This window comes from Diadema antillarum, unplaced genomic scaffold (assembly GCF_040938485.1).
Source record: "Diadema antillarum isolate AM-2024a unplaced genomic scaffold, OU_Dant_1.0 seq00000696_RagTag, whole genome shotgun sequence".
NCBI classification, from domain to species: domain Eukaryota; kingdom Metazoa; phylum Echinodermata; class Echinoidea; order Diadematoida; family Diadematidae; genus Diadema; species Diadema antillarum.
In genome coordinates this window covers 625,785-866,944 of record NW_027271601.1, presented here as the reverse complement: position 1 = coordinate 866,944, position 241,160 = coordinate 625,785, and the positions used below count along the sequence as shown (strand labels likewise).

The 241,160-nt window shown below is 37.3% G+C and overlaps 8 protein-coding genes and 1 long non-coding RNA gene across 9 annotated transcripts; 4 read left to right on the top strand and 5 right to left on the bottom strand.

The window, feature by feature from the left end:
* Window positions 1–11,366: 11,366 nt before the first annotated feature.
* Window positions 11,367–33,470, bottom strand: LOC139737592 (BRISC and BRCA1-A complex member 2-like). The gene is made up of 11 exons (XM_071648271.1): window positions 33,347–33,470; window positions 31,857–31,933; window positions 31,208–31,305; window positions 30,492–30,683; window positions 30,052–30,126; window positions 16,594–16,694; window positions 15,881–15,980; window positions 13,891–13,961; window positions 13,027–13,109; window positions 12,348–12,501; window positions 11,367–11,702 (listed from the first exon to the last, which is right to left on the bottom strand). Exons 1-11 carry the CDS (start codon window positions 33,466–33,468, stop codon window positions 11,636–11,638), a joined length of 1,140 nt encoding a protein of 379 aa, XP_071504372.1. The 5' UTR covers window positions 33,469–33,470; the 3' UTR covers window positions 11,367–11,635.
* LOC139737591 (uncharacterized) lies at window positions 21,560–23,034 on the bottom strand. The gene is made up of 3 exons (XR_011711383.1): window positions 22,766–23,034; window positions 22,056–22,162; window positions 21,560–21,636 (listed from the first exon to the last, which is right to left on the bottom strand). It is a non-coding gene; the product is annotated as an uncharacterized lncRNA (long non-coding RNA).
* An 8,807-nt stretch (window positions 33,471–42,277) lies between the features above and the next one.
* Window positions 42,278–47,773, top strand: LOC139737589 (protein YIPF4-like). The gene is made up of 6 exons (XM_071648270.1): window positions 42,278–42,417; window positions 44,158–44,323; window positions 44,643–44,814; window positions 45,251–45,328; window positions 45,985–46,098; window positions 46,899–47,773. The coding sequence occupies exons 1-6, from the start codon at window positions 42,345–42,347 to the stop codon at window positions 47,034–47,036; spliced, it is 741 nt and encodes a 246-aa protein (XP_071504371.1). The 5' UTR covers window positions 42,278–42,344; the 3' UTR covers window positions 47,037–47,773.
* Window positions 47,774–52,332: 4,559 nt separating this feature from the next.
* LOC139737565 (cytochrome P450 3A13-like) lies at window positions 52,333–63,167 on the top strand. The gene is made up of 13 exons (XM_071648248.1): window positions 52,333–52,454; window positions 53,444–53,537; window positions 54,093–54,145; window positions 55,804–55,900; window positions 57,172–57,288; window positions 58,137–58,225; window positions 58,874–59,022; window positions 59,413–59,543; window positions 59,885–60,052; window positions 60,657–60,877; window positions 61,523–61,660; window positions 62,126–62,288; window positions 62,787–63,167. The coding sequence occupies exons 1-13, from the start codon at window positions 52,384–52,386 to the stop codon at window positions 62,859–62,861; spliced, it is 1,566 nt and encodes a 521-aa protein (XP_071504349.1). The 5' UTR covers window positions 52,333–52,383; the 3' UTR covers window positions 62,862–63,167.
* A 1,722-nt stretch (window positions 63,168–64,889) lies between these two features.
* LOC139737564 (cytochrome P450 3A29-like) lies at window positions 64,890–75,637 on the bottom strand. The gene is made up of 12 exons (XM_071648247.1): window positions 75,584–75,637; window positions 74,084–74,136; window positions 72,471–72,567; window positions 71,244–71,360; window positions 70,517–70,599; window positions 69,711–69,859; window positions 68,837–68,967; window positions 68,168–68,413; window positions 67,636–67,856; window positions 66,780–66,917; window positions 65,604–65,766; window positions 64,890–64,964 (listed from the first exon to the last, which is right to left on the bottom strand). Exons 1-12 carry the CDS (start codon window positions 75,635–75,637, stop codon window positions 64,890–64,892), a joined length of 1,527 nt encoding a protein of 508 aa, XP_071504348.1.
* Window positions 75,638–87,345: 11,708 nt separating this feature from the next.
* Window positions 87,346–102,904, top strand: LOC139737588 (cytochrome P450 3A6-like). The gene is made up of 11 exons (XM_071648269.1): window positions 87,346–87,394; window positions 88,449–88,545; window positions 89,912–90,028; window positions 91,241–91,329; window positions 92,872–93,020; window positions 94,293–94,423; window positions 95,569–95,748; window positions 98,060–98,280; window positions 99,173–99,310; window positions 101,150–101,312; window positions 102,610–102,904. The coding sequence occupies exons 1-11, from the start codon at window positions 87,357–87,359 to the stop codon at window positions 102,682–102,684; spliced, it is 1,398 nt and encodes a 465-aa protein (XP_071504370.1). The 5' UTR covers window positions 87,346–87,356; the 3' UTR covers window positions 102,685–102,904.
* A 7,771-nt stretch (window positions 102,905–110,675) lies between these two features.
* LOC139737563 (cytochrome P450 3A24-like) lies at window positions 110,676–137,941 on the bottom strand. The gene is made up of 13 exons (XM_071648246.1): window positions 137,695–137,941; window positions 128,056–128,149; window positions 127,744–127,796; window positions 124,908–125,004; window positions 122,669–122,785; window positions 121,276–121,364; window positions 120,832–120,980; window positions 118,756–118,886; window positions 115,816–115,995; window positions 113,831–114,051; window positions 112,235–112,372; window positions 111,421–111,583; window positions 110,676–110,750 (listed from the first exon to the last, which is right to left on the bottom strand). The coding sequence occupies exons 1-13, from the start codon at window positions 137,763–137,765 to the stop codon at window positions 110,676–110,678; spliced, it is 1,578 nt and encodes a 525-aa protein (XP_071504347.1). The 5' UTR covers window positions 137,766–137,941.
* A 15,087-nt stretch (window positions 137,942–153,028) lies between these two features.
* LOC139737562 (cytochrome P450 3A19-like) lies at window positions 153,029–190,670 on the bottom strand. The gene is made up of 7 exons (XM_071648244.1): window positions 190,475–190,670; window positions 173,552–173,691; window positions 171,703–171,879; window positions 157,697–157,917; window positions 155,885–156,022; window positions 153,633–153,795; window positions 153,029–153,103 (listed from the first exon to the last, which is right to left on the bottom strand). Exons 1-7 carry the CDS (start codon window positions 190,668–190,670, stop codon window positions 153,029–153,031), a joined length of 1,110 nt encoding a protein of 369 aa, XP_071504345.1.
* A 29,150-nt stretch (window positions 190,671–219,820) lies between these two features.
* Window positions 219,821–236,364, top strand: LOC139737587 (cytochrome P450 3A6-like). Its single transcript, XM_071648268.1, has 13 exons — window positions 219,821–220,088; window positions 222,665–222,758; window positions 225,707–225,759; window positions 226,742–226,838; window positions 229,212–229,328; window positions 230,212–230,300; window positions 230,894–231,042; window positions 231,678–231,808; window positions 232,744–232,929; window positions 233,240–233,460; window positions 233,744–233,881; window positions 234,738–234,900; window positions 235,753–236,364. The coding sequence occupies exons 1-13, from the start codon at window positions 220,018–220,020 to the stop codon at window positions 235,825–235,827; spliced, it is 1,584 nt and encodes a 527-aa protein (XP_071504369.1). The 5' UTR covers window positions 219,821–220,017; the 3' UTR covers window positions 235,828–236,364.
* Window positions 236,365–241,160: the final 4,796 nt, after the last annotated feature.

The window sequence follows — 241,160 nt, the reverse complement described above, 5'->3', positions numbered from 1 at the left end:
AATAAGGGACCACACCAGCTGGTGTTACTTTGGTGTAAATTTATTTTCACATTTTTTCAAAAATCTAGTATTTTAATGTAAAATTCTTGATCGTCTTGTTCAAACTAAAAATCAACAAGAAGTGCAGTTACTAAGAAACTCTTCAAAAAACAGTTTAAAATTTGGAAATGACACCCGTAGGTGTTAATTTAACACCATAAATGAGCACCGAAAATTTAACACCAGCTCGGTGTTCACTATTTAACACCGGACTTTTTGCAGTGTATATATATATATATATATATATATGTATATATATATATATATATATATATATATATATATATATATAATATAATATTTATACAAGGACCGCGGAAAGAGTGTCTAATACTATGCGATGCCCCCCCCCCCCACACGTTGGGCTCTACCCTGTCCACTACCTTTGAGCACTACTCTTGACCCCTTCTGCCCGCAACCGCCCCCCCCCCAAAAAAAAAAAAAAAAAAAGTGTTCCGCGGCCCCTGATTTATATACTTTGGCAGATCATTCAGAATGTCATGGAACATGATTCAACAAGAGAACTGCGAATTGCGCATACGGATTCCGTGAGCGTTAACTATGCCAATTCAAACCAAATATGGATATGTAAATGTGTTCAGCAGAAGCACAATGTAATATCTGTCGATTCGTTCTCTGGTAAAACCTGAGACGCTACGTGTTGGCTGATACGCTGATTTTGCGTAAACATTTGTCATGCGCCGTGCGCCACACCGGATTATATTCCCAAGTCGGATTTGTCGCAAAGAAATACCAAGCATTTGTGGCAAGTCATCTCCAATCTAACGGTAAATCCCCCAAGAAGTCGCTTGGAACCCCTCCCTCGCCCCCCGTGAATATCAGTCTGTTGGTACGACAAATGATTTTGTGAAATCATGATACAAAGTAATAAGATGAAACAACAAACCTATTCTAACACTTTGGGCATAGAATAATCTCATAGTAACAAGATTACGTTAAATGTGGCATTTCCGTTTATCTTGTGATCTACGTGAAACTATACTAACCATGGCGCTATGGAACCCGATTTCAATTTTTGAAGATTATTGCGAATTCGAATATTATTGCCTGCTATTACTACATGTATATACTTCTTGTACCAGGCAATGACTTTCTTTTAAGATCAAAATGAAGTTTAAGTTTTAACGACAGTCTGAAATATTATTTTTTCTTAAACGGCATAGTGGGATTAATGAGAAGAAATTGTCTGTATCATTTGGATGGGATCGATCTTTATTTAGTTTTATACGTGGTTTGTGTACGTAATATATGCCACTATTATCAGAATAGTTTTAGGTCAAAACAGTGCTTGAGACGTAAAACTATCACTACCATCCATATTGTCATTTACTCCCTTGCAAAAGCATTTTAGTGCAATCGCTTACTTTATTCATGTTATTAGGTGATCCATAGACTTATACAAGTAATGTTGACCCGTGGTTTCATCACAGCACTCTATGACACCGCCATCACTAAGCATTGTTAATACGCTTCCTTTTGAGTTAGTTCGTCGGGAGATGATAAAATTGTGAATGAGCGTTATCATTTGATACAGTGCAGTGTTGCTGTAGTAAACCTGACAAAAGACTGTCAGGGAGAGATTGTACTGAGGCAGCGTTGCCAGATGGTGATCTCAGTCACCAACAATGGTGACATTTTTTTTTTTTTTGAAAACCCGCAGTGAGAAAACTGTAGCCTTGTCACCAAGTCAATATTTTGGTGAATTTTTACGATTTACAGTGATTGGAACCAGTAAAAAGACAATGATGATAAATAGCCCCATTTTTCCTCTTTAATTGTCTTAGACTGCGTGGCAGTCCACTGTAGAAACTCTGGATTCATACAGTAACGTGTGCATACACACTCACACACACACATACACACAAATCGTACACGATTTGCATTACACGTATACTGTATATGCAAGCAGCACTACTGCAAACGGCTGCAAATAATCTTTTATTATGGTCTATTTCTGTACCTGTGTAATCTGAATGTTTGATAAATTAGATTCTATCATCTTTATTCATTTCGTTTGTGACCACAATATGCACACAATGCAAGCAAGTTTGTATTTAAAAAAAAAAACATTCTTGGTACTTATAATACATAAATATAGTAATTCTTGGTGATTTTTCAACATGCCTTTCGTGGTTTTGTTCTGCTGGGACCTGACAACGCTGCTGAGCAGAAAAATGAAAGATGGTTTAACAGTGATATTCTGATTCAAGACAGTAATGTGATGTGACAGAGAACCACGTGTTACAGATTATCATCTTTATCATCGCATATAATCACTTAGTGTAGTCACGTATATTACATGATTGTGTGCAGTTTACATCACAGGTTGTAAAAGGGTTGAGTGTGTTGAAACTTTGAAGTGCGTCTCCACTGAAGTTAATGCAAAGATAAATTTCAGCCGTTTTCAAGTACTCTACAATGTATTACAGACTAGGAATAGCGATCTGTATGTATATATACCGTGTGCAGTTTTCTATGTGCAACAGCGCACGTACATAATCATGTATACCCCCAAGCACATTTGTCTCTTACTTGTCAATAAACCTGACTCCACAAGAGAAGACGTATACTGGATGTTTGTAGTATGAAGTCATATGTTTCAGGTCATGACAGAATGTAGAGAAGTAAATAAATGAGTGAGCGCGCGGTGGCAGTTTTTGTGTCTTCTGCAGAGTTGTATTGTATATAGGAGCCGTGGCTAGCTCTTCATAATCCATACCATCGTGATGTGTAACATTCCTCTAGGATTTGAAACCAAGCTCGACTCCGCGCTATTTCCAAGACGAAATTTAGTGACGAAGAAATGCTTGCACATTTCATTATGTTACAAGCTGTATCTACTCTCTAAAAAAAGAAGAGTGAAAATGTTCACTCTTGAAGGAGTAAATAACAGAAAAGAGTGAGTTTCGAGTGAAATTTTGAGTGAAAGTGTTCATTTTCGCTCATTTTGGAGTGACCTCAGGGATCACTCCAAAATGAGCGAAAATGAACACTTTCACTCAAAATTCATTCCAATTTCACTCGAAACTCACTCTTTTCTGTTATTCACTCCTTCAAGAGTGAAAATTTTCACTCTTCTTTTTTTAGAGAGTATTTCACGTAAAATTTTGAATGAAATTTGATAGTCACAATTGTTTTGAACAGTTTAGGAAAGACTCCAAAGTTATAACATGTTTGTCTGTTCTGTAATGTGCCAATCGAAATGAAATTAAGATCATTACTAGATTATGACGACTCTGATATTCAACCAATGATGACGAAAAGAATTATAAAATCAATGATAATAAGCGATGATGACTGTACATGAACGTGTACATCTTCATCAATCTACATCACTATCAATATGACGATCCATTGATAGACTCAACAATCAACACCTGAAATTCAAGCGACGTTAAAATTACAAGGATGAAAATAACAAATTCACTGATGATAATCACGTAAATCTTCGTCATCAACAGTCTACACCAACCTCCAATTGTAACAATTATTAGATTTACCAATTACCTCTTCTGTTTTCATGGTTGCTGCTAATTTCATCTTAATGAATACTTTAATAAAGTTAATGCTGCTGCATAATAATGAGAACTTGGTAGCAGTAGTAGTAGTCCCGGTTGGTAGTAGTAATAACAATAATAATAACCTTTATTGTCATGAATAATGCTATCATCATCATCATCATTATTATTATTATTATTATTATTATTATTATTATCATTATCATTATCATCATTATTACTATAATATCATTATATATGTACCTAAAACATGCCTACCTATCACTCACGACCACTTGTATACTACCACTATCCTCAACAAAACCAAACCAGGCCGACAACAAAATATTTACCCCACGTTCATATCACTGCACATTCTCGTCCAACTGTGATGTTAACACATGCCTACAGTAATAAATTCTAAAACCACTTAAAAGAAATATAACGGCTGTATTCGCGCGTAAATGGGGACTTCAACAGCCTCCATGATAGTTTAAAGAATGGTTTAATAAATGAAATTTTTGTATTCCTGTATTTAAATGTGACCTTTTTTAAACAAAATGTGCCAAAGAGTTCATCGGAGAAATAACCAGTGTTAGGAGAAGGAAAATTGCGTCTCAAAGCGGCTATTCAGGCATGAACAGTTCATGTACTCATGAACAGATGGGAGCTCATCATGTTAACAACTTTTGTCTGAAGTGTACATTACAGATCTCATACTTCAAGTAATGAATTTTAGAGAGGGACGATTTGAGCCATGCTTTGTTTGTTTTTAGTTTAAGGGTGGGGCGTGACACTTGTATTCATACATTTTGTGTCTACGCCTGCCCTCTTTTAAATGCGAAGCGAATGAATACGGGTAGAACGCCTCTACACTAAACTGTATTCTTATGCAGCCTGCATGGAAAACCTGGTTGGCATTATCCATTGTCCACTCCAGTCTTTTAAGCTTCAATCCTCGACCATACTGGTAGAATACATGGGGACGAAGTCTCTTTTTACGACGGGAAAAGTCTACCACTAGGGTATTGAAACTGTCATCACTATTCACAACCTGTTGTAGGCCTATACAGAATCCCTGGAACTCTGGGATTGTGGTTTCGAGGGGGTTAATTCTTTCTTTTGTAGATAGATTGTGGGCACTTGAACAGAACTATAAAGGGTTTGGTCTCCTCGCGCAAGTCCTTTTCACATCACCCAACATTATGTGGTTATGATGTTTGGATGCTGTCTTCTCTAGATTTTAGAGAAAACGGCTGGCATGAAAAGGCTAAGCGACTCGGGATTATTCATGCGGAACACCAAGAAGTCAATAAAAGAGATGCAACCCCAGGAATTCTCCCTGGAGGCCTCCATGAGCGGACGCGCATCACGAATCCCCCACGCAACTGCGGAGACACCCACCACAGGAACAAACGCACACACACACACACACCACCACCACCACCACCACCACCACCACTACCACCACTACCACCACCACCACCACCACCACCACCACCACCACTACCAATCACCAACACACCGCCACCATCCCGAACAAGCCAAACATGCAAAGTATCCGTTTCCCCCAACACATTTTAATATACTTCACTTTACACCCACCACAGGAATAAACCGCTGAGGCGCAACATGCAAAGTATCCGTTGCCCCAACACAAGACATATGTATTTCACTTAAAACAAATCAACATAGTAAATGCTCGTCAATGTCAGACTTTCATCTCTTAAAGAGCACGTAAATATCAAGATTACTATTTAGGATACCATCCTTGCTGATTTGAGAAATTGAGAACAAGAAATATCAGATTGGCATCATTTTGTGGCCACTTTGGTGGCCACCAAAATATTTCAAATATTGAAATATATTTCAATATCAGCTATATATTGCAAAATATTTCAAATATTTGAAATTCCTTCATATTTGTTTTCTTATTAATGGTAAAAATTTGAACAGAATGAGGATTTTGCCCCTTTTTGAGGATGTAAAATTTGAGTCTGGATAATGCAACTCTTGTTCCTTGAAGGTTTTAGGATATTCAAGATGGATTGCAAATCTGATGTTTCTTTCGTTGGTCATCTTAAACATCTCAAAACATTAAGGATCAAAGAGCTGCATGACCCAGATTCGGATAAAGTACCCGGGAAATAGGGTTAACTTTGTAAAATATCAAATTGTTTTCAATTTTCACTGTTTAAAGGAAATATTATGGGAATTTCAATTTTTGGCAGCCACTTTGGTGGCCATTTGTTATATCTGAAAACCCTCAAGGATGCAAGATTCTGACTTGGCAAAAGTGGTATCATCCAGAGGTGGTATTCTGAGACTGTTTTATCTCTGTTGTAAGTCTGTTGTAACAAATCGGTATTCTGAACACCGTTTTATCTCTGTTGTAACTTCTGTTGTAACTTCTGTTGTAACTTGTGTTTTATCTTGCGCACTCTTTGCCTGCGCATACCATTTAGGGTATGCGCACGCGCGTAACAGTGGGCGCAAACCTGAACACCCATTAGATTACACGGTATTCTGAAAACTGTTTTATCTTCTGTTGTAAGTCATGCCCCGGGCAAATTTATGCTTCTGAGATAAAATAGGGTGGAAGGTGTTTTAACTCCGTTGTAACTTTCGCTTTAACTAATGTTAGATAGTGAGATAATTCATTAACTCAATATTGTGGTATGCGAGTTCAAAATAAAAAAAGATATACAAAAAATAAAATCAATGTATGTACAGAAAGGCAAAATGTAGCAGTTTGACAAAATGTAAACTCATTCCACAATACAAAATTTGGTAACAGTAACATTGCAAGAACATACGCGTAGCATAAATATTATGCACATAGGCAAAAACACAAACACATTAACAGAAGGGTCATCGGCACCGCCGGCAGTTTGTTTTAACCACTAAAAAACAAACAAAACAAACGAAGAAAAAGACATACAAAACTTCCTATACCATGCCAAAAACCTTCTTATAGAAAGTTCCCTCTCAATTATACTTAATTGTTATATAAAAAATGTAAAAAAACAATTTAACTCTATTTATGGTACCCTTTATGATTATTCATCTTTCAAAATATCAAACATTTTTTAACATGATTTCGCTATCTTGACCAATAAGAATTTATTTTCAGTAGCTTTGGGTGTTTAAATTTTTTTTCTTAAGTGCTTGTGTTACGAGAATTTTCAATTGGGACATTATGCTTGATATCAAAATTTTCCCAAATATCAAGAAGTCAATTAATCTTCGGAATGCCGTGAGTGAAGATAAGCAATAAGTAGTTAGCAAAACACAACAAGCGTGATAATTTCCCATGCCTCTCAGGGACAATCCTGTAATAATAATAATAATGATAATAATAATAATAATAATAATAATAATAATAATAATAATAATAAGAGTAATAACAGTAATTACAATGATAATAATAATACTATTATTATAAATAACATGGCATTGCAAGGCCGCTGGGTCTATTTTGACCTAAAAACGTCTAGTTCCCCCGTAATCCATGGAATTTGGATTCCTCTGATGAACGCCAAATATTTTATTGTTTAAACAAAATTTCAAATATGAAGACTCATTTGAGATAGCTTTTCGAATCCCCTACCGCACCATCTTTACGTCAAAACTGTGGAGAAGGCATAGATGATCAAGCTTCTGTAGCTGTTGCAACTTTATTTTATCTCTGACTCTCTTTACCTGCGCATGCCATTGTCCTATTTGTGCGCACGCCAGAGAATGAACGCTTGTTAAAACGCGCAGAGTTAAGCAAGGCGCAATTGCCTAAGGGAGCAATCTTATTGGTTAAAATGCCTTACATACTAGTTGTAACAATATTTCTTATTGGATATGATTATTTGGGTGGGCGTGGCTTTCACGACTTACAACACCGTTAAAACAGTTCTCAGAATACCGATTTACGACTGTTTTAGCGGTGTTGTAACTCACCGACTTACAACAGAAGTTACAACAGAAGTTACAACAGAGATAAAACGGTGTTCAGAATACCACCCCAGCAGATTCGGATTCGGCACCCTCAAAATAGGATAAGAGCACAGAGAAAAAAAATGGGCAGATGGTAAAACAAGGTTCAGCATCTGGTTCCCAGACTACAATACACACATACTGTGTTATACATCACACCAGGGGCCAGTTTCATAAAACTTGTCATCCGTGACAACTGCCACATTTCTATGACAAATTTGCTCTCAGCCAATCAGATGCAAGGGTTTCAGTAGCTTGTCACATCTATGACAAGTCTTATGAAACGGGCCCCTCAGGACACACACAGCGAACACTTAGCACAAACCCATCACTCCACAACAGAACAAGTGTCACTTGACAACAAACTTACCGCTGTGTACATCAACACACACGACAGGCCTCCTCTCCCACACACTGACTGGCTGACAGGGCACACCAGGGAGCCTGGATCATTCTTGGCAAGTTTGGTGTTCATAGACTCGACGTGACAGAATTTGTGCCTCGATACACAACATGCATTCAGATACAGCAGGTTAAAGTCACACCTCCACTTGTAACATTTGGGAAAGATGCTGTCATGTGTGTGTGTGTATGTGTGTGTGTGTGTGTGTGTGTGTGTGTGTGTGTGTGTGTGCGTGCCTGTGCATGTGTGAGTGTATGTGTCTGTCTGTCTGTCCGTCTGTCTCTCTCTCTCCCTCTCTGTTTTCTTTTGCTTGTGCACATGAAAATGGTAAGCTTTGTCAAGCACAAAATGTACATGTATAAATTCACAGTGATAGATTTCTTACCATTTTTTGAGTGTTCATTTCCTATTACAACTCCACTTTGATCAACATTCTAAAGAGGTACAGTTAATACCTAGATGGTTTCAGAACACAAAACAACCTCTAAAAGGAGCACAAGCATTAGCAAACATATGTGTTAAGACAAACTTTTCCAGTGCCACAGGCATTTACTTTTTACTATGTGCAAGCCACTAAAAGAATGGACAGTATTATATTTGTACATCAGCAGTTTACACTGCTCTTCATCGACCATACACAGATGATGCATCACTTTTAAATGCAGATGTATGAAAAAGGTGATTTCACAAATTCTTGGGGGGGGGGGGGAAGGAAGCAACACAAAGTCTTCTTCATCATAACTTGATCATTGTATACATCTGTACTTATTTAGTCAAACACTTCCCCAAAAACTTGAAATGCAAGGAGCGAAAACAACCACAACAACCCTCAAGTTTACAGAATAAGAAAGCCTAAGATATACTGTATAAGCTCTTATTTTTGCATACAGATATTTTCGCGAATGAGGAGGTCATAGACTTTTTCGCAAGATGTTGTTTTCGTGGATTGATGCCGATGCTAACGTTAATGCATTATTACCCTCAGGGCATGGTGACATTTTCGCGCGCTGTTAAATTCGCGATCATACTGTAATTCGCAAAATTTGCGAAAAATAAACCCTCGTGAAAATAACAGCTTATACAGTAGTGAGATATCCCAATCCACATAAATATTGCACTTTATTCCTACTTTGTGCTACTGTCTCTATTAAAGACAATTCAGCATCGTTCATCTCAACTCTGCCTCTTAGTTCTCCTCCATAGCTTTTCACAAACATTACATGTAAAGACTGTCAATTGACTCTTAAGAAACAAGCAGAGGCAAGGACTTCAAACTGAAGTCTTTGTGTGGGATGGCGAAAGAAAAATTATCTTTTGTAGATACACCATCATGTTCAAGGGTAGAGGTATACACGTTTGGAGATATTGACCTCTAATCTTACGCTTAAAGGCCAGCAACACCCGTACTCCCCCTGTAGAAATGTTCAAACTCTTCATGATATTGCTCTTTTCATGAAAATGCATCTGCCTTGGTGCAAATTCAAAATTGCTGCTTCATAATACATGTACCTTTTTTATCTCCACTCTATCTTCCCTACATAACATCATCAGCTGACAACCAGAAGGGCACTATTATACAAATAATGACTGCTATGTGGGGCACAGTTAAAATTATGGGCCCAAGGTGATGTGAAAACCATAACTATGCCCGAAGCGAAGCTGAGAGCATAGTTATGGTTTTCACATCACCGAGGGCCTACATAATTCTAACTGTGCCCCAAATATCAAGCTGTCATTATTCGTTTTATTTACCGAAAATATAGATTCCGAAATATAGATACCGAAAATATAGATTCTAGTCTCTTTTACAGCACTCGTAATCAACGCTGATCGACAGCGCGGCGGTCGTATCATTGGTGCGTACATATGAGTGATCTATGTGTACGGGGTTGCGACTGTCTCCAAACCTATTTACAGGGCACAGTTGATTCTATGCCCCGGGCACAGTAAATCATGACGTCGTTTTGATCAAAAATGGGGCACAGATATTTTCATGACTCCACTTTTAACCAATCAGATGAGAGGAATCTATATATGAGGTATATAACACATTCTAAGATTCGAGCACAAATAAAATTAAGAAAATCAATTTTCATAAAATAAAGAGTTTACTTTACTACATAATCAAGAGTGCATGGATTTATAAACATTGTTCCAAATATCAGGTAAAGTAGTGCCCTTGTGGTTTTGATTTTTATCATGTTGCTAAAAATAGAAATAATTTAAAGTTGTCACAATAATGTAGAGGAAATTAAGCTCTACAATAAGATACCAACAACTCAATACCCCCTAATAGCAATAATGTCTTCTGGTTGTCAGCCAATGACAAGGATTATCATTTCATGTCATAAGGTCAAAACTGCATCATTTACTGAGCTACTACCTGTCTTTCAGTTCCATGAGTGTATGCCTATCAGTATATAATCTATTTACTCAATTTTCACACAAATACAATTACACCTGTCTTGGGTTGTACCCACTAATGATACCTATGTAGAATGCTCTGTTCTGCGATTCAATCAGACTTATACTCCTCTGATTTTAGACTCTCCAAAAGTCTTACTTCATGACTTCAATGAAATTCACAGACAGTGTATTAACAGGATTGCCTTAAACATTTCAACATTTGACATATGTCAGGACAAAGCCTGTTTGATATCTACGACTAGTAGAGCATTGCTTTACATACCAAATTACAGACACATTAATGAACTTCATGCTGTGTTTGCATCTGTAGGCATTTAAATACCTATCTGTACATGTGTTACATCACTTTTTTTTTTGCATACATCAACATCATAATACCTGGTTTCATTATTTCATATCTTTTAGTACTTGTCATTTAAAAAAAAAAAGTATCAAAATATTCATACACACCTAAAACATATGCATAGAATGCAGAACATCAGCATTTCACATAGTCATATGCACAATAACATTTTTGATCATGCACCAAAGAAAGGTGTTGGTAAATAAATGAGCAACACAAGATTGACATCTCATATCTAATGACAATATAACTAAAACATATCTGAAAAAAAAAAATCTCCAACAGAAATTACAGTTTTGCTTGTTTGTTTTCTTTATATGGTAGCTATGGTATTCAATTGAGATGTTAATGCAGTAATGTTTTTGTACCTAATTGTCAAATAACTTGATGAACAAAAACACATGAGTACATTTGACATAATATTACAGTATTATTATTTAAAGAGGGTACTCTTTGGAAATTAATTTATCTACATATTATATTCATTATATAACTTATGTTACATTTTCATGAACAGAGAGCATGACTGACACATAGAGAATCTATCATCGGATCAGACAAAAGACAGTTCAGTTATTATTACCGATTCTTTGAGTACAAAGTTCATAAAATCTTACAAGTACCAGCTGGGTTGGTGTAATTCCATCGTTGTGCCACAAGAGACCTCTTTCAGGACAAGTATCCTTGCCTTTTCCAGCTCCATCCCTCCGCATGCATTGATACCAGATCTCACTGGACACACCCATCTTTGCTGGTATCCCACAAACCACACCCAACTCCCTTGGTATCCATGGATACTTGAACTCTCTAGCATCACTAGGCTCCTTTACTGCAATCTCCAGCTGAGACTAACACGGTGCAGACCCACTGGGATGGTTCTGGTTCAGCCTTTATGGATGTTTGGTGCTGCCTCAGGCTTCAGGAAAACCTCCCATTGGTCACTGAGAGTCTCTTGAAGTCCTGGACATACTGCTCCATGAACACTCTGCATAAAGTAAGAATCAAGTAAGCATCCTGGTTGTGCTTCTATGCCTTCTCAGTTTGTAATATCTAGTGGTTCTTACACTATCTCATTCCTCGAAATGGTTTGCACCCATTTCACATGTGATATCTTAAGTGCTAAGTTTTGCTCTTATAACTCTAAAAGTATTCAAAGTGACACCTGAAGACCAGTTATCCTATGGGAGTTACAAAAAAAAAAAAAAATTCCAAGAGAATGTTAATGATGTACAGAGAGGAAAGAGGCAAACTTATCATGAGAGGAATGTCCATGCACACTGTGAGGTGGAGAATTGAGGCAAAGTGGAAATACAATAAAGAAGATATAAACAGATGATCACAATTTCAAATCCAACTATGTGCATCATACTTTTGACATATTGTTTTACCTCCTACATCCCTATTAACCCATAGAGGACGGACTGATTTTGCTACAACATGCATTTCCCATAGACACTTGCCCGAGTATACTCGGGACTCGTCCTCAACAGGTTAACCCATCTATAAAGAGGGCATCTAGTAATGCTGGGGTAACAGTACTGGCTGGGTGTTTTGAAGAGCAGAGCTTTTATTCTTCTCACAAGTATTATCATTGTTTTACTGATGTCGTTATTGGTACTGTTATTATTACCTCGCCCTCTCTGCCATCTCATTTCCACTCCACCTGGGGCTGTAGGGATAATTACACACACTCGTCTGATATGGCTGCCCTGAAGACGTGGTGTGGTAGACCGACTGGAACACAAACTCGGGCTGCTCACGTGGGAAGAAGCTTGGTATATGAACTGCAAGAGGAAAATTGTTTCACAGGGGCAGAAAAAAAAAAAAATCACATGAGGTATTCAATCTTACAGATGAGGCTGGTATCTTGGTATGCTAACTTCTGTCATGGAAGGAAAAGATGAAACAATGTCTTCCTGCATCAGAGAGACAATACTCTCAATCTACACTATAATTTTTCCCTCTTTTTACAGAAGAGTTATCTGAATCCCAGAAACAAGTTAACATCTACTTTCACATTCACCTCGAACAACTCGACACAAATGTTTCTGGCAAAAGTTGTCTGTACAATCAATTCATTAAAATCTCTTCGCAGAAAACCAGAGAGCAAGTACTGTTCATTATTGAATTAAAAGTTATGTTATCCCAGGGTCTCAGGACAATGAAATATTATGTTAACTAAGACTTCCATGGTCATTTAATAATGTTCTTACAAAAGGACTGGTGTTCTGTGAAGGAAGAATACACCAAAAATTTTGGATGCATGAAATGCTGAATGTATTACAAGTAATTCTTTTATTTATACTCACTATGTAGGATGAAGTAGAATTCCTGGAGTTCAAACAGGAACGATGCTTTGCTGAACCCTTCCGAGTCATATTCAATTACGGAACTGAAACAACACAAACAACATGCAATCTATGATAGAGACAAATCAAGAGAAGTACAGACTTTCATTCCTGGTGACACACTGTTTCATCTTCGTTTTTATTCCCAGTAAGCAAATCCATTTGAAATCAAATGTTTGAGGCTCAACCAGTGCAAAAGATGGAATAACATGCAAAACTATAAATGAAGTGCAACGTGAAAGGATGTGACTTCAACGGGAAAAGAATGATTACATGCCAAATTAACACAACTTTTTAAGAATATTTTTGAATACTTCAGTAAAACATATACATGTATTTCTAATTTCTGAAGGGAACATACATTCATTTCACAAAGAAGGCCCAGCATTGGCAAAGGTTCCCCCCCCCCCCCCACTCCACACACACACATGCCCACACAAACTTTGTTTGGGTGATCTTATCTCAGCTACTGCCATAGGGCAATGACATATGAAGCCTACATTGCACAACTGATAATGAATTGCTTTTGAGACACTGAATTTGTGCAGATATTGTTCACAACACACTAAAGTTACTGAACGCAGAAGACAGAGTGAAATTATCTCCAGCGAGGGTCTGAGGGAAGCAGCAAAATTCTGTGCTTGGTGTTCAAAAAAAAAAAAAATGTTCTCCTACCTGTATATGTATATCTTATGTCTATAAAAAGTTAAACATCTATAGCTTTTGTGTCCGAAACACTAATTTTATATTTCAAATTATTGAGGTCATTATGAAACAAACAGAACAAAGCATAGATACAACAAAAAAGATCATTATCTGTCTTACCTGCCATAATGACTGATCAAGGCAGCAATGAATTCTTTCCTCTTCTGGTAGCCTTTGACCACCTGTTCAACCTTCAATGAGCAAAAAAATATATAAAATTCATTAGCTCAAAAATACCAGGGACACAAAGATGTGTTCACTATCAAACATACTGCATAACAGAAGAACTCACTTAAGTTTGCAAAAAGGTTCCCTTTGACATAGATATTTTCTTTAAAAACTTTTCTTCCATTGAAATCAAACATTGTACTTTCTTGAACACAGAATTTTCATGACAAAGTACTTCAAAGCTACCACGGAAGTACAGTTACTTCCAATTCTAGGTGACGAAGGAAAGCCTGCAACTAGTGAAGCCTTGAGCAAAAGTAGACATTATTGATCTCAAGAAGGCTACAGTTTTATGATTGTCAGTGAGTCATCTCATGTGACACCCTATGGAGGACATCACGTTACACTACTTTCAAGAATTTCATGGTGGTAAAATGTTGGGTGGTAGAAGGCTGAACAGAGCACCACTTATTCTTTCTTGAGTATGTATGTGGCCCTGAAAAGGGCCTACCCACTCCTGATGCTTGTTATGTTCTTGCCATTTCCATATGTGACCCTGCACCTCAAAACAAACAAAAAGTCGCCAGACATGAATTTTTAGTTGATCGGATACAAAATGATTATGATTTTTCTCATTTCATTTTACACGTGGAAAAGAGTAGAGGGCATCTTGTGAGTGTCTGTTGCAAGAATGTGTTCTGAAGTTCAAGTAGCTTAAAAGACAAGACCAATAATATGTGACCCTGCAACTCAAAACAAACAAAAAGTCGCCAGACATGAAGACAATATTCTGAAAGAGCAGACTTTAAGCTTTAAGATTATGTATAACTCAAATCAAATGGACTCTCCTAACCTATCTAAATATTGGAAAGAAAGCACAAACTCAGGAAAAGTGTGAACTGAGAAAAGAGGCTCTGAAGTACAGTGTCTATTCAAGCGCTTAATCTTTACCAGACCGTGCTGGCTGTGCGACGAATGGGACAAAAAACAGGAAGTAAACCACCAGAATAACAACAATGAAGGGATTATCTGATTGAACTGAAATTAGGAATGCCTCATTAACACATTCTGTCCATAATTAATGCCAACTTTCAAAGCAGTAGCACTATCTTTTCAAAAGTTATTAGAGTTGAAAGTGGAGAGTGTGGACAAGGTTTTTCAGAAATGAAAAAGGGATTCTAAAGACACACCTAATCACACTATTCTTCCAAAAATGTTCGAGATAAACTGTAAAAAAACACACTTTCCTGCCCGTTTTATGATACCAAATTTTAGCATAATGCAAAAGAAGACCCGTTCTTTCAGAAAATATGAAAAAGCCAAGTTCGGCTAGGTTGACCCATTTCACTTATTTTCAGTCCTCACGCGAAATCAGTGTGTGCAACTTTATGTTCGTTTTGAGGTGCACGGTCACATATGTACCCAAGAAAGAACACGTGGTGCAAAGTTAAGCCTTCTACCATCCATTACAGCACTTGTCAAAGACTCTTTATCTCCTCTAAATGAAGATGGTCACTCACTTCAAAATAATTTTTTTTTTCCCCTGCGGAATCACTGGCTATATGGTCCGGAAAAACAACTCCATTTTCTTGCAGTGAAGCCAAGAGCAGAAGGCCATCATTTCAATAATATTCAAATAAACTCAATTCATATTGTAGGAGTAAGCAAATGATGTTGTGATGTGACAAACAGAGCTTCATCTGAGGCACAAACAAAACACTACATACATGATTTACCAACATTCAAATCATACCAATTTTTCATAATCTATTTGCCCAATTTGCCAAAATTTGCAATGATTTCACATCTTTGTATCATTGCCTTCACATAGACAACTGTCTTCTTTTAAGCTAACTAGCCCGCAATTGTTTATGTCGTTCGGGTAGTTCTGTTCTTAGCTATATCACCTCCACTTTTCTAAGTTCATTTTGAGCAGACTCACAAGATTCTGCAGCAATTCTTGGACATGTGTTACATAATCAGTCAGACGACCTCGGTTTGGGTAGTTAGGAATCCTCAGACTGGACGTCCCACCTAGAGCTCTGCAGAGAATCGAAGGGAGAAAGAGTCTGTCACATTTACCAAGTTTTCCTTCCTTATAGATTACACATCATACATAGCTATTTGAGCCTTAATCAAATTTGATCTTCACATTGTCAGGAATGAGGATTACTTTCTTTTATTTGGGACAAGTGACATACATTCATATCATTCAATCCATAACCCCAAAGATGTCTTAATTCTCACAGGGTTATTACACAGCATGTTCAGTTCTTGAAAGCAATTGGTAAACCCACTGAGGACAGATTGATTTTGCTACAACACGCATTTCCCATAAACACTTGCCCGAGCATCACAAAACAAATTCACAATCATCACTTTGCTATTCAACAATCTGCTATACAGTTTCTACAAGTTGCTCAGCACTCCATAATTTCATCTGCACTCCCAGTTGCCATTTGATGTATTGATACTTAGTGTATTCTTTTCAAAACCACTCTGGAAAATTCTACATTATTACATGTACCCTGTGGGTATATTGTAGGTGTCTTTTATTATTTCATGATATATATATATTTTTTTTTAATCCCTGTGCGCTACAGAAAGCAAGTAGCACACATAAAAAATATGACATAGCTGATGAGTGATACAAACCTTTCAACCCTAGGTGAGAGATAGAGTTGAGGCAAGATCTTGTTTCCATCGATGCCTTGAAAGCTGACAAGAAGAATGGCGATATCATTCCCAGGGTTGTCCTGGTTGATACAGAAAGAAATATATGACACACTGCAATCAATCACAGCATCATTTTCAATGTCACACTTTTGTGAGTGGCATTTCAATCCTGATAAAATCATGTTGAGTCCCCCAATCCTAACACACAAGTTCATATTTCCACAATAACACAAATCTTCTTATAGTAGGCCAGCCAAGACGATTTTTTTTACTTTGGACGGCAAAATTTGTTAATGCTAAGTTTTCCAGCTGAAAGTCTTGCAAAAATACTCAAGTTTAGCGTACGGCCGGATGTCAAGCGCGTTTTTGCCGAAAAATGCCTTTTTTAGCACAAAATTTGAAAGAATGTCGAAAATCACGATTTTTATTTTTTTACCGAAATAAGTAATGGTTGATAAGTACCTTTCAAACTAAAAATGTGTTATCTTCCATTTCAAGTTTAGAACCTGACTAATATGCATTTGAATGTAGAATTTTTACACGCACATATATGGCGCAATGAAACATAAAAACTTGATTTACTCAAAATTGTACTTTGTAAAATCTACCAATATTTAAAAGTTTTTTTAAACTACCTAAATCAATCTATTCAAAAGTTTTTATTTTTCCGAAATATAATATATATTCTGATATCATATGCAGCAAAGAAATTACAAGATAAGGCGAAAGATAACTCGTTTTATGTTATCCTAAATGGGACGATGTATTTTTACCGGACGCGCATTTTGAATGAAAAATCGAATGTATAGCGTAAGCCCATACATGGTATAGTGCGTGTAGGTGTTTATCTTACATAATTGGCGAAGTCAATGGACAGGTTGGATAGCTGACTGCAAAACCCTTTGTGGCACCTTGATATGACTGAAATGTGCTTCTTCCCCCCCCCCCCAAAAAAAAAAAAAATAAAATAAAAATAAAATCAGTAGTGTTGTTACCATGGCAACTGATCATCATTAGGTCACTCCCTGAAAATTTCAAATATTCATAATTGTAAAACGTACGAAAGTGTTGAAACATTTTGTGTGTGTGTGAAAAATGTATCAATCTAACTAATCTATGTTTAACAATGAAACCTAAGAGTTATATATAAACTGTTTACTATGTTCGGAAATGGTTGTCATGGAAACCGTGATAACAAATCACGTGTTACTGGGAAAAATTACGATACCAAATCTCCCATCCTGCATACTCACCCCTTCCCCCGAGAATGCTTTAGAATTCATAATGCTATATAGTTTGCATTCTCAGGCCCTGAAACGGAGCCCTGCAAGGGATAGGCACGAAATCACTTTTACTTTTGTAATGTTCTAAGGCGAGGTGTTTGCATTTTATTTAGATTTATTCTCCCGCAGAAGACTTATACTAAATGTTTCTTTTATGATGGTTGATTGTTTACATGAACGTTGTTTGGAACGCACACTTAGTCGGTGACATAAAAATGTTATTACGTATCCCGGATTTGTGTGAAAAAGTAAGGCAAATATCACCCTCAAAAGAGTAAACAAGAAGTAAAAAGGAAGTAGAAGTGAAATGCGTACAATGCAATAACAGCCTCATTTCCCCTTCCCATCATTAAGTCGGTTATATCATCGAGTCTATATTGCAGATTATATTAATCCTTGGCCAAGTTCTATGTCCTTGGAGCAGACATGTATCAACTTGTTTGTTTGCAATTCGATTTTTTTTTTCTATATTATCACAAATTTGTGAAAAAAAAAATCATTTCAGTTATCACCAACACTCTAAATTCCCAGTCAACCAACAAAACGTACTACACAATGTGCACACGCCCGCAACCACCGTCTCAAACAGCGTTCACGAATGAAATACAGTAAACAGTAAACGAGGCAATTTCTCTTTTTTAAAGCAATGATTTGCCATTAGCGTACATTTACTAGAATAGCAGCACTTGACATCTATGTTGCTGGTTACCAAAATGCTGATTAGAATACCATAAACAGTAAGAACATGCTTGAATCCTGCAAAATATATACTGTATAATTATTTCTCTTCAACAGTATTTCGTTTTGAAAGGTAAAGAACCTCAGTCTCCATTTGTGGACATCTAAAAACAAACAAAAAAATCCATCTGAAAGCAATCTTCTTAAATGATTAAAAGCATTAGAAAAGAATGAGTCCTCAGTGAAAATGTCTTTCATGAACAAATCTCTGTGACATACATCCAAAGAGTTTGAAAAACAATACAAATTGCGCTGACTACATTAACTGCATTGATAGCCTCAATTTTTTTTTAATGTGACATACGTGTATTATATAATGTGTCCAGCATCACAAACGTTACACCAGTTAGAAAAACAAAATGTTCTCTTTAAGCAATTTTTCAATATCTCTATCTTTTTAACAATTTGTGGTTACATATCCTAGCTAATTATGACTGTACGCTGTTGCATTGAACTTTCGTCAATGTACAACTAAATTAGAATGGTGACTGCCAAATTTTAAAAAATCTACTTTTAGTCTGATATTATTCTTGTGTTCTGCAGACCAGTGTGATAACATATCTGTACTGAATACTCGTCTCTCAGTGAAGAAAAAATATCACCTCTCCAAAATGCATGGGTAATGTTTCCCTCTAATACTTTCCCTTATTCCAAGTACCAGAATACATTGCTGGGGCCCTGAATAGTTAACATATATTACAGTATAACCAACATCATGACAATTATGGCACATGTGAAAGAAACCTGGCAAAACATACATCTTGACCAGTACATTTTCTTTTCACTACTTCTTGTACTTGGCGTTTGGATTGAAAGATTTTACTTATGTTCGTTCCTTTAAGCTACATACTATTCTTTTATATCTTAAACTAGAAAAGAAAAAACATGCTCTTTGCTATTTCCCTTCAGATTCACCAACTGTTACTTTGTGAAATTTTCTCTTTTTAAGCACTTCAACGTTTCAGGTTTTTTTTCTGACTAACATGTCACATATTTTCCTCCATCTGATGAAGAAAGGCAAAGTTCACTTCCCTTTTGTTGGCCCCCCCCCCCCCTTAAAAACAAAAACAAAAGACATTCCAATCTGACAGGATTAAAATGTTGGCGTTTGGGCTTCAAAGGAAATAACAGGATCAATTTCCATGAACTACTAGTATGCGGCTTGTAACTCTGAGTCTCAAAGGCATGGTATAGTTTTGGTTGAGATGGAGATTCAGACTTTAACTTTTTGCAAGCAAATAAAAACAACTTATGAAATATGAAAGAGCATCAAATTCTTAGAGTAATTTGAAGTTTGTTTGATTAAAGTTCTTGGTTTTGAAACGGCCGAGAAATTTTTTTAAAAAGTGACACAGAATGATAATAATTAGAAGTGGGTGCCACCTTTATTAGGACCTCTTTGTTTTTGTACATCTCAGCCTTTTCAAAACCAATTTTTAACAAATAAATTTGGAATTCCTCTTGGTATTGTTTTCTCTTTAATATTTCATTACAGGGTTCTCATTATTTTACAAAATCTCCATCTCAGCCCCCATCTCAACCAAAAGTAGACCATCCCTCATCCCTTTAATGCTGCCATCAAAATTGGAAGTAGATCTATATCAAATCATATTGTAAATGCTCTTTGCCAAGTAGTGTTGTGCACATTTTGATATCAGGCCTTGTTTTACTTCATCACTAAGGAAAAAAAAAAGAAAAAAAAAGATTAGAAAAGAAGCATTTAATCTGGATTAGTAGAAATTTCTAATATATACACATGTCTTTTACATATACAACTTCTATAATAGTCCTGAAAGCACATTGTGATTATATTTGAGAAGTTTAGATGGATGCATTCCACATGTAAGTTCAGGTTCTGATGACATCCTTCATACGGAATCTGGATGCGGACCGGATAGCCTGGCAGGGTTGTTTCTGGAGAGAGACAGAGAGAGAGAGAGAGAGAGAGAGAAAGAATGGTGTATCTGTCTTTACTTGATGAAGAAAGTGACATGGGCATTTTAATGTTTGGTGAAGACACAGTGACATATACGCTAATAAAGACATACGGTTACTTGATTTCCTCTATATGTAGTGTTTCCTTGAAACTGCAAAGTATATTATTTTATATAGTAGATCCTAATTGTAGCAATTTAACCGCGAGTACACGATGAAATATAAAATGTAGGAAACTTTCATGATCCAAATATCCAATTCTTTCCATTAAGCTTTTTATTCCATTCAGAAGAATTTCAAGGTAGTGCTTGCCTGATACTGCAACTTGATACATTCAACACTTTCGTGCATATAATGTCCCCGTGACCTTTCACATCAATACCCTCATAACTAATCAAAGTCAAATTGCTTAGAGGTTATGGTAACTTTGCCATCCGAAGGTAAATATAATGTCATGGTAGCAATGCTCTACAGTCAATAAAAATCAGGGTTTCCCTGTAATTTACAATCAGCAGCAAAATCACAACAATAACTAAAATGCTACTTGTACAAGGCTCAGCAGGTAATCATCTCTTTTGTATAAAACCAAAGATGAAGATGATCTGCTGAGTAAATGTTAAGTTATTGCAAGATGAGAATAGGACAGATGTGCGTGTGAATGGATGACTGCAACAACATAAAAACTCCTGCAACCATCTTTGACAGAGGCTAAAAAAAGATAATCAGCGTTAATTCATGTAAATCTTCGTTGTTGGAGTGATTGACTACATGGATATGCAGTACTGCATTCATTTAGCAAAACATGCGTTAATTTTCTGCCCAATGAACGATCGACAGTCAAAAATTTGGTCAAGATGTCAAAGGCTTGTCAAAATATTCCAACATATTTGGGGTTTACATTTTACATGTATTATTGCTTACCTCCCATATTTCCTTTCGAAATAGGGTACAGGATGCACAGATTAGAAGTTGGTAGTCAGGACATCTGTCTCTTTCTCTTTTTTTTCTCTCTTGTCCGTAGTTGGCTGTGGTTTGCAGGGTCCATTTTGTCCACTTTGTGCTAATTCTGGTCGAAAATACAATTAACAAAAACTTAAATAAGTTATAATTTTTATGAGTGAAACAGGATAATCATACTGCAACAAAAAACAAACACATTCATCATGAATTAGAATTAATCATCACGATCTCATGAATCCCTTAGTATAGAGATTTTGGATCTTCAGGTCACTGTCAACATTAATTTGTCTTACATGTAATACATTAATCATGTCATTGTTATTATCATCTTTGATGCTCTAAAGCCATATCTTACTGAAAATGAATTATGTAGGATGGAAGTCATCTTGACACCTGTAATTCCTGTACACAAATATTTGATTGTATCATGCTCTCATTTGTATGTGGATTAGGATATGATTTCCTTGCATAAATCGGTTTGTATTCATGAGATGATATTCCTAATTTCAAATCGTTGACACTTACTTGTGAGCTGGAAAGGGCATTCACATCGCAGTCAAGACATCTTTCTATCTCCCCCTCACTCTAGTGGATGTGATCTCAAACTCAGCATGTCCATTTGTTGCTGACACCTTGATAAAAATAAAGAACAATACATCACAGCATATCACCCTTACGTCATACTTAACGCAACATAATAACAATGGAAAGTTAATTGATTTGTGACTACAGACGTATTTTCATCTGTGCACACATTGAACACTTGTGCCAATTGACATGGTTGAGAAATATTTCATTACATATAATATCTTACTTGATTACATTTATGTTTGATTTTTATATGATCTCATCTTCAGTAGATAGAATACCGTTCTTTCATATGATCCTCTACAATAGAACATGCAATGAATTTACAAGAAAACAAGAATACACATTTGATCATAGATTTGCTCCCCTTCTTATATAAATGGAGATACACGTGTATAAGATTATTCTCCTCTCTTTGTTTGCAAAGTACTTGTACACTGCATTGTAATGCAACTGTCAAAGTGAAAACATGCTTGTTACAATTTATTCAAATGGAATAGGAATATTTGATACTCAATGTATTTAGATTTGGCATTATTTTCAACTGGGCACTGAAGTGATACATTTGATAATCAAACACTTAGTAAGTTAGTATTTAAAAGATATTTCAAATTAGACCGCTATTTAAGACATTTACCGTTTCTTACCTTCTGGTTGTTCTGCACTTTGTTGCAGGTAGAAAGAGCTCAGTCTTTACAATTAGATTTTGGCAAGTCAGGATAGGCCTATGTCTCTCTCTTTGGTGAAGTTTGAAGACAAGACTCAGTCTGTCCACTTGTTGGTACATCTAGCTGAAAACAGAAATCAACATGACTCAAATAATTTTTTTCATCTTTAAAGCAGAGCCTTATAAGCTAACAGTGAACAAAAAATAAAATCAATTTGAAATTTGATTGTTTTGAAAAGGCATCTTGACATTGACATAATTTTCTTTGTTCCCCATGCAAATCAATTATAACTAAAAATATATCTCTTTTATTAAGATGATATTTTTTTTTAGCTTTTTAAAAAGTTAAAAAAGAAGAAGGAAGATATTTAGGTTTCAGTGAGTTGGTATTAATGATCCATTAAAAATGTAATATTTACTTTTTTTTCAAAGGAACCTTTATTCTTTGAGACATTAACATAAGAACTTGGTACTTATGAGTAAAGACATTTCTAAATAGTTCCTCTTTGACTAGATCTATTTGTAAACTAGAAGAGTACATGTAAATGATTCACAGATTAGGAGAGGTTGGCAGTCAGGACTGAACACTTTCTCTCTCTCTCTTTCGGGCATATTCGAATGGCAAGATCACTTGGTTGTAGACTCGATTATATATAAAACACCTAGGCCTAAATCCTAGACTCTTTTTCTGAACCCACAGGTCTACAAATACCAGAAAGAGTGGAATCAACCTTAGACCTCTGCTCTAGAGACTAATATTAGTCTAGCTAATTCACGTTAGAGCTAATGTTAGGATCTTCTAATGTTAGATCTAACATGAACTTTTTGATCAAAGTTAGCCTACATATATAGTATAATTATTATGCATGGATTTTAGAACCTCTAGATGTCTAAACTTAGGTCTAGCTAGGCCTAGTAAGCTGGGTCTTTACAACAAAACTGCCTAGATATGAGTAGTAGGTTACTAGAAACCTCTAACGTTAGGTAGAATCAGTGGCCCAGATCTTGACTAAGGTTAGACCTAGATCCTAATTCCAGACGCCAGCTATTTATGCTTCAGACCCCGGCCCTAGATTTTATATTGTAGGTCTAGTATATTAGACTCTAAACGTTGGTAGATCTACATCTACACCTTCTGTATAGACTACAGCCCCTTGCCCTGGACCTGGCTCTAGCCCTACAAATATATCTAACCAGCGCAGTAACGTTAGTAGTAGTGGGCCTGTACTGTCCACGTTATACAACTGCTAATGTGCTAACGTTAGGTGTTAAGTTCATTGTGATTATACTATCATAGGGCCTAGCCCGATTGAATTGTTTTGGCATAATAACAGGCGTAGCCGTACATTCTAACAGTAACACTAACGTTAGAGTAACACTACCCCTACTAGCTAGAATGTCTAACACTAACGTTAGTATTAACAGTTAGAGAGAGTGTAACCGTTAGATAGATTAGACCTAACAGTAGACGAGGATTCAGTCCAACTGCATGTGATGAGGCCATAGATTACAAACCTAGATCGAACGAACAAGACACCTAAATCTAGACGTATACCTAATGTTTGTTAGGCCTCTTTTCGCACCGCGTCAAGACGTGCTTTACGGAATAATCGGTGTTCCACTAACAAGCACCGCCGGCACGGTCGGGTGGCAGCCCGGGGGTGGGTAGGCATGCCCGCGCCCACGGGATCGGTGCGAAATACAGTGATTAAAGACATCGGCCTAACGTAGTACTAGCGCTTGAACCTTGATATTAACCAAGTCTCAGATCAAAGTTGTATATCTAACTGTTAGATCAAAACAGATTTTTAAGTTTCGTTATGCAGTGCAATAAAGAACTATGTATTTAATTACTAAGTTACTTACATAAATTCGAAGGAAATAGTCCCTTTTCCAGTCACCACGTTTCCAACTCAACGACCGAAACATGCAGCTCTCGCGCGAGAGATTTTACCTGTAGCTAGCTCGTATAGTGGGGTGGCTTAGTGAAATTATCGTGACACGGCGGACAAAAGCATGATTTTTTCACCAAAGGTACTTCATGATGTACCTTCTCAAAAAATAGGGTGCTCCAAGAAAATTGATGCTGGGAAGGAGGTCAGAGGTCAAAGGTCAATGACCTTTATTTGTGAAATAGGTTTTTTGGCTATTTCTCAGGTCAGGAATATCCAATCTGGATAAAACTTGGCAGGAAGAATATTGAGAACAAGTAAAATATTTTGATTGAATTTGGGGTGAATTTTCCAAAGGTCAAAGGTCAAAGGTCAATGAACTTTTTCTAAAAATCATGTTTTTGTTTATTTCTCCAGGTAGGAAGATTCAATTTTCACAAAATTTGATATGAACGTTATATAGAAGGTACCAAGAGTATAAACCAGGGGTCAAATATAATTGTTGATTTGTGCGTTGCCATGGCAACCCAAAACGAGGGTTTTTGATTGAAGTTAGTTACAGGAGGCTATTTTCCAGTTTGGAAGAGATTCCATTTGAATAGGTACAACTGATCAACGGGATGTATAGAGGTTTGAAATACTTTTCATTAGTGTTAAGTGGTATGTTGCCATGGCAACTACATATATAGATTTTGGTTAAACTTAAAGGAGACTTCAGAACTTATGAATTTGAAGAGATTTCCATCAGGGTTGGTATAATTGATCAACAAAAAAGTCGCCAGACAAAGATTTGTCACCTTTATAGCATGTGGGTTGAGTGAATGCAGCAACAATAGTAGAACACATCAGTGAGAGTTTGAGGAAAATTGGACAATCCGTTCTAAAGTTATGAATTTTTGAAGTTTCTGCTCATGCAGTCGAGGCTGGATGAGAAGACTACTATACCTTGTAATGTCACATGTGTACAACGATATAAAGAATGAATAAAGAAAATTCAACATAAATTATTTTCGCTTACAAAAGGATACTCGACTTCTCTTTCAGAAGGCAGGGGGAATAATTTTACCCTTGACATACGTAAGTAGCAAGTCAAAGAAACTATGTGAACTTTATTCAAAAAGTATGGTTTTGTGAAATTCTCATTTCATTTTCCTTAGAATGTGTGCATGTGACATCATACACTGTGGTAGTCTTTTCATCCAGCCGCGACTGTGCAGATACCTTAAAAAATCATAACTTTTGAACGGATTGTACGATTTTTTCCAAGCTTTCTGTGATGTGTCCTACTAATATTGTTGTATTCACTGAATCCACGTGCGCATGAAAGTGGACTTGTCCTTTAAGGACAGATTCTGAAAGAGCAGACTGTAAGCTTTAAAATGATGTATCACACAATTCAAAGGGATTCCCCTAACCTATCTAAATAATAATACCGGTACTGGAAAGAAAGCACACACTCTGGATAAGTATGAACTGAGAAAAGAGGCTGCATTGTCTATTTTAGCGTTTAATCTTTACCAAGCTGTCTCATGTCATTATGTTCATCTTTTCTTCCCCCCTCCAATTTTCATTTGAGTTTGCCATTATTAATTTTTGATGATAAGAACGATGCCACAAGGCATTGTTTCTTAAAAATGCTTCAACTGCTCCTTCAGGTCCAAAATCTACATCAATATATATTATTTTCCTGATCTCCTCAACATTTTCCAAAAATAAAGCATACACCTTTTATGCACTGAGTCCTCCTTTTTGTGGATAATTAAAGGCAAAAACCCAAAATTAGTGCTTGAAAATTATTCTTAAGTGTAAGTTACGGATACAAAGAACCTCTGTAAAAAATGAATCTGTATAATCAATGTTAAGTATTGTTAATAACACAAAATGTGAACAATATTTCTATGATAACATGTTTCCAGACTAAACCGTCCGCATTTATGCTTTAATGAGAAAAATACTGATATCTCTTTATATGTTTGCTTTGATTGCAAAAACTGTATATGGTAGGATGTCTTGTGATACAACTGGGGGGCATTTCATGAAGCGTTTTGTCAGATATTTCGTCTGACAAAATGTTAAAAGCTACTGAAATCCTTGCATCTGATTGGCTGAGAGCATTTTTGTCCGACAAGTTGTCGGACAAAAATGCTTCATGAAATGCCCCCCAGGGGGGCATTTCATGAAGCAGTTTGGTCAGATATTTTTCTGACAAACTGTTACAAACTACAGAAATCCTTGCATCTGATTGGCAGAGAGCAAATTTGTCCGACAACTTGTCGGACAAAATGCTTCATGAAATGCCCCCAGACCTACACATATTATGCATAAAATGTGATATCCTGAACATTTTTTTTTTCAAGTCACTCTCCCAAAAGTGTATAATATAGGACCTTTAAGTTTTTCTTGTGTTTGTTCCTGGCAGATTACTAGTACACAAATGCTCCAATCCATGATGACCTAACGGAAATTAAGGAAATTAAAATGAATATACTGAAAACCAAAACTACAAATACTAATAACTTACTTCATTCTTCTCTCCCCACCCCACCCCTTCTTTTTGGTTTCTTGATATACTCGTAGATCTAGCTGACTTTGATAATTGTCATTATGTAACATCATCTTCAATTGACAAGGCGATAAAACTTAACAATCATTTCATTATGCTGCTCGACTAATGGGGTTAGTTGAACTATATTGTTTTTAATGTACTATACTTTTTCCTCCTATCAATCACATGTATTTTGGGTGGAATGTATTTTGACATAAAGCATCATAGAATCAACCGCCTTTGGGGTCGGGAATTTTGTCATATCATATTGTGATTTAGATTCTGCTCTATGCCGATTTTGTTTTATTTCTATCAACTTTTTAAACTTCCCCATAGACTTTGTTCACCAGCCAACTACATCCCACCCTCTTTGGATAATGTGAACCAATCAAACATTGCTTTTACTTTTTAATAACATGTCTATACATAGCTATCAGACCAAAAATATTCAAACCGCTTTAAGTCTTTATGAGTGAAATTACAAATATCAATATATTTTTAAAAATATTCAAATTGTCTAAATTCAACTTCATCTATGAAAATAGACTTTTAACCTTTTTAAACATTTGAATAACCCCCACAAGAAATAAGAAACATATAAAGAGGGGAGGTGCGGACTATAAAAATTGCTTACGGGAACCAGGTAATCCCTGCGCTAAACCTATGGAATTCACACAATCTTGGAGGAAACGGGTTAAATTTGTTAGGAAATATGTAGGTCAATACCCAAAACCTTAAGTTCTCAATGGAATATGCAGCTCTTCTACTGGTAAACTAGTAGTTCTGGGAGAAAAAATGAACTGTGACATAGTCCTACACCTGGCTCAGTCATTGCCCAAGATTTAAAGTATCTGAGCCAGAGTCACATGTCACTCTTTGCCATTTCTCTACAGGAGGTAGACAGTACTAAAAAAATCCTTTACCAGAAATTATAGGAAATTATTTAATGAAAAGGTGCTTAAGAAAACTGGACTATTCCAACACACCTCCCTCAGGTCTGCAACACAGACTAACCACCTGTTACCATAGGAAAACCAGTAAAAATGGTGTATTACTGTAAACATGCACACAATATGTCGTATTATGGGTCTGAATTTTAAGACTAGCAACCATGTACATTGCATTGCATTGTACAGAAACCTGGTGAATGCCCTGTGTATAGTCTTTGAATTCAGACACTATTGTTATGTACAAATTAAGGGCATTTTCTCATCTTTTCTGTTAGCGGATTTCTTGGAGCACCCCCTAATTTTGATCCTCATATATATACAAATGTCTGAGGAAAAAATGACACTTTTGTCCGGCGTGTCACGATTATCAGTATATTTGTCACTAAGCCACCCCACTAGTAGGGGTAGACGTACGCACACGTATTAAGTATTCGCGCGCACACAAGCTGCGCGGGGCTACTGGAAAATGCTCGAAAATGCATTTTCTGAGTTCCTGCAAGTTCAGAGTTTTGATTAAAAGTAAAGATTTCTTCAAGAAAACTAGAAATAATATTGACACATTCAATTAAAGAAGCACTTGTAGTTTTATAAAACATTAAATTACTTTTGGAAGATCATCTAATTAGCTTGGAAAAGCAAACTTTGCAGAACGTTAATTAATCTGTGAATATTATTTCGAGAAAACAACACCCAAACATTTGAGAGCCCCATACATGGCTGTACAAAATGACTTTTTAAATTGCTAAGGAAACACATTTAAATCGCAATTTCATTAAAAGGGACAATTGAAACTCATGATCTTTCAAATATCAATTGAATGCAAGCAAAAAATAAAAATCGTGATTTTTGACATGCTTCTGAATTTTGTGCTAAAAATGACATTTTTCGGCAAAAACGCGCGTGACATCCGGCCGTACGCTATTCCTTAGTATTTTTGCAAGACTTTCAGTATGAGAACGGAGCATTAACAAAAAATGCCGTCGAATTCTTATCTAGAGCCTTTTTTGAGGTTTGGCTGGTCTACTATTATCTCTTTCCCACTTTTCCCCCAGTATTTTCTCGTTTTCTTCCTCTAAAGGAAACACTTCTAAAATGAAGCAAAAAAACCACTACATGGACTGACTCTTTGCAGCTGTTTCTTCCTCCTGCATTACTTCTGTTAATCACCTTTCTACACTAAATACATGGTTTCTAGAGTAAAAAAAGACAAATCTACATTCTGACAGCTCTTTATAAAAGGATGCAATATCAACTCTACAATCACATGGAGAGAGAATTGCACTGTACATGGTCTTTTTGGTGTGAAAATGTTTTGCCAGCAGGACAGTGGGAATATCCACATTGGTTGCTTGTCAAATTTATCATGGTAAGTTCAAGATTTTGTGATTTTTACAAAGATCCAATTTTAAAAAGTTTTTACTTGCCCAGCAGTTCAATGGCTGTGGACACTATGAAGGAATGATTACAATCCATCACCACATGCATCATTTTTTTTTTCTTTTTACAAGATCTTTACTGCATTAGGAATTTAAAAAATAAAGATAAGTCAATTAACTCTTGCTACACAAAAATAATTCGCTATAAAATTTCCTGTTGAACACGTGAGGAAATATTCATATTGTAAAATACCCTTTCCCTTGACTCAAGAAGTTATCTTGAGGATGGCAGAAATGATGATGATTCTGATAATGATATATCCCGACATTATCTGCTGTACACATTACTCTGCCAAATTTGCAGTACTACACTTCAGCACCTCTAGAGGGCATATTCAGAAATTCTTACAGATACAGATCATCATACGGTATCATTAGAGCATTAATACAGTCTGGAATAAAAGTTGAGGCTGAATCATGGCATGAAAGCCACACCTACTTACCTTGATGAGATAGGCAGGAATATCACTGAAGTCAATGGGAAGTTTGATAAGAAAATTGACTGTGGTATCTCTCGTCTGTGAAAACAAATAAAATCAAATGAACTGGTACACCTTCACAAATTCTCACAACAAAATCAAAATAAAGTAAAAATCAGCGCTGTCAAGAAGAAGAGAACTGAACCTGGAGTTCTGATGAAAGTGTAATATTCAAAAGCCAACTTCTTAACTCACTGTTTAAATTCATGCTACATCTATTTTTGCAAGCTGAACCTAAGCAGGCTTCAGAGAAAAAAAAAACAGCTTTGATTTAACAGAATTCAAAGTATGTGGGCTTTTTTTAAATCTAGCAGTGACCTCTTCACACATATGAATGTACAATTACTAGACAATTCTATGTGTATTTCAGAGGAAACACCACATGCATACTATATATGACTTACATAGGGCACCTTCTGTGTGTGATGAACCTCAATCTCTGTGAAGTTACTTGTCTCCACGAGGGTGACATACTCAAACTGCAACCTCATGTTGCTGCTGAGAAGATGTTCCTGGTACTGTCTGTACTTGGCAATCAGTTCCTGGACCACATACACCAAAGATTTGGAATCTTCATGGTCCCAACTGGCTAGACACTGAAAATGACAAAAAAAACAGACTGTATACTATTGATATTGCATGAAAATATCCTAACTCTGTTGCAATATACATGTATATTTGACAACTCTCAGTTGAAAAAAGAAGAAGTGATGGGATAACAGAACTCTTCAAACTCGTACTATGTATATGTATATGAATGTACTATGAATGACACATCATCTGCCAATGCAAATTGAACTACTTTCCAAAGTCATCACACAACACAAATGCAGAATCAGCTGGGATAGAATGATTAGGAAAGCTCTTCCTTCATTAGAATGTTACACTTGTGAATGCAATCATTCTACATGGCCTGCCCAACACAACTAAAATTTGTGAAGTCTCTTATTTTCCTGTTCCACATACATACACTCATTTACTTGCTTCTCCACTTTCTATCCCATTGGGGGTTTCTTTTGTTTTGTTTTTGTTGCTGCTGATGTTGTTACTGTTTGTTCTCTTCTGCAATACCTGCATTGACTAATCATTCAAAGTAATGGGGTGAGATTGTCGGCTTTACCTTAAGCTCTTCTAAATCTGGAGCAAACATCTTGTCATGGGCATCAAAGATGAAGTCAGGTGGATGTGTGGGATGAAGGCTGTCAAATATTACTTGCCCTGTGAACAAACATGAACACAATTATCTCAGAGGTACTTGTCAACACCGAGTCCACACAAATTCACACTGAGATTGTGTGGCAATTTATTTCCACCAAGTCTAAACTTAAGGGGATATCATGAGATCACGCATTCAAGGGCTGTACACTTATCCTTGGTCATTGTTAAAACACTACAATCAATATCAATGTTTGTTACACACACAATTTTGTAAGAGTTATAATGGGGACACTAACTATAGTACAAACTCTTTTAAGGCCATTTTCAGGGCAAACCCAGTCACAGCAAAATTCTTTCTTTTGGGCATTTTGCTCTGAATTAAGGCATAAACGTTCATATTAATGATACACCTTTCATAAAAAGCTGCCTATATTGTACTATCATCTGTTCAATTCTTAACCCACTGAAGACTAGCCCTGAATATACTCGGGCAGGTGTCTATGCGTGTTGTAGTAATATCAGCCTATCCTTAACAGCTTTGAAATAATTTATGCGCATTCATTAACATGTGTAAAATACAAAGTACGCAGCACTTAATGCACATTACTTACATGTGAGTTCATTTCCCCCATATGGGATAGTGATCTTAAATCTGTCACAGCTGTGTCTTGGATTTTGTGTGATCCTCCTGTAAAGAAAATACATGTATAAAAATATTGCATATGAAATACATCAGTTCATCAAGTGTGTTAGGTTAAACACTAAGGGAATAGCTTAACTCACTTTTTACCTGTGACAAACTTCACTAGCAAGGACATGATGTTCATCCATGGATGTAGGGAATTATCAATATCATTACAGTGTGATTAAAAAAAGCATTAGAACATCTCATGAAATGTAATATTTCCTGTATATCAAAAATATGTTCTTTGATTCAAAGACAGTCCACCAACATAAAAGCAAATATACCATTAAGGAATGCAAACGAATTAATTGTCGGTCATCTCTTACATCTGAATACTATAGCAGTCACTCAGTTATCACTTAAACACTTTAATCCTACAACCAAACAGTACATGTAAATACATAGTTCATGATATGAAAGTACATGTAATTAGATCCTAAAATATTTGGGCAGTGATGATGTTGAGAGACTTTTGTTTGACTCGTCAGTGTCACGCTTAAAATAGATCAAATGTTGTAAATTCTTCATGTGAATTCACAAGACATATTTAACCAAAAACAAAAGGGTTCTACAGCCGTCCATATACACTTCGGTGACCACATATGCACATGATCAATGAATGACACTATTGTCAGCATTGAACCTTGAACCTTGAAGTAGTAATCCCTTTCAGCAGTTCCTTGAAACTATTCCGGGATGGTAGAAGTGTCGTGCGTCAGTGAGAGGTGACATGGTGAACAGGATGATTTTAAATGTCACTAATGTACAATAAAAGTGACGGTGCAAGGTGCTAGTAAAAAAACATGCATCTTTTCTTTGAGCATGTGTGACCCAACAGGAGGCTGCATCACTCGGATGACTGGAAGAGCAGCCTCTCTGAATGTTAATTGGTTGGTAATTGTGACCACAGGTCCTGGCAGATGGTTCCAGGTTCTAACACACAGCTCAGAGAAAAAAATAGTGAAGACGCACTCGCAGACAATTCAATTTTTAAGTTGTTAATGAATAATACCTGTATGCGGTGGAATTCGGCTAAATCGTGATAACGTTTAACGGTTCCCTCTTTTGTCTGCGAGTGCGTCTTCACTATATATATTAGTAAAATTTATGTGCAAACTACATTGTATCTATGGTCATGGAGATTGATGGCAGTCGCGTCGGCGGCTATGACAAAATTAATGGCAGTGAATGTAGTGGTGGACTATTTCAGGATAATGCCTCGAATTCCTTGTCCACCATGCATCAAGTATTCATCGATCAGAAAGACGTTGTACAGACCAAACAGTGTGTAGGCCCTATTCGAATGCTCAGCTCAATTCAACGAGTGAAATAAGTTACATGACACAGATATAAACGTGTGGGGCCGTCAGTTTTATTTTTGCCCTGTCCTCCGCCTCCCGGAGATAAATTACTTACCCACACTTGGGTTCAACAACCCGGACATTTCCCCCAAGTAAACCGATATCTCCGTCTCTGAGAAGTGAATCTACGTAACATGACAAGTCAGGATCAAGAAAATTCAGAATTTCAGTGCCCATGGTGATCCGATCACATTAGTCACTAGTCAGTCTGCAAGAACAGCTGAGCCGACGAGCCGACGCGACGTAAAGATTCTGTGCACAGTACGCGGCTCGCACAATATAACGCTTGCACTTTGCTTTTACGCAGACGTGATACGATTCGGTGCGATGATGCGATCCGAGTGGTGTATGGGATGATGTGAAGTTGTGCCACCACAAGCTTCCTATTCCCCATTCACACTGATCAATGAAGCATCACTGAAATTTTTTGTGTGATCAAGGAGGTAGTCCCTTTTCAATTGGAGGAAGAGTTGAAAGCAGTTAAGAAATCACTGCAACAGGAGCTAAGGAGGGCTTATTGGAATTATGTGGAATCTCTTTTTTCTATCGATGAAGATACCACAGAATTTGAGAGTATGAAGAGATTTTGGGGCTTCATCAAACACAACAGAACTGATAATACAGGAATAAGAGAACTGAAAAGTGATGGTATTACGATCACTGATCCACTTGCAAAAGCTGAAGCATTGAACCAAAGGGCTTTTTACACTTGTGTTTCTTAACCCCGGACTTTCTCTGACCCAGGACTATCGTTAGTCCCGTACCAATTTTTTCAGCTTTTTACACTCGCCAATTAGTCCCGTACTATCTCTTGTCCGGGGCTAAGGAGAAAACTGACCTTTTTACACTCGTATTTCTTAGCCCCGGACTTTCCAAACCACATGAGTATTCATAATTACGCTGTGTATTGTACACGTACACGCACGCACCGGCAGCACTTGATTACCTCGTTTCTGATTGGTCAGTGAGGGTCGGACTTCGTCTCCGTCGCTTAGCCCAGGATTATTTTTTCGTTCTGTTTACACTCACTTGCTTGGCGCCGCAATTGCGGTGCTAGCACCGCAATTGCGGTGCTAACCCCTGCTATTTTGCAGGGCCAGATAGTACCGTACTATCGGTTGGGCTAGCCCACTTTGGCAAAAACGAGTGTAAACAGAAAGTGGGCTAAGGATAGTCCCGTACCAACGGTGGGGCTAAGGCCCCCCCTTAGCCCCACCGTTGGTCCGGGGCTAAGCAAAATTTTACAAGTGTAAAAAGCCCTCAACAGTTCAAAAGTGTTTTCACCAAGGAAACTCCCATACCGAATGACTTACTACCGGAAACCTCAGACTTTGAAGAAATGGAGGATATTTTGTTTACATCAAAGGGTGTAGAGAAGTTGCTTTGTGGTTTGAAGACATGTAAGGCCCCTGGACCGGATGGTATAACTCCACGAGTCTTGAAGCAGCTGGCAAAAATTCTGGCTCCGATTCTTTGCAATATATTCCGGTTGTCATATGAATTAAGTGAAATACCAAATGATTGGCGTGAAGCAAATGTTGTACCAGTCTACAAGAAAGGTAATCGATCTACTCCTGTAAACTACCGCCCCATTCAACTGACATGTATTTGCTGTAAACTAATGGAGCACGTTTTAGCCAGCAAAATTATGAAGCACGGGGACGAAAATAACATCATTTTTCCCCTGCAATATGGCTTCCGTAAGAACATGTCATGTGAACAACAATTACTTGGTTTCACAAGCGATTTACATAGGTACTTGGATGCAGGACGTCAAACGGATGTTATAGTCATGGATTTTTCAAAAGCTTTTGACAAGGTTGGGCATGAGCGGCTTTTACGTAAACTGGACTACTACGGTATCAGGGGGAAAAATCTGAAATGGATTCAAAGTTTTCTCAATGGAAGAAGTCAGAGGGTCGTTTTGGATGGTATTAAATCTTCTTCAGTAGCGGTAGGATCTGGAGTGCCTCAGGGGTCGGTTCTTGGGCCTTGCCTCTTTCTACTTTACATCAATGACTTGCCTGATGGTCTCGCGTCAAAGGTTCGCCTTTTTGCTGATGATGCAATTTCTTACATGACTATCGACAATCAACATCATACGCAAAATCTTCAAGAGGACCTAAACAAAATTGGTGACTGGGCGAAAAAATGGATGATGGATTTGAACACAGATAAATGTAAGGTTTTGACGATATCCAGGAAAAGAAGTAAGGTGCAACACGTGTATCATCTAAATAACGCCCCTCTTGAATCTGTTGAATCCGTGAAGTACTTGGGTGTAACCATCACTTCTGATTTGAAGTGGACCCAACACATCAACAATACTGTCAATAAAGCCAATAACGTGCTTGCATTTCTAAAACGCAATCTTCGCATAAAATCTTCTGATGTTAAAGCCACAGCTTACAAAACATTGGTTCGACCAATTGTTGAGTATGCTTCCACAGTTTGGGACCCATCTACCAAGAACCTAATCCACCAAGTGGAAATGGTCCAGAGAAGAGCTGCGCGATTCACTTTAAATCGCTACCATAACACCTCGAGTGTCACCAAAATGCTACAAGAACTTAATTGGACCACTCTGCGCAGCGCAGAGAAAATGACAGGTTAATTATGATGTACAAAATACACAATAATCTCACTCCTCTTTCAGCACAGGACTATATCATCAAACAGGCTACTCAGTTAACGAGAGCCTCGCAACCACACTCCTATCAGGTACCATATTCGAGAACTGAATCGCATCGCCATTCGTTCTTCCCAAGAACTGTAAGGAACTGGAATTCCCTGTCGTCAGAAATTGTTTCAGCGCCATCTGTGGGATCATTTCGAAACCGTCTAACGGTTGATCACAGTGGCTAGTATTTTCGTCAAATTTTCTATGTGCTTGTAAATATCTGTAAATAAATTGTATTATAATGTAAATAGCACCAGTCTGCAAGAATCTTCAGTCTATTGAAGGAGGCAGACTTAATCAGAAGAAGAAGAAGAGGTACTAGGGCAGTCTCACCTTGTAGGCCTACCACCTTGATGAGATATTGCAGGCCTACATGTATTTCCACCATTCTTCCAAGAACACTTTTCGACGAGTCCCCTTCTATGGCAACCATAATAAATATTGGATACTGGGAATAACTTCAATACAATCATTTTCAAGTATACAATTTAGTCTAATTAACAAGACTACACGCAATATGATAACATAAATTCATGTGCTGCAGTATACAATTATCAATATCAACAAAAGTTCAAAAATTATGACAATAATGAACAACTCAGAAAAAAAATCATCTGATTACGAAACGTTGCGAAAAAAAATCAGTGTCAAAAGGCAGCACTAAATGGTCTCCGAATAAAGACAAATAGGCCCACTAACATAACAAAAAAAAAAATCAACTGAATATTATTCGATTCAAGTGTTCTGAAATGTAAAATGCAGCATAAGCAAAAGATTCTAAACATGTCAAGTAAACAAAACAATGAAAGTAAACATTTACAAACTTTTGCAATATAGTTCATTTAGTTAGCAAGAGTGAATAATTAGTAACGCAAACATCATTCTTGCGTTTTAGGATTTTCAATGTAACATTTCCTTATTCGTAGTTCTCTTTTATTGCTGCTTAAATAGTTATTAAACAAACTTGAAACTCATCACCGACAGTACTTAAATGACAAGAAAACGTTGTAAGCATCCTATATTATTAACACATTGAGCATGTGACATTTTGTACACCCCATTTTTGAAGTCATAATATGCCTTTCAATTTACAATTCTTATTCGTGAAACAATTCACTAAACTATATTGCCAACAGATGATTCCTATGACAACGCGTCTCGACGCAGATGTTTATTGTACGCACGTTATACTGTGCGCGCTAATGGCTAATTTCTTGGCAACGACTTATATACGCTGTATATGACTTTTGGTGAGTTTACTTCCTGTCCTGTGATTTGATAAGTCTACCATTTCACTCTTCCTGCTTAGTATCTGCGCATTTTTATGAAGGATTATTAAAGGTAAAACTGCACTGTTACCAAAGAAACGACACCATGCCCTGTACCAGAAGAAGGTTGGATATAAACAGCTGCGCCTTGGATCAGCTGACCATGGTTGAAGGGATGACAAAACCCCTTGCGAGACGCATTTTGAGCCTAAGAAATCGCCTAGGAAACTTTAGCAGTCTAGATGAATTACTGGCCGTGCATGGAATCGGTGAACACCTCCTTGAAGTGATATCGCAACATTTGTACATCCTTCCGAACAGCCAACGTTCGAGCCGGCCCTCATCTCGAATGAATTCTCCAACAGAAAGGAGACGCAGACAGCCAAGTCATGCTACATCACTGTCGAAGTCAGCACGACGAAAGTCGCGCCGTCCGTCGAGCAGACTTAGCTCTCCGCGGCGAAGCAGCCGGCCAAGCCGAGCTCCATCTCGGGCATCATCACGTAGTCGTCGATCGAGTCGGCGATCCTCTCGGCTTAGCTCGCCGAGGAGTGCTCGATCAAGTCGAGCAGCATCTCGTGGCAAATCGCCAAGTCGCCAAGTGACTTTACCTCGTCCACCTCGTCAGACCGCAGTACGCTCCCCCAGAAAACCTTATCGCAACTCACACTCGAGTAAGAAGACGCATATGGGACGCACTATGTTCTCAGATGGACCTGTTTATGTGGACTCGAGACAGAACATTAGCATAGACCTGGGCAAGCTTGCAAAAGATGGTTGCAATTTGACGCTATGCGGCAGCGGAGACTTGCCAGCCGAGGGGCAACCGCGTCCCCTTTTGACCATCAATGTGAAGGAGCTCGATATTCCAGTCACCAACCAGCATGTGTCGCCGCCTGATCATTCTGTCGCCCATCACGAGCCGTCACCTTCCCCAGATCGCTTCACCAGAAACTCGTCCGTGGTCGATGAAGACATCCGTGAATATTTCGTTGTTCGTGACACGAAAAGGACGACTGAGAACTTTGACGATTCTCGTCCAACGGATGAAAGCCCACGTGTGTCACCTCCTCCAGAAAGAAGAATGATTGAAAAAGAGGTCGAGTTCGATGCGGGTCGCCCAGTCTCATCGCGTCGATCATCACCTCCACCCCGTCCTCGGACTGGAAGTCAGTCGCCATCCAGGCAGGCCAAGGGTCGTGGGAGTAGACAAGGGAGAGAGCATTTGACCCGCCAAGATCTAGAGAACTGGGTCCAGGAGGCACAGGAACACATCAAGGGGAGTAATGGTATGTAGAAATGTATTTTTTTCTTCGATTTTCCATTCAATTGAATTTATTGGGAATTTCCTGCATTAAATATTACAAATGAAATACAGTCATTTCTTTTTATTTTCAAGACAATAAAACATACAATGTGTTCATCCGATATATGCGTACAGATTGAAGAAAAGAATAAGAGAACACGTTAATTGGGAACCACTCGGGATATAATAAATCAGATGAAATCAAATATAGAAATATTGCCAAACTTAAAGTAGAGAGGGTCTATTCCATCAAAAGTATTACCAGACTTGACCACACAAACTGAAGATATACTCAGAAATGTTATCGGGTTATCAGTGGGCTAATCGTGATGCTTTTTAGAAGAAATTAATTGCAGGAATTACAGTAAAACCAAAGCTTCGCAAGAGCGTTATGGCGGCTATCTAATGCTTGCATAAAGGAATGCCAAACACGGATGGAGGGAGAAGAAGAGGAAAAGTGGATGAAGAAAACAGGGATTATGAGATGGGGAACAATAACATAAATCAAAGAAAGGAAATTGTTTGTATAGACTCTAGACCAAGAAATGTTGATGAAAGTCGCAATGTTACAAAGAAGATAAAAAGTGAATTTGTGGTTTGTCTATTAGGTTTTGTTTTCAACTAATAAAATTTTGTTGAACAATATTCGTCATTTGTGTGTGTGTGTGTGTGTGTGTGTAATAGATGTCTGAAAATACACTATACATCTATGGTATAGGCCCCTATATAGCATTTTAGATCGATAAGCTGACAATCATAACCATAACTCCACAGATTTGAAGCGCCCTATTGCATCCTCCACTCCATCTCGACAGCGGGGGTCAAGACGATCGTCACCAGGGAGACGGGAGTTCCCCGACTTCTCAGAGTTGGACTTTGAGAGTAGAGCAGGTCCTTCCACGTCCAGAGGAGGGTCAACGAGTCGTTACGAACGTTCGCCAGAGAAGATGGACGTGCGTAAACGTCGTAAGAAGTTTGATGGTTCTCCAGGACAAAGCGAAGGTCTGACCCGAGAGTCGCCGAGGTATCAGAACGACAGTGAAGATCACTTAGGAGATTCTCATCGCGGCTCCTTTCAAAGAGGTCATGATGAAAGTGCAGGTGGTCCCCGACAGGTGAATTCCGGAAAGAGGCAAGATGAAGCCGCTGCTGATGGTAGGCGAGTCACTCGTGACCTCGAGGAAACCATGTACTCTACTCCTCATCATCATCGCCATCGTCATCACACTCAAAGATCGAGTGAATGCACTGAACCTCGACGTCATCGTCGGCGAAGAAGAGCTGTACCGGAGACTAGTTCCGTTACTTCGTGGTGCTCCATCATGTGAACTCCCGCGATGGACCCCTCACCATCACACATCTCTATCAATGGTTCAATGTGGTTAGGGGTAACAGACTGTACCCGCGATAAAGGGAAAAGGAACGTGATGAAGAATGTTCGAGTCTATAGGCCTCCGTTTCATGAAGAGATGCTTAATGATTATAATTCGCATTAATTGCAGTTATTATCGAAGTAGCTTGGAAAGAGTCAATAACTTGACAACATTTAAACCTATGTCTGTGCTGAATCATTTGTAACTTAACGAAGGAACAGTTCCAGGCATTCCGTAAGGGGGGGGGGAGATGCAGTTTATATTTCTGATGCCATCCAGGTGTCATTTAAAAAGATACTTTCATTAAAAACACACACGCGCGCACACACACACACACACACACACACACAAAAAATTAAAGGGGAAGGGAGTGCTCCCGATGTTCACTGTTCATTTTCTAAACGAAATTAATCCCCCCCCCCTCGATTCGCCACTAAATAAACCGTTGCAAACATCTTCATGAAATAAACCCTGGAAGTGACGGGGTTTGATTTTATACAGCCGTGCGTGACAAGCCCTCGATTTAAAAGAAAAAGTAAGTCTATCCAGTATCATCACATCCTCGGATCAAAGAAGGCATTAACAGCGTGGTAGAATAGAAAAAGAAATGATAAAAAAAATCCAGTGCTTGATGATTTCACTGTTTTAAGATTGCACGTATTTATCTATCACAATTATTTCCCCATTTTTCCTTGATTCATTGTCCATCTTTGTCACCACATTTTGTGCCTTTCTTAGAGGACAGTTGGTGACGTGCATTAGAAATAATAGCAATTGTCCAAACTGAGAAAGGCTGCTAGAAACTTGTTTTGTTTAATTTTTGCAAGTCTTTATTTGCCCATCAGTTTTAACTAGAGTGTGGCTATTAATAACGTTATTCCCTGCCACGAGGTTCGTTGACGACCGAATTAAGGCATCACGACGAGAGTTACCATAGCAACCTCACAGCAACCATAGAAACGCATGAAAGAAAGTGTTATACTGTCATCATTACATTCCTGAAATTGCAGCCAACACAATGGCTATTAACATTACACTTTTTGGTCAACTGTGTCTTGTGTTGAAGCATGATTATATTAAACATTGCAGATGTATTTTCAGTCACGGACCGGACAACATCCCGCTGCTTTGCGAAAGAGAGAACATTCTATAGAGGAAAAAAAAGATATTACGGAATTTAACACATATGATGATATTCAATTCATATGATTTTTTTTTTAAATAGTGAAGGGGTCGTACTGTGTTATCATAAGAAGAGCAGTCGCGTTTAGTCAACATAGTTAAGCGTGGTATACACAACATACTTAAGAAGAGGTAACAACAACAGTGATAGTAAATTGTACTCATGTATAGTGTCTATGATGAATGACATGTAATCACGTTAGGGCGCATGGTTTTGTCTTTTACTACTATATTATCTCTAACATTACTGCAATTAACTTTTTGTAGTTCTTACTTTCAATGATCTTAGCAGCATGAAGAAGACTTTGAAAAAATAAAATTCATCGAGTGTCGAATTGAGCTTAGAATGTTTGCATATAGAATTTATATCAAACTTATGTGTGGGTCTATGTATTACGCTGTATTGAATTGAATTCGTGAATAATTCATTTCTCATGTTATTTCACAAAAGCAAAATTTAATACACATCGCTGGACAAAACAACATCAAAACCATCAAGATACAGTTTTAAACAGTCATGTAAACGAATGATAAAAGTAGATGCAGTGATGGATGATGAGCAGATAGATCATGCTATTTATAGGCCTACATGACCATTGTTATAAGGCTATAAATAAAGGACGAAACCAAAGATTTACTTGTAATGAGATACAGAAAGAAAAACAAAATATACTGAAGTGTAAACAGCATCAATGCAGACTCAATGGTTATGGTGGACGTTTGAGAAAATTGATAGGAATGATGACTATGATCAATGATAATATCTTATAATATGAGAATAAAAGTACGTGGCGATGCCTACATCATTTTTCGTCATATTCCGTCATTCAAAAGAAAAGTACACTATAATGTACCGATTTTGATTTGAGTATGGATTTTTGCAGCCTATAAAGAAAAGTTGAAATACATTGTATTTTCTTGGCACTTCTTGTCATTGCAGTAACACATGACTTATTGATTCATTGAGAAACAGGTATGACATTGAGCAACGTGCACCTAGGGAAAGGAAATTCAGTCTTGAGGAGTTGGAGAGGTTGGGGGAGCTGCTCCGAAGATGTTATTAAATTATTAATAAGAAAAATCTCTCTCGGGAGCTCCTACAGCATTATGTATTGAGAGCACATTCAGAGTACCTACGACGTGACTTGAGAGGGCAGGCTTCATGTTTACGTGGAAACTTGTGAATTGACTAATTTGTACCACCCATTTTCACGGGTAATAACATTGATTCTTCCGATTTTACGATGTCTACAACATCACCATCCAGTGAATTTGTATTTGTTTCTCCAACGCAAGGGGAAAAGAACAGCGACAACGGCAAGTATTAAGATTTACCCGGATTTAATCAGTTGAGAATGCGTGTATGCCCCGTCAGTGTCGTGTAGACTCAAGTCCCATGCATTATGTTTCCTGTCGGGTGTTGGTGGCCCACTGATAATTTTGCTTTGCAGGCCTTAAATATGAATCTAGAGTCTAGTCTAGGTCTATAGCATTTCAGAGTACAGTAGCTGGCATCCTAGGGGAATAATAGCGCTTATTATAAATGACATGATTTTTGTAGTGCCTTTGGTTTGATGAAGGATGAGAATTTCCCTGTAATGTGCACAGGTAGGTGTCATGCAATTGCAACTAGGACTAGATCTAGTAACTACGACCTAGACCTAATATACATGCCCTACTAGGGCCTACATATGATGCAATATTTGGTACCCTGGGGTACCAAATGAAAATTCGCCATTCTGTTGAATTTATTATTTTTTTTTTCAGCGCTGTACCCTGGCTTACCCAAAAATGTGTCAAAATATTTTTTAGTATTATTTTAGTAGTATTATGCACAAAAATGTTTTCTTATTTGTGATTATGCAACAATTAATGCATGCAACTGATAATTAATTTCTGCTCTGAACCTTTTTCTTTCGCATTTCATATCTTATTATTGACCATTTTCTCGCACGTGTAGAAGATTATAAAGATGGCAGCCCCCATGATCAAATTTTGAAGAAATACAGTTGATTTTGGGGTGAATTTTCTAGGCTTTCGGTGATTTTTTTTTTCTGAAAATAAAAAATATTAAAAGTTACGGTAGATGATGTTTACAAAACGGTGTGGTGCTAGAAATTACTTGGAAAAACACCTTTGGTGCTAGTTCATTGTGACGACTTTGCCGTATCCGAATTCAGAATCGCGGCGTATCTGAATTCGGATACGCATTATAAATAATGGGCATGAGATGGCGCTATACAACGCGGTACCCCGGGTTACAACGATACCCCGGTGTACGGCGTGCCGAATCATATATTGCAAATGAATGAGGCACACACACAGGCAAACCAGGCATGGCAAATATCATTATTCATGAGATACGTGAAAAAAATGAAACACATTTCAGTGGGTCCAGTGTCAGCTGATTCTAGATTTTCTTGTACATAAAGTTTTATTAGTATATTTTTATTACATTATGACAGGTACCACTGTAGCATATTATTTAGAGCTGTTGAATACATTTTCAGCAGTAGGCCTAATGAAAGGTAAATTTATTTTTATTTATAAATTATGTATTTGTGATAATTTTCTCTGTGCGAGGTTGCTTTTTTTGTTTTAATTCATGTTCTTATAAGATATATTGTAAACTGTGATCAGTAAATCATGCCACATGCAGTTAGATCTGAAAAGTATTATAGTGGTTTAGGATGGTGTAGAATATGTACTCCTGCACCTTTCCAGTGACTAACATGCTTCATGAGTAGTATGAGTAATAATCTGGCACATTGTTGAAATCAGATCTTCCTACATATTCAATACTATATCAGAGAGCGTTTAACCTGTTTCAAGTTTCTTGACTCGAAGTCTGCTACCTATTATATCATTAATGTTGCACGCCACATGACAAGATTTGTAATAATTTGCATTTTCATATCTTCATAATGACAATGATAATTGGTAATTGGATATCAGTCATACATTCTGAATTACAATTTTAGCTGAGATATGAGGTTTTCTTGGGAACAGCATTTTCTTAAATTATGATCTTACCACATTTGAATATTTTGATTGCAGAGAAGAATGTGCAGCTGGACTTGGGGGAGATGAGCTATGATGAGGTGAAGGGTGACCCTGAGCTGAGGCCTCGAGGTAATGCTGCCTCTCAGTTCCTGCAGACCAAGGGCTATGGATGGCTCCTTGAGGTGGAGGAGGATGAGGATGATGACCAGGCTCCCCTCTTGTAAGCAAGTCATGATTTTCTCTCCAGAGCTTGGGCAAGACAGGGCTGTAATCATTAATATCTAATAGCACTTTCTTACATTGATGGCTTTGGTTAATGAGTACACTGTACTTGTCTTAGTTTGAAGAGGATGGTGAAGAATTTCCATGCATGTATGTTCATGAAATTCCTGTAAAAAGCATGTAAATGTTTTTCCTTGTTTTGCATATGATTTCATTTACCGTGTAAATGATCTGTTTATCAATAGGTGTTCTGGAGTAATATTCTCCCATAATTCATATTTTACTCAACCTCATTCCTTTGTTGTTGTTTTGTGCAGGGATGAACTTGACATAGATCTGAAGGACATCTATTACAAGGTTCGCTGTGTAGTGTTCCCATGCCCCTTCCTGGGCTTCAAGAGACAGGTGCTGAGAGACAACCCAGACTTCTGGGGCCCCCTGCTGGTAGTTCTCCTCTTCTCCATGGTCTCAGTCTATGGCCAGTTCAGGGTAGGAGTATTTTTGATCTCTCTCTCCTCCATCACTTTTCTATCTGGTTGTAATCATGCCTGCTCTCGACTTGCAATTCTCCGTACACAGTTATATAAACAAAGTGTCAAACATTTTATAGATAACACTTACCTCTTAATTATCTGATAGCACTTGTGTTGACTCTTTCCTGTACTGGAGGTGATGTCCATCATTGAAGTGAAACCAATATGTAATCTAAATTTAAAACATGGAAGAATTAAATGTGGCACTTCAACACTTTGCCAGTTGTGATGTTTGATTTTCTACATATCCATCTTATTCCACACTACTTAAAAGCCAATATATTCATTTTTACACAGTGCCAACTCAAATGCAATACTGTTCACAAATCATTTGCATTATTTGGGAATAACACTACAATTGTATTTTTAAACATTTTTGTTACATTCTACAGGTGATCTCCTGGATCATAACAATATGGATATTTGGCTCCTTAGTTATCTTTCTTCTGGCAAGGGTTCTTGGTGGAGAGGTAAGGAAAGCATTTTGTTCTGCATAACAACCCTAGATCATTACACAATAACAATACTCAGGCTCCCCTAAACACTTTGCTATTACAATATAATGTATATCATTACATTTTTGGTAGTTTTCCATGTTTTTTTTTCCCCCAAAGGAAGTGTGCGTAGATTTGCAGCAAGATTCCAAAGAACAACTTATCATTTAGATACAAACATATTATGAACACCCATTGAGAGGAAATTATTTGTGTATGTTTGCCTTAAATCAAGAACTGGAAACAAACTTACTGTTGCGACGTTTCTCCAATTATCAATTGGTTTCTTTGGGCGAATGACGCTCCCGTTGATGGAGTGGCCCATATATAGTGCGAGATTGTGTAGAGGGCACTGGACCTTGTTCAGTTTGTTCCAGTTGTTTGATTCAACTAATTATTGATCTTGTACTTCGACTGGGTGAATGAAAAGAATTTACATCAGTCTATGTTTGCCTTCATCAACAGAATCAACATTGTCACAGAAATGTAAAACGTATGAATATAAATTGAATCTCCATTCCATGTTCAAAAAAAAAGTTTCCAAAATGCAGTGAAAGAAGTATAAGTATATTGAGTTGTTGCAATGAGTAACTATGTAGAAAGTGAATGCTTGAATTGTGTCTCTCTTTCAGGTAAACTACTCTCAGTGTCTTGGTGTGATAGGTTACTCACTCTTGCCTCTCATTATTGTGGCCACCATCCTACCAGTCACTCACTTCATTCCGATCATTGGCACTCTTGTGAAGGTAGGTCCACTGAGTGTAACAATAATATTACTCATAAAACGTAGATGCTGTGCTTTTACTTGTGTGTAGATTGTGCATGGAATTTGTGTCCAGGGAAACGGAGACAATTGTCTTACTTAGCCACTCTTATCTACTGACTATGTGTGTTTGTGAAAGCCTCTACATGTGGAATATCCAGGAATATATACCAGCTCACAGGAGAATCACACCACTCCACAAATGTCCCTGGATTTCTAAATAGGTCCACAAGCCTAGAGGTTACTTAATCCATTTAAGCAGGGCAGATTTGTGAGACCTGGTAGCGTCTGGGATCCCCTTCACAAATCGTATACGTATAGCTTTTCAGTGATCTCTTTGTGAGTGCACACTCAGTTGGAGAATCTCAACTGGGAGTCAACTGCCTCCGATGAGCGTACACTCTGATGTACAGATAAGCTGATAGTTACTATTGAAGGTTTTCAAATGTTCCCTGTTGGGTGGCAAATGAAGATTGATTTAATTAGACCAACCATGTTTCACAATGCTACCAGGCTTTAACACATTGGCTGATCGATAAGATCTAAACAGATAGTTTGCCTTTTAGGTTCCTGCTTGACTCGTGTGGTACTATTAAATTAGTTGTAATTATGGAAAGATTTAATGCTGGAGGATCCGGTTTCATACCACTGGACAAGATTTCATATCAACATGATGTCAGTAGGGTGTCATGTGATTTATCCAATATATCACTGACTATTTACAGGGTGTCACGCAATATTGAGCCATCTTCTAATGTGTTCATTTACTTTGTGTTTTTACAGCTCATTGGCGTGTCATGGGCAGCCTACAGTGCAGGGTCATTACTGATACAAGAGGAACTCGCCCAGAAGAAACCTTTACTCCTCTACCCAGTCCTCCTGCTTTATATCTACTTCTTCTCCCTCTACACTGGAGCATAGAACGTGGAATATTGACTCTTTAGCTAAGGACAAAATGGGATATTTCCACTAAGAGACATCATCATGTTGACAATTTTCTTTGCTGGGAGTCGACTTCATCTCAGTCAATAGTGATGAATGAGCAGAAGCTACCAACTCCCTGGATGATGGTGGATGAACAACAGCTGATGTTTGGAGACAGGAGGAGCCCCATTGAAAGCAGACTCTTTGCTTGTAATATACATGTATAATGTACATGCCTGACCGCAGACATGCGTGTCTGATTCCACATGTAGTTTTATAGTGTATACGCCATATATTCAGCAAGTCTAAATTTTCGCGAATCGGGACTTCCCGACAATTTTGCGTGTGGTTAAATTTGCGATCATGGAGTACTGCAATACCAAACGGAGGATTGTTTGCATGTGCGTCACATTAATATCGGGGTCAGAGTCATTATTTTTGCGTGTCTTTAATTTCGCGAAGAGCATATGACTCACAAATTTTTGCGAAAAAAAAATAAAACCTTGCGAAATATTTGGTGTATAACCGTTCACTGTGCTCAATGATGTCAACAGGAGAGGATACTTTCTATATCTTGATTCACTGAAATTCATGCTGGCTTCCTCATCGTCATTAGTGCATATCAGCTGAAGAAAAGCTTACACTGTACAGCTGGTCGCCATATACGTTGTATTAGTTAGGTCAATTATGATTCTGGAATTTAAATACTGTACAAACAGTGTACTGTAGTCTGTTACGGGTAGAACTGAGAATACACCTTTGTGTGTAATGTGTCCCTTTTATACTTTTGGAATGGTATGAGGTGTGACACAACTAATTATTTGCCTTCTACTTTCAGTTTTACACTCTCAACAATAAAGTTGATCTCAGATACCATGCTTTTTTGGATAAAAGGGGTGATCAGATTTATATCAACTATATGTTTTGCGTAAACTAATTTAGTACATGTATTGCAAAGTAGATGTCTCATTTAATGTTGCTTTAATCACTGAGTTACACTCATTTTCCATACTATGAGATATTTAAGTTATGAAAATATTGTGTGAAGTCTATGTTTAGGTATTGAGTATGTTTCGTGCCACAGGCAGGATTTATGATATTGAATTCTGTTACATCACTAATTTTGAACTTTTTTCATACTTCAGGGGGGTTTTGATGGGCATGCTTTAATTTTTATATTCATATTAGAGGCTGAATATGTTGTGTAGACATTTTATACATTGTATTTCCACCTATAAAAGATCCTGTGTTGTGAAATGAGCAATGAAGTTAGACAGATAAATATATTTTGAGTACCAGGTACTTTCTCAGTATAACAGATATTTAACTATTTGCTCTTCAACCAATGAACCTTTCTACCCTGTAGTTTTCATCAAATTTTATCAGAAAACCTGGGTATTAAATCAACATGGTAAACAAACTGTGTACATAGATTTCCAATAGTAAGTGACAAATAAAACATTACTTATGAAATTTCTCTCTTTTGAATTGAAGGTATCATAATTATAGCTGTATTACTGTATACATGGTATGTATACATGTATCAGAATTACATATATGTACAATGTACCTGTATCTCATTTCTGTCACCATCTGATCACAATATCAACACGAGTTACCCTTTCAGGGTATTTTGACCATATTCTACATATTCAGAAGAGCCCCTCCACTGCCTGTGAGTGAGGTTTACTTTCTTCACAGAACAGTTGCCTAAGAATATTGTTCCACATTATATTTCTAGTTGTGGATCTACTAGAAAAATATAGATTTTTATGAAGAACAATGTCTGAAAGATAACATTTCATGCAAACGTCCTTTAGTACAGGTGACTTCCATCATAATAAAGTCATTGGGACCAGCAGTTTTCTGTTGTTATATCAAAATTTTGTTGTATCCGAGCAAATTAAGTGTGTAAAGATATCTAGATGATGATTATCGGTCTGAATGTTACTTAGTTGTATCCAAAACTTTGTTATAACCGTGATCGTCATTAACCCTATTCTAACCAATTTGACCCCTCCTTCAGATCTCGACCGCCAATCGCGCGATCGCCGCAAAATTTTGCCTAGACATAGAGCCGGATGTCAACTACAAGATTACATGGTCATACAAAAGAAAATTACTGATTTTCTATTTTTAGTAAATTAATTATGCAAATGTACGCATGAAATCATATTTTCACCTATAACTCCATTAAAACGACTGAATGATTGCTAAATTTTTGCGTAAGAGTTCCTCAAGACAAATTGAACAATTTTCTTGTAAAAAGATAGCACAATCAAAATCAGTTTCTTTTGTTTTTTATTGTTTTGTTAATTTCTTATTTATTTCATTGTTTTTTGACCTTTTGTTTTCTATTATTTTTTGGCCAAAATTTGTTACAGGCACTTTATCAAGCTTATCTACATTAAAATTGATTAATTTCAATAGTTTAAAGTTGAAATAATCTAATTTATATCAATTTAACCCAAAAACACAATTTGCATTGGATTTGCACACGATATCATGAATTTGAGCCATATTCGGGTTGACATGCATACGCAAAACATTACGTAACTTCAGAACGGTGTACCCGGACACTTTGCACGTTGCAGAATCGCGGCGCGAAATGTCGGGGGGGGGGGGGTCAAATTGACCCCCCCCCCCCCCCCCCCCCCCCCCCCCCCAGTTAGAATAGGGTCATAGGAGTGCACTGTAGTGAAGATTACTTTGAGATGAGAAGACCATTGCATATGAGTTACCTCCATTTTGATCGTGTTGATAGACTTGAATTTTTCACAGATTTAAATCACACACACACATACCTACACACACACACACACACACACACACGCACAAAGAAAAACGCTGGTCATTCGCCAGATAAAGGGTGCAGCTCATCTCTGACAAGCTGCAAAAGTGATGGTTGTAAGGAAAGACACATATTCCAGAGATGTGTCCCATGTACTGTATCAGCGAATGGTTTGTGCAATATTTTGCATTCATTGAAAGAAGAAAAGCAGAGTAAAAAGTGAGTAGACCTAGTTAAATGTGTTTCTAGATGTCACAATTTAGATATCTCTGCAAGTTGATTGATTATAAAATTGTATATCAACAGATTGATTTTATATACATGTATGCAGAAAACGAAAAACAGGTGGTAGCAAACGCCTCTGCTTCCAGCACTCTGCTATATATGAGTTTCTGATTTCCGAGGTATGTATGGGTACAAAAATTAACGTACATTATATTCATGGTGTCAATGCTGTGTAGTCACACGTAATTTTGTGTTTGTTGTTGTTGTTTTCAGTGTTTATGTCAAAGTTTTTGAATTAAACCTAAATAGCTAAACTTGCAAATACATCGTCATTGCATTATTGATAGTGGGGGGGGGGGGGGATTAGAAGAGAGAAACGAGGGAAGATCCTACGTAACCTGACAACGCAAAGTGAATCAATTAAATTGTCTTCATTTGTTCAAGTTAGAGAGTAGGGCTATATTTCAAGGGATGATGACAGAAACTCATTAATAATAATGAATGTACAACACACGACCTGGGCTTCTGGCACGTAATAGGCAGTATGACAAATTATGTCTTTTGCATATTTACACGTTGAGAGTGTGTTATGATCTGATAGAATAAAGTGGATAAATGGAGTCGGGTATACTGACACATGTACCCCTCAAAATCTTCTGACGGCCTTTGTGTGAGCTTGAATGTGTGTGATGTAAGAATATGAGTAAAATAATGTGTATAATATATACATGTATGTGTATATAATTATATACTTATGTACAAACTTATGTCAAAGCCACAAGGAAACCACTGACAGGGTGGAGCAAGTTCTTCGCGCCACATGTAGAACTACGTAGAAGAAGTTTCTGGAATGTCAGTACAACGTATATATATTATATGAAACGGGGGAAATTTACCCGTTATATACTATGTTTAGGTATGTTTGTGTATTACAATACACTGTATAATTAGAGAGAGAGAGAGAGAGAGAGAGAGAGAGTTTCGTGTATGTGAACTTCCTGATTGGCTGGCTTATATTCTCGTACACATCTTGTCCAGCAGAGATCACATAGTTTTGGTTGAGACCAAACTTCAGATTTATAGCATCTTTTTTGGTGAGATGATGAGAAACCTTTTATGAAATATGAAAGAGCATGTAATTCCAAGAGGAAGTCAACATGTTTTTGATGAAAATTGGTTTTGAAATGGTTGAGATATCTAAAACAGAGCAACCCTAATGGAAGGTGGGACCCAGCTTTTATTACGATAGCTTTGTTTTACTTTGTTGTTTAATGTCTCAGCCATTCCAAAACCGTTTTTCATCAAAATGAACTTTGAATCCCTCATGGAATGGTTTGTATGCTCTGTACTATTTCATAAGTGCTTTCGTGGTATCTCGCAAAAAAAAGTTTAAAGCCCAATCTTCATCTCCACCAATGCTATACTGTCCGTTTTATATGCACTGGTCAGCTTAATTCATGGTTGGGTTCAAAAACGTTTCACACATGGTTGAAATCCAGTACAGTTGTATATGGCATGTGAACATTGATTGCCTTTTTATAATAAGCTTCCTGATGGATTAGTATAAATGTGATACATTCCTGGCCCTGGAACCAATTATCCGCTAAATCTTCGACAAGGGGTTATAGAGTATAGAATTCAATGAATGACGGTATGGTGCATATTGGTGACCGAATTTAGTTTTGACGAGTGCTAGAATCTGGTGACTGATAGCCGACAGAATTAATGTTTGAGAACCATTCATTACCATAGTACTGTGAGAAGGAATTTCGTGAATACAGAATTCATGTTTCATTCACCTTTGATACTGGTTATTTTTCTCCATCTGTACAATCTACCAATGTTTCCCGTAAAAGGAAAGCAACGTCATTTCTTCTTGATTACTTTGCCTAATGACTTCATTAACCTGTGACACAGATTTTATGCAGTACGGATTTGTAAACCTGGAAGGCAGTTAAATACTCGAGCCGAAAACTGCGATTATCTTTAGACCTTTATCGGTGAGAGTATGCACAAACAGTGTATACATTTGTTCAGATATGTTAGTCAGTCTATGACCAAAAAAGGGCAAATGTTGGTTCTTTGCAGTACGAGCACGCGCGGAAATCTTATCCCTGGAGCAGTGGCAGGGTACAAAGTTCGGATTTACTTGAAAAAAAAAATTGCACAATGCGGAGTAATACAATAAATCCATATTTGTATATCAATGGAAACCCTCTGTACTATCATACTGCTCCCCTGCAACAGTATATAATCTGCACGGAGTGTAGACATATCTTTGACTCAGTTCATTTTGGTATCGGCGACTCACAGCAGCAGCTTTGGAACATGGCGTTTTCTCTGCCGACTTTGGACTTCTCCTGGCCCCTTCTCGCCGCTGTCTTTGCGCTTATTATGGCGTGAGTAGATACAAGCTATTTATCATTTTCAGTTAACATATGCTGATGTTACTTTCAAAGATGCTGATCCATACATGCACTTGACATTAACATGGATTCCATCATTGTATAATGATGATACTACACAGAGAAGACGAATGATGTATCTATGACATAAGTATAGATTATAGATTATATTTTTAGGACTATACATCTTGTAGATTAGATCCGAATTGATGTGGGACGGGCACAGGTATGCCTGTTAATAGCATGGATAAAACAACTCTTGTGGCGATGATAGTTGGAGACATGACGGCAGCAAGGCTGCTCTATCGTTTGAATACTTGTATCATTCATTCAATTTTGACCTGAATATGAGATAATGATTCATATAAGTAATCATAACGTAATCTCTTCTCTTCGTTAAATTTCCGCATTTATAATCGTCGCTGATATCATCGCATACCAAACCCTTCGATCACCATCTTCGTTTTTTTCCTTCCCACTATCAAAAACCACAACCACTGATAGGATCATCATTCTCCTTCTACTCCTCCTCGTCATCATCATCGTCATCAATCACCATCATCATCATCATCATCATCGTCATCAATCACCACCACCACCACCATCATCATCATCATCATCATGGTGCTGTCGTTGTCCCACCATCAGTTTAATCAATATTCTCGTCTTCTGTTTTTACAAATGAGCAATTTCAATCTTTGATTCACTTCTCTATCTCTGATATCACGACCGCCGCTGCTAACAATTATCAAAATTCCTGTGACTGATCGCCACTCCTGCAGCTCTCACCTCAGTCATCATTACTGTCATCCCAAAATCCACCCAAAAAATCACTATCATCATTGCGCCATGACCATCACAACCATTATCATACCGTCACTATACAATGTACCAACACTGTTTCCGCCACCAGCATCATTTATGATCATAATTATAACGATGCCATCTAATAATTGGCAATCTTGCTACTATCACCACTACAGAAGGGAGCTATGGAATATGACGTACTTCAAAAGACGCGGGATTCCCGGACCGACCCCTTTGCCGTTCATTGGAAACCTCTTTGGACTTAGCAAGGTGAATTCGCACTCAGCCTGAGAAAGGAATGATGAGACTGGAGCAACCCTTTTTAATAATATTTTTCTTTATTTAGGAAAAAAAATTGAAGCTGAATCTATCAAACGTTCCAGCTTTTCTTGTAGAAACGCACATTATCGCACATCCTTTGTAGGGGGTCGGGATGTCTTTTTTTAATCACAATAACAATAGTTTTCTTTGATGGGGTAACAAGAAAGAACAAGGGGAGCTTTTATAACATCCCCAAGCCATATTCAAGGGCATTATGATTCACAGCGGAGAGTGGCCATAAATTTTGAAATCTATTGTCATTGAAAATAGGTGTTAGACAAAAGGAGATAAAATCAGGTAATTCAGCCATGGACCCTATTAGGGTCCATGATTCAACCGATGATCAGGAAATTGAGGATACATTGTACTGTATATAGATTTCCAAAAAAAGCCCTGCAACAGTTTGTTACAAAATTATTTTCATATGACATAACTCCGTTCCCAGACACTATTCCTTGCCCTCTATAATTTGTTTTATATTTTTGGTCTTCGAATTTGCTTCAGGGGGTACATCATGTTTCCAGAGCTTACGCCAAAGACTACGGAGATTACTGCGGGTTAGTAAAGATCATGCTGAAATGAAGATGGACATGTATTTGGCGCAGGTCCATTAAGTTGTTTATGCCGGCGTTTCATTGTGTGATATCAGTATCACCCGAAGAGTTTAAAGGGATCGTATAGTTTTGGTTGAGACTCAATTTCAGGTTTCTAACTTTTTTTTTTGTGAGATAATTAGAAACCTCTTATGAAATATGAAAGAGCATGTAATTCCATGAGGAATTCAACGTTTATGTGATGAAAATTGGTTTTGAAATGGCTGAGATATCCAAAACAGAGCGATTCTAAGAAGTGTGGGACCCACACTTTATTACGATCGCTTTGTTTTACATTGTTTTTTGATGTTTCAGTCATTCCAAACCCGATTTTCATCAAATAAACTTTAAATTCCTCTTAAAATGGTATGCTCTGTACTATTTCATAAGTGTTTTCTTGTACGTATCTCGCAAAAAGTTAAAAGCCCAATTCTCATCTCCACCAATACTGCACCATCCCTTGAACAAATTTTGGTGACATATTCAGGCAAGGTCCATTGCAAAAAATGAAGTTTTGATTAGTTTTTGGTGGTGATTTGGTTCCAGGATTGATTAAATGATGCGTGCACAGGTCGAGATGGTGTTTGTGACCTCATGGCCGTGACGGGGGTTTGCATTCTCGGAGAGCTTCTAGTTTGTCATGTTGAGCACCTATTACTGTATAGTGAAGAAGAACTCGAGTGTTCCTGGCCAATTCCGTAGGCTCCCAGTCGTATACATTACGCAACGCGTGTATATGCATAGACTTTGCGTATAACCTGTTCATTCACATCTCTGAGTGCTAAACGCGAGGTCTTTTTTTTTTTTTGGGTGCTGTTCGTTATTCCGAAGGTTCGCTATTCCGAAGGTTCGTTATTCCGAAGGTTCGTTATCCCGAAACACACAAATTCCCTATACCCTAGAGGTTCGTTAATCCGAAAATGAAAAAGGGCGTTGTGGCGTTATTCCAAAGGTTCGTTATTCCGAAGATTTGTTAATCCGAAAATGAAATTCGGAATAACGAACCTTCGGAATAACGATTCTTCGGACTGAAGAGCCTTCGGAATAATGAGCTGTAACTTTCTTTCTTTTTTTTTTTTTTTGGGGGGGGGGGGTCAGCGACTTAACTGAGCCTCTCAAACACAACACCGTGGGAAGCCGGTCTAAAGCTCCTGTTTACCAAGGAGCTTCAAACACATGTGTTTGAAGCTCCTTGGTCAGTTGTATCACAAAACATCCTTACCATATAAATATTTTACAATAAAGCCTAAAATATAAGGAGATATCACTATTTTCTCAATAAACCATAACTGTAGACGGTTTAGTCTAGAAACAATCTTATTATTACTATTGTTCACATTTTGTATATTTACCAATAAAGTCTTAACATTGATTATACTGATTAACATTTTTATATAATGTTGTTTCTATTTTTAACTCACGTTTTAGAACTATTTTGAAGCACTAAAGCTTGGTTTTTGTTTCATCTGCAAATGGTAAATAATACCTTTAATGACTGATAAATTTAAAATTATTCATGTATCTATTATGTAATATTGCTTAAATGTTCTTCTATCCATGTATATGATATGACATTTTCCTTTCAGTGTATTTATATTTGATTTCAAATTTCTCTGACTCAGAACTTTCCTCTTCCGGCAAAAAATGTATGTGGTGTTTAATCTCGACATGCTGAGGGAAATGATGGTGAAAAACTTCTCTTGTTTCGTCGACCACACGGTAAGGAGGGAAAGATGCTGATTTGTGATATGTTTCCTTTACTTTGTATTCTCAAAATCGTATTTGTCAGAAAATATATATACCTATGATTATAGGCTTTTTTCTTGTACATAAGATGCCAACCACTGAGCGAACTGATCTATAGCTATAGGAAATTCATGTAATATAATATAATATGATAATATAATATAATATCATATAATATAATACAATATAATATAATATAATATGATAATATAATATCATATGATATAATATAATATATATATATATATATATATGTATATATATATATATATATGTATATATATATATATATATATATATGTATATATATATATATATATATATATATATATACAGGGCTCGACACTAACTTTTTTGTTTGGTGGCCCGATGGGGCCACCAAAATCCTCAATTTCAAATTTTTGGTGGCCCGAGAGAACAATTTGGTGGCCCCGAAAAAAAAAACAATAAAAAAACATTAAAAGTCCTGTTTTTTTTAATGAGTCAAATATCTAAGTTTTATCCAGTCATACTAAGAATTGGAAGTTGGACATACATCTACTCATAAATAAACCTCAACAAACTCGCAACACTCACTCTCAGGCACTCATTCAGTCCTTTTCATCCATCCTTTTAACAAATATAACTGCTAATTTCCGGCGCAAGAAGTTACGAATTATATTGTACTTTAAAAAAAATTTTGGTGGCCCGAGGCGGGCCACCAAATTTGCCATTTTTTGAAATTTGGTGGCCCGACTTTCAATTTTGGTGGCCCCGGGCCACCGGGCCACCGTTAGTGTCGAGCCCTGAATATATATATATATATATATATATATATATGTATATATATATATATATATATATATATATATGTGTGTGTATATGAACATTATATACATACATATAGTTATATATATAAGAGAGCGGTCTTGTAGGACTAACAGGGCCTGGACTAACCCATTTACAATTCAGCAAACTTTTTTTTGGTTAACTTCTGACGGGGTGTCGTCGTTTATTTTGGCCGATGTTTTGGTATTTCACATATAGCATATTCATAGATGAATACATAAAGACAAAAACAGAGGCAACGAGAGAAATATACATGTATTGCTAACTACTGATACAAATTATCAGCGATATAAGATCTGACATCAGACACTGTCAGAGTAATATTCTCCCGTCATGACAAACGTCATCGATAGTAACATCACACTTCCAATGCTGTCACATAGTTGTCATTTTATTTCATCCCATGTCCTGACCAGACCCAGGTCCTAAAGAACAGACCGGCCGATAAGATGCTCACCATGCTCACCGGTGATCACTGGAGGGACGTAAGGAATCTCATCTCACCGACCTTCAGCGCAGCCAAAATGAAGAAGGTGAGTTGATTATGACACATTGTGTTCTTTTTATTCAGATTGATGATTTATGGCGTCGAGTTGTTTTTGTTGCAACTGTTTGACGAATTGAAAGGCAATTCGTTTTGTCAATCCTTACAAGTGTCATTTTATTATTATCATTTTTTTTTTGTTTATATGGAGCGGGGGGGGGGGGTGGCAGAAGAGAAGAGTGGAAGTGGAACGAGGCAAGAGGTTATAGTGCATGATTTACATTACATTATTTGGAGGGGTGGACCATATCCTGCCGGGGCAAAATATCATGATCTCATTCAAAATCAGGGAGATGCATTCAACATTTACGATCTATTTCAAATGGAAAGTACAATATCCCAACTTGCTGAAAAAGATGGTTGTATATACTAAAAAGGAATTCATGTATAACAGAGTATCATAACCATAATCAATGATATTCTAATTATTGGTATTCTTTAAGAAATAATTTATAGGTGTATTTACATTACAGTAAGAATTTTAAAACATTATTTACTCACGTCATCCTCTCACCTGCAAACCTAGTGATTAAAATAACTTAATGCGTCTCCAGGTCTCCCTTTCAGAATCAGAGGCTCTACACTCTAGGTATAATGTTGATACTGGGAACAGAATTCAAAACGTACAACCGTTCCTAACGGGCAAATCAGTTCAACAAAAAATTACACCGAATTTGAATCTCAAAGGAACAACACTTACGTTTTTATTAATTTACAATTTGTTGGATCCGCCAGTACTCGTCTTTACTTTTATATCTTTCATCAGCAAATTCGATTTGACAATATGCGCCTGATAGTTCCGATGTGTTAATTCCGCCTATCCATGTATCGATTTAGATGTCTGATCTGGTAAACGAATGCTGTGATACTCTGGTCGCTAATGCGGGCAATCTCCAAGCCGAAGAAAACAGGGTGGAATGCTTCTCGTAAGTCTCTTGCTCCATTCACGCAGTTGTAACGTCAAGCAGACACATTATTTTCCCAACAAATAATGCTGTGCCCTTTTACCTTTTTGTCAATAAAGTTGATAAGAAAGTAAACTCCTACAGTATTCGACTCATCACAATAGGGAAAACTGCAATCTTATAAGTCGGCGCATTTAATCATTAATAAGTTCTCCGCTATATTTGCCGATCGTTTGATTTTTCACTGTCTGTAAGCTCTATCATTTTTACCTATATAATAATTTTGAGCAATTTTATAAGTTTATATGGCAACTTTATTTTATATATGACGATCAACATCGTTTCAGAGGGTTTTGACTAAACATTTTGCATAATTCCATGATGGATATTCATGTTAAGTCGATTATAAAAACGAAATGAGGTGGCCGGTTTCAGATCTATTGCAGTGGCTGATTTATGGAGGAGATTGTTGATCTAAATTGTTTATTATATTAAGCGCACAACAGCTAACAAAGATGTCAACACTCGGTGTCTATATCTTTTTGAGATGCATGTTCCTTGCAAAATAGGTAGTATCAAGTAACACCAGTGAATCGTAAAGTAAGATCTTGCTCTCCACCGAATAAATCAAAATGAATCAAAATCAAAATCTCAACTTGCATCCTGCAGTTTCTTTGGTGGATTCACAATGGATGGTATCGCTCGATGTGCATTCGGTCTCGAAGTCAACTCACAGAAAAACCCAGATGACCCATTCGTGAAGAACGCAAAGGAGTTCACCAATTTTAGTGTCTTCAGTCCCGTTTTCCTGCTCTCTGGTTCGTACCATGATCTATGCTCAGTATTCATCACAGGAAAAAAAAAGGAGTATGAAGAAGGATCCAAACATTGGTCTCTTGCGAAGGTCTAATGTAAAACAACCATGTATCAGAAGTGAAGATGTGTAAAATGAAGACAGTCATGGATTCAGTTTAGCAGTCATAATCCAGATACGGAATATTAATGTTATTCTTCCTGCTCAATGTCAGTGAACATTATAGACATGATAGAAGAGAAAGGAGTAGGCCTATACCAGGCTGTTTTTGCCTTGTAATATGGTACTTCGTAAGATGCCTCGAAGAGTGCATGTGCTGCATGAACTCTTGAATAAACACTCACGTTGAGAGGTACCTATTAATGTGGCATGTGACCATTCTTTTGATTGATAGGGATCTTCCCGTTTATGGGACATCTCTTCAACTTCATGGATATTGGTATTATTCCAAAGAGAGTTTTTGCCTTCTTTCGCTCTGTGGTCGCGGGCGCTGCACACCTGAAGAAACAAGCTGGGCCCAATCAGGTACACTATGTTCACAGTTTGTGGCATGTATCATCTTCCTTCGACCTAATTTTCAAAGATGTTATTTATACATCAGCCTAGGTTTCGACGCATAAAACTACAATAACTTTACTCTTGAAATTAAGTCTCTTCTGGCAACGTGCGAATAGAATGTAATGTTCCATTGTCATCTTCCCGCTTATACTAGTCAGACGTAATGATATAATAATTGAAAATATCTTGTGTGAATCTGACAAGAAACTGATCCCAGCCCCATTCAAAGTGATGAATCACTGCAAAGTTCTGTCTTTATCTTTCGGACTTTACTTGCATGTTTCTATCCTATACCTCTCCCAATGTAGAGACAAAACTTCATACACCTTTTGTTGAATGCTCACGAGGACCAAGACCAGGGAAGGGAAGCCAACGACCTACATGATCTGGTGGATGAACATCATGGTGTCAAGGAGTACTTCGACTCCAAGCGGCGGACCAAAGTGAAACTGACGGATGATGAAGTTTTGGCCCAAGTGAGTTGTCACTCAGTTCTCATCTATTCACAATACATTGTTTCTTAATCAAGGCAAGCGCTAAAATAGATGCTACAAAATTATTCTAATTTATTGCAGAATAACTCTTTCCATCGAAAACTGAGTTTATAAAAAACTTATGTTCATATTAAACTTGACTTTAATAATCTGAGTTAAACCAATCTAAATGAACTGCAAAAAGCGTCATTAAAGCTGTAAGTTGCGAATTGTAGTTCTTCATATGCTTCAAAGAAACAAGAATATCCATCACGATCTTACACACAGAATAATATAGTTGAGGGATTTCAAGTGATTACGTCATTGCCTCAAGTCTCCCATTGGCTTGCATAGACCCTACTAAGTTTCATTAAATTTTACCTAACGTAAAGTGCATATCAAAAAGTACCACACATGCCCACATGATGGCTATCATGTAGATCCAGGAACATAACATATAACTTTGGGGGAATTGATAGTCTGTAACCTATACAGTTAGTTAACGTTAGTTACGTTAGTTAACGGGGTTCTTAGCGAATGTATATATTCGATGCAAAAAAAAAAATCCTAATAAATTCATTTTGAATTTGAATTTGAATTTGAAAAGACGATGGTGTTCTTTCTGGGTGGCTATGAGACGACGAGAACCCTTCTGGGATATGCAGCATTCTGTCTAGCCACCAACCCAGGTGTGCAGGAAAAACTCGTCGAAGAAATCGAGGAGGTGACACCCACGCGGCAATCAGTGGATTATGGCTCCGTTGCACGGATGCCCTACCTTGATGCAGTCGTCTGCGAGACTCTTCGATTGTACCCACCAGTAGCCGCGTAAGAAATGAATCTTTCTGCTTATTTTGATTGATTGCTTGTAGGTTGTTTTCCCGCTAAATCGCTTTTCGATATTACTATGCTTTCATTTCATTTCATTTCATTTATTTCCACATTAAAAACAACAATCATTACATTTCAAGTCATAGTATAAACATATTCATTGTGGGGGACCAATTAAAGCCTTTCAGGCTTGTTGGGAATAGGCCCCAAAGTAAATACAAGACTTTCTCAACTTACAATATATAGATACAAAATATATAGAACACAAATGGTACACAATCAAAGCAGGATCAAAGCAGGATCGACTCTGTCTGGTCAATGAAGTCCAAACGAAAAACACTTTCTTTACAGCCGATTTTGATGTTGTTGCTGATGATGGTGATCAGATGATGATGATGACTTGTGGTTAAATAATTCACGCATTTTGTTTAAATTCATAACCTGGGTGCCTATCTAAGAATGATTATCGACGTAGACTTTCGTTGATCTTACATGGCATCATTTTATTCAAAAGACTGAAATTAGAAGTGACAAAATTCACAAATTTCTGCAAAATGTGTATGTATATACAATATATAAGTCTGTGAATGTTTCTCGGTTTTATGACATAATTTTTCTCTCTGCTATTCCTGAATACTATAGAGGAGAGAGAACATGCACAGAGACCTGTACCATCAACGGAATAACCTTCGAGAAGGGTGTCCAAGTTATTTTCCCATATTTTGCTGTCCATCACGACCCGAAGATCTGGCCAGAGCCTGAAAAGTTCGACCCAACAAGGTATAGAAGAAATTACAACGTTACTTTAAGTGAAAGTGTGGCACATGCTGTCAGTAAGAATACAAATAATTTATAAGATGCGTCATATGAAACATCTGTTATAAGGCATTCTTCTTTGGTAAAAATCTGGTATGCAGTTCGAATCGATATCCTTTTAGAGCTTACGGGCTTCTCCTAATCCATCTTTCTCATCAGTAAATCAACGATGTATTAATCTTAAACCTTACATGAAGTACTGGATGCTATGTGACACACAGGAAATAAATTTTGCGTTCTTCAATTTAAGAGAACAAGGGATTGATATTCAAAGTACAAACTGTTCTACTTTCATTTTGTAAAGAAACGGTTGATGGCTGGGTTTGGTTGAGTTCAGAAAACTGACAGGTAAGGATGGTAATCGATTTTCTTCCTCCCTCCCTCTCTATCTCTTTTTATGATTGTCTATATCTATCTATCTTTCGTTAGGTTCTCAAAGGAGAATCGTGAAAAGCGCCACCCGTTTGCCTGGCTGCCATTTGGCGCCGGTCCTCGGAATTGCATCGGAATGAGGTTCGGACTGATGGAATCCAAAATGGCACTTGTTCGCCTTCTTCAGAATTACCGCATAGAGCTGGATCCAAAGACCGAGGTAAGCATAGGCAAGCATCAAGCATTAATGATGAGTAGTACTCGTACATAAATTGAACAACTCTTCTGCTTTTAGAGAAATCAAGATGGCAAAATCATCATATCTTTAACAGAACAGGCGATGTGGCTTATTTATACTCTTAAACATTGTTAAATGGAAATGATCTTAGCAAGATTATTATGCACCATGCATTTAAAAAGCAAGACATAAGAAGAAAAAATGACAGACATTCATATTTGTTTTGCCCTTTTCATCTGGTGCAGCGTTTAATTCGTGAAGGTGGTGGGATCCTCATCCTGATAATTTTTCAAATTTCAAAGCCAATTTACTCTCACCTGTATGCCAGCTTGCATCTTTGAAAACAAGCACTATCAACTGACTATTTGAAAATAATTAATCGCAATGTTTGGCGTCGGTGTCGTTTATGATTGTCGTGTATTTATTGAATCTCTCTTGTTGACAATTTTGTCCTTTCCTTTCTTTCTTTCTTTCTGTCAGCTTCCTGTACAACCATCAAACACGTCAATGATTCCAAAGGATGGAATTTTCGTGCGCTTCACTGACAGGAATTAACAGAAGAGAGGCAAAATTACGAGTTGATTAATACATTTAGGATAATATTGTCATACTTTGATTATGTTAGCGTCTGAGATACAAAAAAAGACTTTTTTTTTTATTTCATCCAAACCACGAATTTTAAGTTGATAAAATACTTAAAAGTGAATTCTTTATGTAAATCAGCTTGTCACAGTGACTGCATGAATCTACATAGTACTAAGATAGTGGTTCGTAGCGCATGAAGTACAAGTGAGATCATAGTGCGTTAGTGTTGTCACGTTGAAATGAAGTACACTTTTAATAGATACCTTTGCATTAGCACCTGATGATTACCTTTTGTGTGTACTGAAAGTAGATTCAAGGCTGCATGAATTTTAAGGTTTTAAAGGTACCTGCAATGATGTCAAGAATCCTCGTTGAATTTATGCCATCTACAGTAATTGATATCAATACACTCTAATTGATAATAATGTGACCACACTTTGAGATATTATGATTTGGACACGATATTAATTAGGGTATTGTATATGAAACTATAGAGTAGTCTATAGGATAAATGTTACTAATTGATTTTACATCCTGTGTTGTGAGATAGATGAGAATGATGTTCGACACGGAATGTGCTAATACCAAGTGATGACGTCATGGAAAGGACTATTATGGTACCCTGTCTAGAGTGTATTCTAAAAAAAAAACAACAACAACAACACTCTCCCGAACACTTACAGCGCTCCAAGTTGCGAGCGGTTTGACCATGTTGACTGTCCGACATTTTGGCTCGAGTAAAGTGCGGGGGGGGGGGGGGGGGGGGGGTGATGTCAATTAATAGTGGAGCAACCTGGAAAGTTTAGAGAATTAATGTTTGAATGCAAACCTCGACACTGATATTCTGCTGCCAACCTTACATGGCCTCACATAAGTCTGATGCTATACCAAGAAATATTTCACTAAGTCAAGCAGCACTACGAATCAGGAGAGCAATCACGCACAGGTCAAGACATTCAGTATGTCGAATCATTTCTTTTTGTCACCGCTTATCCAACTTATTCAATGTATACTCTAATAATAAAAAATGAAAACATGAATAAACGAACTACCAGAAACTGATATATGACACGTGTCTCGTGTAAACCTTATTGAAGTACGTAAAATTAAGTAGTCACGTATTTTCTCTTCATGTTTGGGACTCCTGCGAGTTGTATTTCTGATAGACGCTCCCTTTATATCTTATCACCAAGAATCGCTTGAAAAAGACATATACATGCAGGCTACTAAATTATACTCAAACTGGCCTAGAAACCTTGAAGATATCTCACATTGTGCTCTATTTCTAGGATGGCTGCATCTATGTAAAACAACGTAATTTTACCATAGAAAGTGTAACCAACAATGCTCATGGTGACACGGACATCTGCAACCGTACATGGTATATCACATCTTGTTTTATATAAGACAGACACATCGAGACATAACGACGCCTAGAACTGACGGTGTGATGTGTCCCACCGTCAAAGACTTAAAAGCATTCCCTGCCACCATATTGTATATCTAGTATTAATGTTTGATTTCTTTAAGATCTATTTTGTGTTGAGTTTATGTCAGTATTGTCAGGGGCAAATTATACACCTTATTTTTCTCTCTCTTCTTTTCTTTAAAACAACAAGAAGTAAGCGGGGCCGATATAGATTACTCAGCTGACATAACAAACATATTATAATTTGTACACTGTATTGATAAAATAATGTACATGCTAACTTTGTGGGGTTTCATGGTAGCAATGACATGAAAATGCATAATATGCTTTTAACATACTCCATACAACACTCTAATATAAAAACATTGTTGACTAACGTAAATGAAGTTAATAGGCCCTACATAACATAAAATAATATGACATCTGCCGTAAGAAAAATGCTGACATTACACTTAAGATATTTTGTGATGTTCTTTAATGTAAAACGGGTGAACATTACATAGCTGTGCAGATCTTTCGACCAAGTGAAGGGACGTGACGCAGGGAAGAAAGCGAGTTTTTGATCGTCTTTACTTCCTCTCAATGACGGATAGCACAATTCCTTTTTCAGGCTTCACGTTTCGTGTTCCTAGTTTTACTGGCACCTTTTGATACAACACACAGAGAGAAAAAAAAGAGACAGAGAACATCAGTGTGACGTAACATAACGTCACCAGATACATCACCGAATATTGTGAAAAGCCCCCACTGAGCTCATGAGCACATGAATCCAAACTTAAGAAAAAAAGCTGTAAACTTGTATGTATGGATATTTTGGTTGCAACCTGTAATGCCGATGCATTGTTAACGCTTCCAATATCAAGTATCACCACTACACCACTTCTACTTCATCTATAGGTGTATACACGTAGAGTAGAAGCAGTACTACACATAATAGTTATACCTTAGTCGCAGTGGTTAGATTGAAGAAGGCATAATATTTCTAGATAACCGTAATGGTTACAGGACAAGAGAGGAAATGAAGTGTTAATCTTGGCAGTGATTTCAGCTTCTTACAGATAAGCATAATCCCAAATATTATTGTCCCGATCTTAATAATCACGTTTCTGAAAAAACAAAACAATACAAAACATACAATGTATTTTGAAATGCGCATAGGACATAAAATGCAGCAAGGAATATTATAATATTCAAAAAGTCAACCAAGCCAGATTGACGAATATCCGGGGCAGATATCCATCTTAATCAAAAAGTCTAGAGAGACAACCTTTCAAGTAGCATACCTCACTCTTGGAGCAGGTTTCAAAGCGGTACTTCTGGAGAAGCCTCACAATCGCCATCTTGATTTCCATAAGAGCAAACCGCATCCCGATACAGTGTCGAGGACCAGCACCAAATGGCATCCAGGCAAAGGGGTGACGCCCTTCACTCCTTTCCTTGGAGAATCTGTGCGGTATTTTATAAAGGATAAAAACTACCTCATCGTCATCAGATGACGAGCACTTCCACGTGACGATGTCGATAGGAGGACAGGTGTCGATATTTTAGCAAGGAGACTTGGATCAGAAAATGATGAAGAGCTCAAATTGTTGACAATCAAGTATTTACAAACACAGTAGATTCTTTTTTTTTCTTTCCCTCTCTCTTCAGAATGTTGCAAACGCGTCTTAAAAAAAAGTTCACTTTAAAGAGAATGGCTAGTAACCGATCAGTGGGAATCAGTGGGAATGTTGAGGGATGATTGTTCCAATCCTTGTGGGATTCATTTAAGAGTACATTATATATCTACTGTTGTGTGAAAATTATTTGCTTCAGAACGGTCTCATATTCAAGTAATGTGCAGATTAATGCCCCGTCACTGACCAGGCACGCCAACCTGGAAACATTAACTGCACATTACTTGAATATGAGACCATTCTGAAGCAAATGATTTTCACACAACAATAGACATATAATGTACTCTTAAATGAATCCCACAAGGATTGGAACAATCATCCTCCAGCATTCCCACTGATTCCCACTGATCAGTTACTAGCCATCACCTTTAATATGATGACAAGTAATCTTTCAATCGGTCTTACGGCCTTGATCAAGTTTGTAGTGATTTGCTTCCACTTTGTGACATGATACAAAAAGGGAATATGAGAGGAGCGTTGAATTGCACCCATCTAAAAGACACATCTTATCAGTCGGTATCTCTTTTATTTAAAATAATCAGCTGAAAAACGTGATGTATTGCTTCAGATCTATTACTAGCTTAATATCCAAGTCATCGCACTACAAATCAAGAGCACATACGTGAAATGTAGATTTCCAAGCACGAGATGCGATATTCACATAAGGTAAATAGTACCTGCAAAAAGCTTTATCATGTCCTACAAAAAGCTCACTTTAGCCCAATGAAAGCCTTAAGTCTATTAGTTAAGCTGTTTATCTTGAAAATCAAGATTGTGTCTTACCTCTCTGGATCGAAGTCCTCTGGGTTTGGCCAGAACTCTGGGTTGTAATGGATAGAGAAGATGGCTAGAAGAACGTGCATACCTTTAGGGATTGTTACATCCTTGCACGTAAATGTTTCATTGCAGATTCTGTTTGTCCTGCAGACACAGACAAGGAAAGGTGTTTGTTTGCCTGCTTTTATTAATTCATATTCCACAATATAAAAGTAAAGTGTAGACATATCAAAAACTGAGTGTGTAAATTGTCGAATGTAACAAACAAGGGCCCAGATGGATAATTACGTGTGAAGTATGAGGAATTTACAATAAAAGCGTTGATTGTAGGTTGTGGATTCCAATAAGCTAATAAATGATAAATTCTTACATGAAATTTACAGTTTTAAAGAATGACGGATTATGAACATTGATGAAGTGGGAAATTAATATGTCGAACAATACATGTGTATAACAAAATGAATTTCGAACATAACAACAAAAGATCGCTCAAGCGAGACGCTAGAACATGACAACCTCGGCGGCTGATGATGACACCAGCAATGGTGGAGAGATAGGTGTAGGAAGACTGAGTGCGAGGAAGGTGCCTATGCGAGAATATGTTCCAAGGAAGCTTATATATTTTGTTTAGAATAATCCAACCACTATAAACTGGACAGCCTTCTTAGATTTGGAGATTTTATCCAGCCTTAATATATCGCCCACATAATTCTGTTCTTTTCAAGCATGTTCGTAATATCCCCTTCAACACATTATAAAGCAGTCATTGAATACACCTTCTAAAATAATCTATTACAGTATGACGAAGAGTATAAAGTACAAACATAAATATGATTATATCAAAGAGATGTATAATGCTTACAGAGCAGCAGGTGGGTACAGGCGCAGTGTTTCACACACCACTCCATCAAGGTAGGGCATCTTGGCAATGGAGCTGTAGTTCACAGAGTCCCTATCTGGTGCCATCTCATCTACTTCCTGGATGAGTTTGTCCTGAACCTCAGGGTTGGTGGCCAGAGAGTAGGCTATGAAGCCCAGAGTGGTACTCGTTGTTTCGTAACCAGCGATGAAGAAGAAAAGGCCCTGATGAGAAGAATCATGTTAATATTCATGAATATTCGATCATTTTCTTTGTTATTACGATAATGATTATCTTTAGATTGTGATATCGCCTTTCTGAATACTGGTGATACATTTAGGAATCAATGCGATAAAGATACGAACGGCTGATGAATACAAAGAACCTTACACATGTTACGAACTATTCTGGTACATAAATCAGCAACGGATGCGAAAGTATCTTCACTTCTTTTCTTTTTTCATTCGTTGGGCATTCGTTGCCTCGATATACGCTCTATGGTGTGATGCTGCCTTAAGAGAAAGGGAATTCGTACCTGTCCGACTATTTCTTCTTTGGTCAACTGGGGATTGTCCTTTTTCGTATCAAGGAAGTAACCAGTGTTGTGATGTTCATCAAGACGGTTGTGTACATCAGTGACATCTTCTGCTCTCTTCCTCTCCCCAGTGGTGTCATTGTCTCTCAGTTTATGGGCATTTATCATGAGACGCAGAAAATCCTTCTGATCCTGCGGATAAGGCGTGGAAGAACGTAGTGAGAGACCAGAGCTAACGTTCAAATACTAATTCTTTTTCTCAGACAAAAGACAGTCTGTGGACTTGAACTGTGTTCTTACTTTTCGTGCATAGCTTTGTTGTTGCTATCGCCACAATCGTCTGTTTTCGTTACATGTCTAATGGAATGTCATGATATCTGTAATTCAGATTCCCATAATTTACAAATGTTTAAAGCATCCTCCTAAGCCCCTCACTAAGGGATTTCATTTATCGCACCAAAGTTTCAAGTCAGCATCTTGAAGACCTGTGTCTTTTAAGAGACGTCGAAAAGATACGTTATCATCCTTCGAAGTCATGTTAATCAAGGGACAGGAAAGATCTATGAAAACCCAAAGATATTATTCTGCAACAAATAAGACATGTTTCCTTAGACTTAATGGTAACGTATTTATAACGATCAGTGTCATGATGTTATGGAGAATATTGACCTCGGCAGCCGATTTATTTTCTCTCATCGAAATGGCTTCCTCCGTAACTGATGAGAAAAAGTTGATGACGTCAGGGGGCACCGTCTTGATGTCCAGAAAGTTCATGAGATGCGCCAAGGGTGGGACCAGACCTGTTAAACAGAACACACAACTGATTCGTCAAAGTGTTCAAATTAACACATTCACTATGAGATTCTGAAATTCCCTCAAACTCAAAGACGAAGGGTTAAAGGAAATAATTCACTGAAGAATCAGAAGGGTGTTGACAGCGTGCGCAATCTATAGAATCAATGCTTCTGTTCTTCTTTAGAGAAAATGTTTGGAAAGCACGCTGAAACATTCTTCAATTGTCTCTATATATGGCTTTCGTATATTACTATAGCAATATGATGCAAAGCTGCGCCACACATTCTTGTACACATACAGACAAGTTGTACTCCCTTCACCCTTGTACACCATCAGTGTATTTCAGAAGTCATAATGAATATACAGTATATCATTATGTCGATATGAAAGGGGGAATGTCTTAGAGCTCTTATTGTTTTGATTTTTTTTTTTGTAGTAAAGGCATTACGTCGTATTTGATCGTGCTATACATTCTCCATCCAGTAGTGAGAACGTTCATTTCAAACGTCACCTTCAAGTTCTGTTTCAGATATAGGCACTCAATCTGGGATTGTATCGATGAGAGACGTTCGAAGCATGAAGGAAAAGACGGGGCTTGATTGTCTGTGGTAACGAGATTCATAATAGCTTACTTACAGATATTGGCATCAATCTACAATCTTTAATGTCATAATCTGAAGTGATGATTGAATTAATGCTCTGAAAATTATGGGGGGGGGGGGATGCTTAATCATAAGCGCTTTCTTACCTGCCACCATTGTTTTCCACTGGAATGTTTTCCCAAATATGATTTTCTTTGCATTTGTGATAAATGGGTCGTTTGGGTTGTTCTGCGAATCTACCTGCAGACCGAAGGCACAACGTGCAATGCCATCCAGAGTAAAGGCTTCGAAAAACCTAGGAAAGAGAAATAATCGTTGTTTCAGATTATAGATATAGATATAGTTATAGTTATAGTTATAGTTATTGTTATAGTTATAGTTATAATGTTGCAATTAGTTCTAATCATTGACTGCAATACTCTGATAAACGCAACTGGGGTTGTTGCAAAACAAAACCCAGGAAAGAAAAGCAACTTTAACTTGAAGAAACTCGGGTTTTTTCGTTGTGTTAAAGTCAATGGCGAAATTATACGAACGTCAGTTTTCAGTTCTTATCAGAGTTTTTTTCGGGTAAAAAAAAGTCTTATGTTGTAGAACGTGGACCAGGGAGACAACTATGTGCGATGACGTACGTACAATAAATGCCTTAATAGGCGTTTTCACATCAGCCCGATGTTTCGAAATAGCGCGCTATTTTGCTGACTATTTTCTGCGAAAAATATCTCGAGCTTGGATTTTTATCGGGCTGATGTGAAAACGCCTATTGAGAGATGGTATTGGGCGGGAATAGTGTAGGGCTTGTTGTCTTTGATGATATTCTGGAATGTCTTAGAATCACCGTTTGCTGATTTTGGGATCACTAAATTGGCTGACATGGCGATATTTACTATTGACTGTGGATGACTAATACACTCGTGTCATGACTATAGCGGGCATAATTCTGATTTAATACCTACTAACATCCACTGCCTCACACCCATCCCCTTGTATGTTCCCCACCAAAAGGTCGCAACATTCATTAACAAGGTCAGACATCTGTGAAAGAAAAAAAATTGGGGTTATGCACATTAATTTTCTTTGGGCTGACGGATTGAAAAGGTTGGTAATATCTATTACTATGGACATTATAATGAGAATGAGGCTGACTTATCACATTTTCTCTTTAAACCCTTTTGCTAAGGACTGAACAGTGTACACAACGCTGCTGGGTTTCTGTGCCAATCAACACTCAAAACAATAAAAAGGATTAATAACTAATGAATTCTTTGAGATCGATCAAAAAGGCATAGAACATGAATCAGGTATACGGACCATCTTAAATTCACGCAAAATGTTTGGCTTCGTATTCACCTCTTCCTATGATGCAAGTTATTATAAATGATGTTATACACTTTACACAAGGTTTACAATCTTATAAGTTAAGAGATAATCATAACTACTTCGATTCCTCTCTTGACGTACCTCCGCTATCTATTGTATCTCTTCTTATACATACTAGATTAAGACTTGGTTAATAACCATTATTGTGTTCCAAGCTTGTTTTGGTTGTGGCGTCTTTGTTCATGCCTCACCAATACCATTCCATTAACGTCAAAGACAACGATACAAGATAAGATCAGGAAGGAAATTAATGATGACCACGGAATTATAGTGCATGGAAAGGAGGCAGAGCATCAAACCTTTCTGATTTTAGAACCACTGAATGTAGGTGTGATGATGCTCCGGGTATTTTTCCATTTTTGTCCTTTCAGATTGAAGAGACCTTTATCAAACGGCCTGTTCTTCAGTGCAGAGCTCTTCATTGCAAAGAAAGTAGACAGAAGAATAAACACAAAATGATTATTTTACGACAAATTGAACATGCGTTGTTTGGAAAAGAGAATCAATGAATGTCAACATAAACATATACAAAAATGATGCGCAAAGAAAACAAGATAATGCCTACCGTCTTAACGTACCGCCGTATGTCTATATTCTTTGAGAAAGACAGAAAATAATGCAACATCTGTAATATGATTGTAATGTATGGTTTTCATGTCATAATAGAAAGATGGACTCTGTACATTAGAGCCTATTAGAGTCCGTCCATTTTTTTAAAGTGTTACACTGAACAAAGGAAGTGTTACCAGTCATGATTACGGTATACATACAAGATCAGGAAATGATGGCATCGTATAATATCCTCCAAACTGTCGCATGGCATAACTCAGTCTTTACCCACACAATTGCATACACGAGTCTGCATCATGCAAAATGCAATCCCATATCAAAGTGAAATACAGAAGCTAGTTTAAATGGTACAGTATTGATGGAGATGAGAATTGGGCTTTTAACTTTTAGAGAGATACCAAGAAAACACTTATGATAATAGTACAGAGCATACCATTTTAAGAGGAATTCAAAGTTTATTTGATGGAAATCGGGTTTGAAATGAATGAAACATCCAAAAACAAAGTAAAACAAAGCGATAGTAATTAAGTGTGGGTCCCACACTTTATCAGAATCGCTCATTTTGGGATGTCTCAGCCATTTCAAAACCAATTTTCATCAAATAAACGTTGAATTCCTCGTAGAATTACATGCTCTTTCATATTTCATAAGAGGTTTCTCATTATCTCACTAAAAATGTTATAATCCTGAAATTAGGTCTCAACCAAAACTGTACGATCCCTTTAAACAGAGTCTGGGGAACATAGGAAAAGACACTCAATATGTCAGAAGCCAATCTCATTTGACGAGGCTGGCATATTTCGTTTTGTCTTCCACGGAAGGTGACGACAGATAATGAGATGAATAGAATAGGGGAAAAACTGTAGACTTCTTCTCTTATATCATCCTATACAAACATGTGTGCATGTTAATCATCATGACATACAACATTGTTACGTTACGAATAATGTACTTACAGGATGGTTGATAAAGTTGCTGAAGCTCTTGACGGTTATTTCTCGTACCATCTCTGTATCACTCGTGACGATGACTGGTTGGCCAAACATGAATACCCTAAGAAAGATGTTTGGGAAGATGATACGCTTTTTATTAAACAATGAATTGTTGTTAGAACGAATGCTTACAGATGTGTCATGTAAGATAAATGTATATGTAAAAAACTTAATCATTATGATGACATTACAACGATTATTTATTTTTGTTGTTTTCCGTCCATTTTGAATAGTATTAAAGTAGCATGAGATGTATCCTATACTATAACTAGAAAATTATTTCTCATTTGATATTGTTAGTGTGCACGCCTCGTTAAACACATCGACCATCCCACCCATTCCCATGAATGATTTAACAGTCTCAATGACTGCATGGTTTGTGATCTCATCAAGTTTATTTGTGTGTGTGTGTGTGTGTGTGTGTGTGTGTGTGTGTGTGTGGTTTTATAAAGGGATATATAACGAAAAATAACTGTAAATGTTGTGATAATCATGTTTCTGTATTATGACACTAGCTATGGTTTTTAAATTCTCTCTTTAATCTGCTAATTGCTCTCAATTGTCTTAAGGTATTATCGTACATGTCTGTATAAATGTCACAACATGTTAGAAGTTTGGTTGTTTAATAACAGTTATTATTAATAATTGTTGCATTCCTTATGCTGACATTCATTCTACTTATGAAATATTTCCTGGGAGATGGATCATTTATCAGCGCATGAATTCATAGTTTCATATAAGAGAAAATGTTTCGTTTGTTTCCTATATCCTGTCTAAAAGAATCAATATTGAATTAATTTCTTCATGTCATATATCTCATTCAGAATATTAAAGGACAAGTCCACCTTTATATACATGTGGATTGAGTGAATGCAGCAATATTAGTAGAACAGATCAGTGAAAGTTTGGGGAAAATCGGACAATCCGTTCAAAAGTTATGAATTTTTAAAGTATCTGCGTAGTCACTGCTGGATGAGAAGACTACTAAAGTGTATGATGTCATATGCGTACAACCATATAAAGAAAATAAAACGAGAATTTTACAAAAATTTACTTTTTGAATAAAGTGCACATTTCTTCGACTTGTTACTGACATATATTAAGGGTAATATTATTCCCCCTGCCTTCTGAAAGAGAGAAGTCAGGTGTTCTTTTGTTATGCGAGAAAAGTGAAAATATGTTGAATTTTCTTTATTCTTTCTTTATATCGTTGTACTCATGTGACATCACAAGCTATAGTAGTCTTCTCATCCAGCCTTGAGTGCGCAGAAACTTCAAAAATTCATAACTTTTGAACGGATTGTCCGATTTTCCTCAAACTCTCAACGATGTGCTCTACTAATATTGCTGCATTCACTCAACCCACATGTCTATGAAGGTGAACTTGTCCTTTAAGAACGATTGTGCGTATGTACCAACATCTCAGGGATCGCGGAAAGCTTCTTAATTTGTGGGTCTGGCCCGGGAGAGGGGTAAGGGTGAGTTAGGGTTATGGTTAGTCCCGTGCATGACTGGGTCCCCTTCCCCGAACCGCAGCCTTTATACAGCTCTATAAGCAGCTAAGAACAATATCTTACCCGAACACCTTGCCATACTTTTCATTGAATTCCAAGAAGGCATAGTGAAAGCCCTATGTGGAAAAGAGAAGAGAATAACCTTTAAAGATATTTCGCCGTCTCCTGTATCTCTTTTAAAAGGTGATGTAATAATTAGAAATGTACTCTGAAAAGGAGAAGGGAAACATCAAAGAAATCGACTCCCAGTGACTCGTGAAATGAGATGCAATGAGGTGGTCTGCTAGCCAGTGCGGCTTCACTCTATACGTACTAAAGCACAAAATAATGAGGACACTTAACTCCCCATTATCTTATGCATGGAAAGTTCCATGGAATGTTATTGTGTCAAAATGTAGGCCTATAGCCTATAGATCCACAGACGTTCTTGTTAAACTAGGAGCTAACTCTCAGAATTTTGTTTTCTTTTAAGTCACGAACGGAAAGCGATTCAAGAGAATAATCAATTGATTACTTTACAATGTAAATTCTTTGTACAATGGATATCACAGCAAAATAAACATCAAATAAGCCTACATCACAGGTACACCACAGACATATCGCAGAATGTGATGTGATGTTCAATCTTGCACAGTTAAAGGGGATCTCTAGTAACTGATCAGTGGGAATCAGTGGGAATGCTGGGGGATGATTGTTCCAATTCTTGTGGGATTCATTTAAGAGTATATAATACACTATATATCTATTGTTGTGTGAAAATTATTTGCTTCAGAACGTTCTCATTTTCAAGTAATGTGCAGTTTAATGCCCCGTCACTGTACAGGCATGCTAACCTGGAACCATTAAACTGCACATTACTTGAATATGAGACCATTCTGAAGCAAATAATTTTCACACAATAGATATGTAATGTACTCTTACATGACTCCAACAAGGATTGGAACAATCATCCTCCAGCATTCCCACTGATTCCCACTGATCAGTTACTAGACATCCCCTTTAAGTCTTGAGATGTTACTTCTCCTTTTTGTATGACTGGGCTTGATTTATTGAACGAACTGTTTTTAGGAAAGGACATAATGAGAAGTTAAAATGAATGTACAACTACTCTGGAATCAGGGAGATACGATATACATTTGGATGACAATTTTTTATTGTTTTAATCAGAAAAAGAAATACATTCGGCCGATACGACAAAATAGTAATACAACTACATTTATATAATTTTGAAGACGCCACAAAACGCTTGGTATGACGTCAATTATATCAGATATTGGCCATTACCTTTTAATTTATCAATTAGGAAATGTCACAGCTCAACATCGATTCAAACTGTAAAAATAGAAATGTTCTCCCCTTAATAGCAGGGTTTTATTTTATGTAGATGCCAACCAGCCCCTAGTTTCAGAAATAGCAAGATTTTATGTCCCACGAGTAAAATAAGTTGTTGACATATAAAAATCCCTGCAGCCTCATTCTCAGCAAATTTATCAAACAGATCAGTGTTTTTACTGATCAAAGTGTGTCTAGGACGTGATATGGAACATTGTTTTACTTTCTTGCCAATTGTGATGATATTTCCCAGAAAGGGTAGAGCTCCAGGTCCGGGGATTCCATGTCTTTTGAAATACGTCAACTTCCACACCTCTCGCCTGAGACAGTAAGTGGATAAATAGGCCTGTAGAGTTTTGACTAAGAGAAATATAATTTCCTGCATGCAAACTCTGCTATAGAGAGCATTATGGCAGTCATAACATTGACACGTTCTACGAAGCCTCTTCATTTAAAAAAAAAAAAAATAAGCAGTCATGTGTGTTGATAAGATAACGGCAATAACTCGGGTCGAATGAAAATGACTTTCTATAAATTGTGACGCAATCCTTAAATCACATGAGATGATTGGGAAGGATTCCTGTCTTTATATCTGTCGTAATTGATTTTATGATACTGATGTATCCAGAAGATTTGTTGCATCATCATCATCCAATCTTACTGATAATTATATGATAGTTATTTTAAGACTTTGAAATAGACACATAAAAGAAAATATTTGTCAGAGGAGCACAGACTAATCAAAGTTTATTGATATAGCAATAACGCCAACGTCAGTTCTCAAATCTGTTCCTCTTAATCGCTTGGGGAAATAATTATGTAAACAATATCAGCTGCAGATAATTTTGAGTTGATATACCAAAGTGAGTCATGCTTGTGATTACAGGATGAAAGGGTGACGTGTCCGAGTAGACAGCGAGATAAGAAAAAGTCTCGAATGTTCCTCATAGTCACTTCATCTTTAATATCTGCTGTGATCACGTCTGCACGACTTGGTTGTCCATTAACGTAGCAATTATTGCAGCGAGTACATTGACATTAATATCAACATTGACACAGACACAGTCAGGCGCGATTAATCTACCATATTGCCCTTCCCATCTCATGCACCCACTGAAATCAAAAGGCGACATTCGTTTAGCTTCACTCAGTTTAAAAGTGTTTAGTGTAGCGTATAGATAACAAGCTGTGTATTGTATTGTCTATCATAAGTAAACTTGATAGAGAAATGAAGTGCGTCTTCAGCTGGCGATCCTCACTCTCGAGTGCCTTTTATTTAGATTTATACAATTTCACACTGTACAGACTTTTTTAATTCACAGTGTATAGATCTCCGTGCATAACGTGTTGAATTCAGTGTGCACTGTACCCTAAGGATAGAGGGTATAGATATCAGTGGTTAAACCAGGGATGTGGGGAGTAGGCCTAATTAGTCTCCCGTCTACTTGATTGAACCTTGTACCGTGATATCAGCACACACAGCCTATAATCAGGAAAATTGTGGAATTTGGCCGGCTGAACAAAGCCGTGTAAGATGATGGTGAGACCAATTAGCAACAGATCTACTGGAGACGAAGGTATTGCAAAATTATTGATTGTTGTCTGATATTCCTGTCGGTAAATACAAGTTTGTAGGTCTACATTATATTTGATATTTACTTACCCCACTAATAATGCTACTAGGGCGCCAACCAGCGACCAGGATATTGTGAAGCCAAACAGAGTGAATGACATGACCGGTTTTTAAAGGAGACAAGGCGTAAGATAGTATAGATTCTAAGCATGCCGTTTCTTTGTCGTCGTTTCTTTCTTGTTTTTGAGGGGGTGGGGGTGGGGGTGGGTGAGGGGTTCCTTCTTGTTCTCTTTTTTAGTCTTTTATTCTTCATCTATCATGTACACGACCTTTGTGTATGTTTAGTGTTTTAACATTTTGACAAGCTTTTGGTTATCCATGTCCATGAAAGAAAGAATATTACAATATTCGATCGTTCTTATTTACTTTTGTTATGTAGCAATGAAACATTAAAAAGGACACAGTGCGAGGAATGATACATGCATGTACATCAGCCATTTTGCGCGGCACAATGTCGCAAGTCAGAGACTAGTCATCTGTGGTTCCACGGGGGGGGGGGGGGGGGGGATCCGAGAATCCTGGAAAGGAAGGGGGGGGCCTTTATAAAATTAAAGGGGCGCACACCCCCCTTTTTTCTTTTTATTTCTTTTGTTTTAACAAAAATGAAAGGGGACACGTGCCCAGTGCGCTCCCCCTGGAACCTCCATTGCATGGGTCCGCGAAGTTCCACAAAATGGACCTGCTGATCACACATTACTAATCAAGAGATTGAAAAAAGAGGAATATACCACTCCGCAAGTAACGTGCTACCGGGGAAGATTGCCAAGAATTCTATTCTGCACTTTGCGATGAGTGTGTGTGTGTGTGCATTGTTTAGTTCTTCAGATTATAGATATGCAGTACTAGAGCAATTTTTTAGAATGAACAACAAAAATCATGTCCGCAGATTTGGAGGAAAACAATGGCCACCATTTCTTCTCGACAGGGAGGACTACATACTATCGTATACTTATTTATATCAGAGAAGCTCATTGAGCAATCTCAGTTCTCGTGGAAATCGATATAGCGCCCTCTCTGAGCATAATGAGCGAACAAAGGGCTCAAAAATTAAAGGAAAAAGTATTGAAGAATAAAGAGCTGAAAAAATTAACGGGGAAGGATACCTACATGTATAATTACTATGTGGCTTCAGCTAATGCAGGAAATCAGTATAAAGTTATGAATTTTTGAAGTTTCGGTGCAGTCATCGTTGTTTCGTTGCGTGACAACGATAAGTAGAAAATGCAATGAGAATTCGATAAAAACGCTCAATAAAGAATGAAAGAAATGCATATTATACATTTTATTGAAGTGTTAAGGGTTATATTATTTTCCTGCTTTCCGAAAGAGGAAAGTCAAAATGCTCTTAAGTGTGTTCGAAAACCGAAAATGTTTCATTTTCTCTTTCTGTTGTAGTCTTCTCGTCCAGCAATGGCAGCACCGAAACTCTTAAAGTTCATATCTTGTCAACAAATATTGTCCGATTATCCTCAAACTTCAATAATGTGTTCTATCAGGGAGGTGGAAGAGAGACCTCCCTAGTTCTATCAATGTTGCATGCAGTCAATCAATCAACCAACATATTTTTGTATAATTCTTGTATTACTGATCAAACTTTAGTTTTGTTATGTGTTTTGATAGAAGATACACATTAAATTCCCTATATTTCAGTAAATAATATGGCAATATTACATGGGCACACAAATTATCATTGTTTGAAATTTGGACCTCGCATAATGTCGAGATGAAACGCCTTTTATGGTGGCAGGTACTTTCGGCACCAAGTTTGTGGCAATGTCCTGATAAAGACTGATAATTTTTTTTCTGCTTATTGTTTTTTTTTTCTTCGTTGGGATCTCATTAGTGCATAATATCATTACCATTTTTACTGAAAATATTTCAAGCATAGGAATTAGGCTAAATGTTGGTGTTAGTAACATCACCACCACCACCACTAAGCTCACCCATATCCAGAAATCTTTGCATACATAGCTCAGTGTCGACTAATTCCACTTTGCAATAAAACAGATATTATTATGCAAAGATCTAACAAAAGTGCAACGGATATAACAGTTGGTGTATAGTGTTCCATTAGTTTCTTTAACTTACAAAACGTGCATAACGCAGTATTTTATAATACTGTTTTGTGTACATAGATGTATAAGTTATATCTATACTGGCCACTCTATAGAAAAGTTTGGATTGCTCATGACGCGATCCACTCATAGATATATGACATGCCAATGATAATTCCATCTGGTCTGCGATATGAGCTGTATATACGTATTTGTAGGCCATTTATATATGCATTTTGTGAGTTTCATCCAGTCTAATCCAATTGAATCAAATCAGATCAAGTATTGTGCGCACTCCTATAATGGAAGCGTTTTATACATCATCACAAATCTATATTTCGAGTATTCTCCTGTTTGTATGTGACATTCGCTGTTCTATCTGAAAACACAATCATGTCAAACTGCCTTGCATTCCCTTTATGTTCTCCCCTTTGGCTAAATGATAGTGAAAATACTTGTAGGTTCAATTTGGTTGTTTTTTTTTCTTTTTGTACGTGCTTTGTTCCTTAAATAGGGGCTATTCAGTTTAGGATACGGGAGAGCTATCCATAGAATACCATGTAGCCAAGAAACCGTTAGTCCAGTCAAGCACATACTATTATGCTTATTGATAACGGTCTCCTCCATCTGTATACCTTAAAGGCAAATGAAACAAAAACCCAGTTTATAGTGCTTCATAATAGTTCTAAAATGTGAGTTAGGGATAGAAACAACCAGTGAAGAAAACTTAATCAGGGTAATCATGTTTAGTATTTTTTGATATTCAAAGTGTGAACTCTAGTCATAATACGATTCAAATTCATGAAATTCTTCCGTCGAGATGTTTTCATTGCAACTGATTGACAAATTGCCCTACATCGACGTAAATAAACACTGAATTGATCAGTGTTTTAGTAGTAGCCATGATAAAAAAAAAATCATGAATTTGAATAACAAAGCAGTACCCGCTGCATGCTATAAGGATTAGAACCAACACTTGCTGTTGGGCGAAAGCTCGGTGGTCGTATGGTTCGAATCCTGCTCGAGTATAATGTACGCCCATGATTTTTTTTTTCCATGGCTACTACTAAAACACTGATCAATTCAGTGTTTATTTACGTCGATGTAGGGCAATTTGTCGATCAGTTGCAATCATAACACGATTGTTTCTTGAGTAAACCGTGTTCAGTTATGGTTTATTGAGAAAAACTTGAAATAATGATATCTCCTTATATTTTAGGTTTTATTGCAATTGTTTTAATGATAGGATGTTTTGTGCTAAAACTGATCTACACATATGCATCAAATGTGATAACTCAAACATTTTTTAAATCACTGCTCTCAAAGGTAAACTGTGTCTTTAAGATAGTATTGCGATGAAATGTACATGCACGTATGATATCATACACGATGTCTATTTCTTTTAAGCAGTCGTATTTCTATTTTGGTGTGAAAATTGTTGATTTTGTTATTACTCATTTCACTTGTACAGGTGGAGAAGTGAAGCATATTGAAATTGAAAACTTCATAGGCTTATATTAAAAAAAGTTGTTGAATTTCAGAAAGCGTCAGAAAATATGAGACGCAATGTTGTGTACATTATAATCGCTATATGCGCTACGAAGACTCTTAATTAGTATGTACTGCTGCAGTATATCTAAAAAGGAACCTTACATTCCGTTTTCATTTCATCCGATTCATTTGAGAAATCTTGATACAGGGCGGAATTGTACTTGTTGTGTATTCTTTTTCTGCAGAGATATCCACGCATATCTACATTCTATGATTTTATGATATTATTACTGCATACAAATTTTGATTGAATCACTTCTTTATTCAAGAAAATGTTTATACATAACCAGGTCAATCATCTCTTCAGATAATTGCAATAAACACTTCATAATTTCCATGCTTGTCTTGATGAGGTGATTATCATCATTTCTTTTTTTTTTCTTTTCTTTTTTCAATCTTTCCTTTACACACGTATGCCGGCATAATTATGTCGCAACCTTACACGTGTATTGTATAAAGAACAAAGACCGGGAGACGCTGAGTAATGATTATCTGTTGCTAGATTGTTCTGTTGGCTGAGAACCGAAATACATCACTACGTCATTGCACGACGATGACTTCATAGAGGATCAAAGGTCGACCAACGCATTTCCAGCGTGGAAGATTTGACGTTCCTGCGATCATCATTATACAGCTGTACGTGGCAAGAGAAAATAGGAGAGACTGGGACAGGATCATATAGCATTGAACTCACAGGCATATTATATAAAATAAGTGACAGTAGTGACAGTAGTATAAATTCCCTTGTCACAAATATGACAGGGGACTGAGGGAATTAAATATCATTGACGGGAAAGTGTGTTTTTTAGCAGTTTATCTCGAACATTTTTGGTAGAACAGTGTGATTAGGTGTGTCTTTAGAGTCCCCTTTTCATTTCTGAAAAACCTTGTACACACTCTTCACTTTCAACTCTAATAACTTTTGAAAGGATAGTGCTACTGCATTGAAAGTTGGCATTAATTATGGACAGAATGTGTTAATGAGGCATTCTTAATTTCAGTTTGATCTGATAATCCCTTCATTGTTGTTACTCTGGTGGTTTACTTCCTGTTTTTTGTCCCATTCATCGCACAGCCAGCACGGTTGTACTTCAGAGCCTCTTTTCTCAGTTCACACTTTTCCTGAGTTCTTGCTTTCTTTCCAATATTTAGATAGGTTAGGAGAGTCCATTCGATTTGAGTTATGCATCATTTCAAAGCTGAAAGGGACTGTCCAGTACTGGTTGAGGTATGGGGATTCATGTTTTGAACATTCCTAAGTGAGATAATGAGAAACCTCTTATGAAATATGAAAGAACATGTAATTTTAACAAGGATTCAACGTTTATTTGATGAAAATTGGTTTTCAAATGGCTGAGATATAAAAAAATGATAATAATAAAAGGCGACGGGCCACGCCTTTTATTAGGATCTCTTTGTTTCACCTTGTTTTTGGATATCTCAGCCATTTCAAAACAGATTTTCATCAAATAAACTTTTGATACCCCCTAGAATTGCATGCTCTTTGACATCTCACAGAGTGGTTTCTGAATATCTCGCAAAACGTTTAAAGCTAATTCTTTACCTCGACCAGAACTGTACACACCCTTTAAAGGATAGGGTCTTAACTAGAAATACATGTCTAACGACTTTTTTTTTTTGTGGTGCAGAGTCACATATTTATATATATATATATATATATATATATATATATATATATATATATATATACATATATATATATAATATATATATATATATATATATATATAATGATATTTCCCTCAGTCCTCTGTCATATTTGTGACAAGGGAATTTAATATACTGTCACTACTGTCATTTTACAGGGCTGCGGAATACTTGGAGGGGAGGATGCGTCCCCACATCCCCATATTTCTTTCCGAGGGTTCCACGAAAGGTGTGTGAGAGCGTGTGTGAGAGGGAGAATGAGGGGGGGGGGGGGTGGAAGCATTTGACCTTTGATCGAACCAACCAGAAGTACCCCCCCCCCCCCCCCCCACACACACACACACACACAAGACGTTCCGCTGCCCTGGCTATAATGACGATGACTCGATAAGATATTATACGTCACTCTAAAACCGAGGGGATTTATCAGAAAACAAATATCACACCTCGAACATGAGGCGGATTATCAGTTCATTTCGGGATAGACCGGTTTAGAGGTTGTTCCTGATTACAAGAATTACCGCCTAGCTGCCTTGATAGGTAGCAGCCAATGCAGTAACAGATCGAGGTAAAAAATATTGGAATGTTGTCTGTATAATAGGATCAGATGCGGTTTCTCGAAAAAACAAATCATCCAGACAATAAGTAAAATTGCAACACAGTTTACCCATGCAGTTCTTTATCTAAAAGTATATTTTATTTCATTGTAAGAAATAGATGGCCTGCATTTAAATCTCACTTGAATATGCAAGTCACTTTGAACTTTACTTTTTTTTTATATGCAAATATCATATTGTATACTCTCGTCGGAAATGAAATAAAAATGAAATGAAATGAAGTATGACTTGAATCCTAGCATACAAGTAATAACACAATTCATTTTTAGCGTCTTATCGATTGAAAAAAATGATCGCACCTATATAAATTGAACTAGATTTCGAAAATGGTTCTTCATTCCCTAAAGTGCAAAGCAACACCTAGACAGAAAGATCCGTCCGGGGGGAGTCTTTCATATTTTTTCACGTTATCGCTCTCCTCCGTAGAGGGGATCCGTGAAGCCAGACGAAGTCTCCTCGGAACATTCTTATATTCCCCGATCGACGGCCAGATACAGACTGATCTTTCGGTCAAAGCAACACCTGCTACAATGCTATGGATGGATATGATAAATATTGAATAATAGTACAATACACATTTAGAATCAGCTCGGCAGTCCTTCATAGTTAAGAGGTGATACCTCCTTGTTGTGGCACTATAATCAATGCCATTGCTATAGCTTGACACGATGACGTATCCGACTTGAAATAGATTCTGAAACCAACATCAACTGAAGCGTCCCGCCCCCTTCCATAGCTAAACTCCTCCTCTCATACCCCCACCACTCTCCTCTCCTACCCCGTCCTCCGAGTTGTGCTTGTCTCTTGCGAGCTGTGTGCTACACATAATCGTGATCGGTGTGACGCAGGTCTGTTCGAATAATCAATAAATTGCCCAGTTCGACACTCCGTACGTGCAGAAAACTGCAGACGTTTGCCGTGATCTGTCTGTTTCCACATCTTTAGTCTATCGAGCTCAACTAGTATACTCGAATTCAACATGGCGTTTTCTGTCTTTGGTTTCACCGTATCTTGGCCTCTGATTGGCGCAGTGGTTGCTCTTTTACTCGGGTAAGTTTCAAGGCTTTTGTTTGGAATATGTTTAAGGTATCTTTGAATTTGTTTGTGAGGTGGCAGCGACCCCATACGGACAAATACGTACCGTAAAGGTTACAGCGCCCCGCGGCGGGGTTAGTGAGGTGGTAGATGCGAAGTGGATTCTTGTTATGTGCAGCCAATTCTCGCCAAGGAGTTACCGCCTTGGGAAGTTGGTGGTTCTCTCATACCTCCTTGGTGCAACCATGGAGGTACAAAGTTTTTTGTACCTCCATGGTGCAACGCAGCGTTCGGCTATTTATGATGGGAACGTTGAAATGTGTGATCAGCATTGGATATTGCCTATGAAAAAATGAGAGTGTTCAGATTTAACAATTTCAGGTATTTTCATTATATTACTATAACTGTATCTAAGTATAATTTTTGCACTTCTTAACGAGATGAAGATATGATCAGTCCATTCGCAGTTCATTATATTGTAATATCCACGTACTAGTCTATGCTAGATACACTTGGTTTGCGGTTCACCATGTATAGTCCTTAGAAGGACTGTTGAAATGACAGGAGAAAGATAGAAAGAAAGGTGAAAGATAGAAAGAAAGGTTGGATGAGAGGTGAGAAATTGAGTAAGAGTATTCTTTCTGGAGTGAGTGTAGTCCTGAAAAGGACTGTGAACCAAGGAAGTATGGAGCAAGGAAGTATAGAAGAGTTAGAAGAGACTCAACGTTTCGGACAGTTGACTGGCCGTCACTCCAGCAAGAATACTCTTACTCAATTTCTCACCTCTCATCCAACCTTTCTTTCTATCTTTCTCCTGTCATTTCAACAGTCCTTCTAAGGACTATACATACATGGTGAACCGCAAACCAAGTGTATCTAATATACCACACCATGCAAACACCTTTTCTCAAAAATCATCTAGTCTATGCTATGCATTCAGTTATACGTGTACCAGGCCAGGGTCGCAGGGAGGTGGATCTCTTCCCACCTCCTTACCGCACCAAGGACCTCAACACGTGCGTGTGACAGCGCCCTGGGGTTACCCACCTCCCTGCCCTGGTTATACACACTGAGTATAATACTTTATTATCATCACAAGCAGATCAGGAACGCAGGAATTGTGATCAGGGGCTGTCTAATTATAGGGTTGAGACATATCAACATAGGCCCCTCTCATCATTAATCCAAATTAACGAGTTAATGAGCAAGTATATTCCTGCAGCTGCTTTAGTGTTGACACTGTCAATCAAATCTGAATTACAAAGCTCTCTCATGCCTCAACCTGTGTGCCATCAAATCTTAAAATCATAAGCTTCTAGCCCCTTTAAGTTGTGCCCTGTATGTTATGACAAAGCAGTTTAGATTCTTCATGTGATCCCAAATGTAGTGCTTATTTTTACATTGACTGTTACAGAAACACATCCTTTGTTGTTGAAGTGAGTATAATTTAACAAACCAACCAGTCCTCTTATATATAAAGGCCAAGTTGAGACTTAATATATTCAGGGGTCTTTCTCATGCTTACATGCCTGACAAGCTTTGACTAACCCACCGCTCACAAAAAAAGACCCCAAAACTTAAAAAAGTGAACTTCCAACCACGAAAATAGTCACATTTTTTTGAAAATATATCGTTAGAATAAGCCAAAATATTATATTCAGTATGCACCAGATCACACAGTTCACAGGTTAAAAATGCTGAAGCTTGTTACTGTTTGGGGCGGGGGGGGGGGGGGGGGGGGATAACAACCCTTTGCACATCCTGTCCCCTTCCCTTTGGACCCTTGGGCATTGCAGACAAGTAATTTTATGCCTAGATGCTCTTTGACCATGGAATCTGGGATTTACTGTACAGTTGCTTAAAAAGTGGTTGACGCCTATCCAAATTTACTGATGTTAAAATGTATATTGTTGGGCAAAAACAATTTTTATGAATTACCCAGTATTGATTTGAGTGACCTCGGGAAAAAGAAATACTAACTTTGAAATACATACCTGCAATATTGGTTTGTGGGACATTGTAGTGTGAAGTACATTGTAGAGTGTGCATAACAAGTCATTGACCTAGGATTTATAAAATCTCAGTTTTACGAGCAATCTGGCAGGAACATTGACATCAAATGGTCATTATGTGACATAATGAATTTCAATCTACGTGTATAGTGGAATGAAAGAAAAATTAGGCAGTACTGCGTGGTGGGTTTTGTCATTTTAAAACTTAGATGCATTATTTTCACAACAATTGCATTCTCTAATGTTGATGTTTTCTAATTTCATGTGTACCCCTCTTTTCTTTCCCAAGACGAGAGTTATGGAACATGACATACTTCAAGAGAATGGGAATACCCCATCCAAGGCCTTTGCCTTTCTTTGGAAATGTATTTACCTTTTCAAAGGTAAGATGGCTTAAGATTGTATTAAAAAGGATGCCTTATTTACTTATCTTTTGTTGGATATTCCCATTGTGCACATTGCATATTTTATCCTTTTTTTGTTGTCAAACTGATGTTGCATGAATTATAGATTAAAGAAGAAATCCACCCCGCCAAAAAAAAACCCTTCAAAAGAAAGAGATCTATAACATGTTCCATACAGAATGATGAAAAAATTACAAAAATTAGAAAAGAAATGGGAAGATATGAAATTTTAAATGTCACATTTTTTCAGAAAATATTTCTTGACCAGTCCTCATGAATATTCCGATGAGCAAGTTGATGATGTCATACCTTCATCATTTTTCATGTATTGTATCTTATACATGAAATTTGGAAATTTTTGTTTTTAGCAAATACAAGTAAAAGTATGTTCCCATACCACGATTGTTGAAATTGTTAGCAGAGTAATAGTTCTTTCTTATTTTGGGTGGTTATAAGACAAGTTTTATATCTATATGGCTTAAATATGATATATTTGTCATTTCTGTGTATGAAATGAATAAGAAATTGTGAGGGCATGACATCATCAACTTCCTGATTTGAATATTCGTAAGGACTGGTCAAGAAATGTTTACCAAAAGAATTTGAAATTCTCCCTTCTTTCTTATCCAAGTTTTGTCATTTTTGTATCATTCTGCAGGGAATATTTTTCTTTTTCTTTTGAGGTTTATTCATTCTGTGGATGGATCTCCTCTTTAACTCTGAAATAGTAATGACAAATGACAGTAGGTGCCATCCCTGTGACCAGAAACTTCTGGCATAGTAAGGCAAGAAGACGAAAGAGCACAAATAAATGAAAGAATAAGAGCTTGGCTTATTCATCTTGTTACAAAATAGAGTTCAGAGTGAGATACTGGTGTCCTTAAGTTTTCCATGGGGTTACAAATCTCAATAATGATTTCTTTGCTCTGCTTCGTTATGTTTTATTTATGTCTTTGTTTATTTTCTGTCATAGTTTTGTTTTACATCAATTTTTTCCTTCCTCATTCTTGTACAGGGTGCGAATGCCGCCATGCAGGAATGTTTCAGCAAGTATGGCAAGGTGTTTGGGTATGTTTGCATCATAGACCTATTTTTTACCTCACGTATTTGGATGTAATTGTACTGTCTCTTTTATGAATCATAAACATGCATTAAAGAATAGCCTTTTATAGCTTTTGATCTTGTACCTTTAAATTGATGATATTCCTGCTAAATTTCCAGCCAGTCCATAAGAGCTAATTCTCAATACCAGGTTTATCTACAAACATAAGATTAAGAATAGTTCTTGACTGTAGCAAACAACAACAACAACAACAAAAGACAAAAAAAAAAAAAAAAAAAACATGTAAAGGAATTGATACCGGTACTGGATCACTGGGATGACCAAAACAGTGAAATCAGTTTTGCATGTCAGGGGCGGATCCAGGAATTCCGTGAAGGGGAGGGCACCTTTACAAAATTAAAAGGGGGCGCACGCACCCCTCTCCCATTTATTTCTTTTTAGTTTCTTTTGTTTTAACAAAAAAAAAAGAGGGGGCATGCGCCTTGTGCGCCCCCCTCTGGATCCACCACTACATATAATACAATTTGCATAGATTGATTGGCATAGGTAATGACTGTATGCTGATTTTGAGAAGAGATGAAGATAAGTGCCCTCTGCCATTTGCTTGTAACTGTATAAGTAGTACTCTGGGGCTAAAAGTGTTTGATTTATGTAGCTGGCTGTGTTGTATCTATTGTTTATTCTTGTTTAAAACTAGTGATAGAAGAACCCACACAAACTGTATATTCATTCCAATGAATGCTGCAACTTGTAGCTGCCTCCTGATCAATGTGGAGCTGTTACAAAAACAAAAAGAACCTTACAATTTTCTGAGCAGTTCCCTCACATTTTTTTTTTCGATTAAGTAAAAACATTAGTCACTGCTGTCATAAATGACGGCTTTCTTTTTACTTGATATCTTTCATAAATGGAAAATGAATAGATATTTGTGAATATTATGTCTTTGCTTGTTCAATACAAAAAGAAAATAACAGCAAGGAATAAAAAGTCAACAGTGTTTTGTAAGCTGAGGTAGTGTAACTTGTTATGTTTTCCATTATATTTTTTCCTCATATGTAGATTGTACGTATTCCGTCAACCAGTCATTGCTCTCAGTGACCCAGATATGGTTCGAGAAATAGCTGTGAAGAGCTTCAACAACTTCCCCAATCATTTGGTAAATGAGTAGAATTGTTAATGTTGGCTTTCTATTTTACATGGTATTATGTTGGCTTACACTCTCCATTTAGAATCCCCTGCTGCAGTGACAAACAACTCTCTTAAATCCATCAGTCACGGTTATACAGAATGGTAAAAAGAGCATCGTTTGTGATGTAAAAATTCATGTAATATTCCCAAAGAGCAACTAATTCAAGATTAAGTGATATTGCAGAATGTCAGGTGTTAGTAGGGAAAGTCATATGGTGTAGAAAATGATGTATTATTTCATCATCAATGTTGCAGTTTGAAGTACAAAGTTGCAGTAAGTTTTGAATTCTCTGTAGCATTAGAGGCTCTAGTGAGTTAATAATGGTGCAGGTTTGTCTTCGATCTGTCTAGGAGAAGATGTGGAAAGAGATGAAGTGGACGCACCTCAATATATGACTGTATATATTGCTATTGTCCTCAGAATAGAGAGACTCAATATGTTAAATTAATATTTAGCAAATAATGATGATCATGTGAGCAGTAGATCTACTTGGTATTTTGTTGATATCACAAACCCAGCAGGATGATAACTTATCACCACTCCCAGTGGGCCAGACATTGCCCCATCTGGTATGAATTATGATACATTTTTGACTTGTCATCAAGTTAGTTCACATCATCTTCAATTCTGGTAGTATTATTCATATTTGAGTCAACTGTATCACATAATCGAGGGTAAAAAAGAAATCTGACTTTCATTCTGGCTTGCATCAAATAAAGTGAATTTAGGATTTTCATATTTATGATACAGTACTGTTTGCCAATATGAGTTGTATCTCTTTTTAAACTTCACCTTTGTGGTTGTTAAACATCTCTGGTAGTGTGTAGCAGGTAGTCACTATGTAGCAGTGCCCTTTACAAAATAATTGCTTTATTGGAGAGCAATTGGAAGTCACACAACACTTTTCTGCATATTTCCACCAAGTGTTTGCATTTGTTAGAAAAAAGCTTAAAGATTAAACTGCAGAAATGGGAGTGGGGGTGGGGGGAGGGGGTTCAGGAACAAGATGAAATAGCAAAACAAAGACACATCATTTGCATACTCTGAAACCTCTGTCTCTCTCTCTCTCTCTCTCTCTCTCTCTCTCTCTCACACACACACACACACACACACACACTAAGGGAGTGGGCAGATGACAATCAGTTTTGTAATTCTTAAAGGGGTGACTCACGACTACAGAGGCTCCAGGTGTTACAGGGTAAATGTTGACAGAACCACAGTCTTCATACTTTAACTTATCTCTTGATTTGAGGACTTTGTAGCTTTTAATTTCTGGAGGTTTGACAAATGAATTAAACTTAAATGGCTATTATCCTTTTTTGGCATTGCACAGAGCTTCGTTCTGAAGAGTCGGCCTTTTGACAAGGGGCTGACAGGCTTGAAAGACCAGCATTGGAAAGATGTGAGGAACGTCGTCACTCCAACTTTCAGTGCTGCCAAAATGAAGAAGGTAAATCATCTTTTTTATACTCTTCATTCAGTCAAACTTTTGCATGTCAGTTATATATGTTTTGTGACCTGATCAACTGAAATACATTAAATTCACATTGTTTTGATTTCCTTTAAAGGGGATGGCTAGTAACTGATCAGTGGGACTGCTGGGGGATGATTGTTCCAATCCTTGTGGGATTCACTTAAGAGTACATTATATATCTACTGTTGTGTGAAAATAATTTGCTTCAGAATGGTTTCATATTCAAGTAATGTGCAGTTTAATGTTTCCAGGTTAGCATGCCTGTACAGTGACGGGGCGATACTTAAAGTTAAACTGTACAATACTTGAATATGAGACCATTCTGAAGCAAATACTTTTCACACAACAATAGATATATAACGTACTCTTTATTAATGAATCCCACAAGGATTGGAACAATCATTCCCCAGCATTCCCACTGATTCCCACTGATCAGTTACTAGCCATCCCCTTTAAACAAAGAAATTGGTATAAAATAACCTTCATCCCCATTTTCTCTATGCTGTGAAAATTTTGCCTGTGTGAATATGAGTCATTCCCTTGAGATTCATTCAAGCATTCATAGCAAACACCTAAGAAACTGTACATAAATGTATGAATATAGATGATGATTTTCAACAGACCTGAATTTTTTCTTCATTGTAATAAGAATTGCATCATAACTGTGCTCATTATAACGGGAGTGCACTGTAGCTATAAGGTACCTACACTCTCATGGCAGATGTCTTTTCACTATCACTAAATGGAGCTTATGTTGTGATATCCAATGTTTTTCATGACTATTGATATGGTGCTTGAGCATATAATTTTTACATAAGTAATGAAATATTCTTCTGACCAACTATTGTTCATGAGTAGTTCATCTTCATTTTGTCCTTGCCTGTCCTGTCTGTAGTTTATTGTCGTTTTTGTCAATAGTTATTTTGTTATGGAAAAAAGAGATATGCACAGGGCCACTTTGCATACAAAGCCTGTAAGCTTTCAGTAGCTATGCCATTCATTATAATGTTTGTACACTGATTGTAATTCTAATACTATAGAAAGTTTTCAAGAATAATTTCTTACCTCATCTGATTTTATACATTGTGAATGTCTCTCAATCTGCCTTCTCTTTGTAAATTGCTGAATATACTTTGATGTCACGCCATGAACTAGTCCAATGAGGAAGTATTGTGATTCTGTCCACAGATGGCTGGTCTGATAAATGAGTGTTGTGACTATCTGGTGAAGAACATAGGAGCCAGGCAGCAGAAAGACAATGAAGTTAATGTCAACAGGTGTGTGCTCAAAGGTATTAAAGGGACTGTATAGTTTTGGTTGAGAGCTAACTTCAGGTTTTTTTACATTTCAGAGCGAGATAATGGGAAACCTTTTCTGAATATGAAATATGAGAAAGCATGTAATTCCAAGAGAAATTCAACGTTTATTTGATGAAAATTGGTTTGTAAATGGCTGAGATATCCAAAACAGATCACTCCGATTAAAAGTTGGGACCCACCTTTTATTATGATCACTTAGTTTGCTTTGTTCCCAAACTGAATTTTATTAAATAAACTTTGAATTCCTCTTAGAATTGTGTGCTCTGTACTACATGTAATTCATAAGTGATTTCATGGTACCGGTATCTCGCAAAAAGTCAAAGGCCCAATCCTCATCTCCACCAATACTGTACCATCCCTATAAGCCTTCTTACTTCATGAAATGTATTTCAGGACTGCATATAGCTCTAAATTAGAAATGAGTTTCGACCTGTTATGTCTTTGTCCTTCTACAATTTGCATGTTTTCCTTTCTTAGTTCTTAGTCTTAGTACATGGTATTTGAAGCACTTTATCAAGTCTGCCAATCTTCACATTATCATAAAGGTTTATTGTGTTATTTTAGTTCTTTAAGAACTGATTCAGTTTTTTAAATTTTTTTCCTTGTTTTTTTCTTCTAAATATCATTGTTGGGCCACCTTTGTCCCTATGTTCACACTTGACCCTGTGTCATGGGGACAGTTAGGAGAGATCACATCTTTTTTACGACTGTTCATCCAAATTGCTACAGTATCTTGACTTTCCACAATTAAGTTACAAGAGCAATCGCGACGTGAGGCAAGCCCCATCACTTGACACGAAACCTTGTGCATGCACATATTTGGTGAATACACCTGGATGCTATCAGGGCCCCGTTAATTAAACAAATTGTTATCAGTGACAAGTTGTAATACTTGTTAGAAGCTACTGGAATCTTTGCATCTGATTGGCCAAGAGGAGATTTGTCATAGAAATGTGGCAAAGTTTGTACTGGTCACTGATAACAAGTTTTATGAAACAGGGGCCCTGGTCACTCTCCCTTCCAAATTTTGTCCCCGGTCCTGACTATCTTCGCGGGGATGGGGGACAAGTCCCAGTGAGCGTCCATACTATTCTTTGGGAGGTGAAAGCTCTGCAGCAGGAGACTTTCCCCTTGATGCGGCGACTAATGTAAATGTCAGGTGTATGAAATTTGATGATTTTAGTACCCCTAATGTGTCACCATCAAAAGAGAAGTTGGTGCAGAGCCTTGATGTATGCACACACAAATATGTAATATGTGTTGATGGAATGAATTAAGTCTATTGTAGCAGGTCTACATTTAGAATGAGAAGTGGTTTGACACACTTCCTGTACAGTTGTGAATAGTTCATTTTTTGTTCTTGTATCACAAGTCAGTAGTAGATATATCAGTTGCGATGTTAAGACTTGATGGCAGGTCAAACATAGCATGATGTATTAAAACAACAAGTAGTTAAGATTAACTATATGTGTATATCAAAATGTTGTCTTTTTATTTCAGTGTATTTGAGTCCTTCACCATGGACGGTATTGCTCGGTGTGCGTTTGGTCTACAGGTGGATTCGCAGAGTAACCCCAATGATCCGTTTGTTACCAATGCCAAAACACTAATGAAAGGAAGTATCTTCAACCCAAGAATAATGTTGGCAGGTAATGTGGAGAATGCCAGTAATTCATGTTTGAAATTGATAATGTGCAGGGCCGACACCACATTTTGAAAAGTGGATGGGGGGGGGGGGGGGCCCAGTTTATATTATTCGTGCCAATTCTGGGCTTGATCAGTTGACAAGCAAAAAACCCAAAACAAAACAAAAGAAAAGAAAGAAGGCCTTCAGTGCAATTTTCTGATGCCACTTGTTGGTGTACCGTATGCAGCTTACCCCCCCCCCCCCCCTCCACCCCCCGGTTGTGCCAGCTCTGATGCAATAGCAATCCCAACATTGAATTATCGTAATACCTTTATTAAAGTATAGCATAAGACTTTGAATTTATTGCATTCCACTGAACGTAACTTTTAGCTGAGAGATAATTGTGACCTCAGACTATATGTACGGACATATGTACCTGAATGGTGGATTTGTAGTGTTCATGGGGTATGACTGACAGTAATTTCCAATACACATGGTTCACATAAAAATGTAATTTCTTGCACCTTTGTAGATAGGATTGAGGGGTGTAAGCAGCTTAACCAGTTCCTCACGGGAACCTAGTATACCAGGTTCCCATGGCGTCAACTGATACACAGGAACATGGTATAACAGGTTCCCAAAATTTAGAAGAGATCTAGAGTGCCTTCATTTATGGCCTAAATTCATGTGAATTTTGTGTTATAATGCCCAGAAAAATGGCTTTGGTAGAAAGATTAGACTTTTATGTATCAATGTCAGTTTTCTGTCTGTATGAATTATGAAAACCATGTGCATCGCAGATTGTTTGCCCTTTTTCCAATGTAGTGCACACATATTATGATGTAAAACTTGTATGAAGATGCACATAGCAATCAAGGCTGTGCTCATTGGAGGTTTGCTTTTGCTGACCACATTCAGGCCTTTACTTAGTTTAGAACATAAGAGTTTTTGAGCCCATCAGCGCATGCTCTATTCATACCTCGCGCCCGATCAACATGTATTGTTCTATGGCACATGACTGCTTTCACACAGGCAGATTACCAACCTTCTCTGTTGACCTGCAAAAAGATATATCATTTTGGGACATTGAAGGCTCTTGGAGAATTGCGGGAGGAACGTGTTAATTGTTGTTGTTGTTGTTGGGGGGGGGGGGGGTTATCATGTGACCCTTATGTCAAGTATAGGCAACGCCTCCCAAGAGAAAAGAACAAGATTAGATAAGGCCTATTTACACAGTACATTTGTATGGATCTTTCAAAAATGTGCACACAAGCCCTTCTCTCTGTCTCTTCAGGTCTGTTTCCACCCATTGCTCATCTTATGAACTACCTGGATATTGGAGCATTCCCTAAGACGTTGACAAACTTCTTCTGCGATGTTGTTGAGAAAACAATCGCATTGAGGCAATCTAACCCTGGAGGCGAGGTTAGTGAATGATGATCAACATAACTCACTTTTATTAGCACAGTGTGATCACATTGTTATCAGAATTAATTGTGCCATGGAAGATTGATGCTAACAAGTGAGAACAAAGTACCTTCATATCATGAGGAAAGGGTGCCTTCCTAATTTCAACATATGCTAATGGAACTCACGGCATGTGATCACAAATGAGATCACAAATCTGCATAGATGCATGTGAGACATCATGTATGCCAACAGACTTCCAACAATTGTAAATGACTCAAGCTGGCATGCCCGTGTACCAGGTACATTCTCAGACTAAATCAAACCATGGATTTGACTTAAGGTCCTATTTACCTTTGGGAGCAGTGATTTTAAAAATGTTCAAGATATCACATGTGATGCATAATTATGTGTACTTCAGTTGTGTCACAAAATGCCCTACCAATAAAATGTTCACACTGAGGTTTAAATATAAGGAGATATCAGTATTTTTCTCACTAGACCATAACTGTAGATGGTTTGGTCTGGAAACATTTTTGTTATAGCTATTGTTCATATTTTGTGTATTTCAGAACACTTAATGTAAATTGTATGGATTCAAATTTTTACAGTGGTTGTTTCTATCCGTAACTCACATTTTAGAACTATTTTATAGCACTAATGCTTGGTTTTTGTTTCATCTGCAAATGGTAAATTATGACTTTGAAGTGTCTTTGTCAATACAGACTGTAGGGATTTATTTCTAGTGAGCATTTCCCATGTGTTTGTATATGAAGACACAGAGAATGCAAAAAACATCATGCACATTGGATGAAATGAAAGGGATGAAGCATAGTGAATGTAAAAGCCACTGTAGGTATATAGTACAGCAAAAATTCAAGTTTTACACCAAGTTTTTTTTTCCCCTTTGCATTAAAGCAGCCAATCTTTCCAAGATAAGGAACTTCACAGCACTGTGTTCTTATGATTGGGGGAAATAAGACACATTTCATTATTAAAGCTTCATGTGATGATCATCAATATTTGTGATGCCTGAATCAGTGATGAGTACTGATTAAATATTCACTGTTGGCTTGTCATGTGGCCATCATTAACTTGATGAATAGTCTCCTACAAGAGGCTGGTTGAGTTACCAGTATTATCTAATGTTCCCCCTGTGACAGGAGAAAAAAGACTTCCTTCAGCTGATGATGAATGCTCATAAGGAAAGTGAAAAAGTCCCTGAAGGAAAAGTGACAGAAGATGATGTACACAGTCACTTGGATGATCACCATGGCTACGAAATAATTGCGGCAAAGAAAAACAGAGATTTCAAGTTGACTTCAGAGGAGATTTTGGCTCAGGTAGGTGAAAGGTTTTCACTGAAACTTTGGATTACTTTTTAGATCATCTCAGCTAAGAGCTGAAGTACGCTACAAAACTACTATTCATCTGTCACATGGGTGGACTTAAATCATGAAACAATCACACTTTTGCCATTCACCATTGACAAATGTACAGTTTGTTAAAGGGGCATTCAAGACAATTTTCATAGTTTCACATCATGTAGTACAAATATGAACAGCTCCACGTAACATATAGAGTCATTGGGGGGGGGGGGGGGGGGCAGAATCCGCCCCGCCCCCCTCGACATTTCGCGCTCTAATTCTGTAACGCGAGACGGCCTCATCGCGAGGCTTCTTGACTTACTTTGTTCAAGTCTCGGGCAACTTTTGAGACCAAATTTGCAACATCCGCGCATACTTTTTCGAAGCCACGCCCATTTTTGTAACGGCATGTTGCCCTAAAACAGGCACAATTTTGTAATTTTGTGTAGGCCTACATTTCCTATGGAAAACAATGCTCTGTCATGAAAGTCATAAAAACAATCATTTTCATTGATTAATTTCATGCTAATTATGGTAGAAAAGTGGTCAGTGACAATTTACAATAAAAAACAAAGAAAAGACAAAAGTTGAAAAACAAGGAAATACATAAGAAATTCTGAAAAAAATAACATTCATAAGAATTGAAATGACATTTGTAAGTTTTTGTGATGTACAATTGTTGAATATGCCAAAACAGATTTACAGACCAAAAAGTAGACTCTCAATCCTTTTGATTAGGCTAGAAATTTGATCTTGAGCTTAATTTGTTTAATTACTGTATACGCTATATATTTCGCGGGGGTTTTATTTTCGTGAATTTCGCGAGTCGGGAGCTATTCGCGAAATTAACAACACGCGAAAATATTACCTTCCAAAATGAATCCCTTGCCTTGATGATACGAACATTTCAGTACTGGTATACCATGTCACGGCTTACCGAACAGACCATACTGGCTAAGCTTGTTTACGCACGTCCACGTCTACTTAGGAATACTGTAGAGAGCCAATCCATTATCGCAAGGGGACCACTCGTCAGAAATCTAGCGCGATGGACTTAACCACTTCACAAATGTTGAATTCTAACTTACTAGATCGCAGAGTTTGGTAAGTTTTTTTCATGCAGTGTATAACTAGTATCATTCTTATTTACTAGTAAGTTGAAAATTCACACTTTCTTTGCCACTTCATATTTTCTCTGGTCCCCCAATCGCGAATTTAACCACTCGCGAAAATGTGTGACAGCGGCAATTCGCGAAAATTTATGTACGCGAAAATTATAGCGTATACAGTAATTGATTAAAATTAAGAATTGATTGTTTCAAATATCTTACATATGACACAGTCTTGTAGATTATGACGTGGGTGTCAGGCATGCCAAATTTCGTCGCATTTGCATGGGGGGGGGGGGGTAGGGTTAGCATAGCCAACAAAGCCTGTCCTGATTTGGGTTAACCAAGCTGTGTGGGAATCAGTCACAATGCCAGGGACACAAGGTCTTTAAACATCACAGTTGGCCACAAAAGGGGCCTAGGACATGGTGTCCAAGGGTTAGAAGTAGATCAGTTTCAATCATCAGTTTCTCAAAGTTAAGGTTTCATTCTAGAGGTATAGAATGTAGGTTTGGCAGGACTATGGCAGTGTTGGGCAAGTTAGGTCATGAAAGGGTGGTGTTTTGGAAGGTAACTAGTGCATACAAATAATATATTCATCTATTAAGACTATGTGATCACTGTTCCTGAAAGATTTTGGAAACAAAGTTCATCAAGCTTCATTCTTTATTTGGGGTCATGAAGCAAAGACCCTCAAGATCCATAGCTGGGTGATGATGACATCTTCTCTTTATCAAGTAGTCTCCTGTTATGGTATTGTTTATAGACACCTACAAAAGTGGAATATAAAATGTAATTCCAAGGGTGGCAGTTGGAGGCCCTTTTGAAAAATGCAACTCCATACATGTATTACTTTTCTTAAAATTCTGTATAACATCCTGAGGGATTTAGAAAGCAGAGTTTTTTCAAATGGGACTTTTGGTCTCTATAAAGGTTAAGCTCAATCCTGAGCACATAACAATAAGAAAATACACGATTTCTTTTTTGTTTTCTTTCTTTCTTTTTTAAAGAGACGCTTCTAGTGATAATGCAGCTTTATGAAAATCTATATTTAATGAAGTGTGAGACCTTAGGCAGAATGACTGATATGATTTCCATTAGTGTTGTGTTTTAAAGAAAGAACAGAGAGACAAAAAAGGGGCCCTAAATTGATCCATTAGGATTTCTTTTCGTACTAGGCCCTGTTCTTCTTCCTTGCTGGCTACGAGACTACAAACACCTCTCTTGGCTTCATAGCCTACTCTCTGGCCACCAACCCTGAGGTTCAGGACAAACTCATCCAGGAAGTAGATGAGATGGCACCAGATAGGGACTCGGTGAACTACAGCTCCATTGCCAAGATGACCTACCTTGATGGAGTGGTTTGTGAGACACTGCGCCTGTACCCACCTGCTGGCGTGTAAGGAGTTTATTCAATTAACGTCCTTCATGTGTATTAACATCCTTCATGTGTTTTAACAGCAAAAATGTTGTAACAGAGAGAGGTAGCATGTGTTTTGTCTCATCTCCGCCTTTTTTGGGGAGTTTCTTGAACTTTGTTTAGTGGATTTCTTGAAAGATAAGTTTAAATCAAATGCAAGCAGCAAAGAAGAGTGGTGACATGTGAACAGATACCACACCCGTCACTGCCGGTGGAATGTTTTGAAAATTGGGGGGGGGGGGGGGCACTTCCAGGTTTCATAAACTAACAAGCAAAAAAAAAAAAAGGCCTTCAGCGCACTTCTGATGCCACTTCCACGTTTCTAAAGCTGACAAGCAAAAAAAAAAAGAAAAAAGGTCACACTTCATTTCACGGTTCCTGTCTATTTCTTTCTAGTGCAACTTACACACTTCCGGGATTAAAGAAGTGGGGGCCCAAAGCGATGACACCTTATGTACTAGTATTCCTTATGGTGCGAAAAAGGGGGGGGGGGGTGCTTCCGCCTGCCCTGCCTGTTCATGCTCATATGGTCTTCCACTGCAGAACTGACATCACTTGGAAATTGTTTTTATCTGTCATGAGCTGGCAGATATTGAGTGTTGACAAAAAGTTGGCAAATAGTCACAATTTCTCAAATTGTTAGGAAATTCTTTCTTCATAAAAAGTACTACAAAGCTGGATGATATTACTTCATTGCCATGTATCACTGTAGGGACCATTTGAACAGTGTTTAAATCAAATCAAAATTTGTTTTGGAATTGATCATTTCTTAGCTACAAAAATGTCATAGGAGGAGATTGTGCTGACTTCTCATATTCAATGAAAAAAATGGTATTCATCACCTATGTATTTACTCTTTACTTTCCAACAGAACGGATCGTTACTGTAATGAGACGTTTGTACACAATGGCTTGACCATCCCCAAGGGTTTTCAAGTCCTCCTCGCTGTCTACAACATTCACCATAACCCAGAGTACTGGCCAAACCCTGAGGTCTTCGATCCAGAGAGGTAAGATCTCATGAGGTCTCAGTGTACAATGTAGATAACCAAGTATGTCTTTTGAGAAGCCACGCACACACACACACACACACACACACTTTCTCAGGTTCAGTATTTTGATATGGCAAAAGCTTTTAGGGGATACTTTGTGGAATGGAGCAATAGTTTATCTCAGTTTTAATTGGTGACAGTTAAAATGCCCGAATCAGCTTATTGACCCCTGGTAAGTCAAAATGTGCTTGGAGACTCTTATTTGATTGTTTTGATGTCTTTAAAGGGTGTGTACAGTTCTGGTGGAGGTGAGGATTTAGCTTTTAACATTTTGCGAGATATTCAGAAACCACTCTATGAGATGTCAAAGAGCATGCAATTCTAAAGGGTATCAAAAGTTTCTTTGATGAAAATCGGTTTTGAAATGGCTGAGATATCCCAAAACAAGGTGAAACAAAGAGATCCCAATAAAGTTGTGGCATGTCGCCTTTTATTATTATCACTTTTTTGGATATCTCAGCCATTTCAAAACCAATTTTCAGCAAATAAACATTGAATCCTTCTTAAAACTACATGCTCTTTCATATTTCATAAGAGGTTTCTCATTATCTCACTTAAAAATGTTCAAAACATGAATCCCTTACCTCATCCAGTACTGTACAGTCCCTTTAACCCGTTGAGGATGGTTTGATTTTGTTACAACACGCATTTTCCATAGACGCTTGCCCGAGTATACTCAGGACTCGTCCTCAACGGGTTAATCATAATCTACAATGTATATCTTCACCAGAGCCACTTAGATTAAAAATGAAATAAATGAAGAAAATCCTATTTCCCACTTTGATTCACATCAAAGAGTATAAACTCTGTGGAAGGCTTAATTCATTGGACTGTGCAGAAGGGAATTTTAACCCGTTCCTTACGGGAACCTGGTTTTCCAGGTTCCCGTGGGAGTAACTGATATACGGGAACCTGGTTTACCAGGTTCCCAAAATGAAGACAAGGGTGCCTGCTTCAGTGGCCTAAATTCATGTTTCTTTGTGTTAAAATGCTCAGAAAAGTGGGTTTGATAAAAAGATCAGAGTTTATTCTATCAGGATTTGTTCTCCTGCTGTTTAAAAAAGGGGGGTTTTACAGTATTATGTACCTTTTCCTGATTTAGTTTTTTGCTTGTTCTGCTGTAAACTCGTACGAACATGTACATAATGATCAAGCCTGAGATCAGTTAGAAATGCGGGTTCGCTGACCCCATACCAGTCACCTCATTCAGGTACCTGGTTTTGTGTAGAACAAAAGATTCTGAGAGCTCATCAGCGCACGCTCTATTCATACCTCGCACCCGATCGATATTTCCATTGTTCACGGGCACATGTAGTTGACCGTAGAAAGGGGGACACAATGAACCGCTTGACTGCCTTCACACAGCTGGATTACCAACCTGTGTGCCTCTCTGTCGACGGGCGAAAAGAATCTCGTTTGGGGGCATTAAAGGCACTCAGAGAAATGCGGAAGGAACGGGTTAAATGTGTGACACCCATGACTGGTTACTATTAGTGATCAATATGGCTAGTTTTAGCTACAAGACACAGACACATACAGAGCCTGTGGAACACCACCCCCACCCCCACACTAAAATATATTTAAAAAAATCTGCTGCCCCTGACATATATATATATATATATATATATATATATATATATATATATATATATATATATATATATATGTGTGTGTGTGTGTGTGTGTGTGTGTGTGTGTGTGTGTGTTTGCTTGTCCTTCCAATGAGGATGTAACTGATAGTGCATATGGTAGTAATTTTATAAACATATACACTGTATATTATTCTAACCTTCCAAGATTCAGCAAAGAGAAGCGTGAGGGGCGTCACCCCTTTGCGTGGATTCCATTTGGTGCTGGTCCTCGCAACTGTGTTGGGATGCGGTTTGCTCTCATGGAAGTCAAGATGGCCACTGTACGGATTCTCCAGAAGTACCGCATTGAAACTGGACCAAACAGCCAGGTAATGACCATCCCAATCAGTGGCGGATCCAAAGGGGGTGCACCGGGCGTGCGCCCCTCTTTATTTTTGGTTAAAACAAGATTCTTTTTTTTTTTAATGGGGGGGGGGGGGGGGTGCCTCTGCGCCCCTTATAATTTCATAAAGGTGCCTGCCCTTTTCAGAATTCCTGGATCCACCCCTGCCAATGTCAGAGTTGTGGGGCAATGTGGGATAGCACTGAAAAGCAGATGTAGGTGTTGGTTTGACTCCCTCCTCCAGGACACCTGTGTCTCCTGGTATGAAATCAATTTCTGCTCTGCTCTACTCTACTCAGGGGGAAGTATTTGCTGCGTATGCATATGATATAGTTGAAGCATATTTATAAATTGCGTCATCCTGTTGAAAAAAAAGGACTTTGAGCATTATACATTTTGATGAATACTTTGTCATTTCCTTAGTTCATTCAAGAATGATTGTTAATATTTAATATCATATTTATATTCTCATATTTATGATCTCAGTAATCATTATCAGTTGAAATGATATAAAGCAGATTGCTTGAGCAGATTAATCACTGTAACCATCATCATTACTGATAATAAAAAGTGCAATATGAGTCCTAACCAAATGATTGGCTGAGAGCCATCACATAACCAGTCTCTTATTCTATCCAGAGGCCTGAAGCTACATGTATTTTTCATCGGTTGTTAGTGTACTACACGGCCGGTGCCACATTTTTAAAAGTAGGGGGCCCACTGCCCACTTACGGCTTTCATGAGCTAACAAGCGAAAGAAAAAAAAAGGCTGTCAGCGCAAATTGTGCTGCCACTTCTGGGTTTCTTCAGCTAACAAGAAGAAAGAAAAAAAAGTATAAACCAGGACTTCAGTGCATCAATGCATCTTTCTCATTCCACCTTCGGGTTTCTTCAGTTGACAAGAAAAAAAAAATGGTCCTCATTGCTTGGGAGACCAAAGTGGCGACACATTATGCGTTCCTATGTACAGCTGCAGAAAAGTTGGGGGACTCGAGCATCCCTCGTTCCGCCAGCTCTGTGGTAATCACTGGTACTAATGAACCCCCATCTGTGCTCATCACCATTGCCTGTGTATTATAAATGCATTACAGTGTTTTGTGTTTGCAGTTTAGTTTATAGATTGGAGCTGATACTGGCCTGGGAATCTTGTGAAAATGCCTGCCACAGGCTATAAATCATGTCACCATTTTATAAAACAAATAATGCACACTACTGGTTGGACATTAGTAAAAAATTAATGTTCTCATTTTTTTTTTCTCGGTTGTTGTGTGTCTGAATTACAGGTGCCAATCAAACTTGGAAGGAGAAGTGTGAAACCAGAGGAAGGAATTATCCTATCTTTTGTTGAGAGGGCCTAGCATGGAGAGATGATAGATCACAAGACTGCTACATGTATTACATTCTCCCCAGCATTACTTTAATATAGCCACTTGTCTTTATTGGACAATAGTGACTGCTTCCACAAGGCATTTCTCACTTTCCTTTCATTGTCATTCTATTAAAATTTTTATTATTAAATAGATTGCCCAAACCTGTGAAATGCTTTCAGACAATCACTTTATGTATGCATGCTAACACAAGAACAGAGAATACACCCACAATGTGCCAAAGCATTTGGTCTATAGAGATCATGTCCCCCCCCCCCCCCCCCCACAGGGATTTCAATACAGTATCATTTCTTTTCATTTGATTACCAATGAGTGTTATCTGTATTAGTATTGAATAAAAGTCATTGTCAGAATTCCCACATTCCAATCACACATGGAAGGTGTGAGGCAGCCTACGGGTAATATCTTCTGCATTTTTTGATTTGTATTTTTCATATTTATGTGATCTCTTTTATTTGAGCTTGTAAAATTTTTAGAATTTGTCATAAAGAGTTAATGTATGACATCAGAAGAGTATACATTATACATGTACTTCAGGTATTATGAAAAGAGTGTACATGTATTGGCAAATGCTTAGAGATACACATCAAAACAGTGAATGTTGAAATGACCAAGGTTAGTGTGTGGATACATACATGCTTCATTTGTTTGTACTATTGCATTTGTGATATTTTTTTTAGTGCCTCAGAATGAACATGTCATATATACCTTATAGATTTATCAATTACTCTATCAGAAGTGCCTAGTCTAGCCTAAATAATACAGGAATGATTTACATCAATGTTTTATTGCATTGACAAAAATAATTTCATTCCCATGGTAATGCCAAGTGTGCAAGAGTGTACAAATGTATATAGCTTTTACTGCAATCATGCTATTTTACGACTGATTGTCCTCAAAAGCTGAGGAACTTTTCTCTTGCACTTTTATTAGTTGAATGTACAAAAAAGAAAAAAACACGTTTTCATTTCATTGCATAAATGTACAGTGGATATTTGCCTGCTCTTAGCCAATCACCAAACAGCACACAAATACAGTACAAGGTTTTGTATCCTCTATCAGCAGTATTTAGAATCACCTTACAGTGTACTAAGTAAATAAATTTGTCATCTCCTTACGCAGTTGAGGACAGACTGATTTTGCTGTAACACACTTCCCATAGACATCTGCCTGACTATTCTCTATTTTCTATACTTGTCCTCATTGGGTTGAGTACACCCCTGCTTCCTCACTTGAATCAGTACGCATACTTATGTACAGTACATGTTTTATGTCATGACTATTCAATCGATAATCTTTATTATTTTTTTATATTTCATTCAGCTCTCATCACAATCTAAATAATGTTAAGCATGATACTTATGTACAGTACATGTATAATGTCATGGTTATTCAATCGATCATCTTTATTATTTTTGTTTTCATTCTGCTCTCAACGTAATCTAAATGATGTGAAGCATATTTTCTAGGAAGCTTAGATTAGTCTTTGTTCAATGAGATAGGATGTATCCTTTATAGGTTTTAGATGTCTTAGCTTCATTTGTCACTCATTTGTATTGAGTCTACCTTATAAAGTAACTATATGAAGTTAAGAATCAGAGTGTCTTGCCATTTTGTAGCTTTCATTGCCTCCATTTTCCTTTGTCAAGATATGAGCCCTTCTACATTTTGATATTTGCTTCTAGAGAATTGGTACATCTATAGTGAAGTCAATAAGGCACATATCAGACTAAATGATATTGAAGCAGTTACATATACATGTATTTTCACTGAGTGGCATGTCACACTCATGGATAACATTTTGAAATGATGTCCCTTTGGTTATTATATCACAGTCAGGAATGAAATGGAGAGTTGTTGAATGCATTCTCATGCCCTACGCTTTAACAAATAAGGAAGGACATTGGGCAATGTGTTGATAACAAATGAACTACATGTACAGCTTTATATATATTGCTGATTTTATAGATGTCACAGAAAATGATCCAAACAGTTTTGAATAGTAATACTTGTACTGTACTTTGAATTAGATCAAATCTGGATGCTCAAGTGCATGCTCCCTCACCCACGTAATGTGATTTGACAATCATGATCTCTACATTGTTGATGATACAGTACATGTATGCTTAATGCATACATGTATATTTAATGACATGGAATAATTGTTTAGTTCCTTGCATTGGTTTAATTGTAGATTTCCATTATCACTAGTTTGTGTGAACTTTGCCAACATGTCTTGGGTAGGTCCTATTACATGTTGATTTTACTGTCTCTCGTTTTTGTTTTTGTTTTTGTTTTTGTGGGGGTTTTTTTCCGGGGTGGTAATTACAGATTGGTTGTAGTAAAATCTGATTTGCCATGATTTGTTTCAGACCTCTGTGATGTTTATGTCAATACACATGTTAGTTTGACTGATTGCTTTTGGTTGATTTTTTTTTTTTTTTTTTGATTGGTGTAATCATTTTTTTTTTTTTGGTCATTACATTGTGTTCTTGTTGTGTACTTGTTTTGTATATGACATATGAAGAGTTTGTTTGCAAAAACCGATAAGTCCATTTTTGAAGATTTTCTCTGTCATAAAGTACAAAATAATACCTTTTAAATGATGTATTAGTCACTACATAAGCACAAAGGTATATTTTTGAAGTTATGGTCAAAAGAAGCAAACATTTTCTTATTATTATATATATTTTCTTGACCTTTAATCGCAAATACATATGTATCTCCATTTGACAAATATGGACTTATCGGTTTTTGCAAACAAACTCTTCATATACAGTATACCCTCCGACAGTCTACACTCACAAAAAAAACAACAACAACAAAATAAGAGCAGCTGCACATAGTTGTATTTACATTCATTTTCTACCCATTGTTGATATGATCTTGATATACATGTAATGTTATTTGGAAATAAAACATGCTGCATGTTGGATGTGATTGACAATAGTTTGTTTGTATGTTTGCTGTTCTTTTCAGTGTGGGTGGGTTAGGGTAAGTTTGTGTGTGAGCATTGTGTTATTGTTGTATAGTTAAGACCATCCACTGTCAAGGCAGTTGGGCAAATATTTCATCTCTCAACTATTTGGGCTTGCATTCTCATTTTAATTCCCTTTCGTGTTCTGCTTTTGTGGCTACAGGATTAACCCTAAAAAGGCTGGGGGGGGTGAATCGACCCCCCCCCCTCGACATTTTTCGTGACTACTCCGCCACGCGAAATTTTTTGACTGCGCCGTTCTCTGACTTTTTACTTTCAAGTCTCGGGCATCTTTTGACACCATTTTCGCGAAAATTGCGCATACCGTTACGACCCTGCATGATGTTTTATACATGCCTGTCAGACCGAAAATGGCTCAAAAACGTGATTTTGTTTATAAAGTCTATGCAAATGGAGTTTTCTCTTCTTATTACCTCCGCCAAGGGAGGAGGTTATGTTTTCGTTACCATTGGTTTGTTCGTTCGTTCGTTCGTTCGTTCGTTCGTTCGTTCGTTCGTTCGTTCGTTCGTGTCCGTGTGCAAAATAACTCAAAAAGTAGCTAACGGATTTGGATGAAACTTGCAGGAAAAGTTTAGAATGACACAAGTAACAAACGATTAAATTTTGGTAGTGATCTGAGAATTTTTGGGGAATTTATGAAGGATTTTTGACATTATGGCAGGTAGGGTCAATGAACTTGGGAGTTCAGGCTGCGCGTATTGAGGTTTGCATGCGCACACTACAGTGCGTGCTCTAGTTTCTACTAGGGTTAGGCACGCTGTGCAGCTGAAAGTTTATGATGTAACAAAGGCTTTTATATTGGGAAATCAGGCGACTTTCAGCACATACATGGGTGGAAATCACCGATATCTCTTTGGGAGAACAAGATCAGTGGTGGAAATAAGCTGCATGCTTGGCGGAGGTCTGCGCTCTCAGAGTGCTTTTCTAGTTCATAAAGTTATGATTATTTTCACTTTCATAGGCTGAAACTAATTAATTTTCGCATAATTATGCTTGAAATAGGTTCTGTCATAAATTTTGCGAAAAAAGATGATAAAACAAAAGGTCGAAAAAACAGAAATACATAAGAAATTCATAAAACAATAAAATACATAAGAAATTGATTCTGATACCAATCTTTTTTTTTCAAGTACATTGTTAGGAATGCTACAAAGAATGTTTTCACCAAAAATTAGGATTCTAGGAGCTTTAATTTCTGACTTAGAGCAAAATGTATGATTTTATGCATATATTAGCATAATTATTATGACAAAAATTTCCATTTCTTTTTGTATAGCTTGGTAGAATACGCCACAGGTAATGCACATGCCAAATTTCATGGCGATTGCGCGATCGATGGCCGAGATCTGGGGGGGAGGGGGTTGAATCAACGCCTCCCCGGCCACAGAACACCAAAAAAAGCCGGCCTGGTTAGATTTAAGACATTTTGCTCCTGTCACATTTTCTAGTACACTGTACAATGTATAACAGGTGATTTTTGATAAGTTAGTGACAAGAGAAAGGTTTTGCCATGCTACAGTATTGGTACAATGTACTGAATTTTGATAGATGCTTTCATAAGTTACGAAGAAAGAAAAATCTGAAGGGGGGTGTTACCTTATAACAAAAATTTTATTTTATTTATTTATTTGTTTATTTATTTATTTTTATTTTTATTTTTATTTTTATTTTTATTTTATTTTTTTTTTTTTTGGGGGGGGGCTTCCTTCTAATCTTAATGAGAACAAGCCTAACGGTTGATGTAAAATACATTTTTTTAACATCCTTTGCATCAAATCGAGCACACATACGAGTGTAAACCCACAAACACACACACCTGAACTCAGATATAAATACATGTAGAGATTGTACCTGTATTACAGAGTACAATGTTTGTACATGTATTTGTAACATGAACATGTCTGAAAAGGAAGCAAAGGAAAGTTATTGATAACTTATTCATTATTCGAACAATTTATTGAATCAAAATAACAGGATTATTGCAATGTAATAATAATAATAATGATAATAATATAGGGTACTTATAATGCACCATTTCCAAATACCCTGGTAACTAATGTGCTCAAGGCGCAGTACATGTAGTACAAAAAAGAACGGAGTACAAACCGCTCTGCATCAAGTCATGGTTGTGATGTAATTTATTACAAAAATATTGTTCATTAATACTGGCATAATTACTATATACATTGTTTTCTGATAAAAATCTAACTCTGCCATGAAATATCTTGATATAATTTTGTAAGGATATTACACACACACTACCAACTAAGATACTTTGTAAAAATAGAATACAGAATACACTTTCCACAAAGGCAAAATACTCTACACCCTGTAAGAAACCCGAAGAATTGATTTGGTGTTTACACCAAGATGTGATGAACAACATTCATAATCATCTGATATTGGCTACAAGGGAAAATATCTGTAACAATGTCCAAACTAAGAAACAAGTAAATACAAAAAGTCCCTACAGGTCTAGATACAGAACATGAAGGAAGATGAGGCTGAGAATAGATCAAATCAAGAACAAGCAGCAAATTATCAAGACATCTGAAGCTTGTCATATGTCACACTTATATTTTTGTGCACTTCCTTTTTTATTATGACATATCCATTTATTCATCATATGGATTCATTTAGTTCAATATGATGACTTGTTTGCCGTACGTAGTTTGTATACATTCACCAACAAATTTGTTCAACAACTCGCCTCTGTGACAAAGAATATTGCTACTGAACTATTAAATTTGACAATTTTATGCAACTTTCAATCATGCTTGGTCCCAAAAAGCTGATTCTGAAATGGCCTTGATGTCCAGACTTCTTATCACGGACAATTCACATTCATGCAACTGGGCTCTGGAAGATGTAGAGTAATAACCATTGTAATACATTGCTCCATTGTATCATACTTTCATCACTATACACAGGAGACTTTCATCTAACATTTTATGATTATCACAGCAGTATGACAAGTATGATAATGAGAACTATAAGATAAGATAGGGTATTTCAAAAATCCATGTCAGGTATACTAAGGATCAATTGGCCAGTCTAGCTTTAGTACTGACAATTTATATAAGATAAGCTGTGTAAATTTTCAAACTACAGCTGTACCTGCAAAAATGACAAATCTCACATATCGAGTTTTTTGTTTTGTTTTGAAGTTTTTTTTTTAATCAACCATCTACAAGTACCAGCTCCATTTTGTTTGCTTGTTTGTTTGTTTGTTTGTTTGTTTGTTTGTTTGTTTGTTTGTTTGTTTGTTTGTTTGTTTGTTTTCTGGCAAGTACACTACTTTACATTACAAATACTGTATGCGTGGTTTCCGTGTCATCATGGCAACATGAAGAAAGCAAAATATTATACCAATTGAGCTCTTGGTCTTCCAGTTATATTACCAGACTATGAGCAGCAATTATTCAGCAAGAATTTCTCTGAAGGTATACAGGTACACATGTCCAAATCATCACATTCCAGTTCAGGTTTAGTTATGACGGGTCTTTCTGCAGAAGTTTTCTGGAACTTTTTCTGGAATTTTTTTAGCTGTAACGCAAAATTCTGATACATCACAATTCCTAGTGTTATGTGTTTCAAACTGTACATTATTCTCCTTTGCAATGCAATAAATTATGACCTATTTCTCCACTCACATATCACACTATAAAAGACGACAGAGATTAAATACATTAAAGATATAAGAAATCTGTCATACAACTTACAGGAAAAAGTCTTCTCAATGAATAAGACTGTTTTGTGCTTCTGGTTGTTGTTGTTGGTTTTTTTTTCATTCTCGTTTTACTGTGCATTTTGGATGTAAAATGTTAGTGTAATCAACAACATGCACAATGTCAGGTTATTTATGATACATGCCTCTTTTTACCTTGCCAATGGCAAATGTTTCAGTGAAAACATCTGGTATCACAATCCTGGGTGTGGGCACAGTGACTGTAATGATGTGGCAGTTTATGTCAACAAAGAAAATAGCACCAACTGTCACTAATCGCACATGATAATTTTGTTGGTTTCTTTTTTTCCCCCTGTTCTTTGACAATATACAGCTGTAAATAGACCTCTTTAAAAGAGGCCACATTTGAATAAAACAAAGATGTATCATGTGTAAAAAAATCAGAACTAATTCATACTGTCTGTACATTACTGATTGTATAGTAAGTGTAATAATTATACAATGTAGTACATTGCATAGTACATTGCATCTATGCATTAAACATGGAAGTTTCTTAAAATATATATTTTCTGAATAATATAATACAATATAACATCACTGATATCTACACGTACCTAAGAAATACTTCTGTTGACCTACTGGGGTATTGTCATTAGTACATGGAGTTCTCAAAACTTTCAAGACTACATTCTTTATTTTTTTTATTTTTTTTATTACATATATTGCTCAAAACTTGCTCCTACTAAACTCTGGGGGATGTAAACAATGGGTATTGCTGAGGTGTTTATAGAGAAGAGAAATGCCAATTTGGATCTCATGGAATTTAAAAGAGTCCTCTCATCTGTTCTTACTTAAAAACAATGCTTTAATGAAGGAATGTTCATCAGCAGTTTGATAAAGATGGAAACACTGCCACTGATACACCAATACAGTACCTGGTATTTCTTTTTAAAGCCAAATCATAAGGAATGGTCTTATTTCTTGAAGTGACAAACAAAACTCAAGAGCAAGAATTCATCTATTAACACAATGCTAACATACTATTCAAGTCATAGATTGAATCATCTACAATGTAGTAACACAATGTAAACATATTGAACAAAATCTAAAGAATGGACTCATAGAATATTGTTTTTATATGATAGTCAATTATCTAGATGACAATGAATGAGGCACTTAGAGAGAATGCACCTTTAAGACAAGTTGGTACTTGAGCTTTGTATAGGCACTTTTGATGAATGTGTGCAATCTTTTGGTGAACCACACTAGATGGATTTATTCTCTCTCTACCACAGACAGGATGATACCACTCTCCGGCTTCACACTCCTTTTGCCAAGTTTGACTGGTACCTGAAGAAATGGCAGAATATATCCAAAAGAGAAAGAAGGAAAATAAAGTAGATGTTGATAAGTGTTTCTAACAAAAGATAAACATTTTGCACAATCTGAGCTGTGATTATATCAACTTTAATACAAATGACATTTATCACAATAAAAATGTTGGTGATAATCAGGATGGCGATGAAGATCATAAAATTGATTAAGATATCAACAGTAATCTTTAAACTTCTACTAGCAAGGTTTGTATACATGCTGTCCAGATTTCTGGTCGCAGCATTTCCCAAGACCTACTGTACGAGCTGAAATTTTCATGGTGGTTTTATTTTCGCGAATCGCTTTTGAACCGCGTAAATAATAACACACAAATAACTAAGTTCAGTGAGACCCTTGCAACCGTGAAATTAACAACACATGAAAATGTCCTCCAAGTAGCAATTCGCAAAAATATCTGTACACGAAAATTTTAACTCGTACAGTATTGTCTCCTCTCAACATCTGTATCCTGAAGACACAATGACTACACTAAAGGACACTATCTCTTTATGAGCTCCAACTTGGACCCTTGACACACACCCAAACTCAGATGTTTGGAACACAAAGCGATATAATCACATGTCCTGGTTTTCCCTAGAAGCTAAACATTAATCCCATAACCTAGGGGTATTGTGAGAGGGAATACCTGACTGTTTGGGCTGGTTTCAAAGCGGTACTTCTGGAGCACACGCACTACTGCCATCTTGATTTCCATCAGAGCAAACCTCATCCCAACACAGATGCGAGGACCAGCACCAAATGGCATCCAGGCAAACGGGTGACGCCCCTCACGGTTCTTCTTACTGAATCTTGCGGGTTAAAAATAATAAGCATTTATCATTATCTGATCACATTAATATTAGTGAGTGACTGTGAAAGGGATTATGATAGACAAATTTGATTTCCAGCACACTTTCTGCTATGTTGTAGATGTTTTCACTGACATTAATGCAAGCTTCCGGTAGTTGACATTTCATTACATTTTAGATGGAATGCTTCAAGTCCCTTTGTTCAAGTGTTCATTCTCTTTTTTTGAGTGACACATGCATTCAATATCTTGGCTTTGTCATCCACCAACACTCTTCATTGCATAGAAAATAGATATGAGATTGTGACAAAACCAATTAGATAAACATGTAATGTTCAGGATGAGCTAGTTAAATTAATATCAATATCACTGTTTCAAAGCACAGAATATACAGAAGCACTATCAATGGCATTTCTTCTTTTTCTCTAACCTCTTCTCAGGGGGACTACATGCGTTGATTATTATGCCAAAGGTACAGAGTACATCAATTTTCATGCATGGTAGTGAATAAACAATAACCAATTTCTGTCCTTACTGTGCATTGATAGCAAGCATACATTTATTGTGCAGAGCAAATCTAAAACCCTGTGAATTTATCATTTTTGAGCCACTCAGTGCAAAATAATGCCAGTTACAGTTGTGAGATCCTTACCTCTCTGGATCGAAGACCTCAGGGTTTGGCCAGTACTCGGGGTCACGGTGGAGAGAGAAGATGGAGAAGAAAACTTGACATCCTTTTGGGACGCTGAGACTCTTATTGGTGTAATCTTGACTGCATTCCCGATCCGTTCTAAAATCAGACAGGGGAGCATTCCAAGTAGGAAATTCTGGATTTCTTTCTCAACTTTTCCAAATTTTACAGGCTTTTTCATGAGAATACAATGATTTTGTACAAGGTTCTTACAGCTATGCAAGCATAGTTTACATACTTATATTTATCTTACATAAGGTTCTTACAGCTATGCAAGCATATATTTTACATACTTATATCTATCTTACATAAGAATGCATGTGGTAAAATACCTGGTAGATTTAGTTTCGTTGTGATATATTTATCACTGAAAAGGCAAAGAGAATGAATAAGTATGTAATGTAGACATATATGCATAGATAAAGGTTCTGAAAAAAAAAAAGAAAAAAAAAAGAAGATAATGTTGTTAAAGGGGGAACCAAAAGTTAGCACAAGTGCTAGTCGAGACTGGTTCTCCCATTATAGCTACATCAAGTATGTATACTTAAGCTGCTTATTGCAAGGTCTACTCTTTTAAAGTAACTGTACTATAAAAGTACATTAAACTACACATCTGAATATTCTTTTCATCACTAAACTTCATTCAACAAGTGATTTTTTAGGTTTCTTCGAAATGAAGATCTTGTTCTTCCCTCTCGAATATTGATGGGCAAACTAAGTTGTCTTACAAAAATAAATATTTCATGGTAAAGTTGTAGTGTGACTTTATGCATAGTGCTTTGTCAATTCTCATCATGCGGCCATTTAAAGCCAGAAAATTCTCGAATCTTTAAAAGGTTTTAATACATTGCTTAGAATATGATCACTACCACTTTCTGAGGGAATGAGTTCATTGTGATCTGAAACTCGAGTACCTTTTGCTGGAAGACAAATTTTATGAATCGTTCTCACAGCTTATTTACAGCCAACAAATACACTGTATAATTCCTGCAGTAGAAGGGTCATGCGTCCTACTGAAACTTGTTAGAAAACTGACACAATCCTTACAGATTGTAGTTTAATAATCAGCGGGCATCTTATTAGGTGTTTTCTCAGTGATTTTCATTGATAAATTTGCTCTCAGCCAATCAGTTTGAAGGATTTCAGTAACTTTCAAAAAGTTGTCAGTGACTGATAAGTTTCATGTATCACTCCCAAGGCTACACTGAACACAGGGAACTGAATAACAATCACTTTCTTTTCAGAGCCTCCAACCCAAAACACCTCTTACACAGGAGAATCACCCATTTGGAACCCTTTCTGCCCCTTTTTGAAAACATAAACATGCGCAAAATATTATGTGCACAAAATGTGCACAGTCCTCTGCTCAGAAATTGCACAAAAAGCAGTTTAGCCATAATGGGATTGAGATTTACTGCACATACTGCAAAACTCATTCAAGCTAAAAATGGTACAGGTGAATTACTACAGATGTGCACAAATTCACTGAAGAACAAGCATTTTTTTGCAAATGTCTTTATCATTTTCTTTGAATACAGATGTGAACTGAGTGCTTACAAAGAAGCTGCTGGGTACAGGCGCAGTGTCTCACAAACCACTCCATCAAGGTAGGTCATCTTGGCAATGGAGCTGTAGTTCACAGAGTCCCTATCTGGTGCCATCTCATCTACTTCCTGGATGAGTTTGTCCTGGATTTCAGGGTTGGTGGCCAGAGAGTAGGCTATGAAGCCCAGCGTGACATTTGTGGTCTCATATCCAGCAATGAAGAAAAACACCGCCTGACATAAGAGAGAGGGAGATAAACAATAATAATTATCATATCATTTGAGTAAAAAAAATAACATATAAAAATCATACACTTAAAATAGGCTGTTGTGCATGTGATTAACAATGACATACATAGCAAAATTGCATTTATAACTCTACATTCAAATGTAACTTTAACAAAGCAAAAAGCTACTCATAATTCATGATAACATCAATCAAGAAATCTTCAAAAATATTGAAATGTGCTACACTTCACTTTAAACACACTGTCTGTATAATACATGGAGGGGTTGCAAGGTTTTACTTTCATTTAAAATTTCATCTTAATTTGTGAGTTGACTGATGTTCATAAAATAAATATCTCGCAAGAATACTGCTTCAAGCACTGCAAATGCACAATACCGGTATATCATCTCCAACGTGGGACATCCATAACTTTCTCCTGAAAGGGAATATTTCTCAGTTTTACCTCAATTCTCATTGGTCAATGGTGTAGTAAATAGTTTCATCTATACAGTTCTGTCCAGCAGTCAGCTAGTTCTTCCCCCCCCCCCCCCCAAGATGCGCGATCAAGATGTACACGTAGCTAATTGTGAATAGGATGCGTATCTATACTTGGGCACTGTGAAATGATACTTTACGTAATTCTGTCCTCTCTGACCAGCAACTTCATGACAACTTCATTTTAATGCCCTACTTTAACACAAACATTTTAAAATCTTAAAATTAAGTGGGATGCTGTATAAAACAAATATTGACTGCTTTCTTTCACGTCATGGTTAAAACTATTTGCCCTCTGTGATTTCTCAATGAGAGAAATCACCTTAGGGCAAACAGTTTCAACCATTTCCCTCAAAGGAGTCAATATTTGTATATCATGTCACCCTGGTTCTAATTGAAATTGTCTCCCTCTCAGGATTTATCTGTGTTATAAGTCCTATTAAATGCAAATACTACGATAATGAAATATACTGCGCATACAGTATTTCAGCTTGACCAATTTAATAGCACCAAATATGCATTAACTTTGCTAGTCATCCCAGGCAGGTGTTATAAACGAAGCGGAATGTGTTCATAACATATGCACACATGTTTTTAGATAGTTCTTAAGCATTACAGTGGGATGTCTAACATTCCTCTGTTTTGACATCATGCTAGTTGCCACTCTATCTCCAAAACAAAATTTGGAGATGAAGAAAAACGTTCATATTTCATCAAATTACAAGCTGGTTTTCTATGTAAAATTTCGAATGAAAGACTAAAATTTGATCAGAACATTTCAGGGAAGAATTAAATGTCATACATGCACTTCTGTTGTGATTGTAACTTGCAAATCAAAATGACATGAAAATCAGGTCCTCTTTTACCATCACTATTTGTCCATGACATGTACATTTGTGCACATTAGTTTTCTATTTTTTACCTGGCATATTTGACCTTTCAAAAAGGTAGTCTGCTAATTCATGTTTGAGCATATTTTCCTACTTTTTGCTATCAAGAGTAATTTTAATATTACACTTTGATTCCCTCCTCAAATTCAAAGCACACACATTCACTATTGTCACCACATTGAGACAGCATAGTGCTTGTCCCGATTACTGATGTGCTCTTTTGTCAAAGCACCAGGGTGTAACTTGTATCTTAGCGCATAGCTTCTTGGCAGTGTCGCACAAAGGCGAGTATTACAAATAGTTCCTTCTCTATCTATCACACCTCGTATCTAGGTTGACACACAGGACAAAATTCTGTTATCACTGAAAACATTAATAGCCTACCTGGGCAACAATCTCCTCAGTAGTCAACTTGACATGATTGGTTTTCTTGGAGTCAAGGAGTCCGTTACCATGGTGATCATCCAAGTGACTGTGTACATCATCTTCTGTCACCTTTCCTTCAGGGACTTTTTCACTTTCCTTATGGGCATTCATCATCAGCTGTAGGAAGTCTTTTTTCTCCTGGAAATGAAATCAATGCAGATTAAAAGAGAAAACACACACAGAGACACACACACAAACCTGTCTCAGCTGTTTGTACACACCATGACAGTAAAAACTACTCAGGACATGTATAGCCAAAACAGTGCATTTATCTCACAGGACATTGATCTAGGCATGTTGAGTCTCATATATTGCAGTGTTGTCATGGCTTGTAAATTAATGTTTAAAACTTTTCTCAGTGTAAACGCAAACTGAGCCAAATGCGCGGCCAATTTTAGTCTGGCTTCCAAACCCTCTGCCTGTACTACTTCGCTGTTCAGGATATTAGCCCCCTCAACATCGAAAACTAGTATAGTTTAACCCTAACTAGGCCGGGGGGGGGGGCCTCCGAGGCCCCCCCCCCTCGACGTTCCGCACGATGTATCGCAATCGCAAAAAGCTATCGCCGCGACGTTTCATGACTTTTTTCTTTCGAGTCTCCCGCATCTTTTGACACCAAATTTGCGACACCCGGGCGCGCGGTTCCGAAGTTACGCATAAATATGTACATGCATGTCAGACCAAAAATTGCTCCAAAACGTTAATTTGTGTACAATTTCAATGCAAACTGTGCTTACTGGCAAATTTCATAAAAGCATGATTATTTTGGTGTTTTATTGATTAAAATCAATGAATAACATATTTTCTTGTTCGGAGCGATGTTGCGGACAAATTTCATCGAAAAAACAATGAAAAACATAAAGTCGAAAAAACAAAGAAATAAATAAGAAATTCAAAAAAACAATAAAATACTTAAGAATTTTTTTTGATATCACAATTTTTTTAAATTACATTTGCTAAGGACACTAAAAAGAATATTTACACAAAAAAATGTGCCTGTTTTGAGCTTTATTTTATGATTTTATACCAATTAGTCTGATTTTATGCATCATCATGCATAAATTAGCATAATTTAGCATAAATGATGATTTTTTGAAAAATTAATTTCATGGTATTTTAGATCACATCATAGGCAATGTGTGTGCCAATTTTCGTCGCGATCGCGCGGTCGACAGCCGAGATCTGGAGGGGGGGCCTCCCAGGCCCCCCCCCCGGCTCTATCAACTACCTAAATAGCCCGGCCTAGTTAGGGTTAAAGGTGGTTTTGTCCTGCAAAGGATTTTTCCATTCGGCAAAGGTCTTTGCCCGAACGGCAACTTGTTCACCACGGAATTCATTTGGCAAAGGGTCTGAAAACCAGACAATACCAAATTGCGTTTGTTTACAAGCAGAGCGCCACTACGACAAAATATTGAAAGGTTTGAATCAAAAGCGCGGCCGAGCCCGGCAGTGTAAACGGACAAAATTGCGGGGCCCGGCCTCGCAATTGAGGCTGGGCTCGGCCGCGGCTCGGCCAAGCCCCGCACTGTAAACGGGGTCATAGTACACAACTTGCACTCCAGAAGCGCCCCTTCCGTTTTTTAGAAAGTTGGTAGGGCTAGATAGAATTTTGAAGTGTTGATCGATTGTGCCCTTGCAGTAGTATTTCCTGACAAGCTGCATGCAAATCTTGAGCAGGAGATCATTGAATACTCCTGTGGACTGATTTGTAATTGATCATAAAACATATCGTAGCAGCCATGATCAGGTATAGTGCTGAGATTGCAATATCATGGGAGCACCTTCAAAACGAATACTTTACATCTTTGCTTATTCTTCTTCTTATTACAGCATTATATCACAGGTAAAACACACATTTCTTATGCACATGTGTCCATTTTATAGCCAAATCAACAGTTCTTGCAGGCATATGGACACCTTTGCTTGTAGTATACCTTGCATTAGTATCACGAACATCCATTTGGGTAGTTCCATGAAGTTGGGGCAGTGTCCATGTAGCATCGTGATAATTAAAAAATACATTTCAGCATAACTCAATACTAATTATGCTATACATTTATTGTTTGTAGGCTTTACATTTGCATTGAGGCCACACATTTACCTGGAAATTTTGTGCCATTCAGACTCAATTTTGATGAAGTTATTAAACAATATGTAACAGTGTCCTGTAGAATCGTGACGTGTCCATGTAGCATCGTGATATTTTAAAATTTGGTCCTAAGAGACAAATTATGGCAATTAGCTTGACCAAAATTTGATGCAATATGCATATTTACAATATATGAATGAGATAGCTAAATATCTCAAATTTCCTGTACACAATTTTAATTTCAAAAGAAAATTACAAAATGTATCACGATGCTATGCGGTGTCCTTTTTTGTGACATTTGGTGGACACCGCGTAGCATAGTGACACATTGTGTAATTTTCTTGTAAATATGCATATTGCATAAAATTTTGGTCAAGCTAATTGCATTAATTTGTCTTTTAGGACCAGATTTTAACCATCACGATGCTACATGGACACGTCATGATGCTACAGGACACCGTTACATATCGTTTTAATAACTTCATCAAAATTGAGTCTGAATGGCACAACATTTCCAGGAAAATGTATGGTCTCAATACAAATGTAAAGCCTATAAACAATACAGTATATGTATAGCATAATTAGTATTGAGTTATGCTAAAATGTCACACTTTGTGCCCAAACTTCACGGAATTACTCTTTTGACAATTTTACTGATCATGTTTAATAAGATCTGGGGTGAATGGAAAGACAGTCAGCAAAGCCCCAAATCTAAAGCTTCTGGCATTCATTCAAGGAAAGAGATATCAAATATGACCACAAATTTTGCCAAGAAGAATTAAAATGCAATGTGACGAATTTCAACAAACCTCGTTGCCTTGGCTTGTCTCCCTCAGTTTCATGGCTTTCCCTACCACATCGGTGAAGAACTGAGTCACCCCCGGTGGAAACATTCCAACGTCAAAATAATTCATGACATGGGCAACGGGTGGCAAGATACCTATATACAACCAGAACACAGAGAAGTAGTGAAGTTTTGGAGAGAATTTATAATGTGGTGTGAAGAAACCCCATTACAAATGCATTTCTGTGATCTTGATTTCAGGTCTCATCTTGTGTGATTAGACACTCTAAACATAGCTCAAAAGATCAGCCTGTATTCATCATCGAGGATATGTTCTGTGGAGACTACATCTGGTTTCATAGAATCTCCTCCTACACAGACTGAAGGCTTTTATTCCCGATGTTGTGTGATGGATGCTGGAGCATGAAAACCAATTCGCTGGTAATTAGTATTAATCACTAAAGAGCGTACACAAAGAAGTGCACGCAGTGCATGCACTTCTATACCCTTTGGTTATCACCATGTGTTAGCCATGTGTCACTAGTGTATCGATGAGCTGGTATCGGTGTCTTTTCCATGAAAATTCCATCCATATTTTTCATACTTCAAAGAGCTGGTGAGTGCATCTTAATATGAGATGTTTATTTTATTTAAAGTTTAAATTTGTTGATCTACAGTAGAACTGTGAATTAGACATTAGGGAGCTTTAGATTTTAGACGCGCGGACGTTCAAAGGGAAAAAAACATGGTCTGAGCATGCGCAGTAGCTTGACGTGCGCTACTGCGCACGCTCAGACCATGTTTTTTTCCCTTTGAACGTCCGCGCGTCTCAAATCTAAAGCTCCCTATTATCAAAGCAGGTGAGGTTAGTACCTCACCCAAATGTCCATAGGGACAGTGGTTAAGCATTCTCCCACAGCAGTGCCTATGAGAAGCTTTCATCTGCCTTGGAGGAGAACCATCAAAGTCCAAAACTGTTATAACATTCACTCCAAACAGACAGATTTTTCTATCTACTCTGACTCTTAGATGGCTGGAAAAACAACAACAGACAAACCCAAAGCAAAAGTCAAATTAACACAACCAGATGAGGATGATGTACCACACAATTTTAATCAGTGATTTTTAATGTTTCATTTGAAAGTTTAGCATGTTGAATGGAGGATCCTGAAATGACACAAAATGAATTTTACTGTTGTACAAAAGGAACAAGGTATTAGCCTTACTGCCCAAACCTCATTCATATTTTGTGACAATTTTGAGACAACATAGACATCAAACTCATCTTTGGACATTCCCACTATCCCAAAGCAGTGCATTCATCAACACAGGGAAACTTGTTACTTACAAGGTCACCCAGTCTGTCTAGTTCACTTCGATGCCCCATTATGTGGCTGAATAAAATGCTATCATGTGCATAACATGATAAAAGTTACATGCAAATGCATTATGCCATTAAACCCGCCTGTAGTTGAATCTTTATACCAGTTTTTCATGCCATATTGATGTTCTCTCATGAAAAAAAAAAATCAAGCGTAAATCTCTCGCAGAAAATAAAGGGATGGTATAGTATTGGTGGAGACGAGGATTGGGCTTTTAAATTTTGTGCGATACCAAGAAATCACTTGTGAAATAGTATTGAGCATACCATTCTATGAGAACTTAAAAGTTAATATGATGAAAATTGGTTTTGGAATGGCTGATACATCTAAAAACAAAGTAAAACAAAGCGATTGTAATAAAAGGTGGGTCCCACCTTTAATTAGAATCGTTCTGTTTTGGATATCTCAGCCATTTCAAAACCAATTTTTTATCAAATAAACGTTGAATTCCTCTTGGTATTACATGCTCTCTCACATTTCATTTCAGGTTTCTCCTTATCTCACCTAAAAATGTTAGAAACTGAAGTTAGGTCTCAACCAAAACTATGCGATCCCTTTAATATGTAATTATGAACCTCTACATGAACCTCTTTTTAAACTGCAAAGGCCTATTGTTTCATCAATTAAGTAATACTACTACTCACGAAAGAAAAAAAAAAATAAAATGTATGCCCTTGTGTTATTATTTTTTACCAGCATTAAGAGAAGAAGTGTCTTACCAGCCAGTATAAGTTTGGGATTGATGAGACTTCCTCCCACGATTTCTTTGGCATTGGTGACAAACGGATCATCAGGGTTATTCTGGGAATCCACCTCCAGACCAAATGCACACCGAGCAATACCATCCATGGTGAAGGACTCAAAAATACTAGAAGTGGAATTCGGGACATTTAACACTGATTTGTTATCATTGTCTTTCTTATTCATTTCAATTCTCGAAACTACAAAGCATACTTTTGAATTTTTAATTATCTACTTTGCACTGTGATTGATACTCTTGATTTCTATTTGTTCACTTGTAAACTTAAAATAAGGCATAAAACTGCAAACTTTGAGCATCTGATCATAGCACTTCTCGGCAGCTGGTCTTGGCTTTCAGTAAAGTAAACTGTTAGGAAACAAGAGAGGCACATACAAGAAGAAATACATGTGGGACTACACACCTGTTGACATTAATCTCAGTGTCTTTTTGCTGTTTCACTCTGATGTTTCTCACCAGTTGGTCACAACACTCGTTTATCAAACCAGACATCTGTGGAGATAATAAGATCATTCCTTCATTCAACTATCGGACCGATTAAAGAATAAGAAGATAAAAACATGACTGACAGAGAAAATAGATCTACCAAAGTCTGGGACATTGTATCATAGAAGCTCAAAAATAAAAACACCAACAATTATACATGCAAATACACAAAGACACTGTTGTCTAAGATATTCAAATGATGTATATCCCCTGTAAAAGACCCTGGAATTGATCTGATTGGCACTCAAACGTGTATTCTCAAAGACAGCATACGTGTATAAAGACTTCGTCATCCCTAACCTATCGTTTAAACAACACTCAACTTTCACCTGGATGTAAAGACTCGGAAAGAGAAAGCAACTACATTTTCTTCCTTTCCCCCTTTTTCAATTGGGATAGCAGTATAAAGGCTTCATGGAGTAATTTGCCAATATCACAGCCAATTATAACAGCAGATATCACAAAGTATTAACAACTAGAAATGTCGCTATGGTGACTGGTATGCCTCCGCCATAATGCATGATTCTCCTAATAGGTCTATAGTACGTGTGGACAATGTGTGATTACATTTTCACAAAATTGGCAAAATATTAAAATGACATGTTTGTCACAAATGTATTGAATGTTTACCTTCCTTGACCTATGTTTAATTGGATGAATAGGAGAGCATGTACTTGGGGATTTAAGAACTTTAACTTGACTTTGACCATTTCATAAGTTTATGCATAACTTGAGCCACTTCCGAGATATGGAGAAAAAAGTAAGTTCAGCACTTTCACTTGATCTTTGACCTTTTGACCTTTGACCTTCTTGGCAAAAAAAAAAATCCCAGAGAATCTCTATTGGGTTAGACATGCATACATCAAGTTTAAAAAAAAAAAAAATATCCTGCTGGCATTGCATAAATATAAGGAAAATAGTAAGATTTTGAAGTATTGCCCTTGACCTTTGACCCCTGACCTTTGACCCCATGAACCCTAAATTCCCTAGATAACCACTGCCAGTCAGTAGATGCATATACACTATGTTCCATGAAGATACCTTGAACAATTTCCAAGATACAGAGAAAAAAGTGAAATTTTAACATTTTACTTGACCTTTTGACCTTTGACCTTTTGACCTCATGACCCCAAACTTTCACCAGAGAATCTTAATTGGGTAGTACATGTATACACTAAGTTTCAAGAAAATATCTTCAGGCATTGCATAGATATGGGGAAATTATAAAATAGCAAAACTTAACAACAGTGAGCTGGGCACAATAGCTATGACTTATGGGCAACTCACTTTCACTTGATTGCATATTTTACCTTCTTCATTTTGGCTGCACTGAAAGTTGGAGTGATGACGTTCCTCACATCTTTCCAATGCTGGTCTTGCAAGACTGTCAGACCCTTGTCAAATGGTTTATTCTTGAGGACAAAATCCTGGTAGTCATGAGAGAAAAGACACACTATTAACTAATGCCCTTATATGGCAAGTCAGATGCACAGTCATACGTCCTATTACTTTCTCACCAGCTTTACAGTTTATAACCTCAGGCAGGTGTCTATGAGAAATGTGCGTTTGTGCAAAATCGGCATGTCCTCAAACGGTGTAAGAGCTTTGCACTTTGTGCAATGTAGTGAAAAGAATGCATTTCTTCTTTTTTTCTGCCAATGCACTGATATTAGAAAGTAAAAATTTAAAAGATGTGAAATAGAACTCTGGAAAATCATTGATTTATCCACATTTCCATTAGACCAGTATAATTTTGTACATAGCATTCGGAATAATGCATTCTATCAGTGGCGGATCCGGGGGGGGGGGGGGGGGGGGGGGGGGGGGGGATGCACCAGGCATGCGCCCCTCTTATTTTTTTGTTAAACAAAAGAAATATAAAACAAGGAAAAGTAGAAATTACGTGGTGCGTAATATATGTCCCCGCCGGAAGTAGCATTTTGTAGCAAAATGTGCAATACAGGTCAACAATCAAGGTCAAAGGTCAAAGAAGTCAAAGGTCAAAATTCTGTGAAGAAGTTTTGAAGCCCTCACCTAGTGCCATCACATAAAGCAAAGAGAATCAAAATCGGGTTAGAAATGGCAAAGGAGTAGCACTTTGTAGCCAATGTACAATATAGGTAAAAATCAAGGTCAAAGGTCAAAGAAGTCAAAGGTCAAAATTCTGTGTAGAAGTTTTGAAGCCCTCACCTAGTGCCATCACATAAAGCAAACGGAATCGAAATCGGGTTAGAAATGGCGAAGGAGTAGCATTTTGTAACCAAAGTACAATATAGGTCAAAAATGAAGGTCAAAGGTCAAAGGTCAAAATTCTGTGTAGAAGTTTTGAAGCTGTCACCTAGTGCCATCACATAAAGCAAACGGAATCGAAATCGGGTTAGAAATGGCAAAGGAGTAGCATATTGTAGCCAATGTACAATATAGGTCAAAAATCAAGGTCAAAGGTCAAAATTCTGTGCACAAGTTTTGAAGCCCTCACCTAGTGCCATCACATAAAGCAAACAGAATCGAAATCGGGTTAGAAATGGCGGAGTAGCATTTTGTAGCAAAATGTACAATATAGGTAAAAAATCAAGGTCAAAGGTCAAAGAAATCAAAGGTCAAAATTCTGTGTAGAAGTTTTGAAGCCCTCACCTAGTGCCATCACATAAAACAAACAGAATCGAAATCGGGTTAGAAATGGCGAAGGAGTAGCATTTTGTAGCAAAATGTAAAATATAGGTCAAAGGTCAAGGTCAAAGGTCACAACTGAAATTCTGTGTAGAAGTTTCAAAGCTCCCAGGTAGTGCTATCATATAAAGCAAACAGAATCAAAATTGGCTCATAAATGACAGAGAAGTAGCAAATTGAAGATTTTGATCACACACGGACGCACACACGGACGCACGGACGGACGGACGGACGGACGGACACACACATGTACGGAGCCCGTTTCATAGTCCCCTGCTCGAACTCGTTCGGCGGGGACAAGCTCCCATGTAGTGCTATCATATAAAGCAAACAGAATCAAAATCGGCTCATAAATGACAGAGAAGTAGCAAATTGAAGATTTTGATCACACACGGACACACACACGGACGGACGGACGGATGGACGGACACACGGACGCACACACGTACGGAGCCCGTTTCATAGTCCCCTGCTCGAACTCGTTCGGCGGGGACAAAAAATAGGGGCATGCACCCCTTCAATTCTGTAAAGGCACTTCCCCTTTAGGGAATTGCCGGATCTGTCCTGTCTATTCTACAAGGGTTCGAGCAAGTTTTTGAGTAGTGTTGTCTTGAGTTGCTAGCTCACACAAAGACATAAATTACATGTATGTGTTTTTTGAGTATCTCATTTTAACAGGTCCTTGATTGAAATATCATCTGATAAGATGGTAATTTACAATTATGAAAAAAAAAAGCCCAATACATCTCCCTATAATCATTTATGCTAATTATTCTCTCAGTAGGTTAGCGGCAGAAGAAAGAAAAAGGGCAAAATTGCAATCTGCAAATTAAATGACCAAAATAAAACAAAACCTCGTGTAAAATCTCATACTCTCACCTGGTGATTGGTGAAGCTGCTGAAGCTTTTCACAGCCATGTCTTGAATGATGTCTGGGTCAGAGACAACATAAACAGGTTGGCTGAACATGTAGATTCTATATGAAGAACAAAAAATAAAATGCATACAGTATGACTACAAAGTGAAGCCATGTCTGATAACTTTATTACATTCACTTTTTTTTTTCTTTTTTTTTTCGTTTTGTTTAAATGTGGTCATACCTCCTATCATTACCCACAGTCACATATTACATCCTTGGGTAAATTATCCCTCCTATCTGTCCCTTACAATATTGCACCAGACAAAATTAGTCTGAAACAAGAGTAATGGGGTATGTATCCAGGGGATGGCTAGTAACTGATCAGTGGGAATCAGTGGAAATGTTGAAGGATGATTGTTCCAATCCTTGTGGGATTCATTTAAGAGTACATTACGTACAACTATTATTGTTGTGTGGAAATTATTTGCTTCAAATGGTCTCATATTCAAGTAATGTGCAGTATAATGTTTCCAGGTTACCATGCCTGTGCAGTGATGGGGCATTAACCCTAAAAAGACTGGGGGGGGGGGGGGGGGGGGGGGGGGGGGGGTAATTGCAAAGAAAATTGGCACGCGCGTCATCCACGAGGTAATCTCCAAAACTGAATAGGTAATTATTTCAAATTTACTTTTATTATGCTAATTAATGCATGACATTTAAGAAATTGGCTGTCAATCTGTAATTAAAGGTCCAAAACTGCTTATTTTTGGTCTAGGTACATTGTACTCTTTGCAGGATTCTTATTAAATGTACATCGAAAAAAATGGCAGTATCAAATATTTTCTTATGTATTTTGTTGCTTTTAACATTCCTTACAGCTGTGTGTACAGTAAACCTCGCATGAGTCGAAGCTCTCGGGACTGACGAAAATGCGTCGACTTAAGTGAAATTCGACTCTCGCGAGAGTCGATTTTTTTTCGACTCACAGTTATGTACATGTATTATAGTACATTTGCATGCATATGTGTGTGTGTGTGTGTGTGTGTGTGTGTGCGTGCGTGCGTATGTGTGTTTGCATTCAAATTTGTCTGTTCTTGAAGATAATGTTTTTTTTTTGTTCTAAATTGAACATGGAATTTGTATCAATACTAGTAGTTAAACGTAGTTCTGAGAATGTCTGCGCTGTAATGTGGCAATGTGCCGATGTGCTATGTCTATGGTGCAACATCTCTGTCACCCTACCCTGAGACAAACACTCTCCCAGGCCCATCCCACCTCCATTGAACAAAACTATACAGCCAGCCAGGCACGCACAAACAAGCTCCGCCCACTTGGCCTGTCACTAACATATTAAAGCAGCGATTGGTTGACCAAGGAGTTCTGGCTTGACATGGATAAAGTATGGATGTGCTGTGTGTATGGATAAAGTACCGGGTATATGGATCGATGTGCTGTGTGTAAACATGTACTAGTATACATGTGTATGTATTCGACATGCGTGCAGAGCGGTACGGTGAGTGTGCATGCTTACCTGCAGCAGGCCAGGGACGGGGTTCTGCGACATGCCGATTTTTTTGTTCTCTTCTAAATGTAATGAGAATGCCAGACAAATCTTCTTCGGCTCAAGTGATGTAAACTACGTATATTTTGTACAAAAGGGACTGAATGTTTTACTTCGACACAGCCGAAATTCGACTCTCGTACTTCGGCTTATCCAAATATTTCTTAGAGAAAATACATAGGGAAAAATCGGGACTTTTTATTTTGCTTCGAGTTAAGTGATTTTCGACTCACTCGACGTCGACTTATCCGAGGTTTACTGTATTTCATTTTTTAAAACTTTTTGTTTCTTCTTGTTTTTTTCGATGGCAAATCATTGACGAGACTTATTCGATCATAAACAACATGAAATTTATCGATTTTGATCAGTAAAAGTAAAAATAATGATCACATTTATGAATTTTGGTCAGAAATGGAATTTGCATTGGATCTGTACATGAAATCACGTTTTTGAGCAATTTCGGGTCTGACATGAACAGTCTACAAAATATCGCGTAACTTCAGAACCACATACCCGGGCGTGGCAAATTTGGTCTCAAAAGTAGCGTAAGACTTAAAAGAAAAAAATCATAAAATGTCGTGGCACAAGATTTTTGCATTACAGATTTATCATGAAAAATGGCGAGGGGGGCCAAAAAGCCCCCCCCCCCGTCCTTTTAGGGTTAAACTGCACATTACTTGAATATGAGACCGTTCTGAGGCAAATAATTTTCATGCAATAGATAATAATGTACTCTCTTGAATCCCACAAGAATTGGAACAATCATCCCCCACCATTCCCATTGACTCCCACTGATTAGTTACTGGTCATCCCCTTTAAGGTTTCAGCACATTTTGATCCTATGTACAAATAATAACCAGGGCTGAATGAAGAAACTGTCATAGGATTGCAATGAGTTTGCAAATCTGTGCACACTCACAGTCAACTTGTAATGTTTGCCCAGCTTCTTATGGTTGGACTACGGTTAGACTACGGTTAGACCAATAGCAGTGTCAACGGTGCAGTGTAGAGTCTTCTTCTAAATGTCATGTGTGTACAATTACATAATCAAGTTTGCAGAAGTTACTTCATCCCATAATGCAGTGTGTAAGTTGGCTTACACTGACTTTAGTACTGTTGTACTAGAATCCTACTAACCTGTATAAATCCATACCAGATGTATAGATAAGTCTTATCTGCACAGAATTCCTTTGAAGGGAACAAATTAAGACACAGCTTTGCAGTCTTTAACTTTATTTTGCAGACAGGCTACATACAGTTATTTATTCGATTTTTTGTATCTCTAAGGCACTCACCCAAAAACCTTGCCATGTGTCTTCGTATATCTCAGCATGGCAACATGAATGCCCTGGAAGACAAGAAAACGGTAGGAAATCATCACTGAGAATAGGCTTCATTGTACTAGAAAACAACACAAATATCACACAATCAAGTCAAAACAATACAAAGGTAGAAAAGGTATTCAGTCAAGCATGAAAAATAATGTATCAAATATGGGAGTTCTTAATTTGATTGATTCAATAACGGGAGAATTCAAGATTCTAAATAAATGCAATGTGTCATACAACCCTTACTGATATCCCTTCAAAAATAATACTGTAGCTTACCTCTGCAAAGCTCATGAAATTTCCTAGAAAAGGAAGAGGCGTTGGAGAGGGTAGTCCCTTTCTCTTGAAGTATGTCAACCTCCATATCTCTCGTCTAGAAAAGAAAAAACAGAAAATACAAAGAAAGAAGGCAATTCTCCCTAAGAACTATTCCATAATTATAAATGTTTAACACTTTGTTGCAAGAGGTCAGGTCAGTATAGGCCCTACTGACCACACAGATACACTAAAAGAGCAAATGCAGTGTATGCAGAGGTCAAGTAGGGTCACACTTTTGGTATTTACTTGTGCACTTCTGGTACGATTGTACAATGTATAATATCAATCAGTTGATGTGTAGCAATCAACTTATTTTCACTGATTACTCTCTAAAGTACATATAGGCCTACATGTTAAAATCATATTTTGTGAAATAATTACAAAATGTCTACTTGATCTGGTAGTGGTGACCATTACAGCCAACCGGTCAACAGAAACCACATTCTACTCAGGATATCTAGTAGATAAACTTCAGAGGTAATAACACTATCAAGGATATGGATCCCCATTGACCTTTTGAAAGAGTTTACAGGGGCAGCAGAACTTTTCTTTCAGTGTTAAGAGGGCTCCGGGAGAGGGGCTGCAGCATCCAACCCCTCGGTTCCGAGGGCTTCTGGATTATGCTTCTGGAGGGTTTACAAGTACATTGTTTTAAGTTTTTACTTTAGCAATAATAGATACCTGTAGTCTAACAAACGTCTAAAGATAGTTTGTTAGATATTATAGTTGGGTTTATATTCCACATACTTATAATGTTGCAATAGGATTGGTTCAGAGCTGATCACGTGATGAAGCGTAGTTTTGCCCATCACATCACCTGAGAAAAAAAGTTCGTTACACTCTATGTTGATAGTCCCTTTTGTTTCGCTGATCTCCACACAGTCCACACAGTCCTGACGCAAGATGAGTACGCGCGAAATAAAAGTGCGTTGCACTGTGGCCTATCATGTGACCTAGGTCACTTGATAGTACACAGTGCAACGCACTTTCACTTCGATGCCGCGCGATGCGCACAGCAAATTCATCGTTTTGTCATCTACGCGCACACACGTAGCCTAAGCCCTAAGGATACCTAAAGACAGCTAAAACGGTTTCAGATGTGGAATAAAATGGGAATTTCTAGAACCCTAGATGTGGAATATAAAGCAAATAATCAACTTTTAGTTTCAGGCAATGAGACAAACTATCACTTCCTCGGCGATCTGAATGTGTACGCTATCTTTCCTCAGCTGCGCTTCGGAAAGATAGCTACATCCAGATCGCCTCGGAAGTGATAGTTTGTCCCATCACCTTCACCAACGTTGATTATTTGCTTAATAAATCTAATCTTGGTGCTTGGAGCACTTGATTGTCATTTAACCATGTACAGATTCTAACATTAGTTGTAGGTAGGGTCTTGCTCAAATTAAAACAAGGCAAGTGCCGTAATGTGTCTCACCCACAAACACCTTTTATTCATTTTGTTCACAAATAGACCTATGGATCAAAAGTTAGGAGTCATAATTAAATGCACAGTATATTGGGCCCTAAAAGTTCATTGACCCCTGCCTGTGACCTTTGACTTGTGGTGACCATCAACTCCCCAAGGTACATCTGCCATCCAAGTTTAATCACAAATAGACTTACAGATCAAAAGTTATGACCCATAATTAAAACGCACCCTAAAAACTTAACATTTAACCTAACAAAACTTAACAAATGCGCGGCCAATTTTAGTCTGGCTTCCAAACCCTCTGCTTGTATCTTTCGCTATTCAGGATAACCCCCTCAACGTCGAAAACTAGTATAGTTTAAGGTGGTTTTGTCCTGCAAAGGATTTTTTCCTTGGGCAAAGGCCTTTGCCCGTACGGCGACTTTGTCGGCTTGGAATTCAGTTGGCAAAGGGTCTGAAAACCAGACAATACCAAATTGCGTTTGTTTACTTAAGCAGAGCGCCACTAAGACAAAATATTGAAAGGTTTGAATCAAAAGCGCGGCCGAGCCCAGCAGTGTAAACGGACAAAATTGCGGGGCTCGGCCGCGCAATTGAGGCCGGGCTGTAAACGGGGTCTTACACTCAACAAGCTTTACTTTTTAGTAGGTTCCATCGTATTTCTCCTTGTATCCTTTACTTTGATTGAAAATGACACATCGACCATTATGTATTATTTTTGTATTCCTATTTCTTCATGTATATATCCAAGCTGGACATTCTGTATTATTATATTTTGTTATATACCATGTATTTTCCATCGAGAAATACGAAAATAAAATTGAAATTGAAAAATGAAATTGAACTCCCCAAGGTACATCTACCATCCAAGTTTAATCACAAGTAGACTTACGGATCAAAAGTTATGACCCATAATTAAAACGCGCCCTAAAAACTTAACATTGGGCCCAAAAGTTCATTGACCCCGGTCTGTGACCTTTGACCTTCTGGTGACCATTAACTCCCCAAGGTACCTATCTACCATCCAAGTTTGGTCACAAAAACTTATGGATCAAAAGTTATGGTCCATAATCGAAACACGCCCTTAAAACTTAACATTGGGCCCTTAAAGTTCATTAACCCCTGCCTGTGACCTTTGACCTTGTAGTGACCATCAACTCCCCAAGGGACATCTACCACCCAAGTTTAGTCACAAACGGACTTATGGATGAAAAGTTATGACCCATATTGCCATAATTGAAACACGCCCTAAAAACTTAACATTGTCATTGGGCCCGAAAAGTTCATTGACCCCTGCATGTGACCTTTGACCTTGTGGTGACCATCAACTCCCCAAGGTACATCTACCGGGTTGGTAAGACAGAACCAAGGGTGGCAAAGGGGCCGTTTTGACTGAGCGAGGAAAACAATACAATTTTTATAATTAAAATAAAAATATGGTTGGAAATAAAACAAATATGGATATTATGATAGAATTTGAATTTGTTAAGAAATATTGATAATTAATCTAACGCTATAGGGAAATGAATATATTATATAGTCTGGCAAAAATAGTCAAAATTATGACTGATTGCCATTAAACCTAAAACAACAACAAACATACCATCCAAGTTTGGTCACAAATAGACTTACGGCCCAATACGGGTCAAAAGTTATGGCCCATAATCAAAACGTGCCCTAAAAACTTAACATTGGGCTCTGAAAGTTCATTGACCCCTGCCTGTGACCTTTAAATTTTAAAAATTCTTTGTAATTTGTCAGTGCTGTTGACAAATTCCGTACGGTATCTAGTTGTCTTTTGAAACTTAACATTAGGAGTGTGGGGGCGTCTTCATGGCGATTTGTGGTAGCTTATTGTTTTTATTCCAGCCGTTGACAATTAACTCTCTGGCTATATAGTATTAACCTAGAAGTTCTTCCTAATGTCCAGGCGCGGCTTCTCGTTTTGATTAGTTTCTTGGAGTGACCTCTTGTTTTCGACCGAGGTCACTGTGAAAGACATGCTAATCTGTAGTTTGTATGGTAGGTGTCCAACCTACCGACCGGGTCCATAACGACCGGCCGCGCATTATAATGGCATTGCGCGTACAGAAAGAAAATGTACGCATGGGACCACTGGCGTAGCCAGGGGGGGGCGATGGGGGCGGTCGCCCCCCCTAAGATTTGGACCGGGGATTTGGGAGGCGGAAAAAAAAAATGCGTGTATACTGTATGCATGCACATGAAGCGGGTCTCCTTTGCAACCTTTCATCAAATAAGATATTTTTTTTGAATATTTCACTCAAAGTGTGCACCAGATCGTTGAATTTCAATTCAAAATATGCAAAATCTCTCGTGCTTGGGAGGGGGTATCCCCCTCCCAAACCCTCCCCCTCTGTGCCTCTTTCCCTAGCTAAGTACACTTTTTAGATTTACAAAAAAAATTCTGAATAATTCTGAGTGCACAAGACTTATCACTTATATTCCGAAAACTGAAGGTTCCCTCATTTCCCCTTTTAATCGACCCTTTCCTCCCTCAACCCCCCCCCCCATCAGTTTTTTTTTTTTTTTTTTGGTGATTTCCCAAATGTTGATTCCATCAAATATGCGTATACGAGATATCTCAATTTCAACCTTAAAAAGATAAAAGCTCCATCGGAAGGGAGGGTGGAGATAACACTCGCCCACGCCTTCTCCCTGCTCGCCCCCCCCCCCCCCCCCCCCCCCCCCCCCCCCCCCCGCCATGCTAAGAAGTAGACTGTGGCTATACCCAGATCGCTTTATTTCAATTCTAAAAACGCAAAAGCTCCCCGAGCGGGAGGGGGAATCCCCCTTCCCCTAAGCTCTACCTTACTAGACTTTATACATACGCACAGATGGTGCACATTCAGAATAAGAGCTAAATTCCGTGAATTTAACACTTCGATGAAAAAGTATTGCACCAAAAATTTGCACCAGATCGCTGAATTTCAGGTCTGAAAACGCAAAATCACCTTCGTGTGGGAGGGGATATGCCCCTATCTACACCCTCGTGTGCATGCTTTTTTCTGTTTGATTGCTGAACAGACAGCGTTCATGATATTCAGTGTAAGAATTAATACAAGAAGACTAGTGTATTTAGATTATACCATTTTATAGGCAAATTGTTCAATAATAATCTACACTAAAATATACTGCAACCTTAAACAAGTGGGACTGTTTCAACTCGTTAAAACACGCAAAAACATGCATAAAATTGCACCATTTGCAACATCAAAATGCAAAAAGTTCTTACCGTGGGAGGGTGGACACCCCCCTCCCACACCCTCCCCTCCCCCCTCGCTCGCTCCGCTCGCTCGGGTTCAGTCACGTTCATGATATTCAGTGAAAAGAATTAATACAAGAGGTGTATCTAAATTTTACCATTTTATAGGCAAATTGTTCAATAATAATCTACACTAAAATATACTGCTACCTTAAACAAGTGGGAATGCTTCACGTCTATGAAACGCGCAAAAACATGCATCAAATTGCACCATTTGCAACATCAAAATGCAAAAAGTTCTTACCGTGGGAGGGGGGGACACCCCCCTCCCACACCCTCCCCTCCCCCTCGCTCGCTCCGCTCGCTCGGGTTCAGTCGCGTTCATGATATTCAGTGAAAAGAATTAATACAAGAAGTGTATCTAAATTATACCATTTTATAGGTAAATTGTTTAATAATAATCTACACTAAAATATACTGCTACCTTAAACAAGTGGGACTGTTTCACGTCGATAAAACGCGCAAAAACATGCATCAAACTGCGCCATTTGCAACATAAAAATGCAAAAAGTTCTTACCGTGGGAGGGGGGACACCCCCCCCCCTCCCCCACCCTCCCCTCCCCCCTCGCTCGCTCCGCTCGCTCGGGTTCAGTCGCGTTCATGATATTCAGTGAAAAGAATTAATACAAGAAGTGTATCTAAATTATACCATTTTATAGGCAAATTGTTCAATAATAATCTACACTAAAATATACTGCTACCTTAAACAAGTGGGAATGCTTCACGTCTATAAAACGCGCAAAAACATGCATCAAATTGCACCATTTGCAACATCAAAATGCAAAAAGTTCTTACCGTGGGAGGGGGGACACCCCCCCCCCCTCCCACACCCTCCCCTCCCCCCTCGCTCGCTCCGCTCGCTCGGGTTCAGTCACGTTCATGATATTCAGTGAAAAGAATTAATACAAGAAGTGTATCTAAATTATACCATTTTATAGGTAAATTGTTCAATAATAATCTACACTAAAATATACTGCTACCTTAAACAAGTGGGACTGTTTCACGTCGATAAAACGCGCAAAAACATGCATCAAATTGCGCCATTTGCAACATCAAAATGCAAAAAGTTCTTACTGTGGGAGGGGGGACACCCCCCTCCCACACCCTCCCACACCCTCCCACACCCTCCCCTACCCCCTCGCTCGCTCCGCTCGCCCGGGTTCAGTCGCGTTCATAATATTCAATGAAAAGAATTAATACAAGAAATGTATCTAAATTTTACCATTTTATAGGCAAATTGTTCAATAATAATCTACATCAAAATAAAGTGCTACCATAAACAAGTGGGACTGTTTCACGTCGATAAAACGCGCAAAAACATGCATCAAATTGCACCATTTGCAACATCAAAATGCAAAAAGTTCTTACTGTGGGAGGGGGGGACACCCCCCTCCCACACCCTCCCCTACCCCCTCGCTCGCTCTGCTCGCTCGGGTTCAGTCGTGTTCATAATATTCAATGAAAAGAATTAATACAAGAAGTGTATCTAAATTATACCATTTTATAGGCAAATTGTTCAATAATAATCTACATCAAAATAAAGTGCTACCATGAACAAGTGGGACTGTTTCACGTCGATAAAACGCGCAAAAACATGCATCAAATTGCACCATTTGCAACATCAAAATGCAAAAAGTTCTTACTGTGGGAGGGGGGGAGTCCCCCCTCCCACACCCTCCCCTCCCCCCTCGCTCGCTCGGGCTCGCTCGGGTTCAGTCGCGTTCATGATATTCAGTGAAAAGAATCAATACAAGAAGACTAGTGTATTTAGATTATACCATTTTATAGGCAAATTGTTCAATAATAATCTACATCAAAATAAACTGCTACCATAAACAAGTGGGACTGTTTCACGTCGATAAAACGCGCAAAAACATGCATCAAATTGCACCATTTGCAACATCAAAATGCAAAAAGTTCTTACCGTGGGAGGGGGGACACCCCCCTCCCACACCCTCCCCTCCCCCCTCGCTCGCTCGGGCTCGCTCGGGTTCAGTCGCGTTCATGATATTCAGTGAAAAGAATCAATACAAGAAGTGTATCTGAATTATTCCATTTTATAGGCAAATTGTTCAATTTAAATAATCTACATCAAAATAAAGTGCTACCATAAACAAGTGGGACTGTTTCACGTCGATAAAACGCGCAAAAACATGCATCAAATTGCACCATTTGCAACATCAAAATGCAAAAAGTTCTTACCGTGGGAGGGGGGACACCCCCCTCCCACACCCTCCCCTATACCCCCTCGCTCGCTCTGCTCGCTCGGGTTCAGTCGTGTTCATAATATTCAATGAAAAGAATTAATACAAGAAGTGTATCTAAATTATACCATTTTATAGGCAAATTGTTCAATAATAATCTACATCAAAATAAAGTGCTACCATGAACAAGTGGGACTGTTTCACGTCGATAAAACGCGCAAAAACATGCATCAAATTGCACCATTTGCAACATCAAAATGCAAAAAGGTCTTACTGTGGGAGGGGGGAGTCCCCCCTCCCACACCTCCCCCCTCGCTCGCTCGGGCTCGCTCGGGTTCAGTCGCGTTCATGATATTCAGTGAAAAGAATCAATACAAGAAGACTAGTGTATTTAGATTATACCATTTTATAGGCAAATTGTTCAATAATAATCTACATCAAAATAAACTGCTACCATAAACAAGTGGGACTGTTTCACGTCTATAAAACGCGCAAAAACATGCATCAAATTGCACCATTTGCAACATCAAAATGCAAAAAGTTCTTACCGTGGGAGGGGGGACACCCCCCTCCCACACCCTTCCCTCCCCCCTCGCTCGCTCGGGCTCGCTCGGGTTCAGTCGCGTTCATGATATTCAGTGAAAAGAATCAATACAAGAAGTGTATCTGAATTATTCCATTTTATAGGCAAATTGTTCAATAATAATCTACATCAACATAAAGTGCTACCATAAACAAGTGGGACTGTTTCACGTCGATAAAACGCGCAAAAACATGCATCAAATTGCACCATTTGCAACATCAAAATGCAAAAAGTTCTTACCGTCGGAGGGGGGACACCCCCCTCCCACACCCTCCCCTACCCCCTCGCTCGCTCTGCTCGCTCGGGTTCAGTCGTGTTCATAATATTCAATGAAAAGAATTAATACAAGAAGTGTATCTAAATTATACCATTTTATAGGCAAATTGTTCAATAATAATCTACATCAAAATAAAGTGCTACCATGAACAAGTGGGACTGTTTCACGTCGATAAAACGCGCAAAAACATGCATCAAATTGCACCATTTGCAACATCAAAATGCAAAAAGTTCTTACTGTGGGAGGGGGGAGTCCCCCCTCCCACACCCTCCCCTCCCCCCTCGCTCGCTCGGGCTCGCTCGGGTTCAGTCGCGTTCACGATATTCAGTGAAAAGAATCAATACAAGAAGACTAGTGTATTTAGATTATACCATTTTATAGGCAAATTGTTCAATAATAATCTACACTAAAATATACTGCTACCATAAACAAGTGGGACTGTTTCACGTCTATAAAACGCGCAAAAACATGCATCAAATTGCACCATTTGCAACATCAAAATGCAAAAAGTTCTTACCGTGGGAGGGGGGACACCCCCCTCCCACACCCTCCCCTCCCCCCTCGCTCGCTCGGGCTCGCTCGGGTTCAGTCGCGTTCATGATATTCAGTGAAAAGAATCAATACAAGAAGTGTATCTGAATTATTCCATTTTATAGGCAAATTGTTCAATAATAATCTACATCAAAATAAAGTGCTACCATAAACAAGTGGGACTGTTTCACGTCGATAAAACGCCCAAAAACATGCATCAAATTGCACCATTTGCAACATCAAAATGCAAAAAGTTCTTACCGTGGGAGGGGGGACACCCCCCTCCCACACCCTCCCCCCCCCCCCCCTCGCTCGCTACGCTCGCTCGGGCTCGGTCGCTTCGCTCCCTCGCAGACTAACCGCCCCCCCTAAGATGAAATCCTGGCTACGCCGTTGCATGGGACTACGCGCAACGGTGTTCGATTATTCACTTGGCTACGCTACCGAGTAAAATGTGGCGAAAACAACTAAGTATTCCCTCTAAATTACCGAAATTTAGCAAAATCGAATAAGGTTTATCGTGTAACTAACGTTACATATATTATAACTAGGCCTACCTTTGCTGACTCGTTGTTAGATGTAGAGTATCCTTCCGTAATAAATTTGACGATTTTGACCGCAAAATTGTCACCGCCGCTTGTACGATCGAGCACACACGTTACACACATACACATGACATAAACATTTTGTCGCCCGCTACGACCGTACGAGTTGATGCAGAAACGAGAAATGAATGTGAAAAAACAAACCGACTCATCTAGTTTATTTTAATTACGATGAAAAGTTTCCTTATGAAAATCAATTCAAATTCATCAAACGGTCCTTCAAAAGTAATATCGAAGGATTCAAAATATATTCAAATATTATTGGGAAAAAAATAACGGCTAGAAAAAAACAGCGGCCTGTCGAAAAAAACGCATTTAAGTGCCCTTTATACGTATTCTCAGGGTGGTCGGTGGAAATGAGCAGGGCAACTGAGTGCGGAAAAAATGACACCCCACGCGTTCGAAGCCGCCATCTAAGAGCGCGTACCTCAGATCGCATTTTCAGTGCGCGCTTGTGAATCCGGAGTATTTTCTCCACACGTGAGTAAAATTTCAGGCCAATTGTGAGATTTTTCACGTTTCTATTGATAGAAAAACGTTAGGTGTCCGGTATTATGGACACCCAACCATACCGTTTGTAGGACTCTACCTAACTGCGACCAGCCCCAACACGCAGTGTTCCCACAGTGTGTAACTGTATACGGAGCGTCCCGGGGTTAGACTCTACCTGTATTTTGAACTTACCCCACTATAATTCCGACCAAGGCTCCAACAAGTGGCCAAGATACCGTGAATCCAAACAGGGAAAACGCCATGATTGACTGTGATAGTTGATGAGCTCTAGCTCTCTGGCCTATTCGAAGATTAAAATACAGGAACACTGACACTGTTTCAGCTGCTGCAACCTGTCCCTGGCTGTAGACTTTCGCACCACAAAACTGAGCAAGTAATTACGATACTACTACACAAGCACTACTACTGTAGCTGTATACTGGCTGTAACTGTCATTTCGCAAGGGATCCGTTGATCGCGGCGGAAGTCTTCACCACCTGTATTTACTATGTCCCTGCCTCTTTCACCTGCGGCGGTGTCGAGTCTGCGGGCTGATGATGCAACTCGATCGCGATGTTTGGTGCATGCGAGCAGGTGCGAGGCTAGTCCACTTCCTGGGGTGGTATTCTGAGGTCGTAATTAAGTCTGTAATTAACTTCGTGATTAAGTCGTGAAGTTAATAGGCCCTTAATCATGGGCAAAATCGGTATTCTGAGGATGTAATTAAGGTATGATTAAGTCCCCTGTAATTATCTTAGGTCCCTCCCATCTAATTGTTATTCCATCCAATCAGACGCGTTGTTAGAAGCCAAAATGATGATTACACGCGCAAATATGCCCTCAATGCGCGCTCCTCCACGCCCCCCCCCCCCCTGTAATTACAACCCTAGAGCTCCGTGCGCACACTCCGGTATTTGATTACAACCCCTCACCTACGCACGCGAAGATCTCAACCTCTTTGCTCACATAAAATGACAAAATTCCTCGAAGATCGGCTATATTTCTTTTTTCTCTGAATTCTACGGATACCACGATAACAACATTCAACCGCTCCTCGGTTACCGAAGACGGTAAGCATCGTTGTGGCAGAGAAAACATGATGTACTGCGTGATATCGGAGTAGTTAATGACACTCTTTGGTATCATTAAGTTTTCCATTAACTTTCATACTTAATTACACCCTCAGAATACCGATTCGTAATTAACTCTGTAATTAAGTCCTCTCAGAGGTGCACGCGCATTGATACGCGCAAACGCGTAGGTCCTTCCCGCCAAAACGCTTGTTGCTATGGTAGTTAATATACCCCCTACTTAATCATGCTCTCAGAATACCAATTCGGTAATTAAGCGCTAATCAGACACTTAATAAGCTCTCAGAATACGGCCCCTGGTGTACTTAGTATTCGTATGCAGTGTACCCGCGTACGTACGGACGTACGTTGATGGTGTCTGTAAAGGCCACCGCACACTACACGATCAGACTGGTTTTAAAGTCTAAAGCCAAAAAATAAGAGTACATTCAGTTCACAAGTTTTTATAAAAAATTGCCGTTGCCATGACAACATATTATTTGATACTGACGAAAAAGTGTCTTGCATATCTACCTTTGACAACAGTCACACATTCCAAATTTGGGGATCAACTGCTCAAGAAATGAAAGAGTAGTTCGATTTGCTGTTGCCATGGTAATACATTATGCAATACTAACAAAAGAGTTATCTTGCACATCTTCCTTTGATAGTGGTCACACATGCCAAATTGGGGTTAATTGCTCAACATCCAATTCTCATCGATCCACGAAATAGGTCTGTGCATCATTTTTTGTTATAAAATAGGCCCGTAAATTCATGAAATACAACCATTTTCCACATCATGCGTCCGGTAAACCTACTACACTCATACAAGACTTGAGCCACGCGTTCGGATTTTACCTGACGCATGGCTCAGTGTGGATCCGTACAAATCAATGCGTGGCAATATTGACCAATTAGATTGCAGAGATTCTAAAGCCCATTATTATGATATAGCTTCTGCACGGACAATTTAAGATGAACTGTCTACATTTTTTGAGCAATTGCAAGAATCACGAAAGTACTCGCATATAATGTGTGTTTTTTTTTCATCAACTATCGATAAGCACTACATCCAGATTTTTTTTAAAATACAATACTTGTACAATACTTGACAGTAAAAATTTGCTGATTTTTGTGTTGTGAAACATAAAAAAGCACGATATCATGCCATTTGAGCTTTTGGTGTTGCGGTTATGCTACCACGGTACCATATTAAATTGGGCAATGTTCAGAGAGGATTTCTCCAAAGGTATTCTCACAAATATTAAGGGAACTCACTTATATGCATTTTGTTGTTACATTAATGCTGTTTACCTATTAATTTCTCATGTTGTCCTGGCTGGGCAGACGCTGTCTGTGGCAGTGTGTGCCCACCGAAGAGGTTCTAGAGATAAGAGGTTCTGTGGATGTACTAGTAATAGAGCGCGCGCTCGCATATCGAAGCGGGGCCAATTGAACGACCCGCCGCCATTAGCAAAGAGGTCGATTACCAGTAGCCTGAACCCGGAAGTGCCCATAGTAATACACGTAAAGTACAGCTTCGAAGGTGGGGTTGGGTCTGAAAAATCATTCTAATTTTATTTGTCCATGTGCTTCCGGATTTTATAAGAGAGATATATTCTCAACACAGTATACGTGTTTTGATGAAGGACTTGCTCTAATGTGTCAAAATTTTATGTGCCTTCACATGAAGCCAAAATTGCCAAATAGGCATTCATGCTTTCATATATACTACATAAAAAGATTGCAGAAAGGTACAACGTATACCTTTTGGTATGGGAGTACTGATTTCGCATAATATATGTCACTTAGAAACATCGGACATACAACACACATCCACAACAAACACACACACTCACACACCCACACACATTCGCACACACACCTACACACCAAACCACTTTTTTTTTCAAATTCCAACACACACACAACACACACACACAAACACTTTTTTGTTTTTAAATTTCAACACGCACACACACACACACACACACACACACATATGCATGTCTTGAGTCCAGACCATGCGCATAACTCAAGGCACAGACAGCATGAAGGAATGCAAAAACACTATTGGATACAGTACACTATCACCTTGGAGGCTTTAAAGTTGATTGCATAGTATATTTAGTTATTTCAAGGTACGCATATGGACAGCTAATTATGTGCGATTCTGTCTTAATGTTGCTGTTTGTGGTACCGGTTTGTTCGGCAGTAGGTAATCATTCACTGACGGCAAGCACAAATATTCAATGGTTATTCATTGAGTGTCTCATCATAGTATTTGGGGCATTCTGGGCTCCTAAACAAAGTTAATCATGTAAGCATAAATAAGAGTGATAGGTATTATGTGTGGGAGTGTGTGTTGTATGTATGTGGGAGTGTGTGTTGTATGTGTGTCTGATGTTTCTAAGTGACATTACAGTATGTGAAATCAGTACTCCCATACCAAAGAGGATACACTGTATACCTTTCTGCAATCTTTATACTAGTATCAATGTAGTATGAATGTATGAATGCCTGTTTGGCAATTTTGGCTTCTTGTTAAGCATGTTAAGGCACATATTTGACACATCAGAGCGAGTCCTGTTTTCATCAAAACACGTTAACTGTGTTGAGAATGTATCTCTCTCATAAAGTCCGGAGGCATATGGACAAATATTGATTTTCCTTAAGATTAGAATGATTTTGCCAACCCAACCCCATCTTCGAAGCTGTACTTTACGTGTATTACTATAGGCACTTCCGGGTTCAGGATTCTGGTAGTCGACCTCTTTCATGCGCGCGCGCCACTGTTCAATAATTATTGGTCCCGTTTTCATTTTGTTCGCATTAAATGGTGAGCGCTTACCAAAGAGGTTCTATAAGCTCTTTGGCGCTAACTATATTACATGTACATAATTATAGAACCTCTTTGGTGCCCACCGTAACGTCATTGATTATAACCAAGGAGGTACTATAGTACGCAGGGGCGTATCTAGGGAAAACGGCGCCCGGGGCAAGCGCGAAAATTGCGCCCCTAATTTCTGAAAAAGTGTTCAACCCCAACCTCATCCCGGTAGGGACTTTAAACAAAGTCCACATGATATGTTTTTTCAAGCACTTAAAAGGGGTCTTTTTGAGGGTGATATAAATGTAATGAATTTTGATAAATTTTGGCGAGCGAGCGCAGCGAGCGAGCCGAAAATTTTTATGTTTCAGCTTACAAAACATGGAATTCTCGTCATTTTTTGCTCATCAAATCTTACAATTCTAATCAAGATATAGTGACGGCCTTATAGATAAATTTATACCAACAAACTGAGGACTTAAAAGAATACTCTAAATTAGTACGCGCGAGTGAGCCGAAATTTGTATATTTCCGCGTCATCATCACGTTTTGCTCTTATCTTCTTTTTTTTGATAAATTTTGGCGAGCGAGCGCAGCGAGCGAGCCGAAAATTTTTGTATTTCAGCTTACAAAACAAGGAATTCTTGTCATTTTTTGCTTATTAAATCTTACAATTCTAATCAAGATATAGTGACGACCTTATAGATAACGATTTATACCAACAAAATGAGGACTTATAATACTCTAAATTAGTATGAACGAGTGAGCCGAAATTTGTATATTTCCGCATCATCATTACGTTTTGTTCTTATCTTTTTTGATTTTTTTTGCGCCCCCCCCCCCACGTATGTTCGAATCCGTTGGCGTCCTCTTTTGATCCAATCGGCGATCGCTTCAGAACGAATGAAATTGCAGCCGCTGCTCCGTGTAACAATTTTCCTGCTGAATATAAAATGACATGTGTGAACACAATAGACATTGTCATTTTGTCCGCGTCATCGTCACGTTTTGTTCTTATCTTGTTCTCTTTTTTGGGGGGGATAAATTTTGGCGAGCGTTTGGCGAGCGAGCGCAGCGAGCGAGCTGAATTTTTTTGTACTTCAGCTTACAAAACATGGAATTCTTGTCATTTTTTGCTTATTAAATCTCACAATTCTAATCAAGATATAGTGACGACCTTATAGATAACGATTTATACCAACAAAATGAGGACTTATAATACTCTAAATTAGTATGAACGAGTGAGCCGAAATTTGTATATTTCCGCATCATCATTACGTTTTGTTCTTATCTTTTTTGATTTTTTTTGCGCCCCCCCCCCCCACGTATGTTCGAATCCGTTGGCGTCCTCTTTTGATCCAATCGGCGATCGCTTCAGAACGAATGAAATTGCAGCCGCTGCTCCGTGTAACAATTTTCCTGCTGAATATAAAATGACATGTGTGAACACAATAGACATTGTCATTTTGTCCGCGTCATCGTCACGTTTTGTTCTTATCTTGTTCTCTTTTTTGGGGGGGATAAATTTTGGCGAGCGTTTGGCGAGCGAGCGCAGCGAGCGAGCTGAATTTTTTTGTACTTCAGGTTACAAAACATGGAATTCTTGTCATTTTTTGCTTATTAAATCTCACAATTCTAATCAAGATATAGTGACGACCTTATAGATAACGATTTATACCAAAAATACTCTAAACTGTACGAGCGAGTGAGCCGAAATTTGTATATTTCCGCGTCATCATTACGCTTGGTCCTTATCTTGCTTGATTTTTTCTGCCCCCCCCTATGTTCGAAACCGTTGGCGCCTTCTTTTGATCCAATTGGTGATAGCTTCAAAACGAAAGAAATTGCAGCCGCTGCTCCGTGAAACATATTGCCTGCAAGATATAAAATGACATGTGTGAACACAATAGACATTATCATTTTACCGCGTCATCATCACGTTTTGTTCTTACCTTCTTTTTTTATGTAAAGTTTGGCGAGCAAGCGCAGCGAGCGAGCCGAAAATTTTTGTATTTCAGCTGACAGAACATGGAATTCTTGTGTGAACACAATAAACATTGTCATTATGTCCGTGTCATCATCATGTTTTGTTTTTATCTTGTTTGGTTTGGTTTTCTGCCCCCCCCCACCATTCTCCCTCCCTCCCCCCGCGAGTTTTTTTTTTCTTTTTCTTCTTCTTCTTTTCTTTTTTTCTTCTTCTTCTTCGTTTTTTTTCCTTTTTTTTCTTCTTCTTCTTCGTTTTTTTTCGTTTTTTTGCGCCCCCAAGGAGTGGCGCCCGGGGCACGTGCCCCCCTTGCCCCCCCCCCCCCTAGATACGCCACTGATAGTACCTCCTTGGTTTCCATTATCTCGACTGCGTTCATGTTGTTTTCCGTGTTTTGAGTGTGTTTCATGTTTGTGTATATCATGCGTTTCGCTTTCTTTTTTCTTCCATCCAAATCTGTACATTTTCACGTAACTGCAGTCTCCAGATCTAGGTGGAAATTCTGTCAATTCTGGCGTGTCTTACCTCATACATAATTATGGCTTATCCGACATTGTTTAATTTTGTGCATGATAATGAGTTTTAAGTCACAGTTAGCCACTCTTTTGCGTCCGCAAAAGCAAACAAAACTTCCAACTGTTAAGAAAATATCGAATAAATTAATGTTTTGGCACAAAATTTGAATATAATTTTGTTTCACAAGAACTTGTGCAGAGCTCGACATGTGTTTACCTGACTATAAACCAGTATAAGCAACATATGAATAATTATTGTCAATGCTAGTTTTTTGTTAGCCTATTATACGGAGCATATAGGGACTAAGTAGAACTCATGAGAAGTTGTGTTTATTTTTAGAAAACTCTGGTAAAAAAGGTGTACTTTTATAGGCCTGACGGAAACAATTAAGAGTTGACTTCCAATATCAGTTACTTATTCTCCATATCCGGGTTTGAATTCCTGCATGGAAATAAGGGAATAAGTGGTGGAGTCGGTTTTTTGACATCTCGGACAAATTTGAATATTCTATTCACAAAAAGCTAAATGTTAAGACTGTCAAAGTTGAATTTCTTTTTGCTGAATTGGCAAATCGAATTGATAAAAATGATTGATTGGAATTTTTTACGGATCCCTGGATCTAAATTTAATCATTTTTTTTAATGTACTATATCTAGTGGACAAAGCTATGTTCATAAAATAATAAATACCTATATTAACTCATAGGTGATCTTAATATTGATCTTGTGAAATGTATAATGCTCGAAAATGCTTCGCTAGAATTGTAGAAATTATAGTGACTGTGGATTTGTTACCGTTGATTTCTATACATATATATCCGTGTTACTGACCAAACTGCCATTTTTTTAATTCTTCCACTTTCCGAGTCCGATAATGTCCTTTCAGACATTTCCGATCATTATTCTATTCCTATATTTATACACAAGTCCTCGTTAAGTTAACTCCCAAGCAAAATAATAATCAGAAACTTCGTAAGATAACGATAATTTTGCTCATTTGCAAATTAGCTTAAAAGATATCAATTGGTCTTTTGTATATGATACAGTACCGATCTTGATTCGTCTCATGATTATTTTGTGAAAACTAGTTACTATTCCTTTATAATTGATGAGCATAAAGCGTCTATAACAGGAAAAATAGTTACAAAAGAACTCCAAGACTCCCGCGGAAAACGATCGATCGATTAACAAAATATAAGTATACAGATGCAACATCACTGATAAGAATAGACAAAAATGTTACCTATCAAAATATGCTTACTAATTTATTGCGTATACAGAAGAGAAAGTTTAATGTTAACCAGATAACTAAATATAGTTTAATGAAATCAAAAATACTCGGTAATAAATGTTTAAATGTTATGAATACGTCTAACAATGTCTAATGATGCATCAAGTATTTCAGAAAAGCGATTGGGTAACACCTCAATATTCCCGCTGGCATGAATGAATTTTTAATGATTTCTTTTCATTGATCGGGAAAATGATCACAAAATATCTCCTCATGTTGTAACATATTCATGATTTTTTTTTTAAATATACCTAATCCCAAAACTATATATAATGATTATTTTCTACCCATAAATGATAAAGAAGTAATCAAGACCGGGATTGTGAAAGACGGGAACGCTCTGGTTGTAATTGAATAAGATTTGTTTAAAGAATATAATTCCCCAAATAGTAGAAACTAGTATACATTATTAACCTTTTCCTCACATCTGGACTTGTACCTGATAACATGAAGATTGCGAAATTTATTCATATTTCAGCGAGGAGAGGAAAAGATGATGGCAACCCAACATGTCACATGTATCATCACTAACACCAAACAAAATCACCACCATAGACTATATGCTAAACTTTCTATTAAAGTAACAACCTTTATTCCTCCCCTCGAGCGCCATAGTCCCAAGAGTCTCTGCAATCTTCCTCTGCCCCACGTGGGCTGAACAGTTTACACTTATTTTACATAAACGATTATTCACGACACTATAAACAATACGAAAGGGGACAATTACAGACCCCTTTCTTTAGTAACTTAGATTTCTAAAATTTGTGAAAGCTTAACTTGTAAACGTGATGTGTATGTGTGTGTTTTGATGATTAGTACATTTACAAATTTTTAATTTGGATTCAGAAATCAGAGCTGGCTCTTGTGTGTTATGTTATTTTGATTTGAAATTCATTAATAGATTAGTTTTGTATTGAACTTGTAAATTTTCTTAAAGGGTCCTATGTCTAATAAACCACACATCAGAGTGCTGACGCAGTCATGCCAAGATACACTTTATTCTTTTCACCACAATGTTACATTTCATGATTCATTTCCATACATACATGCATGTTGTTCAGCATTCTTTATTATATCAATAAACAATGTAACATGAAAGGCCTATAGGTTGCAGGGTTCCCACAGAAATTTGAAAACAGAATTCCATGGCTTTTTCATGACTTTTCCATGACTAAATTGCTGCTTTCCATGACTTCCTTTCTGGCACGGTTTCCAAAATCATGCAGACGCGTTGTGATGGCCTCCACCTCCCCTCACAGCCGTCCGTTCCACCTATTATCTTACTCATGACATGTACATCTATTATCATTAGTATAATGTCCCAGGATTTATGTAGAATTTGGGATGTCACAAAATTGGGAAAAATGGAAATCACGAACACCAATTATAATAGCAGAGTATGATCACAGAGTATGAGAGTTGCGAGACACGACAAATTGGAAAGCTGCCATAGCCAAGAGGTAAATGCAATTCCATGACTTTTCCATGACTTTTCACAAATTTTCCAAATTCCCTGACTTTTCCCTGACTTTCCATGACCACATATTTTTCCAGGATTTTCCATGACTGTGGGAACCCTGAGGTTGTCTCCTGGATTGAACAGGAGGCACAAGGCAAAGACAAAGGACAATACAGAAAAACATGTAAATACATCATACATTGTAAAAAGAACACACTCAGTTACAGTTACGTACTCACAAACAAATTTACCAAAGATACAATTATACACAAACAAATTCAAACATACAATACATATATTTCATTTCAAAACATACCTTATTATCAAAATAATACAAATTCATCTCATTCTGTTATTTTCATTTCTTTACGTTTTATATAAATCGTTCTCATAAAACCTTTCTCTCTCTCCCTCTCTCTCTCTCTCTGCCTTCCCCCTGCTTCTCTTATACCTTTCTTTTACTCCATTACCATTAATTCACTTTACACCTTCTTAACTTTTCTCCAAAAACTCTATTTTATCTTTCTCAGTAAAAATAACAATTAACAATACCAAATCCTATAACATCACATCTAACATATCATATACTAATAATGAACAAAATCTCAATTTTTTTCCTTATATAAACCTAAACATAGAATCTTAACACTCAAAGAGAAAAAACTTTACTAATAATATAATGAATATACAAACATCCTATCTAAAATCATCAACCGCCATACATTATATACTCATGGTAAATCGAACGCCAATACTTGTTTTCAACTTCACAGTGTAAGTAAAGATTTAACATTCCAGGTGGGTTCTTTACGTGCATTATAGATGGCATAAGAGGAAACAATAGATATTTTGGACAGGGCCTGGATGTGGGGTTTTATTTTTGCTTGTTTGTCTGCGAATCTTAGTATGGAACAGATTTTCTTTTTGTTTTCTTTCGTAACTAGTCCTCGGGAGCCAATTGCGGAGCAAATGAGATCACACTTGTAACCATGGGATCCAATGTCTGCTTGAAGGGGCGCATATTTTTCTTTTTTTTCATTTATTTGCATCTGTGATATTGGGCTCAAATGGAACTGTCAACTCTGCAATTACAACTTGCTTATCTCTCTTGTTCACTATCACAATATCGGGGCGTTCTGCTGTAACCACAACATCAGGGGGTATGGTGCCACCATTCACGCGATGACCATCTAAACCTGCATACAAATCCAAATTTCCAGTACAAGTAATGTTATCGCTGATAACATTCTTCATATAATTCAAAATGCTGTCATGTCTGTAATTATATCGCTCTTGTTCCAACGCTCTTTTACAATTGTGCAATATGTGGAAAAGCGTTTCATGATTACCACACAAATAACAACGTGAATTCAATTTCTTTCCCCATCTGCGGAGATTATCACCTAAGGTACAGACAGTTGATGGACGCTCTCGTGATAAAACTGAGGGCGCTTTTTGGAAAAGAGAACATAATTGAACGCCATGTCAGATCCGAATTCTCTGATTGCAAAAGCTTTAAAAAAATCACCTTGCATGACAAGGGGAGCTACCTTTTCATTCCAGAATGCTTTAACTTCAGTATGTAGGGTTTGTTTCACTACATTTTTTACTTTTTCCCAATCAGATACAGCCACATCAGAAAAATACTTTTCACATGATTTAGCATTGCAATTGGACATTTTTTTTCGACCATTGACCTTCGCGAGAAACTTTCGCATCCAGCGCAGCTTGGACCTTATCATCACCACGAATACGCGAAGAAACATGTCCGAGAACATGAGATTCTCTGTAAAGTTGAGAGGGTACTCTAAAGTCGAGTCCATCGGGGCTAAATAAAAAAGCGGTTGAAATCCATTTCTTAATTTGAGAAATTGCAGTCTTGTCCAGACCGTCCTGCTGAGTGTTAGTAAAGTCATGGACAGACAGTAAGTATCGAAGAGATGGTAAGCTGTATCTGGTAAATACCGCCAATTTGTATTCATCACGAACAGAACAACTGTTGATATTTGTAATAATATTACGTAATTTCTCCAATATGAAAATATAGGCATTCGCAGATTGCATGTTAAACGTTATAAGAGAACCGAGATATTTTTCCGGCTTATTTCGAACTGTTTCAATAGTATGTTGGTCAATTGAAAAGGAGATATCAGTAGGGTTACCGCCACAGATCGAAATAGTGCGACATTTGGATGGATTGATGGTGAGTTTTACCAAACCAGATATTTCGTTCATGAGACGCTGATGGAATCTTTTATTACCCGTTATAAGATTGAAGTCGTCAGCGAATGGTACGCAGATGAATCGTGTTCCGTTCAAATCGTATCCGAATTTCGCTTCATTCGCTTGTAAGTGTTTCAATATCGGGTTGAACGTGAGTAAGAAGATAATAGGGGAGATCGGGTCTCCTTGGAATACACCTCTGTTGAAGGGGAAACTGTCAGAAGTCCTAATGTGGAGTTTTGACTACTCCATTGAGTCGCGAGTATAAAATCTTAACATTATTATATCAACATTATTTATGTTATTTTTCTCTGTGCAAATCAACAAACACTGTTTTCTTTTTTCTGAATGGCATTAACAAAAAAAAAAAATGCACATTCATACTTACACCCTATACCGGGTGTCCCCAAAAAAGCGGAACGGTGGATTTTCAGTGCCTTGCGTTCTAAAAGTGATATATTTTTAGATCATTTTACATCATAGTTTACATCAATAGAAAGAGCATCTTCCGCAGAAGACCATGATACCAAAATCATTAAATTTGGTTCAGTACTTTTTATTCTACTCCAATTTCTGTAAATGCAGTCATTTTCAATTTTTTTTGCGATTTATGAGATAATAATTTGGATGCGACACGCGTTCCATACGGCGAACTGTATAAGCTCGTTGATCCATGTCAACAAAATATAACGCTTTCATATTGGGCGCGCGCACACACAGACACAGACACACACACACACACACACACACACACACACACTGCTTTTTCCTGGCCAGTGCCCAATGTGAGAGCTGTATCTTTTGTTGACATGGATCACCGAGCTTACACAATGGTAAGCACTATCTGGGCACCCGTCCCGCTTCATCATGAATATTCATCATCTACATGTATCCGTAATATCGTGGAAATACATATTTTTTTTCATTTCCCGGCAGCGTTTTTACATTTCTCGGCAAAGCTGAACATTTTTCCATCTCTCGGCGAGACGTTTTAACATTCACCGTTGATGCAATTTTTCGAGATTTTTACATTTCCCGGCGATACGTTTTGCACGTATCCAGCGTTCTGCCATTTACGAGTACAGTATCTTACTGCCTGATGAATATTCATGATGAAGCGGGACGGGTGCCCAAATAGTGCTTACCTTACAACAATATTCACCGTATGGATCGCGTGTTGCACTCAAATTATTATCTCATAAGTCCCCCAAATCCGACGAAATTTGAAAATGACTGCATTTTTAGAAATTGGCGTAGAATAAAAAGTACTGAACCAAATTTAATGATTTTGGTATCATTGTCTTCTGTAGAAAATGCTCTTTCTAATGATGTCAAAAAATATATCACTTTTAGAACGCAAAGTACTGAAAACCCACCGTTCCGCTTTTTTGGGACACCCGGGTATAGCTCACCTTTGCACTGGTGCATTTTGTACGTACCCCACTTCGTTCTACAATTGAGTGTGTATGTAATGATTTGTAATGAAGTGTAAGCCATATGCATTTTTAGAGGCCGTCAACAAATTCAAGCTTTAGCTTAAGATGAATTATTAGATTGAATAGTCAAATATCTTTTTTTTAAATGTATGTTTTTAGAGGGTGTGTACAGTTCTGGTCGAGGTGAAGATTTAGCTTTTAACGTTTTGTGAGATATTCAGAAACCACTCTATGAGATGTCAAAGAGCATGCAGTTCTAAGGGGTATCAAAAGTTTATTCGATGAAAATCGGTTTTGAAATGGCCGAGATATCCAAAAACAAGGTGAAACAAAGAGATACTTATAAAGTTAGGGCATGTCGCCTTTTATTATTAGCACTTTTTTGGATATCTTAGCCATTTGAAAACCAATTTTCATCATATAAACGTTGAATCCTTCTTAAAATTACATGCGCTTTCATATTTTTCATAAGAGGCTTTTCATTATCTCACTTGGGAATGTTCAAAACATGAATCCCCACCTCAACCAGTACTGTACAGTCCCTTTAACTCACCTTTCAATCATTGGTACATCATACATGATACATGCACACGGTATGCTTTTATTTGTGTTGGATACGATTAGTATTGGAAAATTGTAACGTAGTACATACTTTGTGAAAAGTGCAGAAATGAAATGAAATACTTTTTTTGACAGTTATGAAACAATAGCCCTCCAAAGTTGGATCTACACTCACATTTCACACAGCTCTATGAAAGAAAGACGACAAAGATTAGCACATTTAAAAAAAAAAACAAAGAAATTTGTCATACATGCAGCAAGTTCCTGATGATTTGTTTTCTTTGTTTTGCTTTTTGTTTTTGTATTCCAAACTAAGAGACCTCTACTGAGTGTGTAAAAAATTATTGTAATCAATTTTTCAACAGCCATCTTTTTATCTTGCCAGTGGCAAAAAAAAAAAAAAAAAAAATCTTGCGGAATCAAGACATTTATTTGTGAAACGTAAATACAGACAAGCATACATTTTCAAGTACTTTTATTTTTGCACTATAGTGTGTGGTCACCTAAAATTCGCCAAAAAAAGTGTAACTGTGTGTAGAGTGACTGTCTTGATGTGGACGTTTACAGCAACAAAGAATGCAGTAGCAACTGTCACTAATCTCATTTAAAAATATTGTTTCATTCCCACTGCTCTTCTACAATAAGAACAAAGAGGTTATATATAGAACTTCTTTGAATACGAATAGGTCTCCTCAGAGAGGCCACATTTGACTAAAACCCACGTGTATTACGTTAAAAAAATCAAAACAAATTCTTACAGTCTGTGCATAACTTATTGTACACGTTAGCGTAGTGATTACAATACATTGCATGCTTGTATGCTTTGAACATGGATGTTTAATAACATATTCTCTAAAATTATATAAGCAGTGCTACCTCACCAACATCACTATTTACATGTGGAATACTTCTGTCAACGTACATTGAGTTTTTAAAACTTTCAGAATTATGTCATCTTTGTTCTGTAAACATATTGCTGAAACTTTCTCTTCGTAAACTTGTGAGGATTTGTGAACAAAGAATAATGCTTTCATAGATCTCATAGAATTTCAGAGAGTCCTCACAAGCCTTAATTGTCTAACTTAAAAACAATGCTTTCACGGAAACATGGTCATCAGTAAGTTGCTAAAGATGGAAAAATATTTCTTACCACTGATACAGCAATGCTTTTTTTCCTCTTTTTTTTTTTAGAGCCAAATAATTATCAAAAACAGTCTACTCATGAAAGACAAACGAAATTAATGTGCACATGACAACTGGGTTTGTAACATATCGGATGATTCATTTACTAAAAATGGAAATAAATTTGAACTTTGAACTTTTTCTTGTGAAGACAGTGTTGACATAATGAACATAATCTGAAGAGCAGACTTAGAGGATTATGTTTTCGTATAATGAAGTCTATAATCTAGACGACATACAATCAATGATGTACTACGAGAACATGCTCTAACGTACAAGTCCACCTTCATATACATGTGGATTGAGTGAATGCAACAATGTGTAGAACACGTCAGTAAAAGCTTGGGGAAAATCCGACAATCCATTAAAAAGTAGAGAATTTTTAGGGTATCTGCGCAATCACTGTTTGATGAGAAGACTATAGTCACATGCGTGCAACGATATACATGATATAAGGGAAATAAAAAGAGAATTTCACAAAACTTCGCTTTTTTGATAAGCTGCACATTTCTTCGATTTGTGACTGACGTACGTTAAGGGTAATATCATTTCCCCTGTCTTCTGAAAGAGAGAAGTTGAGTGTTTTTGTTTTGTTTTGTTTTTTGAGAAAATTGAAAATATGTTTATACTTTCTTATACCTCATACCTCTTATACCTCTTATATCTTATTATGTCTATACTTTTTTGTACTTTCTTTATATCGTTGTGCACATGTGATATCAAAAGCTATAGGAATCTTCTCATCCAGACGTGACTGAGCAGAAACTTCAACAATTCATAACTTTTGAATGGATTGTCCGATTTTCCTCAAACTCTCATTTATGTGTTCTACTAATATTGCTGCATTCACTCAACCAACATGTCTATGAAGGGGAACTTGTCCTTGAAGACAAGTTTGTGCCTGAGCTTTGTTTAAAGGCACTTTCCTTTAATTATTTTGTGCAATCTTGTGGTAAGCCAGGCTAGAAGAACTCACTCTCTCTCTACAACAGACAGGATAATACCATCATTCGGCGTCGCATTCCTCACACCAAATTTGACTGGTACCTGCAGATACAGCAGAAAATAGCCAAAAGGGAAAGCGAAAAAATGAATCAATGTTAATAAGTGTTTCACACAGAAGATTAAATTTTTACGCATGCCAAGCTGTGATTGTATCAAATTACCAAAGACACTTATCTAATGTTGGTGACAAGGATGGTGATGAAGATCACAACATCAAAATCAAGGGTAATCGTTAAACTTCAGCAAAAACATAAGGTTTGTATATACATGCTGTGGAGATTTGTGGTCACAGCATCTCCCAAGACGTGTTACATTCCCTTATCACCTGTACCTGAGTACAAAATGACTTCAATTATGTACACTATCTCCTTAGGAGCTCCAAGTTGGCCCCAACACCCCAACTCCTGATATTTAGTGTCAAGAGACAAGAAACGAAGAGAGAACGTAGCATCAAGAGACTAATGCCATAATGTCAGATATCTGGAAGATAAAGCCACAGAATCACATGTCAGGATTTCCCTAGAAGGTAAACATTAATTCCATAATCTAAGGACATTGTGAGAGGGAATACCGGAGTTTTTGGGCTGATTTCAAAGCGGTACTTCTGGAGCACACGCACTATTGCCATCTTCATTTCCATGAGAGCAAACCGCATCCCAACACAGTTGCGAGGACCAGCACCAAATGGCATCCAGGCAAAGGGGTGACGCCCCTTACGGTTCTCCTTAGTGAATCTTGAGGGTTAAAAGCGTAAAAGGTTATAATCATAAAGCTACATATCAATGCAGTTATTATTATTTGCTTGATAACTACAGAGTCATATCAAACAAACATAACAGAGAAGAAAATTAATGGATGTCATGTTTTATACATGTATAAGGATGGTCCAAGCACCTTTCTGGAATAACTCTGACATGGTATCACTGTTTGGAATGCTTGATTCTACAAAACACATGCTATTGCTTTAAATGAACATAACATCTGAATATAGATTTGTTTTGTTTATCACATTTCTTTTCATGTAAATTGTATTTTAAACTACAACAAATATACGCAATATTTCTGTGTTTGTCATTTCATTTCATTCCCATTCTTCCGCATAATGTCCAAGGTATAATTTGGAAATTTGGTAATACGAGTTATGTTTTGTTAATAGAATTTATTTACACATCAATTTTCCTTCTTTGAAACATGTACATTGTAATCTGCTTACTGATATTCTATGTGACATTAATGAAAAGAATCTTGATTTATGTATGAAATTGCGTTGAAAGAAAGATAAATTAAACAAACAAACAAACAAACAAACTATTCAGGTTTGAGTTTCTTCAGTTTGTCTCCCTCTAAAAATGAAAATTTTTAAAGATCACAACAACAAATTTTCATTTGTAGAGGGAGACAAACTGAGAAGCTCAAACCTGAGCCTTCACCCCTCTGAATAATATCTTTCTTTCATTTAAACAAACTATCATTGTATCCACCGAACAGAGTTGGGAGGATACCACGGATATGGCCTCGTTGCGCCGACGCGTCCGCCGTGGATATTTTCTTTTGAGCGCTCTACTGGCTGCAGTTCGTAGATCATCTTCAAATTTGGCATGAAGGTGTATTATGGTAAAACGAAGACGCCTGTTGTTTTTGGTGATCTTGGTGATGGCGCCCTCGCTTCTTCCGTCTTTATACATGAAAAGGTGAATTTTAACAGGGTCTACTTGCATTATCTTGCGTGTGCGACGCTGGCCTTGTTTCTCGACCATTTTTTTTTTTCAAATTTGGCATGTAAATGTATAACGGTCAAATCTATACGCCTATACCTATTGATAATGGTGCCTCAGAGTTCCACCTTTTATAGGGTCAAAGGTCACCCTGATCATGTCAAAATTTGCAATAATGCTTCTTTATGCAATAACTTGATTGTTACTCACTGGATTTAACTCATACTTGCTAAAGAGGTTCATGGGTGGTCATTCTACATGAAGGACATTAAAAGTTTGTGGTGACGGTACCCTGATTGTTCCGACTTAGAGGTCATTTCACATTTCTTGTATGTGCTGGAAAAGCCACACTTCTTGTGGGATTGTCGGGGGTATTTCCAGGTAACTAAAGTTTCCATTGACAGCTTTGAACCGCGGCGCTGTGTACTTTAATAGTAGCAACAGCGCATCAGCGCAGGGCTCGTTCGTTCCTTGCGTGACGTCATAATTTCGGTCCCGAAATTTCGCCGTCAGATCGGATTCTGGTGGTCAGAAAAGGGTTTGTTTGTTTGTTTGTTGTTCATTTCCACCTGAGAAGATGGCTGGATAGCCCATAATCAGCTACGTTAAGTTGATCTTCCATGGTTGGATATGAGGTGGGACCACTTCACCAGGTTAGACACCCTGCTCTTTGCGATGAATGAATGAAGCGGGATCTTTTACGTGCATGAGTTATTACTCTTTCATACACGGGACCTCCATTTTATGTCCTATCCGATGGACAGAGAGTTTGCCTCTTGCTAGAGGGGACGGTATGCTTACACACAACATTGCTCAGTCCAGACTCGGGTTCGAACCCGGGCCCTTAGGATCGTGAGGCAGATGCGCTACCGACTGAGCCAACTCACCACCCTCAAAACATCATCCCCCATTCTATCCTTTATTCTCAGAGACGTTTTCACCTTCTAAATCTTAATTACTCATATTCCTAGAGACTTATGCTAACCAGATATATATGATTCGTCTTATTTTTGAATATCGAGCTATTTTCTCGCTCACTGTAATTTAAAGCAAAAGCTTCATCACACAAAAATGGCAATATTTACAGCACACATAGTGAGATCCTTACCTCTCTGGATCAAAGACATCAGGGTTTGGCCAGTATTCGGGGTCACGATGGACAGAGATGATGGAAATAATAACTTGACCTCCTTTGGGTACGTTGAGATTCTTACTGGTGTAATCCTTAGTGCATTTCCGATCCGTACTGCAATCAGACAGCACAATAGATAATCACTGAATAGTTACATCCAAATTCATGTTAGTCCATGCGTTTGATTTTGAGTTGTTTGTCACCCAAACAAAAAGCATGGAAACGAGGATGTAGTATAGGAGAGGGTAATTTTTGCATTTTGATATCTGAAATACAGCGATCTGGTGCAAACTTTTGGTAAAATAACGATTTTTTTTTCAGCAAAAAAAAAAAAAAATAGATGTAAATGTTGATAGCTGAATCAAAGAAGTTAGAATTTAGCCCTTTTTCCTCGTGTGCATCACCACTGCGAGGTCTATTGAGGTAGAGGGGGAGGGTGTGGGTTGCGCTTTAATGGAGAGGGATGGAAATAGAAAAAGAAATGCACTCTACAATGTAGGCCCTATATACCGTAGATGCAAACCAAAACTCATTCATAATACTTTATAAACAGAAATGTCTTGAGAACAGTTTTGAACGTTAATACTGTGGAAACTTCCTTTAACATGGAACAGTGTTCCACAATGTTCAAAGTGTAGCCATAATTATTATAGTCTACTAAAGTGCATCGACGTAAATAGGCGTTTTCACATCAGCCCGATGTTTCGAAATAGCGCGCTATTTTCTGACTTGGGAAATTAACCCGACCACGAAATAGCGCGCTATTTGATAATGTGAACACAAATTAGCGAGCTAATTGTATCGCTCTGATCGAGAAAATTTCTCGAGTCTAACTCGGGAAATTTCTGAAATAGCGGGATAACTGGCGAACTGGCGCGCTATTTGATAATGTGAAAACGCCTCAAGAAATTAGCGCGATGCATCCCATCATGCCTAGCGTGTGTGACCCAATCGATGAAGGCAAACTGCACACAAATCATGAGGAACTTTTGAAAGTGCACACCTTACTGATGCTGTTTGCACATGCTCAGCAGTCGAATAAGCTCGAAAAAATTTCGGGCTAATTCTCTTCGGGCTGATGTGAATAGGAAATGAAATCTCGCGTTAATTCACAATCACGAAAAATATCTCGAGCTTGGATTTTTATCGGGCTCATATGAAAACGCCCATTAAGCTCTGAATTGATAATCTCGACGGAAGAATTTCATTAATTTGCATAATTACGCAGTAGGATTAGAACCAACACTTCATGTGGGGCGAAAGGTCGGTGATCTAGTGGAGATGACGCCTGTCCGGTGATCAGGAGGTCGTGGGTTCGAATCCCTCTGAAGTATCTACGCCCATGATTTTTTTTTTATTTTTATCATGGCTACTACTAGAACACTGATCAATTGAGTGCTTATTTACTAGGGCAGAAGATCTGAACACCCTTGGGGAAAGTAAGGGTTAGGGTTAGGGTTATGTCTCGTTGCATACTCTGTCAGTTCTACAACGATACAGTATACAGCCACAACAAACATTAAGTGACATTATTTATACTCATTTTTTTCCTTTGTAGACCTAAGACAGTACCAACAGTACTTTCTAACTACAAGCTATTATGGCTGGCGTCTATGAGTACACTGCAAAGATATCAAACACAATCAAACTCTGTCAAATGCTTTGCATCCTGCACTACGTCATGTGATCACGTCATGTGATCGTTAAGTGTGATTGCATGACTCCTATTAGAAAATTTTCAAGTGAAGAGCTTTGACTTAAAATTTGCCTGTGTTACAAAACACTTACACAGCAGAAGGTGGGTACATGCGCAGTGTTTCACACACCACTCCATCAAGGTAAGGCATCTTGTCAATGGAGCTGTAGTTCACAGAGTCCCTATCTGGTGCCATCTCATCTACTTCCTGGATAAGTTTGTCCTGAACCTCAGGGCTGGTGGCCAGAGAGTAGGCTATGAAGCCCAGAGTGGTGTTTGAAGTATCATAGCCAGCAAGGAAGAAGAACACCGCCTGCCATAAGAGAGAGGCAGATAAATGGAATAATCATTTGAGTATTAATAAGACTTATCAGTACAGATACAAGTATACATTTAAAATGTATTGATGGGTATAATACACAGGCATCGATCTTCAACAATATTATCTCAATACGTCTATTATAGTCCAAGAGCATTAGGTCAAAAAAGTCTTAAACCTGGACATTCTTGGTAACAAGCTGATTTTCAAAGATAGGTCAAGAAAAACATTACAGTCCTCATAAATCCTCTTTGAGCGTTTTCAGCGATCCAAGATGCCATCCAAAACGGCCGCTATTTCCAGAAATTCTTATAACTTTTCAACTAGAGAACCAAAATACAAAATATGAATGTCTAAATATATGTTTTAAAGCATGAATAACTCAATAAAACACATATCAAAAGATGTTGATGCACGCAAGTACCGAAATCAAAGATGGCATCCAAAATGGCCGCCATTTCCTGAAATTTGTATAGCCTTTCAACCAGGAAACGTAATACACAATTCAAGTGTATTATGATATGATTCGAAACAAGAAGAACTCAATAGAATACGTATTTTAAGAGATTTTGACGCACGCATGGACCCATTAAACCGTTTGAGCTCTTCTTAAAGTGCAAAATGGCGGGCAAAATGGCCTGCAGTCACAATTTTATCTCACAATTATGTAAGTAACTGTCAGTATATGTACTAGTTTATAAGAAACTTTTTATTTGAAAATAGTTCTTATGTGTAAAGTATACAAATAAAAAAAACATTGGATGTTAACTTAAAAAGTGTGTCCTTGTTACGAGAGAAACATTTCACCATCAGATTTGTTGCTAATAAGAGAGCCTACGAGAAGGTAATATCTTTTTACCACATGGTCTATTTTCGTCACCTCAAACATGAAATAAAAATTTAGAGCTAGCCCCTTTTTGCTACCGTGAGGTGATGTCTAGTCGAAACTGTCAGTTATCACTTGAGAAGTAAAAACAGTTCTTTTTTTCGATATTTGTACTACATAAAACTAAAAATTTTAAAAATTAGTATCTACATATGCAACAAAATAATGTGTAATTCATCACGTCATGACAGTGAATTTCTTTGGTATAGTATATTGCACCACCTAAACATATTATAGTGTCTAAATTATCTTATTCATTTCGTGTAAATCAAGGAGGTTCAAGGGGAGCCTAGTACATCCTCTGTGTAGATTGGGTAAAATTATATAATAGATAGAAATAAGAAAATATGGCACTCATAGTTATTGGTACATAGAGGAGGGATACTCCTCTTCCCACGGGCGTAAATCCCGGGGGGGGGGGATATATCCCCCCCCCCCCCGAAATGGAGGAGGGGGATGGCCTGTACAATCATCCCCCCCCCCCTGAATTTTGAGGAAAAAGATGGAGGAAGCAGAAATGTGATTGTATCAATTTTGGCATATTGCATGACGTTTGTACACCGGCCTTCAGACAGGTAACATAGTTGAACAGTATTCTATCTTGTAGGAAAATGTATACACAAGTTTCTCAAGCGCTCGCTCGCGAAGAAAGTAACATCGACATCCACTGTAAGGTATTGCTCAGACGTTGACAACGTCAAATAGTATAGGCCTACATGTAAACATCCTATGACGCGAGTAACTGGGGACCATCTGCAAAATATGTACGAAAACAAACAGACAATAACAAAAACTATATCGCCATAATTGAACCCCCTCCATTTCCTGATAGTCTAGTGGGATTTGGGGAAAATATGACTGTTACAGGCATTTTTTAGTAAAAGTTGGGAACCGGTCTATTTTATATAATTCAAGTACGCTGAGTCCAAAAATTCCGGTTCCCAAGCGGAATTTGAGTCTAAGAGCATCTACTTTGCATAAACAAAATGGCCGCCAATTCATTGCTTTTTAAGGTGTTTCGTTGATCTAATTTTCATAAAATCTCCCTAGACATGCAGAAATAGTAATAATTTCAGAAATTAAGGTGCAAAGACAATAGCTAGGTCATCGTTTGTTCATAACTTTCACTTATATATGCAAATTAAGAAGTGAAATATGCAAATTAGGAGTTGCCGCTGATACAGTAATGCATTACCGCATATATATATGCACATGTATAGTACCTACGTGTTCACTTCTGTTTTTAATCATTTGAACAAGTTATCGGGCAAACAAAAAGAACGTGGTGTCGCCGGAGTCGAATCAAAATAAATCAATTCAAAAGAGTTCAATCAATTCAAAAGAATTGAATTACACTTATGCAAATATCTATGCAAATTGGTATACAAGAGGATACATAACTGGCAGGATTCTAGATTCTACAACGCATTGCTGCAATATATGGATCTGAATCATAATTCTGAAGATAGTTATCATTGTATCAAGGCCGGTTCACGATTCCTAGTGTGCTAAAGAGATACAGGAACCAACCTAAGTATTAAAATAAAACATGCATCTCATTTGCATAATAAATTATGCAAATATTTTTCCATTTTCTCAACATATTTTCCCCTAAAACAGAGTTTTGCTATTAAAATGTACCTTGGCGTAGTGAAAAATATAGATATGCTATCGGTCAAACAAAGTGTACATAGTGTCATCTGAGCCCGAGAAAAATCAAGTACTGAAATCAACCAATTCAGAATGAAAAATGAATAACAATATTTGTAATAACGTATGCAAATTGGTATGCAAAAGGCTTTACTACGACAGGCTTCGAGATTCTACAACACATTGCCGCGATATATGAATCTGAATCATTATAGTGATAATATCAAGACGTAAGTTGATGATTCTTTGGTGATAAAGGAGACACAAGAAAAATACACAGTTATTAGAAATACCCTAATAATCTAATTTGCATATAAATTATACAAATAATTGGCCATTTCTATTGACATATGCCCTAAAACAAAGTCTTGCTATCAAAAGGTACCTTGGCGTACTGAAATACAGCTATAGATATTGGGCAAACACGTTGCACATAATGATGTCGTCAGAGTCCGAAGTAAATCAAGTACTTGAATCAATCAATAAAGGAGAATTGAATGACATTAAAATGAAATATGTTTGCAAATTGATATTCAAGAGGCCGTAGACCAGGCAGGTTTCGAGATTCTACAACGCACTGCCGCAATATATGAATATGTTTCATAACACTTATAACAATATCAAGACCTGTTAATGATTTCTGGTGTGATTAAGAGATGCAAAAAATAACTGCAACTACTAAACAACACACATCTATTATCTCATTTGCATAATAAATTATGCAAATATTTGCCCGTTTTCTATGCATATTTACCACCAAAACAAGGTCCACGCCATCAAAGTTATGGAGCAATCACATCACTGTAGGCCTACATTACTCTATGGATTAGTGCAAGGTCGCTTTATCCTTCCTTGTACTTTGTCGTTTTCATTGGATAGATTGGTTTATAATTATTTTCACTCTGTTGAATTCAAAATCAAGTGGCAACTTTCATAAATCTCGTCATAATTTATGTTTGTTTTTTTTTAATCTACCTCTTCACCCACTCTGAAGGCTCAAGCAAAAAAAAAAATTGTAAGAAAAATCCTGGTATCTTCGACAGTGTTGGAAACAGAAACGAAGGAGGAACTTTGTAATTCTAGTCATCAACACCTTTATATTTTGGCTGAAAAGAAACATAATCTGAGTCAAAAAGTCTATTTCTCAATCGAGCTAAATTGATCTACATTCATGCAAGGTTTGCATCATCACATTGTTGCTAACATGCACACACTGCTGTACATCGTAGGCCTAATTTGTGACATTTGCATCGAAATGTTCTGCAATGCTTTCGCATGCACATGAAATCACCTCAAGGCAACTTTGCAGGATTGGAGCTAGATATATCAGTTGTACAGGCTGTAGACCAGATCAAAACGTTCGCATCCATTGTCTACTGGTGAAGAAAGATCAGGTCTGGCACAGTGAGCAGGATTTTCTTCCTTTTTTATCTTTTTTTAAAAATACTGGAGTATTGTCGTTGGACTGCTTCCCGAGCGTTCAGTATACTTTTGTCGGTAAAATGGCGGAACATATTTTGTGCCAAACGAGCTTGTGTGATGCATCTTTTGAATCGAATATAAGTTTATTCTTATAAAGACGACTGATAACAACCATGTTCTTGGAACCCTTTAGTTTTCTTCTCGTACAAGCAGCATCCTTGATGATTGTGAGTCATTGATCACTTGCTTTAATAAGAGTGCTACTGTCAGTTATCAGTCTGGCAGAAAAAGCACAACTCCAGTATCTGGGGAAAAAGGCCTCTTTAAGGTAGCTATCGGATCGATGTTATCTCTCAAGGGAACAAAAGTAACTTCATGTTCGCAAGGTGGTGGAAAACCCAGGTCCTCCATGAAAAGATCCATATCCTAATTCTTGGGCAGAAATTCAAGTGACAAACTATACTTAATAAAGCATATAATGAGAGGCAAAATGGCGACCATTTACGTCTGATATGAAGTGGAATTTTCTGTATGTCACATGGTTTCTAATGAGTATTCATTATTCCTTAGTTCTTACAATCCACTGGCCCTTCAAGCTATAGAGGCCTGTTTGCCAAGAATGTCATTTCTATGATCTGAATCACACCTGGGGAGATATATCAGAAGTCAGACAGACAAGGGAGCGTGGCGTCGTCCAATTAAGAATAAATTGAAATGCATCATACTTGGTGGCTATCACTGGCGGCATGTTATCCAAGTATACTGAAAACAAAAACAAAAAGGAACAGGAAGGTGTAAACCCCTTATTTCGCAGATTGCACTGGCCGATGCAATTTCAGAGTTCGAACTGTCTTGGAAGTTGACTAAGTTACATTCTTATAACAAATGTAGAACGATCAAATATAGGTAGATGTGTGCCACACGTCTTTTTTTGTCCATTTCTTCTCCCTCACTGCTATTCTAACATCGTTATTTAAGTTTATCATGATAAGGCGCGGTCAGAGTGGCAAAAGATCGCAAACTTTAAGATCGCGAAGTCTTCACGATCTTTTGTTGTCCGGTCACACTGGCAAGGGATCGAGAAGTTTGGCAAGGACAGCATTCTAAAATGAAATATCCCTAGCTGTAGTGGGAAGTTTCGCAGAAAGTTTGCAGTCACACGCACTTGAAAAACTTCAAGATCTTAAAGACTGCGATCTGGAACTTTTCGATAATTTGCCAATTTGGCCGCGCCTTTTGAGATCTTGGAGATCGCGATCTTAAACTTCTTGATCTTTTGCCAGTGTGTGATCGCGGCTATTCTACAAACTTAACTTTCCAATGGATACTTCTCCAGTCTTAATCTATCTATCTATATATATATATATATATAATTGCATCTAACGGACTTGCAACATAATTTTGTTTATTCATTGGGGCATCAGTAATGTTTGTTGTGACATTAAAGGTATTTTTCGTCGACTTGCAAAAAAAAAAACGCTTCATAAGAGAAAATAGAATAAAACTTTCCATCCCATTTCAACCTATAGACGAATGTTTGCTGTATATGATCATATGTAATCATTTATATATTATCATATATATATATATGATTACCATGCTCTGGTTAACTGGGAAATAGAATTTCCGTGCTAATGCTACAGATTTGCATATTGGAACAATACAATAATGGATGTTGCATATGAATAAAATGGCATTGTTCGATGACATTCCCCCTCCCCCCCCCATAAAAAGTTGAGTCATGATCCGCGTAGAGAGAGTTTTCATCAATTCGTTTTGCGATTATCGATGTACTAAAAGTATTTTTCATTATATTAACAATTTTATGGCAATATTGCAGCTATTTTGTATGTATTATGCAAATTCGATGTTAAAGTTCAGTCGCTTGAAAAAGACCCGTTTTTTTCCCAAAAGGACCATTTTAGAGGATTGGAAAAACAAAATTTTACCAGGGTATATAGGCTATTGAAAGAACTGCATGCGCATAAAACTCAGAAGCCTACATATAATTTGCATACCAATTACAATACATGTATTTGCATTTATTTTGATACCACTGAGAAGGGATTCTGATTTCAACTAACCCTCAAAACCTTCAAGTGTATATATCTAGTGTTCTTAACTTCCCTCTCAAGAAAAAAAATAAAAGAAATCTTCCAGTGTTAATATATATTTATCTGCATATTTCAGTACTAATTTGCATAATTATGAAAGAAATATATTATTTCCCACCAGAGAAATGTTTATCCCTCAAGTTGCTAATTCCATACTATGTACATAGATTTCAGATCACTTTTTTCCAGCTTGTTTACAAACAAACAAAAAAAAATCTAGAAAATGCGTGTCTGAAATTCACAATTTCTCTGGCTGGGCAGCCATTTTGTTTATGCAAATTAGATGGTCAAGATCGGTGAATTTTGCTTGGGAACCGGAGTTTTCCTGACCCTCGAAACCTTAAAGTCTACATATTTAGTATTTAATTTGCCTCTCAAGAAATAAAAAAATGTCAAAATTACTCTTCCAGTGTTAATGTATATATATTTATCTGCATATTTCAGTCTTAATTTGCATAATCATGAATAAAATACACTTTTTACCACCTGAGAAACGTTTATGCCTTATAAATTGATAATTCTATTCTCTGTACAAACATTTCAAATCACTTTTTTCCAGCTTGTTTGCAAAGAATTTAGAGAAAATGCGTATCTGAAACTGATAATTTCTGTAGCTTGGCAGCCATTTTGTTTATGCAAATTAGATGGTCAAGATCGGTGAATTTCGCTTGGGAACCGGATTTTTCGGATTCAGCATACTCAAATTACGTAAAAGAGACCGGTTCCCAACTTTTACTCAAAAATGCCTCTAACACCATTTTAGAAAGCCCTTTTTCAGAAATCCCACTAGACTAAAAGAGTAGGAAATATATAAAGTATTATTCAGGGAAATGTGTAATATATTGGAGGGTGGGGAAGAGGAATCACCTCCCCTCCCCCCCCCCCCCCCCACACACACACACACGAGGGAGATTTTGCATTTTCAGACTAGACATCTGATGCACCCTATTGGTGAAATATCAAAGTTTTGTTTCCATCGAAAGAGGAAAAAAAAATTATTTATTATTTATCTATTTATTCCGTCATATTTAAACAGGGTAGTCCCCTCAGTTTCACAACTGCTTTACAGGGGAGCCCTGTGTACATATACATGATAAAAACATATACAAGTAAACACATATACACAAAACAATACAAGCTTTAAAAGGTACTAGACCATGGAGACTGACTTAAAATGTATTCTGAATTCGGCATAGACAAAATGTATTATTAAAAAAAAGACTGTGTAATAGAAATTATTGTAATGACACACCAAAAAAAAAAAACAAAAAAAAAACTGAGTTTAAAATACCATAAAAGGGTTTAATGGAACCAAAGAAGAAAAACCATAAAAAAAACCCTTATACAAACAGTTAAAGAAAGTTACAAAATTGTTAAAACATTCAATAAATAACCATTATACCAAAATAAATATTTGTTTAAAACGTATAACTCAACTGACGGCATAATTTTCTAAATCTTTCAAAATAGGGGCAAGTTTGTAAGAATACTGGTAAGGTGTTGAATATTGCACTTCCCTGGTAAGAAAAAGATGTTCGCATGTATTCTGTCCGTGGTGTAGGCACAAAGAGGGGGCTGTTGACTGCGTATCTGGTGTGGTAGTACACTGGTCTAATGGCAATGAGTGGTTTTAGATAAGCCGGCACTCAGTCATTTAAAATCTTGTAAACCATTATATATAATCATGGCAGTGCGTGGTCATAGGGTTGCCCGTTCCCACACAAGGGAAAATTTCGTATTTTCAGACGTGAAATTCACACATCTGTTGCACCCATTTGGTAAAATATCCGATATTTGTTTTCTATTTGAAAACGTCAGGAGAAATATATATTCAGGAAAGTGTCAGGGATGGGGGAAGTGTGAGCGGAGAATACTCCTTTCCATGCAATATGGATTTTGGCATTTTCCAATTTGAAATTCAGAGATATAGCGCACTCTTTCGGTGAAATATCTGAGATTTGTTTTTGTCCTGAAAGTAAGAAAATATATATTACTGGAAATATGCGGGGGAGGTGTATGAGTTGAAGCAACCTCCCCCAAAATGGAGTTGTTGTTTTTTTGTTGTTGTTACCGGTTTTATGGTGGGCACTATTGGTAAAATACTAGATTTTTGTTTCTATTAAAACGTGTATAGTAGAATAAGACTAGTATGCTCAAGGCAATAGTAGAAGATGTGGGGGGGGGGGGGGGGAGTCACTTTCGGCTGGAGGGAGTTTTGCATTTCTTTGATCGTCATTAACCGGCCTAGTGCACCCTTGGTGTTATATTGATTGTCCATCGTCAAAGAGTAGATAATTCATAGTCTCAGTATATCCCCATCCCCTCCGACAAGAGGGCGCTTTTACACTTGGATTGAAATGAAAATGATCATATCATTTACACACATTTGACGGAATACTTGGGAATTGTTATTCAGAGGGGTATTTCATTTATATTGGGGGAAGTGAGCGGTGGAAGTGTTTGGAAGGGCAAATTATCCTTCAATAATATGAGGGAACTAACTTTTGCAATTTGTAAGTGAATGATCTAGTGCACACTTCTTGATGACATATTCGGAAATTTGTTAATTTAGAAAATGTACAAAGTCTATGGAAAGGGGCCGAGCGAGGGACGTTTAGCATTTTTATGATTGCAATTCAATGTCAAAGTGCAAATACTTAAGGTTGAATATTTGGAAAATAATGATCGTATAGGCCGTGCTTCATAATCTCTGAATAAGTACTTCGTTTGGTTCCTTATTGTCTCAAAATATATATTTATACATTCAAGAACGTATCGCGTTTACCTAGTTGCAGATTTATGGGCAGCCATTTTGGACACCATTTTGGATTTCTGAAAGTGCTTAAGTGCTATGTTTATGTTTCAAAATCTCTAAATAAGTCTTATATTTGGTTCCTTGTGACTCAAAACGTATATTTCGACATTCCAAGTCTGTATAGTTGAAATCACTTGCAAAATTATGAGAAAAAAAAAACAAACTGGAAATGGCGGCCATTTTGGACTCCATCTGGGATTATGGTACTTGCGTGCTTCAACAACTCCTAATATGCATTTTATTGAGTTCTCCATCCTTCAAAACATATATTTTGACATTTAAAGTTTGTATTTAGGTTACCAGGCTCAAAAGTTATAAGAATTTCAAAAAATGGCGGTCATCTTGGACGCCATCTTGGATTACGGTACTAGCGTGCATCAACATCTCTAATATGTCTATTACTGAGTTCTTCATCCATCAAACGTATATTGATATTTGAATTTTGTATTTGGGTTACCTGGCTGATAAGCTATAAGAATTTCAGAAAATGGCGGCCATTTTCGACGACATCTTGGATTTCGGTACTTGCGTGATCAACATCTTTGATATGTGTTTTATTGAGTTCTTCATGTTATAAGAATTTCTGGAAATGGCGGCCATTTTAGACGCCATCTTGGATTGTGGGAAACAAGAAAGAGGATTTATGAGGACTTTTAGTATGTTATTTTATAGACAATTTTATGGACCTATCCTGAAAAAAAAAAAATCAGCTTGTTACCAAAAATGTCCAAGTTAAGACTAATACTCTTGGACTATTATAAGATATGCTTCTGTTCACAAATTATTCCCTTCTGTCTTATATCTTTAGGTGTTGGTTTTAGTACCAGTCTATATTTTGTGATAATTTATGGATTCTTTTTTTGCATGCATGGTTGTCCCATTTCTCCCCGTGTTGTCCCATTCCCCCCAAAGTTACGGGTTTAACAAACCGTTAATTACACGAAATGTCCAATATATACGTGTATACAGGTATCGCTAAATACTATAAACTTCAGAATCTATAGTATATAATTATGATCATGAATTAGCTTGACAATATATCTAAAAAGTTACAAGGAATTTTTCATGATGCAAAAATGGCCCATTTCACCCCGGTCTCCTCTACACTTTCCTCCTTTTTTTTTTTCTCGCTGCGTTTTTTTGTTTTGTTTTGTTTTGTTTTGTTTTTTGTTTTGTTTTTTTAATGAAAAGGATCAAACTTTCCACCCACAACCCCCAATACTTCTCTAAATTATTGCAAATTGAGCATGCACAAAAAATGTTCAGAATGAAAACTGCATTCCTTCACGACCAGGACGTACATGTACAAAATATTTCCCTCGTTGTCCTCACTTACAGGTAGAATGCGTATCGCCTCACCTGGCCTCATTCTGGTATATCCGAAACATATCCATCGGTTTATATATTATGAGATAAGAGTGCATTAACCATTGCCGTGATCAAAATGATGTGCACTTTTGCATTAAAACGAAAAAAAAAAGTGCATGCGCGAGAATAGACGCGGAATGGTTTTATTGCATGTGTCATGTAATGGGTGACGAAATTGCAGAAATTACCTCCGTTCTCAAAAAAGTGATCCTCATGGAATTAGCAACTATGGACCTATTTCTATCTTGCCTAGCATTTCAAAATACTACAAATATGTGATAGACCAGATTACTTTTTTCAAACCCTTAATATACTCTTCAATGAAGCTGTTCCAGAAAAAAAAAATAATCGTCCTGATCTGGCACTAGTTTTACTATTACATAGAAAAGATTCAAATTACTTGCAAATAACACATGCTAATGGATTTATGGGTGCTTGATAGGCCTACACGAAAGCACAAAGTAAATCCTTCATTATGATATGAAATGTATAATATCCTATCCATCATAGTTCTATATAGGTCCTGACGTGTGGATCACCCTTCCTGAATCATTGAAATCACTTAATGAGTTATACAATTCAATACTTGTTGCTTGTAGCTATCATAAGTGAATGCATGACTTTAGCATGACTCCACAGTCTTCCAAATATAAAAATCATGCACAACACCAGTTCATGTTACCAACGTAAATTTAAACTTTCACACCCTCCCGAACGAGGGATTGGTAATTACCCCATCCAAATACGAAATGTGAAGCCGATGAAAACTTAAGAGTAACATAGTGACAGCCAACTCATGTAAAGAGGTCTTACGTGTTCATTTCATGTTATTTTCTGTGATCCACGTGTATTATAAGATATCATTTTTGTGAGAGATTTTGTCATTTATATCATTTATAAGAAGCCTCATATGAATCAATGATGGAAAAATGGACTTTACTTTATTTTCCATGATTACTTCTCAAGCAGCAGAATTGTTGTAATCATTCTTATATATCAATGTAGGACTGAGCTCTGCATTTACTACGCCAGCAAAATCCGGAAATGACTATTCAAACTGAACTGAATATGAAAAAAAGAGTTCTCCTCCCAAATTGTTTCTGAGGTTATTTCAGTAAAGAATGGATGCTCCACACAAAAAGCCCATCCCATGAAAGAACCAGAAATCACATGGTAAACTATTGGGTTTTACTCTCACTAGAACAGTCTGTTGCTAAACTTCGTCTCCAGTTTCAATAGGCATAAGTTAGTAAACTGACCAGAAAGTGTTCATTGAACTTCAAGATATTTTTTTTTGTGCCATGTGATACTTGAACCTTTTTATTTTTTGCAAGAGCTTTCTTATGTCTACCAGTACATCTACTGTAGTTTGTTTGTTTGCATTTTGTATTTTTTTTTTACTTTAATTTATGAGCATTTCAGTTTGAATAGTCATTTCCAGGGTTTGCCCAGTGAGCAGCTATCCCCGCCATGAAACTGGGAACTGAAAGCCGAACTCATAGTCAGGGAGATGAAAAAAGAAAATTCGGTCAGCAGTGGTAACTGAAGCTGGAGAAAAAGCGGGTACAATGTACTGTATATTTCTGTAGACGACTTACATTTATATCGCTGACATCTTTACCTCTGACATCTTTACCTCTGACATTTTTACTTCTGACATTTTTTCATCTGACATTTTTTTTTTATCTCTGACATTTTTACTTCTGGCATTTTTACCTCTGACATTTTTTCCTGTGACATTTTTACCTCTGACATTTTTACCTCTGACATCTTTACCCTGACATTTTTATTTCTGACATTTTTACCCCTGACATTTTTTCCTCTGACATCTTTAAGTCTGACATTTTTATTTCTGACATTTATACCTCGGACATTTTTACCTCTTACATTGTAACACCGAACCGTTGATCCAACCCCCCCCCCCCCAAGATCTTGGCCGTCGATCGCGCAATCGCCATGAAAATTGGCACATGCATTACATGTTGCCTATAATCTGCGACATTATATGGAAACAAATGGAAATTTTCGTTATATCAATTAATCATGCTAGTATATGCATAAAAATCATAATCATAAATTTCGTTCTAAATCAGAAAGCAAAGCTCTTAGAATCCTCATTTTTGGTGATAGCATTCTTTGTAGCATTCCTAACAATGTACTTTTAAAAATCTAGTATTAGACTTAATTTCTTATGTATTTCCCTTTTTGAATTTCTTATGTATTTCTTTGTTTTTTGGCTTTTGCTTTATCTTTAATCGCAAAATATATGACAGAACCGTTTTCAAGTATAATAATGCTTGATTTTAATTGATTTCAGCCTATGAAAGTGAAAATAATCATATCTTTATGAATATGGTGACTTGCATAGACTTTACACACAAAGTCACGTTTTTCGCCATTTTAGGTCTGACAGGGATGTATAAAAGGTCGTGCAGCATCGTAACGGTATGCATGACTTTCGCAAAAATGGTATCAAAAGATGCGCGAGACTAATTGAAAGTAAAAAGTCAGCGAACGGCGCTGTCAAAAATTTTCATCGGCCCTTTTAGGTTTAAGAGTTGCTTAATTTGTCTTTGAACGACAAACGCACCATATCCTATGTTTGCATAAATACGTGTATATGCATAAAATAACGCCTGTTTGTTTTCATTTTGTATCGTGTTAGAAAAATGTTGGATATTTGAATTAATCATTTTCTGTTTTATCTGTCAGATTCAAATTATACAGTGCTCAATTTGTTCGTTCAATTGATTTTGTATTTCATCCAATGCAAGCTCTGCTGGTTTATGCTGATCTATTCTGTGAAATCACCCCTCTCCTACCCCCCCCCTACCCCCCTACCCCCCTCTACCCCAACCCCCAACCCCCACCTAACTCTGCTTAACTACAATTTGTTTTCTTATTATGTTCTTGTGTACTAGACCTTAGTCCAGTTTTAGTACATAGTAGTCATCAATAATAGTCATCAATGTCACACAACTTTGAATGATTGTGGTATTTTAGTGTATTTCTTTGTTTTTTTCTACCACTGAAACAGCTCAAAATACACCAAGTTAATCCGTTTGGTCTTTTACAGTAATTTGAAGATAATAAGGTGATGATGACGTCCTCTTAATCAAGGATAACTGCCTGCATCTATGTATTAATGTCAAGTTCAAGTTCAAATTTATTTCCATTCGACATAAAATCATCAAACATTTCATACAATGAAAACAAATAGATACAATTTATGAATATCAAAAGAAAAAATGTTATGAAGAACTGATAAAAACTGCACAATTTATTTAAAAAAAAAAAAAAACCCAAAGGGCATCATTTTTCAAAGTGTCCCTTAGAGAAACTTTATAACGCTATTAGATGTACAATTTCTCATATGATGATGTAGGGCCAAATATCATCAAAAACACATTTATTTTTACATACTGACGGCACGGGAGTCCGAGTACGGGGACTGTCGCGGCTGACTGCTTCCGCCTACTCTCGGTCTTCCCGTCGTGTATAACGAAAACTCCCTATTAACTTACCTGGGCAACAATCTCCTCAGCAGTGAGCTTGGCTTGACTGGTTTTCTTGGATTCAATGAGTCTGTTACCATGGTGATCATCCAAGTGACTATGAAGGTCATCTTCTGCCGCGTTTTCTTCAGGGACTTTTTCACTTTCCTTATGGGAATTCATCATCAGCTGAAGGAAATCTTTTTTCTCCTGGAAATTAAATCAATGCAGATTAAAAAACAGAACACACACGAACACACACACAAATCTCAGCTGTATGTACACACCAGGACAGAATGGTCTAGAAATATTGTTGTACCGACTAGTAAGCCTCCGCCTTAATGCATGTTAGTTTGACTGGTTTTTCCAACAGGTCTGTAGTAAATTTTGACAATGTGTGATGACAGTTTCACATGACTGGCAAAATAATCACCTAAAAATGACACGTTTGTCACAAACGTGTTGGTTGTTCACATTCCTTTAACTAGATTCAATTGGATGAATGGCAATTGTCTTAGAAAGCAGATAGGCTTTGGGAATTTGCGAATTTTTACTTGACTTTTGATCCTAGTATAAGTTTATACACTGAATAGGCTCCCAGTTTCCAAGGTAGGGAGAAAGAGTGTACTTTTTGTAAAGTTAGATAGGGGCCTACAGTAAAATATTGACACTTTTTAACCGGGCCTTTGACCCTTGACCCTATGACCCTAAAATTCCCCCCAAAACTGTATTACTGCCATACTTATCTTCATGATAATTACATATTCCCTTTCGGGATATGAAGGAAGAACTGAAATAAACCATTTTTACTTGACCTTTGACCTTTTTGCAAAAACCTTTCTCAGCGAATCTCTATTTGGGTAATGCATATAATATGCCCTAAGTTTTAAATAAGAGGGATATAGTGAAACCTTGTGGAGTTGACCTTGATCATTGACACTTGACCTTTCACTCCATGGCCTACAAATTCCCTAAATAATCAATGCAAGTCAATACATGCGTATGTTCCAAGTCCAATGAAGATACCCTGAACCATCTTAGAGAAATGGAGAAAAAAGTGAAATTTTAACATATTCACTTGACCTTTGACCTCAAAGCATGAAAAGTAAAGTATCTTACACATTGTGAAAGGTGATTCAATTGGTTATCAACCTTGTGAGGTCAATAAAAAGAGAAGCTTTAGGCCTACACAGGAGTAAAGAAGAAAATCTGGAAAGACAGTCAGCGAAGCCCAGTTCTGAAGCTTCTGGTATCCATCCAGGGGGAGAGACATCAAATCACCTTCACTGCAAAAAGTCCGGTGTTAAATAGTGAACACCGAGCTGGTGTTAAATTTTCGGTGCTCATTTATGGTGTTAAATTAACACCTCCGGGTGTCATTTCTAAATTTTAAACTGTTTTCTGAAGAGTTTCTTAGTAACTGCACTTCTTGTTGATTTTTAATTTAAACAAGCCCTAAGAATTTTACATTAAAATACTAGATTTTTGAAAAAATGTGAAATTAAATTTACACCAAAGTAACACCAGCTAGTGTGGTCTCTTATTGAAGCTGGACGGGTGTTAAACCATTGATATTAACACCAACAAATATCAAATCAACACCATGTGGTGTCATTTTTGAATTAACACCAGTACAGTGTCGAAATAACACCAGGTACAGTGTCAAATTAACACCACGAAGTGTCAGGTGAACACTTTTCAACACCATCACAGTGCATTTTTAACACCTGTGGGTGTGGTCCTTTATTGAAGTTTGATCGGTGTTAGATGTAACACCCGTGGTGTTAAATCTAACACGAATGTTTTTACAGTGTTACATTAAACATCACCAAGATGAACCGATATGCACGGTATACATGCTTGATGAATTTCAACAAACCTCGTTGCCTTGGTTTATCTCCCTGCTTTCCATGGCTTTCCCTACCACATCAATAAAGAACTGTGTCGCTTCTGAGAACGCTTCTGGGAACATTCGAATGCCAACATAATTCATGACATCGATAGCGAGTGGCCAGATACCTATAAACAACCACAATACAGACAATACGTGAAGTTTGGGAAAGATATGTAGATTGGTACACACACACACACACGCACAAAAAAATAGGGACACGTTTCTGTGATTCTAGAATTGTGATGTCTCATCTTATGTGATTACGTGCCCTGAACATGGAACAAAAGATGGGTCTGTGTTTCGTATCTTATTGTGTAATTCTCGGGGCATGTCGTGTCAGGAGTTTATTGAACGCCTGTGGCTTCATTCACATGAAATTGACAAATGAAGAAACATTGTCGGCATGCACTTTTTTCATCAGTTGTTCGTAGTGCCCCTTGGTCGCCACTGGATCCGAGATTTGACCCACAAACTTCTTAATTCTGATTCTTGCAACATCTTATTTTCTTCTCTTTTCTCATTTTGCAAAACGTTCGTATTTATGCTAATGCTGTTTCTAGCACAGCTAAATACTGGAGAAATGAAGATACCAGCAAAGGATTTAACCTCCCCACCATATCATGTTTGAACTGCAGGCAATTAGTGGAATAAGAAGCAGAAATGCTGAAGTAGCTCTGCAGTTACATCAATTTGTGCATACGCCCGCGGTATGCAACTTCCCGCAACTGTAAGCAACTCTACGCGGCCTGTACGCCCGACCTCCGTTTATGTACGCAACTCTACGCCCGCTACACGCCAAATACAATTTGTACGCTATAGGTGGATAGTCGCTTTCTACGCAATCATACGTAACCCTACGCCGGCACTACGCAAATCCTGCGCGGATCATCACAATTATTTTTCATGAGTACGCAGCCGATTTCGGCGTAGTCGCTACGCAACTCTCTTGGTGTGAAACCCCCTATATTGGGAAATCGAGCGACTTTCAGCGCACAATGCTACAAGTGCGTATGGATGGAAATCACTGATATCTCTATGGAAGAAAAAGATCAGTGGTAAAAATGATTTGCATGCTTGGCGGAGGTCTGCGCTCTCACAGTGCTTCTCTAGTTTTTATTGTTTCATATATTCCACGTTTAAACAAATAGAGCATAAACATAACAAAAATTGCATTGGTGAATTGTCGAATACAGCAAATATAATTCCAACGACCATGTGAAATATAAAGAGTTCATACAAAAGCATTGCTTTAAGGGTGTAGATTCCGAGATGCTGATATACGATGAATTCTTACTTATACTACTTTCCTATATACTTTTTCCCGTGTCAAGCAGTTACTTCACGATGTTGCAAGTGTGAACGCATCCTTTTCGCTCCTGACTGGCTTGAATAGTGAAAGTTACATGCAATACATTATGCCATAAAACACACCCCATAGTCATAATGGAGTCTAGATATTAGTGTTTCATGCCACACTGATGATCTCTCTCATAGAATTAACGTTTTCTTTTATTATAATAACAAGAGTAAATCTTATGTAGAAATTACCTGAAATACGGAATTATGAATCTCTACATCTAACTTTTTTTTCTTCAACTGCATAGGACCAATCGTTTCATGGTAGACTTGAATAGAATCAAGCAAGATCACTAGCTACTGATGATAAAAACATGTTTTTACCAGGATAAAAGAATCATTGTCTTACCAGCCAAGAAGGCTTTGAGGCGGCCTAGTCTTGTTTCCAAAATTACATTGCCATTTCTGACAAATGGGTCATTGGAACTATTCAGTGTATCCACCTCCAAACCAAATGCACACCGAGCAATACAGTCCATGGTGTAGGGTTCAAAAACACTGCAAGTGGAATTGAGAACATCGACAAGGATAGTTTATTTCTGGGAGGGATTGCTTTTTTTTTTTGCACGAATCACATGCTGGTCTACGCTATCACTAAATAAACTGTTTAGACACAAGAGAGGCATGTGCAAGAGGAAATACATGTAAGACTATAACTTGGAAAATTGAAATATTGTACAGAACTGCAAACTTTGAGCATCTGCTCATAGCACTTCTCGGCAGCTGGTCTTGGCTTTCAGTCAAGTTAACTGTTAGGAAACAAGAGAGGCACATACAAGAAGAAATACATGTGGGACTACACACCTGCCAACACATATCTCAGTGTTTCTTTGCTGTTTCGCTCCGATGTTTTTTACTAGTTGGTCACAACACTCGCTTATCAAACCAGACATCTGTGGAAAAAAATAAGATCAATCCTTCATTCAACTATCGGAAGGATTAAAGAATAAAAAGATAAAGACATGACTGACAGAGAAATATTTACCACAGTCTGGGATATCGTATCATAGAAGCACAAGAATACAAACACCAACAATTATACATGATGCAAATACACAAAGACACGTACTCTTTTTAGACATTCAAATGATGTATATCCTGTAAAAAGACCCTAGAATTGGTCCGACTGGCACTCAAACATGTATTTTCAAAGACAGTGTACAAACACAATAGAAATGAATATTTGTCACTCGAACCTGTCTTTTACAGAAAACACAACTATCACCTGGAAGCAAAGACTCAGAAAATAAAGTAGTTACATTCTCTTTCCTTCCTCCTTTTCAACTAGCAGTAAGTTTATTGGCACAATTTGCCAAAAATATAAGGTAATAGTTATCCCGGGACATTGACAAAAATAGCAAAACATAGCCACAGTGAGCAACTAATTTTTCACTTTCACTTGGTTGCATTTTTTTTTTTACCTTCTTCATTTTGGTGGGACTGAAAGTCGGCGTGATGACGCGCCTCACATCTTTCCACTGCTCGTGTTCCAAGGCTACCAGACACTTGTTAAGAGGTTTTTTCTTGAATATATAGGTCTGATAATCAAAAGAGAAAAGGTACACTATTAAATTGCCTTTAAATGGCGAGTCATGTTATATATGCACAGCTGAAAGAAATCAACGTGAATAATATGTTTCAACAACAAAAATATCCTATTATGACACCTTTCCACCAGCTAAAGTTTATTACCTCAGGCATGTGTAAATGAAAAATGTGTGTTTACGCGAATTCTGTTACTGATACACTTTTTCTGACATTGCATTGACATTAGGAAGTAGAAAATGTAAATATGAATTAATAGAACTTTGGAAGATCCTCCAGTGATTAATTCTTTTCCATAAGCAATACAGAAAACTTTGCCCTGAGAAGTTTTGATTAAAACTGTGAGCAGATGTTACTCCATATAGGAGCATTTCTAAGCTGAATAGTACTTTTGGAGACATCAGGGATCGTAAATTTAGTCAGAAAAATCATAACCCGACCCTTAACCTGCATTAAGGAAGAATCTGCTATATAACTGTATAATTGTACTTTTTTATTTTGTTTTTCTCTTATGTTTCGGTCATTGTTGTACCCGTGCTCCCCATCTCAATCTTAACCTCGATTTTAACTGGGACCTATGCTCAACAAGCTCGCTTTTTAGTAGGTTCCTTCATATTTCTTTAGCATTCGTTCACAGATGCCAAACTTAACAGATCGACAGCTATTATGTTTTATTTATTTGCAATATTCTATGTATGTCTCCAGCTGGATATCATGTATGTCATTTAATTTTGTTATATTTAATGTATTTTTTCATCGAGAAATATGAAAAAAATAAATTAAAATTGAAAATCGAATTGAAATTGAAAAATAATTACACAGAATTTATTTGTTTAATATTTGGAATCAAAATTGTAGACAAAAAACGAGAGAAAATATGAGGCAAGAAGTCATGCGGTGGAAGCGATGTTATGGAGGGATTTTACAGTGACCGTATGAAGGTGGGCGTGATGTCACAATTGTTTTCATTTGTGTAATTTCACAAAGAAACCTACGAAATACTGCACAATGTCAGAATTGATTTGTGATGTCATAATTGTTCTGTTAGATATTGTTACATGTCATAGAGTGTCTGTACGAAGCACCACGCGATGTCAAAATTGCTTGGTGATGTTACAATTCCTTGTGAAATCATTTCACAAATAATGCAATATTTGGAAAATGTCATAAGCAGTTACGTCATTTTCGAAAATAGTATACAATGAAGTGTGTAACATGCCAACATTCTAAAATGCTAAAAATGCATAATAATCACATGAATCTCTTTCAAATTATCACTAAAGGATTGATTTTATTTCACTATTAATGTCATAGGTACCCGGAAGAGTAAACTTCAAACCACAGTTCCCAATGTACTTACGTATAGTACTATTGGTACTGTTTTTTTTTTCAACGATGTTTATTCTGTTCCATTCAAAGTAATAGAAAAAAAAATAACAATTTTCATTTGCTACAATTGAAATGACGAAAATATACATTTGTGATCATAATAGCAAATTTGCTATTGCTGTACATAATGACATAACAAAAATTACATTTTCATGAACAATTATCAATTTACATACAGTCACTTCCCCTATGCTCTCAAAAAAATTGCTTAAATTTAACAGTGATAATTCAATTCTTCTAGCATTAATCTTAATAATCATCCAAATGAATTATGCAGCAAAATTATACAGTAATAAATAATGGAACCATATTATTTATCAACCAATACCCGCCCACCTACTAACTCATATCCCTTACTGAGTCCCTATGACCACCCCCACCAGTTCCCCACATGCACCTAATTTGGTTAACTGCTCTTGCCTACACATCACAATATAGTAAATATAGTTATATAATCAGCCCGCCAACAGGCTGACAGGAACGCATGGGAAAGGAGGGGGAGAAAATACAAAACAACACAAGAGAAAAAAAACGAAGAAGAAGAAGAAGAGGAGGAGGAATGAAGGAAAGGAAAAAAAATGAAGAAAAGAAAGAGTGGAATACTATGGAAACATTACTATTTTCAAAAATATTCCCATTTTTGTAAATGTACATGTAGCTTCCCAGCCTTGGTCGCAAGGATTTTTTCCTCATTTATTAATTCAACAATAATCTTTTGCATCTTTTCTCCAGTGGGTAACTTATTTCCCGTTCTAGATTTAAAAATGATGTATGTTGTTAAGATTTATACACACGCACGCGCACACACACACACACACACACGCGCGTTACTTTTCTTCTTTTTATTATATTGATTCCGTATGTTTCGAAGTTTTGTGAACATTGTGCCCATTTAAAGGAGTTGAGATCCTGTCATCAAGGGACTCCACCTGCCTACTTTGCTGAAAATATGTCATGGAATTTTCAAAGAGAATATGAATATAATAAAAACTAGAAATGTCGCTTTGGAGACTGGTATGTTTCTGCAATAATGCATGATTCTCCTAATAGATCTACAGTACATGTGGAAAATGTGTGATTGCATTTTCAAAAAATTGGCAAAATATCAAAATGACATGTTTGTCACAAATGTGCTGAATGTTCACCTTCCTTGACATAGCTTTAATTGGATGAAAGGGAGAGTATATATTTGGGGATTTTAGGACTTTTGCTTGACCCTTTCATATGTTTATGCACAGAGTAATTTTCAAAGTACAGAGCAAAAGTGCAATTTCTGTATTGAATAGTAAATTGTTATAATTTTCATCTGGCCTTTGACCCTAAGATTCAGAAGAGATTCACTGTCAGGCAGAACTTGCATATGTACTAAGTTTCAAGATAACTTGAGCCACTTCAGGATATGACGGAAAGTTCAGGCCTTTTACTTGATCTTTGACCTTTTCACCTTTGACCTTCTTGGCAAAAAAAAAATCCAAAAGAATATATGTTGGGTTATATGCGCATACACCAAGCTTTAAAAAATAGTCCTGCAGGCATTGCATACATGTGAGGTAAATAGTTAAATTTTGAAGTATTGCCCTTGACCTTTGAACTTTGACGTTTGACCCAATGAACCCAAAGTTCCCTAATCACTGCCAGTCAGTGCATGGATATATACTATGTTCCATGCGATATCTTGAATCACTTCCAAGATATGGAGAGAAAAGTGAAATGTTCAAATTTTTACTTGACCTTTGACCTTATTACCCCAATCTTTCACCAGAGAATCTTAATTGGTTAAGACATGTATACACTAAGGTTCAAGAAAATATCTTCAGGCTTTGCATAGATATGGGGGAAATAGTAAATTTTGATAATATGACCTTGACCTTTTGAAGTTTGACCTTGAGGATGTGCTCCCAAAAGTTGGTAGGCACAACTTCACCCCTTAATACACATACATGCCAAGTTCCATTAGGATACCTCAAAAGGTTTTTTTAGTAACGCTGTCCACAAAATTCATTACGTACGGACGGTAGGACGGACAGCCCGAAAACATTAACTCCGGCACCACTTTGTGGCGGTGGTATTAAAAAAAAGAAATAGCTCAGTTCTTGAACCTGTAGCTATTGGATGAGTCAACAATCTCAGGTTTGATGCAAGTGTAATGGTTTTTGTTGCAATTTGTTTTGAGTTGACCCACTTTTTTCAGAGTGTGACTGGACTAAGGGTTTTGAGTGTTGTTCTAATGGCTAGTTCACATAATGGCATTTATTACATATGTGTTTTCGAGTTTTTCATGTAACAAGTCTTCTATTGAAATCACCTCTGATGGGATGGACTGGTAAGCAAGCAAACAAACAGAGAAATCCAGTGTGACTCTGAACCGACATTTATGCTGATTATTCTCTTCGTAGGCTAGAGAAAAAAGGGCAAAAAATGCAATCTGCAAATCAAGTGACTAAAGTACTGTATTATAAAACGACACCCCATGACGAATCTCATACTCTCAGACTTACTACGTGGTGATTGACGAAGCTCCCGAAACTTTTCACAGTTATATCTTGAATTATGTCTGGGTCAGCGATGACGTAAACAGGTCGGCTGAAGAAGTATATTCTACATGCAAATACAAAACATGCATCCAAACGTGTATGACTTCATAGTATAGTACAACCGTGTCTCATGACTCGATTACTTACACTCTTCCTCTCATTTTTGAATACTGGTATATCTTTGCACATTAATACTTAAAGTATGGTGAACGAGGAAAAAGGACGATATTCAGAAACAAGGTGACTTATACATTTCTGGAAGTCTCTAGAAATATGAATAATTAATTTTCGGAAGGTGAAAACGTCACTAGAACAATGCAGAGATGGTGTTTTGAAACCCTTTTTAGACCAACTAAACCCGATCTGACGGCGAAATTTTGGTGACCAAAATCATGACGTCACGAAATGAACGAATCAGCCCTGCGCTGATGCGATTATGTGCTACGCGGCGCCGTGGTTCAAAGCGTGAATTCCGCATGATGACCTGAGTGCAGCAAGGTGTCTTGTTCACACAATCAGGCACAAGTGAGTTATGATATCACTCATTGAATTCATCTTCCTTAGAATTACCATTAAGTACACAAATGACAACCTTTTTACACTTCTACTTACGCTTTTGCGCCTCAGTCTCGACTCTCAAACAGCCCATAGTAGGCCTAGATAGGCACTCTAACTTAGAACCAGAACTCTGACCTATGTATAGTACGTAGTATACAAATAATGACTGCTATGAGGGGCACAGTTAAAATTATGGGCCCAAGGTGATGTGAAAACCGTAACCTGGCAAATCTCCTCACACAGAAATCCTGAACACAACTATCCTCTGGTGCATTCTAGTGGCAGCAAACTACCTAGTAGAAGTAACCGTTAACGTTAGACATTTTCTAGAAGCATCAGACCCTAGTACCTCTAACGTTTATACTAGTACAGTACTAATCTAGCATTATGATGCTTACGCGTCGCGACGTGTGTCATTATAATATGCCACTAGCTAGCTAGGCCCATCAAGAAAGTCAAACTTAGCATCTGTCGGACAATACAAGCGCAGCCCTTATGCCGAACAAGGTCTGGTTTGTTGCTATGATGCGCCAAAGTAAATAATGTTCGATACTATAAAACAATATGAAATTCAGGAATTCAGTACAAAATCCATGCAATGTTACTCTAATGTCAAAATGAAGGGCATCAACATCATTATATGAAGCCTCCGGGCTTTTTTAAACAAAATTATAAGCGGGGAAGTGATATCGTAGCAGAACCAGACACGGTTACTTTTGGCGCACCATGACAAAATACAACAACACACTGGGCTCCGTTGCCTCTCCCTCGCTTCGTCTACCACCCGACTTTGCCACTGTCACTATCAGTGTCATTGTTACTGTCATCACTCAATTCACTCTCGATGTCAAACTCAAAGTCTTTCCGTACAATAGAAGGTAAAAATTGGACGTTTTAGTGTCTCAGCCGAGAAAGCAGATGATGCTAATGACAGGCCAGATATTGCATCCGCTCACTAAGAAATACATGCTTTATAAATGGCTGCCTCGATGTCCCGCTGCACTCGTAAAGTGTTTTTGTTCATTTCATGACGTCATATTTTAGGGCTAGAAAAAGACGGCTGTTCCGGAGTGAAAACCGGTGAAGTAAATCAGTCAGTTTTAACTCGCGATTTCTCAGTGGCGCGAATATCTTTTAATAAGTCACATTAAAAATCTGTTTAAGGAGACATTTCCCTCTGCTTTGACACTTTCTTTTATGTGATTTCCTTGATTTTAATGTCTCGTTCACCAAACTTTAAATGATAAGTAGATGTATAATGTGCTACACATTTACATTCTGTATACACTTACAAAACGTTGTATAAAGACAAATTCCCTACCAGTAATCACTTTCTATTGCATATCATTCAAATCAAGCCTCTTGTACTTCATCCCATTGCCCCTCAAGTGCCCGAATGACAAATAATTTTACATAATAATATGATGTTTTGATATTTCTCCAAGACATCATTTGTATCATGTCGCCAAATCGCAGCTAGGTACGTTACTCTTTTTCAGACTCTTGAGAAAAGATCAAAATAATGCCGCATAGCAGTAAAATTTCATGTGTTATACAAAGTCAACTCAACGCATACATAATGGAACTATGATGTAATCATTTAATCTCTTGTTACCAAAAAAATATAGGGCCTATATACTATATACTATGCTGATATCAGATACGTTAAACTTTGTTTTATTAAGAGAAAAGTTTGCTGTAAATACAAACAAAGCTCAGAGACATTTGAATACTACAGGAAATGATTAATCATACAGCAGAAATTGTTGAAGAAAGTTAGTATCTTTTGTAGATTATAGTGTGAGAACGGGAACGGCACATCAAATACGTTACCATCAAACATGTCAGATACGTTACCAATAAAATACATCGTGGAGCAAGGTTAACCGCGGCGCGCTTTTGCGCGCGGTTATAAACGTTTAACTGTATGACTTGCTGAGAGAACAAGTACATTGTAGTTCTTAGAGAAATTAAAAGTTTATTTGATGAAAATCGGTTTTGAAACGGCCGATATATCCAAAATAAAGTGAAAAAAAATAGGTTCTAATAAAATGTGATGGTACATCTACCTCTTGGAAATCTTTTACTTTGTTTTAGACATCTCAGCGACTTTAAAACCGATTTCATCAAATAAATTCTTAAGTCCTCTTTGAGTTGTACGCTCATAAGTATTTCTTATAACTGGATATTGATTATCTTGCAAAAAAGTTTAAACCTAAATCTCATCTCAACCAGAACTCTACTATCCCTTAGAATTGTGGAATTAACAATAAGGGCCATGAGATATACGTTACAAATCTTCTATGTTGTCTTTGTTCTCTTTTTTTTTTTCATTGTGTGTGTGTTTGTTCTGTATGACTATAACTTAGAAGGACTTTAAGAGCTGAAGTCTGGTACCCACCTCTTTTGTTCAACTTCACAGCAAACACAACTACATGAACGGCCATCATTGTTCATTATAATTATACATCTTATTTGCATAAAACGCGCTTAGTATTATGCCTTAAGTTTCATTTCATTTCATTTCATTTATTTTCCACATCCTGATAAAAAGCATTTACAAAAAAAGGAACGATACATACACAGAAGACATTGCAACAATACAAGAAAAATAAATCCAACTTACAAGGATTTTACAACAGACAAACACAACATAAAAGCAGCTATTTCAGTTTGTGGCGGGGGGGGGGGGGGATCAACATAGACCGTTGGTCTTTCTATGGCTGATCCCAAATGTTACAGCAATGAATAGTTACATTGATGCAATACACACAAGAACTAGAAATGTCGCTATGGCGACTGGTATGCCTCCGCCATAATGCATGATTCTCCTAATAGGTCTATAGTACATGTGGACAATGTGTGATTACATTTTCACAAAATTGGCAAAATATTAAAATGACATGTTTGTCACAAATGTATTGAATGTTTACCTTCCTTGACCTATGTTTAATTGGATGAATAGGAGAGCATGTATTTGGGGATTTAAGAACTTTAACTTGACTTTGACCATTTCATAAGTTTATGCACTGAGTAATTTTCAAGGTATGGAGAAAAAGCGCAATTTCTGTAATGAACAGTAAATTGTTATCATTTTCATCTGGCCTTTGATTTATAAGAGAATCACTGTCAGGCAGAACATACATAAATTCAGCATGTACTAAGTTTCAAGATAACTTGAGCCACTTCCGAGATATGGAGAAAGAAGTAAGTTCAGCACTTTCATTGATCTTTGACCTTTTGACCTTTGACCTTCTTGGCAAAAAAAAAATCCCAGAGAATCTCGTATTGGGTTATACATGCATACATCAAGTTAAATAAAAAAAATCCTGCTGGCATCGCATGAATATAAGGAAAATAGTAAAATTTTGAAGTATTGCCCTTGACCTTTGACCCCATGAACCCTAAATTCCCTAGATAACCACTGCCAGTCAGTAGATGCATATATATACTATGTTCCATGAAGATACCTTGAACAATTTCCAAGATACAGAGAAAAAAGTGAAATTTTAACATTTTACTTGACCTTTTGACCTTTGACCTTTTGACCTCATGACCCCAAACTTTCACCAGAGAATCTTAATTAGGTAGTACATGTATACACTAAGTTTCAAGAAAATATCTTCAGGCATTGCGTAGATATGGGGGAAATAGTAAAATTTTAAGCATTTGACCTTGACCTTTTGACCTTTGACCTTGAGCATGTGCACCCAAAAGTTGATAGGCACAACTTCACCCCCTAATACACATACATGCCAAGTTTCATTAGGATACCTCAAAAGGTTTTGGTAGTTACCCTGTCCACAAAATTCATTACGGACGGACGGAAGGACGGACGGACGGACGGACGGACGGACGGACGGACGGACAACCCGAAAACATAATGCCTCCGGCACCACTTCGTGGCGGAGGCATAAAAACTATACTACAAAAAGTGCACAATACATATAAGAAGGCAAGAGTAATCAAAGTGTGGTGTTTGTACACTGCATAAAACTTCAAATCTATAATATATCTTTATGAACAAGGAATGATTTGTATCTTCTTTTAAATATTGAAAGTCTATTAGACAGCTTTATCACATTTGGCAAGTCGTTCCAGTCCCATATATTTAAAATGTATCCTTGAAATGCAATATTTAAAATTTGGGATATACAATCTATTCGTCTGTCTAGTATTCTATTTGTTCTTATTTTGGATGAAGGAAGTATCAAGAAACCCTGGCAAAATGTTGTTTATATATGTGTACATGAAAACAGCGAGATTTTTTTTTTTCATATCAAAAATCGTCAATAAGTTATGTTCTTTGAATAGAGGACCTGTGTGGCTAAGAAATGGTCTATTACTAATCATACGGATTGCACGCTTTTGTAAAATAAAAATACGCTGTAAAAGATACTTTGCACAATTTCCCCATATTATGTTACAGTAAGATAATTGAGGCATAATCAAAGTGTGATATAACTTAACAAGAATTTCAGAAGGTACGATTGCACGTATACTATTGATTGCACCTATTGCTCTAGAGACTTTACAGCATACTTCATTGACATGATATCTCCATGTTAAGTGATCATCAATGATAACTCCAAGAAAGTTGGTAAAACGAACAACTGGAATTTTAAAGTCAGCAGTATCATCAAAATCATCAGTGTTTACTACTTTATTCCTTGGTCTAAATATCAAACATGATGTTATGTCTGCATTTAATTTCAATTTATTGGCTATGAACCATTGATTAACTTTCTCTAGTTCACAACTTAAGATTGCACTGATACTTTGTATATCTTTACATGAAATGAAAAAAAAACTAGTATCATCTGCATAAAAGATCAGCTGCAAACAGTTACTGGCATGCTGTAAGTCATTTATGTAAAGTATAAAAAGTAATGGACCTAAAACTGACCCCTGGGGTACACCGATATTTACAGTCACACAGGGAGAAGAAAAAACATTAAATGTTTCATATTGCACACGATTTGAAAGATAACTCTTTAACCGATTAAAAGCTGTACCTCTTATTCCATAAAACCGCAGTTTACTCAACAATATAGTGTGGTCAATACAATCAAAAGCCTTTGACAGATCAAAAAATATTCCTACCAATAAGTTTTTATTCTCAATGGAAGTTGTAATTTTGTCAATAAAATCTAATAATGCTATATAAGTGAAGTACTTTTGTCGAAATCCAGATTGTTTGTTGAATAATATTGAGATAGGTAAGACATAAGACGGAAGTCAAGAGAATATTTATGTTCTGAAATCGACAATAGGATTTGATGTCTAACATTTTGCATCAGGTTCTTTATCACATGTTGGAGTGTTCGGGGTTTCATGTAAATCGGTAGTGTATTGTGTCAGTGAACATGAATACTTTGTCAGATACGTTACCATCGTTTATGATTCTTGAGACCCATTTCATTACAGACAGGAACAGAGGAACATTGAATTCATGTGTATCATTTGCATAAATCTCCTCCTACTTCATTTTTATCGTCTTCCGTGTATTTACAAAATTTCGGAACTATATCAGAAAAAAAATGGATATGTGCTTGTTTGGTTCTCGTATTTCATGTACATCTCAAAGTTTTATTGAAGAGTTCGCTAATCTTCTATCTATGACGAGAACATTCTTTACGTTTATAAGTGCAATGTTTTAACAAAAATAATCATATTGTGATGTTCATACAAGGTAAAATGAATGTATCGGCATGATTGGTGTGGGTTTGAAGTTGTGTGCTTACGGAATGTCTGATGCGTCAGATACATTACCACACACCGTTATTGTCTGTCCAAAATATATTTAATTTGGAAGAGGTGATACCTGGCATTTGCTATTTATGAAAATAGTAATACTTATTAATAAAGTTTCATACATAATCAATGAGATTATGAAATGCAGGTAAAAGGTTGAATTAGGGTAACATATTTAGAGCTGAAATACAAGGTTCGGGATTTTCATTTAGCCTTCACTTTATAAATTACGCTCATTTCTATTACAGATTTGATCAAGGCTGACTCCAAAATGTTTCCATGATGTTTGCTTATGTTTGAGCTTGTAGTTTTACATAAGCATTACCAATTTAAAGCAAGAAAAAAGCAATCAACAGTTTTCTTAGCTACTACCTCTGGTAGCGTATCTGATAAGTGGTTTTAACATGCAAAAAGGACTCCACGTTTGGAAATGTTTCTAGAAAAAATATAAGCTTTCAAAAATTACCCATTGATTGTTTTGTATTCCTAAGGGATTGACGTTTCTGAATTGATAAACAAATTACAATGAATGATATCTGTGATGTTCATTTTTTTTTGTGTGTGTGTCATTTATTACAACGGTATAATTGCAAACTATTTCGGATAATGGCCCTCTTCTAGGTCATCATCTGATCTGATCGGTACTTCTTCTCCTCCTTCTCTCTCACAGATTTCTGGTCCTGCTGTTGTACTCGTGACAGCAGCATGAGTGGCAACCAAGGAACCTGTGTCTTTAATCTCCTTCCCATGAGAAGGAGCTATCCCACTTTGGAGTGGAGACACTTTATAGCTGAGAAGGGCCAAATGGATATCATCATTCTTTTTCAGCAATGCTTCGACGGAGCAAACTCCTCTGGCTTGCGGGGAGAACAATAATGGTAGCATGGAGAAACTTGGGCCATTCTCAGATTAAGTGTTCAATTCCCTGTGAGTAAATCCGAAAAATCAACCACAAAGTAATACATTCAAAGATGTGTTTTCGGTAACTTCAAAACCGGTCAAATACGAAACAAAAAGTGGAACATTCTAAATGATGGCCATTCATTGAGTAAAAATGAATTGAAATAGAGCGTCATATATGATTTTTGATCACCAATCAGATACGTTACCGCAAATTTACATGTTGCAATGGACTCCCAACTTTGAATTAAATTTATTGTTTTGATCCAATTTCTGTTCAGGAAAAGACATCTGTCCCCCCTAAAGATATTGGGGTTTTTCAAGAGGTAAAGATGTTGTCATCCCTTGCTAATTGGTAGAATTTTTTTCTGTGTGGTAGGTTAAAATATGTTTTTTGCTGAAATGAAATATAACCTTAAGATTCACTTTGTGTTTTTTGGAAATTTCGCTTACAAATAGAGTTTCGAATCCCACAAATCATGCAAAGGGAACGATCCGATCTGGAATTTCCACAGGAAACAAATATGAATTGCTTTCCTGGGGAAATAACTATTGAAAAACATCGAATCACCTTTGGTAACGTATCTGGTAAAATATAAGTAATAATTTTAGCTGTGTATGAATTAATAAATATCACCTGTTTTATTATTTACCTCATGAATTGATGTAAAAATGAATGATGTAAGCCCAAATTAACCATTTTAAACATTGTACGTAATATTTAAACTATGAAATGTAGTGGAAAAGAGCCCTAAATGTGAAAGCTGAGTTCTTCATTCACATAATATTCTCATCTTACGTCTGAATGTATTTATCCATCTGACTATAAATATTCATTAAGTTTTGATGGATAACGCAAACAAGGTTTAAAAAAGTATATTTTTGCAGGCACTTAGAAGGAAGTAGGTACAGTCTTTATGAACTCGATATGCTAAACAGTTGTTTGACCTATGGCAACGTATTTGGCTCATCCCTTTTAATGAAAATGAATAAATGATTGTTAAACTTATCAATGAATTTTGAGTAGTTCTTCATATGTTGAAAAACACTAGAATAAATATGCAACAGAACACTGAAACTTTTCTCGGAAGCGTTTCATAAACTACTTTTTACTCTTTCAAAGTTTGGTAACGTATCTGGCCTACCGTAAATGAATCTGTCGGTGAAGTTACAGAGCAATTTCTACTGAATATTCTTCATTTGAACATAACTTTAATTTTTTATGGAAGCGTCATTCTATGCAGAATTGTTTTATGAACACTTTGTTTTACATAACAGTATTTGTCACCGTGGGTGCCCTGAATTATACGTAACGTATCTGCTAAATCTGAAAGGCAAAAAACTGATATGCTGAATCTTAGCTTCGTCTTGTAAAATAAACGTTCAAAGTTGTTGCATAGAATATGAAAGTGGCTGGGTTTTATAGAATAGAACTTTGGAGTTTATGAGCACACAACGATTTGTTTGTAAAAACATTTACAATTTCTTTTCAGCATTTTGATTATGTGGTAACGTATCTGTCGGAAAACTTGGCATCAAGTTGTGAGACACTGACGCAGAAAGAAAAAATAATGTGGAAGTGTTGCTCTTTTTCACCTCTCTGTCCTTTTGGTGTTTAGAATACAATCCTGAGGTCCAACAAAACGAAGCATGTAATGTGTAGGGATGAATTTTGACCAGATTTGATCCCCAGAAAGCACAAGACCAATGAGCAAAATTCGGTCACGTATCTGGGGTAACGTATCTGTGGTAACGTATATGGTCGATCATATTATTGTGAGAGCGATATCTACCAAATATTTCTCACTTGTACTAAACTTTACTGTTGAATCGATGCGTCATTCCGAGGAGTAATGTATGATATACAATTTGTCTGACATTGTGATATCTGTCGCAGTGGGTGGCGTGAAAAGTATGTAACGTATCTGTCCAAATAAGAGTGTAGAAAACCGATATTTCAAACATTGTACCGTATTCTTAATAAAGAGCTGTTGCACAAAAAATCTAAGTACTTGCAATGTATGAAGTATATCCTCAGGGTTTCATATATACAGGGTCATTGCATAGTCTTGTTATTTTCGAAATGCTGTAACACTAAAGAAACTGGTAACGTATCTGGCGGTGAACTTGGCGACAGGTTTCAAAAGGCTATAAAAAAGGAGTCAATAAAAATTTTTGAACTTTTTGAGTATTGTGATTAGCACATATGATAATATGCTCATCGTCCATGAAAAGTATATTTGGAAAGCGTGTTTGTGGACGGAGAGGAGCAATAAAACATAATTCTGAAATAGCCGGCGACACTGCGTTTTGGGGGTCTTAACGAAGTTTAACAGCAAAATTTTATACAAAAAGGCAGACAACCGCATTTGATCGTGTTTATTTTTAACAAATAAAGTCCTCGTGATATATTATAAACATTTAAATAGTATCTAATAGGTTTCAGGGAACCGCAAACTGTCATGGAATGTCGGCGACACCAAAATTCCGTATTTGAACGCTTTTACTGAGAATGGGCCACTTACACTCTTCATCAAGCTTTTCAAGTACTCGTTGGTAAATTGTGGACCATATTCTGGTAATACAAGGTTTGAACTCGCCATGGGCTGCAAAGATCTCCTTTAGCAAAGAAATCATTGCTGTTGTTATCTGACTTTGTGACTGTTTGACGTCAATCCATCTCAAGTAGTAGTCAACTACTATCAGGAATGTTTTCCCTTTGTGTTCGGACAAGTCCATTCCAAGACAGTCTTATGGAGTTGAAGGAAAGGACGACATCATCAAAGGATCGTGGACTCTTTGTGGATGGATGGCACACGTCATAGAGCTTGAGATCATTTCCTCCAATGATTTTGACAGAAGTAGCCATCACCTTGGTTCTCTGGCTCTGGCTCTGCATTTGGTGATTCCCAGATGTCCTTGATGTAGCCTCGATTGATATTGAGTCTAAGAGCGCTCAGAATTACCAACCTTTCATTGTAGACCAGCGAGTCATCTTCCACACTCAAATGTCTTCTCTGCTCATAGTATGTTCCAGGATAGGGTTGTGTGGCATGTCGTCTGGTCATCCCCCTATACAGTAGTCTAAGACTTTTGCACTTACACAAATTCTAAATGAACCGGTTTTTTTTTTGTTTTTTTGCACTGAAACCATCCCTGAGCGATATTTTTGTTGGTTCAATCAATTTTTTAGATCCCTCCTTGCTTCTACATGGACTATAGTTCCTTCTTCACACTGATGTGAAACTTTCCTGGCTTATGCTTGCTGTCTTCAAATCTCCAAAGCCAGTGAAGAGTTGATGGAATAAAACCTTGAAGGTGCATTTTCATCATCTTGGTTGTCAAGTTCCTCCACCTTCCAGATTAGATTCGAGTCTGAACATGCCTTCCTGCTCAGTAATGAACAGCCCTGATTTTTGATGACATAGAGAGTTTCCTTGATCTGTTTATTTCTATGCTGGATGGTTGCTGTCATTTGCCCGATCTTAGTCAGAACTTCATCACCTGGACCATGTAACGTCTTGTTTGTTGGTTGTAGGTTTCTATTTCTGTTCAACCATGGAGTAGATTCGAACAGCACAGTTGCTAATGCTCCAGTGCCTATCCCATCTACTACTTGGACAGCTGCTCTCCAATATGTCTTTCCATTCTCCTTGATTGCACCAAGAAAGACGAGTTCAATGTCATCGGAAGAATCAGAAGCATATACTTTGCTGACTTTGACTTTTGTTACGACACACCGACTGCAAGGGCTTGTTGTCCCGCAGTGGTGGCACCGCTCATCTTTTGCGGGACACGATTTGCCTTCATCATTTGCAGTTGTTATACATTGTACCTTGTAGAGTTTAGGCGTTTTGAGAAATTTCCCTTTGCTTTTGTGTCTGACATGCTCTACAGAAGAGTTTGAGCTCTCACTTTCTGGACCTTATTTCACGACAGACTTGTTTTGTTTCTGGGCTTCTGCCTGTCTATTCAACTGCACTGCTTTTGAAAGTGTGTAGTCCAGGCTAGAAGGCACCAAGCCTTGTTTTTGTCGAGCCCACCGGAGGTGTGGGGAGACTAAGGGATCGCCTGCGGCGTCTGTCCGGCCGTCGTTCGTCCGTCCGTCGTCCGTCCGTCCGTCGTCTGCCCGTAACGCTACAAAAACTTGAATAACTCTCTACTGAGGATTTTAATTTCAATCAAACTTGGAGGGAAGAGTGGTTATACAAAGTTACACATTTTATCAAACATGAAGGGCACCTCAAGGTCAAAGGTCACAGGCAGACTTCAATGAACTTTAGGGCCCAATGATAGGTTTTTAGGCGCGTTTCGTTTATGGCTCGTAACTTTTGATGTATCTGTCTGTTTGTGACCAAACTCAGATGGTAGATGTCCCTTGGGAAGTTGAAGGTTACCACAAGGTCAAAGGTAACAGACAGGGGTCAACGAACTTTTAGGGCCCAATGTTAAGTTTTTAGGGCGCGTTTCGATTGTGGCTCATAACTTTTGATCCCTTTTTCTGTTTGTGACCAAACTTGCATTGTAGATGTCCCCTGGGGAGGTAAAGGTCATCAAAAGGTCAAAGGTCACATACAGGGGTCAACGAACTTTTAGGGCCCAATGTTAAGTTTTTATGGCGTGTTTTGATTATGGCTCATAACTTTTGAGCCCTTTGTCCGTTTGTGAGCAAACTTGGATGGTAGATGTCCCTTGGGGAGGTAAGGGTCATCGCAAGGTCAAAGGTCACAAACAGGGGTCAACAAAATTTTAGGGCCCAATGTTAAGTTTTTAGGGCGCGTTTCGATTGTGGCTCATAACTTTTGATGTATCTGTCTGTTTGTGACCAAACTCAGATGGTAGATGTCCCTTGGGAAGTTCTAGGTCACCACAAGGTCAAAGGTCATAGGCGAGTCAATCAACTTCTGGGAGTTAGAAAAATATTAATTTCTTGTACGCGAATGGGCGAGACACAATTTGGCACTTCCCTTGTTTGATATATACAATGCTTTTTATGGTTTCTTGTCAATTCGAGGGTGCTGATTCCAAATCTGATTGATGCCACTCGCGTAACCTTGAGCATTTTCGACAAAATGCAAAAATCCAAAATGGCCGCCAGATATGCTAATCTGGCTGTGATAATCGTAATAATGTGCATTCTATGACCAATTATTCTACTAAACTTTGTACATTTCTATTACTAGAGTTACTCCATCTGCATTTGCAAGATAATTTTCATTTCATATAGGTTCATTTAGTATTTAAAGCTCATTTTCAATTCAAACTGGCACCCACTAGCTCCTATGCTCATGTAGAATATGAATGGCAAAAAATATGCATGGAAATATAACAAATTTACTGTTATTTCTACTCCCGTACCTACAATATGCTGTTATAAGGTGTTGCATGTGCAATACAAATATGTTATAATTTAGGAGTACCGCCTTGATATTATCGAGCAAACTTGACTTTCTTCTTGAATTAAAACAACAAAAACTGGTGAAGGCATAAACGAAACTGTCCAAACGCAACACCATACAAACTATTCATTAAACATCAACCAAGGAGCAATGTGAGGTACCTCTTTCAGTTCTCTCACAGTTCTCAGGTGTTGATAATAATACACTTTGACATCATGAGGTCATTCAGTCTTGTCTTAACACTAAATTTTTATTGTCTTTAAAGATCTCTTTAATTGGATATTTTTGGTAGCAGGCGACATCAGCCCCAGATTTGCAGGATTCTCAGGCTAAAGAGTCATATCAGTCCTGCATTATGCCGTCAAACCCCCGTTTGAGGCGAGACCCCATCACCAAACGAAGCTGATGGGGTGCTATACCCCCCTAACGATTCCTCGTTTGAGAGTTGGGAGTAGATGTCTTGTCCACTGCTAAATAACTTTCTACTCAGGCGTGGCAAACCTGGAGGCCAAGCCAGGGTTTAATGACTGCAACAGTTGTCATATTACGTAAGAGCATGATAAGGATATCTGCCTGTGGCAGACCATTCAAAGTACACTCAATTTTCTCTATTTTTTCTCAAGTTTTAGATTTTATATTCTATTGAGAAATTCTATAGTCGTCCGTTTTGAATTTCGGACGAAAAAATTTGACCCATAAATAACGAAAATACAGGAATAAGAAGGAGAGCATTGTAGAAGTTTGTCGACACACACACGCACCATGGAGCTACATAGCCCATGCCAAAACCAAAACAATCTCCTCCTCTCGTGGGTGCCCCCCCCACCCTGTGGCGGTGACTGATGCTTAGATTAGGCCAGGGTCAAGAAACAGGTGTTTTATATCTTTGGTTTTTAAGTCCTTGATTGCCAAGATATACACTGGCATTGTCTACAGGGGTGTAGCTTCTTCAAACGAGAGATTTGCCTCATGAAATTGCCTTAATTTCATCCACATCTGATTATGTTCATCACTTCCTCAGTGGTCAGAGGGTGATTATTTGCCATAGAAACAGGATGAAGACATGAAGACTTGCTTCACCACCCGCTGAAGCCCTTTGGCTTTGTTGCCAGGCCAGAGACATTGTAGCAAATAACTTGGGTGGCATCAGAGATGACATCAGACCAGCATTTGCACCACCCTGTTTTGGAGTCAAAGCTTTCAAGTGACGAGGGAAATCTAGCTAGGTTGGCTTGTGGGATTTCAGACGCATTGATGCAGGTTGTTCAGGAGGGCATTTCATGAAGCGTTTCATCAGATTTTTTTTTCGACAAACTGTTATAAGCTACTAAAATTCTTGAATCTGATTGGCTGAGAGCAGACAAATTTGTCAGACAAAACGCTTTATGAAATGCCCCCAGGTTATCGTGATTGGAAGGTCAGGGTGTGCGTTGACGGCACTGGTGACACTTGCCATCCTTTCCTTCCAGCGTAAGGAGGGAGAGTGATCGATCGAGTGCAAGTGAAGAAGGGTGGATTTCCCTAGCCTATACTTGGAAGGCTTGCCACAGAAGGCTACCTTGAACATAGCGTTGGCAAGATGGTTACTAAGATGGAAGGCATGGGCCTGATGGTAATCTTGTAAAGGTTGGGGTAAAGTCTCCAGAAGGTGAAGTACTCCTCTATTGTCTTGAGATGGGTCAGTACTCGGCTGATGTCATCCAAGGACCTTCCATGAGACGTAAGGGCAAGATAATCTGCACGAGCAAATTTCCTCCATGAAGTGATTTTCATGTCACCATATGTTAAAAAGGAGTGGAGTTAGTTTACAGCCACCATGGAGGAGGCCATCTGGTCTGGTTTGGTTACCTCGAGCAATCCTGAATCTGCAAGTGCTGAAGATTAAAGGCAAGCAGTGTGAAGTTGTTATAGCATTGCTTTCAGAATGAGGCAGCACTTTACAGATCTCAGAGGCTCCCTTGACATCTGTGTGGATGGTTGCTGGTAAGGTTGGGCTTTGGATCTTCTGTAAAGGAGTGCTCAAGCAAGTCCCCATGTGTTCACCATGTCTCTATGGCAAGATCACCCAGTGACCTCTAAGTCTCTTGTAAGGCAATTGCAGGATTGCAGGGGTCGCGGAACCGAGGGCTGGGCAGCAGCAGAGGTGGGGGCAAATAGGTGTAAAACAAGCCCCTTGATTAAAATGGACCCATCCCATTACAAGTATATCCATCATGAATCCCCTGCATTGTACTAACATTAGCAAATATTCCATAATTCCTCAATTCATCGTTGGAGGAAAGGTCTGAGCAAAGTACTCGTCTCCAGACAGAAAATGTGTCAATTTTACAGTGGCAAGCACAGAATTAAGATTACCTGATGGTATTGTGAGCATGTTACAGTCAATAGGTGCCTACTTTATGAGGTCAACTCTGTTTCAGTAGGAGTAACGACAGACTTTTCTCCTGATGCACGTAGCAATGCTCCTGACAACGACTCACTCTTATGCGTCTTTCAGCATATGCGTCACGTCCATTACACAGTGACTGCATTCAAAATAAGACTACTGTAGTGAGATGACTTTCTGTTTACCTAAAAAAAAATAAACAAAATATGGTGGATACTACTATCAATACTTTACCAAAGTCTTTGTAATCCTCCAAGCACAAGTCCATGCTGTTACATTTTAACCAGCCTTGAGCGAATAGGTGAAATCACGCAATCGCAGAACCAGCGGTAAATCTGCTGTACGATATACAGTGGTAATTGGTGGTTGTCGTTTGTGTTTTCAAGCAAATCAAATTCTGGTTTAACATGAAAAACTTTTAGGCATTGTGTTTATTTCAGAGATTTGACGGGAAAGTGAGATGTCACGAAGTGAGATAGTCCCTTTTCCCCCAATTTCCCCCTGCCTCATGTTCGTTCTCGGATGAGGGGATTGAAAAGTTTGTCTAATATCGCTTTCAGATGATGTAGAACAGGACAGTTATTTTGAAATTTCATTTGTGTCATCATCTAAGATTCAGTATTTTAATTCACTAAATCAGAATGAATATTATGATGCTGAACATCTCAAGGCGAATAAGTATCAAAATTAATGTTCATATCTAATAATTTCTGATAAGCGATCTTGATGTTGGCGTCAATTCAAGTTTCGGTGGGTTTTTTCCCCAATTTCTAGGGAAAAATCCAGATTGAGGTAGCAAATTTGGATGTTTGCATTACAAATAAAACAGATTTTTATTTGTAACAACCTTCTGATGTATAATCAGCACCCAAAGTAATAAGCAGTGTAGCTGCGTGACAGAAAAAAAAAGGAAAATTTGTTTATTTCCATGTACATTTTGCCGTCCATATTGTACAGGGGTTTTTGAGTGGCATCGATTTTGAAGTTTTGTATTAACAAGAACATAATATAAGGATAGAAACGATACCTTTTCTGTTTGTTTGTTTGTTTGTTTGTTTGTTTGTTTGTATTCCACATGCAAAACTTGATAACAGCTTAGGTATGTGACTGGAAATACAGCAAATTCGTCTTCTATTTCTATGCGTGTTTTTTGTCATTCATATACACTGTAGTCCGTGAGTGTAGGAGTGGCGGCCATTTTGAATTGAAAATAAGCTTAAAATACTAAATGTTCCTACTTCAAATGAAAATTTTCTTGCATGTGCAATAGAATTATTAAGGAACAAAAATTTTAAAAGTTTGATGGAATAACCGGTCATTCAATTGACATAACTGGGACTATCATAGCCATCATGCTGGTATTTCACATTCTCACTGCACTGCAACTGGTTGTTGAATGTCTTTTTTTTTTCTGGATTTGCAGGTGCATGTGTTCCCTTCTTAATACACGCAATGTACACATTTCTAATACTGTCTAAATGGTATCATTGTTATTATATATTAAGTCATATTGTATTGCCAGAACGACAATGGTCCATCCGCCTATACACAGCATGTGGCTTTTCCGACCCCTAACCTGCACTAGAGAAGAATTTGCTATATAACTGTATAATTGTACTTTTTTATTTTGTTTTTCTCTTATGTTCCGGTCATTGTTGTACCCGTGCTCCCCTTCTCAATCTTAAACTTGTTTTTAACCGGGACCTATACGCTCAACAAGCTCGCTTTTAAGTAGGTTCCTTCATATTTCTTTAGCATTTATTCACAGATTCCAAACTTAACAGATCGACCACTATTATGTTTTACATATTTGCAATATTCTATGTATGTCATGTATTTCATTCAATTTTGTTATATTTGATGTAATTTTTCATCGAGAAATATGAAAATAAATTGAAATTGAAATTGAAATAAGCATATCTGGCGGCCATTTCGGATTTTTGCATTTTGCCGAAATGCTCGAGGTTACGCGAGTGGCGCCAATCGGAATCAGCACCCTCAAATTGACAAGAAACCATCAAAAACATTGTATATATCAAAGAACAACGTTAGGTGCACTTTCTATGGAGCCTAGCCTGGACTAGTATAGGTCTTCTCTAGTCTGCAGTTCATAAGATACTCGTAGAGAGGCATCGAGCACGAAAACTATAATTCTGTCTTTTATCAACTACTCCTTCAGCACCATAGTCACAGTCCTCAGCAAGCCTGTACAAATTGTTGATGAATGTATCTACACTTTATGCAAGTTGTGTTCTTTTGTTGAATTTGGCCCTGTCAACAATGATATTTTGTGTATTTTTGCCGTTCTTTGAAGTATCGTGCTATGCTGCTGAGAGATACGATAGTCGATAATATTATCTTCAGCACAGTCCCCCATCACGGTAGCGTACTGACCTGGTCGCCGTCTTGCTTGGATGCGAGGCCTGATGCAAAGCGATACCTCTCGAACCGTCGTGACCATTTTGGCCATTGTTTGCCATTGCCAGGCCGACGCAACCGGGTTGGGGGGGGGGGGGGGGGGGGTGAGGCAACGGCGTAAATCCGTACTGAGTATGCTGTATTGCTTTATGTTTTGCTCTTGCAACGGTATATCTGTTCATCTCATTTTTTTCAATAAATATGAATTAATTTACCACCAATGCATCTTTTAAAATTGATTTTCTGGGTCGGCCAGATTTTTAAGGAAAATTAATTCCTCGTTGGCTGCTTCCCTTCAGCTTTATGTATTCCATAGTGTCTGTCATGCTTGTTCATCGTTGTTTTTCTTTGTTGTTTTTATGCTGAATAAATAAATTCAATTCAATATATCCCCTCCCCCCCCCCCCCCGATTTACGCCCAATTGGGGGGGGGGGGGGGGGTTGGTGAGGGTTCTCCCCCACCTTGTTTCTTTCTTCCTTTTTTTTTTCAAAATACATAGGAATACATAATGTGTAAACGACTTTGGACCCCTTCGTTTCTTTATCTTTTTTATTTTTTACTGTGGACGTGGCGCCAGAAAAAAAAAAGAAATGTGCTAAAGCTTTTGCCAATGGCAAATTGTACCAGACCAGAGCGATTTTTTTTTTTTTTTTTTTTGCTTGTTAGCTGATGAAACCCGGAAGTGACACCAGAAATATAAACTGGGCCCCACTTTTAAAATCGTGGCGCCAGCCGTGGACAGTAACTTTCCGTGGTTCTGCACGTCGCTGCCCTTAAGTTGTATTACTTGGAATACCAGTACCCGAAATAAACAAAAAAGAACCACGAATGTAGCACGATTTGTGTTTGGTCTTTACTGTGCGTTCACTGTGCAAGTATTATTCTTGGAACAAGCCGTCATTGAATGTAACCAAACAAATATGAAGCAGGACAGAACGAGGAAACTGATTGGAATCTCTGGTTTGCAATTCTCTGCACAACTTGTCGTGATATTTGCCCGTCTTTCCACTGTTATGGACTAAGGTTTACAATAGCTCTATAGCAGTGTCAACTGTCAGTGTAGAGTTTTATGCTAAATGTCTTGTGCTTACGATGACATACTAATCAAATTCACAGAGGTGACTTCCTATCCCAAAATGCAATGCATAAAGTTGACTTACATGAACTAGATAAATAATGAATCCATACCTATACTAACCTTTGAATCCATACCAAATGTACAAAGTAAGTCTTATGTATACTAAATTCCTATGAGTTTGGTGAGAGAGAAAACACAGCCTAATATTTTTTTTTTCATGCAGACAGGCTATATAAACAGTTATTCATTTGATTTTTTTTTATCGCATACTCACCCAAAAACCTTGCCATATTTCTTCGTAAATTTCAGCAAGGTGACATGAAAGCCCTGAAAGATCGACATAGAAAATGCTAGGATATCATCATCGAGAATATGTTGTTACACAAAACAATGTAAATATCAAACAAATCAAACTATTAGATCGAAATTGAATTCAGCTTCAAAGATGGAAAATGGTGAATCAAATATTTTACTGAGAGTTGTTGAAATGATGGGAGAATTAAATGCACTGTATCTTAAAACCCTGAATTAATGTTTTGATACTGTTATTGATATACCTTCAAAAGTAATAGATCCTGTACCAAAGCTTAGATCTTACCTCTGTAAAGCTCATGGAATTCCCTAGAATAGGAAGAGGTGTTGCATAAGGTAGTCCCTTTCTCTTAAAGTATGTCAGCCTCCATATCTCTCGTCTAGAAATGAAAAGTAAGGGGGGAAATGGTGTATACATACTAGTACAACGAATGCAGGCAATTTTTCATATAGCCTATCGCATATGAATGTACACATTTTGTCACATAAGTGGTCGGGTCAGTAGTGTGAGGCTGGCCCACAAGCGGGCTGGCCTGATGGCCATACCACAGACGTAGTAACGTAAAGGGCTACCGCCTAGTCAGTTCTCCCTCAAAGGCAACTTTACTCGACGCAAGAGGGCGACATTTTGAATTCACCGAATGGACTCCCGATCTGAAAGACTCCAAGAAGAAGAAGACGAAGAAGAAGAAGAAGAAGAAGAAGAAGAAGAAGAAGAAATAATCCTGAGTTGTTGAACTAACGAGCAGTTAACGCTAGGGGATTCACACGCACACAAATAATTAGTGACTCACAACACTCGAGTTAGTGTAACCCGCTGGGAAACTCGAATTTTTGTACGTGTGGATATAAAACGTACCCGCAAAAAAAGAATCCATCTGCTAAATCCGAGAAATTTTGCTTTATTTCTGGTAACATGTGGACGGTCGACCAAATAAACTCAAGTTTGTGTATCCCATCATTCACTACGCACATCACAACACCGTGCGCTCAGCGAAGGGGTTTAGAGCTGTAAATACAGCTTTATGGTGCAACACAGCTTCAAGTATACGCTCGAACCACACTCTTTTGTGACTCTCAAAATCTAACTCAAAGTGCCCTAGCATTTTTTCTTTCTTTTACGTCTTAGAAAAACACCTTTAATTTCACAACAAACATTACTGATGCTCAAAATAAATGAACAAAAATTATGTCCAGTAAATCAAATAATGATACACTCTTATTTCTGCGGCGTCAAAAATAACTCGGAAATGGCGCCAGCTGGGAGTCAACTCCTTCCAAGTGAAAGCTACTCGAACTTCCGAGTCAAATGATTTCACTCGGATTCCGAGTCACTTTCCGAGTCATTTCTGTGGCGTCAAGTTAACTCGGAAAGTGTCAAATTTGACATGGAAATGGGTCAGTTAGGTGCAATCTATTCTAGCAAAATGACACGGATTTCCGAATCAAAAGATCACAATTTCACTCTGATACGGTGTCGTTTCCCGCATTGTAAGTAACCCATTTTGGTGTAGTAATGACTCGGATTTGGTGTGCACTTTTCTAGAGGAATGCGGAATGGAGGAATACATATAGGAGTTTCCATCGGTGAGTACCCACCTCATTCACAACACTCATATAAATAATTACCCGAAACATGGTCTAAACAGCCATTTTTATTTAGGGCAAAATGAACTTTCGACACGGACACATTGACTGGTAATGGCGTAGCCGTAGGCGGCCGTATGGTAGCTCGAATTAGCAATCAAGATCGTATGTGTGTGTTATGCATGTACAGTGGAGGTGTACCTAGGTAGGTTTACTATTGTAGATTGATTCTAACGTATAGCATATAGCCAAGGGCTACGTACAAAAGGTACGAGCTACCATACGGCCGCCTATGGCTACGCCATTACCAGTCAATGTGTCCGTGTTGAAAGTTCATTTTGCCCTAAATAAAACTGACTGTTTAGACCATGTTTCAGGCAATTTTATGTGAGTGTTGTGAATGAGGTGGGTACTCACCGATGAAAACTCCTATGTATTCCTCCATTCTGCATTCCTCTAGAAAAGTGCGCACAAAATTGTCCATCTTGAAGACACAAAGTTGCAAGACATCTCGCGGCTGCGGCGGATGGTCGAGAAATGACGCTTCTTTGTTTTTTTTTTCGCGGGGGCACTACGTCACATAGGACACATGACATGTTTTGTCCAATTGTAGCGCGCGTATGTCATGTACACCGCGCTGGGTATTTCTGATGTGACTCTGCGCAGGTGTAAAAAGTTCAATAACCAAAATAATAACTCGGATTTGAGTCAGAAGTACACGGTTGGTGTTGAATTTACACGGATCGGAGTGAAAAATTTTTGACTCGGATTCAGAGTTGAAATTTTGACTCGGCAGAAATAAGAGTGTATTTTTAAAGACTGGAGAAGGATCCATGGGGGAAAATTGTAGAATAGCCACGATCACACACTGGCAAAAGATACCAAAAAAAAAAAGGCGCGGTCAGAGTGGCGAAACATCGAAATGTTTAAGATCGCAATCTTTAAGATCTCGACGTTATGCAAGTGCATGTGACCGCAAACTTTCCGAGAAACTTCCCACTACAACTAGGGATATTTCTTCCTATGCCATCCCCGCCAAACTTCTCGATCTTTTGCCAATGTGACCGGACAACAAGAGATCGCGAAGACTTTGCGATCTTAAACTTTGTGATCTTTTGCCAGTCTGACCGCGCCTTATTATGATAAACTTGAATAGCTACGTTATAATAGCATTGATCGAGGGAGAAGAAATCGAAGAGAAGACGTATGGCACTAATCCATCTAGGTTTGATCTTCCTATTACATCTGTAAAAAAAACAACCAAACAAGCAAACAAATAAAACTCTGAAACGGCCTCGGCCAGTTCAATCTGCGAAATAAGGGTCCACACCTTCCTGGTCCTTTTTTTTTTTTTTTAACATACGTGGATAACATGTCACCAGTGATAACCACCAGGTATTGATTCATTCAGGGAGATGGAAGATCTTCCACCTCCCTGATTCATTTCAGTCACGTCAGTTTATTCTTAATTGCACGACACGACGCTTCTTTAAATTGTCTGTCTGACTTTTGCTAAATAGGTAAATTATCCGGTCCCATTTCGAGCAAAAAGATATACTGTTATGAATCTTAACCAGCGAGAAGTGATGTACAATACTTATTAATCTGCTTTCGTTAGTTAATGAAATTTCTGTTGATCATTCTAATACATTGTACTAAATATCGAGATCAAGTCCATAATTTATGTTGGGCTAGTAGACACATTAGGCGTTTTCACATCAGCCCAGTGTTTCGAAATAGCGCGCTCTTTTCTTTCTTGGGAACTAGCGCGTTATTTGATAATGTTCGGGCTGATGTGAATAGGAAATGAAATAGCGCACAACTTTGCGTTTGCGAAAAATATCTCGAGCTTGGATTTTTTTTTTATCGTGCTGGTACGAAAACGCCTATTTATGATAGATCTCACCAGGTGTTATTCATATCATAGAAATGACATTCTTAGCAAATGGGCCTCTATTTTATAAGCTTGAAGGACCAGTGGTTCATGGTGGTTTGTAAGAACTGCGTATACCGAATACTCAGAAGGAACCATGTTACACACAGATTTCAGTTCGTGTAAAAGAGGGAAATGGTCGCCCTTTTGCCTCTCAATGATCTGGAAACATTTTCATTACAAGTATTGTTCATATTTTAATTACTAGTTCAAGTTTTAACATTGGTTGTTTCTATCCCTAACTCATATTTTAGAACTATTTGGATGCACTAATGCTGGGTTTTTGTTTTATCTTCAAATTGTAGATTATGCCTTAAAATTATGGTGAACGAGAAAAAAAAGGACAATATTCATAAACAACGTGATTTTCACATTTCTGGAAAGCTTAAGTCTCTAGGTATATGAATAATTAAATTTTAAAAACGTGTCCAGAAAGATGGAGAGATGGTTTTTTTGAGACCCTTTTTAGGCTACCTGAATCCGATCTGACGGCGAAATTTTGGTGACCAAAATTATGACGTCACGAAATGACGTCATGTGTGCTACCACTCCAAACAAAAATATGTGCTACCACTCCATCCACACAGTGGGCTCCGTTTATGGAGGGCCGTTGCGGACGTGGTTCGTTTGGGGCATACGTATGGAGAGGCAGTGTGCCCGTTTCCAGTGCCGTATGCCGTTTCCATGTATGCCCCTAACGAGTTGTGTCCGCAGCGGCCTTCTATATCCACCGCCTCTCCCTCGCTTCATCTACCACCCCGACTTTGCCACTGTCACTATCAGTGCCATTGTCACTGCCATCCCTCAATTCACTGTCGATGTCAAACTCAAAATCTTTCCGTACAATATGAGGTAAAATTGGAAGTTTTAATGTCTCAGCCTAAAGACAGGCCAGATATTGCATCCGCTCACCAAGAAATGCGTGCTTTATGAATGGAGACCTCGATGTCCCGCTGCACTCGTAAAGGGTTTTGTTCATTTCGTGACGTCATATTTTAGGGCTCGAAAAAGACGGCTGTTCCGGAGCAAATATCGGTGAAGCAAATCAGTCAGTTTAACTCGCGATTTCTCAGTGGCGCGAATATCTTCTAATAAGTCACATAAATAATCTTTTCTAGGAGACATTTCCCTCTGCTTTGACACCTTCTTTTATATAGTTTTCTTGATTTTAATGTCTCGTTCACCATACTTTAATGACTGAAGTATTACAAAATCATCCTTCGTTTCTGTCAAGTCTGTTTCCAAAATTCCAGGATTTTTCTTACATTTTTTTTTATTTTGGCTTGAACCTAATGACAGATGGGGTGAAGAGATACATGAAAAAATACATTTTATTTTCGCAGACGAGATTTATGCACCTGCAGATTAAAAATAATTATATACCAACTTATCCAATAAATCCAACATAGTACAGGAAAAGATATAGTGACCTTGCAATAATCTATAGAGCAGTGGATAGTCATGTGATTACCCGATAACTTATCCTTTTTGATACACTTTAATAGCATGACTTTGTTTGGGTGGAATATATGCATCGAAAATGGGATAATATTTGCATAAATAATTTTGCAAATGAAATAATAGAGGTGTGCTGCTTAGTAGTTAATTTTTGTATCTCTTTATCACACCAAGAATTATGAGCAGGTCTTGATGTGTAAATGTTATGAAACAGATTCAGATATGTGACCACTGCATCACAAAACAAAACAAAAACAAAAAATCGCTAGACATGGGCTTTTTAGTTAGAGGCAGATTCCCCGAGAGACGGGACCCTAAGCTTTAGAATTATGTATAACTCAATTTATATAGAATCTCCTAACATATCTAAACGTAAAAAAAAAAGAAAGCACATAGTCTGGAAAAGTGTTTACTGAGTAAAGAGGCTCTGACTTTCAAGTGCTTATTCTTAAAGCCATGCTATAGTATAGCTGTGCAATGGATGTTTGGGTCAATCAAATTAAGCTGACATTCCTCCTGCTCTATAGCACATGATTATTTTCCGCGACTAATACCAAACTTCAAAGCAGTATCGCTTTATCCTTTCAAAAGTTATTTGAGTGGCTGAAAGGGAAGAATGTGTAAAGGGTTTTTTAAAGAAATGTTTGCCTCTATACATACCTGATCACACTACTCTACAAAAAAAAAAGTTGTAGAAAAACTGCTGAAAACACACTTTCCCATTCATTTTATGATCCACAAATAGCTCTTTCAGAAAATATGAAAAAGTCGAGATTGACTTAGCTGACCCGTTTCACCTTTTTTTAGGCCTCACATAAAATCAGGAGGTGCGACTTGTCGTTGGTTTTGTGAAGCACGGTCACATATATTGCAGCAGTGCATCGTAGAATCTCGAAAAATACGGCCTCTTGAATAATTGATTGATAACATATTTCTATAAGTGTAGTTAAGTTCTTTTTTATTGATTGATTCCAGTTCTTTAGTTACTGTACCTTGGACTCTGACGACACTATAATGTGTTACTTGTTTGCCCGATAACTTACCTGGTTTTCAGTACACCAAAGTACGTGTGCATTTTGATAGCAAGATTTTGTTTTAGGGAAAATACGCATAGAGATAGACAATCAGTTGCATAATTCATTACGCAAATTAGGTTATTAAGGCATCTGATGGCTTTCTCTTGTATCTGCATTATTACAACAGGAATCGTCAACATAGATCTTGATATGATAACTATAATGATTCAGATTCATATATCGCGGCAATGTGTGTAGAATCTCGAAGCCTGTCGCTTGTACGGCATACCTTGCACACCAATTTGCATACGTAATTGCAAATATTGTTATTCTTTTTTTTTTCTCAATTGGTTGTTTCCAGAACTTGATTTTCCTCGGATTCTGATGACACCATGTAGGACTTACGCTTTGTTTGACAGATTATACCTTATCTATTTTTCACTACCAAACTAACTACGTCAAGTTATACAGTTTGATAACAAGACTTTGTTTGCGGGGAAAATATGTTGAGAAAACGGCCAAATATTTGTATAATTTATTATACAAATGAGATGGGTGTCTAATTTTAATAGCTAAAGTTTATTCTTATATGTCTTTTTCACACTAGGAATCGTGAACCGGTTGGTGAACCTGGTGAGGAGCTGTCGGGTATCCGTACGTACTACACTCCAGCTCGATCTACTAGCAGCTGCTGCATGCTCAGCTCAGCTACTAGTAGCTCAGCTCATCACTCGTGCGTGCGCTTCTACGCTCTTTGTTACGTCACTGACCAACCTACGCATCTAATACCCCTTTCAGGTAATCGTGGATGCGGATAATAGGAGCAACAAGTCGTAAAATTTGATTACATGAACGGGAGAGGAGTAAAAAAGTGCGCATTATTTTGATACTGCTATTATGCGCATTATTGCAGCATGAGGAGTAGATCGAGAATACACGAACGCGTTTTACGACTTATGCGCACTAACATTCCACAGTTCGGTCAAAGGTCACTCGATTTCCCGAACAACCGCTCATTGCTGAGCTTGAGCGAGAGCTGTGCATACACGTGAGTATATATCAACGGAAACATTACGTCATTATAGAGGCGTGCCGAGTAACCATGACAAATACTCCCGTCTTTCGCACCGTTATATGAACGGGCGCTCGTAAAAGTAGTGCGCACTTCATGGGATATATGAACGCGATTTTGATTATTTCATCCGCATTATTTGGATGCGGATAATTGAACCGCGATTACCTGAAAGGGGTATTGTAATTATAGACATAACTGACGAGGACCGTCCGTTAAAGGGTTCTGAAATGCAGCCCCTCAAGAGGTGCCCAAAGTTACCCCATCAACCCTTTCATCTTCATTATCACATTTCCCCCCATCATTACCCTGTCGTCATCATCATCATCTTCATCATAACTCACTTCATTTCTATTCGTATTTATGCAGTAGAATATAAAATGATGCATTTACAGTGTATTACATTCTGTAGTATTTCCCCATTCCTCAAGCAATATATGTGTATTATGTAGATAGGTCCCTGGGCTGCCACGTGTTTAAGCTTTTGCTTATTTATATAGTGGCAGTCCTTTTCCGTATAATTTCTCATGTAATCATTCTGAAATTGGTGATACGATATTCTTTTTTAATGGAATTAATTCTAAAATTTATTTTACTTCTTTGACTCATGTACATTGTAATAAGCTTACTGATATTTGATGTGAATCTTAATTTATGGATGAAATTGTGTTGGGAGTGGATCATTTTCCTCGTCCCCTTCTTCCTTATCACCTTTTTTCAATACTGGGAATGAAATAAAGTTCATACATGAAGATCAGCGTTTTTCACGAAAAATAATGAACTTTGATGTCAATATAGACATGCATTGTGCAATAAATATCATGAATAAATTCATATACGTATTATGCTTGGAGAATTTTCACACATACAGACAAACGAAAAATTTATTGAACTTTGAAGTCAGCTCTGACGTAGATTTGAGTCATTTTAACCGAAAAGAGAATTTTTCTTTCTTCATTCTCCTCTTCTTCTTTTGTAACAAAATGGAAATAATTCAAAGAAGAAAAGGCGTAATGATGGCACGCAGCAAATAATCTTCTTTAAAGTTACCTTCACCATATTTCATGATAAGTGTAACAGGTAAGGTAAAACTAAATCCATTTTACCCTCCTCTCCTCCTCCTCGTTGCTTTTCTCTCTCTCTCTCTCTCTCTCTCTTTTTTTTGGGGGGGGGGTGTGTGAAAATAAGATGGGAAAGTGAAGGCTTAACTTATCTAATCAGTAAAGAAAGAATAAACAAAGGGTAGTAGTCATTACTGTTTATACTGGAGTAGGCAGTACTTCACAGGCAGTATAAAAGGTACGTATATACATATATTTTTGTTCTTCTTTCTTTTTTCATTACAAGGTCGAAATGAGAAGAATAAGAAAAAAGTCAAAATTTGCTTCATATCTTATACTTGAGAGAAAAAACTAAAAGAAATCAACAAGAATAAACATTCATTTGTTCAACCTTTACTTTCATTTTACCCTGCACCTTTTCCTCAGCCTCCTCCCTCTCCTCATTGTCTTTTTGTGAAAATAAGTTTGGAAAGTGAGGGCTTCACTTATTTAATCAGTGAAGAAAAAATATACAAGGAGAAAATCAATGGTCACTACTGTGTATAAGCAGGGAAGTATGAATTTTTTTTCAAGTCTTTTTATTACAAGGTTACTATATTACTTTGGAAAATACTGTTTATTGTTATCTCTAGCATATCTATTGCTTGATGCCCATGTTACATAAAACAAAGGAAATAATAAGATAGCTATATAAAGGTCATTCACAATGATAATTACTTCACATTTTGCTTCTTCAGCAAATTACAGCCAAGAAACACCCATTTTATCCACTATGATAAGCTTGGTTCGGTTCGCTTTCGAGCGCTCGAAAGCACCCCTTGGTAAACTGTGAAGAACGTGCTGATATTATACGCCTATACGAGATTATTAGCCTACTTAGAATATTTCGATACACTTACCCCACTATGATTCCGACCAAGGTTCCAACAAGTGGCCAAAATACCGTGAATCCAAACAGGGAAAATGTCATGATTGACTGTGATAAGGGTGCTCAGTTGATGAGCTCCCCCAATAAATACTTCAGCCAACACTGTTACAGCTGCTGAAGGCTTTCTCGAGTCTATATAGTAACACCCCTTCTTTCTCACCAGAAACTGAGCAAGTAATTACAGCAGTAACTGTTATTTTTGCAAGAGGGAGCGTTGATTTCAACGTAACGATTGTGCCACGACGCGGATATCATAAACTTATTGAGTGCCGAAATGCTCTCTTTTGTGTTTCACTGAAGGATTAGTCCACTGCCTGGACTGTTTTGTGTGATCATTTACCGCGCGCACACACCGCTACAGCACGCGTATGCCCCACCGTACGATCGTGTATTAATTTACCGCGCACGCGCTCGACTACCAAAACAGTCCAGTCTGGTTTGCCAATGCTTCGAGTTTCCCGAAAATTTTGGGGGAAAGTTGGCTCCGCCTATATTCATTTCGAACATCCTGATTGGTCGATGAGATCACGTCAATCATTTCCACCAGGCAATTTGCGTGATATTTTTTTTTTGTTTTAAAGGACAAGTCCACCTTCATATACATAAGGATTGAGAGAATGCAGCAATATTAGTAGAATACATCAGTAAAAGTTTGAGGAAAATCGGACAATCCGTTCAAAAGTTATGAATTTCTTAAGTATCTGTGCAGTCACTGCTGGATGAGAAGACTACTACAGTGTATGGTGTCACATGCGTACAACGATATAAGGAAAATAAAAGGAGAATTTCACAAAACTTTACTTTTTTATTAAAGTTACACTTCTTCGACTTGTTATTGACGTATATTAAGGGTAATATTATTCCCCCTGCCTTCTGAAAGAGAGAAGTCGAGTGTTCTTACGTTATGCGAGAAAAATGGAAAAATGTTTATGGAAGAATGTTTATTTTTCTTTATTCTTTCTTTATATCGTTGTACTCATGTGACATCACAAGCTAAAGTAGTCTTTTCATCCAGCCGTGACTGAGCAGAAACTTCACAAATTCATAACTTTTGAACGGATTGTCCGATTTCCCTCAAACTCTCACTGATGTCTTCTACTATTAATGCTGCATTCACTCAACCCACATGTCTATGAAGGTAAACTTGTCCTTAAAAGAATATGTTATTCTTGATCAATGGGAAACATAACATAAATTTACACAAAATTCTCTGGACCAATTTCATAATCATTTTCACCAATGGATACAAAATTTATGCCAAAATTTAACATCAATTTGATACATTTTGATACACTCTGATACATTTTTTTTTTTTACAATCCTCATGCCCAATCCATAATATACACATCTCTTCTATTCTATTTTTACACTACTAATCCCTCATTCTCTTTTTAATTTTATTCCTTCATTACATTACAAATTCTATTAACTAAATTAATAACCCCAAAATAATTTCTTTTCAACATTCATTCAATCCAAACTTAAAATATCAATATCCTTTGATTGAAGTTTATTGTAAAAAAAAAAGGTTTATTGTTAAAAAAAGAACATAGATTATCATTTACGAACTGAAACTGATATGAATGATGATTTGTGTACACTACTCCATGCAATAATCTAAATTGAAAATCCCTCAAAACAGAACTCAAAGTGCTACTTCTTATCCTGCTAAAATACATTTTATTTCAGAATTATGTTCATAATCTAATACTAACACAGTTTTTTCGGGGGTCACCCTTGCCAAATAAATTCCCAAACAACCGATTCCAATTCATTATATACCCATTCTGGCAAAGGGGTAAGAGACCCTACATATATCAACTAAATAAAATACAGTCAAACCTGTCTATAGCGGCCACCCAAGGGATACGGAAAAAGTGGCCGTTATAGACAGGTGGCCGCTATAGACAGGTAATCCAACTTTGTGTACATTGCCTACATGTACATGTATCATCGTTGTATACATCTATAAACACTTACATGTACATGTATGTGTGTACGTATGCACACGTGTGTATCATGCATAAAACAATGCCGGTGTTTGTGAAATTGTTGCACAGTACCGTAGCATGTGCACAGTCATGAAGAAAACTTAACACTAGTGCATTATTGGGACTGAATAAGTGATGAATGCAACGATGGCGATCACTGAACGTTGCCCAGGAATGACTGGCACGGCTAAAAAGCAGAAAAACACGCTGAATTATCGGCTCGGCTACGGCTCCATCAGGTTTTTGGCCGCTATAGACAGGTTAAAATCTACCACGGGAAACAAAATTTGTGGCCGCTGGCCGCGTTAGACAGGTGGCCGCTATACACAGGGTCTTTAACATGGCTTTTCTCTCGGGGGGATTTTTCAGTGGCCGCTATAGACAGGTGGCCGCTATAGACAGGTGGCCGCTAAGGCAGGTTTGACTGTAATTGAATTTAAAAAAGTCTTCAATAACTGAATTTTACGAATATATAGATCGATCTCTAATCTTGTAGTCTTATTGCAAAACAGGTACATTGCATTTAGCAATATATTATACGTATTTTACTCCAAAATTTGTATTAATCTGAATATTGAATTTCATGAAATTTCCAAATTATATTTCTTTCAGTCTTTCAGTGAAATTTTTTTCAAATAACAATGTATTGATTATAATTCACAATTTTTGCTATCAATTTTTTGCTATCAAATTTTTGCTATCAATTTTCCCCTCATTGCATAAATGCTTTGCAGGGTGGGGAAAATGGCAATCGATGGTGACGCTCTTTAAATAATATGATTATGCAAATCTAACTTTTTTGAATACATTGTATTTGGATTTTTTTTTTTGCCAAGTCATAATCATGTGAAAAAGCAATAACGACATACCAAGATCATGAATATTAATGAGAGAATTTGCTATTCAAATATGGCACAAAATATTAAAAACCGTTAAATTTAAAAGTATCGATGCTTGGATTAAACTGTAAACTGTGTTAGAAATTGTAATCAAATTATTGCTGATTTATTCATAATTTCCACTCACGTTTCAAAAAGTATTCCGATGTTTTGATGGAATTTTGATGAAAATGTAATGAAAGTGTCATCCAGTTAGTAACCGTGTCTTGAAACATAATCATCACGTGGGGGTTTATAAAGAAAATCAAATGCTTTTCTTTCAGCTAGGTATAGGAATAGGTCTAGGTCTAGGTCTAGGTCTAGGTCTAGGTCTAGGTCTAGGAATAAGTATAGGATGTAGAAGCTTAGGAATAGTGTAGACTGTAGGAAATATAGGAATAGACTCTAATTCACGTGGCTTCTGCCCAGAAACAAGACTACAGTGGCCTAACGTCAGCAACACTTTTCAGTTGCTTAAATTGTTTCCATAGTATTTAAACAACTTAGGCATTTTATGCATAAATTATGTAAATAAGTACACCAGACGTGAAATTTGGAAACATATTGGTCTTTGAAATAATTTTTGCTATCAATTTTCCCCTCATTGCATAAATGCTTCGCAGGGTGGGGAAAATGGCAATCGATGGTGACACTCTTTAAATATGATTATGCAAATCTAACAGTAGGGCCTACATATGAGCAGATGCAAATCGGAACAGTATTGCTTACAAAAGGACTGTTTTTTTCCTTGCAAACAGTACAAAACTGAGGTTATGATTAGAAAATCATTACAAAAAACACTACCATAGTGAAAGTGTGAATTCTGATTTTCACTGCATTTTGTAGGCGATCAAGCGAATAAGAGGCTTTTTACGTCAAACTGATTATAAACTTGTGCAAATTATGTGGATGCAAAGGTATCTGCAAACATTAAGAACTTACAAGCTTGAGTTACAAACAAAGTCTGTTTCTGAAAAAAAAAATGTTAACTCAGTATACTATGAGCTACTATGGCATAGAAACTATGCTAGGAAATATATACACAATAACATTTTGATAAGGCAATAATATGCAAAAATTGTCATGTGAACAATATAGGAGATGTTATACTTTAAGTCAAATAATCTCAGTCTCTGACTTAAAATCAGTCAATTTCAACCATATATCAAAGCAGAAATAAAATGTTCATAGCCATAGAAGAGTGTATTCGATGGCTTTTACAATTACTAGGATGTGATTTGCCAACAGATCGTCACAGGCTACTGTTTACGAGGATCGTAAATATCATATTCTCCCTGGTTGTGACTGTTTTCCCTTGGGATAATGTAACTCCCTGGTGGTCCAAAGAATGTTATATTCCACCACATATTAGCTAATACCTGTATAGATGATCGTGACCTACATGATCTTGAAGTATTAAAAAAAAATTATGTTAACTGGTTTAGTGTAAAGATGTCAGAGGTTAAATTGAAAGAAATATACAGGTAAAAATGTAAAAGGTAAGAATGTCTGAGGTTATACATGTGTGCATCAAAATTAACTTCCAATTATTCAAGTTCTTTTCTCATTTGTTTCATTAAGTGTTTCTAACGGGTTATATCTATCTAGGATGAGATTTAAGGGGAGTTTCATTAAGGCTTCATTAAGGCTTTTTGTTTGTTCTGATTATCTCTAGATGTGTAGGACCTGCATGGTATTGATATGCATATCATGCAAATAACAGGTTGTTTGCATAGAGACAGTTTGTCTCTTCAGATGAATCATTTACTTTTGACCCAAGGAACATCCATCCCAGGTTCAAACTTTGTACTACAAGATCCAGTGCTTAATAGTTTAGAAATTCTTTCAAAAATGCAGATTTTTGCACAATAACTTGCGTAATTATGCAAATTTTATGTTTATTTACATAGGTATGAAATCAAATTTTTGCAGGAATTGTTTCCACATACTCTATAAAATACTTATACCAAATTTGGTATTTCAGCTTGATGCACATATATTTTATAATAACTTTTATATGTATTTTTGCATAAATTATGCAAATTAAGGCTTATTTGCATAGGTACAGATTGTCTCTTTAGATGAAAAAATTCCAATTGTACAGAGGAACATGTGTGCCAAGTAGGACATTTGTACTATAAAATGCAGCGATCACCCCTTTTTTGCCCTTAGCAAGCCTACTATAATACAAATTTTACTGTGTGTATAGGAGAGAATTTCATTTATGTCTTTGTGTACAGGCCTGCGACTCCCAGGTCTCTTGCATTTAACTCAGTATGGTGTCACATAGCAAAGCATGGTACATTGTAATATTTAAAGGATTTAAACTTATTATTCATCAAATGTTGCCCAAGCTTTGACTGATGCTTTGAGAACTTGTATTGAGAGAATTTCCTCTGACTCTTGTAGCCAAAATGTTTGTCAAAGCTAACCCAAGTCTTCCCTGGTATTATGGGATGTAAGTGTGCTGATAATTCGGTACATACTGGGTAAATTCTATAAAATGTTATGCGTTTACCTCATTCCATGCAAAAGTGGAAAAAGCCACTTCACATTAATAAACACATGGGAATTATAACATGTATGATGAGTAACATGTCTCATGTAAACACTTAGAAATTAGCATGTATGAATGTATGATGTGTAAACATGTCTCTTAAACACTTAGCATGTAAAGGTGTAAACATGTCTCATATAAACACTGAGAAATTGCCATGTTTAATAATTATGTAAAAATGTCACATGGTGTATGCAAGTTAGTGATCGATCTAAAAAATCAGACATGTGTTCTGAGAATAAACACTAGAATGGCAAATAAACATGCCGCAGTGTTTTTAATCTGTCACAACGAATAAATGTCTCAGTGTTTCAATACATCGTAAACAGTGCGTCATGTTTATATTTTTTAGTTCAGTGTTTAGATCTTAAACAGTGTGGGTGATTATGTGACTGTGCGGTGTTTAGTATTTCAACACTGAGTGATTATGGTGTAAACGTTTGGTGTTAAGCCTATACACAGAGCAGGTGTTTAGTTTTTATCCTTCAGAACCGTTTAAAACATAACATGTGTGTGTGAGAAACACCTATAGGGTGTGATGAAAATAAACATAGCATGTGTTTAGCTCCTAAACATGTTCAATATATAAACGCGTCGTAGTGTTTTAAAACTGTCACAGAAAAGTGTTTAGTTAGGTGTTTAGAAACTAAACAAATTTTTACAGTGTAGTTAGGGTTAAATAAAACGAAGGCTCTTGGATGCACAGCTTTTGTTATGTTGTCACCACTTTTTGATAAAGCGCCGCGATGCGGGCATTTGAAAAGGAGGATTTTAGAAGTAACCCTCCTACTGGAATTTGGAGAAATGCCCATAGAGTTACGTCGAGAGATACTGTCGGCTAGACTGAAAACACGTATTAAGAATACCCCCGATCATCCTATGAAAGAAGGGCTTAAGAATGGTTGGCGATTTGAATTTTGTCAAAACACTTCTTCGAAAGAAGATTTCGGACAAAGGACTCAAAATTCATTGTGTGTAGAAATTCCTAACATGCCTATCTGGATGTGGTAAAAGTATATCGCTACATAACATTACATAACTTTCATAGAATAACTTTAAGGAAAGTTCCTTCGATTTGAGTTATCAATAACATCAAAAGTCTCCCCTTAAAGGATTTGACCTCGACAAAAAAAAAATCACTGTCTGGCAGTTGTCTGGAGACTTTTTTGTTATTTTTATGCTATTAAAGCTATTTAATGTGCCTTTAAGTCTGACCAGTGAGGTGGGCTGACCTGGAAATTGCTGGTTTCACAATTTCACCATCTCCTCGATAAGGAAAGAACACTACGACAGATTTTTTATTTAGGGTAAAAGAATCCCACTTCGTTCGAAGGGGCAACAAGTTGTTGTTGTTGCTGTTGTTGTTGTTGTTGTTGTTTTGGTTTTAATGGCGTGTATCACTCAAGAATGTTTTGTTACAAAAATATCAAGTTTCTGCAATAATCTATATTAAGGGAATATTAGAAAGTTTGAAATGGATTCCTGGACTTTGAGGACTAACGAGAAATGAAGTGGCAGATAAAGCAGCAAAAACGGCTTTACAAAATGTTTCTATACAAGTGAATAAGAAGTTGAATAAATATGAAATTGATAAACAACTTAAAATGTATTACCTATCTCAAATGGCAAATAAGATGGGAGGAGACAAACTACCTCCTCAAATATGTTCAACAAAAGGTTTCTCAGACCTAATTATGCACTTTAAATGACAGAAGAACTGAGACAATTGTACATTGCCTCAGGATGGGGAACCAAGGTTTAACTGACAATTAATGTTTAAAATAAACCAACATGTGTCGGGTATGTGTGAATATTGTAACGTCCCAGAAACAGTTGATCATTTTCTTATGTTTTGCCCCAGATATATAGTACCCAGATCTATGATGTTAGCTGAAACAAAAGTTTATGAGAACAGCATTCAAAGCTTATTAATTTCATCTAACTCAGTACACCAAAGAGCTCTAGCGTTACACACAAAGATTTTAAATAAACTTTCATGCATGTTATGAGTGTACATTAGTTTGTACTAACTCTGCCTCGAGGTATTCTGAAGAGGCAATTCATGCGCAAGAGAGCCCAGAGATTGCTTACTTTATTCAAGAATTTATATGTGATTACTATATATATTTGTTTCTCATTAACATTGTTTGATGTTTAGCTTTGAGTCGGACCAATTGAGGTTAATGTGTTTGGGAGCATCGGACTCTACGTGCCTGCATATCGGAGGGGCCTAGACCCTTAATACCGGCTGAGAAGTCTGCTCGAGACTATGAGCCAGATTGGCCAGAAGATATAATACTTTAAGAAGGCAAATAATTAAACATACCGACAGCTGACCAAGGACTCTCAATACAATATCTTCTTTTTTGTGTGAAAGAAAAAATTATAAAAGGAAAAGAAATTTATAGAGCAGTGTTTGGCATGAATATTCTAAAGAGAATGGAAAACGCCACTAAACAAAAAACAACAACAACTTGCAAAAAGTTAACAGAGGGATAGCATTTTATTAAGACTTGGTGTGAAAAACAAAACAAACAACCTTGCAAACCAAAAACTATGAAAACGTAGGTTTTGTACCTTTCATTTTCGAACGACCCTAACTCTGTGATCCGTGATAAGGATAACGCAAACATGGTGTCTAATTGTTATTCAAGCTGTTGAGCCACTTTGTATTTTAGCAAACATTTCGTAAAAAAAAAAAAAAAAAAAATGTGTTCTTGACATAGCTATAACCTTTGAACTTTTTGTTTTTAGGAACACCCTGTATTTCTACGACGCACATCCTATTCCGCTCTGCCTACACTGCAAAAAGTCCAGTGTTGAATATAAAACACCGGGCTGGTGCTAAATTTCCGATGCTAATGAATAGTGTTAGATTAACACTTCTGGGTGTCATTTCAGAATATAAAATCGCTTTTTGATAGGTCCTTGGTTACTGTTCTTCTTCTTGATTTTGACTTTGAACTTCAGCAGGGCGATCAAGAATTTCCCGATGAAGTACTTGATTTTTTTTTTTTTTTTTTGGGGGGGAGGTGTGAACATAAGATAAGACATGTTTTATACACTTTCATACGTTGCAATCCCAACCCACCCTTCCTCAAAGTATTTTTATTGATGATATAAACATTGCTGAGAAACATTCAACCAAGTTCCTAGGAGTGACCCTAGATAGCAATTTAACTTGGAATACTCATGTTCAGAATATTGCAACAGCAATATCTAAAGCAACTGGTGTTTTAAGAAGAATAAAATATTTAATTAATGATCAAACTTTACTATGTTATATAACACTTTATTTTTACCATATGTAATGTACTGTAATATTGTATGGGGCAACAGTAGCAAAACAAAATTGAACACAATTTTTCTTCTCCAGAAAAAGGCTCTTCGTATATGCACACATTCAAATTTTTTGGCTCACACTGATCCCATATTTTATCTCCTAAAAACTTTGAAGGCCCATGATATACATCTATACCTAACTGCCATATTTATGTATAAACACACTCGAAATTTATTACCATTTTTTCATAATACCCTAGTAACCAATGACCATATTCACTTATACCCTACCCGTCGTTCCCATGATTTTCATTTAAGTAATCCGAAGCTTTTACTTGCTCAAAAATCAATTAGACATCAAGGTCTGGATACATGGAACGCTCTTCCTGAGGAGTTGAAACAGTGTGCCTCCTTGTTTTCATTTAAAGCAAACTTAAAGAAGTATATTTTATTACAGTATACTTCAAATACGAACTAAAAACAAAAAAATTATACAACTTATGTTGGTCTCCCGATAGCAACAACCCATATCGTCCCCTCTTTCAGTAAACCAATTTTATTATTCTAAATTCCAGCCTATCTGCCATTGTGCACCTTCAAGCACCTGCACACACATTCACCACCACCACCATCACACACTAGAGTTTATTTTCCCCTGCTACCTTCGCAGCAGAATTTATATTGTTACGAATCTAGTACGTCCTTTTCTTTTCCTCGGGCCGGCCATCTTTTCAAGCAATGCTTATAATGGCGGCCCTCTGCATAATCGTTTCTTAACTATAAATGTTATTCTTATCACTGCTGCATAGACATGCATATTGTATGTTATATTTCATACTCTCTTTCATATCGTTGTTTATGCAAGTCTAAAGACTGTGTTAAATTTATTTTATATATTTCCTACATGTTCATGATTATGTACTTATATGTATCGTGGTTTATGCAAGTCCAACGACTCTGCGTTGAATTTACTTTGTATATTTCCTGCATCTTCATGATTATGTAACTTATGTATATTGATTTGCAGAAAATAAAGTATCTATCAAACAAACAAACAAAACATATTATTTACACCACAGCAACACCAGTTAATGTGATCTGCAATTGAAACTGGACGGCTGTATACCATTGACATTAACACCAGCAATAACAAATCAACACCCTGCGGTGTTACTGTTGAATTAACACCAGCGCACTTAGCGCAGTGTCAAAAATATCACCAGCTGCAGTGTCAAATTAATACTTAACACGAAGTGCCAGGTGAACACTGTCACATCATTATCCATCACTCACAACATAAACTACTTTCTACTTTCTACACCTATCGGTGCGGTTCTCTATTGATCCTTGATCAGTGTTAGATTTATCTCATGGTGTCAAATCTAACATCAATCTATTTACAGTAATGTTGCCTTGTTGCAAAAACGACTTCCCTGTAGTAATACGTAATGGGGTGGATGTATCAATTAGACTTATGCAATGTGATGTTTACCTTGCCACAATTTTGAAATATTCGGCGATTACATTTTGAGATATAGGTCCTAGATATGTTTTACACAAAAATGCCCTCACATGATTGCTGACGATTTCATATATGACAAACACGATTCATTTGAAACAGCATTTCATCAAGCACATGAAGAATTTGGATGTAGCTCATAACAATATCTGATTTTTATTCTAGTACCCTCCGATATCAGTCTGGTTTGAAACGTTGATCAAGACCACGCCTCTTTTAGGATATCGCCCGGTTTATTTCTCCTGAAATCCCATTCGAGAGTACGGCGATTGCATACTTACAATCTAAGCATTTCCTTTAATGGTATCACCGCACCGTTCTTAGATCTATTTTTTTTTTCCGGGGGGGGGGGGGGGTTATTGCGAGGGAGAGTAGCGACAGAGTCCGAGCGAGCGAAGCAAACGAGGGGGGCGGGGTGATATCCCCCCTCCCACAGCAGGGAGATTTTTCATTTTTAGGGTTGCCAGCTTGCGATTTTAAGCATACTTACATGCTCTATTTTTTTTCATTTTTCCCATATTACATTATACATAGCCAACTACACATATCGCAGGAAAGGGGGGAGAGGGTGGTGGGGATTTTTCATTTTTAGTGTTGCTAGCTGCGATTTTAAGCATACTTACATGCTCTATTTTTTTGTCTTTTCCCCAAAAATAATTAAGGGGTGGGCCATGCAGCCCCACCCCTGCCCCCGGCTCCGCGGTTCCCGGGTTTGACCCAATGACGATGCATCGTCCAGATCGATTTTGTTTGCTTATTTGTTTTGTTGTTGTTGTTGTTTTTTATTTGAATCCCCGTAAGTGATATTTTCCTGGCATCAAACTTATTACTTACGCAATGGAGACCATAAAAAAGCAGTTCATAATAACGTCTTTTTAGATCAAGAGTAACATTTCAATACACAGTTATATTCAGAGCTATCATGTTGTGTGTGGTTATTAACTTAATAGGTGATAGTGAGTCTGGACATATTGTGATGGCGTTTTCATATATGCACATTGAATTTTTACTTGGCAGCCCAAGGGAGGGGGGATTAAACCCCCTAACATCTCCCCCCCCCCCTAAATCTGCCCCTTGGATCCAATCAGAAAGACTGACGATTTCATGTACGATTTTCATGCCCTTTATGATCTTGGCCTATAATACTAAAATCGCACTGAATCGCAACGCCTACGAGGTCGGAATGACGTATTGTGTTTACTCTGGTTGTACACGACGTGAGCGAAGAGCAGCGCTCCATATATAGTCATCGTGCAGAGAAACGCTTGAAGTTCAAGTGGCGATATCAAACATATCACTATATTAGAACATAGGGCCTACTACTAGTACATGTATATTAGTATGTGCCTATCCTTGTGCTCTGGAAGGATTCACGCTTCTTGCCCAACCTCGGCGCAATCGGGTACAGTATTGTCTACAACAGACAGAGGAACTTTTCAGAAGCGCCAGCCGTGAATATAATCACCGATCAGAGGACAAAAGGCTATACAAACGACTTTACGGTGTTTATTCTTGCTGTGATACAATAAATCCGTAATCATGGAACTCTCCCTCTTCGGTTTTTCGGTTTCATGGCCGCTAGTAATCGCCTTGGTGGTGATAATATTGGGGTAAGAATAATCTTTAGTTCACTTCATTGTCGCGACGATACATGTATAGTATGTAGATTGCACAGTGGGGGCTTAACCTGTAGCCAATTTCTTGACAATTAATAAATGACAAGTTACACCTATAGCATGAGTAACTATAGATTTGATCTCCTCAATGGGACGAGATAGCGTTGATCCAAATGCCCCTTTTTTATCTGCATGATGCGGCGATACATTGTTATTTGCGTGTACCGGGGAAATCGCTGCGCTGGCGGTATTACTACACTAATCCATATTAGAAAGAGCGCATAGACATTAACACTACAACAACGTGTGATTGAGCTATACAATACTACAAAAGTGCAGGGGCCGGGGGTATCTGGATACCATAGAGTACAGGGCCCTTCATAAAAGATGTAAGGATGACAACTCTTGCTGGAATGGCAACTTCCATTAGCAACAGCCAATTAGGAAGCTGGATTCTTGTTGTTACCATGACAATTGCCTTCCGGCAAGAGTTGTTATCGTATCAACCTTTTGTGAAATGGGGCCCAGGTACAGTATGGGTATTTCTAGATATGTTGTAAAATAATGCGATATCATAGAGAAAGTTGTCCTGCCTTCATATTCGGTGACTCGTTCAGGATGGAGCTGCAAGATGATCATGATTTGTTTTGAGAGGTATTTTGCATTAACTACGCTCCCTTTAGGCAGTGTTTGAACTTGATTTGGATTGGTTTATTTCTGCATTTTCTTTCTCCAAATACAATGACAAATGAAAACAAAGTAATACAGAGTAGAAAAAAAAAACAAGAGAGAGGAGAGTTTAACGGACAAATCAATACAAGAAATGTCATTTCCATAACAACATCAGTCTGTAATGACATAATAATGAATCAAAACAACATATTAAGATATACTGTATTTATGAACAACATGAACAAAGGAGAGATCAACTTTCATTCCTGCATGTTTTCATTTTTCGTCCGTTTCACAATACAAGATTCTGTTCTTACCAGTGTCATATTCTTCGGATATATGTTACAATCGACACCTGAGCAAAGATATAGTCACAGTCAATGTACATAATATTATCTTAAACAGGGTAAATGGTTCCCTGCCATAAGATAGCAATTTGTCAAATTGAATATATAAAATTCAAAGGAAACACAGGATGTAGGCCTACATGCATTATACTGACATTGTTTATTTGAAGTACAGGTAAATTAATGAACCCTTCTTTTTTTCATGTATCACCATAACACACAATGTATATATATATATATATATATATATATATATATATATATATATATATGTATATATAATTATATATATAAAGAGAGAGAGAGAGAGAGAGAGAGAGAGAGAGAGGCGATGGAGCTCTATAGATGAATGTATTTGTGCATGTGATATTTCTAGACTGTAAAACACAAATGTTTCATTATCTATTGTCTAGTCAGTAGTGTAACTTTGGATGTTTGAGTCGTTGTTGCTTGCTGAGTATGCTTGATAATATTGACATTGCTTGACGTTTTTCATAACTTGCCATCAGCCCCACAGTGATAAGGTGACAATGAACCCATAAAGCAATCCAATACACAACCTGTGAAGGCACACTATCTTTCAATGAAACCTAACTCTCAGCACAAACTGTGCCCTACAGGTACAAAATCTGTGTGAATTTGAGAGTGGTAAAGAATGCAAAAAGAGGATTGGATAGATACTGCTAAGTTCCGACCACCAGATTAAATGATTTAACATCACCTTAAACATAGCTCTGTTTAATGCCCCCATCTTTCCCATCATAATTTTAGTGGAATGTTAGGTCTATATACATGTAACTTTTACATCCTGTTAAATTTTACACACAATTATATACCACACATTACATAATCAAAGCATTGAAATAGTTGAATATCTACTGAAAAGAGATTATAGAGTTCCTTGAAGAGGTTGGTTGTTTTTTTTTTTGCCTAACCCTTTGTTATTACGAGTCTTTTTGACCTTGCAGTAACACAAAGCAAGCTTACAGTTGATGTGGGCAACAGAATTAGAATAGTATATAGGATGTTTGAGTATCAAGCAGGCACAAGAGTCAGACAATTCACCAGGTCATTCAATAAACATTGAATGTATACATTTATGCCTTAAAGTCCTGTTTACTTTTGGGAGCATGATATTACTTTTCGTCCATATGTGTAGGTCTCTTGTATCACAAAATATCCTACTCTGTTCAATTTTCACAATAAAGCCTAACATGTATAGAGGATATCAGTATTTTTCTCAATACCATAACTGTAAACAGTTCATTCTGGAAAAATCTTTATTATAACTATTGTTCACATTTGGTGTATTTAACAATACTCAACATGGATTATACGGATTCATTCTTTTTTTTTACAGTGGTTATTTCTATCCGTAACTTACATTTTAGAAATATACACTTATACTGGGTTTTTTGTTTCATCTACAACCCTGTAAATGGTTGGATGAGACATGTACTTTTCAAAGTCCGAGCAGGGAGGTGGGAAGAGAATCCAGCCTTCCTACTCTCAGTGTATACAATGATATTCTTTGCACGTTTTGATTTCCAGACGAGATTGGTGGTACCGCTCCTACTTCAAAAGAAAAGGAATACCCAGTCCACCAACCATGCCATTCCTGGGGAATTTTCTGGACATTGCAAAGGTAGGGTCAGGTCAGGTCATACAGTCTGGTTTCTTGGCGGGACTTCGTTATCAATCAGCAAAGGCTTGACTCCACTTCATACTCAACTTTACTTGTACTGATCAAAGAACAAACATGAGGCAGCAACTAAATCGGCAATATTAAGTCAGCTATGAGCTTGGAGGTCATTATCATACTAACTGCAGTAACTTAATTGCAAAGACTGCGAACTTTTTTCATGAAGTGGGCCGCAAAAGTTTCTGTCAGCATAGCAAAACTGGAAGTTTTACAAAAGATCTGTAAATGAGCAGAGGCAGTTGATTAGACAGGAGTCAATATTAAAGTAGTCATGAGTCCTCGTGGTGGACAGCAGACTGAGCTTAATTTGTCTGCCATAGTAACTTAAGGGGATGGTATATTATTGGTTGAGGTGAGGATACAGCTTTTAAGATTTTGCGAGATACTTAGAAACTGCTATATGAAGTGTCTAACGGCACACAATTTTAATGGGAATGTCACAGTTTATTTGTTGAAAAGAGTTTTGAAATGGCTGAGATATCCAAAAACAGAGTAAAACTAAGCGATCCTCATAAAAGCTTGGTATACCACCTTTCATTAGGATCGCTTTGTTTTGAATATCTCAGACAATATATTCTGAACCTTTTTTCATCAAATAATCTTTGAATTTCTCTCAGAATTGTATCATATGATATACATATATTTTTTTTATTTCATAAGAAATTTCTCATTATCAAATGCTTATCAACAACAACAACAAAAGTGTTGGAAACCTTAATCCAAATCTCGACCACAATTGTACCATCCCTCTCTATGGGAATCAGTACAATCACAGTATTCTACTTGACTTGTGGCTACAAACTGTTGGATGGAAATGTCCTTCTTCATACAAAATGATAATAATAATATTCAATTTTGGTTTAATTTCTGCTCACTTGGTCTTGTTGTTTTCAGTTTTTGTTGTTGTTGTTGTTGTTGGTTTTTTTTTTTTATTTCCGTACTAAAAATCAACACATTTCATACATAAAGGTCAGTAAAGAAGAAAAAAATACATACGGAGGGTAGTCCATTTTCAGTAGTGACAATGACAGTCACTTCTGGTCTTCCATGGGGCCCTGTACACAAAGATTTCATACAATCAGGGACTGATGATGATAGAATAAAATATACACAAACACAAATAGAACGGTACATACATTACTACATTGTAACTACATATATACCATATTATCACACATTGTTCAAAGGTTTGAAGCACAAAAAAAGATCAAATAGAAAGGATTTCGGTTTTAACTAAATTGAACTTAAAAACGGGTAAAGAGGAAATTTGACGCAAATCATTGAGTAAGTTGTTATATGCTGATGCACCTCTGTATGAAAAAGATCTCTTACAATAATTAGTTTTTGGCCGAGGTAACTGTAAATCGTTTTGATTACGGAGAGAGTATGGTGATGTCTTGTACTTAAAAACATCTTTCATATATTCGGGGGCCATGTTATTCATAATCTTATACATAAATGAAAGCAGATGAATTTTTTGTCTATTGATTACTGTATTCCACCCTAAGCTATAATGAACATCACTGGTAGTAATATGGGAATAAGGGTTAACTTTTAAAATCAATCTCCCGGCTCTATTTTGCATCTTCTGAAGTTGGGAAAGAGAGTTACCGTTGGCGGATTGCCACACTACATCACCATAATCAAAATGAGGTAACACAATAGAATTATATATCAGTTTCAATTCAGTCATATTAACAAACTGTCTCAAACGACCCATATAACTAATCATTTTACTTAACTTGTTGCATAGTTGTTCAATGTGAACATCCCATAATAACTTGTTATCTACAAAAATTCCCAGATATTTAAAACTTTTCACCTGAAGTAATTGCTTACCCCTAAGTTTGACATGCAAATACTCTTGCTTTTTTAACATATTATTTGTACCAAGTAACATACAAACCGTTTTATCAAAATGAATTTTTAAATTGTTATCAACCATCCATGATTCCATACATACAAACTCTTTTTGCCAAACATTTTCTACAAATTTCGGGTTTTTATGTGAGTAATAAATAACCGTGTCATCGGCATATAAATGGGCCCTGCAATCAGAAAAAACCGAATTGATATCATTGATAAATATACTAAACAACAATGGTCCTAACAAGGATCCTTGTGGCACTCCGCTAGTTAATAATCTTTCATCCGAAAGGGTATTATTGATTGACGTCCTTATTCTTCGGTTCGAGAGATAACTCTCGAACCACTCAAGTTCTGTGCCATTAACCCCCATGTTTTCCAGTTTAGATAGAAGGATCATGTGATCAACCATATCAAAAGCTTTTTGCAAATCAACAAAGATGGCGCCAACGTATTCACCCTTATCAATAGAGCGGTGCCAGTCGTCCGTGACGGTAGCAAGTGCAGTAATAGTAGAGTGCTTGGGACGGAATCCTGACTGGTTTCTGCTAAGCAAAGAGTGCAAGTTTAGATAATCAAGTAACTGTTTTTGAACAACTCTCTCCATGACTTTAGAAGCGCAGGACAATAATGAAATTGGTCTGTAATTACTACAATCCAGCTTATCCCCTTTTTTATAAATCGGTACAATTTTAGCTATTTTCCATTTATCAGGCACTATCCCTTCAACTAAGGATTTATTTATAATATAAGTGAACGGCTCTACTATTTCTGAAATTGACTCTTTCAATATATACATAGAAATTTCATCTAATCCAAACGACTTCTTTGCTTCCATTAACCTCACATACTTCAAAACATCTAACTGAGATACAAAACAAAAATTAAATTGTTTATCAGTTTCAATGATTATTTCCTTCTTAGGAGTGAATTACATGTATAGAAAGAGCATGTAGTCATTCGAATTCAATGCATCACGTAGGCCTACTTTTTTTATAGTTTTCTTCTTTTGTTATTCCCTGCAGGGAATGCATATTTGCTTCCCAGAATTCACCAAGAAGTATGGCAAGGTATATGGGTGAGTATCTAATACCAACTCATATATATATATATATATATAGTATACAGTATAAGTATATATATATATATATATATATATATATATATATATATATATATATTATATATATTGCGTTAAACAAATACATACTGCTACTGAACGTTTTCGACGTGCACTCTTCGGAGTAGAAACCGCACGTATGAAACAGGAAGCGCGAACATACGTGCGGTTTCTACTCCGAAGAGTGCACGTCGAAAACGTTCAGTAGCAGTATGTATTTGTTTAACGCAATTTTGAAGTTTTATACCACCAAGCATCTCTCTCTCTCTCTCTCTCTCTCTCTCTCTCTCTCTCTATATATATATATATATATAGGCAAAATATTTTCTTGCTGATAGCGATGGAACTCTTTAAATCCATTCATAGTGATGATAAGGTTGCTGGTAACAATATTTAAAAGCAAGTATATTTTGGTGAATTTTTCAAAAACATGCATGTAGGCCTGATAATGTCTTGGCCTATCATAATTTCATTTCAAAGTTTAAGTTCTGTAAATTCTCTCAGCTGTGCAGGTTTGTGTCATGGTCAGTTGTAGCCTATGAAGTATTTGTATTGTAAGTATTGTCACATTATTCATTTCTATGTGAGAAGTATAGCAGTGGGTACAAAATTTAAACCTCCCCCCCCCCAAAAAAAAAAAAAGCACGAACAAAACCAACAAATAAACAAACAAACAGACAGACAAACATTAAAAGTGTCCATTTCCAACTCAAATGTCTGGATTTTTTTCCTCCCAGTTGCAAAATAATAATCAATCATGCATAAATTTGCTGCATATCTTGTAGGCTGTGAATGATATCCTTTGTGATTACAAGCATGGAGCAAATGAGTTGTTAAGTTTGTTTTGTGTGTGTGTGTGTGTGTGTGTGTGTGTGTGTGTGTGTGTTTTCCCCCTCAAAATCCTCACATTGTCCATACTTAATTGTATTGATTTCTACAGATTCTTCATGTTCAACAAACCAATCTACGTGGTCAGTGACCCAGAAATGGTACGAGAAATAGGCGTGAAGAGTTTCAGTAACTTCACCAACCATGAGGTGAGTATGTGGACATTTTATTGGAATTCACTTTCTTTTTTTTTTGTCATGGTATTTGAAATGATAATTCAGATAATGTGGCTATTACTGCATTTTCTTGTTACACGGCGATTATTTACTTTAAATGCTGTCTCTTCCTAGTCCCCTTACCTCTGTGTGTATCAAATAAACTTTGGGAGTTGTCATGCATGTTCCCCCAGTACCAATATTTCCTGATATGAGTTTGGCAATTTGTCAGTTATTGTCGGGATTCTCAGATTTGCTGAGGCCGGACACATTGACACTTTGCCATCAGTTCACAGAGGCCAATGTATGCCATTTCTCAAATATGGTAACTTGTAGAGAAAGAGGTAATCCCAGGATTTCTGTCCCAAATACTAATTTGGATGACTCACTCATAGGGGGAAAACGTTTATTTGTGTACAGATCAAGAGATCAAATTGTAGCAAGAATTTGTATGACTTTGAGGGAGAAAGGTTTGCGCTGACTCCATGTGTATGTAGTCCTTAACCGGATCGTTGCTTGTCGGCAGAAGAGCCCAGAAGGGGAGATGAGAATTGAAAAGGGAAGCGACAGATGGGGGTTGTAAGGAGGGCAAGAAGTGAAGAGTGGGGGACAGTAACGGGCTAGAAGTTGAAGTTGCACTAGTGGAGACGAGAGAACCTAGTGGAGAGGAACTAAGCTACTCGATTCTCCTATCTATTCTTATAACTAGATACCTTGCTCTACCTCCACTATCACCTTTTATTCAGCTTTTCAAGTCTCTTTCCTTTCTCTAATACACTATTATCTGTTTCTTCACTACTTATCTTTCTTTTCTTTTCTCTTCTCTTCCTTTCTTCTTCTTCAATTTAGTTCTTGGTTCCATACAACACAATGGTCCTTTTCAGGACCATCGGATTAATTTACGTTTGTTGTTTTTTTTTTTCACAGGTTATTTCTCTTGCCTTCTACCCTCAGGACTACACTTTGATCTTATTTAATCTCCCATTTTGCCTTTCTCCCACAAGAACCTTTTCAGGATTTAACTGTCTTTAATTTTCCTCTCCACATTTTTTTCTCTCCTATCAGCCTATGCAGCATTTATTTATAGGACCACCCAATCCCATCTCCTTCACTTTCTTGACTTTCATTCTTTTTTTTTCTTTCTTCATCTTCTCTTTGTCCCCCTCCCTTTCTCTCTCTCTCTCTCTTTTCTCAACATAGCCTTGTCTCTCCTCGACTTACCTTTACTTCGCGGGATTATTCATCCTTTCTCCATTGATTCCGCATTCCAGGCATAGTCCACATTGTTCGCCGATTTTGTTCTTCTCTTGGTTTCATGAATCTTCACTTCTCTCTCCTATCTCCATGATTTTCCAACCTTCAACTCTACCCTCTTCTTCTTCCCTTCCTTTTCATCTTTCTCCTCCTAACGATGTCCGAACATCTTACTTGATTCTCACTCTATTCTTCCTTACCACTCTCTCTGTTCCTTTCTCTACCGTCTTCACTAGTGCAACTTCAACTTCCAGCCCATTACTGTCCCCCACTTTTCACTTTTTGCACTCCTCACAGCCCCTATATGTTGCTTCCCTCTTCAATTCTTCTCTTTCTAGTCTCTTCTGCCAAGCAACGATCCGGTTAGGGACTATATACACATGGTGTCACCGCAAACCTTTCTCCCTCATTTACTTCACTATGCAAACCTTCAAGCAACACATTGTATGACTTTGGTATGATAACCGGGCATCTATTGTATACAACAACATTAGAGGGAAAGTCAAGTTAATCTGCAGGCAGTTGCTTTTGCTAATTTGCAAATTAAGTGGAGGATAGCAAAATGAATAATGGTCTGTTTAGCATCCAATGACAAAACGTGTCCAAGACACCATCCCATTGCGAACATCGTCATATTTCATGCAAATAATTTATCAATGATTCTTGTCGTATAGCAAAATAAGCAAAATACACTTGTACCATGAATAAAAGAAAGCACAAAAATGGTTTATTCGAAAAAAGGAATATTTTTATTCAAACAAAATTATTTGCATGACATTCAATTATTACTACTTTTTTGTGGTTGTCGTTTCATGGAAACTGAGATGCTACGATCAAATGTCATAACCTTCAGCAAGTGTTGTGTATAATGTTTTCAGGTTGGAATAAAGTTCTAATTAAGACCTGTCTGTTACCATGGAAACATGACACACCTTGGTGTCACTTGATATCAGTGCAGTCTATGGTGACTTGTGTAATCCAACTATTAAGTGCATACATTAGCATAAAGAGATGTGACAATTTAAATAGATATGTTTGGCACTATATCAGTGCTGATTTCAGTATATTCACATTAATGTAATTTTGCATTTTTTTTTGTTTTTTGTGCTTTAGATGTTTGTTCTCAAGAATCGTCCACTTGATAAAGGTTTGTCGATGCTGCAAGACCAGCATTGGAAAGATGTGAGGAACATCATCACGCCAACTTTTAGTGCTGCCAAAATGAAGAAGGTAAAAAGGTCAAGCAGTCAAGTTGTTGAATTCAACTATTGATTTATTCAGTAGAATTACCATTTTTCACCACCTGTGGTTGCCTCCAGTTTTGATGGGAGCATTTCCATTATTCATGCCATCTTGTGTCTCTTCTTGATACTTTTTACTTACTGGAAAATTGATATAACCCTCTGCGTGCCACATGATCCAAATCCATAGGCTGTGTGTGAAATTTGCGTACATTTGACTTATTGGCACAAAATGGGTAAATGAGAATGGTGTGAAGAATATTGAATAAAGTGACAGAATGTGTTAATGAGAATGATGTGAAGAATATTGAATAAAGTGACAGAATAGGCGTTTTCACATCAGCCCGATGTTTCGAAATAGCGCGCTATTTTCTGACTTGGGAAATTGGAAAATATCTCGAGCTTGGATTTTTATCGGGCTGATGTGAAAACGCCTTTTGTGTTAATGAGAATGTTGTGAAGAATATTTAATAAAGTGACAGAATGTGTTAATGAGAATGTTGTGAAAAATATTTAATAAAGTGACAGAATGGCAACTGATCGGTGAGAATTTTTGAAAAGTTCAAGAAATGCTATAAAATTTGTGACTTTTAAGTTGCTGTTCATCCTAAAGGGCTCAAAATTTGTAGCAATCTTGTAAATTCGACCATTATTTCTAATCTTATAACCTAGTTTGCTTTATAAATAGAGGACAGATAGCATAATTTCCAAACAATAGGGAATATGAGATGATCTTTTAAAATGTTCTTGCTATCTTGTTGTACTTTGGATTTTGATCCTTTATTTGAAATCTTTTAGACTGTAATGTCAACAATGCTTCACCCCCATTGAATATTGAAATGAAGTAGGAGATATTCTGATTTTTTGCACAGATGTCTGGCCTGATAAATGAGTGTTGTGACTATCTAGTGAAGAACTTGGGAGCCAGGCAGCAGAAAGATAATGAAGTTAATGTCAACAGGTGTGTGCTCAAACATATCATCCGATTACTTCTTATATGCCACCGGTTCAATTTTCACGTGCTTCTGTGCAAGTCTTATAGTAAAGCACAATCAACTAGAATTTGTATTTCTCTAGTGTATTGTCATTCTAATAAAGTTAATATCTTTAGAGTAACTGTGCGTGAGTAAACATTACAGCATATGAAATATACTAATACATTGGTATACTAATATATTAACATATGATAATTGAATGTGTACTTATTAAGAAAAGAAATTGTGTAACGTTATCAAATAAATCACAGTAGCAAATAATATTATTTATATAATATAGCGATACAAAGCACGAAACTTATAGACATATATTCCTCTGTGCTGCATAAGCTTCTGTGCTTGATGATAATGAATAGTTGAATGTAAAGATGTGTTTTGAGTCGTGAAATATACATATATTACGTGTATTCATGCATATATACATACATACATATACATATGCACATATACATATATATGTATATTATATAGTATATATATATATATATATATATATATATATATATATATATATTATATGTGTGTATATTTTAAAGTGTTTTTTTTTTTGCCCTTTCAGTGTTTTTGAGGCCTTCACCATGGACGGTATTGCTCGATGTGCATTTGGCTTGGAGATAGATTCCCAGAATAATCCCAATGACCCATTTGTCGCCTACGCCAAGACAATCGTGAATGGAAGTATCGTCAATCCAAGACTCATAATTGCAGGTAAAGTCAAATTCTCATTTTCTAGGGAGTTGTTGCCAAAAAGAAGTAGAGAGTTTTGATGATTTTTTTAAAAAAAGTTATGTTTATTGGATTGATTCAAAATGGCTGGGATATCAAAAAACAAAGTGGGTATGATTAAAAAGTATGACTACCTTTTATTACAATCTCTTTGTTTTACTGTGTATTTTGACATCTCGGCCATTTCAAAATCAATTTTCATCACATAAACTTTGAATTCCTCTTAGAATCGTACGCTGTTTAACATTTCATGAGTGGTTTCTATTATTGTCAAAAAATTGAAATCTGAATCCCCTTCTCAACCAAAACTATAATATCTCGTTAAAAAGTTTGATACTTTATATTCCATAATGTGACTGTAGTATGTGAGTATAAAATTTGACTCGGTATATGTCAAGGTTCACAAGTTATTAGAATTAAAGAGAAATGCACATCTGATGTGCATTTCTCTTTAATTGTAATAACTTGTTTTTATTGGTAGCAAGGGACTGTTTACAGTTGATTAGATATTTAGTTTTCCAGTTTGAAAACCACGACATGCACGTGAATATGAAAAAGAGTTAAAAATATGATGAAGAGAGTGTAATGACTATTTTTGTTTTTCTCTCTCTCTCCAGGCGTTCTACCACCTGTTGCTCATCTCATGAATTATTTTCATATTGGAATGTTCCCAATGGGTGTCATCAACTTCTTCTCGAATGTGGTTGACAAAGCAATGGCGATAAGAGAAGCTGATCCTAGAAGTGAGGTTAGTTAAAAACCAAACACTTTGATGGAAAGATATTAGCTTGCCGGAACATGTCCATATTTTGATCCTGTGGAAAGGAACAAGATCCATTTCTCAGGAAGTATGTGAGGTAAAGGTATTGAGGTGAACCACAAGCTTTGCCATCAACCATCCTCTTTTATTTCTAACAAGAAGAGGCTGAAAACCGGATGAGGCAAAAGTTAGAAGACACTGAAAATATCTTTCTGGATCTTCAGGATTCTTCTTCTGTGGCCAGAAATTATCATCTAATTGAAACAATTAGCTGCATCTTGGGATGTATGTGAAGATTACCTGACTTCCTTTTGGAATATGTCTGGTTCTAGAGGAAAAGGAAATAGTAAGAGAATAATCCTTGGACTCCACCAAAGTGCAGGTATTGATAGCTGTTTACTAAACAGGTGATAGTCTTTTGAATATAGACCTGAGCTGCGTCATTTCATAACCACAAGCTTGTGTCAAATATGATACATCTTTTTTAGATGACGGAAGAAGAGTCGTGAAGTATTTTTCTCGATCTAGATAGATGATGATTAAATATTACATTTGTAAGCTTTAGGCAAACATTTGTACCTTACCGCAACTTACAATCACTGACAACAAATCTGCGGCCACAGATTTTGAAAAAGAAAAGTCAGCAATGATTGCTAAATGCCATGTATATTATATCCTGCCAGCAAAACTCAGTAGAGACTGAACGAATCAACAATTTGCTGGAATTATTGTTAATTTGTGCTAAAATAACCACCATCATATTTGTTGGTGAATGATTGGTGATTTATGGCAACAGATTTAATGGTCTGTATAGTGCATGTGTGCATGTGGGAGGGGAGGAGATGTCAGTGGTATAGTGATTGTGGTTGAGTCAAGGGGAAATGTCAAGTGATATTTTTGAGATGTCACAATTTCTTATACAGGAGAGAAAAGACTTCCTCCAGCTTATAATGAATGCTCACCAGTCAGGGGAAAGTGAAAAAGTGACGGAAGGAAAGAAGGTGGAGGAGGATGTTCATAGTCACTTGGATGAACATCACAACATGGAGTTCTTTGAGTCAAGGAGAAACAAGGATTTGAAGCTGACAAAAGAGGAAATAGTTGCTCAGGTTTGTAAAAAGTTATGTTTCTGAATTGAACAATGCGCAGCTGCAACATTGTCTTCACAAATCTAATACTGTAGAAGTTCTTGTGACTAGTGCTTGTGAGGAAAATGTGAAGAAAAATGTAACATAGCCATAAAATGATTGTTATAAGTGCAGATTACTTCACTGATAACGACAAATGAGACAGGTGGAATTGTAATTTGAAATGAAACAGGTTTCAGACACTATTGGTTTGTTATGTTTGATATATTTTAAGATTTTATTTAGTTGGTATTTCATATCATTGTGTCATGTTTCGTCCTCCATGCTGCAGACCCTACTGTTCTTTATTGCTGGGTACGAGACTACAAATGTCACTCTTGGCTTCATAGCCTACTCTCTGGCCACCAACCCTGAGGTTCAGGACAAACTCATCCAAGAAGTGGACGAAGTGACCCCAGACAGGGACTCTGTGAACTACAGCTCCATTGCCAAGATGCCCTACCTTGACGGAGTGGTGTGTGAAACACTGCGCATGTACCCACCGGCTGCTTTGTAAGTGTTTTGTAACAGGCAAATTTTCAGTCAAAGCTCTTCACTTGAAAATTTCCAAATAGGAGTCATGCAATCACATTTAATGGTCACAAGATGTGATCACATGACGTAGTGCGGAATGCAGAGCATTTGACAGAGTTTGATTGTGTTTGATATCTTTGCAGTGTACTCATAGACGCCATATATAGCTTGTAGTTAGAAAGTACTGTTGGTACTGTCTTAGGTCTACAAAGGAAAAAATGAGTATAATGTCACTTTATGTTTGTTGTGGCTGTTTTTGCAGAACTGACAGAGTATGCAACGAGACATATACACTGAACGATGTTACTTTCCCCAAGGGTGTTCAGATCTTCTTCCCTATCCATGCCATTCACCATGACCCAGAGTACTGGCCAAACCCTGAGGTTTTTGATCCACTAAGGTAAGATCTCACAACCTTTTAATGGCATGAAACAAATACCCAGCATTAGTGCTTTCAAATAGTTTCTAAAATGTGTGTTAGGGATAGAAACAACCACTGTAAAAATTTGAATCCATATAATCGATGTTAAGTATATTGAAATACACAAAATATGAACAATATTTATAATAAAAATGTTTCCAGACTATACTGTCTACAGTTGTGGTTTAATGAGAAAAATAGTGATATCTTCCTGTATTTTAGGCTTTATTGAGAAAATTCTATATGGTAGGGTGTTTTGTGATACAACAGACTTACACATATGCATCAAATGTGATATTTGGAACATTTTTTAAATCACTGCTCCCAAAGGTAAACGGGACCTTTAAGGTAGTAAAGATCACCTCTTGATCTAATCCATCCAACGGACAACTGTAGGCCCTATCCCAGAGTATTTGCCAAACCGTTTTGCCATTGGTCCAGATAGGTAAGATCTCACAGTCTCAAGGCAGTAAATAAAGATAATTTCTATGTAATCAATCCAGCAAGCATAGCCCAGTGTATTGGCCAAACCTTCTGGTCTTTGATCCAGACAGGTAAGGATCTCACCATTAGAGTAGTTGGTTTTCTTCACCATATTCCATCCACTGTGACACTGAGAACAGGTCAAACCCTGAGATCTTGATCCAGAAAGGATGGGAATTGTCTTCAATTTTAGAATCCTAATCGAAACATTGTATATATCCATTGACTCGTGAAATATATTTTGAAGGATACATCATTGGTGGGCCATTGTGTGAGTGCAAGATGCAATATATTCTGCCATCACACATCTTCAAAATTTCATAGTTATTTCATATTGATTCACATCTCCTAGGTACACGAAAGAGAACCGTGAGGGGCGTCACCCGTTTGCCTGGATGCCATTTGGTGCTGGTCCTCGTAACTGCGTCGGGATGCGGTTTGCTCTCATGGAAATCAAGATGGCTGTGGCTAGAGTCCTCCAAAAGTATCGCTTTCAAACAAGCCCCAACAGCAAGGTACCTATATCTTTCACATTCAATCTTAAAGTATTTTGAAAGCAGGTTTAACAGATAAAATGTTGTATTCTATGCGGCATCTTTTCCTCAAACTAAATTTTGTGAAATTACATGATGACGTTTATATACCTTTTTGCATACCTGTATGTACTTTGATAAATTTCATAATCCGTCACCAACATAAAGACTGCTGTTTGGGATAAAGAGTTGAAAACTTTTGAATGACAACTAGTAAACTTTCATGGAGCAGAAAATATTTGCATTGTAGTGTTGCTTTGTAAGTTGTTATGATCTAAGTCACCACAGCCATAGCTATTCAGATGCACAAACTGATAGGTTACCATATTAAGTACTGTAATGGAAAATTTTGATGGTCATTTTCTTACTGTACTGTATTAAACTTTTTTTTAAAATAATAATTGTTTTGGATATAAACTCCAAATTTTATTGTCCAAGAATGGAAATTCATTTTGCCCAATTGATTGTGGGCCCGGCAGCCACTGAGCAGCGCCAGATCGACGTTGCTCTAACCTTTTCAACTGTTAAACGGCAAACAAGGTAGCAGCAACTCCCATCTTTAACGTCTTTTGGTATGACGCTGCCGGGGTTTGAACCCACGACCTCCCGATTGTGAGGGCAGCCGCTCTACTCACTGAGCCAACACATCGGTAAGCCAACACATCGGTTGGCTTACCGATGTGCTATGGAAACAGGGATAGGATTATCAGAGTTAGGTACACTGAGAGTTGATCAATTGCTGATGATATCATGCTTTCCTTATTTTATGATGAAGTGTCATCTGACTTCGAGTTAGTTCTTTACATTTTACTCATCTCTATATTATCTTCACAGGTGCCTCTCAAGTTTGGTACAAGGAACATTAAACCTGAAGAAGGAATTGTTCTGTCTGTGGTGGAGAGGACATAGACACAGTGTCACTTTTTGATGTCTAACTGTCATCAAGGATGTCTCAAGGACGCCATGTCACATTTCTCTGATACATCATGATCTAAGAAGACAGTGTGGTTTTATCATAATACTCTACTCTTTATAAATACCAACTTGGGTGCAATGTACACTGGATATATCCTGAATGCATTAGGATGAATTTTATGAAGTATCTGCACCAACATGTAGATTTTCGGGAATGTTTATGGATTGTGATTTTGCAAAACATATTTGTACTTCAAGCTTGTAACAGTGACAAAACGTGCCTTACAGATGTTTGGCAGCAAGACCACCTGCTCTCACAAATCATTCTGTTGTATAAGGTTTACATGCCGCAGTGTATAAATTATCACTTTTGGGAATAAACAAAGAAACCAAAATCAAAGTCTTTCATTCCATTAAGTAATATTATTTCAAAAGTAATCGAATATGATTGGCAGTGTATTTAAGAAACTTTCATTTTATCTCAGAGTCTACAAGAGATTTTCCATTGTACTCACACTGACATCCGCTTGTCATATTCTCAAAGTATTTACTTCCTCATCAAAAAGTTGTAGACATGAATGATGACCAATAAACTACATGATGAGATGATCAGACTGAAAATTTTAAAACTGTGATATCTGTAAAAAACTGAGTTTGATATCTTAACTTCTACTTGTCCAACTTTTCAATGTGTAAACATGATCTGAAATCAACTATTAGGCCTTAATGACCCGTTTGTGGAGTAATATAGCAGAGATTGTCGTATGTATAGTCTGCAATGCTAAGATAAAGATTACAAGGGACATATTCTTATGGATCTTAGTATGAGCATGACTGAAAACCTTATGGTGTATGAGGTCATTTGCCACAGATAGTGTTAGCTATTGACAAGTTTGATACACATGTATATAGACTTATGCATATTATCAGATAGTGATGGTGGAGTGTGTTAACATACTTGTGGTTCTGTACTTGAAAGTCAATTACTCATGCTAAGATTTTAGTCAGCTCAACATTAATCCCTTGGTACCAATAATAAGTACAGTTGGCCTCATAAATGCGCCACTGTATATGATTCTGTACCTTCAAGGAATACTGCAGTCTTTTACTATGACCTGGAATGAGACAATTATGATTCTTGAGAGTTTCTACGTAATGCAGAAAGTTCTCACGTTAAGTCCAATTTCTTTCTTTGATAGTGGTAGTAGAAATCACCATATTATAAAGTCCTCATTAATATCGTCTCAATTTATTCAGAGTAAATTGCATTTCAATTTCTCATAATTCCTCATTGCAGTGTCTATCACAGATAAGGAGACAAAACTGTATCTTCAAGAATACAATCATTCATGCCATTAACCAATGGTCCTGTAAGCTATGCGATTACATTTTTCTCATGAAATATAATGCTAAGAATGAAATGAATAATGAAAGCAAACTTACAACGAAGTAGTAGTGAGTATGTCCAAAAAGGTCTTCGTATCAGCAGACTTGTTTGGTCATACACTGCATTACTTTTCAGGCTTTTCTGTTATGAGAAAATATATTTCAGCTGTCATTGTCAGTGCAAAATGAATTGTTCTTACTTTGAAGAAATACATGTACAAACCAGTTTGTTCAAATCGGTATGAAATGTTCAAAATGATGTATTGTACAAAGGAATATAGAGTTTCATTATTGCATATTTTCTATCTTTCAAAATATCAAATCATTTACAAGTTCATTCTTCGTGCTGCAAAATGTATAAAGGGTGATACATCTGTAGTTTTAAAAAAAAAAAAATCTGCATTTCGAGAATTTGATACATAGCAATAGTAACCATCTGAAATATTGGAAATAAACCTGAAATCAAATCCATTTGTGTGATTCTTTTTCTTTATAAGTGTATCATTGATATGTGTGTGTATGTTTGAATGTATGTGTACTGGTAAGTACAGTGTTGTTCGTGTGATGTCTGTATTTTGCATTGTATATGTCAGTATAGTACATGTTGCATGCAATCACTTTATGCTTCATGGCTTTCAGATCTGAGTCTAAAATAAATACACATAACTACACCATGTTTAACCAAATCAGGGAAGTTTTGGTATGACACCAATAACACTTCATATACACACACTAGAACATTAAACATAAACCCAATTAATATAATGATAATAACAATAATGAAAATAATAATACAACATTGGTAGCAACACATCATCATTATCATTATTATTACTACTGCTACTACTACTACTACTACTACATTGTATTACTATTATCATCAGCAGCAGCAGCATCATTACTATTATATCATTATTATCATGTTTATTGTTGTGGTCCATGCACTTGCATCCCATCCTAACTTGGAATACATGTATTTCTTACATCAATCTGACCTGGATAGTTTATTTATTGGGGTGGGGAGGATGTATACTATAAACTAGAAATGTCGCTATGGCGACTGGTATGCCTCCGCCATAATGCATGATTCTCCTAATAGGTCTAGATAGTTCATGTGGACAATGTGTGATTACATTTTCACAAAACTGGCAAAATATTGAAATGACAAGTTTGTCACAAATGTGTTGAATGTTCACCTTCCTTGACCTTGGTTTAATTGGATGAATAGGAGAGCATGTATTTGGGGATTTAAGGACTTTAACTTGACTTTGACCCATTCATACATTTAATGCAATGAGTAATTTTCATGGTACCGGTATGGAGAAAAAGTGCAATTTCTGTACTGAATAGTATTTGTTACCATGTTCATCTGGCCTTTGACCCTAAAATTCATAAGATAATCACTTTCAGGAAGAACATGCATAGATATGCAGTAAGTTTCACGATAAATTGAGCCACTTCCGAGATATGGAGGAAAAAGTTAGTTCAGCACTTTCACTTGATCTTTGACCTTTTGACCTTTGAGGCAATAAAAAAAGAAAAAGAAAAAAAACTCTCCAGAGAATTTCTATTAGGTTACACATGCATACACCAAGTGTAAAAAAAAATACTAATCCTGCTGGCATTGCATGAACATGAGGGAAAAAGTAAAATTTTGAAGTGTTGCACTTGACCTTTGACCCCATGAACCCTACATTCTCTAGATAATCACTGCCAGTCAGTACATGTATATACTATGTTCCATGAAGATACCTTGAACAATTTTCCAATTTACAGAGAAAAAAAAGAAGTTTTAATACTTTTACTCGACCTTTTGACCTTTGACCTTTGACCTCATGACCCAAACTTTCACCAGAGAATCTAAATTGGGTAATACATGTATACACTAAGTTTCAAGAAAATATCTTCAGGCATTGCATAGATATGGTGGAAATAGTGAAATTTTATGTATTTGACCTTGACCTTTTGACCTTTGACCTTGAGCACGTGCACCCAAAAGTTGATAGGCACAACTTCACTCCTTAATACACATACATGCCAAGTTTCATTAGGATACCTCAACAGCTTTTGATAGTTACCTTGTCCACAAAATTCATTACGGACGGACGGAAAGACGGACGGACGGACGGAAGGACGGACGGACGGACAACCCGAAAACATAATGCCTCCGGCACCACTTCGTGGCGGAGGCATAAAAAAGAATCTAAAAGACAGTGAACGCCACCAAGAACCAAGAAAGTCACATGTACATCAGATGTTGATTAGCAGAAGTGATTTATTGACTACACAGCAAAGAAAGATGCATGCACTCTCTGGAGCAACCTCCCTACTCATATTCAATAACTCTTCCTCCATTGACATTTTCAAAAAGAAACTCAAATTTCACTGATTCGAAGAACAATACCAATGATTGAGTAATTCATGGATTATTTGTACCCATAGTTAATTTGTATGTTTCTTTCTCTTGTTACCTGTTATGGGCACAGAAACATTGACAGGCGCTTTATAAATTGTTCATATTATTATCATTATTCTGATTACGCACTAGATGAAAAATCACCATTGAAAATTGAAATCATGAATATAATGATACTGACTTACTTGCCTACATATTATAACCTCACAGGGCTGCTAGCACATGCTTTATGAGGACAATCTCCAGCTGGGATGTCTCTTGGTAATTCTTGCTGACTCATAATTTCATAGGTACAATATTGTGAAGTATTGAGCTTCACTTTTAAAAATGACTAAATTAGTCATAAACATGTCTCAGAACTATGACTTTCCCATGATCATTCCAACAGTGATTCCTGACAAAGAACACTAAAAAATAACAGCATGGCTCAACATTTGCAGTGGCTCGGGGCCATCAGAAACAGATGTTGCGCCATCACTTTTTAAGAAGATATGTGGCACAATCTGGCCACCAAATTTTATTGTCAGGAAACCAAAGCAAAAAGCTTCATTGAGCCTTGAATAGTTTGTTGATGGTGAAATTATGTGGGTTTTTTTGTTGTTGTTTTTTTTTTTGTTTTTTTTAATGTGTGTGTGTTTGTGTGTTTTGTGAGTGTGACCAATGGATAGGGACTAAAGTCCATATCATTATATAAACAATAATAATAATATTGTCCGAAAGTAAATTGTTCATAATGTATTGTAATCAATTGAAATATCATTCATTGGAGGTTCATGTACAACATGACCTGATCATTCCACCCTCACTAACACAATACCATTCTAGCTGTTCTTTAACCTGCAAACAGTCAATCTGTAATCTTGTTGGTATATCTAACATGGAACATTTACAGGTATTGAATCACAGGCTTTTCATAGAGATACCATATAAAGTGGCATGTCCCATTAAGTGGCCTGCCCTTTTCACTGCAAACAAGATTCATCTGCCACATGCATATACCAATAAAGAGATACATGTATAAGCTTTTATGACTCAATGAATGTGCATTGTATGTTAAAGACAGATACTCCAAGATGCATTTAACTACAGCTAATGACATTCACAATAAAATCACTTAACGTCAATAGTATTCCACAATGATGCTAACAATTAGAGCCATTTATCTACTGCTCACTGCTTGATATACCTTTTGTGTTCTGCAGCTCCTCTTAAATGTTTGCTCTTTCTACCACACATAAACAGAGCTATGACTCTTAACAGCATTATCATGCCTGATGTGAGTGAACATGGTATTTATATCCATGTAAAATTCATGGGATCTATATCCACATAAAATGTTGAGTGAAGATTGACTGAATAATTCAGGAACATGACAAAAATAAGCATACCTTGATGCTCTATTATGCTTCTACACGAATATGGTATCATGTTTGATATGGACAGTATTCACAAAGTCTCTGATCTTGGATCACTAGGTCAGTCTAAAGTCGTTTCTTACTGGCACCTAAGTCAGTTGAAATTCTGA

Coding starts and splice junctions, on each gene's coding strand:
- LOC139737565 (XM_071648248.1), top strand. CDS start 52,384: ATGGCGTTTTCTCTGCCGACTTTGGACTTCTCCTGGCCCCTTCTCGCC. Junction 59,544..59,884: donor AACAAGCTGGGCCCAATCAG/GTACACTATGTT, acceptor CTCCCAATGTAG/AGACAAAACTTCATACACCT. Junction 60,878..61,522: donor TTGTACCCACCAGTAGCCGC/GTAAGAAATGAA, acceptor TGAATACTATAG/AGGAGAGAGAACATGCACAG.
- LOC139737564 (XM_071648247.1), bottom strand. CDS start 75,637: ATGGAATCCCCGGACCTGGAGCTCTACCCTTTCTGGGAAATATCATCA. Junction 70,600..71,243: donor GTGGTTCTAAAATCAGAAAG/GTTTGATGCTCT, acceptor TTTCTTTCACAG/ATGTCTGACCTTGTTAATGA. Junction 65,767..66,779: donor GAGGACTTCGATCCAGAGAG/GTAAGACACAAT, acceptor AATACCGCACAG/ATTCTCCAAGGAAAGGAGTG.
- LOC139737592 (XM_071648271.1), bottom strand. CDS start 33,468: ATGGGCACTGAAATTCTGAATTTTCTTGATCCTGACTTGTCATGTTAC. Junction 31,306..31,856: donor TGGGGGAAATGAACTCACAT/GTAAGTAATGTG, acceptor GTTTGTTCACAG/GGCAAGTAATATTTGACAGC. Junction 30,127..30,491: donor ACACACAGAAGGTGCCCTAT/GTAAGTCATATA, acceptor TTGTTTTCACAG/ACGAGAGATACCACAGTCAA.
- LOC139737587 (XM_071648268.1), top strand. CDS start 220,018: ATGGAACTCTCCCTCTTCGGTTTTTCGGTTTCATGGCCGCTAGTAATC. Junction 225,760..226,741: donor AAGTATGGCAAGGTATATGG/GTGAGTATCTAA, acceptor TGATTTCTACAG/ATTCTTCATGTTCAACAAAC. Junction 233,461..233,743: donor ATGTACCCACCGGCTGCTTT/GTAAGTGTTTTG, acceptor CTGTTTTTGCAG/AACTGACAGAGTATGCAACG.
- LOC139737589 (XM_071648270.1), top strand. CDS start 42,345: ATGTCTACAACATCACCATCCAGTGAATTTGTATTTGTTTCTCCAACG. Junction 44,815..45,250: donor CAGTCTATGGCCAGTTCAGG/GTAGGAGTATTT, acceptor TACATTCTACAG/GTGATCTCCTGGATCATAAC. Junction 45,329..45,984: donor CAAGGGTTCTTGGTGGAGAG/GTAAGGAAAGCA, acceptor TCTCTCTTTCAG/GTAAACTACTCTCAGTGTCT.
- LOC139737562 (XM_071648244.1), bottom strand. CDS start 190,670: ATGACCAGACGACATGCCACACAACCCTATCCTGGAACATACTATGAG. Junction 171,880..173,551: donor AGATAAACCAAGGCAACGAG/GTTTGTTGAAAT, acceptor AATTTCCAGGAG/AAAAAAGATTTCCTTCAGCT. Junction 153,796..155,884: donor GATGTCTTTGATCCAGAGAG/GTAAGGATCTCA, acceptor TTAACCCTCAAG/ATTCACTAAGGAGAACCGTA.
- LOC139737588 (XM_071648269.1), top strand. CDS start 87,357: ATGCAGGAATGTTTCAGCAAGTATGGCAAGGTGTTTGG. Junction 88,546..89,911: donor ACAACTTCCCCAATCATTTG/GTAAATGAGTAG, acceptor GGCATTGCACAG/AGCTTCGTTCTGAAGAGTCG. Junction 101,313..102,609: donor AAACTGGACCAAACAGCCAG/GTAATGACCATC, acceptor TCTGAATTACAG/GTGCCAATCAAACTTGGAAG.
- LOC139737563 (XM_071648246.1), bottom strand. CDS start 137,765: ATGGCGTTTTCCCTGTTTGGATTCACGGTATCTTGGCCACTTGTTGGA. Junction 121,365..122,668: donor GTGCAGCCAAAATGAAGAAG/GTAAAATATGCA, acceptor TTATCTCCACAG/ATGTCTGGTTTGATAAACGA. Junction 118,887..120,831: donor TCCCAAACTTATACTGGCTG/GTAAGACACTTC, acceptor GGTTGTATATAG/GTATCTTGCCACCCGTTGCC.